This window comes from Brienomyrus brachyistius, chromosome 10 (genome assembly GCF_023856365.1).
Source record: "Brienomyrus brachyistius isolate T26 chromosome 10, BBRACH_0.4, whole genome shotgun sequence".
Lineage (NCBI taxonomy): Eukaryota > Metazoa > Chordata > Actinopteri > Osteoglossiformes > Mormyridae > Brienomyrus > Brienomyrus brachyistius.
The window spans coordinates 20,363,048-20,645,337 of NC_064542.1; the positions used below are offsets into that span (position 1 = coordinate 20,363,048).

General features: G+C 48.2%; 13 protein-coding genes and 4 non-coding genes across 27 annotated transcripts in view; 1 reads left to right on the plus strand and 16 right to left on the minus strand.

Moving 5' to 3' along the window:
• The window catches only part of reep2 (receptor accessory protein 2), an 8,775-nt gene extending 7,418 nt beyond the window's left edge, over nucleotides 1–1,357 (minus strand). The window contains exon 1 of the mRNA XM_049027698.1: nucleotides 1,137–1,357. Coding sequence (XP_048883655.1) covers nucleotides 1,137–1,168 — 32 coding nt within the window. The 5' untranslated portion in view covers nucleotides 1,169–1,357. The remainder of the gene's footprint in view (nucleotides 1–1,136) is intronic.
• Nucleotides 1,358–3,160: 1,803 nt separating this feature from the next.
• kdm3b (lysine (K)-specific demethylase 3B) lies at nucleotides 3,161–18,984 on the minus strand. The gene is given in 30 exon segments (XM_049027668.1): nucleotides 3,161–3,558; nucleotides 4,220–4,354; nucleotides 4,476–4,652; nucleotides 4,769–4,908; nucleotides 8,497–8,520; nucleotides 9,170–9,289; nucleotides 9,375–9,505; nucleotides 9,616–9,706; nucleotides 9,787–9,943; nucleotides 9,945–9,959; nucleotides 10,049–10,315; nucleotides 10,466–10,636; nucleotides 10,639–10,727; nucleotides 10,871–11,126; nucleotides 11,212–11,339; nucleotides 11,426–11,533; nucleotides 11,621–11,744; nucleotides 11,746–11,774; nucleotides 11,883–12,097; nucleotides 12,252–12,462; nucleotides 12,876–13,474; nucleotides 13,476–14,242; nucleotides 14,450–14,894; nucleotides 14,896–15,122; nucleotides 15,205–15,267; nucleotides 15,863–15,987; nucleotides 16,236–16,341; nucleotides 16,518–16,631; nucleotides 17,145–17,312; nucleotides 18,571–18,984. Coding segments are annotated over 30 exon segments (5,448 nt in total). The 5' UTR covers nucleotides 18,736–18,984; the 3' UTR covers nucleotides 3,161–3,477.
• A 5,796-nt stretch (nucleotides 18,985–24,780) lies between these two features.
• On the minus strand, nucleotides 24,781–30,985 carry spon2a (spondin 2a, extracellular matrix protein). The gene is made up of 6 exons (XM_049027695.1): nucleotides 30,788–30,985; nucleotides 28,823–29,051; nucleotides 27,920–28,140; nucleotides 25,944–26,135; nucleotides 25,678–25,849; nucleotides 24,781–25,535 (listed from the first exon to the last, which is right to left on the minus strand). Exons 2-6 carry the CDS (start codon nucleotides 29,049–29,051, stop codon nucleotides 25,348–25,350), a joined length of 1,002 nt encoding a protein of 333 aa, XP_048883652.1. The 5' UTR covers nucleotides 30,788–30,985; the 3' UTR covers nucleotides 24,781–25,347.
• A 4,545-nt stretch (nucleotides 30,986–35,530) lies between these two features.
• Nucleotides 35,531–48,288, minus strand: ctbp1 (C-terminal binding protein 1). Of its 3 annotated transcripts, none has more exons than XM_049027681.1 (11): nucleotides 48,136–48,288; nucleotides 45,165–45,248; nucleotides 44,859–44,996; nucleotides 38,873–39,027; nucleotides 38,358–38,502; nucleotides 38,061–38,267; nucleotides 37,746–37,960; nucleotides 37,515–37,645; nucleotides 37,251–37,378; nucleotides 36,969–37,086; nucleotides 35,531–36,884 (listed from the first exon to the last, which is right to left on the minus strand). In XM_049027681.1, exons 3-11 carry the CDS (start codon nucleotides 44,914–44,916, stop codon nucleotides 36,695–36,697), a joined length of 1,347 nt encoding a protein of 448 aa, XP_048883638.1. In that variant the 5' UTR covers nucleotides 44,917–44,996; nucleotides 45,165–45,248; nucleotides 48,136–48,288; the 3' UTR covers nucleotides 35,531–36,694. The 3 variants fall into 3 exon arrangements, with proteins under 3 accessions (XP_048883638.1, XP_048883639.1, XP_048883640.1); XM_049027682.1 differs by lacking the exon at nucleotides 48,136–48,288 and adding an exon at nucleotides 46,757–47,709; XM_049027683.1 differs by lacking the exons at nucleotides 44,859–44,996; nucleotides 45,165–45,248; nucleotides 48,136–48,288 and adding an exon at nucleotides 41,019–41,196.
• Nucleotides 48,289–49,005: 717 nt separating this feature from the next.
• Nucleotides 49,006–62,783, minus strand: LOC125750226 (protein FAM53C-like). Of its 2 annotated transcripts, XM_049027689.1 has the most exons (4): nucleotides 62,667–62,783; nucleotides 62,478–62,532; nucleotides 55,833–56,608; nucleotides 49,006–50,121 (listed from the first exon to the last, which is right to left on the minus strand). In XM_049027689.1, exons 1-4 carry the CDS (start codon nucleotides 62,742–62,744, stop codon nucleotides 49,852–49,854), a joined length of 1,179 nt encoding a protein of 392 aa, XP_048883646.1. In that variant the 5' UTR covers nucleotides 62,745–62,783; the 3' UTR covers nucleotides 49,006–49,851. The 2 variants fall into 2 exon arrangements, with proteins under 2 accessions (XP_048883646.1, XP_048883647.1); XM_049027690.1 differs by lacking the exons at nucleotides 62,478–62,532; nucleotides 62,667–62,783 and adding an exon at nucleotides 56,702–57,577.
• A 4,815-nt stretch (nucleotides 62,784–67,598) lies between these two features.
• Nucleotides 67,599–70,932, minus strand: slbp2 (stem-loop binding protein 2). 2 transcript variants are annotated; one of them, XM_049027694.1, is made up of 8 exons: nucleotides 70,764–70,932; nucleotides 70,217–70,336; nucleotides 70,027–70,104; nucleotides 69,475–69,558; nucleotides 69,005–69,151; nucleotides 68,490–68,678; nucleotides 68,271–68,412; nucleotides 67,599–68,131 (listed from the first exon to the last, which is right to left on the minus strand). In XM_049027694.1, the coding sequence occupies exons 1-8, from the start codon at nucleotides 70,808–70,810 to the stop codon at nucleotides 67,949–67,951; spliced, it is 990 nt and encodes a 329-aa protein (XP_048883651.1). In that variant the 5' UTR covers nucleotides 70,811–70,932; the 3' UTR covers nucleotides 67,599–67,948. The 2 variants fall into 2 exon arrangements, with proteins under 2 accessions (XP_048883651.1, XP_048883650.1); XM_049027693.1 differs by having other exon boundaries at nucleotides 70,199–70,336; nucleotides 70,764–70,922.
• Nucleotides 70,933–71,539: 607 nt separating this feature from the next.
• trnav-aac (transfer RNA valine (anticodon AAC)) lies at nucleotides 71,540–71,612 on the minus strand. The gene has a single exon. It is a non-coding gene; the product is annotated as a tRNA-Val (tRNA).
• A 3,168-nt stretch (nucleotides 71,613–74,780) lies between these two features.
• trnav-cac (transfer RNA valine (anticodon CAC)) lies at nucleotides 74,781–74,853 on the minus strand. The gene has a single exon. It is a non-coding gene; the product is annotated as a tRNA-Val (tRNA).
• Nucleotides 74,854–76,018: 1,165 nt separating this feature from the next.
• Nucleotides 76,019–81,657, plus strand: phykpl (5-phosphohydroxy-L-lysine phospho-lyase). Of its 3 annotated transcripts, XM_049027680.1 has the most exons (13): nucleotides 76,019–76,170; nucleotides 76,341–76,459; nucleotides 76,903–77,062; nucleotides 77,139–77,213; nucleotides 77,321–77,408; nucleotides 77,500–77,616; nucleotides 78,017–78,099; nucleotides 78,500–78,725; nucleotides 78,842–78,996; nucleotides 80,547–80,636; nucleotides 81,036–81,166; nucleotides 81,256–81,284; nucleotides 81,373–81,657. In XM_049027680.1, the coding sequence occupies exons 1-13, from the start codon at nucleotides 76,118–76,120 to the stop codon at nucleotides 81,391–81,393; spliced, it is 1,347 nt and encodes a 448-aa protein (XP_048883637.1). In that variant the 5' UTR covers nucleotides 76,019–76,117; the 3' UTR covers nucleotides 81,394–81,657. The 3 variants fall into 3 exon arrangements, with proteins under 3 accessions (XP_048883637.1, XP_048883636.1, XP_048883635.1); XM_049027679.1 differs by having other exon boundaries at nucleotides 81,036–81,284; XM_049027678.1 differs by having other exon boundaries at nucleotides 81,256–81,657.
• A 529-nt stretch (nucleotides 81,658–82,186) lies between these two features.
• On the minus strand, nucleotides 82,187–85,675 carry hnrnpaba (heterogeneous nuclear ribonucleoprotein A/Ba). Of its 2 annotated transcripts, none has more exons than XM_049027692.1 (9): nucleotides 85,565–85,675; nucleotides 84,925–85,155; nucleotides 84,430–84,598; nucleotides 84,183–84,341; nucleotides 83,964–84,095; nucleotides 83,593–83,686; nucleotides 83,342–83,506; nucleotides 83,179–83,264; nucleotides 82,187–82,853 (listed from the first exon to the last, which is right to left on the minus strand). In XM_049027692.1, the coding sequence occupies exons 2-8, from the start codon at nucleotides 85,131–85,133 to the stop codon at nucleotides 83,194–83,196; spliced, it is 999 nt and encodes a 332-aa protein (XP_048883649.1). In that variant the 5' UTR covers nucleotides 85,134–85,155; nucleotides 85,565–85,675; the 3' UTR covers nucleotides 82,187–82,853; nucleotides 83,179–83,193. The 2 variants fall into 2 exon arrangements, with proteins under 2 accessions (XP_048883649.1, XP_048883648.1); XM_049027691.1 differs by having other exon boundaries at nucleotides 83,940–84,095.
• Nucleotides 85,676–88,440: 2,765 nt separating this feature from the next.
• On the minus strand, nucleotides 88,441–90,626 carry nme5 (NME/NM23 family member 5). Of its 2 annotated transcripts, XM_049027701.1 has the most exons (6): nucleotides 90,486–90,626; nucleotides 90,224–90,382; nucleotides 89,310–89,515; nucleotides 89,100–89,200; nucleotides 88,751–88,872; nucleotides 88,441–88,585 (listed from the first exon to the last, which is right to left on the minus strand). In XM_049027701.1, exons 2-6 carry the CDS (start codon nucleotides 90,353–90,355, stop codon nucleotides 88,520–88,522), a joined length of 627 nt encoding a protein of 208 aa, XP_048883658.1. In that variant the 5' UTR covers nucleotides 90,356–90,382; nucleotides 90,486–90,626; the 3' UTR covers nucleotides 88,441–88,519. The 2 variants fall into 2 exon arrangements, with proteins under 2 accessions (XP_048883658.1, XP_048883659.1); XM_049027702.1 differs by lacking the exon at nucleotides 90,486–90,626 and having other exon boundaries at nucleotides 88,751–88,869; nucleotides 90,224–90,479.
• Nucleotides 90,627–92,419: 1,793 nt separating this feature from the next.
• rack1 (receptor for activated C kinase 1) lies at nucleotides 92,420–96,229 on the minus strand. The gene is made up of 8 exons (XM_049027696.1): nucleotides 96,006–96,229; nucleotides 95,331–95,502; nucleotides 94,904–95,051; nucleotides 94,666–94,761; nucleotides 93,777–93,887; nucleotides 93,230–93,370; nucleotides 92,807–92,917; nucleotides 92,420–92,556 (listed from the first exon to the last, which is right to left on the minus strand). Exons 1-8 carry the CDS (start codon nucleotides 96,112–96,114, stop codon nucleotides 92,491–92,493), a joined length of 954 nt encoding a protein of 317 aa, XP_048883653.1. The 5' UTR covers nucleotides 96,115–96,229; the 3' UTR covers nucleotides 92,420–92,490.
• A 218-nt stretch (nucleotides 96,230–96,447) lies between these two features.
• Nucleotides 96,448–96,520, minus strand: trnav-cac (transfer RNA valine (anticodon CAC)). Its single transcript has one exon. It is a non-coding gene; the product is annotated as a tRNA-Val (tRNA).
• A 310-nt stretch (nucleotides 96,521–96,830) lies between these two features.
• Nucleotides 96,831–96,903, minus strand: trnav-aac (transfer RNA valine (anticodon AAC)). Its single transcript has one exon. It is a non-coding gene; the product is annotated as a tRNA-Val (tRNA).
• Nucleotides 96,904–97,078: 175 nt separating this feature from the next.
• On the minus strand, nucleotides 97,079–214,760 carry col23a1a (collagen type XXIII alpha 1 chain a). The gene is made up of 29 exons (XM_049027666.1): nucleotides 214,117–214,760; nucleotides 212,896–212,965; nucleotides 136,556–136,600; nucleotides 133,186–133,480; nucleotides 132,905–132,923; nucleotides 121,262–121,288; nucleotides 120,649–120,675; nucleotides 117,851–117,922; nucleotides 116,982–117,098; nucleotides 114,881–114,907; nucleotides 114,622–114,648; nucleotides 110,487–110,540; nucleotides 109,654–109,716; nucleotides 109,454–109,498; nucleotides 108,810–108,887; nucleotides 108,138–108,161; nucleotides 105,550–105,603; nucleotides 105,412–105,456; nucleotides 104,848–104,937; nucleotides 103,963–104,016; nucleotides 103,711–103,785; nucleotides 102,417–102,476; nucleotides 102,224–102,295; nucleotides 102,113–102,139; nucleotides 101,944–101,997; nucleotides 101,767–101,853; nucleotides 101,407–101,457; nucleotides 100,123–100,161; nucleotides 97,079–99,849 (listed from the first exon to the last, which is right to left on the minus strand). The coding sequence occupies exons 1-29, from the start codon at nucleotides 214,402–214,404 to the stop codon at nucleotides 99,847–99,849; spliced, it is 1,989 nt and encodes a 662-aa protein (XP_048883623.1). The 5' UTR covers nucleotides 214,405–214,760; the 3' UTR covers nucleotides 97,079–99,846.
• Nucleotides 214,761–216,507: 1,747 nt separating this feature from the next.
• clk4a (CDC-like kinase 4a) lies at nucleotides 216,508–220,807 on the minus strand. Of its 2 annotated transcripts, XM_049027676.1 has the most exons (13): nucleotides 220,677–220,807; nucleotides 220,076–220,236; nucleotides 219,706–219,913; nucleotides 218,954–219,044; nucleotides 218,563–218,629; nucleotides 218,361–218,477; nucleotides 218,093–218,259; nucleotides 217,786–217,880; nucleotides 217,528–217,657; nucleotides 217,357–217,439; nucleotides 217,198–217,277; nucleotides 217,016–217,106; nucleotides 216,508–216,909 (listed from the first exon to the last, which is right to left on the minus strand). In XM_049027676.1, exons 1-13 carry the CDS (start codon nucleotides 220,695–220,697, stop codon nucleotides 216,760–216,762), a joined length of 1,461 nt encoding a protein of 486 aa, XP_048883633.1. In that variant the 5' UTR covers nucleotides 220,698–220,807; the 3' UTR covers nucleotides 216,508–216,759. The 2 variants fall into 2 exon arrangements, with proteins under 2 accessions (XP_048883633.1, XP_048883634.1); XM_049027677.1 differs by lacking the exons at nucleotides 218,954–219,044; nucleotides 220,076–220,236; nucleotides 220,677–220,807 and having other exon boundaries at nucleotides 219,706–219,846.
• Nucleotides 220,808–223,737: 2,930 nt separating this feature from the next.
• Nucleotides 223,738–243,022, minus strand: LOC125750219 (ras-GEF domain-containing family member 1C-like). Of its 2 annotated transcripts, none has more exons than XM_049027673.1 (14): nucleotides 242,903–243,022; nucleotides 230,090–230,287; nucleotides 229,832–229,954; nucleotides 229,610–229,747; nucleotides 228,560–228,772; nucleotides 227,550–227,624; nucleotides 227,209–227,307; nucleotides 226,245–226,347; nucleotides 225,579–225,658; nucleotides 225,225–225,320; nucleotides 224,995–225,090; nucleotides 224,781–224,904; nucleotides 224,563–224,635; nucleotides 223,738–224,233 (listed from the first exon to the last, which is right to left on the minus strand). In XM_049027673.1, exons 1-14 carry the CDS (start codon nucleotides 242,945–242,947, stop codon nucleotides 224,209–224,211), a joined length of 1,488 nt encoding a protein of 495 aa, XP_048883630.1. In that variant the 5' UTR covers nucleotides 242,948–243,022; the 3' UTR covers nucleotides 223,738–224,208. The 2 variants fall into 2 exon arrangements, with proteins under 2 accessions (XP_048883630.1, XP_048883631.1); XM_049027674.1 differs by lacking the exon at nucleotides 242,903–243,022 and adding an exon at nucleotides 241,782–242,485.
• Nucleotides 243,023–282,290: the final 39,268 nt, after the last annotated feature.

Below are 282,290 nucleotides of genomic sequence, written 5' to 3' on the forward strand. Positions count from 1 at the left end.
GTGGGTGCAGGTTTTTGGCATGGCATCTCAATCAGCCAATAACAGTGGGTCCCCTGGAGTGGAGTTGAGAACCACTGCTTCATTACTGACCGATTGAGAGGTCATCCCAGAAACCCACGCCCACACCAGCCCTCCTTGGAACAGGCTCCCCGCTGCTGCCTTAACCCATTGGACCCTGAAGATGATGACTCAACATGCACATCTCACATGTGGCAGCAGGGCAAGCAGCCAGGGGTGGGAGGGCAGGGAAAGCAGCTAATTCCATGGCTTTTTCAGTGGGGAACAGAAAAGTCACACCTAATCCAATTTCATGTAGTTTAAAACGCATATGTAAAATGGATCATCAGGTATCAGTTCTCATTTGAGAATCAATTCCTTTTTAACAGCAGAATAGTATGATTTGCTTAAAGCGCAGACACAAATAAAGGACAGTGTCTTCTCTTTTCAAGCTGGAGGGGATCTCCGACACATCCAGGTCACATAAGCGGCCCCTGCTCCAAAGGACAAGCATGGCGATGCGGAGGCCTGGTGCGGCCGCACGGACCGGCGCACCTGGGTGCACATCGCGGTATAAAGCCGTCAAAAAACGCACATTCATCACAGCGCGGCTCTAAGGGGAGACACCCTCGGATGCATACACGGCACCCTGCGAAAATAAAGTCTCCAGAAAGAGCTTTCATACAGATCAAGGCTGATGATTCATAAATGCTATGACGCTCGTAATGCCAAAACGGTAAAATGCTTGGATAGGCGCAGGATCGGCGCTGATTATTATACCTAATATAAACTAACACTGCGCAACGGACTAGGTCCAAAGATGACGCTACACCTACATAGAGTATCCATCAACTCCTAGCTTTTAACGCTGGGATTTAAAAGGATCTTAATTCACACGCCGTTTGCAATAAATAATGATGAAATAAAAACAGACGAAATTGGTCGAATGAGACGCATGCGTGGATTTCATTTTTAAAGCTCAATTTCTGTGTAAGAGCATTTTAAAAGCAGCCAGTGATGAATCTATCGACACTAGCAGGCTGGCATTAGCCGGAGATCAGGCAGCTGCAGAGACGACGACTGGACGGGCGGCCCATGGCAGCAACAGCGGAGCGATGCTATGCAGATGGCACACTTACACCACTATCCTGGAGATGATCCACGACACCATGTTGATAGGTATAAGCGTCTCCCTGAATGCAGGCTGTATCAGCCCCCCATACTTCCTGGCGAGCTCGTTATCTTGGTGATGAGAGACAGGCGGTTCGGGCTTTGCTTTGCTGCGCTTACTCACGCCGCAGCTCCTCGGTACATCGGCGGCGGACCTGCGCTCCTCTTAAAGGCCGCGCACGCCGCCCTCCGTTTGGCCGACGGAAAATACCCGTCAATTCATAGGCAGTTAACGGAACCTTTCAATGACAGAATTTCACTTACGACGCTCCACGACTCATTATCAAAATATTCATACACCGATACATATATATAAAACTTAAAATGCATATCGTTTTTCATCAAGGCTAATATTCGTGCTCTGTTCAACGAATACAGTTTATGGTAATTTGCTTGAAAGCTCAGTAATAAGGTTTATTGAAGGCTCTCTCGACCCGATCCCAACATGTAAAAGTAGTTAAGGCATTTCGAGCTATATTAGATTTCATGTCCATTCATTTTCCTCATTAAAAACCACATTCCACAAGTTTCCTCTTACTGTCGCGAGAGATTCTGGTTTGTCAATAGCCTGAAATTGAGACAAGTTTGAGGTTCATGCAATAGCAAACAAATCATATTTGACAACGGTATAGCAAAGTAAATCGAGTAGCACCGTTGCCTCATACTTCCAGGGTTATGGGTTTGAGTCCACCTCCATTCTCTGTGTGGAGTTTGCTTGTTTTTCCCGTGTTGTGTGGGTTTCTATCTGCAATCCAAAGACAGAGTAATGTATCTAAATCGCTTGCAGCGTGTGATTGTGTGAATCCTGCAATGAACTGGCATACGGCACAGGGTGTACTCCAGCCTTGGGCGCTATGCTGCCTGGAGTAGGCTCCAAGTGACCCTGACCAGGATAAGTGTTTGGAAGATGGTTGGATAGCCAAATTAACACATTGTTTGTAGATCTGATTATCTCATGCTTGTGGCCGGGGACAAGATGATCTCAGCCCCCTATCCCCACACACATTTTGTTACTGTACACAGGCCACTGACTGACAATAACGTGCACACACAGCGACGTTCCATCTACACCCAGCAAAGAGCTCTCACTAAAGCATCCACCATTTAAACAAAATACAGGCTAAGTAAATGGGGAAGCCACACCCTCAGAATTCAATGCTATTAGACTTGATGCTCGGAATTCGTCAGTTGGTAAATTTATGACTCGTTATTTAATGATCTCTATGTCAGATTCACATGGGAAATACCTGGCCAGTCCGTCGCACCTCTGCTATCATTTTCTCTTTGTCGTTTTCTTCTTTTCCCGAGTACCCGACTTTTGACAGCTGACTGGAGGGGGCGGGGCCAGCTGAATGTTACACTTTTGATGTTACCACTACGTGACAGACCAAATGCAGACATTTTCTGCATTATAGGGAGGGAAAATAAAGTTCTTTCCAACCATTATGTCAAGGAAAACTGCAAGATATTTTTTATAAGCTTTTATGTGATTTTTAAATACAAATATCAAATATTTTCACAAATATCTTTCTGAAATGTTCCAGCAGATACTGTAAATTTAGAAGGCCCCTTTGGGCCCCGCTTGACCCAGGACTTGGGGATAATGGACTTGGTTCCACCCCCCCCCCCCCCATCAGCAACCCTGCATGCTGGTAAGTGGAACACACCGGCTCTTCACAAGATGGTCCTCGTCACCAGAACCAAAAGTAATATTCCTCCTGGATGTCAGTGTTTCGTGGGTAAATAAGTGTGACAATTCCTCTTTTGTAAAATTTATTTTGAAAAAGGAAAAAAAAAAACCCATACAGACTAATAGTAATCAGTATCAATATATTGGCCTTCGAACAGGAAAAAAAAACGACGACTTTGGTCTAATAACTTTAACTGCTCAAGTTTATATTCACGGGAAGGAATGGAGAGAGAAGAATTTTCAAATTTTGCAGCTGATATTCCTCATTCGAAAACCATAGATGACTTTTTTTTTGGGGGGGGGGGGGGGGGGGGGGGGGCAATAAAAACCGTCATACTGAATTTTCTAATACAGTCAAAAACTACACGCATTCATAAGAGAGCGGACCGCCTGCTGCAGTGAGACACTCCTGAATGCAGTCTGCCACGAGAACGCAAACAGTGACCTTACATACAAAAGGAACCTTTTCGATCGAGTCAAAGGGAAATAACACTGATGAAGCGTCCATCTGTTTGAGTAGCCAAGTCCCAGGTAACAACAGAGTCCCATCCTCTCCATCCGGCTACTCTCCCCCCAAACGGCATCCAACCCCTGAAGCAGTTCAGTGGCCCGGGGGGGGACTATGAGCGGGACAGCTTGGCCTCGTGGGCTTTCAGCGTTCCGACGGCATCCTTCACCGCATGGTAAATGATGTTCTTCACCTGCGGACGACAGATCGCACATCAACGCCAACCTCCAGTGTTCCCACAGCGCCCTCCCCCTCCCTCTGTACCCCAGCCATTTGTGGAAAATCAGGCTTTAAGTCACTGAAGCTTCAGCCCAGTATTAAACAAATGGTATGGCTGAAGTACATCTCCTTACACGGTCATTTGGCGTGTTACAATTCCTGTGCAATGTGTACAAAAAAAAACATTGCACTTTAGAGTAATGGGCTCTATGCACGCAATATGTGTGACGTATTTCCATTAGACAGCAGTCAAAGGTATTTCAAACCAACATATGCTGAACATGCTGTTCTCGTCAAGCTTCTCTTTAACGATGAAAAAAAACAAACAAATATATTAAAATGTAAGGGACTGAGGCATTTCTGGGGTGAAAAATTTTTAAATCTTAAGTGGGTAGAGAAAATACAACCATTTGATGATGTGCAAGGTTAACTCTGACAAATGAGTATGACACTATTGTTAAAAGACAGACAACCCAGATGTTGAGAGTATAAAACAGAGCCATGTTATTCGGACTTTTGACAGGCGTATAGTCGGAAGCCGATTTGTCAGTATACGAGAATCCGGAAGACATGCGTGCATAGAGCCTATTCCCCGCTAGAAAGAAACAGGCAGGCCCACTCTCCCACGCACACACCTGCAGCTTGTCCTCGTGGTTGGAGTGTGTGGTGGACAGGTGTCGGAACTCTTGGGTCAGTCTAAAGCAGTGTTTCACATGTTCGGGGGAGACAAAGTCCTCAGCTACTTTGATACAGCTATACAGGTTGTGAACCTGAAGAAAGAGGCAGAGGGCAGAATGTCGTGAACTGAAGCACCAACGTTTATCCACTCGCAGCAGTACCTTCTTCCTGTCAAAGTATGGCACCCTGAGGCAGACCACCCCCTAGCCGTACCTGGTGCGGTGCTCCAGCAGGGATAAAGACAGCATCCCCCAGGAACTGCACGATGGCCCAGCCCTGCACGCCATACTCCTCCAGCAGCCTGTGACGCAGCACCTGGTCCAGGTACCAGCTCTGGTCGTGGATGGGGTCGTGGTCAGGTGGGTTCTCCTGCCCCTGTTCCTCACCCACCTACAGGGCAGAAGGAGAGCGCAAAGCGTCAGGGAGCCGATAGCGAGCTTCTGTGAGGATGGCCTGACAGCTGGTCCAAGGACAGCCCCGTCTCCTTATAGACCCTCCCTGCTCACTTTGCGAAGTAGCTCCCGGATCTTCTCTGCATCCTTGGCAGCATAAATGTGCCAGAGGGCCCCCGGCTTCTCCTGCCCCTCGTAGATCCGGCGCTTGGTCATCTCATCCACGTCGCCCTCCTCGATGGTCGTCATGACTTCTGGTAGGCGAGACAGAGCAGATACTTAACTGTTATCATGCTGCTGTGCCTGACAAGCTGCTGCCAGGAGACAGCACACCCCCAAACGTCTTTAATATCACTTTCGATTTCCAGAAGTTTAAGAAACTAGAACTCTAAAAGCTGCAAACTTACTTTTGCATCACAAGCATCTTTAAAAAGTCTAAATAAAGCCTGTTAAGGTTTTAATACAGTTCCTACAACCATTTTAATTTGCCAAGGCATGAATGAAAACATATTTCCTTCATACAACTGTGGTCAAAGGATTACATACACTTACATAACAGACATTATGACACGGCACTTTTGGGCTGAAGGATTTCCACAATATCTAACAAATAAAACAAATTAAGTGAAAGTTGTAAATGTACTGTGGAAACACATTCATTACATAAAAATGAATGTAAACTTGACAACTGTAGTAATATTTTACATTCAATGTAGTTATCTAATATTGTGGAATCATACACTGAGATAGTGGTGGGCAATATGAATTTATCGTGACCAGTTCAAAGTACTACGATAAGCATTTCAGCTACAGTAAAATCCCGTTATAACGGACTTCGAGGGACCTGGCAAAACAGTCTGTTATATCCAAAGTCCGTTACATCCAGAGTTGCTGTATGCCCAGAACACAACTACAGGACACCATTTACTCATGCCGCGCCCCAGCAGACACTTGTGGTATAGATTATTATATTGGACATGTAGTAATCCGACTTTGCTTGAGGAGATGCGTGACTTTTAATAATCCCGACTACAGATCTGCACTGGATATCACCGGCACGCCACGCGCCTTGTAGGCGGAGTCTGCATGTCCATTATAGCGAACAAAACTGCAGCTAAAAGCGGCCCTGGGGACCAAATTGTTTGTCCGTTATAAGTGAACTTCCGTTATACGCGAGTCCGCTATATCCAATGCTTTTTCTGCATGTTCTTAAAGGCAAACGGCCAGGACCAGCAGACCTCGTCCGTTATAGACGATATTCCGTTATAAGCGAGTCCACTATGACAGGATTTTACTGTATTGCAATGCAACAATACTTAACTATTGTGACAACTGAACAAAACCACAAGCACCTATCACGCGATTATTGCAGTCTGAACTGGCAGGTAAGCTACACAGATGTGAAACTAATTTCAGCCTGTACATCTCACTTTTGTCAGTTATCAATCTCAACTCAACTCAATTTAGTGACTAGATCTTGAATTACAAACATAATTGAACCTTTCTAACCTGTGGCCTGTACTATGAAGCGGGGTTACTGGCTTATCGGGGAAACTTGTCGGATTTAAGGTAGCCTGGGCAAAATGCAAGTGAACGAATATGATGTCCATTTAAACCGTGGCATCTTACATCTGACAAGTTACCCCGATAAGCAAGTAACCCCGCTCCTTGGTACAGGCCACAGTTGGTTAACTTGGTAAATGGAAAAATAAAAAAATGGCTTTATGTACGCCATCAGACTGCTAAAAATATGGCACTTATGGTAAACACACAGTTCATAGGCAGGTCAAACAAAGTGTGCAGGATGGCTGATGAAATGGGTCCAAAAAAAGCTTACGTTTGCACATTTAAAAATTCAATCTTACATTATCTGATTTGTTTACGTTTTGCATGTCATAAACAGTCCAAAAGTGCAAAGTTATTGACCAAAGTGAAAAACATTCATTTGTAGTCAAACTTTCGCCGAGTCGGTTTCTTTTACATGTACAGCATTTTACATAACTATGTATTATAATCAGGCATTGAGAGAACTGGCATGCAATCGCTGCATAAAGACATATGCTCTTCACTTAGCTACATTTGGCCTTTTATGACTAAGCAGTAATGTTGCTGTCGTGACGTGAAATACCCCCTCATTTTGACCTTTATATGGCGAGTGCGTACTTCATTCGCAGTGTGAAGGGGTGAAATTAAAATCATGTAGTTACCTATTATACTGCAAACGCATACGAGTACACACATAAGTAATGCATACTTGTGTACCAGTTATGTCAATCCCTGATTATAATGCTAGAAAGTGTGTTTCTTATAAAAAAAAAGGGTCAAAATTGCTGATCCAAGTGTTCAAATGGTTAATAAGCATTACTACATTTATTCGTACTGAAAATTCGGTACAGGTCTTCTGGCTCGGCACGCGCATGTGCCAAACGCATGCAGCAAGTGCGGAACCTTAGTGTGTTTGTGCGTTTCCCCCCTGAACGACATTCGGAAAGGGGCAGGCGAAGCCACATCAGTACGCATGCGCCCGGACATCGTGATGTGGAGCCGGAAGCCGCTAATGTGTATACAGATACAGCAGGTGTAGGTGCGGCACCATAATGGATATTTATCGTTATGTTTTGAGACGATGTTTGTGTTGCACAGTTCTAATATGAAGCTGAAAGCTGCTGATGTGAATATAGTACAGAACAGGTACAGTTAATTTGTCTAAATGTGCACTTATACGTTATTTTTGTTTAAATGAGAATATTTCGTTTTGTATTGGTGGCAGCAGCATTGACAGACACCCTGCAACATACCATCCTCATTCGGTTGATTTGTAAACAAAAATAAAAGGTGTCATCTATACTGTGCTTATGATTCTAACCAAAATCATCATATGACATTTCGGCCATAATCGCCCACCCCTGCTTATGATAAAGGGTCGCATGCATTCATTTAATCCAGCTTGAAAAGAGGGTCGATAAATTAGGAGCATGCGTCACATGTGGATCATCCAGCTTGAGCCCACGCTATGAAGATGGAGTGTGGCTGAGACTCGGCACTGCTCAGAACAGCAGTGATGTCACTTCAGGGAACCCTAGGAGCATGAGTGTTTCAAACTGGCTCTGGTTCAGCAAGACTAACAGGGTCTGTGCTCTAGCATGAAATGGCACTTAGTAAAGAAACAGCCCTCTGGCTACAGCCTAACTCCAAGCTTTTGTAAAAAAAGAGTATTAATGCCGAACCCAGAGCTCCACCATCTGCGAGCAGAAAATGGCGAGTTTGTCTGACGGCTTAAGGGGGTGTTAATGGAAAGGGAAAAGTGAAAAGTGTTCAGGACCTACGGAGCACTCATCCATAGCCCCCAGGTACCCCCCAGGGCTGTAACCACACTCATGGAGGCAGCAGACACTTGTGGACGCACTCACACCTTTTGCCGTGGACCCAGGCATCTCCAAATGATGGAGTGGTCGTACTGCCAGTGGGGCGCACAGCAGACTGCTGTCCCAGATGGGGAGACCCGGGTTAGCTGCCTCTCCACCCCGCATAGCACCACGGCACCCCAGGTAAGAGAACAAGAGGCTGCCACCACGCACTTTCACAAGGATGCTGAAATCTTTCACTCGTGAAAAGGGAAATGCAGAGTCCAGCAGGAAGAGACACGGGTTATGTCATAGGGACGATGGACACAAGACATCAGAGGAGGGGCGTTGTGGTGCAAGCAGCCCTGGCTGACCAATCACAGCACAGGGAATACAGATGACTTGGGGGGGGGGGGGGGGGAGTGTTGGCAAGTGGAGGAGAACAGTAAACCAAAAGGGACATGCTAAAAAAGTAATACAACAGTAAAAGGCACACACCTTTATATCCAGAGGTGTCTGCTTCTGTAAACGAGAAATTTTACGACAATCAACACAAACCTTTGTATGGCAGAGAAGTCTACAGTCTCCACCCTATACCAGAAGATGGAGGTTAGAGTAGCATGCAGGGGCAGAAATGTGGGGGGGGGGGGTTTAGTACCCGAGAGGCACATGGGTGCTGGGGGGGCTGCTGTGTGAATGGAGAGGTGGGGACAGTGAAGATGGATGTGCGGTCCTTGGGGACAGGTCTCATCTGACTGTAAATAGCGCTAATTCTGTCCTATGTGGTGACCTCGTTCTCGTATGGGGGGAGCCCCCGGGCCTAACGCCAGGCGACAGAAGTGCTGCAGGTGTCAGTGAACCTCACTCCAGGGAATAGTCTTAACGAACCACTGGGATGAACTGCTCTCAGCCAGAATATAACTAAGAGAAACATTCCCTACATATTCCATTTTTAAGCATTACCCAGTCCTGTATGTGGTTATGGAAAATGGTGGGATTTAGCATCAGAGTTGTCAGAATAGGCCATATGACTGACAATGTTAGTTAAGCAAATCTGAAGACAATAAAAATACAATTAAGGCTAAATCACACAAAAGTGAAAAAAAAAATAAAAATTTAATGCGTGTTCAAGGACACTCACGTACCGAAGTTACCCCAATCGTCTACTCACCCTGTTCCTGGTTTTCCTCGCCATGTGGGACGCCCACGTACACCATCACATTCACAGCGTCGGACACGTCCAGGTGCAGGTTGGTCGTTCCCACCTTCCTGTCCTCCGTGGAGATCAGGCCTTGTCACCAAAGAAACATGGCAGTTACAGTCAGACTGTCAATGCCCAGAAATGCACAGCATCACATGATCTGGAATTCCCTTACCGTATGCATTGTACATCTTGGGTCCCAGGTCCGGCCTTACGAAAAAGTTGGGCAGGCGGGCAGCAAGATTTAGACGGCCATCCCTCTTGGTGTATTCTGGGAGGGGCAGGTTGTCCATCAGATCATCAAACCTGCCAGTAGAAAATACCAGTTTCAGCTTATTGACACGTTCTGTCCCGTTTCCTATAGTCCTTCACTGGCGGGACCTACATTATGTAAGAATTGTGCGTGTGTGTCTCACCGACTAGGCATCATGTCTCGAAAGTCTTCTCCTGGAGGCCAGTCCTTCAGCTTCAGGACCATCGGCTGTCCGTCTCCACCCTGTAACCTCTCTAAGGCGATACAGGTCAAAACAATTACGGCACAGCAACTTCAAGGCGGCGGCACATCGATTCCCTATAACGATACTCACTAGAGATCACCTCGAAGCCATCCCAGAAGTCCCGGACCTTCACGTCGGAGATGATGGCGCAGTTCCTGCAGTTCACCAGGTCGACGTCCTGGTCGCCGAATTCCTTGCTGAAGGCTTCTGGGTGCCACAGGCAGCCATTGAGTTTCTTGTGGACCCCCGGACACCAGGACCGGCTGCAGAGGGAGACAAGGTCGACTTCATCAACGTGGGCCCAACATCTGGAGGAAAGCTTGGCTGCTCTCGGCAAGGAGCCATGCCTCACCTGCCCCTGTTTCCAGCACTCCCGGAAGATCTTCCAGTTGTTGCTGTTGCTGGGGTCCTGAAGGCAGAGGAGCCGGCCGTCACAAAGCCATGAGTGAGACGTGTGGGGGTCCAGGACACTGAGACCCATCATGCTGTCACGCCGGCCGACAGCCCCCGACTCTGCACCCTCGGCCGTCCCCCGACGGGCTTCGGCCTTCTTTGTCTCCACCACAGATGCGATGATGTGGTCGAGGAAGTTAGGAAGGCTGCTCTTCACCTTGTCGCCCTGCACAAGTTTTGAAGGGGTGTGACATTCAATAACCTCTGGTGCCTCTTGCTCCAGATACAAAATCAGCTAATTGATGAGTATCATGCTGCATGAGAATCTATGGTGTTACAATGTCCAACCCCAAGTTCCCCCCCCCATGATGCGAACCCCAGATGATGTGGAGAACACGGAGGGGAAGGGAACTCCGGAATCGGCAGATCCCTGCGGCAGCCGGCCGGGCCCGGAGTTCAGCAGGTCCCTCAGGCTGGAGCCCTCTGCTTTGGGCTGGGTGGTGCTGGAGCCAAGAAGAAGGCTGTTGAAGAGCTTGGGGCTAGAGCCCAACGCGGCGCCTTGGAGAGTGAGCTGAAGGAGTCCAGGCCGAAGGGAGAGCGAGTGTCGCGGTTGATCGCCGACCGCAGAGACCCGGAGTCTGAGACCATGGAAGGAGGGGAAAACAAAATCTGGTGATGACTAGTCATTCCTTTCTACAGGCAGGGCGCCTGGTGACCAGGCTTCATATACACTTGACTACTATGGCTTCCAGGGAACTTTTCTGGTACTCAAATCTCCTACCCTTTGTCTCTTCTTTGGCTTTCTGTGTGGCAAGGTCTGCTAGCCAATGTAGAGCGGAGGGAGAGGAGCCTTCAGACATGGAGGATCGCGGCTCCTTCGGAGAAGGTGCTGCCACCGTAGTGGCACTAGCATCTGTGTAACCAGGCCCCTCCGTGCTTGACTCTGGCTTGGGGGCAGTGGAGTCACCCTCTGCCCTGGGTGTAGCTGCGCTGGCAGCACCCCCACTGGTACCACTGGTGCTGGACGCCACCCCGGACTGCACAGGGAACACCAGATGCAGGTTTCCGTTACCGTTCAACTAAGTTGGGTGGGTAGATAAGTACAGAATGGAAGCGTCTTACCTGTGATAGGCCATTGGGGGCAATGGGGCGCGCAAGTGGTTTGGAGTGCCGGCTAGTACAGGGGCAGTTGGCTTTTATGCCCCACTTGCCCCGAGCAGCGTGCACCATGTCTCCGATGTTGTAGAGTGCTGAAAGGGGCAACAAGGGAGAGGTCAAGAGAAGAGACCTGACGTGGGATCAGCGATCGAGGATAAAAAAAGGTGGAGGGGTTAACCTGTTCCGGGGATGATCTGTGTGGGCATGAGGTTCTGGGGCTCGTGGGGCTGACCCTTTGCACACTTCAGCCAGGAGAAGACCTCATCATCCAGTCCTTCGTCAGGCTCTGGGGAAGGATGTCAGAGATTTTCACGGGCCGCTGACTTCACACAGGCACTGGCTGCATGGCGTGTGGGGCGGGACAGGTCCTTACCTTCCCGGGACCGGCTTTTGCGAAGACGGTAGCAGTCGAGGCAGACGCCAAAGCCGCACTTTCGGCACACCCAGTGAATGTTGAAGAGCGTGGTCTCGCACACGTCACACATCTCCCTGATCCCCTCGCACCGCTCGCTTCCATGCCACTTTCTCTGCACAGCCCAGGGAGACAAGAATGTCGCCAAAGGGCTCTGCTACCCAGACGCACATTCCAGAGTACAACGAGATTGTGGAAGATGGCTACAAATCATGACACGTACGATGTGGCTCCACCATCATCATGGCCTCCTTCTCTGACATGACCAGCTGACAGAATTGGTCCCCCACGTTGGCCAGGATGTACTTGGAGGTGTCCAGATCAAGGCCCTCCTGTGTTGCTGGGGAGGGCAGCCACAGCCCCATAGCGTGAGGATCACTCTGCTGGGGGCTCAGGAAGCCTTCCACTCGCAGGACTCCTTTGCGCGTGAATGCCAGCCTTGAAAGAAAGTCAGAGGTTAAACTTAGCATTCAGGTTAAGGGCCTTGCTGAAGGGCCCGACAGAAACATTACTGCCGATCCCCAAACTGCCGAAGCTGCACACTGAAACACCCACAGATTTATTAAACCCCACCCCCACCCGAGCTGGTCACCTGCGGAAGTGAAAGAAGCGACAGGCCACCGTGGAGTCGTCCTCGTCTGCGTCCTGTTCGCGGAACTTGCGGTAGCGCTCCAGACGGCACTCGCGGCACTTGTGGAGGTGTGGAGCAACATTGATACAGGAGCCGTCTTGCAGAAAGGCCTCGCCGGACTGCTTCAGCCGACGCACCTTGGCGACATCCTTCAGCACGGACTGACCCACTGCTGCAATGGAGGGGGGCAGAGTGAGGGGAGAGCAGTGCATCTCAACAGAGCAGGTGGGAAAAGCTTCACCATCAACCCATAAGATACGCGATTTGCACAGAAGCTCCAGTCTCCCAATCTGCACCTACTCTCCATCTCAGTGCCCCCCAAGCAACCAGAGCTCAATAACTCCCATTACCAGTTATAGACAAATATCCAACTTAGCCTTTGATCTGCTCCATGATTTTCCCAAACTGCTTTTCAGCATTACAACTCCAGTAGAATGCTCCCTTTGTTACAAGGAAGTTATACAAAGTTAACCGCACACATCAAAGACGATTACTGGCAAAAATGCAAACTTCCTTTCAAGCGTCATCTGAAAACACTATTAAAGAGAATCATTGGATCTGGTTGACTGACAGGCGCCCTCCTACCTTTTAAAGGCTTGTTACGCGGTCGGCTCTTACTCGCCGTCTTGCCCTTGCTCTTGTCCATAGTCCGTTCGGTGGAGGTACCGTGGGGACCAGGGTTCTGGTCGTCGTCGAGCGCCTCTGCCTCGCTCAGATCTGAGAGGTCGCTATTGGTGCTGGAGTCGGAATCGCGCTTGGAGGGGTGGCCACGGTCTTCCAAGGGAAACTTCTGGGGCGAAGGTTCAAATGGCAGGGGCCGGTCCCCAGGGCCCCCAGCAACAGCGCTGAACAGTGAGGAGAAGCCCAAGGTTGGAGGGACCGGCACCTCAGCCTCTCCCGCTACCGCAGAACCTTCTTGACCTGCAGAGGTCCCAGTTTCCTCAGCACTAGGCCTGGGTGTGGGAAGGACCTCTTGGACCTCCGACGGAGGCTTCTGGGGCAGCGTAGAGATAGGGACGGATGAGACAGGGGTCGAAGAGGGACCTGAAAACGGGGAGGGCAGTAGGCCTTTCGGAGGCTCGGACATGGTGAACAGGTTAGGTTTGGCCTCCAAAGGAATGCCGAGAGACTCCACAGGCCCCTTGACCACCCCCAGTGAGGGCAGGGGGCGAGGTGTGAGGCGGGGCGGAGGGAAGCCCACTAAAAGGGCTCTGAGGCAGCTTTTCAGCGGCAGCCAGGAAGGGGTTGCTGGGTTCCTCACGGTTGGACGGTTGCAGGAAAAGGTTCTTGTGTGTCTCCTGCGGCTGGCTGCTCGCCAGCAAGCCCAGGCCCCCCGTCACACCAGTAGGACCGCCACCAAGGGTCCCGGCACCCAGAGGTCCAACGGCGAGACTGGGACCTCTCAAAGGCCCAGAGCCCAGTCCAGGAACACCGCTTGCTGAGAAGGCGGGGGCCAGCTTGGGCGTGTCCTCAGCCCTGAATGGCTTGTTCAGCACCACGCCGTTACCGGCCAGCTGGGCCTCTGATGCTTTGGGCTGATCTTTGAGAGGAGGCAGGGTACCAGTCTGCGTTGAGCCGAAGAGTCCCACTGTATTGGGGGTCAGCACAGTCTTCTTTGGGCTCTCGGAGCAGGTGGAGGACTTAAAGAGGGTGGGTGGCTCCTTGCCGAGGTTCTCTGATACAGCCGTGAAGTAGTTGGTGCCGGGTACCCCGTGGCTCGGGCTTTGCTTTTGAGCCATGCACTGGAAAAACAGGTTCTGAGACGAATCCGTCTCCGGCAAAGACTCCTCTTTGGCAGCGAACCCAAAGCCAAAAGGCCGGCTGTCCAGGGCTGTCGCCCCGTTGGTCTGAGCGGCAGTTTGAGGGCGAGTCTCCCCAAACACCGACGTGCCCAGAGGGTTGGACTGGGGCAGAAGGAATCCCGCTGCAGTCAGAAGGGGCGTCTTGGAGCTCTAGAACACAAATACACGAAAATGTATGTTATGAATCATAAAAAAAGTCAATCCATTTGCACCACAGTGCTTAACTTAGCTGGTAAGATGGTGTAAAATACATTTAAAAGATCTATTAGGTAAACTCCAAATTTGTCCTTGACAACTACGACACCTACTGATCAAAACTGACATTAAATTAGACACAGACACACTGATATTACTGACCTCTGCAGTGTGTGTCCCCGCCCACGTTGGAGGCTTTTGACTAAAGCCTAGGGTGGTGGCAGTACTTGTAATACTAGGTGCGCTTCCTTCAGGCAAGACGCGGGCCGCGGTGCTGACCGGAGACGGAGCAGCTGTGGCACTGGAGAACCCAGTCAGAAGCCCATCTTTCTCCCTTTCAGGCCCCAGGGCCGGGGCAGTCTTAGTGGAGGCGGCCGGGACAAGGCTGGGCATCTGACCCAGGGAAGGAAAGGACGTGTTGGAGAAAGGGGAAGGGGCCGGTCTAAGAGGGGGCGGGGTGGAGACGCAAGGGGCCGGCAGGTAGCCGGGACCCACACGGTCCTGCGAAACCGGCGTCCGTCCATTTTCCTTGGCATAGGCGGAGAAAGGGAAGCCAGGCTGACCCGGGGTGGGTACGGGGGCAAGGTTCGGGGAGGTCTGACCGTGTCCGCAAGCCATCTCCCGTCGCAGCAGTGCTGCTATTGGCCACGGCAACTACTTCATCCACAGATACGCCGGACGCGCTGCCATTCTGGCTGTCGGCGCCACCTTCGCCCTTGAAACGCTTCAGATTGGCATCGCCGTCACTTTCCGACGCGTTCCTCCTCCGGCGCCCTGCTTCGCACTTGCCCCCATCGCTCTCCTTCCGCCGCCTGCCAGCATTCCCTGCCTGACCCTGCGGAGGAGGAAGAGGCGGTGGAGTGACGGCAGCGGTGAAGCGGGGGACAAAGCACCGTTTTCCCAGTAGGCGCCCTCACCATGTCATCTTCAGCCAGCATAACGTGAATCACTCTCGGGTCCACCACCTGCGTCTCCCCGCTCTGCAGGACCGGGATGGGAGGTTAGCGCCAAAAACCGTCAAACAAATAAATGCTCCAGGAGTCGCAATGAAAAAAAAAGTCAGCAGGTCTCCGTTTCTCTTGCTGACTAAGTGACCAGAGGCTGTGCTGCTGAACAGGTGCACATCACCACCCACAACAAACTATTTTTCTCCATAACTAAGCAACACTGGAATGCCTCTAAGGCTCTCCAACTTTTATCAGCAGGTTTTTCCTCAATAAACTCACATTTTAATAAGCATGTTCAGACGCACTGCCAACCCTGACATCATATTTGTCCATTGATTCTCCTACAGAATCGCTTACAGCAAAGACAGTCATCACTTAGCCAGTCACACTCTTATGCAGATTTTTTTTAAAAAGCCATTGAAAGTCATGGAGGTTTCTGAATGCCTTTCTGCAGGACTAATGAATGCTTTGTTTATCTGAGGAACACCACTCACATTCTCACACCAATCACAAAAAAACAAATTACCACAATCATAATCAATTTGATGTTCATGCATACAAAAATGGTAGGCATCACATAGGGATTAGAGCATATGCAAGTGGAAGATCTGTGAGGACAGGCACACACCTGATCCATGATGATCTCCATGATGTGGGACAGGGGGTCGTGATGGGAAACCAGACCCTGAGCCCAGGACTCCTCAAACTCCAGCTGGTACACTCGAACTTGGCGACCCTGGATGGTGTAGGAGCCTGAAAGACACACAGAAGAATTAACCAGACCTGCTTTCAGTCACCAGCCACCCAAGTGCATCCTGGAGAAAGTGAAAAGGCCAAGAGGCAAGGAAAAGAAATGAAAACATGAGCAGGGCAGAACAAGGAGGACCATAACCCTCAAAGTCACCAGGCCAGTCCACCAGGTGTCCCGCTGTGCAGGAAGATAAAACGCAAAGATCTTTCAGGACAAGAAGCTCCCTAAATGTAATGTCAACGGTACCCACCCTTCCTCAGAATTTCCTGTAGCTCAAAGTCAGTGCGCCAGGAGCCGATGGCAGCCTGGACAGAGGGCTGATCCTGCAGAATGTTCTGCCTCAGGTCCTTCTCCACCTGAAAGTGCCATCACACTCTGCTTGACACTCGCAAAGAAAAAAAAAAAAAAAAAAAAAAAAAAACACAAAGATCCAACGGAACACAACAATAAAAAAAAAAAAAAAAAGAAAAAAAACCCTAACAATAACGGTGACACCACAGTGCGCAAGGTCTTTCTGTTAGCGGTGCTGTACCTCAAACACCTGCAGCGTGGTACCATCCGGGAGAAATGCAAGGGACCTGCTTCCAAAAAACTCCACAGGAACAAGGGACCCCAAACCCACTCGGTCCACCAGGGGCTGGAAAGCCTGGAGGAAGAATCCAGAAACAGGTTAATGATCATTTTGTAAAAATGTTTCGTTTTAAGGGAATAAGTATGCTAGACACCAGCCAATACAGCAGACTTGGGAATAACCATCCATCACAGACGACACTCACGCTGACCGCGTGACCCAAACAACGTGCCAGCAGAGAGGGGCCGGGTGACCGTCAACCTCTCTCTGGATGCTAACACACTTCACTGCAGCCTAGCTGCACACACTTATTCTGTTTCCAGTCCCTCACATCAAAACAGTTAAATAGAATAAGAAAATGCACAATAAGAGATCGTGCCGTTTTGGTCTGAAGTTAGTTAGATATGGAGACCCAGAACACTGGATGAGTTACCTCATTTTCCATGTACTAATAATATAATTTATCCTAGCATGACGGCAGTGAACAGGTATGTGTAAAATGGCATCAATGCCTGACTGGACCTCCTTCAGTTCCAAACGATCCCCCCCCCCCCCCCCCCCAAAAAAAAAAACACTCCATGTACTGACCAGTGCAGGCCAAGCAGAGACTGGGTTCACTCCACTCCCCGGGAGGTTAGGGTCACTGCGGGCAGCCCACACGATGGAGCTTTCCACCAAAATGGCTCGCACCTCATCCCCGTACAGCTGCACCCAGGAGCGACGTCGCCAAGGGCACTCTTCAAACTCCACGAACACCTGGAGGAGAGAGATTCCAGCTCACACAAAGGCCGCTCACTCTTGTCACCGAGCCAGAGCACGCTACACTGATGCAGCAGTGAACAAAAGACAGATGGACAAATGTCGCAATACTCCAGACCCACAAAAGGCACCCAAAACAATCCCTTCACACCCTTCCCAGCTTTCAACAAACTGGAGCGGAGGAGTTGAAGCTTTCACCCAAGGTCAGGGATATGAGTAAAGCCAACTATCCAGCACCCTGCATGAGTACTAACAGGTCGATTCAGGCGGTCCGGACTCAAAGGCACGTCCACTCGCGTCCCATCTCCCCGGAGATCGCAAACCTCGCCTGACACGCGATACCCCGGCGAACAAATGCGCATCCAAGACGCAGATGCAGCGAGGATATTTCCAGGAGCATCCTCTGCGCGACCCTTAATCCTAACATTCAACTTCAGCCCCACCGCACCGTGCAACATCGAGGAAACGCCTCTGCCTGCACGTAGGAGATGGCACTGTTCGGAGGGTGTGCAGACGTCTTACAACCCACATTAAAATATCAATAGTGCAAAGATAATAGCCACATGCATGGGTGCATGCCACTAATGCGAAAACATATTAAAAAAGCAAATTCACAAACGTGCAAAAGTATTTCTAAATGCGTGCAAAAATTATATATAATTAATAACATCAAATGACTACTTAATTAACGGTAACTTATAACTTTAAGAAAATATTTGTTTATTTATTTTTATATATATGGCGTAAATTTATGTTTTGTTTTTTTTTATTTTCCAAGACCTGCGTCGCCTTGTAGTTTACAGCGCTTTTCGCCGACAGCTCCGTTTGACTTACGGGAGACACTAGGAGCACTTCGGTTTTAAAACATCAGCAAAAAAATCGCATTACAAGCCGCAGGAGTGGAAATGCTCCATTTAAAGCCCCCCTGGTTGCCCCCGGGACGCTGCCTGCCATCTCCGTGCAGCTGGTCACGTCACTGCCTGCCATCAATAGACCGGGCCCAAAGCCGCGGTCTCCAGTGCGAGGCTGAGGCTGCCGAAGCCTCTTCCAGCACAAAAGCGACCGGCCGCCCCCCCCCCCCCCCGCCTGCCTGCCGGCCCGCCCGAATCGTGCAACCTGAGCACCGTGTCGGGTGATTCCGCTCGCGGATCGCGCTTCCTCCTCTTCCGCTTCGCACCGGCTAGCAAAGCCTGTCCATCCGCTTGTAAACACTGACCGTTAGCCTCGCCGCCGCCGTCCCCTCTGCGCCGCTCACCTCCACCCCCGGGCTGGCCAAGCCGACCACGCTAACCGCTCGGACAGTCCCACGGAGCCACTCGCGCGTCCAGACGGCCCGATCCGCTTCGGGTCCCACGGCGGAGCCCGCGTCTCCGAGGAGCAGCAGCAAGCGCTTTCCCACCAAGCCCAGAGAGTCCCCCATATTGCCTGGCCAGCAAGAACAACTTCCTCACTGGACAACTCCGATGTACTTACAAAGGCCGTGATAAATAATAATAATATTAAGAAAAGAAACGAGCGAGGCGCTCGTGGGGACTCCCAACCCAGTCGCTTCAAGAAATACGTGACAGCGGCGTTAAAATGTTATTGTTCACAATGCAACAGTCCCGCTCCGTCCGCCATTTAGCCCTGCAACAATCAAACGCTCCCCTTACTGCGGAGTTCAAATACTCGGCGCGTGCTTGCAGGGCGCGCAGCGACTCCTGTCTGCCGCAGCGCGGCATTGCACCCCACACCAAAGAAGTGCTCCGCAAGGCTGACAAGCTACTTCAAAGTCCTTTCTTATCGATATAATCAGACAGTTATAGCTACAGATTATATCTATTTCATATCTATGCCATGTACATTATTAGTCCATATGTACAGGTTATTTGAATATATAATCGGTATAATTCATACAAATATAATGGTATTCTATCTCTGTTACCCCTATGCAAGACAAGCAGGTATAGAAGATAGATGGTCAATCCATCATACCATAAATTGGATTTCCAAATATACTTGTGAAATTCTCCAGATAAGAATAGTACAGGTTTCCTGTCTAATGGAGTCATGGCTCAGATATCACATTCTCATGTCTTTTTTAGTTCTATATCCTATGGAGGTCATATGAAGTAGGGAGAAGTATTGTTACATCGCTGATGACCCACAACTGCACAGCAATGCACAGCTCAAACCACATCGTCAAGTGTGCTGATGACAAAACCATGGTGGGTCTGATCAGTGGGAACGACGAAGCGACAGAGAGAGGAGGTGCATTGACTAATGGACTGGTGTGGGACCAACAACCTGTCTCTGAATGTGAACAAAACAAAGGAGATGTTTGCTGACTTCAGTAGGGCCCGACGTGACCACTTCTCGCTTAACATCGATGGATCTTCAGTGAAGATCCTTGGTGTTGACATTATGGAGAACCTCATGTGGACCCTCAAAACCAGCTCCATCACCAAGAAAGTCCAACAGCATCTCTATTTCCTGCACTATGTTTTACAGAGGAACTATAGAGAGTACCCTGCGTAGCTGCATCGCGGCCCCGGTACGGGACCATAGAGGAGTACCCTGCGTAGCTGCATCGCGGCCCCAATACGGGACCATAGAGGAGTACCCTGCGTAGCTGCATCGCAGCCCGGTACGGGACCATAGACAGTACCCTGCGTAGCTGCATCGCGGCCCCGGTACGGGACCATAGAGAGTACCCTGCGTAGCTACATCGCGGCTCGGAATGAGACCATAGAGAGTACCCTGCGTAGGTGCATCGCGGCTCCGGTACGGGACCATAGAGAGTACCCTGCGTAGGTGCATCGCGGCTCGGAACGAGACCATAGAGAGTACCCTGCGTAGGTGCATCGCGGCTCCGGTACGGGACCATAGAGAGTACCCTGCGTAGGTGCATCGCGGCCCCGGTACGGGACCATAGAGAGTACCCTGCGTAGCTGCATCGCGGCCCCGGTACGGGACCATAGACAGTACCCTGCGTAGCTGCATCGCGGCCCCGGTACGGGACCATAGACAGTACCCTGCGTAGCTGCATCGCGGCCCCGGTACGGGACCATAGACAGTACCCTGCGTAGCTGCATCGCGGCCCCGGTACGGGACCATAGACAGTACCCTGCGTAGCTGCATCGCGGCCCCGGTACGGGACCATAGACAGTACCCTGCGTAGCTGCATCGCGGCCCCGGTACGGGACCATAGAGAGTACCCTGCGTAGCTACATCGCGGCTCGGAATGAGACCATAGAGAGTACCCTGCGTAGGTGCATCGCGGCTCCGGTACGGGACCATAGAGAGTACCCTGCGTAGGTGCATCGCGGCTCCGGTACGGGACCATAGAGAGTACCCTGCGTAGCTGCATCGCGGCCCCGGTACGGGACCATAGACAGTACCCTGCGTAGCTGCATCGCGGCTCGGTACGGGACCATAGACAGTACCCTGCGTAGCTGCATCGCGGCCCCGGTACGGGACCATAGACAGTACCCTGCGTAGCTGCATCGCGGCTCGGTACGGGACCATAGATAGTACCCTGCGTAGCTACATCGCGGCTCGGTACGGGACCATAGACAGTACCCTGCGTAGCTGCATCGCGGCTCGGTACGGGACCATAGACAGTACCCTGCGTAGCTGCATCGCGGCTCGGTACGGGACCATAGACAGTACCCTGCGTAGCTACATCGCGGCTCGGTACGGGACCATAGACAGTACCCTGCGTAGCTGCATCGCGGCCCCGGTACGGGACCATAGACAGTACCCTGCGTAGCTACATCGCGGCTCGGTACGGGACCATAGACAGTACCCTGCGTAGCTACATCGCGGCTCGGAATGAGACCATAGAGAGTACCCTGCGTAGCTACATCGCGGCTCGGAATGAGACCATAGAGAGTACCCTGCGTAGCTACATCGCGGCTCGGTACGGGACCATAGACAGTACCCTGCGTAGCTGCATCGCGGCCCCGGTACGGGACCATAGACAGTACCCTGCGTAGCTGCATCGCGGCTCGGTACGGGACCATAGACAGTACCCTGCGTAGCTGCATCGCGGCCCCGGTACGGGACCATAGACAGTACCCTGCGTAGCTGCATCGTGGCTGGGTACAGGAATTGCTCTGCTTCAGAACGCAAAACCCTACAGAGGATACTGAGGACAGCAGAAAAGATCATCGGTTTCCCTCCCCACTCTCATTTACATGTCATGCTACATCTGCAGAGCCACCAGCATTGTGAATGAACCCACACGCCCCTCCCACACCCTCTTTTCCCTCCTTCTGTCTGGCAAAAGGTTCCGTAGTACACAGGCCTTCACTGCCAGGATGGGAAACAGTTTCTTCCCTCAGGCCATCAGACTTCTGAATCAGAATTGAATCACAAACTGCATTTCATATGCCATTTGTTATACACTGCACTTTCTCTGTCCTGCTACTATTGTTCCCATTTTATTACTTATTGCTCTCTTGCTGCTAAAAATACAGAATATGCCATAATACTGTATCTGCAATAATACTATTTATTCAACTGTCCATTAAGACCAGCACAGTTACTACTGTCGACTGCACTGTACGTTGTCTTGAGCAGTAAACTGCACATGTATAGTCTTGTGTTGTTTCTGTCCTTTTGTTCTTTGTGCACCTTGGCCCTGGAGGAACAATGTCTCATTTCACCAGATACTGTGTATGTGGTTGAAATGACAAATAAACCTACTTGACTTGACTACTAGTTCTGTAACAATTTGAGACACTTTTCCCCTCTACCTGACACACTGGGCTGTCGGCCTATCCTGGTGACGGTCACAGAAGACCCAGGGTTGGATTGTGATTGGAAATCCACCCTGATGTTTGGGGTCCCCCAACATATATACACATCGGCCCACTGGAAAAATGCCTCATACATCGAATGACCAGTCCAGCCCTGATCGTAAGACACGTACACACTACTGGCAATTTAGCCATTTCAGCCTGACTATTTGTAGACTTTGAGACAATACCCACATGACACAATGAGAAAATACAAACACCACAACCAAACATAGATTATGCATCTATATCTTTGTGAGGACTCTCCATTCATTTCTATTAGCACAACCCTAATCCAAACAATGACAACCCTAACCCCCACCTAGCCATATCCATAACCATAAGTAACCAAACAAAATACAAGACCAGACAAATGTCCCCACGAGGTAAAAAGTGTCAGGTTATTATTTCATTGTGGATAGATTTGGTCCCCACAATGAAGTATATCCAAACAGACATACAAACACACAGGAAGGTTAAGATTCGATCCCCTGGGGCCTGTATCACGCAGCCGTATTCTTTGCTTAACCGGGTAAATCTCAGGATAAAAAGTGGTAACTATATCTTTTCGATATCGCGACGCTGGTTCACCTCTTCCGGGAAATATCAGCACGGTAACTACAGGGCAAACTACACGATTACGTTTCAGTTTAACGGATCTCAAACAGCGCTCGTATAAATTAAAGAAGCCTGTATATTACCTGGCGTAAGAAAGGGCTTGTCCGTGAGAATCCTGTGATTCGGTAAAACTAGCTGTATATTCGATACACCCAGTCTTCCGTCTGTAATATCTTTCGACAAGCAAACCAGGAACTTTTTAAGTCACACCGAACATTTTTGAATTTTTAATGTTTTTTTGGTATGTGTGTTATTTTGTCAAAACCTTCGTCGACTTGCCCTGCCACATAGCCCTGTTGTGTGTTTGTGGGGGGCAAGTAAAACTAAATAGGTTTTGTGGGGGGAAGGAGGGACCCCAGGTATACAGAGACCCTGAACCCCTCCTCCCCTCACTTTTGAGGGGGAAAATTAAAGCTTTGATAAGTAGCATCGCTAAATATGGTTAGATACCGTGATGTTTGAGCTCATCAAACTGTGTCGACCATAGCGCACTACTCACAGCACGTGCCTGCCGGAGGTGAGAGTCCAGTCACGCGCGCGCGCTCCCACTGTCTCCCTTTATCTGTCTGTAGGTAGACGGAGCAAAGTGCACGCGTTCCCAGGGGCGCCGCTAGCAATTTTGGGCCCTATGACAAAATATGAGGTTGGGCCCCCCTACCACACCCATTCAGATCTCTGGGGGCCCCTAAAGGGCGTGGGCCCTTAGAATTGTCCCAACTTTCCCCCCCTTAGCGGCGCCCCTGCGCGTTCCTATTAGTCTATACGTGTTTTTTTAAAAAAATTTCACTTCCACGATGACGTGCCGATTTAACAAAGGATAAATAACTCACGAATGACAGTTTTTTTCAAAAATGTAGTTTTTTCGCTAATGTATTTTATTCAAAAACACCAATATTTGCCGCCGTTGCGGGTTTTGGGTCAAGAAAAGGTTGAGAACTGAGCTGCCTTAAATTGTGCCGGATGCGGGTTTGTTCACGCGGACTAAAGCGGTATTCAATACAGAAAAAAAGCAACCCAAAGAAAAACAAAGACACTGTCGTATAGTCCTCTTTCAAATAGCAAGCAATGTAAGTAGACGCAAATTCTATATAGGCTCTTAATTTATGCCAAGCCTGTGTGGGATGGCGTAATTTCCCAATTTCTGTGATAGGCTAATTTATATTACTGCAACAAAGAAAATGACTTCATCCAAGATTGACCTAACGTGAAATTATGTCTGTTAGAGTAAAGCTATAAATCTATGACATAACATGTAACATTACAAGATAACTGGGCCTCAGTAAATTTAAACTTGCAACAAATTCTAGAGAAATCTGTTGTTTATGCTATTGTCTAACAGGCCACTTCTGGGTGATTGGCTGCTCCATACCAGATAACACTGTAACATTATATGTATGATGGCCAATCTCAATGAAAATGTTTAGTATATTAAATCACACCGAATACCACATTAAGCATGGCTGGAAAAACTTCAGACCTTTTGCTCACTGTTTGCCCCCCGGTTTCAAAAATCTGTCATGCTCCCCTGAGTTTATGTAACTGAATTTAAAAAATGCGATCATGAGTATGAATAAAAGGATTAAGAATAATTACGACAGCCGCAAAACATTTGGCTTGACATGAATAGGTGATAGTTACCGTCGTGAAACCATTTATCTCTGACTGCATTTTTTTAGTCAAGCTGGAACTTATCACTATACAGGCCCCTGATCCTGTGAAAGCGGTAGTACTACCTACTATACGGTTACTGAAGCTCTAGCGGGAGACATACAATATGTCCCCACACGGGGGCGCACCTATATGTCTCTTACCACGTTTGATGGCAAACGTATTCGTACATATCAGAATAGTGTACGAGCTGAGGGTTCAGCACAAGGCAGGCTCAGCTCTCATATATTCCACCGGTTTTCTGCTGGTCCAGTTGATAATCGTAATTCTAAGATTCTAAATCTTCGTCGATCCCCCATCATCTCTCGATTAGAGAAGAGAAAATGTTCACACGAAGCCTTTGCTTAGGAAAGGACAGCAGATTTTTGGAGGTAGTAAAGACTCTTCTTAATATAAAGCACATTTTTGAAATTTTTATTTGTGGATTACATAAAACCGAAATACAGAATATATACAAATAAAACTTAATAATTGTAATTTTAAAAGTTAAAGGAATGGAGAGTTTTAGCTTTCTGAATGTAAAACTCGTTTTCTTTATGGATATTAAAGTAACAAGTTTCAGATAAAGGGAAATGTAAAATATATGAGACTCTGATATCGTTATACACAGTAACGCATGGACTGGTAGGCCCTAATCTCACTTTTATTGCATGCAACATTGTTTTTTATGCTCCGTTGCTATACGTGTCATCAACTCCTTCAACTTCCCTGTAAAGACTGGGGGAGGTGTTGTAAGAAAGGCGGGGGGGTATATTTCACACGTTTCTATTGAGTGTGTTAGAGACACTTTTTACTGTATAGTGTGTGTATGTGTGTGCACACTCGCCTCCCTGTCTGTGCATTTCAGTGCTGCCAGTAACGTTTTGGATGTGAATGCTAGCAGGAGAGGGCGTGGCGTGATCTAACACTGGTAGGATGCAGGACGCACTTTGCCACTGTGAAAATACAGCTTTGGTGCCGTCTGCTCAGCGCGCCGCCGCGCACTTCGGGGGCGTGCACTCGGCGCGCTCCTCCAGCTCGGGGCACGGTGTGCCGCTGTTAGCGGGTCGCAGGAGGATGTAGCGGGTGCGGTGCCTCATCCCGCCTTTGGCGCAGGGTCCGACGCACAGACCCCAGGACGACCATAGGGACACTTCGCAATCCAGCGGCGTCTCTGAAGAACAATCCGGCCGTGGTTAATTAGTAACTAAGTACGTAAATAGATAAACTTAGGATTTCCTGCCCATAGACGGTCAGCCACGCATACGTGCACGCTCGCACATACGTCCTAGCCGTGTGTCCTAGCCTTCTCCTACCTGAGAATCGCTTAGGCAAGGTGGCATGAGGCAGGATGTGATTGGACAGGGGATTCTGCCGGGTAGGCGTCCGGCTCTGACGGGTGAGCTTAACTGTGGCCAGAGGGGGGAGCTCTGACAGCCGGGGGTAGAAGAAGGAGTTTGCTGGGTGGTTAGGGTTCTGTGAGGTGATCTGGAGGGGAGATCAGGTGTGTTTTCACACTCCGTAATCATGAAATATTTAGGGTACAGCAACAGGAAAAGGTATCGCTGTAGGACCTCCTGACCTGTGTGATGTTCTCCGGAGGGTTTGTGGGAAAGTTTGGCGACGAGAAGGTGAAGCCGCTGTCCGTCCCGGCGTCAAAGGGTCGTAGCTCAAAGGTCACCTCTTTTCGCCATTCACCCAGCTCGCAGAGATCCAGACTGTCCACGCCCACAAACCAGTCTGGACTGGGAATTACTTTTGCCATTAAGGACAGCTGTGGGTAGAGGTGTGGGAGCACAGAGGTTAGCGACCCTAAGGCTAGCTGGGGAACAGTCTCAGTAAAGAGGTAGGCAGTAAAAAGCCAACAGGGTATTTAAAAAAAAAAAAAAAAAAAAAAACAGCCACACTTTGCTGAAATGACTTATTGCGAAACATTCACCATTAATGCACCGAAACTCACAGAGTAGTGAGGCCCCTTTAGAGTTTCCAGCGGCCCTGCCGCTCCCTGCGTGAGGCTAGGTGCCTCTTTCCTCGTGACGGATGTTTCCGGAGCCGCAGTGACATCATGCTAGGGACGTCTACGGCTTAATGCTTTCTGGGACGCCAGGTTCCCAAAAGAAGATTAAATAAACCGAAAAAGTATGGGAGCGCAGCCTGAGAGGATGCAGCTATTTTTAATCGAACAGGGGTGGAGTGGACATTATAACAGGACCACGATGGCGCTGACCTCCCAACCAGGCAGAAAAAGCCCCCAATTAGCATCTCGATCACTCATCTGGCACTGTTGTGTTTAACACATTTGAAAAGCGTGTTTAACGAAGAACAGTGATAGATGAATTTCCTTCCATCTACGGCTTTCAGAGTCTTTCCCCTCATCCCCCCCCATCCCGTCTCCCCCCTTTTCCCCCGGCTCCAAAGCTGTGGTTTTTCCAGGAATTTCTCCTGCGATATCAATTTCACTCCGGGCTGGAACCCGGAGTAGATGCACGTTGTTCTATCAAGGCTTGACAAACATCATCCCAGTGGTGGTGACGTCGTTGACGTCATGCTCACTCACGCCAGGGGATGATGGGGGTTCGAATGGGATTCTCAGCGCAGTCAAATGATGAGGGCCGTAAATGGAGGAGTGCACGCACACACAGCCACGCGCTCGCCAGCTCTCATCATCCCGTGCCACTGAAAGTACAGGTCACTGGCTTCCTGCGTCAGCAGGACCCAGTATCCCTGCTCCGAGGTTCGCTTCCTGTCACGTTAAAGGGGCAATCATTCACTTTCACCTTCTCGCTTAGGCCATAAACCAGCATTATTCGGAATTGCAGATGTGGGGAATATGCGTGTGCTTTAGTGATGATCACAAATGAGGCTCAGGTTTCTCACACTGACACAATTCTCTATAAATACTCCAACGCCCCCCCACCCAGGACGTCCCAAAAACCCTTCACCCAACCTCACTGCCCACCCACTCTAAAAACAGACCCAGCTCACAGCCAACAGGAGCTCAATCGGCTTGGTACAATCGGAGGAAAGGGAATTTGAAACACGTGTGCGTTCACTACCAGGTCGTTTTATGCCAGACGCTTGGGCAGAGACCTCCAGGTGCAATAGTGTGGAATTTCTCATAAAGACACACATAAGTCCTCAAGAACCTCCCTCAAATGAAGGAGGCCACCTTAGATGCACTTGGAGAAAATATTCTGGCAGAAAAAGGTAATTAGTCAAGCTGTAAACAGCGATGGGGTAACTGTTGCCTCATGCCCCCAGGGTTGTGGGTTCGAGTCCCGCCCCCCTACTGTGTGTTGTGTGTGTGTGTGTTTGGTGCTGCTTCCCTGTAATGGACCATCGTCCTTGTGTCCTGAGGGTCAGACAGCAGGATCTGGGCTCTCAGCATCCTGTGCTGGAAAGGTTGCTGTGATATATATGGATAAACAATTACATTGTTCCCTCTGGAATCGTATGAGCTCAAAGGAAAATGGAGAAGACATCAGACTGTGTTCCCGCCTGAGCTGGCAAACATCTGCAGAACATTGCACGGCGCGCCCAGCAGGGATCAGCGCTCACCTGGGAGGTCTTGGGCTGCAGCAGAAGCTCGGTGGAGCTATGGCCGACGCCCATGAGAATGCCGGCAGTGCGGTACATCGACCCCACCGCCCGCCTCTTGCGAGCCTCGCGCGCCTCCTTCACCAGCTCCACTGTCACACCATCTTCCGCGAAGCTGCGCACTCCTGGGCTCGCTGGCGCCCCCTCCTGCCAAAGCTGGAACTGTGCATTGTGTGTCACTGCTATGGTGGGAGAGGTGGGACAGGTCACAAGGCATGACTGTTGGACCTCACTTTTGCTCAGTAGTTGGTAATGGTCACGAATTTAGACCTACACCCCCCCCCGATGAATATATAAGGCCTTGCTTCAGTCATATTTCTTCACCATAAATGGGGGGGGGGGGGGTTGAGGATTAAAATTCAGATTCCACCATGCTGGCGGGCTAACGGCTAATCCCTCATCCACTATGACGGAGAGGGAATGCACTGGTCCCCAGAGACGGGACGTCCTGGGACGCTGACACCTGCAATCCATCAGTGTTGTCCTCTGTGGTTTGTACAATAAGTCCTCCCTACACGCGCCCCCCCCAGTGCCACCCAGCCCCCACGTGCCACGCACAGATGAGCCCCACAGCGTGCCCGCCATCATCTGCTGGCTATTAGACCACGGCCATAATCCCACCCTCCGCCCCTCTCCCTGTTAGACCCCTCCCCCCAGGCAGGGCTTGAAGAAGTTGAGGGGGAGGCACCGTGGTGGGCCACTTGGCAGGGGGGCTTATGCAGGTTAACAGGCCAACTGGTGTGGACAGGTCTTACAGGCTATCAGGTACTAACTCACTAAGAACGGGTTGGGGGGGGTCTGCTCACATGACTTTACATCTCTCCAACCCCCCTGTCACCCGCTTGATCCACGTTGCGTTCTCACCTATCAACTTGGACCACTGTGCCGGCGGCCGGAACAGTGGGTATTGCTTGGGGAAGGTCTCCGGGCTCCAGTGCCCTGTGAATACCAGGATGTAGGAGGCGGGTGCACGGGCGGTACACAGCGTTCCATTGGCTGCCCCCAATGCACCCACACATGACAGCCACAGTTTCAGGAGCAGGACCAGCAGCTGCCGCGGGCAGCTGGGGAGGAGGAGCTCGGAGGGGGTCATCTGCAGGAAAGACAGAGACATGGACGGTCACCGTAAAGGGAGTCAGGAGAGCATCCATTACCATCGTGTCACATGTGCAGGACATACCGGTGACACGACAAACAAAATACAGGCATAATACAGAGAGCCGCTACCAAAGTTTTCTGATTTAATCATTTTACATTTAATCATTTCAGTCACATTTTTATTTGCTTTGTTGCATGGAATGCATGCCGGTTAATGCCAGTTTACCCTGTTCCAGTATGGTAACCACATCACACTGGTCTGTGCCCCACGTCCCTCCAGAAAACAGACACAGCATTGGGGCACAGTCCGGGAAGTGCCATCCCAAAGCTCGGTATGAAAATGCCCGCCACCATCACCGCCAGTGCTGAGTCAGTCTTCCTTTCCCAGTAGTCCCAGTCGCAGGCGGAGCGGACGGGGTGATTTTTTACGATACGCCCAGTAAAAATAAATTGAGATTCTGAATCCAGCATAAATCACCGGCTCCCAGACCACAGACTGTCCCCTGCCCAGCCACCCCCCCCCCCCAGGATTTATCACCCTGTTTATAAGGCTCGGGGAATTAAAATAACAGAACAATAGCATGACTGTGCCAGCAGGGGGCTCGGCGAGGCAGGCAGGCCCCCGTGAGGGACGTCGCGGTCGACACTGGGGCCTGCTGCTGCGGTGACCTCCTCCCACCCTGGCCTCTGTACGCCCAGCAGGCTGAGCTCACCGGTCGTTAATACAGAGAGGGGAAGGTCACATGCATGTCCTCAAACATGCAGGGGGGGCATCTTCTGAGGAAACGTCTGCTGAACTCTGCCTTGGGCTGCTGTGTCTGGACTGTTCTGCTCCATGACGGAATGGCACGCAGTCGCCGGGGCGTCTCTCTCCATCGTTCCGCTTCCTGGGCTGTGCTTTCAGAATCTCGACCCATGAACCACCACCCTCCACCCCATCCCTTCATGCAAATCAGCACCCCCCCCTCCCCCAACGGCAGTCGGGCCTGAAGGCAGTCGGGCCTGAAGATAGTCAGCAGATACGGACGACTACTGGAAGGACGACGGCCGCAATAAGACATTTTCATAGCAGAAAAGAGAGCATGCAGCAGGTTGGAGGTGTGGGAGAGGGGAGAGCCCTGTGTGCCCTCACGGTCTGGTTGACCCTCCCCTGCTGTAAATCTTATCCTCTGCCACCCCCCCCCAGACTCCTAAATAAACCTCAAACAAAAATACTGACAGACTGCAGTCAAGCACCCAACCCCCACCCAGCCCTAACCCTAACCATAAGTAACCAACCAAAATGCAGGCTTTTGGCATTTTTGATTTTTTGATTGTAGTCACAGATTTTTATAAAATTCCCTGAAAAAAAATGGTCTCCACAATGTCATAACAGCAGGTTGGGCACATTTGGTCCCCTCAATGTAATGTATACCTGGACCACACACAGACACACACACACAGCAGTTTCTTTTCCTGTCAGACACAATAGAAAAGAGCGCAGCGCTCTGCAAAGTCCTTGCAGTCTCCCCACTATTCTGCAAGGCGTAATAACAGTGCCCCCTACATCAGAGAGGAGGTCGGCGCTAAACTGATCCCGGTGGCACCCAGAGGTCAGGCGATGGCTCCGAGGGAGAGTAATAAAGCGGGTTTGACTAGCATGGGACTGAGCGTCGCATGCTGAAAGGCTCAGGCGGAGCAGCTCCCACAGTGGGGTGCCTGTCGAACCCGGATCCGGGCGGCGCGCCTTACCGGGCTGAGCGGGACGCCGGCGGTGGAGAATTGCACGGTCGCTCTGTCTCTCGTGTCACGACCCGTCCCTGTGCACAGGTCTGGAGAACGTCTCTCCTGCTCCTCTGTGTGCCACAGTGTCCGTCACCCCTCCTACTCAACGGGCTCCCCCACCCCTTTTCTCCACCTCTCTACTCCGCTCCCTCCTTTCTCTCTCTCTTTCTCTCCCACCTTTCCATGTATGGAAGGGCACTGCACAGTCCCCTTTCCGCTCTCTCTTAAACCCCCCCCCCCAAAAAAAAAAAAACCCTTTTGCCTCTGTGAAGCGGTTCGCTGGGGGAACCCAGGGGTGAAACCAGGTAACCCAGGAGCTACTGACTGCCCATGCCATCGGCAGGTGACCCGTACGCAGCCGGATCTGTGCAGCCGAGCTTCGCAGCCACCTGCGCTAAGCCAGATCCTCCAAAACTGGTTTGCTGATGGGGTTAGATAACAGTGCTGTAGTCCTTCATAGTGTAATGATAGGTAAAGTACAAATCCAGCCTTCTGTGAGTAACTACAGCCACTTTCAGCACATTCATATTAATAATCGTAATAACCAATGAAAGGAGAATAATGTAAATAGATAATCTGATCTGGGGAATGCTGCTAGGCAAATAGGAAAAAGGGTAGGTGAGTTTGACTCTTTGGGGCTAGCGCCCCCTTCGGTCCATCACTAGCACAGCAGCAAACTGAATGATAAAGGAGTGTGGGAAGCAGGCAGGACTCTGTCGTCCCCTGGGTTCCCCACGCAGCCTAGAAGGCAGCGATGCACCCAGGCAGCCTGCGTGTGGGATTACGCCGTAACGAGACACCCCACAGGCCGCTGGAGATTACATCATCCCCGTGATGGGACGCAGGCCGAAAGCTCGCTAATCACAGGGCACGGCCCACGCTTTAGCCCTGAGCTCTTACAGTACCTGAAGTGAACTTAACCTGACATGCTCAAATGAAAATCCAGCTGTGAGAATGAGTGAGAAATGTAGGTTACTTACCTTAGAAGTGCCATTTAATCATGTCAGTGTATGGGGGTGGGACACAGTTATTACACTGAATGATGGGGATTTGGCAAAGAGATGCATGCAGAGTAAGACGTTAATGTTACAGACGTCAGCCAGCCCCCTACCCCGCACCCTGGCTCCGGTGACCCTGTGGCCTTCCTGTGAACTTTTTGGGAACAATAGTCTTAAGATGACTTTTTTTTTCGGGGGGAAGGCACACATGCCTTAAGAGCGATGGAAGAGCGTGCCAGCTGTCATGCGGTGGGCTCCAGGGAAGACGCGACCGCCACAGCTTGTCGGGGGGGGGGCCATTACCTCCGGAATCTCTCCCGTGGTTTTTCCATCTCTGTGGTTTTAGCTTGGAAGTAGGTCACAGGAAACCAAGACCATCTGTTCCCGGGAGATTAACTGCAGGCCCCGTTAGGCGTCTAAAATGGCGCCCGTATGCTAGTGACCCATTGGTCTACATGCGCAGGCCTACATTTCTGTCACACACCCCTGACTGCATTCACATGACACATCTCAAACACACACATGTGCACACAATCCCGTAATATTAACAGGTCAGTCTTCACTGTTCCACCGACCCTGTGGGTGTCCCACACCATCTGGTGTTATTCGTCCCAAAGCAACAATTACCTTTACGCAGTTAACAAATCCATTCCTGCACTCAGTGCTCACAGGAACGGCAGCATTTTCAGAGAGGCATTATAAGCGTTAGGTTGGTGGAACAGTTAAGTGTGGGATTAGGCTCATGGTACAGGAGGGTGAGGCTCAGGTCGTCCACTATCCCTGCAAAATGCAGCTTCTCAGAGCGACGTAGCCGGTGCAGAGGTGAGGGACTGATGCCAAAGGACTGCGGGCCTTGAGCCGCACACCGTGAGCAAAGTAAGCCATCGCACACAAAGCAGAAAATACCATCTGTCCCGCAAAAATGCTGCAAAAACATAGTTTCTTAACAGGTGTTTAGATAAGAGCAAAGAGATAAATATTTGTCTGGCCAGCCTCAATAAACGCACAGCTCCGCGCCGACAGCATTTCGGCGTGGAGTTGTCCTGCGTTGCTAGGTAAACAGTCTCCACAGAGCTCGCCAAGGCTGCTGTAAGGCTCTCCGCGGACAGGAGGCTGTCATCCACCTCCGGGATGGCTCTGCCAAGACCTCAGCCCTCGGCCCAGCCATGGCACTGAATACAGGATGCGGCCCTAAAAGGCACCCAGCTAAGCATGCTGGCCAAAAAGCAGCCGGAGGCTGATGATCAGCGCGGGGCAGCTCACCGATGGCAACTCGGGTCCAGAGATCCAAACCCACCAGGACGTGGATGCCTGTACTACAGCCTCTGACCCGGCATGGCGGCCAGCACCCCACCACCACATTCAACTGTATTTTTCCCAGCCAGACAGCTTCCATCATCTAGCCAAGAACCAAGGATCAAGAAGCCTGCTGGAGACTCACCCAGACAGAGGAACCAGGCCACATAATGTCAAAACGGATCATAGGAAATCTCATCCATGTAGACCTAGAATAATGATTGCTGTGAATGTTTCTCTGAATGCGTTCTATTTTTCTCCCTGGGGTACCTTGAGAATAAGTATTTATTCGCAGAAAACGCTCTTCCCTAACATTGAGCAGTTCAGGCACGTTGAGGAACATAGGGGCATATCCTGAATCCGCCACCGCGTTGGCTGGGGTCTGAAAAGACCCCGCCCGAGGTCAAGGGTCACAGTCCTCATAACGCTCACAGCATCCGCTTCCTCGAGCCTGACCTTACTGACAAACACACCCCACACTCACGTCGGGCCCCTGGCCGGTCGCATCACCCTTTCCTGACCATGCCCACGCAGGCATTCTCCTCTGGACCAGGTGGTAGCAATTTGGCAAGCAACGCCCCTGACCCCCCCCCCCCGCCCCAAATCACATACGCTATTCTGCCCCCAGCCCGTAATAAACCTACCCGGCGTGTGCAGCCCCCGCAACAGGAAACACACACGGCATTACCACAACACTGCAGGCTCTCCTGCCTTAATAACAAACTGGCATGGCTCCCCTGTATGGCTGTCTAACTACGCAGCAGTTTTCTCACCCCCCCCTCGCACAAAAGAACGGAGTGAACTGCAGCTGAGACGGGGTCAAGGGTCAAAATCAGTCACAGGAAAGCAGAAGCCAGCAGAACACGAGGCCCCATTGACATGCATCTGAGCCGTACATGAGGAGAGGCTGTACATTAAGACATTTTAGGACGTCATACTGGACCCTTTGGTATGAGATGCCAGTTTGATGAAGGTGAAGGTTCCCTCGATTAGAGGCAAAACATTGGTTTTGGTGCCAAACCGAGAGAGTGTTTCATCATTAAGATTTTATTAAAATATTTTTATAGCAGAAGTAACCATCACAAACATGATTGTTTCTAATATAAAAGTAAACAAAAAATTTGACATTAAGAGCCTAGTAACAGGGGAACTTGATTTTTTTTTTTTATTTATTTATTTTATTTTTTTTTTTAAACTAAAGTTTTTGCAGTCTGACGCCAAAAATCAAATTTTACAAACAGAAAAGTAAAATGGACAAAATAACACTATGCTCACGCTGTAAAGACCCGTCTCCCAGTCCGGACAAAAACTTTACCAAGATCATAGAAACTGTGACCATCAAAACTTCCTGGCATGCGCCGTAATGTTGAAAAAAATAATGTGGGGTGGGTGGGGGACACAGGGACACAGATGGACAGAAACAGTGTAGGAGGCGTTTATGTTTCGACCCTGAGAGAGAGAGAGAGGGGGGGGGCGGGGGAAGCCCCACGGCTGCCAACTGCAGTTTTTTACTTTCATTTTATTCAATTTGCCCCCTACATTAAACAGCTTGTGGCGAGTACTTGGGGGGGGGCGCAATGCAGATCTAGCCCCTACACCCCAAACCTTGCACACAGCCGAGACTGGGCAGGGCCTGACTGCCTGTCCGCTCTGGGCCGGGCACCGCCCACCTCCACATGGCCGCAGGGCGAGTCATCACGGGCAGCTGGGAAATAGGCCTGCCTCTGAGGACGTGGGCAGGTTTCCGCGGTAACAGCTCCAAAAGTGTTTACATTTCAGGTACAAATGAGAAAGCAATAGGAAACAAAGTACTAAGGATGCACTGATTTCAGACGGATCCGGTGTGTTATGGACGACACGTCGGTTTACCTTTGCCTTTGTCAGCAGGTGAACGTTACATGCATCAAAACAAATGGATGAGTGCAGATAATACAGGAGTCTCATGCATTACTGGACACGTGTGTCAAAGATAAATGGGGCAGGACAGATGTATGACAGAAGAGCTGGTCACCAAGTCTCACCCCCAATGACAGCCCCTGATTCTCCTCCTCAAGCCAGGCTCAGCCTAACACGGCTACAAACCCAGAGCAAGAGACCCCAAGTCCCAGGGAACATACCGGAATTGCTGGCCACGCCATCTTGGATCATAGCTTTCCTCTGGATCATGATAGATAGTGATGATCCACCTTGTCTGTTAAATAATGCCAATTTTCTTCAGAAATCTACTGAAGTCAACTAAAGGATAACGGACTGAAATTCTGACACATTCCTCCAGTGCATCGCATGAGCGGCACCCACCCTGTGGGAACGGGGAGGAACACTGGCAGGGTTGTGGGGGAAGGGCAGGGTGGTGCCCGACATGACTGATCGGCTGGTAACGGAAGAAGGAAAGATAGAAAGGAAAACGAAGCCTGTATCCAAAAGTCAACTGTTCTTATTCTTGTAAAGTTACAACTTGAACTGGCATTTCCCTTAATATCTGGTAATTAAACTAAAAACTGTGCACAAAGATCTGAGGGTACATTCAATATCTGTTGCTGAGGTACTAGAAAGGTATTCCCTTGCCAAGAAACAGTGTTCACAGTTAAGAGTCAAGGAATTCAGAGAGACCACGTCAGTCACCAAGGCAAGAGGCAGGTGAAGATCCGAGGTTCTGGGGGTCGCCGACAGGCGCTCACCAGGACACAGCTGCATGCATTACACCTAGTGGATGAAAGCTGCACTGCGGCATTCCTGGCACATACGGGCTGAGACATGGGCCCCCCCTGCTGTCCCCAAACACCACCTCAGACAGGTAGCGGTTGGCAACTTGGGAGGGACGGTGCAGGTAGTCAGAGACGCTGGATAAGTGCCACTCGGTTTGGGAGAAGGGAAGAGAGACTCTAGGTTATTGACTTTGCCTGAAAGAGTGGAGATGGGGAGCAGGTCCGTGTGTGGGGTACCAGCCAGAGCGCGACAACTGAAGGAGCTGGCTGGGGCGTGTCCAGGGGGCGGGGCTGCATTGTGTCAGGGAAACGCACCCGGTCACATGTGACGCAGTGCGCAGGCAGCCGCGTAAAGAGCGAACAGCGGATCTATAACCAACAGGAAGCAGAATCAGTCCAAGGAGGCTCCTTCCTGTGGTAATGCCGACAGCTTCAGCGCCCTCTGAGGCCCTTCCTGCGGGCAGGGGGGGGCGGGGGGGGGCGGCATTGCGGGTTGGCAGGCGCAGGAGCCCTGTGTGAAATTCGGCAGACGGAAGGCAGGCCTTTGGAGGAAGGGCCCCTCGACTTCATCACAGAGAGCCTCCATTACGCTTCAAAGCCCACAGCCAACAAAAGCAAGACAAAAGAAATACAAACACCTCCTACGACCACGGGGGGAAAATCTCCAGCTTAAACAGAACAAAAGAAAAAAACAGGACCCTTAAGAAGAAGGTGCAGGGTAGGGATGAGATTGGGAGCACAGCTCTCTTGCTGGCTGTTTTTGTTCGGCGGACTGGGCGGACTGGGCGGACCGCGTCATGGACACCGGCGTCCACGTGCTTGCAGGATGGTGAACAGGGAGAAGGGGGAGGGGGGCGCGGAATGTGCTGGGGGGGCTATTGATCGGTGGGCATGTCTCTGTCCCCTTCCGCCTTTGAGGGCTGGCCCGGCGATGGGGTGTGTGGGGGATGTGAGATGGGCGCGATGCCGTGGGCGAGGGGTAGCGAGCTGGACACGATGCCCTCCACGCCCGGCCCCGCCCCGGGCAGGCTGCCAGCAGTCACACCGATGAGCCCTGCGGGGAACCTGCAGAGACCCGGGAATGGCAGTCAGCTCTCCGGCCCCTCAGACGGGCCACCCCAGCCACACCCCCTCCCCCAGATGCTTCACCTGTAGCCGCCACCGTTCAGCTCCGGGTGCATAGCTGTGGCCTCCACGCCGGGCCACTGAGAGGCTGCCATCAGGTACTCTTTGTTGACGCAGTTCTTCAGGTTGTCAGGGATGCGACCTGGAAGGAGACAGAGAGACTGACGGCACTATCATGGAACCTGCCGCCACCCACAGCATCGCCAAAGGCTGAACTCCTATTCACAAAGTGTCAGAGCCAGATTTCTCCGATCACCGCTGGTAATCCATCCCATTTAGTATGCTAGTCCCCTCCCCCCAACTCACCGGTGATGGCACGTCGCACCTCCCTGGCTGCTTCTTCACGAGCCTCGATGGAGGCCTGCTCGCTGTACCAGGACGTGTGGGGGGTGCAGATGAGATTAGGGGCATCTTTCAGGGCGCCCTGTGAGAAGCTGGGAGTACAGGGAACGTGGGGGTAAGGTCTCCTGGTAGTGGCCAGCCCAAATTTCAGGAAGGACATTTGACGAGTTTAATCGGTGATTTGCACTCAGTGTGCATGCGAGTGCATGAGCGTGATCACTGGCGGACCTGAACGGCTCGGTCTCGTGCACATCCAGAGCGGCCCCTCTGATACGGCCTTCCTTCAGTGCCTGAGCCAGCGCCTTCTCGTCCACCAGTCCCCCCCTTGCCGTGTTCACCAGGAAGGCGCCCTGCCGCATCTACGGAGGAGGACACGGTCACATGGTCCGTCAGCTGGAGAAACACGCCAGACGGCTTCGTGACAACACGGGCATGATGGCGGATGCTGAGGCGGGGGACCTGCTTGATGGTGAAGTCGTTGATCAGGTGGTGGTTGTGCTCGTTGAGGCTGCAGTGCAGCGACACGCAGTCCGAGTGCATGAGCAGGTCCTGCAGCGTGGCCATGCGCTGGAGCCCCAGTGAGCGCTCCACGCCATCCGGCAGGTACGGGTCGTAAAAGATCACACCGAAGCCGAACGCCTTTGCCCGCAGTGCCACCGCCTGGCCGATACGACCTGCGGGGGTCCGCAGTAGCGGGGGTGAGCTTGGGGCTTTAACTGCAGAGTGCGACAGAGACACCGGCCCGCCCCTCGCTCCGCCCCACCCCGGACTCACCCAGCCCGATGATGCCCAGGGTCTCTCCGCGGATGCGGGCGGCACCCCCGGCCACCTCGCGGATCTGCTCCACACTAGAGGCGCGCGTGCCCTCGCGCAGAGCCTGGTGCATCCAGGTGACGCGTCGGTACAGGTTCAGCACCAGGCAGAGCGCGGTGTCGGCCGTCTCCTCCACGGATGCCGACGGCACGTTGCACACTGCGATTCCTGGGGCCGGGGAGAAGGGCGGGCGGGTGAGGATTGGGAAGGGGGGGGGGGGGGGGAGCAGGAGGACGCGGATGCACAGCCATTACCCACCAAGCTCGGCGGCGGCCTTGACGTCCACGTTGTCGAAGCCGCTCCCGATGCGGACGATGATCCTGAGGCCTTTGAACTTCTCCAGGTCGTCCCGGGACAGCGTGATGGTGTGATAGAGCAGGGCACCCACTGCCTCGTTCAGCACCTGCCGGCCAGACAGGGGCTCAGTGCTGACGCGGCACGGCAAACGGGCCACATCTGTATGAAGCGGCAACTGCATATTGCCTCAGCAGTCTGAAGTCCTCCTTTAGCCGCACAACTGCACATGCATGCCCGGATCATGCTGCCCTTCATCCGCTATCAGTAGCAAAGCATGCACATTCACCCCCTCGCTGAGGGGATGCCAACAGCACACGCGCACACACACGCACACACACACACACACACGCGCACACACACGCACACACACACACACACACGCGCACACACACACGCACACACACACGCACACACACACACACACACACACACGCACACACACACGCACACACACACACGCGCACACACACGCATACCTTCTCGTGGATCTCCTGGGTAGATTGGGCATCACAGAATGCCACTGTGGCCACATCCTTGAGGATGGGCATCTCCACCGTGCAGTCACGCCCATCGAGCAGGGCCACCAGGGGGCGCGGGTGCATCGGCCCGTTCAAAATGGGGGGGCGGATGCCTGGGGAAGGAGAGGTACATTTTACCAGGACGACACATCATCACCAACACCCTTAACATACAATATCTGTGTGTGCTGAGTTTAATCTAGATCCTTGTGCACCAAACCATACATCCTCCAGCGAGCGGCTGGGTTGTACTAATGTGTCGGCCCACTGAGACTCGCCGTGACATTAACGATCACTTCGTGACAGAAGGCATGCCAGCAAGCCGAATGACAGGCGCCAGTAGGCCACAAGGTGGCGACGGCAGACATGGAGCACAGAGATTAAAGGCAGCCGGTGTCTGTCCCACCCAGCTCGCCATTTATAGAAAATAAAGCTTGTGAACAGTGATCAGATGGGCCCTCTGCGGGGCTGACCACTCTCTCTATCTCACACACACACACACACACACACACACACACACACACACACACACACACACACACACACACACACACACACACACACACACACACACACACACACACACACACACCCCTTTGTCCTAAGAAGCAGCCAACTGGTCAGCAGCCCCCCCAAACGTGACAGCTGCTCCCCCCACCCCTCCCCCCACACACTGCCAACCCTTCCCATCCACCCCACCCAGTGCCAGGGACATCTCAGAATGTGAGGGGAGACATGACAATCCCTTGCCTGTTGTAAGCCTGTGCAAAGCCAACACCATCCTACCCCTACTCACCGCTGAGCTGTAACTAAAGGCCTCTCTGACCCCTCACAACCCCCCCTCCCAGGTGTGGGCAGAGAAAGCACAAGTCTAATGAGAAAAGCTTCACACACCAAGGGAACAACTGACCCGGGCGCCGTACCATCACAAGCACATACATGCACATCTGGTGCACTTGCAGCACAGACCTGCAGGGGGTGCTGGTGGTAAGACACTTAGCACAGTCAGGATATTCACTCCATGTTGTGCTGTTCATGTTCTGTTTGAAAGCCTGCCTTTGTGCTAATGCTAATCAGTCCTTTTATACAGCAATTCAGGACACAAACACCCCAACAAATTGATCCCAAGAAACTATGAATGCAGGTTAAAGGTTAAAGGCATGATGGACAGGGAGAAGTTTAACAACGGGCAGACTGACAGCACTTTTGTCTTTGCTATAAAAGCTTCCTCATCCTTCTCAGTCCATCTTGGACCCGTTTCCCTGCAACCTACACGAAAATAAACACCCAGAATCAGACGGCATTGGTTGGTTGCATCATAAACCACACAGAAAAACACACAGGCAGCGAGAAGCATACAGCCGCCCAGAGGGCTGACAGGAGTCTGGTGACAGGTGTTCAGAAACTGTAGGGGGAGGGGGACGAGACACCGGGGCGGGAATGGAAAGCGGCAGCACAAAGAGCAGGACAAACACCCAAAGCACGTTTATGCATATGAACACAGCGAACACAAACTGTACGTCAGAAACTGTCACTGGGGTGGGGGGTGGGCATGTTGCTGAAACCGCATCGATCTGAACAACCTCCCCCCCTCCCCAAGGCAGATTCACACAATGAAGGCTCGGTGGCTTCCAGACACCCCACCCAGAATGATTCAGAGGCGGCAGGTTAAAACAGAACCCGTTTACAATCCGCTGTAGCCCGGCGCGACTCGGAAAGCGGCCCGGAGCAGGGCCACCGCGGCTCGGCCCGCCACACGTGCACAAAGGCGCCAGCTACTTCACTGTGCGTGTGCGCAACAGCCAATCAGCACGGGCGGGGCCTCACACAATGCCATTCATTCAGCAGTCATTCAGAGGACCCCCCCCCCCCCCCGGGGTCTCCTGCTCACGGCGAAGGGCACAGGGAGGATGGGAGGGGGAGGGGCACTGCCACATTCAGTGCGCTGCAGTGCCGTGCGCTGTCTGCGGCCGCCCTCACGTACACACACTCAAAGGCTCAGAGGGCATGCAGAATGTCCAACACAGCACATACACTCCCACCCCACCCCTCATCATAACAGTCAGATTCACAGACAAAAGCTATTTTGTACAAAAACTCTAACCTTGCATGCTCGAGTCTCCCAGCCGGCCGTCCACACGCTCTCTCTCTCTCTCTCTCTCTCTCTCAATCCCTCACAATCTCTCCCTCCCTTGTCACACACAGTGGCGCACTGATCTCGTCAGGCATAATACCGGCTGCCACACATGCCCAGCCCCTCCCCTCGCAGCCTGCCTCCAATCACAGACCGAGGTCCTTCAGCATCAGCCAACTAGCACTAACCACATTAACATACATGGGCAGAGCTAAGGGCCAGAAACAGGAGGCAGCTTCCCCACTGTCATTTCTGAAAAAGACCACTGGGGTTACACTGGGCAGCTGGTGTGGACCCTGTCCTGAGCTGTCCAGTCACTCAGCATGTCAGGGTAACTCAGCCTGCAAATATTTGTCATTTTACAGAAGCTGATCCATGAAGTATGTAAACCCAAGAAAAGGTTCAAAAACACAAATCAGAGTAATTTGAGGTAACTGGAAAATCCCGACCAAAGACTGGCATTCCTTGAGGCTGATGATGAGGATGGAAAGTTCAAGAAAAATTCCAGTCAGCCCAGTGGTGCCCAATCACTCTCACACACCCACATTTCCGAACGGATACAGCTCTCCCCCAAACTGCAGTGGTTGTGTCCCCTCAAACACTGACCTCTTGTCTGGTACCCCATATCTCAGATAGAGAAATTGCAGTGATCCCGCCCACAGATTGGAAGGACTGCGTCCCACCTTACTGCTCCCAGGATCACAGTTCTGGGGGTCCATTTAGAACTTGGACAAAGGCTCAATTACACCCACCCGCTGGGAACTCAGCCTACGGCTTCCACTGTCTCTGATCCAATGTGAGCACGAGTACATGTAAATCTCCCTTTAATATTACAGCACCTTCAAAATCAATAATCCCTTCTCAGTATTTCGGGATCCTATTACTTGTCTTATCATTCTACTTTCTTATCTTGCTCTTAATACCTTAACCGCCCGCTCAAAAGCATTAAGCCCCAACATTTGACCGGCCGCCTTTGGTTGACTTTGAGAGGCACACGGGCTGCACAGACGGCCCTGCGCTTCCTGCGTATTTCAGCAAGCGGGTTATGGGAAGCCGCCATCTCATGCTCCACAGCTCCGCTTCCCTCTGCAAAGAGCCCCCGGACCATCACCGGAAAGCATCCAAGCCCAACACAGATGCGAAACCCGTTGGGGAGGCAGCCGATATTTTCCCGACAGGAAGCAGCGAAAAACACCCCCTCAGCATTTTATGACAAGATGCTGAATACCCTCGATAATGGAGACTGATGTTTACAGGAGCAAAGTACAACCTAGCCAAGCCGTCTAATTTTAAAACAGCTTGCTTCCTCAGCTCAGAGGAGATACTCAGCAAATGCCTGGCGCGTTCTATCCAAGTCAGAGAGAAGGAAACACTTCAACTGTAGAAAAACCAGCTATGAAAAGGCACTGGTGAAAATTTCACACAGTTATGATCGGTCCTTTCCATGTATCTAGCTAGGCGACTTTTTTTTTCTCTTCTCAACCATCCACTCAGTTTTGAGCAGACAAGACAATTTATGCAATAGCAGTTAGACAAATTAAGAGGTGATGAAATTAAACTGCCTATGGCAACAGTTGGCAGGTGCTGCAGATGGGATCTTCCTGAGGCAGTCTTCCGCCAGGTTGGAATACCTGCACTGTGCAGAATCTGTCAGCAGTCCCCCCCAAAACAACCCACGCGGGCTCCGTCGTAAGTTTGATGGGGACGGTTTTAGACTGGTCCTGACGGTGTCCTGTAAGAGTCTGTCGCGTGCGGTGTGACCTGGACGACCTCTCGTGACGGATCTCAGACATGGTTGCACAGTCGCGTCGAGGCCAGATGCCTCAAAACGACCCCCACTCCTGCTCAGGCTACAGCAGCATGTTCTCGGTCCCTCAAAGTCCTTTCAGGCTTAAGTCTGCACACAACTAACATCAGTATTTTTCTTCAGGAATCTTTCTTCAGGAGTAAAAGCCGTCGTCGCGATACTATTTCACTTGACAGGAAACGCTTCACACTGAGAATGACCGACACACCCACAAAGACGCACTCATGACGACAGTGAAAATACATACATCACATAATACACCGGACATTTGCAGGCAGCTCTAGCTGCCACAACAGAAGGCTGATCAGGAATGCCTGCTGACACGCTCCTCCACACCAGGGGCATTCAGGCCTGTGGCTCACGGCGAAAATTCTGTCTTCAAGGTGCTGTACACAGCCAGGTGGGGACAACAAGACTAGACAGCATGCCCTTCTTGTTAAATTACCCAACAGTAGAACAACTTGAGATGACAACAGTAAAACCAGCCTGCGAACGGCCTTCTGACATTTTGTACCTAGAACAAGGAAGCAGTTCCCTCAGGGCAGAAGCCATCAATCTTTTGTTTTTTTCTTGCAAATTCAGTCGTTAGCCAGGCTGTCAGCGGACTTTTCACAACTATATGGGTGTTTACTTCTGAAAGGCAGATTAATAGCACACCTGAAATGTGAAAGAATGGTGTACTGTGACATCCAGAAGTTAGCAATCTGTATAAATTACACGTATGCCAGCGTTTAGTAAATATGGTAAGCGAGAACATCCCACATGCTCCCATGTCGGTAAATCACAGAAGCGGTGGGGAAGAAAGGGACAGCTCAACAGCTATTACATCTTCTGAAAGAGGAGACATTGCAGATAAACCAGGTAGAAAAACATTACGGTCGTGGAGATGCTCTTTGTAGCTCTTTAAACATAAGGAATGTACACAGATATCCAAGTTCTGGGTGTCATAATACGCCCCTAATAAATATTTTAGGCATACTGCTAATCTGCTTAACGAATTTTGGCCGTTAGTAAACGTCCGTATGGTAAAGCCAGCATCCGGTCAAATGTTTACATCTGTCATCGAAAGCCCTGGTGATTACTGCACACGTGCCACATAATTGCAACGCAATAAAATGCAGCCCTACACTACGGGCAGTTTAGAGATGATCTGGCATCTAAGCATGCTGACGGAGCAGAAGCAGGAGGTCCTTATGCACCTAGAGACACACTGAACCTCCGCACACAAAGCCAGGACAGAAATCAAAAACCGCCACCAATAGAGGTGCGAGTACAGTGTCACCGTGCCTCTGTGACAGCAGCTAAACAGATATGAAAGACTTAACATCAAAGGTAACTAACAAAATATCACAATGTGACACACAACTACTACTACTACTAATAATAATAATAATAATAATAATAATAATAATAATAATAAATTAATATCAACAGCATGCACCATTTTTACAAGAGCATAATGCTGAAGCTACTTCACTGCCGTTTTAACCAATTTCAGACGTGGCTGGGAGGTTCTCCACCCGGCATGTTTATGGGGATGTTTACCGCATGACACACATTTTACTATTAAGAGAAATACTCAAGGAGGTTTAGTTTATTCAATGGCATCGACTGTCATGGGAGATTTGGTACTGACATGGTTTTCCATTTCCCAAACAGGAATGTGGGGTTATGCTGAACAACGAAATACTACCGGGTGGGATTCCAGTCAACCTGACAGCATGAACTTACACAGGAGGGTCCTAGGTGGCCTCACACTCTGACAGGAAGATGTACATTTTGGGAAAATAATCCTGTCAGCTCTAAAGTGACCTTATTGGAAAAATATTAATGTAAAGCTACTGACTTGGTGAACTTAAAATTAAGAAAAGGTACACAATCGATCTTTGTACACTTGACTGAAGCAAATTCTATGCAATATTTCCAGTATTAGAAAAATAAGGCCAGTACAGCCATGTACATTTCCATCCCCAGTAACCTGCTGGGATCGTTCTGACACTAACCTTCACAGATGCGGTCCAGTCTCTGTCGCTTGACTTTGAGTTTGTCCATCATAGCCATCGACCGGCACTCGTCGCCTGGGCCAGGGCAGGGAGACACAGCAGAACCACGCAGCACAGCAGCGCACACAGACTCAAGTTCTGCCACGGAAACAAGGACAACACACATAAGTCAAACCTTAGTTCTGTCTACAGGATCCTATGCGGCAGTAAATAGGAGGAAGGGTGAGCAGGAAGATCCAAGGCATTAGGAAGCCGGTGTTGGCGGGTTTTAGCGCAAGCAGGGTTCTGCTCATCCTTCCCACTTACCAGGAGGATTAAGGTCTCCACAGCAGTGTCCTTCTGTCTTGCAAACTCACTCGCCTCTCCCCCTCACCTACTCATCAGAGATCCCTGTGGATAAACGCAAAAACACAAGCTACCCAAGAGTATGGAGTTCAATGTGCTAAGATGCACTAAAATTGACCATAATAACCAAACGAACAAAAAAAAAAAAAAAAAAAAAGAATAAAAAAAAATTACAATGGATGCCGGATACAAGGCGATCTTCTGATTATGCACATTTGCTGGCGTGCACGTTTGCTGGCGTGCACGTTTGCTCTCCCTAGCTTATGTTCGGTTCACTGCCAGTCTAAAGCCTAGTTCATACTTTGGTTTGGAGACAGTCGTCCACGCGGCAGCCTATGTTCATACTGTGAATGCAGAGGGTTGTGGTCGGCGCTCGCGTACTGCAATGACATTCCTCCAGACCAGCAGAGGGCAGATGTCGTGTCCTAGGCGTGAATGAAGCTTACGCAAAAAGCAGGATGCGATACGGTTTATAACCGCAAGTTAAGTCTAACTTTCTCTTGTAAAACTACTTAACTGATGTTGGCTTTGTCTCACAAATAATTTGGACAGTAAATATGATTAATATTTACCTCTGCCTGGTTACGTTTTTTAATGAAAGTGCTATTAGATTCTTGAGATAAAATATGATTTTGGGAAGAAATCATTAAAAATCGTGACATAGGTGGAATATATGCTGCCCCTAAGAGGTCAGGGTGGGAAATACTTTTTGAAATCGTTTTGTGATTCCACTACACTTAACCACTTGCTATTTGCTGCAGCGTGTCGATATGGGTAAGCCAAAATAACATCTGTGTATGCATTTCACGTTCCATAGCCCAGCTGTCTTGTTTACAGTTACTGATCGTGAACTGACATAATGCCATTATTAAAAAATATGTATAAAAACACATTTATAAGAGTAATATGGTGAGCACTGTCCCTCACAGTTTGTTTAATGTCTGTTAACAAATATAGATGAGGTTTCCAGAGCTATTGATATTTATTGTTGTGAGCTGAACAAATTGATAGGACAAAGTTTACATACATGCCACCTACTGGATATACCTAGTCTTGCACATGCGCAGTCGACGGGCAAGGTTTCCGCTAAACATAAAAATTTGGGCTAACGCGCACCGACCGCAGTTGTTCGCAGCCAACCCCAGATGACGAATATTACGTCACGTCCCCTCGTCCGCAACTGAAAGCGCACGCGGAAAAGTGAAGCATGAATAGGCCTCATAGGTTGGTTCATATGTCTCAGTAAAAGCGCAACACTCGAGTATCCACTCTACATATGCGTACACGGAAACCTTCATACGTCTTTGCATATGATATGCACATAACGTGTTGTATTTATATTTTCCTTAATGATAATACAAATTATTATTCTGATATTCCCTGCACACGTACCACAACAGTGAAGTGCACGTCCCTCTCTCTATGTTTTACAAATTCAGAAGCAGCTCGTAAGGCTGCCAACTTGGGTCAGCTGGCTGGCGTGAGATTTTCAATTCGAGACAAGTCTGCACTCACATACACACGCCTTTACATGTATATAACAGTTTTATTACCTTGTAAATATTCTGTAGTGTTTGGAAACCACCCTAGTGCTCGTCAAAAGCATCCATGTTGGTATTTAAAGTGGACACTAGCGAATCGATCATGCGCAGTATGTCCAGAGCTGCGCGGACACAAATTCGCAGCGTTGGTCCGTGGAGACGTACAATGACGCCACGAAAACGCGTCATAACCATAAAGCCAAAAAAATTAACGCCTGACACCTTTCCCATGTTCCGTACGGCATTACGTATGTGATTTATTGCTTATTTCATAAAAAGTTTCAGGTCAGCGAAAAAAAAAAAACACATATTGCTCACAAATAATATGAAATTGTTACTTATGTTTTGCACACAGAAATAAAAACCAAATGCAGCAGAAACGAAAATTCTTCCAGTTTTAGTAGCTCAAAAACTTGTGCATGTAGCCATAAACGACGAGGCAAAATACGAACAAACACTACACCTTACAAGGCAGGCGAGAGAAACAATACATTACAAAGCAAGCTGGTATTGGTTGTAAGCGGACGGCGGTTAAGAACTAGAGAGAACGAATGACAAAACTAAGTACAGTAACAGCAAAGCGGACGCTGAAATACATCGAGCGGACTTTCTAGCAGAACTCGCGAACACCCGCGCGGTCTCCAGGCGACGGCGGCGGGCACGTCGCAGGGGGCGGGGCTCCGGTAAAGGCACGATACGTCATAACCGGAGCCAATGACAGACGAGCATAGCGAAATTGAAGATTATAGAAGGAAATCAGGAGGAATTACTTTCTAAAACATCACTCACAACTTAGGCATATCGAGTTGTCATTAATTTTCACACTGGATAAATGTACATATGTATAATTTAGATCAATTATACGGCACTAGGCGATCTCGACAAGCTATTTACCTGCGGTATATTTTAGATCAATTATACATGGATACTGAATTTGAAAAACTCCACGATCAGATTTGCAAAAAAAACAGATACAAGTAAAAATAGTTCTGTAGGTTATCAGTTACACTGCTCAGTACTTTTACTGCAAAAATGTCAGCTTTCTAGACAGTGAAAGCCGCCTGTGTCTACCGTTTTTTCCGGCTAGCCGCTCGCAGACAGCACTGTTTAACATTTAAATGTTAAAAGCCATGTATTAGCACAACGCAGGAAACGCGGCGTGATATCGAGCGGAGATCACAAGCGAGGGTTAATACTGTCCGCGCAGCGCTGCGTGTGGTGGAGCGGGGGGGCACAGACAAACAAGCAGAGGAAGCCTATGTAGATCTTCGCAGGCAGATAAGAGTAGCGTAAAAGTCACTTTTTTCGCCCTAAAATACAGCGCAAACGTGTAATCGCTTTCCACGGCACCCCTCCGCAACTGCACTGAGCGATCCCGGCAGGCTATTTACCTGCAGCGTCTTTCGGTCGTGCCAAGACAGCGTGAGCGAGTTTGCACAGTCCCCCCACTCCTTATCGCCATGAAAACTGAAAAAGAGGAAGCAGCCGGTTCGCGGAGGTCAGGCCGCCGCGGACGCCTCTGTGACGCACAAAGAGAGGGTCCCCTCCGATATGAAGGAAGCGAAAATAGAACAGCGCCCCCATTTACCCACAAGAAACTGCAAATATTCTTAACTTTAGTAGCAGTCCAAGTCGAGTCTGCTTCTAAACCAGGAAAAATACACAACTAATCGTTTTTGATAAAATAGTAAACCGAGTTTGCATGCAACACTGTGGTAGTAAATGCCTTTTGATTTTTGTAAATAGTTACCGCCAGCTTGAGGTTGGCCATTTGGGCCACTAGAGGTCACTATACTCCCGTACTTTTCTTTGACGACTCTTTCTGAGCGAAATAATTAAAAGGCCGCAAGTCCTTCCTTCTAGAAATGAAGTAATTCAGTCAGTTAGCTTCTAAACGTTTGATTGCCAAGTTGGCTTGCCTGTAATTGTAAATACCTACGTGTTGTATTGCTATACCTTTGAGGTTGTTAAAAAGGTTTTCCAGGAAGGATCCTAACTGTTTACAATTCAGAAACACATTAACGTGATCTGGTAATGGTTTACTTGACCATTTGGTGCATGCCCATTTGTGCCAACTTAGCAGTGACATGCTGACACACACCAGCACAGTATGAACCTTCAAGCACATTCCAGTCAATTTTAATCCTGTTTCATATATTGTATTTCCAACAGACAGGTATTTTGGGGAGGTGTAACACCTGGGGGTCCTCATTGCAAACTATGATGGTACAAACACACAAAGAATCTTTGTACACCAACTGTTTCTTGTAAAATTAATCTCTAATAAACTTTATTTGTACACAAATTGTATAAGAGGAAATTGCCTTCTTGTAACATACAATACAAATCCTCTCTGACAGGTTACTGCCCACAAGCTAAACTGGTCTCTTTATACACAAACTTATTTTTTTAAACTAACGATCACTGTACAATATTACATTGTGCCCTACAGAATGACTGCAGTTTAAACATTGCTTACAGCACTGTATTCAAACATTTTTGTATCCTTTCCAGAGTCAAAATTTTAATTGTAGACGTCAGAAATAAACACCACAGAAGTAAAACGAGAGCAAAATGACTAAACTTTCATAACAGCTACACATTTTCCTTTGAAATCTGGCTTTTTTGTGTTAAGGCTTATGCTGATTCAAATTCATTTCATCAGGTAGTAGGATAGCAGAAAATGTGCATTGTAGTACTGCGTTTTTGCCAAAACAAAGCTGTCAATTCATTAAAGAAAAAGAGGTGGATGAAAGGAGCTGAAAAACCAGGGGTTGGCTGATGAAAACTGCGCCAGTCTGCCAGGGTAACCATTGTTCTGCTGAAGAGCATCTTGCCAAGTGGCCAAAGCAGGCTCGCTCTCGGGGAGAAGTGGCAGATGTTGTTGGACCTCCTCTTCATTAGCGCTTAGTGGGACTTTCAGCAGCTGGCCTCACATTTTGGAATGTATTTTGCTGGAAGGACAGTGTCCATGGCTACCTGCATTAATTAATATTATATTAGCCTAATCTGTTTTGTGATTATAGAGCCCAGTCTGAGTTCCCTGGGAGGGCAGCTGTGTTCCTGAGAGCCTCTCCCAGAGGGCACTGGATGCCATCACTTAACTCTTAATTCTCCTCTATGAGGGTCAAATCGAGTTCTGTGCAGTCTCTCTCAAAGACACTGTGCTGTCCTCCTTCGCTATCAATCTTCCTTTGACCTTCCTCCTCCTCCTCCTCACTTTCACTGAGGGGCCCAATGCTTGTCCTGCCCAGTCCGTCTGCTGGTGAAAATGACCCCCTGAAGTCACCCAAGACAGGCTCTGGATTTATGCAGACAACCCCTCCGCAGCCAGACATGGTCCGGTCCAAACAGCTTAGGGGGTCTCCACTCCGAGTCTATGGGAAATGGGGGGGGGAGACAAAAAAAAATTTAATAAGTCATTCCATCGGTCATAATGATAACATGTATACAACCTAGAAATGAAATCATCATACTGGAATGCTGAAATATAGAATTTTAAAAATGGGATATTTCACCCAGTGAAAAGACGAGTTTGAGCTCTGAGACTCTAAAAAACCATCCTTGAACACAGCTTAAACTAAATCGCTGTGTTGATAAAAAGAAAAAAACTTCTGTAAAATGATCACTTAAAGCAACTTGAACGGGTTCAGTACTATTGTATCAGCAAGCCAAAGTGTGTCGTTCCATTGTTAGCTTTTCCAAGTACACTGTTCAACTAAACGTGTGAAACAAATGTGTGAAGCCCACAGCTTCCGAGGTGTGGATACAAAAGGTGACGGATGGAAGATGAATACCGGAAGTGTTAAAACGAAGGCTTGGAGAGCATCAGAAAGGAGATGCAGGGAAAGGCTGTTTGACCGAAGCATTCTATGGGCCAGAAGTCCTCCGATGGGTAAAAAGAGAGGCAGGGCAGTATACAAGTATTCTTTTAGAATTAGGCACTCATCTTACTTTGTTACGTATCTTTCCACCATTATAAAATTGAAGAAAAAAAAACCTGCATGTTGGGTTTTGTGCATGTAAAAGGTCCCAGTAACTGTCAAAATAGTTAAGGATAAAGTTCCCATATCACTGTTCTATACCAAATCTGAATGTTTGGTTGAACTTCAAATATAAGAATAAATATATAAGAATGTCAAATCCTCATACCTGATTAAAACAGGAAAAAGTTTCAAAGGACAACCAAAGGCAGAGATTTAGGTGACAGAGACCTATAACTAATTAGTACAAAAATGGGGATAATTGAGTGTTTAATTCAATTTAGTGGCAGGCATTCACAATTAACAAAAAAGAAAAACTCAGATCTGAAGTCTAGGACAGTCCTGGGAGATAGACGGCCCTGCATATAGGGTTACTAGGACCAGGGACAGCTGGCAGGCCCCAAAGTCGACAGATCCATCGGACCGGCACACTCCCAGCTTCTCAGCTCACACTTGACAGAAATATTTCTTGGCACATGCCCACGTGACTCCCGGATTACGGCCCCCCCACCCACTGTGCTGCTGCTCACAGGCGCGTAGGGGCACTGCTCCGAAAGACGGTTTTTGTCACAACCCCTCGAAAAACAGGCGCCTAAAATCCCACCAGCTCGTGTCCTTCCCAGCGGTGCGACCTACATAATGAACAAAAAAGCCCCAGCGTCACATTGCCGAATACTCGCCCCCCCCCACCACACACACACCTGCCGCCATGGAGAGCGGCCGAGGGACCGGACCCGGGAACAAAGGCCAGCGACTTAGAGGAAACTTGAGTAAGTATTGCAGACGCCCAGCACGAGGCGGGAGATCGACGCGCGCATTCAGCGCGTGCAGCTGTATGCAAAGCGCATGCAAATACACGTCCGCGAGCACGCGCCGCCGCCCTGCTGCCTGTAACCTGCCCATCACTCCCGCAGCAAGCCACGCGTATCCGAGAATTCAGAATTTGAATTCTCTCCCACGCAGACCTGAATAATTACATATGTATGGTTAATTTATTATGACGAAAAAAAAAACAAAATACTTAAAAGCAAAACTTTAAATTTACGTAAGTAGCCTTTTTCATAAACAAGTGCATCAATAGCAAATAACGTTGGCTGATTGTTCTGCTTGAGCAATTTCAAAACAGGGGACTGAGCTGCTTAATTTACATTGTTCCAAAGTCAGCAATTTCCCCCTTTTTATACATTTTTATACAACGTTTCTTAAACCAGCACTAAGCAATACGCAACACGTGTCTAAAAGCGAGTTCGCCAAGCTAAATCTGTCGAATGGATCTGTGAGGTAGATAGACTTGACTTAAGCCGGGCTATTAATTAGAAAGACTGGGCTTGCAGTGTTGAGGTATGACGGGTTTATTTCCTTCGCTTGGGCGAGGGGAAGGAAAAAGTGCATGACTTCAAAAAATAACGCTTCCTTTTTTTTCAGAAATGCAGGCTCATGAACAAAACGGAAAGATACTACACATTATGCCGACAACAGCAACAATAAGATAATATTTACCCCTCCCCCTCCAGGGATTTTTTTCATTGTCCAACATCATTACATAAATAACTCCCAGCATAATGCCCCCAAAATAAATATTAAGTGTACCTATAGTACAAATGTCAGGGGTATAATCATTTGGCTCTAGATGAGCTTCTGCACTTTCCAACTAATGTGCTGTGGAATCTCCCCTCCCCTTTATTTTGTACTATCTTGTCAGTTATGGTAAAACCCAAGGAGAGCTTAGTCCGCCCAGCACCATGGCCGCCCTTCACCTGCTCCTCCCAGACTGCCCTGAAGCGGCCCTCTGTTAAACTGTGACACCCGCACTATCAGCTTAGGGCTTACAGCAGCACAGACCTGTGTGAAGATCTTGCCTACGTGATCTGGGAGGGGCACAAAGGCCTCCAAGGGCGGAGGGCACAGTCAGTACTTTTCCACATGAAGAGGCGACGGTTCAAGGCCTTTCTCAGGAATACGCAGACCTTTAACATCATTTGGCACACCCAGCTGTGAACTTCCTGGAGTGTGTAGTTGGGAGGGGATACAAGTCACATCAGGTTTGCTTTACATAAAATTAAACAAAATCTATGCAAAATGAGGGCAAAGTCTGAGTTAGCGTGACAGGTTATTGGGCACTATCATTGCCTGCACAGCACATATACAAGGCCTGGCCCCAGACATCCGCACAGCAACGCCATCAGACGGGACAGTCCGACAACAGCACTGCAATGCTGGAGCTGGAAATGACGTCTCTCAACTTTGCACATACAATCACCATAGCAACATGACCACAGTAGTGGTTGGACAGTACTGTGTGTACGACCAATTTAGTGCAACACAAATAAGATATGATTGCTAATAAACAGTGTATTACTACAGCCGTCACTTCTGTTGATAAAGGACGCAGCCATCTTGAATTCTGAGGTCAGGATTGTAGAGGTTCCTCTAACTCTCCGAGATGGAACTCCAACTTCAGGCTGCAGTCCAGTTGAAATTTCTTTCTAGGGACTCGGAAATTCCATCTTCTCAGTTCAAAAGGAACGCACCATCGCATCCAGGGAATGGCTACAGGTCACAGAAACCAGCCGAACACAACAAACCTGACCCTAATCTACTTAGGGAGGCTCAGCCTGACCATAAAGAGCCAAAGAAGGGGTCATGGAGACATATCCACATTTGGAGCAGATATTAATAGAAATTACAGCTTTCAACCTACAATTCTCACTCAGTTGCCTTATATGGCACTGCAGCGTGGGACAGGCCATCAAGGAAGTCTGGCCAGGGTTAGGGGGGACCCCACAATCGATGGAATCTGTGCAACTAGGCATGTATGTTTAGCTTAATTAATCAGATAAAGGCTTTAAAATATGATAAACAAAGGAAAAACAAACTAAAGGCTGAACAAGGGCAACTCACATTAATCATCATCTAAACAGCAGTTACACCCAACACCCAAGTAACTCCCAGGCCCTGTTAAACCCTCAGTCCCAAAAGCACAGAAACCCCCCCCCCTCCCCAACCCCTGTGAGGCCCACCAGCATGCCGCGCGGAGCTCGAGTGCGAGGAGGGTGGACGCACGCAAACAAAAGGACCGCATCGCTGGAGAGCTGCCGCATGCCTCCCTGCAGAACGTTAAGCAGGACATGGACATTGACTACCTGCTGCAGACAATGGCTAATTCTCCCAGGGGACCGCGGGGCTGAGTCATACTGACGGTACTCCAGCTGCTTTCGGCAACAAGGGAGCCAAAAAAATGGACTAACCCTTTCTCTAACTCAGGGTTTCCCAATCCGGTCCTCGGGAACCCACAGATTCTCCATGTTTTTGCTCCCTCCTTCTCCCTGCCAGAAAGCACAAATGTGGACTGTCTGGGAGGAAGCAAAAATGTGCACTGCTTCTGTACATTGTAGTGTAATGCTGGCAGCTGCAGTTAACATTCCTACACTGCTAGTCTGGTTAGTATATCAATCTGCTGTCCTGGCACCTACCCCCCAGGACGCACGGCCACACCAGCAAAAGGCTCCGTGCATGCACCCGCCCCCCCACCAACACCTCTGTTCTGCCTATTTATTTATTCCTCCTCCTGACACTGTTTATGGGACAGTTGAAGGCGGAGGTCTAACCTGCCGGAGGTCGTAAGAAAAGAAAAATGAGAAATATTAGTGAGGAAGAGGCTGACAGGAGGAGAGCAAGGGGACGATGACACTGCACAAGAGAGCTGGCCAGTCGGGGGGGGGGAACTATGGCTTTCATGGGAGACGGACTTGCAGAAGCACAAGTGTCCGGGCAGGAAGATGAGCTGGCCTCTCTTTCAATGGCGGGGTGGGGGGGCATGCATCTTGCAGCACCTCCCCGCACCCGGCCTCGGCTAACGACCCCAATTTAAACACTCCCATCTGCTGAGCCAAGGTCTGTTCTGAAGGGGGGAGTGGGGGGGGGTGTGTGGGGGTGGAGTTCCAAATCCAAAGCCAGTGAGATGCAAAAGGAAGACCGAGCATGAGGGAGTGAGCGTGCTTACCCCCCCCCCCACAAACACACACACACATGACGACCTTAACCCCCACCCAGCCCTAACCATAACCATAAGTATCCAAACAAAATACGAAAAACTTTTAGCATTTTATTTTTTTTTCTTGTTTTGTCTTTGTGGGGACCTGAAAAATGGCCCTCACAATGTCTAAATAACAGGATTTTATTACATTGTGGGGGACATTTGGTCGCCAGAATGTAATATATACATAACCCTCACATTTGGTGCACTTCTGTCCCTTAAGCACCCCACCAAACGATCTAGGCTTGTATTCAGTAGAGAAGTGGAATGGAGACGGGGGCGGCAGTGGGGGGTTTGGGGCACTGCAGGAAACAGGGAATGTTCTGGAACTCTGAGAAGAGCCCATTGTTAATACAGTCTCAGGTGGCTGTTTCAGACCGACCAACCCCCCCCCCCACCCCAATCACCAACCAGCTCTCTTGCCCCAGTATGAAATTCAACACACATTCAATCAAGTTCTAAGATGGCGTGCAGACGGAGGCAGGCGGCAATTAAAGCACCCCTGTGAGGGGCAGGGCGGCCATTTCGTGTGCCGTGCGGCTCCGGGGCCCCAGGCCGCTCTGCCATCATCCTCACGCCTCTCATGAACACCAACACGTATGCAACAGCTTTCCCACAGGACAGCACTGCTCCCTCGCTCTCTGACAGAAATAGCACATCGAGAGTGAGTAATAAGAGGAAGCAAACGGCTGGGGTGGGGGGGTTCTTTTCACTTTTGAGCTCTGAATGGATTACATCACAAGGCCTGCCGGTTTGGCCACCTTCCCCATGTGTGAGCTTAACGCTGACGCTCCACACAGCGGCTTCTGACACGTCACAGCCTCTACAGCCACAGTGACAGCAAGCTGGAGGGGACTCACGCAGCAGCGCCTCCTTCTGGGGGTGTGGGGGACCTTACATACTGTTACAGCGAGAGAGAGAACAAAGGCCACACCGGGTCATGTGCTCAGGCCTCCAAAGGCCACAGTCAGCAGACGGGGGGGGGGAAGCACAACGGGAAATTCAGACGCATCACCCCTCTTTGGAAAGCACCCGGAATCCACATGGAGATGGGAAAGGACGCACTCACCTGCGTCATCTTGCTGAAGTCGAGCCCAGGCCGCGCGCAGGGCAGCGTGTCGGGGTCGTGCCGGCGCTTGAGGCCAGGCTTGCGGAGGTCGCATGGCTGCGAGTGGCAACGAGGCAGTCGGGCAGGCAGGGGACGTCGGGAGGACGAGGGTGTACTGCAGGCTGAGGAGGGCGAGGGGGGTGCGGCGGCGGCGTAGGGCGGCCCGGCGGGCGGGTAGGGTGGGGGCAGGAAGCGTGCGGCCGCCTCCCGGATGTGCACAGGGGACAGGGAGAAGCGGCGCTGCGGGGGGGCCGGCACGCTCAGCGGCGACGGCGAGCAGCAGCAGCAGGTGGCAGAGTCCCAGGGGAAGCTCCAGGACAGTGGCGAGTCCGGCGACAGTGCCAGGCTGAAGAAGGTGGGACTGGACGAGGAACGCAGTGAGGGCACCAGGGGGGCCCCGGGCACACGCAGGGGGCATGACCCGCTGCCGCCACCCCCGCTGTGGCAGCGCCGCTTCACCGGCGTCCACACCTTGGAGGCGCTGGGACGCCAGGCAGAGCGGCATCGTGATAGGTCCTCGGGCACCGACAGCGAGCGGCAGTGGCGTTTGGGGGGTGGCGGGGGTGCACCCGCGAAGCAGAGGTCTGTCACGGACGTGCTGGGGACCAGGAGACGACGGAGCGCGTCGCCCTGCGGGAGGCCGGCCCAGGGGGGCTCTGGGGGGGCCGGGCCAGAGGAGGGGCTCAGCACGTCCTGCACGGTGGGCTGGGAGGGGGGGCACACTTGCCAGCTGCTCTCTGCATAGGAAAAGAAAAGAAAAACATTTTTTAAATAATGGAGGGAATTCACTGCCCAGAATGCTGGACGTGTCACAGCAGCACACACACAACCTGAGGCACTGCGGCATGGCACGGGTGGGGAGTCACCAGGCATCACTGAGTGCCACCACACAAACACGTCACTACACGCTCCGGTAGCCCCTCAGATTCGACGGGAACAGCATGACAGGGAAATGAGGGAGCATGAGAAAATGTCACACGCAAGCATTATCCAAACAGGCACAAAACGCTCCCATCACAGCAGAATGCAGACTCCAACCATCTCACAGAGAGGCACAAATCGGGGACATCGAGGAGTGAGACGAGCGGCAGCAACCACCGCCCAGCCAAACCCAGGCCCGTGAGAGGCGCAGATAAACATATCGAGGGGAGCAGAACCCCAGCTCTCTGACGGGAGGGGCCTCAGAACAGGGACAGTGCCGCAGACCATTTGGAGGCTGCTTTGCCATCACCAGAGAGACCCCGGCAAAGGAACCACAGCTCTGGAGCAAGCTATTTCACGGGTGGGGGAGTGGGGGGGTTCTTTGGCTCATTCCATGGGGTTGAACCGCTTTCACACATGAACTCCGAACATCCGAGGATCGCTTACAGACATTTTCCGGAGTTGCCCTTTCACACGTGGCACACAACCCAAGATGGTTCATGGCAGATGCATTCACACCTACGAGAAATACTGGTGTAGATAAGAGGCGGTGCTTAGGTAGAGCACACAGGAGGCAGGATATTATGCAAAAAGCAAGCAAGCTACGGCAATCACATCGTGTTGTTCACAGCTTTATGGACAGAAGCTCCTGAATTTCATCATGTCTCCGCTTAGCCGGGCTCATTGTGGTCTTCTTCATGTAAATGGCCTTTCTTCACCCACGGATGTTTGCATTCTTCCGTTTTCGTGCCAGTGCCACGATAAGAACGTCAACACACGCCGACGGTGAATTCTCATTCATACATGGGAGTCAACTGGAAATTACCCGGACTTTGTCCTAGGGACCTAACTGTGTAAAGTCCGTTTAATGTCTGACATGACTATTTGGACATTTGTGTTCACACACACACACACACACACACACACAGCCCCTCCAGGTAATGTCTAGAAAAGTTCAGCGTGGCTGTGCCCCCCTGAAAAGGAACAGAGAGAGTACATCCCACACATACACCGGCAGGGTTCAGGACCTTGTAAATGCCTAACACACACACGCACGCACACACACCAGAAATTGGCTCTCTTAAATATGGGTGGGAGGACAGGACAGGCAACACATGCACACGCCGACGGCCGCAGAAGCCTGACCGCATCAAAGCGTGAATGTGATGGGACTCGCCAACTGTTACATCAGCACTTTTGCAGCGTTGTTCATGCAAACGGCATCAATCCGGCGTAGGTGTGAAGTAAGGAGCAGAACAGAAGTCTTATGAGTGCAACTGTCCGGGCTGACATCTATGTATAAATAAAACACGCTTCCTTCAGACTTTGACATCCCGGACGCTTACGATAACTAGTAACTTACAGATTCCTGAACAGGGAACAATGCATAATAAATGGAACATTCTACGGGGAAAAACTATTTCCCATGACAGCAAGTAGTTAGGAGGTAAGAATACGTATAATGTCCCAATTCTGAAACTGATCGTTTTTAAAAAAATCTTCTCCACCATCAAACATATTCTGATCAGGCAAGGCGTACTGACTAAATGTGACAGTTTTCCCACACATATATTCCAGAAACCTATCGTATTACTATTATTATCCAGAAATTATGGCTTCCTTTTGCCTCATTCCATCTCAGGGCAGTCAGAGCAAAAAAATTCCTAGGGCCATGGGTCTTACAGATGCAGATTCCACGCACACACACACACACACACACACACACACACACACACACACACACACACACACACACACACACACACACACACACCCTGCCATTGCCACACTGGCCTGCACGTTTGCTGCAGCAGAGATCACCATGCAAACAAGCTACAATGTCAGCTATGAGTCATTAGTCCCCAGAAAGCACACGTGTCAATAACAGGTAGCGATTCAGTTTTTCCGCCAGCTTGACACATGCACACCGACTAGGTGCTCCGGGCAGGAGGGACGAACACGAATACAACACATTTCACAGAGCTTTTATAAGCGCCTGTGGGCCATTAAAACACGAGATGGATATTACTGTGAACTTTTTAAAATGAATGAATGAATGCACCCCACAAACAAAATCTAGATATCACAGGCAACTCAAGTAAATGGACATGTGCCAATCAATCGGCCAGGGATATGAATCGGCTGATTTTCAGCGTGCTTGGCCCGCACCAGAGACTAGCCTCATGTATTTCTGATACCGAACCGGCCCGTTGCACCTCACAGCCGCACGCTAACTTGTCATTAGCATGGAAGTTCTACACTGCGAGTGAAGACGACACAAAGTTTGCAATTTGTAATACATGCAAAATCAAAGTAAACCATGGGGGGACCACCACGAAACTCAGGTGAAGCGTTGGAGGTAAACGTTAAATTGATTATTAAACATAAACTAGAAAATCTTGAAATGCAATAAATCAGTAAAATTGCAAAAGCTAGCTAAGGTTTTATCCTATGACAAAGTAAAAATGTTTTACTGAAATTTTAATCCCCTGCGCTATGATGTCCGTACAGTACGAAGGCATGAAAAAGCCTGATCTTAATCTCATTTACTAGTGATGTAGGAATCGTTTGGGCATAACATGCGATATTGGCATTAAAATTACACTGCACCTATTATTATTTGGAAGAGTATAGTCCACTTCAGTCTTATTTGGAGATTTCTAACCTTGGACTTTTGTTTAAGACGAGAAAAAAAAGGTTGGTGTTGTTATCTGGTGAATTTAAACAAAAGACACAAGTAACTGACATTTGTTTGATTTAAACCTGTTGCACCTGCTCTTGTTTGGTAAAGTAAAATATGTCCGTTTAAATTGGTTGTACAGCAGCTCATTGTCAGGTCATTGTTATTTGTACCTCTTTCTAGTCACAGAGCATCTTATTTCGAGATCCTGCAGCTTAATGCAGGTTGGGGGATATTGCAAAGATTAACGAAATTCTTGCATTATGAAAATAACATTTTGCAATGAAGAAAAGGTGACATTTTGTTTGGATATGATGTCAATTATAATTCTTAGATAGAAAGTCAGAATTGGTAAAAATCGGTATTGGCAGGTCACATTTGCAAAAAAAATTCATTGCAATTGACCAAGAAAACTAACAATATGTACTATATAATATTTCATACACAGATGAAGCAACTAAAGGACACAGTTTCAGTTTAGTAAACCCCACTAAAATCGAACCATGTCACCTCCCCATGAACAGACTGTCCACCGCTTATGATTCGGTTCCTTTCCCAGGAGGTGGCCGCCCTAACAGCACTGATATGAATCCTCGCATCACTGCTGAGCAAATATCTCCTTTAATAACTGCTGCCGGTGGAAATGTCAGGCTCACATTACTGCAAATCGCTCACTTCCCTCCCCAGTTGTGCAGTGGACTGCAGCGTGCATCCAGCAAAATGCAAGGACAGAGCTCGGCTTTCTCTGCTCCAAACGCTTCGAGTCCTCCCACACGTCAGCTAACTGCCTCACACCTCCTTCCGGCAACCTGGCGCTACCTCCACCAGCCGTGGTGAGGCCAGGCATGCTTTCTAAACCCACGTAACGTTAATCACCACTCTGCAGCAGGGCAATGTCGGCCATCAGGGGTACGGGAAACGATACAGGTCAAGGTGCTGAAAGTCACAGGGACAGTCAAGGGGTTCCGGCAACAGCTCGTAAGTTTGCAACATCACGCAAGGCTGTTGTCGTGTGCGTTCAATACGCCTGCATTCTTATTCACACATTTATACAGTCTATATTATAGCAATCAGGTTACTGCACCTCCACACAATCTGAGGGGGATAGAACTGGTTCACTAGTACATTTAAAATAGAACCTTAACAGATCAAGTATTATTTTTTAATTGAGGACAGTGGCTTTTGTGTTGTCCGGATGGTTAGCTGGTAAACTAGGCAACAGAAATAGCCGAAAAACAAAAACATAGCTGCTACTAGAAATCTAAATTAACTGCACTTTAGACAATTTTAGTAAAAGTACGATTTGTTTTTTTTTAAAAAAAAAACGGTAACTAATCTGCTTCAAGGTCACTGTAATCTGTGTGTAGCCAAGGATTGCAAATAACATTAAAATGAAGCAAATCCAGAAATATACCTCTGGAAAAGGGCTAACACACCCTTCGTCTTTACAAATTTTTTTTTATTATTTCCGTTAAAGCTTTCACCCGCGACCCGATAGGATAAGCGGTTTGGAAAATGGATGGATGGAAAGCTTTCAGAATCTCCACGAGGTAAAACCGGCGACCAAAGCATGGGCATACACTGAGGAACTGTGAGAAGAGACACAGAGATGATACAGTCACATCCTGTTGTATAAGCAGGCTGCAAGCCAGTGACGTCATCATGTAACAGCAGCAAACATACGCTCGGCTTCAGCCACCCAAACGAGCATGTTAAAAGGGAGACAGACAAACCACCGACGGCCTGAAACGAAGCACGACCACGATAACCGACCTGCCATAGCGAAACTGCCATAACGGATGAATTTCTGTGCTATAAATGATGAGCCATAGGAATTTCAAAACTTCTTCTTCATACACTGGTAACCTACAGGGAGTTAATAGACGCTCATGCTTGTGGCATTAACCACCATCTAAACTAGCTGGCATCCCACTGAGTGAACCAGATGCAAAAGAAGCTACATGAAGTACCAAGTATTTGCATAGGGCTGTCAGTTAACTTAAAAGATAACTGATGTAAGCACAGGGGTAATTTCCCAATACTAGCAGCATCATGTCATTACCAATGACAATGATATCAAGAGGTATGAAGAGGACGGTTCTACCACTTTGATGGCTGACTGCATATCAAGACAGATATAACGTAATGCAGAAATTCAGGGGAATCAGGGGTCTGACATCACGGTCATCCAGCACGCATGAGCAGCTACGCTCACCACACTGAAATGGGTTAGTTACTGCCATGCACAGGTACTTATTCTCAGGAAGTCAGAGAGACCTTGGCAAACCTTTACAAGATCCTGGATGGCAAACAAAAACAGGAACTGATCGCATCTGAATTCAAATGGGACGATTGGTTTTACTGATATTCATTTGGTTTCTCATCAGCTGCTACATATACAGACCTTCACATCACCCTCTTATTTAAAGGATTTGGCAATTAGCATATACTGAACAGATCCTACACATTGCATCCAGAACATGACCAAACCCAAAAAAAAAAATCAAATTCAACCCCTTTCTTCTGCTAATCAGGACCAGGGCACTGACAAGCCGATTATCTCAGAATAGAGGTCACAAGCAAATCGACGTCTAGGGCAAAGACACAATGGAGAGTCAGATGTCTAAAATAAGGACATCGATCTACTCCTTTTTGAAAGACATACACAGACATTAAATAGCTAATCTATTGAATGACGGTTCTAAAACAGCTAGAAATTAAGCTTCAAAGTCAGATTTGTTCACTTTGTTGCAGCAATGAAACACCAGTATGTCAGGTTTGCTCTTTCACACACATGAACCGGAGCAATGCAAACGTTTACAGAAATATCTGGAACATATTTCAAGCCCCTTGGAGCAGAGTAAGACACTTCTAAGGACCATTGCACAGTCAGAGACGACAGTCCTATTTACTAGGCGACTTCTCAGAAAGAGATATTAAAAGGACAGAAGTTCGGTGATGCTAAGAGATGAGGAATGATGACGGAGTGAATTTTTAGCTTTTACCTGGCATCAATCCATATGTGGACCAGATTCCAGGGCTGGGAGATTCAGGCACAGACTGGAAGAGAGGCGTGTTTAATGAGCAGGCGGCATGAGAGCTGAACAAAGCCTCCGGCAGCATATCTGACGCATCCAATGTTCCACGGGGCACATGCTCAGCATGCTTTCCACGTGACAATGCCGGCGCCTCACCAGGTTAAGGGAAAAAGCCCGGAAAGTGGGCTCATCTAAACTCTGCTTCTGAAGCTGTTCCGTGATGAGTGTCACCATGGCGAGTCACCTCTGGCCCGCCGAAGGGGGAGGGGGAGGCGGGGGGGGGGGGGGATGGGGCAGGGAGCGTCCGTCCGTCTGTCTGGCTGAGTCGCGAGCGCCACGCTGGATCCTCCAGCGGTCAGGCTACCCTGCCGGACCTCACTGAGATGCCATCATTGGACACCGCCTGAAAAGGACCCAGATTTGAAAGAGTGACTGCATGCAGAAGTAATCAAAATCTTCTAATGAAGAATAATAAAAAAAAAAACAACAACTTCTCCAGTAGTATAGGGGGTGGGGGTTAAATAAAAACAAAATAAAGAAATACAGCTGGAAAAAGAATTCCCTAAAGTGCTAGAACATCCTGATGAACCAAATAGGCACCATGCTGTATTCCACATTCGCATTTGGGTAGAGTATTGCAAAATCTCCCTCAAGTAAACAGCATAACTTTCAATAACTGGACCGTGAAACTTTTTATTTGTAATCTTAAGGTCCCAATGCCCCTCAATACCTAAAGCATAGACTGAACAGCACTCAACGAATCACAAATGGAATAGTCGTCAGACAAAAGTGTCTATTTGCTCTTCCACTCCACACAAGCTGCTTCGTCTCTGAACATCATGGACGGATTTAGCCGCCAATCAATGCTCACACGTCACACAGAGATTTTCATCCATCAGACAGTAATCTGCCCTAATTTAAGAAAGATAAAATCTGAGCTGTATTCAAGAGCCCCTCTCATACCTCCGTCAGGCAGAACGGAAGGTAGAGGGGTCTGCATGCAACTACCTCACTCAAACTCACCAACCCCCACCTGCAGACCGACGGGCCCACTGTCCCCAGAGTTAACTGCTTCCACATGTTAAGGCTTATTTCTTCACAGATTCCCATGCCTGTTATACTGTTCCTATTCCACTCACCTGATATCACATGGGACCCAGAGGGTAAAGGAAGCCTTTGAAAGGTTCACGTTAAAATCTGCAGGACGAAACAGGACCAAACACTACCTTCTTTACAATAAAATGCTCAACTACAGTCCTCACACACAGCACTCCTTATAGGTCACAGAGAAAAATGAAAATGGCAGCTTCCTTACTGCCTGCCTGGCATCAGTCAGACTCCACAACTGTTGCACCCTACAGTACACAGGCGCATTTTCTAAGTGTGGCTTAAGGGCACCAAATGCATGGACTCCTCTCGCACGCCTTTCACACACTTTCCTTACACGCTTCCAAGGTGCCACATAACCGGCTGTTCAGGCTATAATCAGCGCAGCGTATTCAGTCGAGCTCGCTTGAGTGTGACGATCCCTGAGGCTGAGTCCTGCTGTTGTGAGCGAGCACGTGCGGATACTGCACCCCCGGGTGAGCGTAATGGAGGACTAAGATGGGATGGGGGCTGAATGCAACTCATACCAGTGCTGCAGCTGAGACAAAAGGGAGGGGGGGGGGGGAGAGAGTTAAGGGGGGGGAAAAAAACTCCAGAGTAGGGCGAAGAGAAGCAGGACCCAGGAGAGCGTGGAGCGATATAAACATAGGAATTTCAGTGAGCAGAGGGAGAACAAGGTTTTAGCAGAGGGAGAACAAGGTTTTAGCAGAGTTCACGTCGAGCATGAAGACTACCGAAAGAAACTAAAATGGATCCCTTCCCAAATTCATTCTCAGTAAATACTCAGTCTGCATCAGCTATTTTAAAAAAAGTAATCATATCACACGCGACAAAAGGGATGGGAAAAATCTTTGCGACACCAGATCCCTTAACAGATTGGATGGGCCAGGAGAAGCTGGCTGGGGGGGCTTTTTTTGTAGGCTTTGGGATTTAAGAGAGGACAGGTCTTAACCTTTGCATAGCCTCCCTTTGGCTCCTCTGCAAGCTGTGAACAACACGCATGGCAAGGGCCCACAAAAGCATTTTGCACGCTCCCCCTCTCTCATCGAGTAGGACGGTTCTGGTTCCCGCACAGGCGAGCGGCGACAGGTGCCCATACGAGTATGCAAACTTACAGAACCTGCTGCAACAATGAGTTTGCAAACCAGCCGACCATCCACCCGACTCTGACGAAAAGCCAGGCCTGCGTATGCATGCATGCAAACAGTCACACGTGTACACGCGTACGTACACACACACACACACACACACACACACACACACACACACACAAAGAACTACTTTAAATGATACAACAACCCCAAAGAACAACTCCATAGAATTTCCCAGTTCTAGGATCGAGTGGCACTTCTAAATACAGAACAAATGCAACTCATCTCAGTCAGGACCACACCTACAGCAAAAGCTGCGGAACAGCAAGTTAAAATAAGCCGGTCAAAGCATTACCACGCATTTCAGAATGCAACAGGCGAGTTAAACACCCTCAAGCTGAACAGGAAGATCTTGAGTTCGCTTCTGCCTTTGTTCTGTGCTGGCTGGTTACGGAAAGCAGACGGAGCAACAATCAGCAATAAAACCGAGAGCTGCGGCTACTGCAAAACCACGTTCCAGCGAAACTGCGACTTTGTTCTGGTCAATCTGTCTCGACTCGAAAGCGAAGCACTGACTGAGTATATAAGGTCGTCATAATAAGGTTTCAATGATTGGAGTCATAACAAAATGCATGAGCTCACCGTTAAAATTATTTACATACCCTGTGTTTTAAATACTTATATTTATTATACTTTAAATATAAGCTTGCCTTCTGGACTCAGTCACTGGGAGACGCACCAATACATTACACCAGCAGTACTATTATGACAACGACATAAACTTTAGTGAGGGGGAAGTCGCTAAATGACTATAAGCATAACCTGTTGACGACCAGAGGGAACTACTGGATGAAGAAAGCTTAAGGTGCCGTCGCAATAACGTGGGTGGGGGGCCCCGGAGCGGCCCGAGCTCACCGTGCAGCCGCGGCCATTTAAAACGGGCCCGTTGCCTTGGCAACGAAGCAGCGCTTGCGATATGGAGCAGCTAGCATAACACCAGCAAACGCATTATCCCTAAAACATGCGAATCACTGTATACATACCAGCATTTTATAAAAGCAGAACGTCATGCTCCTTCACTGGCTAGCGAACCATGACAAATAGTTAAACTGGCGCTAATATGGAGCTATTTTTAGCCGACTGCCGTATCCTGTAGCTATACATATTCAATATTTATTTACTAGCGAGCAGTAGTGCAGCGCCAAGTAAATATTGTCTGAGAGATGTTATACGTAATCTAAGTAATTAATAAATATTCGCCATCGAGCAAGTTTAATTGCCAAATAGGAATGATTAACCAGCAGCGAAAGAGAAACCCCAAGTCCCGGAGCTGGTTTGCTACCCACTGCCTGATAGTTAGCAATCCAGCTACGAAATACACCACGGCCAGGAGAGTATCTGCCGGGTTAATGCCTTTTTCTTACAGCCTGGTCGCATAATGAAAGGAATACAGAGGGGGCTCCGCAAAGCGAAGCAAACTCGGAGGCCTTTATTTCAAAAGGAAAACAGTACTCATATTTTATATATATACAAGAGAGAGGACATGACTATAAATATGACATGGCATATCATCAACCACACAATGCACACAACGGGCATTAAGATGCACATCGATACATCCTTCAACAGCAAACTAACATGCAACAACGCTGCTAAAAAAACGCACACGTCAATGCGTGCAGTGTTGTCTACTTTGCTCACTACCTAGAATGCTAACATTAACTAGTTATCGGCCGTAAACGTGTGTTACCTGCCCAATGTGTCTCCTTAGCAACCAAGATCTGCACGGCGCAATCAATGGCCTTGCGCTAAGGATAAATACTCCGCGGGACAGACCAACTGTGAGGGGTGTCGCTACTCCCTTCTTCCGATTATGTGTTTACAGATGATCCAATATATCGTTATTACGCTATTATTCAAAAACATAAGTTTAATGATTTCCGTAATAAAGCGCTGATTGACATATGCTATACTAATTTATGTCCGAGGGGAAAAAGCTAATTTCGAATTTCCCCAAGACATTTTTTCAAGGTTCCGGAGAGGGGCCGGAAGTATGAACATAAGGGGCAACAAATGCATTGGCCATTTTCACATTAACATGATTATAGGCATAATATATGCTTCAAGAACAAACATTAAAAAAAAAAAAAAAAAAATTGCAATAAAAAATGTGGTCTGCAAAGAGATTGCCCATTGGGTATAACCAACATTAGCGGAATTATGGGCAATGTAGTTAGACATTAGGTTATTAGGTGCAGTCATGGCGATTAAATAGATCATTTTGTCTAGTTATAGAACCTTCCCAGTGCCGTGCACATTAAGAACCCTTTTCCTGGATCAAGGCTAGACGCATGCTATAAAACAAAATTCTTGCATACTGCTTAACAAGCGCGAAGATACATTTGATTTAAACTATGACAATAAAATAGTCTACCTTATCCCAACCAAAAAGCAATGCTGACCACCCAAGGGGGGGCGAGTTCTCCCATTACGGAACGGCGGTAAACTTCTTGCCTCCTTGCGGCCATTCTGAGCAGTGCATGACAAATCACCCTACCGCAATCCTCATCGACACCCCTGTGCTCCAAATCAACTCGACGCACCATTTACCAAACTGAATCACTCTAGATGTCACGAAAGTGCAGTTATTTGACAATTGCTTTGAGGAATATCTGTAGTCACAAGAGAAATTAAGTACAAGTCTTAAATGTACATGACACCAGCTACAGTTGAAGATTTTTTTTTTTTTATTAGTTTCACTTTACATCAGTACCTAACGTACAAAATGACAAACTGAAAATAAAACCCGCCCACCCACACCCCCCCCCCCCCCACAACACATACAAAGAACTTCAAAAATTGAGAAATAGGGACCAAGTGACAAGCAATGTGAGAATGGATGAAACAGTTTATCAAGCCAAAGTGTGATCTATGCAGTCACTGGAGACCAGGAGCGTAGGAGTCACACTGAACTGGAAAGGCATCAAATGACAGAACGAAGTGAGCATCGCATGTAGCCAGCCAAGTGGATGGAGAACTTTAAAATGCCGGTTGATATAGTGCAGCAGTGGATGAGACTGGCTTCAAACTCCAACAAGCCCTAAACCAACCATGTAGGACATGGTATGTCCATTGCGTGCAGAACCAAGATGTGCGCATATCCATGCAAAACAAACACGTTAAGAGAAACAAATCCTTCGTAGCTTATAGTAAAGGAACAGTGACTCGATGCCCTGCTCACTACAGTCTCCATGGCAGCTGGTCACCACAAGTGGGCCGCTCTGCCCGAGTGCACTGGGTACGGTCATTCTCCATGAGGAAGCGCAGCCAACCCAGCACGTTCTCTTCAGCTGAAAGCCGAGAGCTGAAAGAGTAAGCCAAGCTGGGCTGGGGGGGTGAAGACTGGAACACAGTAGTGTTGGCCTGGGGAAAGCAAAGAACTGAATTATGATAAATCAACGTATGACAAAACCTGCAAACCTGTGTGACTGGGAAGCAAAGGGATACATTTCGAGCTTGAAAGCCAGATCTGAGGGGAAGAATCACCCCCACATTTACATACCTGCATAGAGACCCAAGAACTGTCTGGAGAAATTTGGGCTGGAGGAGAGGACTGTAGCATGGACAGATCCTCAATGTTCTCTGATGCTTCCCGTTCTCTTCCCTCACACAGCTCAGCACCAATTTTATCCAGCAGATCTCCCCTGTGAGAGAGGCAGCACCCACGACGGTTCATCACCTCTTCATTGACACCAACGCGACCACCAAGGACAGGACTCACATTTGGTCCACTGGATCTTGCTTCTCTGCTCCCACCTCTGGCAAAGCATCAGGACAGGGTGCATCAGAGGGGGGGTCCCATTCATGAAGTGCTCGTCTCCATAGGCGTATCTGCATGTCCCAGGAACGCCGGCTATATTTGCGATATTTGTTAGGTGTGCGGGGGTGCAGTCCAGGGATGCGGAAACACCTGCAGGTACACGAAATCCACAGGCTTAAGCCCCATGAATTTCTCATGCAAGCAAAAAAAAAAAAATAAAAGGTACCATTGCAAATTTAAAACTTGCACGCCATTCTGATAACTGCTCTTGGATTCCTACTGCTTCTAGACCAAGTCCTACATAAATCGAATTTCTATACAACAAACTTATGAACACTGCCCAAGAAACACCTAATATAGGGGGGAGTGTGGAACCTATCCAATTCCCCTCAGAAACTGACTGCATCCTACCAAAATCTCCCAATACTCGTTTCAGATTCTTACTAATTACGGAGTATTTAAAATGTTCTTCATACTTGGGGACCTGCCGCAGGTAGTTCTGGTAACCAGCTGTGTTCTTTCCATAATGAATCTGCTTCTGTCGGCGCTTCAAGACAGACTCGTTGGTCTCACACCTGGAAGGATCCAGAGGTCGATACCACCAGCGCGTCTCAGACTGGGATCTGAGGGAACAGACATCAACATCTTCTACACAATGTAGGAAGTACTTACACAGTAGACATTCTTCTGGCCATGGCTAGATACAAATTTTGGCAGCTCTACCGTACTGATGAGATTGTGGTTAAGAAAAAAAAAAAAAAAAAAAAAAAAAAAAAAAAAAAAAAAAAAAACCACTACAGCTTAAGCAACTGGGGACTGATAACATTAATAGGAAGTGGGTTAAACCACCTACGCGGCATAGTTGCAGCATCACTGCCACCATTATTTGGACCACAACTAATAATGGACAAACCACCACAAGAACAGTCTCAGTCATGTGTCCGACCTCCTTATACCGTCCATGTCTTCCGTCCCCACAGCGACACTGGAGGTGGACAGTCGCAGTATGCAGCGCTCCAGGATTGAAGACCTGATTTAAGAGTATAAAACCAGATGTCAACACTAATCCAGCAACACACTTTATCCAGCACGTACTGGTGCATGATGGTGATCCAGCTGCTGGGTGGGGGGGGTGGAGACAGCAAGATTCCCAGGACAAAACAATCCAGTGCAAGTCAAAGTGGACGCAGGGCTGCCAACAGAAGCGACTCGCGCTTTGATTCCATGGCAAATCTATATCATTCCATTATAAACCTAAATTAGCTATATCAAAAGCTGTGAGGCACTGTGCAAACTACAGACTATTTACAAGTCTGTGCAGACTTGTCTTGAATTGATAATCTCACACCGGTCAGCTGACTGAAGCCGGCAACCCTGGAATGTACTTTAGTCAACGCAGGACAGTATGAGACAGATATGTTTGGGTCTGAGAGCCTTGGGAGCCAAGGACAGTACGAGAAAAGGCACAAGCTGAGAATTGGGGGCTCAGGAGAGTTACCTGCGAGGCTTCTGGACAAAAGCACCATTCGCGTCATCTGTGGTCACAGCAGAGAGAGGCGAGCTCGTCTCCAAGTTACTGCAGGTGAGAGAGGCGGGTTAAAGCAAAAAACGCCTGCAGTCACAGGACAGGGACTGCCCAGTCACAGTTTGCACATCATTTCCTGACCAACCTGACCAAGCTGTCGTACATGGAGCTACAGCCGGGGAGAAGCCAGGGTTCTGGGACACACATGTGGGGACTACTCAGGTTGAGCACGGTGTCCAAAGACATCTCTGTGAGACTAGGCCATGAGGGAATGGACCGACCACTGGAAGAGCAAAACATAAATAAGCTTGATTTAAAATGATTACTAGTTTGACAAAGTTTCATCAAATCACAACCAAGTCAAGAGGCCGCACATGAACTGAACCGTTCGTGCAGTAAATGAAACAAAAATTCGGCATGCCATTCCACAGTCGTATACTACAGCAAACGAGCTTAAACACAGACGTAAACGGCCCTCGATTACAAACAGCACACGCCCAGCGGTAATACACCCAAAGGATACTGGTGTAACCTAAGTGTGGCAAACTATCATTTTAACAAACCGAATAAAAGATGTTGCGGATGCCACTGTTAGTGTTTAACCGACGCAAATGAATTAGAAATCAGCACCATGCGAGGATGGGGGAGGGGTGTCTTTAAATGCATTTAATAAACAAATAAATTCATAAAGAAAGAAATAAAACACTGACCTCATCTCGAGCGGACTGGGCAGCGCACTGTCTGGGTGTGCTGTCATACCGTCTCCAGCTGCCGTCCCACAGGAAAAACTCCATTACTTCACAGGTGCCTTTAAATCGACCCCAGGTGAGGCGGCCGCCGCTCCTCCCCCTAGACGTGGGGGTGCAGCCCCACATAACCCGATCGGTTCAAGTGGAACGCTGGGGTGGCAAAAGGTGAACTCCAATCAGCATATTAAATAATTAGAATCAAATTATCGGTCACGTTTCGCCTTTGCGTCACGTTAACTAGTCGAGTATGGTAAATCCTTGACCTAGCTGTATAGTCTTCTCTTTCTGTTATATGAATTTTATTTAGATGTACTTCTTTTATTTTAAACGCACATGTATTTTTGATATACCTCTGGCGATACATTGTATAAACCTATTATATATTTGAAAATCCCTGTCTCTTTGATGTACATTGTTATTGTTAATGCTATGAACAATAAAAAAAATCAACGCACAGACATACAGGCTTAACCCCACCCGTAACACTTAATGAAAAATAACACATTGGTTTCCTGTACACACAAGATCGGCTTATATCACGTTGTTCTTGTTATTCTGTGCTTTATATGTAATTGCATCATATTTGCACGTAAATGACTTGACGAGATTGTTCTACGTGTGTAGTAATTGTACTAATCAAAACAGGACCCATGTGACACCCTAGGCATATGGTAAACAGCGTAATGAGTAATTAGATGCTATTCAGCGCTTACTTATGTTTGTCGTAAGAAAATTAGTGTTTCCGCCCGGTTTCGAACCGGGGACCTTTCGCGTGTTAGGCGAACGTGATAACCACTACACTACGGAAACTTCGATGGTGCGCGTGTTGTAGAAATTATTATTGAAAGTAAAATTGTTTCTGAGTTAGTGACTGTCATAATTATGACAGACCATGAAACATAGTTTTTATCCTATTTCCTCATGATTATGGAATAATTTTCTCTAAGAACAAATGTAATTTTCCTGTGACAACGGAATAACTATAAGGTTGAACAAACAGTCTAACATTAATTTATTGCAGCCACAGCATGTCATAGGTAGAATTATCCTGTTAGAAATGCAGATATATATTCGATCAGCACGTCACATATTTGTTTAATCAAGGCTTGACGCAGGCTGAAAAAGCTTTATGCCTTGCTGTAGAAAACATTAACATTAGTGTTAGTCAAGACAGTTACCAAGTTTTTTGCTTTAGAGGCACTGAGGTCTAAGCGAGCCGTGAAACGTTTGATTCAGGGATTTCGCAGGCATCCGTCTTTCTTTCGATGCAGTGATGAAGGGAAGGATATGAAAACTACCGACTAAATGAAACCATTATCACGAAAAAAAACTATGTTCGTTTTATCATGACAAAACGGCAAAAAATATACACAAACGTTTGGGGTCACTAGGAAATTTCATTGCTTTTGAAAAAAAGCAAGTTTTTTGTGCATTAAAATAACATCAGATTAGTCAGAAATACTGTGTAGACGTTGTTAATGTTGTAAATGACTATAATAGCTGGAAACAGCTGTTTTAATGGAATATCTACATATAGGTATACGGAGGCACATTATCAACAACAATTAGTCCTGTGTTCCAGTGGAATGTTTGCTAATACAAGTTTAACAATTAAAAATAAGTGATCATTAGAAAACCGTTTTGCATGTTAGTACATATGAAAATTGTGCTGCCTAAAGAAGCAATAAAACTGGCCTTCTTTGGACTGGTTGAGAACGTGGAGCATCAGCGATTGTGGATTTGATTACAAGCTCATCAGTCTATTCTTGTTCTGAGAAGTGACGGCTATTCCATGCGAGGAATAACCAGGAAACTGAAGATCTCGTGCAGTGCTCTGTATTACTGCTTTCACAGAGCAGCACAGACTGGCTCTAACCACAATAGAAGGAGGAGAAGGAGGCCCTAATGCACAGCTGAACGAGAAGATAAATATATTACAGTGTGTAGTTTGAGAAACAAACACCTGATAGGTCTTCAACTGGCAGCCTCCTTAAATACTATAGTACCCGCAAAAGACTTATCTCAATGTTAACAGTGAAAAGGGATGCTGGCCTTCTAGGTGGAATTGCAAAGAACAATCTGTATCTCAGAATGAACGATAAAAAGAAAAGACTGTGAAGGGCAAACACTGGACAGAAAAAGACTGGTGAAAAAGTTTGTGGTGTTCGGATCGCAAAAAAATAATGTTTTTGAGATGCAGATCAAATGAAAAGATGCTGGAGGAGTGCTTGACAACATCGGTCAAGCATGGTGGATGGTCTAGGGTTGCTTTGGTTATGGTAAAGTGGGAGATTTGTACCATTTTGGCCATGCCATACCCTGGGGACAGTGCTTAATTTGAGCCAATTTTGTCCTACAACTGGACAATGACCCAAACACAGCTCCAAACAAGAACCGACGAACTTGCAAGAACTTCTCAGGGAAGAAGCAGTCAGCTGGTATTCTGTGTTTAATGGAGGGACCAGCACAGTCACCGGATCTCAGCTGTTATGGGAGTAGCTTGACCGAATGGTGCCCATAAAGTCAATCCAACTTGTGGGAGATGCTTCAGGAAGCATGGGGTGAAATCTCATCGGATCACCTCAAGAAACCTACATCTAGGCCCCCCCCTTGATAGATTTTGGCATGAACTGGCCCATTGGAAAATGTCCTGAACTCTGCTTCAGTTATATGACAAGAGTTTTCATGTGTCATGACAGCCATTTTCTTTTGAACGACATCCAGACAAAATTAAATCAAGAAGTCGGCGAGAACAATCTGTCGCATACTTAGCTTGCGTTTTACTTCTTGCGCATGGAACTACAGCCGAGGAGAAGCCAGGGTTCTGGGACACACAGGTGGGGGCTGCTCTGGTTGAGCACTACATCCAAAGACATCTCTGTGAGACTAGGCCATGAGGGAATGGACTAGGCCCCAGAGGGGCAAGACAGAGCTCACATTGAGGGGCTCCTTCTAATAGCTGCAGGTCTGTCCACATTCTGTATCTTTTAGATCTATTAACTGTTGGATTATATTTTGCTGATTACACTGTAGACAGTAAACAAGCATGTAGCCATTAGTGTATCACTACACCATAGAAACAAAGGCACATCATCGGCAGATATCTTTCACGGCTCCGATGTATCTGTCTCTCCCCCCGTGTTGAGAGGGCCGAATCCATCAGGGACACCACCCACCCAGCTCACACCGTCTTCTCACTCCTGCCCTCTGGAAAGATCTACCCCTGCATCCCCAGCCGCACCATATGGTTTGGAAACAGTTACTTTCCCCATGCCTACATCAATACCTCCCCATTGCCTTATATTGTCATTGTTAATATTTAACCTTAACTCTATATTTATTTATTTTGCCACACTGTTGCCATTTTATATCCTGATCCCATTGCACATATTTGTTGCTTTTTTGCCTACTCATTCTTATATTGTGCTGTTTTGTACTGCAATGTCTTGCATTGCACCACTCTTTGTCCTGTGTTCAATGCCCTACCCTGCAACTGTAGGGCAAGAGCGTCATTGGGTTCTTGGAGACACATGTGACAACAAAATTTGGAACTTGGAAAAGCACACATGGGCTTTCCCGTACACACAGCATATAGAATATTGTTTTTGTTACTTTGCGTTTTATTTGTAATTGCATCATACTTGGATGTAAATAACCTGAGATTATTCTATGTGTGCAGTAATTGTGTTGATCACATGGTTAATGACTAATTTTTAATGACTAATAGGATGCCATTCAGAGCTAACATAATATCTTTTTAAGAAAAGTAATGTTCGTAGCAGTAATTATTTAAAATTGAATGGTACATTTTTAATGCTGTGATTGCTGACAGTTGGTGGTTTGATAAAATGTATTTCTAACATATTATTATTGTTTCTGCTTAATTTCTGACCAGTATTAACGTTTTAAACAGTTGCGTGAGACAAAAAAGAAAAATAAGTTTAATCATCAACTTTTAAATTAAAGTAAACATGTTATTGTTTCCGCCCGGTTTCGAACCGGGGACCTTTCGCGTGTGAGGCGAACGTGATAACCACTACACTACGGAAAGTAGCGAAAAGACAAACGTGATAACCACTACACTACGGAAAGTAGCGAACAGGCGAGTCGTCCTGTTACATATTCTGTAGTTGGTTACAATCAATATATTACAAATGCATGCTTTCGTTTAAATCCCAGATTGATTAGAATGATTGGTGACATTTTCAGGACACGCAAAAAAAAATTGTATTATACTATTACTTATTAATTAACTACAAACTAAGTCTTAGTTACATTCCGATGTCATGTTAATTCATCATTAATGGATTGTAATGCATCTTTAATCTTAAGCAGTTAATATTGTAGTTACTACATCGGTCAATTCTGTAAACCTGTAAATTACTGAGGAAACAAGTCATGAATAACATGTTAAATACGTATATCATATTTGTTTATCATTAATGTATCATGACGTATCTTTTATCTCAAATACTGACTATGTTGATGATTTGTTCGTGATTTATACTTCAGTACTAACTTAATTATTTTTAAGAATTTGTGCCCTGTCAAGTGGTGTCATTAAATGGCTTAATGAAGGAATCTCCCACAGTAAATATGGTAGAACATCGTGGAAAGTCAACTTTACAATCTTCTGTAGTTCGGTAACAAAATTAGAATATTTTTTGCAATACGACGAATAAGGAATTACCTTTCATCTCAGTGTACCACCAGTGCATGGTAGATACCAGAGCATACTTCGAATTTCGACTTTTCGTATGTCCTTTGCTAAGCAAATGTTCTTCTCACATTGTGTAACAAGAATTCGAAGATTCTGCTAAATTGGCGGCGTTGGAAACGTGTTTCCGCCCGGTTTCGAACCGACATACTTCGCGTTTCAGGCGAAGCACAGAAACGTTTACCGTACCAGTACAACTTTTCTTATGAATGATAACAACTTTACTATTACTGTAATATTATCTTCTTCACTGACCTTTGATTAAATTAACTACTTTAAGTTCCAATCATAAAGCGAGTATGTTGCATTTATAGCCTTAGAAATCAGCTTGCCTACAACAAAAACAAATTAACCAAACAAAACTTATTTTGATATGGTTGTGAAATGTGGTTGAAAGAATTGTTAGTCATGAAGGAGTAAACGTTAAATCCAAATATGAATCATTAAATCCATTTTCTGGGCCTTAAAGACGAGACAAAAACTGGGTTCACGCAGGCGCACTCCGGTACCGAACACGTGATACGTGGCCCCAGTTTTACGGGAGCGTTCTGAAGTACTAGTGGGATTTCTTAATCCGAAGAGGAATACTATCGCGTCTATGGAGCGGTTCGATAAAGACACCTCTCTTTCAATGAGGAAAAGGCTAATTGGGTAAGTTGTTAACTGATTTCCATGTCTGCGGATAATTCATAAAATATGCATTTATGAAATAGTGAACCAAAAGGTAAGATCTCGAAAAGAATTCACTAGTAGTTGGACCTTCACCATAAAACGGATAGTGGATATACAGTCTCACATAATCTACGTCTTTTCTCTTACAGGAAGTCCTGTCGACTGTTTTTCTCAGATGATCCAGTGAAAATAGTAAGAGCTCGTGGCCAGTATTTATATGACGAAAATGGGAAACGGTATCTGGACTGTATCAGCAATGTCCAGCACGGTAGGGAAACGCACGTTACGGGGACGTTACGTCACCCTCTAGCGGTCTCCTTAATGTGTGTCATTGAGGGCAACTCGTCTAGGAAAATACGAATTAAGTGTGACTATATGTTAGTTCAGTTGACACTTAGCTGTTTTATCGCCTTTAAAGTCCTGTCAAGTCTGCGCATGTATTCGCTTCATTACGTCAATGAAACATTAAAAGATTAAGTGCCACATAATTCGTGACAGTTCTTAGATGAAATATTGGGATATTTGTCATATTACTTAAACTGCCAGAATTCTGACTTTTTGTAAATGCATCTAATCATCCGTCATATACAAGTCAGATTAGAGATTAAGAATTAAGGTTGTTTAGAAACAGCATCAATGCCGTAACCATCTGATATTTAAGAATTCAGATACTATCAGATTTACAAAGCTTTATTGAATTGGGCAACACAGTCGGACACTGCAACCCAGTTGTCACCAAGGCAGCCTCTGCGCAGATGGAGCTCCTTAATGCCAACACCCGCTTCCTGAATGACAACATCCTTTACTATGCTGAACGGCTGGCTGCCACGCTGCCTGAAAAGCTTGCCGTGTTCTACTTTGTCAACTCAGGGTAAGTCCCGCCTACAGTAGTACTGGGATCTGCTGTTGGGTGTTAAGGTTGTTACATTTGGACATTTGCCTCACAGGTCAGAGGCCAACGACCTGGCCCTGCGACTCGCTCGACAGTACACCAAACACAATGATGTCATAGTGCTGGACCAGTAAGTCCTTTTCCCTCTCAATCCATTCATTCAGTAAGATTTTTCATGCTAATTGTACAGAAAAAAAAAGTCTTCTCATAATGAAATTATTCATATTTCCCTCTAAGTGCGTACCACGGCCACCTGACATCTTTGATTGACATTAGCCCCTATAAGTTCCGGAAACTGGAGGGGCAGAAGGACTGGGTTCATGTGGTGTGTATAAATGAGTTTACATTGGGGATGTTATACACTGTATCTCCAGAGTTAAAAGGATTACACCAGCTCACACTTCTTGAACACCCAGGCACCGCTCCCCGATACATACAGGGGGAAGTACAGGGAGGACCACCCAGACCCTGGTCAAGCCTATGCAGATGCTGTGAAGGATCTGATTGAAGAAGTCCACAAGAAAGGCTGCAAGGTCTGGACCTAATCCCCAGCATTTAGTAATTCCGTACTCTATGGGTGTAGTGTAAAAGCACATTTATATCTATACTCACACACACACACACACACACACAAGTCTCCCTTGTATCAGCATGTGATATGTTCCAAGACCTACTGTGGACGGACTAAACTATGCATAACAGTGAACCATCTCACAGACACACACATGATCTTTGTGTACGGCAATTGGTAAATTACATACAACATTACATGATGAGGAACAATGAAAACGCACATCGGTACACATTTTACAAATTTTGGACCATGGGTAACAAACCACTGGTATATATAAAAATTTGATTAAAATGTCTGATTTTGGGGAAAACTGGATTTTATCTTTTTAAAAAGTGCCCCATCCATCCTTACTCCTGCAGGTTGCCGCTTTCTTCGCCGAGTCTCTGCCTAGCGTTGCAGGACAGATCATTTTACCCTCAGGTTACTCCAGGAAGGTAGCAGAGTATGTATGTTCTCTTTTATGAGTGTGTATTTGTTATGGAAGTTTTCCCCCATCTGGTGCTCGGGAACCTACAGACACAGTCCACGGTTTTGTTCCCTCTTGGGGGGGGGAATAAATAAAAATAAAAAAACATGGGCCGTCTGATAACACGGAGGGAGCAAAAACGTGGACCGGCTGTAGACCCCGAGGACTGGCTTGGGATGCACTAAGTTATGGTGTTTACTATTGCCTGAGGACCATATCCCGTTACACATGACAACTTTTGGCCCCAACTCTCTTTTGAACACTTCAGAAGAATTAGTTGTGCATAATGACTCTGTACAAGTAAAAGCAGTTTTGAACACTTAAAATAATCTTCATATGAACACACTGCGTTTATGAGTCCATCCCTTCGTTGCAGCCATATACATGCTGCAGGTGGGGTATTTGTGGCAGACGAGGTGCAGGTGGGCTTTGGCCGTGTGGGGAGCCACTTCTGGGCCTTCCAGCTACAAGGGGACGATTTCTGCCCCGACATCGTGACTTTGGGCAAACCCATGGGTAACGGGCACCCAGTAGCCTGCGTCGTGACGACACAGGAGATCGCAGACGCCTTCACAGCCACCGGCGTTGAGTATTTCAACACGGTAAGAAGCGAGATCTCACACCCGCTCACTCTAGTCCTGACTGTGGTCATCTACTTTCACACCACTTACGGAGCTTCTCCGCGGTTATCCTCAACCATTCCTTTCTTTTTTGGCAGTTTGGTGGAAATCCCGTCTCCTGTGCAATTGGCTTGGCAGTCCTGGATGTCATTGAAAACGACAACTTGAGGGAGAACGCGGCCTCAGTTGGAGGACATCTACTAGACCTCCTGAAAGAGCTACAGAGCAAGCATACGATCATTGGAGATGTACGGTGAGACCTCACCCATAAGTGAACTTACTCCATCAGTGAATTTCATTTGAGGGTAAGGAATTGATGTACACAGAAGATTAGGAGACATATTGTTTTGGCGTCTTCTTTTCAGCATTAAAGGGCCAGTTCACCCCAAAATTGAAAAAATAGGTATGCTGTAGAGGGGGTTTAGTGCCATCTATCCATGTAGCTTGTTCTACTAGGGGTTTTTTAGTCTTGGAGATATCGGACGTAGAAATGCTGGGCTTCTCTCAAATGTGTGACAGAACGCTTTCTGTGGTGATTAAATACAGTACAACAGAAAAATTCCAAAGCAATGTCGTACCCGAAATCATGATCGTTATTGAAAAAAATTAGGACTTTGTAGTGAGCAGTTTACCGCAGAACTATTTCGTACATTATAAACAATCGTATGACTCTGCAGAAGATTGGAACAGGAGCACCCTGGCGAGACGCAAATTAAATCCCTTTGCGAGTGATTTGTGTCCGACGATGCTGGTTTTCCATTTAAGCTTGATAACAATAATGATGTTTCTGTGCATTTACCAATGCAATTCTTTATGGAAAAACCCTTAACTGGCAAAAATGTTTACACACACATTGAACATTTTAAAACGATGTGGATAAAAGGTGACTAATGAAGCCATTCGCTGGTGAAATCATTGTACAAGTCGGTAGCCATTGAGCAGTAATATACAGTATGTTAGCAGGATGATTGGTGACGATGCTTTTATAAGTTAGTGGTATTTAAATCCTTAGTCTCAGCGAAAACCTTCATCGAAACAGGCCATAATTCCATGCATGATACACACATCATCATTACCCTCAGGTGACGTTTACGGTGGAGGCTGCTTACTCACTGGTGAGAGCTGCAGTCAGACCCTTCTTGAAAAAGAAAGTGGGGGGGGGGGGGGACCTGTGCAATGGCTCCTTCAGCAAAGCCTTTGATCCGAACTGCCCCAATCCTAACATCACTTTGGGGGAAAATGTCCGAGCTCTGAAAATGGCCGTCCCTTACATACGTCACTCCTAAAGGGAATGACACATTAAACACAGACCTCAATTACACATTTCACTTGCAATTCATGACAAACACTAATTGTGTCTTTGTAATGTCATTTATTGGCTCAAAAACGCATAGTTCGGGGAAACAGGCTTTTCTGCAAATACCGAACAGTCACATTGCTACCATCTAGTAATGAGCTTGCGGGACATAAGCTTAGAAGTTGCTCTGCAGTAAGATGGAGAAAAAACTGGCGCGAATAGCAGGTGCATTTTTATTGAAGGGATGTTTGCTCCGAGTACTTGCATGAACATCTACAGGACACAAACGGTTACGTTCTGGAACCTCAGCACTGCCATGCAAGCTCTCAAGGCACAGAATTCTCCAAACGGTTAGTTTTAACCAAGATTAGTTCGATCATTTAATCAAACCACACTTTCAGGTTTACACCGGACCGTTTCTCTGGGATCTACTACTCCATAAAACGTAATACAAAAGTTCTTACCTGTCCACCCGAGAATAAGGAGGGTACCTCTTTCCATTCTAGAGGGGTGGGGCTGTTTGTTGGCGTTGAGCTGGTGATGGACCGGGCACAGCGGACCCCAGCCACAGAGGAGGCATCAGAGCTAGTGAGGAGGTGAGCAAAAGGCTGCAAAGCACATTCTCACAGGATAAGCAGAGCTCCCTCCCCTCTCTACCCCAAGGGAACATCACACATGTACATTAAGGTGGAGGTCTCTAGGCGTACAGCAGGAGGCAAGCCAAGTCCTTAGCCCTTTGAGTCACCATTTAACAGCGTCTATCCGTCTATATAAAGCAAAAACACAAGGCAAGTGACTTGCTGTCCTCAAGAAACCAAAACAGTGAGATTAAACAAACCTTGTTAAAGGTCATCACTCACACAGTGGAACTTCCGGGAAACCTGTACAGGACTAACATTTTTACTACTGCACTAAAGTCACGAAAAGGAGCAAAAGTTAGGATTGGGAGACACCAACACTAGGTTGAAGGCCTATAAGGAGCCCTTCCATCCCAGGTTGAAAGAAGAGTTCGTCTGCATGAGCACCGACGGACCAGGGGAGAACGTGCTCAAGTTCAAACCACCACTGTGCTTTAGTGTGGAAGACGCACAGCTGGTTGTGGGGAAAATCGATCGTATCCTGTCAGGTAAGTATTACAGCATAGATCATTCAAGAGCGACATCACTAGAGAAAAATGACAACTTAAAATGTACATTTCCCTCCCTCTTTTAAAAGATATGGCAGCCAAGGAGCAGAATAAAAAGGTTTGTGAAATATTCACAGGACAAATGCTTGTTCTGATTTGTACACTATCTTCTTGCATAAAATGAGATTTTTTTTTCCCCTCCTCAGGAGCTGCTTCACAAGGAATAGCATGATTGCACATGGAAAGAAGTTAGCAGAGAGCCTACAGCTCTGCACGTGGCATGTCGAAGTCTGAGGACCCTGTGAGTGATGGGTCACTGTGAGCGAACCATTTATGACCACAGGGGAAATCAAGCAAAACATTGTCATTTTGAAAGACGTCTCCCAGATGCCTCCTAAATGTTTTGTGGTGCTATTTAATCTCAAAGCAAAAATGTAAAGGTTTACAGTATCTATACAACATTGAATAAAAGGCAGTATGAAATCCTGAAATTCATTTGCAGCGCTTGCATCCAAGCTTCCACTCAGATCAGTTTCTGAATCCACATACATCCACAAAAATCGGAGATGCTGCAGGCATTGACATGTCCATACGCACCCTATCAAAACAGAGCAAAATTTGATCTAAATATTCGCACCCCAGATACTACCACTTTGCCATGATTCCTGCACAGAAGTCTGATCACCATCCAGCTGCACTTAAAAAGTTCAGTCCTGAAGCCATTAAATGCACTTACCATCCAGTCACAAGGGTATTTTAACAGCGTTTCCCCATGAGTCTGTACGTACTCGCAAACTCCTCTGACGACGTTTCTAAAGCCACGATATATACATGGTCATGATGCCCAAAAGGTCTTTATATACACAGAAGCCCAAAATATTCACACAAACCCCTCGGTTCAGGTAGGTTGTCCTCCGTCATGAGAACGACACACTACCACAGTATGCGATCACAAAAACATTACCATTTTACAGTTAACATTAACCACAACGCATTAGACAAATAAAGGATTCACACGCATAATATAAACCAAAAGTTTATTTCTAACAATTTGCCCAAGACACTAGAGGAATGAGTTTCCAGTGAGAGAGGGGGTGCCCTCTTACATGTACAGGCTTATGCTTAGAGCAGTACTATTGAAGCCACTTTATTTGAAGACAAGGGAAAGAAAGAAAAAAATTAAAATTCCTTAAAAGCCAAAAATGCTGGTTGTCCTTATTAGCCAACTGCTGACATTCACTAGACAAGCTTACAATGAACTCTGCGTTTAATCCCTTTAAATCTTACCCATCCCCAGCTCTGCCATGCAACTTGCATTGACACTCAGCACTAGGAAAAAAAAACTAAGTCTAGAAACACTGAAAAATTACTCAAAGTTGTTTATTTCAAAAGCTCCAATAGCTCTGAACTTGTGGTAAATCCAGTAGACATGTAAAATACAACCATACAATACATTAGATTCAAAAAAGGTACCAAAAAGTACAGTAAAAATACCACTTCCATTGCTGGAAATGCATATGGACACAAAACAATATAAAATAAAAAGTGGAAAAGTGACAATTGCTTCCCCAATTCCTCACTTGTTCTGTACAAATGAAGCATGATTCTAAATCCTGCCAACTCCGATAGTCAGACCCCACGCTCGCTGTGGCCAGACCGTGGGCTCTCGGTCATAATTACTTTAGTCCTTGAAAGAGGGAAGAGAGAACATGTTGCTTACATACAGACCTACGGAGAATCAACGGCCACGTTTCATAAGCATGCGGAGACCGGATGTGTGATGTAGGGGTTAGAGAGCCCCAGAGGGACTGAGCGCCCACAGAGCCAGAACGTGTTGCCTTTAATACCACCCACCCCCCAGCACCTATTTCAGCACCCTGCCGACTGTTTTAGTCTGCATCAGATATGCAGCATCCAGCAGCCAAAACCACATGGAGATTGGCAAGTCACAGGTCCCACATTTGGAGTCCTGGCCCTTTAAACCAACACAGCCTCGATATCAAAATACATACCTCTGCTATGGATGATCAGTATGGCTTGTAGTTACTCTGGTGTCCCCCGCGTCTTGGAGTCTTCCCATAGCTCGTATTGCCCTGGTCTAAAGAGTAATGGACTCCTAAATCTCTGAACAGATCGAAGATTACAAGCACATAGCTGACAGCACCCAATACTTACTGTAGTCATAGCCTCCGCTGTAGCCATAGTAACCAGCCGAGTAGTCATAGTTCCCATAACCTCCGTAACCACCATACCCCTGTTGACCACCATAGCCATAGCCCTGGTTTCCATAGCCCTGATTCCAGTAGTTGTTGTATCCCTGGTTCCAGTTCTGATTCTGGCCTGAGAATGACAGAGGGGAGTTTTCAGGCCACTGATCCACGAAAATACTCAGCTGCCGGGCGAGCTCCACACCACACTGCACTTACCGCCTCCGCGGCCCCTGCCCCGTCCATACCCGCCACGGCCACCAAACTGCTGCTGCTGATATACCTCCTTGGGCTGGGCGATTTTAATTTCGCACTGAAATCAAAAAGGGGGGGGGGCGCACACAGTGTCAGTCAGTCGCCCAAAACGGTGAACCCTAAGAGAAAGGGGTCATTACAACACATTTACCAAAAGCATCACAGCATAAGCAACATCCTCAACCTATAACTACCCAAGCAGACACTCTGCAAATCAAGTTTAACATGCAATACTCATCATCCAGCCAAACAGCTCATGACTAAATGTTAAAAATACTAACAAAAGGGAAAAAAAATTAAAATATACATACAAGGTCTTCCTTTCCGTTCGTTACCTTGCTTCCACTAACGTTATGGTATTTCTTCTCAAGGACTTTTTTAACAGGAGATTCTTCCTTAAATGTGATGAACACAAAGCCCCTCCTTTTATTGGACTTTGGGTCCATTGGAAGCTCAATAGCTTCAATCTGGAACAAACAGAGATCACCATAAACCCGGTAACTCCAGACTTAGGCACAGTTAAGGGGGATGTGGAAGATTATCGGGCCACGGACCTCCCCAAATGTCCCAAAATATTCCCGGATCTTTTCTTCAGTGGTTTCTGGATTCAGACCACCAACAAAGATCTTTTTCACTGGCTCCTTTTTCATAGCCATGGCCTTTTTTGGGTCGATCTGTCGCCCGTCTAATCGGTGCTCTTTCTGTTCAAGTACCTGTCAAACAGCATCAACGCTCCTTAAGTCACCAGACAAACGACAAGCCGGAAGGTGCAAACCGGTCACCAAGATGCAGGGGGCTCACCTTCTCCACGCTAGCAGCGTCTTTGAAGAGGATAAACCCAAACCCCCTTGATCTTCCCGTGTTGGGGTCCATCTTTATGGTGCAGTCAGTCACTTCCCCAAATTTGGAGAAGTAATCTTTGAGGTCTTTTTTGCTGGTGTCCCAGCTGAGACCACCAACAAACATTTTCCTACAAGAGGATTGCACCGCTGTGAGTATGCGCAATACGTCCGTATCTAACAAGCAATGCGACACCCAAAACCCAAAAGCCACCGCCACAACGCTGCCAGCCGCGATGTGAATCAATCTTAAAGAATCCGCTTTCCATGCATGTGTAAAGAAAACGGTCAGCGGCGTTAATCCACGCACACCGCCCATCCCCCATCGCGCAGCACATGGCGCCAACAAAGACCCAAGAACAAAGAGGTTTTCGGCCGGCTCGCCTGCACCGGCACAGAAAGGCCTCCCCGACACAATACAGCGTCTGATCGTATGTCTAGAGCCCCGCGGACGTACCCTGCATCCTCCTCGCCCTTGCTGGCATTGATCTGCCCGCCTTCCACCGCGCCGTTTTGCGAGTCGTCCGCTGCTTCGTCGCCCTCGGCTACGTTTTCAGCCTCGAGCGCAGCTTCCGCCTGCTCCGCAGCCTCGGCCCCGTTCAGGTCCTCTTCGCCTTCGTGGCCGTTTTCGGACGTCTCCATGAACTGCTGCTCGCTATCAGACATGGTTGCCGGCGGATCCTCTTATCTGTGCGGAAAGTAAGGAGTGAGTGTGGCCTTTCAACGCGACTCGCAGTGCTCGGCGACGGTTTCCCACCATTTTGATTAACAAGGCCGCGAAGCACAATATGGCAGCCGACACTAAAACCCATTTACAGTACAATCATGCTACGCAGTCAGGCATTATATACCAAATAAATGCACGAACATATCGATCGATTGAAAGCGAGTAGTCCGACTGCAGCTGGACAGTTATAAACATCGTCCGCCACTCGCCTTACGTAATACCACTATGCGATTAGCTCAAAGGCCACCGCGATAACTCATGCACCCCCAACGCGGCGCAGCTCCTCAACACCCTTCATGCAACCAACATGCAAGATACTACCGCTTATTATAATGTGCAGCACCTAAATAGAATTAGAAACTCCGCTTACTGCTGAAACAATCGAGAGTACGCTACAAGATGGATTCTCTCTTTCAACGCCAACTCGTGGCAAGCTATATAGCGCTAGATAAAGAGCCCGTTCAGTAAAGGAAGTCCGGATTGGTTACTTTGGACTGCTAATCATCCCGCTCCGGGATTTTTATTGGCCAGCTCTACTTGTAGCATGTGTATGTCCCGCTTTTCCGCCTACGTCGAGTACCTTGGTGTGCTTCAGTAAGTCTATCAGACAGTGCTATATTGTAATATTCAGTAAATACAAAATGCGGAGTATTTCCTTATAGTCTCCGTTACGTACAGGCGGTCTAATCAGAAATTTATTTTTCTTCGATCACTAAAATAACAATGACTGACAAAGTTGCAAACTCTTGAACAATGTGAAATACTTCTAGCAGATTATACACTGCTCACAAAAAGTTAGGGATGTTCGGCTTTCAGGTGAAATTTCAGGATTAACCTAAAATATACCATAACCTTTACAAGTGAACTTAATGTGACCTTCCCTAAACTTTAGAATTTTAGTGATTAATTGTCGACTCAGCACGGCACACAGTGCACAACAACGAAATGTGTCCTCTGCATTTAACCCATATGTGACAATGTGACATAGCAGGGGGCAGCTAATTCAGCGCACGGGGAGCAGCGCATGGGGGTGGTACCTTGCTCAGGGTACCTCAGTGGTGCCTTGCTGGTCGGGGATTTGAACCTACAATCTTTCATTTACAAGTGCATGTCCCTAACCATCAAGCCACCACTGCCCAACTGTTCAATGTTTTTTAGTACTTTTTACACAACTTGCTGTTCTCTACCAAGGAGCTTAATGGTAAAATTCACAACAGGTGTTTGATCCATGAATCGACCAATAAATTTCCTGGTTCAATCAGAATTGGTATTCAGACAGTCCTCCCCATTATGCTGTTCGCATTTTGACATCATAAGACCAAGACGACGCCTAACAATTGAGCAACAGGAGCTCGCCATTGTGAGGCGTCAAACAGGATGTTCTCAGATAGAAGTGGCCACTGAGCTTAGAGTGTCACGGAGTGTCATCAGCAGGTTGCAACAGAGATACAGTGAGACTGGAAGAGTCACAGAAAGGCATAGACGTGGACGTCTTTTGGCCGCATCCCACACTGATGATCGCTTCATTGTGAACAGTGCCCTGCGGAACCCGGATGATGAATGCCACTCAACTCCAGGCACATTTAAGGGAGGTGAGAGGCACCCAAGTGTCACGTCACACCATTCAAAACCGCTTACATCAGCGTGGTCTGCGTGCTAGACGACTGCTAGACTGCAAGGGTACTTGACCACACCACCAGGGACAGGCGTCATCGTCTTGCATGGGCCAGGGAGCATTTAAGCTGGACGAGGGACCAGTGAGTCTCAGTGCCGTTCTCTGATGAAAGCCGATTCACGTTGAGCAGAAATTATGGCCGCCAAACGATGTTGGAGATGTCAAGGAGAGCACTATGCATCAGCCACTGTTGTCTCCAGACGCGCCTTTGGTGGAGGTGGTGTTACACTGTGAGCAGGTGTGTCTAGTCAATACAGAACTGCCCTGCACTTTGTGAATGATATGGTGACAAGCCCATACTACCTGGATAAAATCATTAATCCAGTCATTGTGCCCCTGTATGAACAACACAGTCCTAATTTCATCTTCATGGACAACAATGCTCCAGCTCATCGAGGTTGCATCATTAGGGAACGGCTGCTGGAGACTGGGGCACCTGGAATGGAGTGGCCTGCACTTTCTCCAGACCTGAATCCCATAGAAACCCTATGGGATCAGCTGAGTCGCTGTGTAGAGGCTCGTAACTCTGTACCCCAGAACCTCAATGACCTGAGGGCCGCCCTTCAAGAGGAGTGGGATGCCTTGCCTCATCAGACTATAAGTCGACTTGTGAACAGCGTGAGACGTCGTCGTCAAGCTGTAATTGATGTTCAAGGGCACATGACACGTTATTGAGACATTGACATCTTTAGTTGTGGTATACTCAACACTGTTGTTAGCTTTTGTTTCAATAAATTGTTTGAGATGAGGAAATCACGCTTGCATGCTTATACTTAAATGTCCTACTTTCATGATATAATATCACTGTAGTGTGAACTTTTTATGTTTTCAATAAATTTCACCCGAAAGCCAAATATCTCTAACTTACTGTGAGTAGTATACGACAAAGCCTGCCCTTTAAGAGTCATGTGTAAGTTTTTAAATTTCAGTGCTTAATATTTTATGGAAATAATAAGAAATTATATGTATAACATAGGACAAAAGGACCTGATTCCAGGTTGGACGACTATGTTCTAAAGCGCTTAAATGAAATAAGCTGTCAGTTTCAATATGCATTAAACAGTAAAAATATAACACAAATGAAAAGTTATAATGCTATGTTTCAGTTGCTTTAAAATATCAGAATGTAATTTTTACATTCCTTACTTTTACGTTTATGTTGTGCTGTCCCACCTCTAACCAATAATGTGAAATGTTGCTTAAGGTGTAATAAAACGAGCAGTTCCTGCTTCTAAATGAAGCTCAGTGCTGTATATGTAAAGATATTCTACTGTTAATTGCACAAATTGTGACAAAGCGCTGTTTCACACTGCTAAAGCATTATTCAGTGCAATTTCATTTTATTAAACTTCCTGTCAGTTCATCTATTGGTTGGTGTCTGTTAAGAGAAGAAACTCACCATGTAGCATCTACAATGACAGCCAATGGGCCACAGTCATTTGTTAAATATGCATATTTAAAACAAAAATTTTACTATATTAATAACTAGTAACCAAATACTAAGAGTCTGACAAATTCATATGTTCTGGTATTTGTACTGATGGCGGGCGATAATGAAATAAAACAACATATACTAAAAACTCTGGAAAACTTTATTCCATTTACAGGGGGAAGGAAACCCCCAGAGATATGAAGATGTATTCTGCTTCTTCAGGTAGCATGAATCACCTTTGGTTTGTTAGGATTGTTTTCTATCAGCCAATCAGCCAGCCAAGTCTTTTAAGAGAAGGAAAATCAAAAGGGATCAGTACAGGCGTGACACTGTTTGTGTAAGTGTTACAGAGACAGACAATTTATAGCGCATTTGGAGGTGTGTCTGCTCCCGAAAGTCACAGTTTTCAGTACTTCCCAAGTGTCTTTGATCACCGGCTAGGTACTCACAAAGGGGTCCGCTGGCTTTCTCTTGCAGAGTTCAGTCAGTCCATTGAGCAGAGTTGAGTTCACAAATCTATTCAGGTAATCCTTAGCAGCATATCGGGTGGGAATCGGCTCAATGACAGCTGCTGAGTGACACACAGTAATCATTCCAATAATGCAAAAATAACGCATCATCCTTATTACTCTACTTCCAACCACATAGGTACGACCACACAATATTCTATTTTTGTCTCGATGAAGTTATACCTATCCAGGATGCTCCTGATTTTTCCTAAACTTTTTAAAGTGTGTAATATATAATTATGCCTATTAAAAACATAAAAAAGCTATTCACAATGCGTGTGACACTCACAATTGGGGAACATGAACTTTATTTCCTTTTCAGCAGCCAAAAAACTGTCACTCCCATGCAAGGCATTCCTCAGATCAGAAGTCCCATATTTAGCTCTCAGGCTAAAAAAAAGGTACAGAAAATTGCTTGTTAGAAAGCAATATAATCAGAAACAATTCAAACTGGTATATATTCAATGCTATTTTACCATCTACGAGTCTATGTAACTACCAATTCGGGTGTGTCTCTTTGGCTTTGATAGGGTTACTTGGTCCAATCAGGCTTTTCCAGTACGCGATAGCTTGGTCTCGTGCAAGAACGTAAGCAGTGACGGGTGCAGAGCTCATGAACACAGTAAGTCTGGGGAAGAACAGCTTTCCATATTGTTCCGCATAGAAGTCACTACATTGCTCTGGGGTTAAATGAATCTTCCGTTTCTGTTTAACGAGAAGAGAGAGAAAATCATAAGTATAATGACATTGTCATGGGAAAACATTTCGGCCAAAGTAATCAACTTCAAATCTCCAGGGCGAATTTTCAATCCAGCAGTTCCACTAATGTCAATGTGACAGAAAGTCAAATGTGTTAACCAATTAAACCGTTTTGATAATTAGGCCTTGAACTGAAAAGTAGTTTTAGAAATGCGCTGAGAGGCTTTTTATTTGAATGAGTACTGCGGCTTGGAGTTCCCTCCTAATCGTGATAAGTGTCGCTTATACGGTCTCTTGTGTGATTCCCCGATAGTACAATGAGTAGCGGAACCACAACAGCAGATTCTCGCAGCACCTTCAAGTAATGTTTCAAGACCCACACGTTCCAGCAACACCGGTCTCTACTAGCCTATACAACTGCTCATTTGAATAATTGTCTTATTCGGTTCGATCTTCTTTTTTTTTAACCTAATATGTAGCTCTTCGTCTAATACTGCTTACACTTGTACCTAGTCATTCATTGGAAGCTCAGCCTATCTGCACTTACGCCAAGTCGACAGCCGTATGTTCGAATTGTACAAACGTACAATCACTGTATATGTATTGAAATTAACATTTTTGTTTCTTTTAACATGCATTAGAATGTGTAGTTCGTGGTTTGTCAGCTACAACATACTGGATTGCACTGACGTAACATTAAAAATAAAACGGTACCTGCAGAACAGTAAATCCTGAGCACAGAATGATATCCTCGATTTCATCCGCTTTGTCGATAGCATCCGGCTTGATCAAAGCCAGAGTTCGCTCCACATAAACACGAGCGGGTACCGTTTGGTTGTCATCCATACTTAATTTTATCAAAATGACGTGTATCTGTATAACACATACCAGAGTATCGTTTAATTTTGATCGGTAATCACATTCTCCTCATCCACCATAAAACAATTTCTCTAAACGCAAAAGCACAGCGCCTTACCGTCTGACCGTAGCGTCGATCTCGTTGCTTGGATACGAAGAAACTCTACGGCAACTGAATTGGGTCAATCTTTTTGTTCAAATTGGCCCGCGTTGTGAATCATTCAAAAAACCTTAAAATAAACCTTGGTTACATCAATAGACTTAATGAAAGGCATTAAAAAGCTAATGGCGAATCAAGAGCATAGTTCTCCGAAATTTTGAGGACACATCTTCATACTTTGAGATCTGGGTTGTAAATGACACAGGACATAGAGGTGTTGCTTTGGGTGACAGACTACATCAGAGGTGGGCAATCTTATCCAGAAAGGGAAATGTCCTCACACTTGGGTTTGAACGGCTGACCTAAAGGTTATTCCAAAAATCCTGCATACAGACCGGCCCTTTGGGGATAAGACTGCCCACCCCTGGAACACATGGACTTTGCACCAAAGCTTCACCTTAATCTCCTCACATCATCAAACTCCTCTGTTTCAGAATTGGGTCTTCTTGTATAATGTGGGGAGCAAAGAAAGCGGGTTTTACCTGTACAGAGTGACCATCCTTCACCAAGGGTGTCCTATAGCTTCCTGAAATTTGTGTCCCCAAGGTGCCCCCTGTTTGAATGGTAACTTATTGTAGAGAAAAGTTCTGCAGGGGCCTAATTTCCTCCATTTTTTAATTAGAATTTTTACGCATCACCACAGTATTAATAAAAACTGACCACGCAAACAGACTCATCGGACAGGCCAGCTCCATCAGGTGAGACCCTGAGCCTACTGCAGGCAGCGATGATGAGGAGGATGGTGGCAATATCGAACAACATCGTGAACCGTTCCGCCTGTCCACTCCAGGGGGCGCTATCCACTGTCTAATCATAGTGATGGCCAAATGAAGCATCATGAACAGTTTGCTGTATTTTTTTGACCCCACTAGATGGTGCTCTGTTCGAAAAAGAGCTCAAAGTATGTACCAAAAAGCAAGCCAAGAGCGCCATCTAGTGGGGCCAAAAAATACAGCGATACTGTTTAAGAAGCTTCATAGCGATCTGATTCCACCATGGTGTTCTACGACGCTTTACAGCGCCTTCTCCTGGCGTCTCACCCCCCACCCCCAGCCATAACACACCATGAAGCAGTCCAGTACCGTCTGTTCGCACATACACTTATGTTAATTTACTTCTTTTTAGTATTTACTTAATATTTTTGCTCTTGTGAATTGTGTACTTTTTCCAAATCTGTTTGTACTGTGATCACTGTCTTGTTTAAAGCACCTGGTTGATATGTCCGTGAGAATTTCCCTCTGGGATCAAGAACATTCTAAGTCGTTCCTTAATGTCTCTTGATTTGCAACATTTAGCAGTAACATCCCAAATGTCATGGCTCTCTGAATCAAATGCACGAAATGCATAAATGACTAGGAACTACCAAGAATAGCTTATCACCTGAGGTGACACAAATTAACGAGAAAGCCTTTGGTACGTACTGCATTCGTTTTTGAGGCATTAATCTTCATCGCATTGTTGTATATTTCCATATTGTATACCTCAATTTCCCTACAGGGACTAAAGCTGTATTTATAGTAAAAGTGATGTTTTGTTTTAGGTCTCAAAAAAAGTTTCAAAGACTCATGCAGATCAACATACTTTACGAAATTAATCGGGAAACCAGGGGAATATCTAAACTTTACCTAAACCCCTATTTCTGTAAATCAGCCCTATATAAGCCAATGAGGTTTTAATCCCAGTCATTCATTTTTCCAGACACAGTGATCCCTTCTGATCTGACCTATCATGATGCTTGGTTCATACCACCATCACCCAGTTAGGAGATTTTTACATATTGCCCTGTCCAGCACAGCCGCTACCAATTTCGATCAGATTTCCTACGCTGGATTTCGTAGGTGTGTTGAAGCACCCCACCCCCAAACACACAGACCACAAAAAGAGACACGAAATGAAGCTTCACATGTTTCCTTTATTCAGGTTTGACAAGTCAGAGGCCCTTTTCTTTTTCAGTAAAAAAAGTTTATCGGGTTCCAATGGTGACTTGCCACACTCTGATCAGGTTGTCTGTGTAACCAGCAAACAGGGTCTGTGCGTGAAAGAAAAACGAAAAAATATTGTTAGGGAACGTCTAAAAACGCAACCCGCAAACACTCACTGTGCAATACCCCTCATATTTGCAGGACTTGTCACCAATGGGAGTCAGATATTCAAGTGAATAGAAATAATCACAGGGGACCGAGATCAGACACTAACACCGCGGAGTACGGCCAGAACCGCGATTTCTGTACCACGTCTAGACAGAATCATAACACGGTAAGCAGAGAAGCCAAGACTACCTGTCCATCAGCAGACCAGGCCAGGGATGTGCACTGGGGCGGCTCGGCTTTGCTGTTAGTGCTGATCACCTCCTGCCTCAGCTCATCAACGATGATCTTGCCCTCCAGGTCCTGAGGATGGGGGAGCAGGTGGGCAAACGTGAACGTCTCGCCAAAAAATGGAAGACACTCACTGCTGCTGTCTGTTAAGGGATGGACTCAGAAACAGCCTCTTTATCATCATCGGAATACAGATGGCATTCGAGGTTTCGTCACGGTTCCCCTTCCTTGGTTGTCACGTTTAAGGTGAAATTTACTTTAAACTCAGTTCTTAAATGATGACCCTAATTCTTCCACACACTCCCAAACAAGCACAACTGGAAGCCCATAATCTAAAAAACTGGGTGTGACAGTAACAGTGCCCCAGCCCCCCTTCGCCCGTACCCAGATCTTGATGCTGGGGCCAGTGGCAGCGCACAGCCAGTAGCGGTTGGGGCTGAAGCACAAAGCGTTGATGATATCTCCACTATCCAGGGTGTACAGGTGCTTCCCCTCGTTCAGGTCCCACAGCATGGCCTGACCGTCCTGGGGAGCAGAGAACCACGTTAGCCTGTCTCACAGGGCCCCAGGGGATTCGGACTGCAGTGCCTTCAGGGTATAAACTCGCCTCATGCTCAGAAACAGCCTCGTAATCATCACAGTGACACAGATGGCATTGAAAGCTTCATCACAGCTTCGAGGTATTACCAAGCAACAGGCCGCTCATGCAACTCCACAGGCCCATCAGTACCTGTCAATTCAGCATCTTTGTACTGATGAAACTATATCAGTGTTTCCATCCTCAGGGACCCACAAACCATCCACGTTTTTGCTCCTTCCCAGCCCCCGGTAGCAAAAAGTTGGGAGGGAGCAAAAACATGCACTGACCATGGATCCCTGAGGACTGGGAAACACTGGACTAGATGCCCGAATCTCACTGTCCCCAGCATACCTTGCCACCAGAGGCACACAAGGAGCCATCGGGGGAGACGGTGACGGTGTTCAGGTACCCAGTGTGGCCAATGTGGTTAGTCTTCAGCTTGCAGTTGGCCAGGTTCCACACCTGAGGACAAAAGAACCAACGTGCGATTCAGACGGGCATCCACACCTGCCTTACAAACCGCAGTTAAGGGCCACGATACACCCTGCGCCGAAAAGGAATCACGCCGCCTGCCCCCTCATAATTGCAGGACTTGTCATCAAAACCAAAAGGCTCAGACGATAAGACCAAATTTTATAATCATAGGGACAAGTCCGACTGTAAATTTGAATCCGAGTTGCAAAATCTAACACACACTGCCAGGCAAAAGTTTTTGCAAGCTCTGAGATTCTCCACATTTGCATGTTACTCGCTTAACAGAAATACTAACACACTGAAAAAATTTCGCTAACAAATTTACAGTATGGCCACCATTTGAGTACCATAAAATGCCATATCTCTGATTCATCAAAGTAACCGTACAACAGCAGAGAAAATTCAAGGCATTCTTTCTGTGAGGGACATTAAATGCTGCTCTGTTTCATAGGCTGAATCAGTTAACTAGTGCATTTAAAGTTAAAGGACAGCCTAGCACTTGACTGTGCCACCACCACACAACCAGTTAAAAGGGCATCAGACATGCACTGTTACATACCTGTTCCATGTTTATAGTTTATAGTTGTTCACTCAACTTTCCAATAGTTAAAAACTATTTTAAAAATCTGCAGTTCAAGAAATTAATTAAAAAGTATTAAAAAGCTGTGGAGTGCAAAAACTTTTGACCGGAAGTGTATATAAAACGGAATATTTCAAAGCCACATCACCGCAGGAATGTGTGTTGGACACGCAAACACCGGCTCACCTTCACCAGCTTGTCCCAGCCGCAGGAGACAATGATGGGGTTGCTACTGTTGGGAGAGAAACGCACGCAGGAGACCCACTCAGAATGACTCTCGTCCTGCGGGGGGGGGGAGCAAAGTTCAGAGAGGTCAGCAGAAAAGCACAGGACTCAAAACGGACGATGAGAAGCACCAGGAGCTTTCAAGGCGATGTAGCCACAAAGTAGTTTAGGCACCTCCCGAAAGCCGACACACACTGACCTGGATGGTGTACTTGCAGACCCCCAGGGTGTTCCACAGCTTGATGGTCTTGTCCCTAGATCCAGATACGATCTGGCGGTTGTCAGCAGAAAAGGCGACGCTGAGGACATCCTTCGTGTGCCCGACGAATCGGCGGGTGGTTGTGCCACTATAAGACGGCAAAAGAGAACATTGGTACACTTCAAAATGTTACCGTGCTCCTAGCCGGAAAACCTAGAAGTGCACGTAGAATCGAGTGCAAAACGATAGTTTGCAAGCAGAAAGTAAACCTGAACTGTTTTTCTTATTGAAGTGCCCCTATAGGGTTGTATGTTGGTGTAAATATAACAGACTTAATCATGCTTATCAGTGCATATAAGGTGGTTCTGGCTGTGCATAAAAACGCATTTAAGGCGCCCTACTGATAAATCCACATCCTCCCACTTACGTGGTCAGATCCCACAGACGCAGGGTCCCGTCCCAGGACCCGGACAGCGCAAACTGCCCATCCGAGGAGATGACCACATCGCTCACAAAGTGAGAATGGCCACGCAGAGCACGCTGGGGGACGCCGTAGTTGGTCTCATCACGCGTCAGCTTCCACATGATGATGGTCTTGTCTGCGGGAAGAGAGCATGAATATACGATCGTGTTCAAGGAACTAACATATACCTGTACGCAAAATAAAAAACACAACAGAAATCAATTAACCGAAAAATGTTTGATAAAAGGAAAAAAAGGGTACAACACACGGCCATGACAGGCGTTTTCCGTACGCGTGTTCATGATCTACACATGCAGTGCCGGGACACTCATGTAGATCGAAGGCGCCTTATTAGCCGCATTGGTTATAAAAATGTACCGGCGTCTCAGCACAGACACGCACTGAGCACGCCAGCATCATTTTTGACCAGCTTTCGTCAAACAATCTAAAATTTACCGGGCCCAGAACATCACGATGTTATTAATGCGTGGGTATGGTTAAACATTTCGCACCAGCCAAATGTTCCACAATATGAAATACAATTATTACGGTCAGGTTACAATTTAGGCTGCAACAGGAAAGTAACTATTACACGTAGTTAGAGACTATGTGGAACAGTCATGGCGGCGGACGGGGTACCTCTTGACGCAGACAGAATCATATCGGGAAATTGAGGAGTAGTCGCAATCTGGGTGACCCAACCATTGTGGCCCTTTAGGGTCCCCCTTAGGGTCATCTGTTCAGTCATCTTGACGACGGTTTTGCGGTGCCTTTAACGAGGATGAAGTCGGATTAAAATCAAGGACTTCGCCGACTCGCTACCTCTCACATTTAGGCACAGGGAAAAAGGAAGATGTCACCCGGAAGCGGATCTAAAAAGCCAGACCGGGCGTACGCGTGTCGCTAAGAACTATGGGTACGTGTTATGCCGCGCAGCGGGCAACAACGCGGACCGAACGATTAAATTATGAAACGGTAACTATTGAACTATACATTAGTATTCTCGAAATAGTATCTGTCACTGTACATTACAAAACAAAACAAAACAAAACCAAACCAAACCAAATCCATCATAAAAGTGTGTTTCCGCCCGGTTTCGAACCGGGGACCTTTCGCGTGTGAGGCGAACGTGATAACCACTACACTACGGAAACTGGCGCTAATGATATCTTTGCTTGTCTTTACTGCCATTACGTTGCTTATTTGCTAAATTTTTAAACTATACTTTTTAAGCATTTCTGACTTATTTGAAAAAGCGTGTATGATCATTCACTTTCGAAATCTGAAAGTACGGGTCTAATTCTCAGGTTGCGATTTTCTACCATAAATTCGCAGATTTTACAGCACTGAAAACGTGTTTCCGCCCTGTTTCGACGCGAGCACTTGTTCTTGTGTTTATTTGTTTCATTAGCATCCATCACATGAACTTAATTAATATACATCTCCAGCGAATTGTTTAAAACGTGTTTCCGCCCGGTTTCGAACCGGGGACCTTTCGCGTGTTAGGCGAACGTGATAACCACTACACTACGGAAACCTAGTGATCGACTTCTAATGCACCTCTCATAATTAGACCACAGGTCAACTGTCCGCGAAATCTATAAGGAACTGTTATGACTACATCTGCTTTTATACAAAGTTAATTACCTTGTATAAGGTTAAGTATTCGCAAAGTGCAAAAAAATGATATCCATAGACAAATAAAAACACACTTATTGAATATTTGAAATGTTTATTTTTGATTGTATGTACCAGATTTCACATATTTTCAAAACAAACCAAAATGAGAAACATTATAAAAATAGCTGAAAACTCTTTTACTACAAAACATAAAATAATCAAAACTCAATCTAATCACGTGATAGTAAAATTACTGTCAACACCACAAAACATTGCTTGATGAGCTTTCAACTACAATTGATGCCTTATCGAAAAGATTTACTATTACGGCAAGGCGAAGTGTTCAGACAGTGACTTGCGCAAATGAGGCAAAAGACCGGAAATAAATGCTATATTGTCCGAGTTTTTCTTACAAAACTCTTTTAAGATGCAGGTCTGCATAAAAAGACCCCTCATGAATAAGCACACTGTACATTACTCAGAAGCATACAAAACGAAAATTAAAATGGCAGGCTTGGCATGAGAGTAAAAGACAAAAAGCTGACTCAGAGTCACAAGTCCTCTTTACATCTTTTTGTCAAATAAAAACCCTTGCAGAACAGTGATAAGAACAATGTACTAGCTACCATTTCACTCATAAACTTCTCTCTGGTCACATGGAAAAATAAAGGCACATTTAAAGGGACCTCAACCAATTGTCTTTTGTCTTCACAATGCTTAGTGACCGAGGTGCCCCATCATGAAAAACTTCAAATTGAAAATCCAAAATCCATCAAAGAAATTTCAAAAAGTTGTGTGCAGTGGTCTTCACCTTCTATACAAATTAGGGAAAATGTTATGTTAAGTTACTAAAAACTGTACAACCACACCTTGGCCTATGGGGATCAGCTCTTAAAGCGAGGTGCTGGGTGTGTGTGTGTGAATGTGTGTGTGGTGTATGTGGAGGGGGGGTGGGGGGGCTGCTTTGCATGTGCGTGAATCGGCATGGTATGCTGTGTTGCCATGTGATGTGTGGGTCCCAGGTATTAAGATTTCCATAAAAGGTAGCAGATGAAGCCCTGAACCACGACCGGCTTTCTGAATTCAGAAAAGTGAAAAAAAATTACATAAACAAACAGGACATCCCTGTGGAAAAGGCTCAAAGCCCATCACTTTGCACACACAAGTTTATAAGAAAAATCGACAATTACAACAAAAGACTATAAACTGGAAATATGTTGAACTGCCCTTCATGTCTGTGGATTTATAACAATAATAATGATGATTACCACAATACCAGCAATCAAACCCGTTTAGCTTACGTCAATATTCATGGCTGTCAATAGACAGCTGTGTATGCAGCCTCTGGATTGCTACTCACAGACTTCTGAAAAAAATGCAGAAGATAAAGCTACTTTTGATGGAACCGATTGGTATCTATTATCCAGCAGAGCGGATCGATGACAAGTCTAAAGAAATGTTTTATGAGAAAACTCATACAGAAAGAAAATGAAACTGTATCTCTCTGTTGTGTGAGCTACTAGAAAGTGTCTGTGAGCAGGTTACAATACTAATATATAGGATGTTTTAAACTTTTTCATTCACAATGTTTTAACTGAGCACAAAAAACCTTCATGTTTAATAGCACGGACACACAGGAATAAGATGTCATGAATAGCACACAAATCTGTCTACTGTATGTCACTAATGATGTAACAAAAAAAAATATATATATATATTTTGGTTTATATTATACAAAAATGTCCATCCACAGGAGTGCTACCGTAATGGTAATATCCAGAAATAATCACAACCAAGTGTCATTAATATGAACTATACAAACGATCACATCATTTAGTAAAACAGTAAGTATTTCTTGCCTCATCAAAAATTAAAAATTGAAAGTTGTGCACTGGGTCACTGTGACCACAAATGAATGAATGGTTTCTCGTAATGTGTTGAGAAATAAACAATACAAATGAGAAATACAAATGTCATAAACTCTGAACATATCAAAACACTATCCGTTGCATTAACTGAATATGGAACAAACGAAAAAGAAATAATCACAAATATACTTCAAACAAAGAAATACTTCCAGACTTTCATTATACCAATGGGGGACATTCCGGCTGCCTTTCTGCCTCGATGGCCTTGTGGTTTATTCGCTTTGCCTGGGTTTCCAGCGTGTTGAGTTGTAGCGAGCCCATTGTTGCCCCCTGCTGGTAAAACTCCAGACGGGAAAAACTGCAGGTCTTAACTGCGAGCGTCATGGACCTCGAACTTCACGTGTGTTTCAATACAGTTTTGCTCCGCTGAGCACACGTCTCTCTCCTTATTTAAGGGTGAGAGATAGGCTTGAGTTTCGCCTTCTGCCAGGTATTATTGTCCTTCCAAAACAAAGAGAAGGGGGAGGGGGGGCGTTGGTGCAAAAGTCTCTGAATCGTCTTTGAGTGATATCAGTCTCATGCAGCATTTTGCATAAAGAAAGCAGAAAGTCCGTTTGTAGTGTTAGGACCCAATCTTCCCGTCCATATCACCGTAGCAGCAACTTGTATCGACTACATAAGGAGTCCGTCAACTGGTTTTCCATGATTAGTTTTACACCTAAATCTTCATGGCAGCCATTCTTCATTATACGAACTTTACACACAATTTAAAAGTCCAATTGGTAACATTAATACTACTAGCCTACAATTTCTTGTAGGTTTTTCGTTAACACCTTCGTTGTTAATAGACAACATGATGTCCGACATTAAAAGCGTAATATATTATATTAAACCTTTCCTTACAAAATCGTTTTTCTTTCAAAAAAGTAGAAGTATTCAGCTGCAAAATATACCATATCAATATGTACAGGTGGCATGCGTCTTGTTAGTCATCACTGCAAAAGAACAACAGAAAATGTTACGGTTAGCTCGCGGGATTTTTGGGATTCACTGTGGACGGTTTATTACAAGTCCGAGGTTTCTCAACTGATTATTTATTAAAAAATAATCAGAAATCCAGTCCAAACTGTCACGTATATAGGAGTGTTTATATATTAAATCATTAGATGCAGAGAAATTTATTGAAAATCCTGCTCAGTCGCGCATTTTAAGTTGCAAAATTATCGATTAAGTTTAATAGTATTTTTTGTGTTATTCGTGATACTGACCTTGTGCAAACATTCCTTTATGGGGAGTCCGTCCGGGCCCTGAAGGGAAGGTAACAGTTAGTTATGATCAGATCCAGAAAAAACGGACACTGCGCAGGTATTTTGGCACCCAACACGTGCACAGATGCATTCACTGCAGAGGAGCACACAGCTGGCTAAATCGACGTGAATGCACGGCAGCAGCACTCTCCTGGAAAATGCAGCAATCGCAAATGACAGCAGAACACCACAATGAATAACGTTCTCGATCTGCTGATGAAGAACACGTGTCTTTTTCTTGTGTGTGTGTGTGTTGGGGGGCCTGCATTTTGGTGTTTCATGTTCTGGTGTTTTATGAAGCAATGTTACCAGTTCACATGCAGTACTTACAGGCGACAGGGCAATATATCACTAAGCATAGCCTAACATGTACTAAAACACATAACACACGCATAGCAGACGGACAGGTCAAATGAAACACCAGCTGCCTCTAAGGTCATGCAATGTAGGTCCCAGACCAGTATTTCTGCCAAAGGTATTATTTCTTATATTGTTCTTCTAACACAGGTGATGTCAGAAATAAATTTCATAGGGCATCCGGCTACCCTACCGATAGGCCCCCGTGGTAGATTTTGCTGATCAGGCAAGGTGGCGGGTGGGGGGGGGTTCCCACATTTTGCCGACAGACCATGAGGGTTTAACCCCATAATTTTACTACTTGACCACATGTCTAAACAGATGCATCCCCAACACAGGAGTGCGGAACTGGCCGAGGGGCTGATAATCGCAGCTGTGGGCAGGCAAGCCCGCGTGCAGGTATGATTTCTGTATCAATATCCAAAACGGCAAACAGGAGAAAGAAATGGCAAAAACAACTGAAAACAGCAGAGAGTGAAAGGAAGGAATCGAGACAGACAGCGGGATGGATAGAGTCAGTGGGGGGTTCCAGGGGGCTGTGGTCAAACCTTTGAGAAGCCCAGTTTGCACCCTTATATCCCTAAAGGACAGAGCTGATCTTAGCAGAGTCCCTGGGGTTTTTGGGAAATATGTGTTCTCTTCCACCTTGTTTACTAATATTTACAGTGCTTTGCGGCAAATGTGTTTTGCTTAAAGAGTAAGCTCCAGTAAATATTTATAAATCAGTTTTAGTCATTGTGTGACACAGGGAATCCCGAAAGCTTTATCTCGGGCTGATCAGAGCTACGAGCTCTTTAAATAATGTCAGCTTGACTTCCAGCCCCAGGTGGGAGATGAACATGCAGGGTTGTCACAGCAGGAAGGGGAGAAGAGACAGAGGTACTATACCAGGGGACAGGGGACATCTGGGGTGGGGTGACCTTTAACCCCATCACAGCCCTGTCAGCGAGAGCCATCCCGTTGTTACACATGTTTGCTCACGCAACCACGCACACATGTACCCTTATCTCATTCACCCAGACATTCAAAGGTGAGGCAGTTTACATAGCCAATAATAAACCTCCCTCCCTTCCTCCCTCACTCACTCACTCACTCACTCACTCACTCACTCACTCACTCACTCACTCACTCACTCACTCACTCACTCACTCACTCACTCATCCATTCATTCATCCAGACCCGAGTAATATAACTCTTAGGAGGAGGTGACTGCAGTGGGGTGGACGGCAGATTAGCGAAGCCGCTTACCACGGGACAGGGCTGGTCCAGTCCGGGGGGTCCCTGCTCACCCTTCTGTCCCTTCAGACCTTTCCTGCCTACTGTCCCTCGGTCACCCTTCGAAAGAGCGGAACATAGATTGAAAACAGGCTGGAAGCCATATTGCGTACATATCAGGCTGACATTTATCGAGTTTCATCGCCTCACCTTTTCTCCTTTCTCTCCTCGGTCACCCTTCTCTCCTGTCAGCCCCGGGAAGCCCTGAGGAGACAGGAACAGTAATGTGTCAGTGGGAGGGGTCTCAGGCCAGCCACAGGGTGGCCCCCATTCAGAGCGGCGAAGCGGGTACGGCGTGGCAGAGAAGAGAGGTACCCACATCTAATCCGGGTTCCCCCGACTTTCCCTGTAAGACAGAATGGTGACAGTATGGTGAGCCTGCTAAGCTTAACCCCTGGAGAACCTTCAGCGGGTGAAATAAGCATGTTACCTTCTCTCCTTTCGCACCTGGCAGGCCAAGCAATCCGGCCGGACCAGGTGGGCCTTGTGGACCTAGTGGTCCCTGTGGGAAGAGGGCAGAGACTCTCGGCATCAGGAAATCCATAACGACTGTGAGCAGCAGCTCATCGGTGCTGCATAGTCTACTTGCAGTGGTATGTGGACGTCTGAAGACGGAGACTCACCAGTGGCCCAGGGGGGCCGACGTCCCCCTTTTCACCCTTTACCTCTTCCCCCGGCTCCCCCTGTACAACAACACAATGAGCCATCAGCGGACCACGTAGTGTAATTAAAAAAGTCAGAGACGTATGAGACTACAGCAGAAGACCAGCTTAATACTGTGGGTGAAAGAGTGTTACCTAAAGAAACGGAATTAAGTGTAAATGATAGAACCCTTTCCTAACTGTCTCCAGGTTTGAACTGTAAGTAATGCTTGAACCAATATGGCCGCTTAAAAGATGGCCAACCAAAACACAACCCTGAATATGGGGCACAACACAGAAGCTACTGGGGCCTGTATGGTAACTATACCCCCAGTCACTCACTGCCCACTTCATTTTCGTATAATCAATGGTTTGAAACATGTAATTTTATGATTTTGTACAACACACCCCATTGTGGTGTAATAAATTGATGCAAACAGTCAAGGACGTCCTACTTCTCATCAATCCTTCAGACCATCTTAAGCCTGGAACTGCTTAGTGGTCATGGTCATGTGACCATCTGAAATCATCATGTGATCGTCACAACTCATTTTCTGAGGTTCCCGGTGACACTACTGGGTTTCTGAAACTACCCAGCAATGAGCAAAATAAGCCGTTTCGGATTACCGTGTTGTTTTATGGTTTATGAATGAGTTATAATGTTCAGAGCCTCATTCATTTTATACTATGTCACAGGAAGAGAAACAGCCAAGAGGGGCTGGAGTCGCGTCGGCCGCGCGGCTCTGACATGAAGCAAATGTGCAAACAGCAGAATTGATGCTTTTCGCTTTCGTGGTTTGTGAGGAAGAATGCCAGTGCGGTCAGAGTGGCCAAGTCTGCCGATTTTTTGCTTGGCTTGTTAGCTTTCGAAAATACCACACTCCGAATGAGGGGTCCAGGCATTGGAAAGGTCTTGAAATTTCAAGAAAAATAAACTCGTAAGTAGTCTAAAGTTTGGTGATGATGGTGAGGAAAATCGATGCAACAGGTCTGAGTATCAGTTTAAGGCGGCTTTTTGCAAAGCCGGTCTATTTTTACAGCTCGTCTAGACTCGTGCTGTATAAATAAAAGCTTTGAACTGTTGCTGTTTTTTTCTGGATGCTTTAACAGCTTCACATAAAAACACAAACACAGAATTTTCTAAACACCAGCTTTCTGGCCAGGTATTCCATGGTGTCCCTTTAATCCAGATATAAGGTCCACCTGCATGTAAATCACTCTCTGGGCAGAGGGTCAGAGCTTTGTAGTTAATTGTGTGGGGAAGTGAATCACTCACTTTGAATCCCTGGAGACCAGGAGGACCAGGAGGGCCAACGGGGCCTGGGGGGCCCGGCTGGGATATCATCTGTACCTGTGGGGGCCACAGAAACGACAGGTCATGCATCATAAATTTAGCATCCCTGATGCTCATTTATACAGTATGGAGCATTTAGAATGATTTAGCACTTGAACGCTTTGGTGTGTGTTGCTATGACAGGTGAATTCACATGGATGCAATTGCCTGTTTGATAGCAGCGTGTTACATTACCAGGTCATCCTGGAACAGGTTGTCTCCTTTCTCTCCCTTTTGCCCATCGACTCCCTGCAGTGTTAAAATGACAAGTTTGATTGTTTTGATAAACTGACAGAAATACACTAACTGGGGTTATTTGTAATATACACTAGTGGCCAAAATTGCAGAAACACTTTTTGGTATCACGCTTTAAAAATGACTGCATGAATATCGGCAGCAATGTTTATAAACAAAGAATGTTACAAATATCACACACTGGATGACTGAATAAGTAACTGGAGTAAAGTTCGGTAAACTCTAAAAAACTGGAAGCGTTTCCACAATTTTGGCCACTATGTATGTACCTGACACTACGACACTCAAATCTGACAGTTTTTCGACCAAAAATAAATTCAGTTTATACTCCGAACAGGCCGAACCCAAACGGCACATCATTAAGCTTTGGCCCTGGTTCAAATGTCCCCCTTTATGAGCTGCCTGTAGCCTGGAAACAAAATAGTACTATAACAATAGGTAAATTTTGTTCTTTTTCTTTATATTTCTTCAATTTGTCATTCTTTACATAAATGTGAGTGTTACATATCTATGGCTACTTCTATGTAACAGGCCAGTTAGACTTGGATAAAGGGGTGCAGGTGTGTCTGTGTGGAGCTGGGACTGAGTTTGGGTTTCCCTCTGTTCAGCCCCTTTCCCTTAACTGCATGCTGCTCGCTGTTTCGTCTTGCCCTTCCATTCCCGAATGCCCTTTTGCGATTATTTGGTAGGTGTCTCCCTGTTCTCTCCTTCTGTTCTACACGTCTCCACTCCCTCTCCCAGATGAACCCCTATCCCTTCCTCCCACCCCCATGTTGTGTGGCAGCTGACCACCCCGCCTGACCGATTCTGTAGTACCACACTTACCGCTGGTCCTATCAGGCCCATCTCGCCTTTCTCTCCTTTTTCACCCATCATCCCAGGTTCTCCGGGATCACCTTTCGCACCCTTGGGACCCTGAGTATAAGGGATCAAAGGATGAAGGAATGATGTTGAGGACCTCAGAAGTGAGACCATAAAATTCGCTTGAAGGATCACTTGAATTTTGTGAAAAACTTCAAACACAAAACATTCAAAATGCAGTCAAATTGTTGTCCCATTGAGGGTGTTCCTCTGACTTGTGTTCTCTACTCTTTAGGAGAGTCTCAGGGCTTTACATCATCAGAATATGTGGTTGGAAAATGGAAGGGTGGACGGATGCATAGATGGATGAAGGGAATTCAGAGTTCATAAATGCATGAAAATACTGATTGATGTATTGTCTTAGTCAACAAAATTTCAAAATGATTTTCTTTTGAAGATTGTGGCAGGAAATTGCTTGAAGTCAAACGATTTTTTCAAGACAAGCCAAATGAAGGAGTGGGGTAAAATACTTGAAATTAACTGATGTCAATCGAAAAAGTAAGACATTATTGAAGACCCTCTACTTACCTTTTCACCATCAAGCCCAGATGGCCCAGGTAAGCCCAGCTCTCCCTGTTCCCAGAAACACAGGACCAGAAATATCTCAGAAATGTAAATAGTTTATGAGGAACAAATACCCCCACTAATGAGAATAGACAGCCCTACCTTTGAACCTGGTTCTCCAGGGGGGCCTGGGGGTCCAGGGGGCCCAGGAGGACCCTGCAGAAAGTCAGAAAGAGATGAGTGGTTGCCCTACAAGTAAGGAGGTGGAGGATGGCTCCACAAACCCAGTTTTAATGGGTTTCAAAGGCAACACTGAACCTCTTTGGGCAACACTCTAAGTCAGGAATGTGCTATGGATCTGAGGAGAGCAGATGATGTATAGCAAATCGACTGGCCCTGACTGCTAGGTACCGCCACATGCTGTCAATCGAAATTAAGCTTCCATCTTTTTACTCGACACTTCAACAATATTACTATTATTAAATTGTCTGTAATTTCTTTGAATCGAGTCTGAATGTCAAAGGAAAGCCAGATGGATGGTTTTGGGGTCACTGTTAGAAGTTAAAGGAGCACACAGCAGGAGGGCAGCACAATACCGGTTTGTTACGCGAGCGTCAAAGTCATAACAATGCACATGCCAGGTCTAACGCCCATCAGCGTGGCACCCAGACTCCGACTGCCGCAGGCCTTTTACGCAAAACCACCGTAACATCGTACTTCCTGCCCCAGCCTTTAGTACATCGCCTTTGCTTGTATCACTTTGTTCAGTAACACTTGACAGAGCACAAATACTTAGTAGTAACTTAGTTATAACTGAAGTACAAATCATGAACGAATCATGAACAAATATAGTCGCAACTTAAGATGAAAGATGTGTCATCAGTCGTTAATGGTGATCAAACATGAGATCAGTATTGTACTTGTTATTCATTACTTGTTCCTTCAGTAGTTCCTTAGTTGTTCCTTTAGTAGTTCATTAAGATTTACAGAATTAACAGACACAGTAAGAAATATAGTAACTGCTTAGGATAAATGATGCATCACAATGAACAAATACAATATTAGCATTTTACATGTGTTATTCACGATCTGTTCCTACAGTAAGTCCTTCAGTGGTTCTTTCAGTAGTTCATAAATGTTTACAGAATTAACACAGTAACAAATATAGCACTTGCTTCAGGGGAAGGATGCGTGATAATTCATTAATGATGAACAAACATGAGATCAGTATGTAACTAACACTTCATTTGTGGTTAATACATAAGCAATAGCAAAATGCTACAGTATTTGTGTCCCCTCAAGTACAGCACTACCCTTTGCTCTCGCTACATTTTTCTTCCATGTTCCAGATCTGCTATCCTGACCAGACACCGGTGCTTCAGATTGCAGTGCTATTAGCGTGTGAGACATGCTGCCCTGTGAGATGAATGTCTCTGGATCAAGCCTTCTGTTGTCCATCACCCCAGGGGCAAAAACAGCGAAATGTTGAATTCATCTCCTTCCCACGTTTGGGCCTTTGTTGACCACTTTTCTTCCCGGAATTATTTGCTTTTGTCGTAATTTCCATGACAAGAGAAAAGTACACAAAAGCCGTATGTTTCTTATGTTTTGGGCAATGACAGATGCAAAGATTGTTAGACATAACTGAAATAAATGAATAAGCTGTATATGAACAGCATAATATTTATCAGTGATAAATATAATTGTTAGTTTGGGACATCAAACAGATGGTCTAACCTGACAGAAACCAAATTAATCTTCACAGGCCTCTTCTGCTCATGATTTTAGTCACATTCTTTGCACAGCTCAGGGGGTTTTGAAAGGTCTCTTTAAAGATGGGGAGACCCTCAGACATCGTACCAAAGACCCCATTTGGCAGTGGCCTGGGCTTCCAGTGTAACAAACACCTGATAATAACAGAATATCTGAACCAACAGATAGCGACCTGGTAATTAGCATGGAGGAAGGAGAGCCACAGTCTGCATTGGCCACGGACAGAAAAGCTTCTGGGATAGGCTCCAGACCCCCCTGCAACCCAGATGGATGGACGGATGGACAGACATCATAGCTATATATGCTCTATGAAGCTGTCATCTATAATGCACTATAGATACTTTCATAATGCGTATAAGCATTAAGGATGCTTTGTGCTGCATTATGAAGATGCATTATAGAGCTTCACAGAGCCATAATGCATAATAAACATGGCTATAATGTGTTATGCCCTATATTTTATAAATAGTTATAGCTGTGTCTTTAATCCCTTATGAATGCCTTATAATGCATTATGAAGGTATCTATAACGCATTATACATGAGTGCTTTAAATAAAGTGTTACCGAAGTTTTTACTTTTTGTTAAATAGAGAATTATGTATCCAGGCACATGTTACATATTCCCACAGTCAAGACGAATTACAGACTGATAAAAAAAGATGCCGCAACAGAGCAAATAATGTACACGTCAGTTTTTGGAGCAAGAATACAGTATTGATGTCTATCACACGCACCATGTGTTCCTTTTATGCATAGTCAAGGCTTGGCTACTTTGTTACATGTTTTGAATTTTTGATTGCTTTGGTGCCCAAAGCAAAGCAGACAAAGTCACACGCACAGCACACACGAGCACTGACAAAATGGGAAAGGGGTGGGTGGGGGCAGGGGTCTAAGGACGGGCTGAGACTGGGTGGGACAAAGAGAGGCAGAGGAGGGCGGGGTATAACCAGAAACACATGCTGATGGTCAGAGTTACCGAGACGCTGATGGTGTGGATGGCCTGTCGAAGGAAAAAACGTGAAGGTGTTCAGTGGGGCTCATAGGAGACCATCGGCCACCACACTGCACCTCGCATTCGATGTGCCGCAGTCACAGCGTCACTATTATCGCCCATAAAAAGCTGCAGGGTCTCAAACTGCGCGTGAAGATTGCTCCAATTCCCCGCGCAGGAAAATAAACAGGACACGTGAAACATCAAGTGCCAAATTAAACGGAATTAGTAGGAAGGATTGACAAAATCTTGAAGAGGTTTCAAAAATCTCTTGAAGAGATTTCAAGTTCTCATGACAACATTTTTACAATTTTACAGTATGAAATTTGTTCCACATGAAATGATGCTGTCAGTTTTCTCAGGGCTGGAGACCCGGAGTCTCACATTCATCAGAGACTGGGTTTTACAGACTGTTTACCAAAGGAAATAATAATGAGCTTGCTGTGCCTGAATAGGAATTTATAGGGCAATCACACTGGTAAAATGAGGGGTAGACGTGGAAATTAAAACATTACGCCATGAGAAAGACATGGGCCGTGCCTGTGAAGTCGATCAACTTGTGACCTGCTATGTGATATCCTGCAGCACTGCGCCCTTGGCGCCCCACATCACGAGAGCCTCCAAGGGTGACCCGTCCCAACGAAGGCTGAAGCTCACCTCCAAGGCTTCCTGAAGTTTGCCGTTGAAGTCAATGATGTCGGAATGCCCCGAAGCACCTTTCTCACCACGTTCACCCTACCAGCAACGTGAATCCGAAGAACAAGCACGAAACAAATGACATGCTATTTGCCACATTGCCTTAGCTATCTTTGTCTTGACTTACTTAATTTGGGATTTCCAGGCAGACTAAACTCTCAAAACCACTGGATATTGACTGTCTTTAAGTCCTTATGTACTTCTCACGGGCATCATTTTTCCCAAATGAAAACCGTGTTTTTACCAGCTGTACACTTCCTAAATTGGCGAATGGTAACAATAAGGACGCCAGTGTAGCAGGCAGGAATGATACGACTGTAACATTTTACAGTTTCCATTAAATCATTCTATCGAGGAAATAATAGTTTCCACGGTTACTGTGCCTGTGTGAGATTGTGGGTCCTGTAAGGCTTGGCTTGGGGCTTATATAAAAAAATGATGGCACTGCACCATGCGTTATTATAGCATCTTTATAGAACCTGCAGTATGCCTGTAGCTCCTGTGTATATGGAGGTGGCCACATTACCAAATTACCGCCCAGGTCCCTGATTGTCTAATGTACCAGCTACTGAGTATGATGCTTTGCCAATGAGAAGGACACTCACCTTTTCTCCTTGGAGTCCTCCCTCTCCCACATCCCCTTTATCTCCCTATAAAAATACATAGACACAAATGGTGCCTGTCACCTGACTACACTGTTAGTGATCAATGGCTCACATGTCAGGTACCCACAATGCAATGCTGCTTTTATCATAATTATCCATCTGGACCCTCCTTCTCAGGGTGTGCAGGCCACCTCTCTCACCTTTAGTCCTGGGAGGCCGTCCACTCCTCTTTCGCCTTGAACACCAGGTATCCCTCTTTCTCCCTGTTGAGCACAGAGTGAGTGAGGCCAAAGGGTGTGAAAGAGACTCAAAAGGAAGCTGACTGTTTGAAGACTAGAATAATTTAACTAGTCGTTCCATGTGCCTCAGTATATTCCATGAGAATGATGCCTGCGCTAGGACTGGTACTCGTGATGGGGATGCTAATCAATGACATCGTCTACGTCGTTCTCACGCCATCCTATCCATATGTTATGATGCAGAGCATTTTGCTTCGGCTCAATGCACACTTCAGCTGTTCCTTTGACCAGCCCCCGAGGCAGAGTCTGTCCTGCAGATTTTGGATTAATGACAATTCAGGCCAGATGGGGGGGCCTGCGTAGGCCGAACGGCCAGCCATTACACCTCAACCGAATCTTTCCGAAACCGCTGAACACATCATTATCTCCACGCCAGAGTGTAATGAGCATGCCATCAGAGATGCTGGCTCGTGTCCAATGGATGCCTGTGATCTACACAGTGTGCGTCCCGTGAGCCCGAAATGCGCAAGGCTCCCCGACAAGCTGGAAAGGGCCGAAAAACCCTGACATGAAAAGAGGCGACAATGGAAAGACAGACATGAAAGGAAAGTCAACAAAGCAAGGAATAACACAGAGTACCAGGGCGGGCCTGTGACCAATCTGTCTGTCAGTGCAGAGACAACGGGGCAGCTGCAAGGAGGCTATGAGCTCTCAAGAAGGAAGCTACACAGCTGAAGCACTTTAAGACCTTAAGCAACAAAACAGAGTTACTATCATCAACACTGGAATGTGACCTTTGATCCTGGGGGTCCTTGTGGCCCGGGAAGACCTTGGTCACCATCTTCACCCTGCAAAGAGCAAGCAAGAGTCACGAAGGTGCCACGATCTTTTCAGTCATCGTAGGTTTGCAGATACACAGACCGATACTGCAGCACAAGCACGCCGAGATCAGCTCTGTCCATGAAAATTAACCGAAGAATGCACAGTATTGCCGCTGCTGCAGTGGATACTGATCATCATTAGCATCAGTCATCTCTGGTCTCACATACTGTTTCTATTTGTACACTGGAAAAAAGGCTTTTGTATTCTTTCAGTGTGTAAATGAGAAAAACCAAGATCTAGACTTGGATGTGATGTTTGCTTCCAAATAAGCTGTAATTCCAGTCTGGTGGTTCAATCCCAGTTAATCACTTCACTCTGAGCTTTGGGACAGTGAGCCAGAAAAAGTGAAGCTCGACCTGCCCCAGCCTCTGAGCCCAGCATAGTGCCCAGGAAGAATGTCACAAACAGGTTTTCCAACAAAGTAAGCTTTAACCATACAAGTGAGGATTCAGGGGACGATGAAGTAGTACATGCTTACTTAGTGCATTAATTAACCAGTAAATGAATATTTGTTAAGTACTGATCCCATGTTCATTCATCATTAATTAATCATGACAGTTATTTCATGGGGAAACCTTCTAATTCATGATCTGTTCTTGAGTAGTAAATGAGTTAGTAAGTAATTTTTGCCCGTCAAGTGGCCTTATTATTATTAACTAATTAGTTAACTGTTAATTAATATAGTGCCTGAATGGAGTACATGAACGGAGTACATGAACTGTCATGACTGATTAATGATGAACAAGCATGGGATCAGTACGTAACTCACATTTAGTTTCTGGTTAATTAACGCATTAAGTAAGTATGTAATGCTACATTATTCCTGTCCCCTCAAGTAAAATGTGACCAAGGAGATTTAATTACATTTTGGGAGAGACATTTTGTAATCTCTGTGATTCAGATGCCTAAAAATCTCTAGAAAACATAAGCCCACACACCAGTTTGCTGCTGTGTCAGGAACTTACTGGCATCCCAGCTACATCCCAAGTCCACCTCCGTTTGCCAGTTATGATGTTGTAATGGAGGGACTGGGACCCGTATGATACATCAGACAGAAAGCTGACCTTCTTGAGACAGATTGCACAGGTGATTCTGCTCAGCCAACCATAGCTGCAAGGTCTAGGAATGTATTTACTCATTAAATTATAAACATACAATATCAGTCAAAAGTTTGGACACACCAAGTTGCTTACAAAGGAAAGTGACGGAGTGGCATCACATAACCTGGCCACCTGACACAAACTCAGTAGAGATGGTTGGGAGGGGTTTGACCAGAGAGTGAAGGAAAAGCGGCCAATGAGTGCTCAGCATGTGTGGGACCTCTTTCAGGATGTAGAGGAGACATTATGGTCAGCCGGTGCCTGGAGCAATCAGGATTAAGGGCCTTACTCAAGGGTCCAATGGTGACATCACTCTGTTGACCACCGGATTTGACCCTGCAACCTTCTGAGTCCCAAAAGACAGAGCTGCCCCCACCCCCAACAAATTAACTTGAATTATTTTTATGGTCACTGCATAATTCTATATATGTTATTGTATAGCCTCTCCTGGAGCCGACACCTTATCGTGGTGGAGGAGTTTGCATGTTCCAATGATCCCAGGAGCTAAATTGCCCTGGACTTTATACCCCTGGTAGGGTCACCCAAGGCAAACAGGTCCTGGGTGAGGAACTAGGTGAAGTGCGGCTCATTAGACCCCTTATGATGGCTTAGGTTCACGTTTTCCCTTGCCTGGATGTGGGTTACTGGTCCCTTTTCTTGGAGACATGCCTGAGGGTGGGGCTCGATGGCGAGTGCTTGGAGGCCAGGCCTGCACCCATGGGGCCTGGTCAGGCACAGCCCAAAGAAAGTTGAGTTGGGCAGAGGCCGAAGGCGGGGACCTTTGAGGTCCGACCCTTGGCTGCAGGAGTTAGCTCTAGGGACACTGAATGTCACCTTTCTGGCGGGGAAGGAGTCTGAGCTGGTGTGCAAGGTTGTGAGGTTCCGACTAAATATAGTCAGGCTCACCTCTCGATGCACAGTGTAGGGCTCTGGAACCAGTCTCCTTGAAGGAGGTTGGACCCTCTTCCACTCTGGAGTTGCTCACGGGGAGAGGTGCCGAGCAGGGGTGGGCATACTTATTGTCTGGCTGGGCGCCTGTATATTGCCTCCCTTCGCCTTCGGGTGGGGGGACGGGTCCTGACTGTTGTTTGCGCTTATGCACCAAACGGCAGTTCAGAAAATCCACCCTTTTTGGAGTCCTTGGAAGGGGTGTTGGAAAGTGCTACTCCTGGGGACTCTCTTATTCCCCTGGGGGACTTCTATTGCTCACATGGGCAATGACAGTGAGACCTAGAGGAGCGTGATTGGGAGGAACGGCCCCCCTGATCTGAACCCGAGTGGTGTTTTCTTATTGGATTTTTGTGCTCATCATGGATTGTCCATAATGAACACCATGTTCAAACACAAGGGGATGTGCACTTGGCTCCCTAGGCCGCAGTTCAATGATCGACTTTGTGGTCACGTCATCGGACTTGCAGCTGCATGTATTGGACACTTGGGTGAGGAGAGGGGGTTGGGTCTGCTGGTGGGGGAGGAAGCCGATCAGACCTGGCAGACCCAAGCATATAGTGCGGGTCTGCTGGGAATCTGGCAGAAATTCCTGAACACGCTGGTGGACACCGACGGTGAGAGATGCCATCAAGCAGAAGAAGGAGTCCTATAGCGTCTCTTTAGCCTGTGGGACTCCAGAGGCAGCTGAGGAGTACCACCGGGCCAGGAGGAGCAGTGTGGTTTTTGCCCTGGCCATGGAACAATGGAGCAGGTCTATACTCTCGGCAGGGTCCTGGAGGGTGCGTGGGAGTTTGCCCAACCAGTCTACATGTGCTTTGTGGACTTGGAGAAGGTACTCGACCGTGTCCCCCGGGGAGTCCTGTGGGGAGTGCTCCGGGAGTATGGGGTGCCGGGCTGCCTTATAAAGGCTGTTCAATCCCTATACAATCAGTGTCAGAGCTTTGTCCGCATTGTTGGCAGAAAGTCGGACTTGTTTCCGGTGAGGGTTGGACTCCACCAGGGCTGCCCTTTGTGAACGATTCTATTCATAACTTTTATGGGCAGAATTTCTAGGCGCAGCCAGGGCGTTGAGGGTGTCCGGTTTGGTGACCTCAGGAATAGGTGTCTGCTTTTTGCAGATGATGTGGTTCTGTTGGCTTCATCGGACCGTGACCTTCGGCTCTCACTGGAGTAGTTTGCAGCCGAGTGTGAAGCAGCTGGGATGAAAGAAGTCCTTCCCCAAATGAAGGAGTTTAAGTATCTCGGGGTCTTGTTCACGAGTGGGGGAAGGATGGAGCGGAAGATCAACAGGCGGATCGGTGCGGCGTCAGCAGTGAAGCGGGCGCTGCATCGGTCTGTCATGGTGAAGAGAGAGCTGAGCCAAAAGGCAAAGCTCTCGATTTACCAGTCGATCTACGTTCCTACCCTCACTTATAGTCATGAGCTGTGGGTAGTGACTGAAAGAACGAGGTTGCGAATACAAGCGGCCGAAATGAGTTTCCTCCGCAGGGTGGCTGGGCTCTCCCTTAGAGATAGGGTGAGGAGCTCGGTCATTCGGGAGAGACTCAGAGTAGAGCCGCTGCTCCTCCGCATTGAGAGGAGCCAGATGAGGTGGCTCAGGCATCTACTTAGGATGCCTCCTGGACGCCACCCTGGTGAGGTGTTCCATGCATGTTCCACTGGGAGGAGGCCCCGAAGAAGACCCAGGACACTCTGGAGACACTATGTCTCTTGGCAGGCCGGGTGGAACGCCTCGGGATTCTCCAGGAGGAGCTGACCGAAATGGCCTGGGAGAGGGAAGCCTGGGTTTCCTTGCTTAGACCACTGCCCCCGTGACCTGACCCGGAAAAGCAGTAGAAGATGGATGGATGGTCATTTTATAGTTCTCATGTCTTTATAACTATGCTAAAATGCAGATAATAGCACAAATAAACCTTTCCATGGGTAGGTGTGTCCAAAAACTTTGACTGGTAATGTATCTTCATATAAGCATGGGCATGCACATTGGTGGCCATACCGGTTTTCCAGGAGTTCCGCTCGGTCCCTGTAAAACAGAAAAACATAGTCAGGGTTAATTATGATCTATGTGGCCGAGGAAACCTGGATTACAAACAACTGGAAACAAGTGCAAAATCCAAAAAGGTTTCCGGAAACAAGCTCCTGGTGATGGACTTGTAACCGGCCCTTGGGCAAGATTGCAGATATTTAACATTTACCTCCGGGTAAAGCAACTGGAGAAAAGCATGTCATGGAAATCAATGCGAATGTATATCTACCTCGATACCTTCTTTCCCAGCAGCTCCCTGTGAAATGTGAGGGGACAAGCGGAGAGTTAGCATCACTAGTATTAAACGGAATGACCTGCACATGACTTGCATGGCGATTGTGCTTCTTCAGTCCCACCACACTGCTGAGCTCCTCAGAGGTCTACGGTCGTCTGTTCACAACGGTCTGTGAGCCCACATGTACCCCCTCCGAACCAGCAGTCAGGTGGATCGCCCTAAGTCTGTGAATGCGCATGTGTGTGAGTGTGGTGGGATGGACCCCCTTCCTCGCCCCGTGCGTTGTGGGATGCCCATCAATTGACTGAAACCCTGATTGTTAAAGAAGGTGCCAAAAATGCTATGGAATGAAGCGTTGATCTATAAAGAAACCACTAGGTGTCAGTGTTCTCTCAATACAGTGAGACTAATACTGGCTGTTATGATTGGACATGGTGGTTTGAATGCCTTTTTCCTCAATAATGAGAGGAATCTGACCAAAAATGTCTAAAAAATACAATCCAACCCAGGCCCGGGTACAGTCCCAAATCTGCAGTTAATGATTTCTCTCTCTGTTACCCTTCCCTTCTGAAAACACAGGTAACAGATATTGTAAATGATGATTTTCCCTCTCTCACCTGTTCGGGTAACACAGACACACACACATATACATGCGGTCTCCAGGTGGACATTCTGAGTTTCACATTTAATGGGTCAGAACCCTGTGCCTGTCCTACTGTGAGGCCATGCAGCTACACTTCAAGTTCCTGTAGTGGCCGGAGCAGAAACATCTCATACAGTGTCCAGTAATGTGTTGTGTTGTGCACGTTTCACCAAATTAACTTGTATTGAATTATTTGTTTTTCAATTACTGGTATTTAGTTTCAGGAATTATTGATTCAGTTTATTTACTTATTCAGTGACAGTAGTTATTTGTTCGTCATATTCATATTTGACATATTCCTTGACACATAATGCCATCGCATGTCGAGAAGCATCTGTATTGCATTCTCCATTCCTGTCCCCTTCCAATGTCCTGTGGCTCTTAACTTGATAATGAAGATATTTTGGGAAGAAAAGATGAAAAGTGCAAGAGAGTAGAGTCTGTAATCAAAGGGAACACAGAGAGCTCTTGCATTCCCTTCCAATACAGCAGCATCTGCTCTCAAAATGAGGGGGATCAGTTTCCACTTACGCTCTCACCTTCTCTGGACATGAAGATCACATAATACTCACAAATGATCTTAAAAGGGACCTTTGGAGCAACAAAATAAGAGGAATGGATACTCAGTCCATGTCTGCTCTTTGATTTGAAAATGTTTTTTTCCTGCGGGACAGCCAGCATCCCACCAAGAACGACCTCAACATTTCTTTTAACCCACTGCTCTGGCAGCAGTGTGACATTAATTGAATTCCTGGACTTGGAAAAATACGAATTACCATACAGACCTGCTCCCACCACATATGCACAGTTGTCTGCGCAAATATATTGACCTTTGAAGTGAGTGACTTAATTTGGAAACCCCACATTAGCCCTGCAGCGGGAGCCCATTGTTTCTAGAGCGAACCGAGTGGTTATTAAATGGGAGCCGGAGCCGTATCCATTGCAGAGCGCACCGCGGATGGCTGTTATGCAAACCAGATGAGACGGAATCGCAGCTGCTGTTTCTGTTTTGATCTCCGGAGCCGCCGTGCATCGGTGTGCGAAGCAAGCTGACACATGACGGTTCAGTGCTCGCCCTAGTGCAGTCAGAACCGTGGCCTGTGACCCCAAGCACCTCTGCCTCGAGAGGCATGGAGCCCAGTCGGCATCTATCGGGACACGTTCGTCCGCCAGCCCCCCCCCCCCCCGGAGCACTGCGGTAAGCGGGAGTGTTGACACCGACCCGCTCCTTTGCTTGCCGCATGGTTTAGGGATCGCAACCCGAGCTGAACAGTGGCAAAGGGAGGTTCAGGAGCGCGACCTTAGCATCGGGATTCCTGCTGGGAAGGCTGGGAAGGGGGGCCCGACAGAGGAACGTTGAACTGGAGCTTTGAAACCTTACACAGGAGCCACAGTACAGGAAACGCTAATGGTTTCCACTCCAGGCTTGGTAACAGCGACAGGGAGCCTTACCTGCTCTCCAGGGGGGCCACGGGGGCCGTCCCTCCCTGTGTTCCCAGGAGGTCCTCTTGGTCCAGGGGACCCGGGTGGCCCTGGGGGACCAGGTGGACCAGCCTGTCCTTGATCACCCTGCCATCAAATGCAAAGACGAGAGAGATGAGGGACATGAATACGACCGACATCACTAGGCTTAAATCAGCATGTACCTGTACGGTTTAAGGTGGTTTCGTTAGAATAGCTCTTTCCTATGTGGCCTAAGTGCTTCTCCAGTCCCAAGTGAAAGATTTCTTCTATACATGAGTGACACGAAGAAGACATTCTGATCTTCTGCATCAGTCTATTGCCCTGACGTTCCCACCCATGGCAGAAATGATTTTCTGGGACTGGGAATGTCTTCCCAGACATTGTGGGCTGTTATGGAAAAATGAAAAATGAAACCTTTGCTACAAAGTGATATGAAGCACTTATACCAGCAGGATAAAAGAGCTATTTCTGTACACTAATTAGCATAGTTCTGGAAGGCATATAATTTCAAAATAAAACTACACCAACAAAAGGCTTTTTATTCAACCTCTAATGAAAAACACACTGTAAAATGGAGCACTGGGCTTTACTTGTTTCTTGTACTCCCCTTTTAGTTTGAAACAGGCATGTATTCCAAAAACACGCAGACCAGCTTGAGATGTGAATCAGACAAGCAGGAGGCCAAGGATGAGGGAGCGAGACAGCGGCGGCTCGTGGGGGTTAAAGGCGATGGGGTGAGGGACAGAGTCAGGGAAAGGAGGGCGAGGGGGCGTGGCCAGAGGGGCGGGGCCAGAGGGGCGGGGCCAGGGTGGAGCTGGGGGAAGCAGAGTGCAAGGTACACCATTCAGGGGGTCTACCTTCAGTATCAGTCTTTTAAAGTTATGGTGGTCATCTGAGAGAAATCCATGGTCATAGCGGGGAAAGATCATCTGAGAGGAAGAGGAGTTCGAGGGAGGAGGGAAGAGAGACAGAGCAAGAGAGGTCAAGAGATCAGGGAAAACGGGGCTGGCGAGATTTAATGGAGCAGAGGTGAAGGCATCCAGAGAGAAGGGCCCTGGCATTGCTCAGCAGAGATGGAGAAAGCACACAGAAACGTGAACAGGTGATAAGGAGACCCCATGAGGAGGCAGGGCTGGTCAGGCTCAGACGGATGGGCTGTGAGCTCAGAGAGGTGGGGGGGTTACCACAAACCTTCAGTGTGAGAATCTGATTACTGAGCAGTCCTGCTGAAGCACCTGAGGCAGGCAGTCCCTGAGCAGGGGAGGGGAGGGTGACACAAGACAGCTGTGAGTACAATGAGGCTCACCAAACCCCAGGGTGTGGTGGAGCTACCCCAGATGAATGTTAACCGCAGAATCTCAGCACTCTAAACCCTAACAAGTAAGTCATGTATGCAGAGGTTGCATAAGTCTTTGCAACAATTCCTAAACCTCTGTTAGGTTAAGGAGTGTGGATTCCTGAAGTCACTCGAAGCGGATAGGATTTGTGCTGGTCACACGGCACCCAACATATTCCTGTCGATCTCGAAGCTGTGAAATGCCAGATCTCCAGCAATCCCCGACACACCTCCCTAGTGCGCACGTGTTCACCACAAGAACTGCATGCAGACAGAGTCCTGGCTCCCCGCATTACTCATTCTGCCCTGACCTAAAGACAAACAGCAAATCGATGTGTCCCGGGGGTGTCTATGAGAAAGTGGGGGTTGGGGGGGGGGGGGGGGGTTCCTTGCTGAGCAGCATGAAATGAGGGTGTGGGTGCCTTGTGATTTTCCAGTAGCCTTTTTGCCTTCTTTTGGACCTGCCAGGTTTGGATGCAGGTCCTGACCCGACACCCTCGCCGAGGATGACGGATGATGTGTGATGGTGCAACGCAGCAGTCATGCACGACCTATGGCCTTCCCCTCAGTCCCCGCCAGGGGTCAGGGGTCAAGTGTTGCCCACAGGTCACTCCATCTGTTCTCAAATCCAGACACCACCGGATGCAGACAAACCGGACGAGGCAATAAGGGGACTTAAAGAACGCCATCTGTTCTGAAGGCCAGATGCAGCCAGATGGAGCAGAACATGCAGGTCAGGGCTGGTGACACTGTGATCTGCTGTCCATTTCAAGAGGGAAATTTTACATCCCCCTTCCCATAACTGCACAGGCTCTATACTGTCCCCGTGTCCCTCTCGATCCACCCTAAACTTAAGACAGCTGTCTTTATTTGTTACATTGGTTGATGAAACTCTTAGATAGCAATGAAGAGTGACATCATAACAGCATGTCCTTCTTCCAACTCCAATATTTACTTTTCCACTTAACATCTAATTCCGAGACTTACTTGTTTTGTACTCTATCATTTACAGCACTCGGAATTGCTCTGGAGCCTCCTGGGAAACCAAGGGGTTTGAAAAACAACAAAAATGTGAGGTTTCATGATGTATCCAGCCATACCACAAATAATGTCCCATCAAGCGTTTCTGCAAGGATATCATGCTCCAGACCCAGCAAGCCCATGTCCTTGAACAGGAAGCTTTAAAAGCTTAAACCTCAGGACGGGACAGTGAGCAGGAGTTTGGGTGTGGGATATCCAGAGAGAGTGACCTCCCACAGGTGTGGCTCATTATGTCCGCACACACTCCTAACACGTCCACACGCACCCCAACTACAGACAAGCACCCTTTTTGGACTGTGTCAGCTGACCCATAAATCTTTTAACTCCTTTACCAAAATGTCTATCACATGTACTTCATCGTCCAGATAAAAAGTATAATAGTTTATAAGTGAGTATTTTAAGACATCGGTTTCTGGGCTGAAATGTAAGATGTGATGAATGGGTTTTCGGCAGCAAAGAGTGGGATCCGTTTTGAGGAGAGACAGACCCCAATGCAGAGGAGGCCCTACTGTGGGAGCCCACAGTGATGGCAGGCAGAGCCGCTTTTTCGGCCTGCCTGCCATTCTGTTGTTTCAGCCATCAATCAATCGGCCGCAGGCCACTTAGCAGATTCTGCAGCCTCACCGCCACCCTCAGAGGGCCGCCTGTGGAATCCAGCAAGACCCACAGAGCTGAATTAACTTCACCTTTCCTTACAGCTGGGGAAGCAAAACAGCCACACAAATCAAGGCTTTCCCCGGCGTTGCGAAAGGCGCAAACGCGCCACTCTTACAAAACGAACTCATATTTGGTCTGTCTGGCTCCGAGTCGGAATGCTACGTCGTATCATGTTACCGAAGCGAGATTCCATTTTTCTCTTTTCACCACAAGCTTTTGGACAATGGTGGGAAAGGGACATTCGCCCGCCTTGGTTACACCTGGCCCTTTAGCGACCCCCTCCATAAGGTAAAAGACAACGCGTCATTCAAGTGGATTTGGTGGAGGGGTGTTATTTAAACAAGACGTGTAATTAAGGTCTGTACTGTGCCAGTGCCGGAGTGTGTGCACTGATGTGTTGGAGCCCGAGGACAGAGAATGATGGACGGTCTGATCAGATGTTAAATATCGTACAAAGTGTCGTATCCTTTGTCTCTGGTTCCACTCTTGATTTCCGTAGAACCATTACTCATCTGTGCTTTGAGCGATAGACAACCGGCTCAGAGCGGGGTGGATGCATAGGTCTCCTGGTTATTTGAATATCGATCCCATGGGATACATTCAACCAACTCCATGACTCACCCTTGGCCCGACGTCTCCTTGGTCACCCTGGGGAGACAGTGAATCAAGAAGGGATCATTCACAGACATGTATTAAACAGTAGGCTCGGATGACTGCAGACACAATGGTGCAACAAGATCAAAGATCTTTCCGGAAGTCCCGCAAAGGGCCATGCCGCAGAAAGTTTATGTGCTATGATAGAACACGCTGATTAAGATGAGGAAACCAGACCAGAATGAGGTTCCTCGTAAGTTGTGTAAACATGACAAGGTGGATTAGGGAATGGGACTCCTTAGCATACAACTTTCTCAAATTCTGTAATCAGCAGGGTTGATTTAAAGAAGGCTTTGCTCATGAATGCTTTGTTTTTCCTGGGGTAAAGCCAATCGAAAGATGTATGGCCCTCTATAATTTTACGCTCATGTTTGAATGTACACAGAGCCAGACACCAAGAAGAGAGGACAGGAAAGAAAGTATAAGACTCGATGAACATCTGGCAATTGTGAAATTTAAGCCGACAATGAACTGCGAGTTTCTGAATGTTTTACATGTTCATGTGTGTAAGGTATATCATATACCGGGTATGTGTATTTAAGGCATTTAATACTTGTTTTATTCTGATGTTTCTGAATACCTTTTCTCCTTTTGGGCCAGGTAGTCCCTGAGAAGACAAGAAAAGTGACAGGTAATGAGGTACAGTCTCACACGACGTTTTTACATTTTTTGGGTTACGACAGACTGTCAGATGGCCTGACAGAACTTGAAGTTTCTGGGAGGAGCTGATTTCCAGATCAGAGGTTACTGACCCAGAGCAAAAGGGGTCAGACCTGGTCAGAGGTTTTCTGGTCTTTGAGGAAGGAAATAATAAAGATATCCGAGCTTCTGCTGCAAGGTCGCTGGCTTCATGTTTAATGAAGTGCAACTATTTACTTTTGAGAAAAGAAGTGATGGCGTTAGAATGAGAGCAATTTGTCCTACCACAATCACAGCCGCAAGGTCTGTGCATCTGATGGAAGGAGCGTCATATTCTGATTTAATTCCTGACAAAACTGGAACAAGGAACCAGCTCAGGTCTCCCAACGGGCGGCAGAACCGCCACCCATTAGACTGCAGCTAATGATGCGATGATGGCTTGGCCTTAGCACATGGGGCCCCTCAAGGCGCCATGCGACAATTGGGGCTGGCGAGGATGGCGCTCCTCCAGTCAGACTCTCATAGGGGTGAAAATCCGTAATGGGCTAGTAACATAGCTGAGGCCGCTAAGGTGATAATGATACCGGGCAGCTAAGCAGCCATTCCTAGGTACTGGCGCCCCCTTCAGGCCTAAATCGCCATGTCGGGCTCAGGATATCTGCCTGGGAAACTAAGCCTTCTGCTGACCGTAACGCTTAAAGCATAATAGAAAACATTTATTCTCATGTTATTATTAGATTATTATTTATACGTTTTGTTCACGAAAGTTCAGTAATTTAGTGTTGGGCAGGACACTTCATCTTTCTCGCTGCGCTGCGTCATAAGTCTCATACGGATTTCTCCTTCCATGTCACACTGGAATGTTTTAGGACCTTGGACTGACTGGGATTTATTGTCCTCACCGTTTACGTACCTGTATTGAAACCCTCTGCTGTTTAAAACACTGCAAGCACTGAGCCATAAGTCAGTTTTGACAAAGCTGTCCACGAAATTAATTTACGCAAAGTGAGTTGAAGCATAACGAGCGAAAACGGCTATTTTTACTTTTGAAAAGAGCATTTTTTGAATGTCAGCAGAAGTGATACAGTGTGATGAAGCGTTCAGACAGACGCTGCTGTCGGAGGGTCACACTAAATTATTCAAGAACACGAATAAGCTGAAACAGTAATTGTGCACCTGGTACATATGGGAGAGTCATTGAATTACGCTAGCTTCACTTCATCCTTTTACTACAAACAATTTTTGTAGAAATGTATTTTAAAATGCCTGTTTAGTGGCTAACCCTCAGGGCAATCCAGCTTTTTATGATGACAGCAGTAACACAAGGCTAAATATAATAGCTTTATAAAAACTTCTTTTGAACTAGAAACTCCACGCATCCTGGTGTGAAAACAGTTGGCGTCAGGGTTAGCATTAGCGCTGCTTTTCCTGCAGTCGTGTTTCCAAGAGCGGCTCGAACGGTCTTGTTCAGTTCTTGTGACAAAGGCTAACAGCTGGAGAATGCTCGGAGTTGGGCCACGCAGAAACAATGGTATTCTAATGAACTGCTGTCCTCTCTCATTTACAATGTAGCCAGAAATGTGCTTGCGGCTAGGCTAAGTGAACCGAAGTATAGCTGAAATACTGAAATAAAGTACAGGAAATGCTGGCAGGTGTAATGGACAAAAACAAAGCAATGTTCTGACGTACCTGACTTCCTTTAATACCTGGGGGACCCTGTGAATGGAAGGGAAAAGACAGATTAACGAGTAGAATGATAACGATGGCAGGTATTTTTCATAGACACGACACGCTGCCATTGAAGTCTGGTGCTGGCCCTGACCACAACAGAGTGATTCATGTCTCACTGCTGCTTCCAGTCTGAGAAGCTAAACAGCCCTGATGGCTAACAGGTGAGGCACGAGTCCCTGCAAGAGAACACCCCCCCCGCCCCAGATTGGCTGCAATGCACACAGGGCTATACGAGTTAGCATGAGCATGCATATATGTGAGCGCGTTTCTGCATGTAGTGCAGCCGCATGGTAACGTGCGCAGCTCTTGGAACAAGCAAAACATGGACAGGATGTCTGTGTGTGTGTGTGTGTGTGTGTGTGTGTGTGTGCGTGTGTGAGACACTCATCAATGCAGTGTGGTTTCATGGTGCTGTAAACCATACCCTTGCACTTGTTTAGATCATAGACATTCGTACTCACAGGTTTGCCATCCAAACCCAGTGGGCCCTGTAAGATGGATACACACACCATGCACGTTAAAACTTATACTTAAATAATTTCCCCATCTATCTGAAAGCTACAAGAACCATGATTGGCTGCAGTCATCTTCTAAAAAAGATCTGCACGGGCTCCTTCTTAATACGACCAGGAAGAGGCATCTTAAGGTCTGCTCTGTTTTTAATAACTTGATAAGTTTCTGGCCGTTTATCAAACAATGATAGATGCGAGAGGAAGGGGCAATAATGCCATTTGACGAAAAGTGTGGAAAAACAGGAAATGATGTCAGGAAACAGAAAAGAAAGAGGTAAAGAAGATGTATGGAGTGGTCTTCAGCTGTCCTGGCTGTATTTGATGCTGTGGTCTGTTTCACATAGGGACTCGTTAAAGCAATACCAGCGACTATCAATATCAACAATTCCCCCCTGAAAACAGAGCTATGAGATGAGTCTACTAATACAGATGAATCTGATTACCATGCACAGTGTTTTTAAGGGTTTATGAGCTCCCCCCCCCCACCCCAGGTATTGATGACAAACTGGAGACACAACCCAGCTGCATTTCATTAATTTTAATGAAACTGTAAACTATTTTTACAGTAATATCTACATACCTGTAGCATCATATAACTGCAAACTTGAAACAGATACATAAACTTTATCATTTAAATTGAGAAACATTTTGTTAAAATATATGTCTTAAGATATATGGGCAAAGCTATGCATCGTGAAGAGAGCGTGGGGGCTGCAGAGGCATGACGTGGATGAGGCCGCCCCTTGGGACACTGGGGGCTGCCAGCACGATGTGCTCGGTCACGATGCTGAGAAGGTCAGACCACGTCATTTTGGTACTGGATGGAGCAGCCAGGCTCATAGTGTTGCACTGAAACTTGACACAGGGACACAAAGAACGCGAGGACCGTGCAAACTGCTCCAAACATGCACCATAACCACTGTTACCTTCATCCCAGGGAACCTATAAATTGTACCACGGTCTAGTCCTGAAGTACCCAGGCATTGGATGCAAATGGGGAACAAGACGTTTGAATCATGAAGAAACAAATCACATTGTCTATTGTATTGCTCCATATGTTTTCAGTCCATTAAGTAGTCATTATTGAGTTCACAGTGACAGAAAGTCTACGCAGACCAAAGTAAGACACTTTCATTTCGTTGGATGTCTTGAACATATCGATGGAGAAAATGGAGTGAGATATGGAAAGTCGCTGTCCACCATAACACAGGTGCTGAAACGCCAATTGAATAAAAACAGAATTCTGAGCATCTAATTCGGGCAATAATGATAGCACTGGGAGCTAGATCTGCCTTGTACTCCGAGGCTTTACCACGCAGTGCAGTGTGCTCTGGATAGTACATGTCTCATAGCATACGAAGGGAATCGCATTGTTCCTCACAATGATAACATCCATATGAAGATGTGTCATGACGATGTCGGATGGCTTGCAGTTCATTAAGCTGTTCAACTTCATGTCATGGATCTCGGAAACAGTCAAACGACTCTCAAGGACCGGGCCTCCCCGGAGAAGCACTGTTCCGTTACGATGCTGCATTTCTGCACGATGTCATTGGAAGTGAAAGCGATGGGAGATCTGATCCGGAACTCGCTGACTGATTCTATAGAGGGACGGATTTCTGAAAAATAGAAACCCCTACATCTACAACAACACCTCAGTCGCAAACGTCTAGGGGCCTGCTGCGTTGGCTTTGCCTGTGAGTCACTAAAGCGGCCTCTGGAAAGCTGAATGTCTGCAGCTTGCCCATCTCTGTGCAAAAGGACAGCCTCACGTTAGTGAAGAAGCTCACTACACGAGGATTCATGGTTGGGCTTCAGAAGTGTTTTCGCACCATTACACCTCTGCTGCCGTTACTGACAGTGGGCGGAGCTTCCCCTGATCCCGCCAGTGCACACAGGTCCCCTGCATGGAGCGTCTCCAAAGTGAAACCCAACACAAGACTAACAACTGGGACTCACCAGGTTTCGAAGTGACCCCTAGAACTGTTTCGCCTGTTTTCATGTCAGTCCCGGACCTACTTCCCATCTCATCTTACCTTGCCGCCCACTATATATCCACAAAAAAATTACTGTGTTATTTTAGGATCTATCCAGCTCAACCACAAAGCTCTGTATCATTGCTCTATAAAATCCAATACATTAAATAAATACGACACCATCACCATAATCTCTGGAATTTTTTTTTTCCAAAGACTATTTTAGAAAACTCCAGTAGCAAAGTCTAAGATGATCCCTATGGTAAAACCATTACCGTGAGGAACCGAAGGATCACCTGGGGTTCATTTGCAAGCATCTGGCAGAGATTAGGCTCCCTGAAACGCACTGAATCCACTGGGGAGGTTGATGAATCTCCAGGAGATCATGGCCTGGGGTCTTTCATCAGCGTGAGTGGGGTCTAGTATCTCTGCATCTGTGTGTCCATGATCCTAACAAGCTTGTCTGGTCCATCTTCCCTTTTTCTCGCCTACTCCCCGCCGCTCAGGAGTTGCCGAGCTCAGCGGATCAACTGACTAGCACAAGCAAGAAAATCGGGATCCTTATAAATCCAGGGGTGGGGGGTGGTGGCTAATAATGCTTCAGACTGTGTCTGTCACGCACAGTGCCAGCCTTGCCTACGAGGAGAACGTGGCACTTGGGAGGCTTTGGGTTTCCTTGGGTTCTCTCCTCCTCCTGTTGTTACCTTAGGGTGACTCTTCTTCTCCACACACATCATCCAAACTGTGTTAAATTGCATAAAGATGATCACTCCGTACTGTGACATGATTACTTGTCTTAGGGGCAGCCGTACATGCTTGGGGAAAACCGCATCACAAAAGGCGCTACATCAAAATAGGCCAACTGGAAAGGAAGGAGGAGTCCATAATGGTAAACAGTTTTTGTGAAGATCGGCCATTAACATCAAACAGCTGAACAAAACACTCTCACGCAGGCCCAGGGCGATTTCATTTAAGACCGTGTCAAAGACCATGACCAAGAAAATAATCCCATAAGCCAGTAACAGTGAGCGTAAGAAAGCTTCCTTCCTGCTCTGGGCTACATTTCCGAAAAGCTCCAGTTCATAGTTTTGACCGTTCAGTTGCATGGATCCAGCTACGTAAAAACGCATCCCTCTGCAATGTTTTCTTCTCTGTTTCTGATCCTCAGCTCTGCTCCGCTCCAGCACATTGTCCCCCTCCCAACCCCAGCAGTGCAGCCCCGCGGGACACTGACAGAGATTAACTTCGCAGCGGGGAAGTCAATTGTTCCGCATTTTCAGTCACGCCAAAGGCGAATGCGATATTTACGACGTTCATTTAGTTTTTGAGGTCTTATTATCCTTCTTGTTTTAAGTGCTGAAATTTGGCTGTAATTTAAGATAAAACCGGCTGTCGCCGGCAGAAAGCAGACTATGCTGGGCGGGGATACATATAGTAATTATCCCCTTTAATCACTTTAATTGACCTTAATTAAAATCGTGCCGTCCAGAACCAATGCTAATGATGGTCACTAAAGGAAACAAAACTTGTTTGCCAAATTTCACACATCTTAGTCTCAGTTCTGCCTTTCTTGAGGGGGAAGGGGCTATTTCAAGGGTGTGGATGACACCCCCCCTCCCCCCCACTATACTGCTAAGCACCTCAACAAATACTGCTAATCTCACGGCACTTCAGAGCACTAGATCAGCAGGGATAGAAACAGGGAGACCGGAGAGCCGATAAACGAAAGGCAGTCCATTACTGTTAAGGTCTAATCTGCTAAACAGACATCTAAGAAATGTACACTTTTTAACACAAACGTCTGTTAACAGAGTGCATTAAACACACACTGAGAACAGTGCTTCGCCTATGGGTCACCAATGTCCATTTATCTTCAAGGGCCTAAATTAGTTTTGCCATTGCGTGACTGGCCCATAAACTGCTTGAGCATCTAGGTCCTCAGAATTGATGACGGCTCGGGGAACATCTGTCAGAGACAAGAGGAAGAGAGCAGATCTCCACAGATATCCATGAGCCCTCCACCGATCCCCAGTCTCCAACCATCCCTAACCCTCTCCGACCATCTTCCTGGGTGACTCCAAAGGGGAGATGGGAAACGATGAAACCACATCTGGAATTAATGGCCACAGGATCCTTCAACTTTCACAGACTTTATTTTAATCTGCTTTCACTCACTCGAACAGTTGTTTCGCGGGGTCTGTCTGAGTGGGTAATACAAGGAAATCATCTGTCATACATGTCGCCGTCTCCCCGAGAGTGCTTTTTTTGATGCTAGGTACGATCTACTCAGAGAGGCAGTACAAAGCATTCCAGCGTCTTGCCCACAAACGGTCAAAATCATTGTCATGTCAAGCTTGTCTTTTTTTGATCTGTCAACTTACATTGGCCGGCCCATACCAAAGGTCTGCTAAAAGCCCTTCTGTAAAGGACAGCCTCCTAGACGTTTCATTAATTCATGATCCCAACGATGTCAATCTGGGCTTAAACCTCTTGCTATTCTTTATTCTTGTCCTTTAAAGAAATTCTTCTCTTTCCAACTGGATCTTCTTCTCAATGACGGCAGTTAATTTTGATAGTTGAATACTTTTCTTTGTCATTATTTATTTGACTCTGGTCGTTTAGTGGGCTTCATGGCTCGGAAGTAGACATGAAGAGCATCCCCACCTTTTGGAGATGACAAGTCCCCAGGGTCCTACTGCTCATTTTAAGGCTTTGCCATAAACGCGGCCAAAGATCCGGTCCATGGACATCTCCTCACCCAAGCCCCAGAGTGATCCCAAGGCTAAAGACACCTGAGCCGCAGATGTTCATCTCAACAGAAGAAGAACAAAGGGGATCACCTTTAGGCCTGTGATCAATACCAGCATACCTGCTCCCCTCAAGATGCCAGGTCTGGTGGTCACACCTCTGCTGGTTCCAACAGGCGTGCCATTAGTACCCACTGGTAGCTTGTAACCCCACCCACTTTTGCACTGGTCCACTCCCCATGGTAGACCACAGGGCCTTTGGATGTGCCCACAAACAGGGTGGGTCCCGTAGTGGGTCCTGCAGCCTGCACCCATTATGAGCCCTGTGTTGCTTCAAAAACTGGGACTGCGTGTGTTCTGCCTGTTTATTCATCTTGTGGATTCTGTTAAAGGCTGCATTTCGATTGTTTAAAAGTGAGACTGCACTCAGACAAAAATCCGGCCCGCTTAAGGGTGATTGATGACTATCGCGAGCGACACGGGTAAGTAAACCGTAAACACTGTGGCATTAATTACATATTTAACATGCTGCGCAATAGTGGATATAAAATCCTAATGGATGCAAACACCTGTCCAGCACCTGTGCATCTCACGCACTTGGCCCTTGGTGCCTCCATGTCTACCGGGTCAGGTCTGGGTTTATGTTTAACATTACAGATTCGGCCTTCAGTGAGGGTTTGGTTCTCATTCATACTCAATGCAGGTGTCTGCTTCCAGTGTCTGCGTCATTGGTGTGTCTCAGTTTGTAACACTCACACCTTCAGGATTCAGAGGTTCAAATGCCTCCCTTGCTGTCTGGTTGAGTTTTCATGTTCTCCCCAAGTAGGGTTGGGTTCCTGCCTCAATCCAAATGATATTGGTTTCTAATGACTTTGTAAGATAAGCAGTTGGATGATGGATGTCTAATTCATTTATCCGCAAATGTCAGAGACACATTTACAGTTTGCTACATTTTGTACTAATGACTTCAGCAATAATTTTGTCAGACGTGCTTTTAGAATATTAAAGTGTCTTTCTCTGATTAGTTCATTGATTACTTTTCAGCAGCAATGACGTTTCATCTTCGCAGGCCAGTCACCCAGATCTGTGCCTGGAACAGAATAGAAGCTGAGCACCAAGTGTGGTGGATGAAAGGAGGGAGGTTCACAGCTTCCACGCTGCCTTCTTCCTCCGTTCAGCTGACTGAGTGATGAGAGAAGCATCAGTGACAGTCAGGATAGGGGGGTACCACTGCTGCAATGGGGGTGTGTGACAGCAAGCTGCTTTAACATTGAAAAATGGTTCCGGAACCTGGAACCCGCCCCCCATTCTACAATCACCACACCAGAAGCAATTTGTCATGTCCTAATGGAGCCAGACCAGTAAACTGATCCAGATTGCTCAATTGTTATGGGATTTGCGGCTCCCAATACTAATACCTGCTAGTTACTTTATTCGTTGCTAATGGCTGATTCTGGAATGGCTCACGACTTGGTTTAACTGGTATTTCTCTTAGTTTTGAGCATAAAATAATGGTTCCCAGAAAGCGCATCTGGATATAACGTCTTCAGTAAAAATGGACCGTTCAACAGCCGTGCCTTGCGGAGTCTTTAGAATGATCGGAAAAACCCACGACATTTTGGAAGCGACGTGGAAGATGCCGATAGATGGATGGGCTCTAAGTGTGGTCTGTGTGTCTGGGGCTGTAGTTAGATTGGGGCAGGAGGATCTGAGCCAACTATTGGAACGAAAATGTTTAGCTGGGTTTGTAAGATGTGGGGAATTTTTGACGCCGTCTAGATATTCTGCTGCAGCCGACTGAAGCATGACCGCACACATCAGCTTCCACATTGTTCTTTCAGGCAGAACTTGCAGCTTGGCTGAATCGAACAAGACACCTTTTGATAACCCCATTACACATGGTGCTAGCTTCAAACCTTAGGATTACTCTGGCAAGTGCTTAGGTATTTAACTTCCACGGAGGTAAACATTCAGTGGCTGCGTTATTAGTTATTAATTATGCCTAGCTAGTGCTGGGAAAAACCCCATACAGAACTGCATCTCCATTCAGAGAGGCCTTTTTGCACACCACTGTCATACTGCATTGTTTGCACTAATAGCCTTCCTGTTAGCTTTAACCACAAAAAATGGCAATGATTGAATGATTCTGCTCATCACACCATGCTCTGTAAACTCTACACACTGCAGTGTGTGAAATTCCCTGAGGGCAGCTGCTGCTGTGATCCTGAATCCACCGTGTCTGGCACCGGCAATCACACCACGCTCAAAATCACTTAGATCAGACATCTCCGCTGCTCTAATGCTTATTTGGACAGTAAGCGAGCCTCAAAGCCTCTCTGTGTGCTGCATGCATTCAGTCGCAGTGGCACGGTTGGCTGTTTGCAGTGGCACGGCTGGCTGTTTGCAGTGGCACGGTTGGCTGTTTGCAGTGGCACGGTTGGCTGTTTGCAGTGGCACGGCTGGCTGTTCAGAGTGGCACGCCATTCGCATTAGTAAGCAGGTGTGCCTAATAAACTGCCTAATGAGTAACTGCAAAGCGGAGAGATAACGTGTTGCCGTCTGCCACCCTCTCAGAATAACGCGGAATCACACGTGACGGCGATTAGCAGCAGGCTTTTTCGGTCACAAAGACTGGAAGGCAGGCTAACGTCATCTGACCTCACCTTGTATATATCCCAGTGGTAAGATCACAGCAGAGCGCTGTGATAATTATATCAGTCATATCCATAACGTTTAGTAGTAAGCCGCACAAATAGCCATTTTCTACATGATCCCTTGGGAAACCAAGTGGCAGACAATCATTTTCGATCAGTGGACAGTAAAATTATCAAATCAAATCTATCCAGTACTGCAATAATATAATAACATATATAGCATAGCAATAACTATAGCATTTTGCTATGTTAAAAAAACCCATTACCTCATTGCCTATACCTTTAATAGATGTAGGTATAATTGCTACATCCAGCGTGCAATAAAATTGACACCGGAGTGATACGTCACATCCCGCAGGCTCTAAAATAGGGATATGCTCAGTGTGTGGCAAAAAATGTATATACAGCGATAAATGGTCATTGTTGACACACCACAGCACAACAACAAAACGTGTTCTCTGTATTTAACCCATATGTGATATAGCAGGGGACGGCTAATTCAGCGCCCAGGGAGCAGTTCCTTGCTCAGGGTACCTCAGTGGTGCCTTGCTGGTCAGGGATTTGAACCTACAATCTTTAACATTAGAAGTGCGCTTCCCTAACCATTAAGCCACCACTGCCCAAAAAATAAACGCGACAGTGATATATACAGTAAACGTGAAAGTGAGAGTGCTATATCCAGTGTACAGTGAAATGAAAATGGGAGTGATATATCCAGTATGTTCATGGTAGGACGGACATGCAATCGGTCTGTAAAGACCCTCTCAGGAAAGCCTAGAGCTGCAGCCGTGAATAACAGCTGGTACGCATCCAGCAGTGCACTCGACAAATGTACGGATTTTTAGCTCTGTTAGTCATGCTACATAATTGGCATCTGAAATCAGCCCACGCGTAAGTCTCTGATACGTGTTTGCGGCGTAGAAAGTGCGCGAGGCAGGTGCATTTGCGGCGCGAGTCAGAGCTCGTCCTGCGCCTATGCCTCGCGCATTGGAGCAGAAAGCAAGGCTTTAATGATAGGAAGAAACGTGTCAAAACGTGTAGCGAAGAGTTAATTTCTGGGAAGCTGGTTACGATAGCTGTAACTTTCATTGCTAAAGTGACCACAGACCACACACTGTGGAAAACAAGGAAACAGACCGCAGTTCGATGCTTGCTCCACGAAGGAAGCATGTGGAGCGTTTATCTACAGCCACCAGAGGGCGCCAATTGGTTGCTGAAAGGCTGATCGTTAGGACTGCTGATATTTATGGTAAATTTTAGCTGGAGTAATTGCTAGCAATGCCACAAATTTAAATAAGCGTTATTATGATAATATGATATGTATTAAACATTATCCAAATTTAACATTATTCGTAACACAGATGATTTTTATCCCCAATTCTTCCTACCAAATGAAGAGGCAATAATTTTTTATAAATAGAGAAATAGGAATTCAGATAAAACAGGTGGAAAGCTGAGTTTCCAACAGGGTTAACAGCCAAGAAGAAAAACAATGACAAGGCAGCCATGAGTCTGTGGGAAGGTGGGGGTGGGGGTGGGGGGTTGGGGGTCCTTTCATCATGCAGAGCTGCTCCCAGGCCCCCGAACAACAAAAACCTGAAATATTTACACGGCGGCCTGGGCTTGGGTGCCCTGCTGGTGATCTGCACCACCAGAGTGAAGATAACACACAAGGCTATTCCTATTTATATACACCAATGCACGGGGTGTGTGTGTGTGTGTGTGTGTGTGTGTGTGTGTGCGCATGTGTGACAGATAAAACCACAGGTGACAGAAAATAGGAACAGGCTGATTTGACAGGGAAGGCCAACATAAACACCGTAAAGGTCTATAGGCAGACAGCACTCAGAATGGGCACTGGGAGGAAGTGGCCCCCTTATAAACACAGGGCCCCCACCCCCCTGCAGGAGAGGGAAAGAGTGGGAAAAAAGAAGAGAAGTTCAGGGCGACATTTACCGGGTAACCATCTCTTCCAGGCACGCCCTGTTGGGGATGGAGAAAGGAGCACACAGCAAGGCGACGTTAGGCCTGGTGGCAGCAGCCGTGCGACCTCGCTGCTCCTCTCAGCAGGTGTAGGGCACAGTCAGGCTCCGCCCTCGGGTCAAGTTACCCGGCGCGGTCGGTGGGCTATAATGACTGCATTACTGCCCAGTGCTGCATGCCGCGGGTGAAGCGTCAAGCACGAGCAGAGATCGCAGAGCCTTGGCGTCAGGCCTCTGGGGATTTTCCCACAAAGCACCCCCACCTTCCCGTCCCAAAGCATTTTCTAGTAAAACTAAATAATTGGCTTAGTAAATGTGAAATGACTTCACAGTGATTAGTACCTGTATTTTCAGCCTGTTGGTATGCTATTCTACATCTGAAACCATTCATGCACACAAAAATAAGCATGCATGCACACACATTATTGGCTTCCCACAGACTTACCTGACTACAGAGGCATCCGAGAACAATCCACTTTAACCACATCAGATTGACAGATGCTCCCCCCAAAATAGAATCACAAAAGACAGCGATGATGGATGTACTTACCGGAGGACCTGAAACACACAAAAAGGAAAGCAAACGCAGATCAGTCTAAGGTGCTTTCATTGACGTATTACTACAGCTTAAAACACTGCCGTGTGTTTTTGTCTGGAATTACACATGCGAAGACACATTTCATTAAAAGACACATTTCATTAAATCGCCTTATTACTTTTAATGCCATTTGCCGCATTAAAGTTGCGACGCAGTCCTTGCAGCAGTCCACATGGGTGCTTTTGATTATATTCAAAGAAATGCCTGCTGAAACATTTGTTTCAATCACAGAAAATTATTGTCAGCACAAGTTCTCAACAGTTTCACGACAAAAAGGCTGGTGTTAATAGCTGGCTTTGGAATGGGGTGGAATTTACGGGGAACGTGACAAACGCTGGCGTTTTGGGGCAAGACAATAAAACAACACAGTTTAGTTCGCACTGGATTGAAGTGTGGGGCAACCGTTAAGATTTTGATGCACCTCAGACATCGTGTCTAGGGAAATCGGCTTGCTTTTCGTCCCAGGAAAGTTCCAGACTCTAGATTGTCTGCTTGCAGGACTCATAGCTCTGTAGGTCCCAACAAAGACCTTGTTGGCAATTCAGGACAGTGTCCTTTAGCTCACACCAGGCCGAAGTTCACAAACAAGGCAGGCAGAAACAGCGACAGTGAACCAAATCACTGCTCTAAGGTCTAAACCGAACATATAGGGCTTTATTGAAACCAGACAGGGCCAACGGTCGGGTCCCTTGCTTTCGGAAACAAAACAAAGTTCAACTGTTTTACTTTTTCTCTGAGCAGCTGTTCAGTTATCTTGACTCATCTTTGCTCACAGGCCACTTGAAGCCACCTCAGGTCTAACGTGGCGGCCAGGGAAAGGGCAGATGGGTTTGTTTTTTCATGGCTCTGCAAGCCATTGATAGTCGATTTTGCTCGGCTGAAGCCTGGAGGAAAATTAAAGCGTTCAGCTGTATTATCATCTATGGGTTTCCTTGCTGCCATGGAGATGGACGCCGACTCGGGCCACTGGGGGGAGCCCTTTTCCATCCGGGGTCTGAGGAATGGGATGAAAGGAGCAGTTTTATGGCCAGGACTCAGCGGACTCAGGACATGGTCCCCGGCTCGTTTAACGATTGCAAGAGTCGTAAATAAAGGACAAGGCCACTTATTTACTGTGGGATGACGGCTCCCGCTGAGCAGCGGTGTGTGTCTGTCACGCTTTTGGCACGAGGCTCTCCTCCGAGCAACAGGAACTTGCTGCAGAGCTCAGCAGGGGCCTGGCACCACCTGTTTAGGGCAACGACTGTCCATGCTGGCCGGGGGCTGGGAGACAAGAGCCCGGCGGATTCCCAATGAATCTGTAAATAGGGTGGGGTTGGGGCTGGCGCTGGCCCACGGTGCCGGACGTGGGTGTGGTGAATACAGACCTCCAGTGGGCTGACTGGCAGCGGACGCCAATCTGGCAGACATGCAGGCTTTGAGACTGACGTGGAAGCCAAACAGGAGTGGGTGATTTAAAGCTGTAACGGTCACATTCGCTCTCGAGTTAGGCTGGACGGCGGCCATCGACAAGACTTGGCGCGACCCGTCTGCTTACGAGAGGGTTAGGGTTAGCCGGCTGCACGAGGAGAAGCTCATGATTTATCGCTCTGAACCGCGTCCAAGGTTCCCATCAGCACGCCTTTGCTTTCTGCTCTGCTGATGTAAGTGCCATTTATTTAAACAGGATTTTTTTTTTTTTGTTTGAATGGAGGAGGATTTTGGAGCTTCGGGGCTCGTGTGTGGCACTTGGGGGGGCGGGGGGCAGTTTGGCGGGGAGCTGTCTTAATGACATGGCAGGGTGCGGCCACTGCACACTGCAGCGCATGTGGCATGACGGCGGATTATGCCCGTGGGCGTCTAGACACTGGTTATCCCAGCATGCCCTCCTCCGACGAGCAGGGCCTACGGAGCAGACTGTGGGACCTCGTCAGTATGCCAACCCAGTCGTGTTGGGTGGCTCCAGCTTCTGCCCGGAACCAGAGTAAGACTGGGCCGGCACACGACCACCACGAGCACCCCCTACTGGGCACTACAACACTGACTCTTAATCTTTACTGAAAAGCTGTTCCATGAAGGGCAAATATTAGGCAAACTGGGAGGAAGGGATGTGACTCGTGTTTGAGTCAAAGTGCCCTGAAGCAGAGTGAAACAACACTAACTCACCAGTGCAATTACTTTCCCTTTAAAGACCGATTCCAGGAATGGTTCGCTATTAAAAAGGCCCAGTGTACAGACAGAACACAAGCGGGGGCTTGCAAATGACCCATAAACGGTGCCCGCAGATGGATAAGTACCTAACACACATGAGACCGAAGAGGAAAAAACAGAGCTAAACAAAACAAGAGCGACATGTGATTTCTGAGAAATTAGCATGCAGAGTAACGCCCCCCCGCCCTGCCCCCCGTCACATTCTTTTGGCATGTTTAACTGCCCTCTCTCTCTCACTCTCTCTCTGTATCCTCCCTCTCTCCCTCTCCTCCTTTCCCTCTTCTCGCTTTGTCCTTCTCTCTCTCCTTTCTCTCTACTTTTCTGCCTGTCTTTTTGATTCTTTCCCTCCATTTTCCTTTCTTTTCCACTCTCTTTACCCCTCTATATCTTTCTCTCCATCTCTCCCCCTTTTCTCTGTTTCTCCTTCTCTTTCCCACTTTTCTGTGTGTTGCTCTTGTCCCCTCTTTGCCTCCCCAAATCTGTCTCCCTCTCTTTCTCCATCTGTCTCACTGTCCATCTCTCTCCCGCTCTCTCTGTCTATCTTTCCTTCACCCCTTCCTATCCCTCTATCTCTCTCTCTCCATCTCTCCCCTTTTCTGTTTGCCTGTCTCTCTCTCCCTTGCCCGCTCTCTATCCCCCCCCCCCCCTCTCTCTTTCCCCTCTCCCCATCTCCATGGTTCACGCTCAGGTAACATCACACTCGGGGCAGATGCTAGGGCACAGGCCGTCTGCAGGATCGCTTAGCAAGCGGCCTGCTGCTCATCCTGCACATCCTGCCTCATGGAGCGGAAAGCAGCAGCACTGGAGACCAACAGGAGAGATTTAAGGCGGAAGGAGAGACTCACCGGGATCGCCTCGTCTTCCCATCCTGCCACGTTTTCCTGGAGGACCTGCAAGAAAAAAGTGCAATTACTGAGCCATCCTCTGCAGAGAGCCGCCATGTCATTTCCTGTGACTGGGGATGCAGGGACACAAGCACAAAATGGGCCGCCCCCCCCGGCCCCCACGGGCCAGTTGGGAGGGGGCAGGCTTCAGAGCGGGACATAAGAATCCTAAAAAAGACAAAGATCTAAGAAAAACCTGAAGCCTGACTGACACAGCAGCCAGAACATTAACCCCTGGAGGCCGCCATCTTGCCTGGTTACGTTTGACTTATTCTGGCACCTCCCTGGTTGGAAAAAGGAGAGCTGAGGATCTCGCTTCAGTGGCACAACGGAATGACCCGGAGCGTCCTCTGCCTTCGAGCGTGCATGCATCGAGGGATCTGCTCTAAAAAGCGTGCAGTGCTGCTGGGTAATGGAGCATGTCAGCAGGATTGATGGGGTGTCTCTGAACAGGCCTGACATCCCCCCGTCTCTCTGCCCACTGAAACTCCACAACTTCTAATCATCCTTGAGATTAGAAAGCCCTCCCTGCTCTTTTTACAGCCAGTTTTACTACAAGCTCTGCATGGTGCATCCAGCATGTCTGTGACCCCAGTAACCATGTCCCCCCCCCCCCCCCCACGTCCTTTAACCCGGCTGATTTTTACCCCCAAACTCATTGCCTATAACCGTAAAACAAGGGGACGATATGCCCTAGAAATGCTTCCGCATCCATGAATGGAACTACTTAGTATTAAACCATACCTTGCAGGGAGCCCATTAGAATGAAAACCAGATATGAGTATGCCCCCCCCCCCCCCCCCACCGTGTCCCACAGAACCTAATGGCAGACGCTGATATTAATAGGTTGGGCTTCTCAGCACTTTCCATGCCAAGCATTAAACAGCGTCGCCACCGGTTCCAGGCATGAGTCGGCCCGGCCCCGAATTTTTCAGGCATGTGTTGGCTGGGTTCTGGTGTCGCTGCAGGTTCTGGGCATGTGCCGGTTCGGCTCTGATGTTGCCATGGGTTCCGGGCATGTGCCGGCCCGATCCACCTGTCTCCCTCCTCTCACCTGCGGCCTTGTCTGATTCTCTACCATCCCTGGTTCTCTTTAACCCATCTATTCTATTTCTTCCTCAAGCCACCAAATAATCACCAACAGGCTTAACCCCTTGTCATACCCTGGTAATGTCTGGTGAGCTTGTAACATCTCCCTGGGCTATATAACATATCCAAAACTCTGGGATATGGCAGCATATTTCAACGGCTGAGTTTTCGCTGCTCTGTAATTACCAACAGAGGGCAGCCATTTCACAATCACCACGTCTGCAAAGAAGGCAAGGGGTCACATGGGAGCGGAACCCAGCTCTGCGCAGATGTGTGTGCGTCAGTGCGTGCCTGATTGCACATGAACGTCAGCTAGAGCGGCCAGGGGGGGCAGCCTGCTTTAGGCTCCACTAGCTTCATGAAAATTTGTACAGTGAAAGCTTCTCATCTAGCCCTTAAAATGAATGCCAAAGAAATCTCTTATATAAATGCAGTAACTAAATGTAAATTGCAGTAACAGTACACTGAAGAGAAGCCTTGGTAGCATTTGTGAAAGTCTGGTGCCTTGATCTTTCTCACTGCCTGGGAGAAACAAACAAACACGAGAAATGACATCATAGCTCTCACATCAGGTCTGCTCTGGGTGCACCTCACCTTTGATTAATCAGCCTTGTTTAACCATAAAAGGCACTGGGTTTTGTTATTCAGCAGGCGGGACCCCGCAGTGGAGGACAGGACCACTCTCCGAGCTCACATGATTCCAACGATCGCCCTGTGAGTTCAGAGGCGCGTTCTGGGAACAGCCCGAGCAGCTGGCTGGACCACAGCCCAAGACTCTGCATCCAGACGGAGCACCTGACCTTGCCCCCATGGGCTGTGTTGAAGGACAAACATCAGTCCTTTGCCATGTGCAACTGAACGTGCGTCTCTACCCTGGGCCTGTGATTGGCCTGTCGGTGTTTCCACAGACCACGGGACCGAGTGGGACTACAACCGACCTCCACATGCAGCCCTCATAGCCCCATCCTGACCTCCACCCTGCAGACGACCCTTCCTGATCTACTCTGCAGGGCCACTGGGACATGCGCAAGTCTGAGTCTAATCCTGGGTGCCAAATATGGAAGAAAAGCTAATGGAGTCTCTGAAGTTCCCCCTTAAAGACACCAATGTACTTATCATAAGCCATCTTGATTTCCGATTGGGCCATCGTGCTCTGCACGACATCTGATAGGCCGCTGCCTTCTAGGGGCTCCACCCTGCGTGAGAAAGCCTCCCTTTGCCACGCCCATGATGTGTGATGACGTGCCCACCATATCATTCTGGGAATTGGCCTTGCAGATAAGTGGGCTGGGACCCAGTTTTTGACCAGGCACTGGAAACCACAAGGCCCTGGTTCTGTCCCGAGACCGGCTCGCTGAGACAGACAAGGTGGCCCAAACGATAAGTGTACCACCCAACCCTGCTGATGAGAGGACAGCAGGAACCCCACAGACTCCCATGCAGGGTAACCGCGGTGTAAAGAGGACGATTCGGGCAGAAGAGTGGACCAGAGCCGGTCATTACTGGCAAGCCATGGGCCTGCAGTGAGAATGACCCCACCTGAGGGAACTGGGCTGGCGTGGGTGGGCTAAATCCCAACAAAGAGCCATTTCTAAGTGGCAGCTGTCAACCAGGAAAGTGAACGGAAACAAAGGTGATGAAGAAATGCCGTTGTTAAAAATAGTGGCCCAGAGGGTTGCTTCAGGATCAGTGATTTATTGCTGTCTGAAGCAGCCAAGACTCCTGCTTTCACAGGGATGGATCCCAGGGAGAAAATGCTAAGCACATCGATGTAAATCCGGCATTTTATAAACTCTTTCTGAAATTGGAATGTTCCCAGCTGCTCATCCCAGAACTTGGGGCCACGTCCTTGTGTGTACATCAACACCAATGAAAGATCCAGAGGGCTGCAGCACCATCGGTCCAGCTGACAGCTATGCGCTGCGGACCGTAACCGAAAACCTGGGTCTTTCCGAGCCCTCGTCCATGGCAGTAACAGAGCGCATCTGTGCTTCACTGTTTCCTTTGAGAATCCTTTTCCTTCACTTTTGCGGAACCTTCCCCTCCTCCCCTGGTGTCCATATTTTACGCCCACACTCTTTCTCTGTCACCACTGTGCTCAAGCTGCGGTTGGCGTTCCAATCCCTGTTAAAATCTCACTACTCCACAGAAAAAGGGGTGTTCTTCTAAAGCTGACGGGCAGAAGGTCAAGGCAGCAAATGTACAAAGTGTTGGCATGCAGAGTGGTTTCTCCAGTGAATGTACGAAGTGTTAGCATGCCGAGTGGTTTCTCCAGTGAAGGTACGAAGTGTTGACATGCAGTGTGGTTTCTCCAGTGAATGTGCAAAGTGTTGGCATGCAGAGGTGTTTCTCCTGTGCCAGAGGGTATTTAATTGCTTATATACTTATTTGGTACATGTACGGAAGTAGACCAGGAGAACAGTACATCCTGAGGGAGGCTGAAGTGAGGAAGGTGGTGTGCGGGCAAGTCAGAGTGAGGGTGTGTGAGGCAGGTGATGCATGGTAGAGGGAGGCCAAGGGTAGGTGAGGTAGGCAGCACATACTGTAGGTGAGGTAGGCCGATGTAGCATGAGGCAGGCGGCATGTGGGTGAGGCAGGCCGATGTAGCATGAGGCAGGCGGCATGTGGGTGAGGCAGGCCGATGTAGCATGAGGCAGGCGGCATGTGGGTGAGGCAGGCCGATGTAGCATGAGGCAGGCGGCATGTGGGTGAGGCAGGCCGATGTAGCATGAGGCAGGCGGCATGTGGGTGAGGCAGGCCGATGTAGCATGAGGCAGGCGGCATGTGGGTGAGGCAGGCCGATGTAGCATGAGGCAGGCGGCATGTGGGTGAGGCAGGCCGATGTAGCATGAGGCAGGCGGCATGTAGGTGAGGCAGGCCGATGTAGCATGAGGCAGGCGGCATGTGGGTGAGGCAGGCCGATGTAGCATGAGGCAGGCGGCATGTGGGTGAGGCAGGCCGGTGTAGCATGAGGCAGGCAGCATGTGGGTGAGGCAGGCCGATGTAGCATGAGGCAGGTGGCGCGTGGGTGAGGTGTGGTAATGATGCCTGTAAATGAGGCTTCATTTCCTGAGCTGGCTGCATGTAATCAGTGATTCATCACGGCACGAATATCATGTTTGGAGCTTAATGATGACCTGATGTGAACATGAATTGTGAAGGAGTAACACCCACAGATGCAGCTGTTAGTGCCACTACTCCAGGATGGACCGATGTAGACGTTTAACACAACCAGCCGCAGCTCAACTACATCTGACTTCCTTCTCTCCCTGAAAGAGCTCGCAGTGCAAAATGGGGCTGCATGTTGGATTCCGGTAGATAAATAAGGTGCTGGGTCATGTGCAAGCCAAGCATCATGACCTGATGCCACGTGCCCCTGGGACCCAGCCCCACCTCTAGCCTGTCTCCATCACCCTCCTTCACTTAGCTACTGTGCTTACACTTTCCCAAACAAAAAAAACTCTAGGGAAGAAAGACCCTTAGACTGCAGTAATAAGTGGTAAACTGAAGCATTCCTTTGTTTTCTTTTCCTCAACAACTGTTTGCAATAAGTGCCTCAGCGAATGCGGTATAACGTGATAGATACCCAGTGTGCCGACCGCAGAATGAAAGCCCCTTCCTCTGCCCCCACAAAAAAGAATATTACCCTTAAAAAAGAAAACAGAGTGATCGTTCAGCACCCTCTTCCACTGCATTCTGTATTTTTCACTTCAGAGTATGCAGTGTAAGCTGCCTTCACCTCTGTCGTCAAGCTCTCGCCACCTGGGGGGGCTTTGATCAGCTGGCTTTAAATAGCAAAGACCACCCCCCTTAATTTGTGTGTAACTCTGCAGGCACCGTCAGGGGCTATGTGTTGATGTTTATGAGAGACGTGGCTGTCCCTCTTCCTCTGAAGCTCTTCCTAGACGTGAGCGCCACCTCTGGCCTACGCTTGCGCCACCTGACCCGTATGCATAGGAGCTGCAATGGAGTCCATGTCTTCAGGCTCCACTGACAACAGAGACCTTTTCGTCTGTAATTTGTAGTCAGTCTCAGGGGTCCTGCCTTTTATGAAGGAACTACTGAAAATGACATGCCTTCTTCATTCAAACACTATGTTACCATTCACATCTGCAGGGCTGAAGGTTCGATTCCTGCTCTGTGTGGGTGGAGTTTGCATGTCCCCTCCTTGTTTGTCTTGTTCTGAACGCCCCCCCCCATTCTTATACAGTCCAAGAGAGTGTGGTTTATAAATGCCTCCCCTCTCTAAACTGCCCATACTTTGTGTGTGAGTGTGTGCCCTGTGTTGGCCTGGTATCCTGTCCAGGGTGCCCCCTGTCTCGTGCCCTATGATGGACTGGTATCCTGTCCAGGGTGCCCCCTGTCTCGTGCCCTGTGTTGGCCTGGTATCCTGTCCAGGGTGCCCCCTGTCTCGTGCCCTATGATGGACTGGTATCCTGTCCAGGGTGCCCCCTGCCTCGTGCCCTGTGATGGCCTGGTATCCTGTCCAGAGTGCCCCCTGCCTTGTGCTTCACACTTCCTGGCACTGGCTCCAGGTGTTGCAGCCCTACACCGAATGAGCGGTCATGCATTTCCGTGGTGACGTCACGGCTCATTTCCAGGTTTTAATGGACGTTCCTCACAAGACTTTGCCCTTTTCCACTGTGCCACAACTCAAGAAGATATTTGGGAACAGTAAAAAACATCAAGACAAGATGGAAATGGGATTAGAACTGCAAATCCTCATGTTGTGGTTTTTAGTCCTGGTTATCAAGAAAACTTAATAAAGACTGGAATGAAATGCATATTATCATATCAATGCCATCAGCAATTTACTAATAATTCTAATAGCAATACTAATAATCGTGACCATCCATAGCATACAGATGACCGTGGCTGATAGAGAATTGCAGACGGATCCTGCCACCCCACCCAGCATGGCTTAGCATCACATCCAGAAGGATCACAAGCTCTGGCCAAACACAAAGCCAGCTGTCTCAATTAAATGCCTCTTTCTGTTTCTTTGCTGAGTCACTCATCTCAGTTTAATAAGCGTTTGACATAAACATTTGCAACCAATCCATCGGCCCAGATAACATTTCCATTACTTAAGAGGAGAAACCTCCCCCAAAAGCACGCCACCTACTGGCTGGGAGGCCTCATGGTCAGCCGAAGACTGACGGATATGCATCAGGCAAATCACGGGACCACCCCGTCCTGAAGCACACTTTAGGGCTGCTTAGTATCAAACAGCTAAACATTGAGGCTAAGATAATTCACCCAGCCCTCCTGGGAACAGCAGTGCATTTAAGAAAAATTACAGACGCGTCAATATTCATTATGCAACTGATGTTATTTTACTGCGGTCATACAAGTACGAACTTTCTTCTGCTAATAGAGACTGCGTGTAATGAGGCAAAAAATAGCTATAAATTACCGCAATGTTCACGACCAGACACATTATTAGAGATGCTGTAAGAAATCTAAAGTTTTTAAACACCAACGAGCGGTTTCTGGTTAGCAGTGAGTGCAGCCAAAGTAAATAAATTAACTAAGAAATTAAATTGATTAATTAAAGTAAACAAAAGATCCACGAGGCAGTTGTTGGCCTTTTTTGTATTAGACATCCATTCCTATAAATGGACAGGACACAGCAGTGCATGTTCTAGCAACAGGATGTTTTATGTAATGCAGTGCTGAGATCCATTCCTCTACAAATCTACATAATGGATGTAATTATGGCTATTGTAAAAAAAACAGTCATGGCACCACATGCAGTGATGCAGAATGTCTTTTTACCAGCAGCAAAGTGCCGGGGGCCCCTGTCTGCCTTTACTAGGTGAGCAGCAAGCCACAGGGAAACCCAATGTGACCCGCATGTGACATGGGGAACCTCTTCACACTAATGTGTTCCAGGCGTCCAAGCCCTAGACCCCACCCAACTTCCTGCTATATATACAGCTTGTGAGCGAGGGCGAGTTCGACCCCAGTGCAGTCACTTTTCAGTGTGCATTGGCTGTGAAAGTGCGCGTATCACACAAATTCCTACGCCCTCAGCTAAATCGCATCGCCGCACTAATGTAGGCTAAGCGGTTTGTCAGTTAGTGAAGACTCTTCACTGCCAGGAGGAGGTTTGGTCTACGGGGGGACCTGAAAAAAGCCAAAACTAGCACTGTTTCTCCCCCATGTTTATACCCCCCACAGAAACAGACCAAATTGCTGCTATAACCCTAAAATTACCAAGAATATACATGCTTTAAGAAACAATAGGGATAATACAAAACAATCAAGAAAAATTAAAGGGTTTGGCTCTGAGCACAGCTGGAGGCCATGACTGGTTTTGCTGTGAAGCGTTTAGCTGTGTTAGCAGGGCACTGAAAGTGATGTTCATTGACACTCCCCGGCCCCCACGAGGAAGATCCATCACGCCAGACACATGACTGCGTGGTGGCTGACGTTCCAGCAGTCACCCATCGGGAACAATAGCCGGGCTGTGCCACCCAGCTCCGGGCCACGCTGGAGGGGTTTGCTGCGAGAAAGCAGGCACATATGTGTGCCTCATTATTGCACCTTACATGCAAGCGAAGTGTAGTGGGTTTGTGATAATACATCTGATTATATCTTGTAAGAGAATATGTATTTATTCTAATTAAGAAACAGCAAATTGGGATAAATTGGGATCTTTGACAATCTTTCAAAATAAAGTTTCATCCTCACTATTGGAGTGAATGTTTAAGTGCACAATGTGTCGACATCGCTGTCATCAGGGGTGTCGTGTTTCTCGAGGCCACCGTACGTGCCCCCACCCTGCCTGTGCGATAACCCCGCTTTACCCCTGCCCTGCCTCACCTCTGGCGTAGCTCCACCCTGCCCCTGCTGTAACCCCACCCTGCCCCTGCCGTAGTCCCACCCCTGCCATAGCCCCGCCCAATACCTGCCATATTCCCGCCCTGCCCCTGCCATAGCCCCGACCTGGTGTAGCCCCGCCCTGCCCCTGCCGTAGCTCCGCCCTGCCCCTGGTGTAGCCCCGGCCTACCCCTGCCATGCCTCAGAGGTACCTATTGACATTACCTCAAGGGGTTGGGACCCTCCCAGGACCTGTATGCACCAGAAGCATTAGATCATGCGAGTGGGCCGCTGCCTTGCTGTCCTCAGAGCCGCCACAGCGCCCTCCGGTCACTCACCACCCTGGAGGCTGTCCAAGGCACCCCCAGCCCCCCTGACCGGCGAACGCTCCTGCTCCGCCATCATTCCTGCTCGTTCTTACTGTTCCTTAACCTCCCTACTCTCAGGGGAATTTAGATTTTGTAACTCCGGGAGGAACTTCAAGGCTGCGCGCCGGAGTTGATGGCGCCAAGCTAGTTGCCTCCCAGAGGAGTGTGCAGGCCAGAGAGACAGCGGAGACTAGGGTGAGGGGTGGGGGGCGCCATGGCTGGTCCACTGCATTCCGCAGATTCATATGGAGTGAAACCGGCAATATAAAACACATCGCATTACACCAAGCTACTATGCATTACCGGCGCTACATGAGCCGATTTATTTGGAGAAACGATCGCCAACTAGGGTCTTGAGACAGGATGGTGCCATTGGGGGGGAGGAGTCTGCACCATCACCTCCTGACACATGGTGTAACAGATAGTTTTAATTTGGCATTGATGGGATGACATCACCCCTTAGTACGTCCATCGGCGTTGAGGAGAGAGAGAAGGACTCACTGTCTGTACTCACAGGAACCCTAAAGGTCAGTCATGCTGAGGAGTGTAGGTCAGTTTGATCAGTGAATAAAGGTGCCATGTGAAACGCAGCCCCATGTATGCACTGCTCTGGGCGAGGCAAACACCACAGTAAGCATCATAATAGTCATTCGGGACTAAGACCCAAAAGACAAATGTCAATGGCCTATTAAAACTGGTATCTATCAATAGTCTCCTCTGACATTATATGTACTGTGTTCTGTCGAGTTGGTTACCTTTACATCCTATGAATAAACCGTAAATCTTCTAACACGTTCTGCTTATTATTCATCCCAATTCACCCAGTTGTCCCAGATACCTACACAACATCCGAGTGAGTGTATTTATCAACAGAGGCGACTTTGACATAAAGGCACAGACAATCGCTAATCCTAAGATCTGGCACATCTCAACCTTGTCACCCAGGGGAATGATGGGAAATGCAGTTCGCGTCTGGCGCATTCACCGCAGTGTTAATGCCTCCCTATCAGGCTGCAGTCGGCTGGTGCGAAAATCTGCCACCTCCACCACACCCGAGCCCCCTAGCTCAGAAACATGCAACTGCCATTTGCACTTTCCCTTCTCTGAATTTCACGGTTCTGAATCCACCAAGGTATAGCAGCTGTTCTCAGCTTCAGGACTTCCCTCTGAGAAAGACTGTGAGATAGAGGGAGGTAGAGGAGGACAGGAAAGATTGACCTGTGACATCTTCCTTCGCACACTGTCATGCATTTCTATATTTGCAAAGGTACTGACAGCCTTGAGAAGGCCTTGCTGTTTACGAGGTTCTTTAATGGACAAGCATGTGGGAGGTATTGTGTCCAGGGAATGGTGGGGGCATCGACCCCCAGGGCCCCTGGGGAGCTGTCGTAGAGTCGCTCCCCTCAGAACAGGTGGCTGGGTGAGTGTGGGTTGAGTTTCAAGGACAGCTATCCAACGTAGGATCATCTAGGCTTCATGTTTCAAACAGGCCCGACCCGGAGCAAGTAAACGAGAGAACTGACACCGCGGCCGTGATCTGCCAGCCAGGGCGAGTGTATAACCAGGCTGACTCATTACTCATCAGCTGATATTTTCTGTCTGCGGTCTTTTTAGTCGCCATGGACACGACCGTCTTCCCAGGCCAAGGGCTGTGATAACAACCGATGATCATTTTGACCTTTTGAGGGGAAACAGAGGTAGGCTTGGATCATATATAAGCGAAACCGCTGAGATCACACTCTGTGAAGACCTTCCTCTATCAGTGAGGCCGCCAAAAATGTTTGTAAGTCCAATAAATAGAAAGACTATGAGCGGATTCTCTAACTTTGCGAAGTACTAATTGGGTTTGAGCTGCTTTTCTATAAATAAACAGTTGCAGGCCAGGATTTTCATTCACAAGTGCATATTTTTTTTTGTCAAAGAGTGTGCGTGGAAGAGAGAGTTCGACAGCTGGGCGAGGTCAGATGAGCCATTGTGTCACGATGAGGATAAGCAACACCATCTCCATCACAGCAGGAACCAGCAGGAACCACGCCAGACAGACCGTCTCTGCTTGCGCTCAACCATCGCTGGAGCACGTCTCACACGCCCCCCCGCCCCCCGGGCAGACACTGTTCCCCACACGCCTCCATCTCACACCACCCCAGTCCCAATCCCACCATTGTCTCTATCTCATCCTCTTTTGTGAACCAAATGTCACTTGGCTCAAGTCCTGCTTTCCAGCTGTGATTGTACTTGATTTTTAGGCTCGACTTTAAGGCATACCATTCCCGCCCCCCCCCCCCCCCCCCGTTCTGTGCTCCAAGTGACCCCCGCAGAATCCGGTCCTTGAAGTCCGATGCAACTCCGCAGCCTTTTCGGAGCAATTAACGGTGCAAATACAGAGGCTGCCAAAGATATAGAAGGCCAAAGGTTGTTAATTAGCTTGTGTGCTACATGAACATCGGTCTACACCCCAAGTGGTCCTGCCATGACCAGGAGAGGTAGGAAATTGGCTGGTCTGAAAATGATTTATTGTCATCTGTGAGGCCCAGGCTAGCATGTTTCAGGCCCACAAGCTGCTTGTGCGTGTTAAGGCCACAGCACTGCTTGCCATCTCTCCAAAGTTTCATTGCACAGGTACAATTCTTGGAATAAATGAAGGCTACCATGCCATGTCAACACTTGGCTTCAGCCCAGGTGCTGTCAAGCTAAAACAATGCATCAGGCTGGGCTGCTGGCTTGGACCTTCTTTGGCTAGGGTGACCCGCGGGCGAGCACTGGGCTGCAGGCTTGGAGCTGGGGCAGCTGAATAGGGACCATGCTTCATACCTGAAAGAATGGAGACTCGGGTTTCCGGATAGGGTCTCTCCACTGGAGCCCATAGAGTCTGTGCGGTCTGGGGCAGCAGACCCCCAAAGCAGGGTGTGTGAGCAAGAAACATGAAAAAAATTAGGATAACACTCTACCTATAGCTGTCATCCATAATGCCCCATAGATACCATAAAAATGCACATCAGTGATCAGCTGTTATAACTGTCAGTATAACAATTAATAAAGCATCACAGCATCTTCTATCGACAGTCACAAGGCATTATTATTGTTCATTATAATACTTCTTATGCTTCATATGCTCCAGTGAACCTCTCAACTAAAATGCACTATACTGTAGGTCCCTTCATAATGCATTATAACGGTAAGTATAAGAATTAATAAAGCATCTTCCATTGACAGCATTTATCGTGGCATCTACAGTGCATTACATATGAGAGATTCATAAAGCATTCATAATGCATAATAATCATGGCTTTAATTGCTAATAAGGCCTTTTTATAAATATTTATTGCCATGTTTATAGTGCTGTATGAAGGCATTATAATGTCAATGTCTTATAGACACGGCATCCATAGAAAACGTTACCAAAATTGGTTTCTAGATTATCTGAACTGCCTTTCTGACACTCCAGGGTCAAACAGAGCCAGTGGTTTACATTTATGCCCCCGTGCTGGATGTTACACCAGCTAATTAGTTTGACAGCAGGCGATAAGAAGCTCCCCAAAGCCGGTGGCCCCCTCTCAGAGGCTCTCCTGTAAAGATGCTTCATGCGGATCCTCTAAGCACAGCAAGGCAGCAACACATTTTGGAAGTAGATGGAAAATAAACAGTACGAACATGGCAGCTGGTGTCCGTATTTCTGCATGTGGTGTGTCATGATGTGATCTGCATACTAAAAAGCCCCCTCACCACATGTACCTTCCAAAGACCTTTTTTTGGTATCTGAGCTTCAATCTAGTTTTTTATACTTCAGCTGGGTTTGGTCCTTTGGGAACCATAGCTAAAGAAGAGAACAAGAATGCAGAGTAACGGCATAGGACCCAGGTGAGAGACATGCAAAGATGTTCAGGTGCATATAGCCCGCCGCACTGCGCAGATAGCCTGCTGCACCGCGCAGATAGCCCACCACACTGCGCAGATAGCCGTTGCACTGCGCAGATAGCCCATCGCACTGCGCAGATAGCTCGCCGCACTATGCAGATAGCCTACCACACTGTGCATAGTCCACCGCACTGCGTAGATAGCTCGCTGCACTATGCAGATAGCCTACCACTTTGTGCAGATAGCCCACTGCACTGCGTAGATAGCTCGCCGCAATATGCAGAATGCCTACCACTCTGTGCAGATAGCCCACCGCACTGCGTAGATAGCCCATTGCACTATGCAGATAGCCTACCACACTGTGCAGATAACCCAACACAGTGCACAACTGTTCAGATAGCCCACTGCACTGCGTAGATAGCTCGCCGCACTACGCAGATAGCCTACCACATTGTGCTGATAGTCCACCACACTACGTAGACAGCCCGCCGCACTACGCAGATAGCCTACCACATTGTGCTGATAGTCCACCACACTACGTAGATAGCCCGCCGCACTACGCAGATAGCCCACCACACTGTGCAGATAGCCCGCCACACTATGCAGATAGCCCAGCACACTTCACAGATAGCCCACCACACTGTGCAGATAGCCCGCCACACTATGCAGATAGCCCACCACACTGCATAGATAGCCCGCCACACAGCTAGCCAGTGCTAATACACTGCCTTCCCCAAGCTATGTGTTACTGACAGCCCACATGTTACTCATCAACATCTAACCTCTCTAAGCGGGTACATTCCACCCCCTTTTTAGCACCTGCGTGCCGGTTCCCCCTTCAAAGGCAGGTCAAAGTGTGGGGTGCAGCTCTGTATGAGCAGAAGTGGTATCACTTTGCCGAGTGGGTAATTGGACTGCCTGTTAAACGGTGAAACCCTTCCCATACTTCCCTCTTCCTAAGTACTCGTCCCTGACGTTAAGCCCCTGGATGTCCGTGCTGATGCACATCAGTGACCAGCTTCTGTTGACCTAGGAGGATTGGTAGGGGGGGAGGATCACCATATGTCAGGGAGGGTGAGTCAGCTGACCCCCCCCAGTCTGCAGTGATTCATTCCACCTGTTCCTCATTCTCCATGTCTCTTTATATTAGGCTATGTTGCTTTTTTCATCCTCATCAGGGCCCCTGAAAGTTGGGTCTGAAAGTCTGTGAGACTGAATCCTTATCACTGCAAGTTGTTTTTTTCCCCTCCACCCCATTTCCCTGTCTTTTTTCATGCATCCCCCCACCCTCCCTTTCTCATGCACCCCTAAAAGGAAAAGCCAGGATCTCTGCATGCCGCGTGATTCTTCTCACTGTGCCGTCCAGCCCTACACGCAAATCCCCTTTCCTGTAAACCCGAGATGGGGGCAGAGGTTTAGACAATGGAGTGAGTGCGTGGGGGCGACTGTCCTCTTCCTAGGCCGGAAGAGCCCCACGGCTTGTGCTTTGACTTGCTGTAGCCTGGCCAGGTGGTGCTCCTGCAGGAACCCTCAGAGCAGCCTAGCACACGGGCCACAGACACGACGGGCCGAGCATGCGGACCTCCTGCGGAAATCCTACGGAGACTTAAAAAATACCAAGTTCCGACTACGCGTGGTTTTTGATAGCCTTTTGGTTACAAAGGCAGTTTCTTATCACGCTACGCAGGTACTGATTAGTTTTCTGAGAAAAAACTATCGTTTGATCCACTAAAACTATGAACACCTGCTAACAGAAACAAGATGTCCCCCTTTTCACCATGCAAGCCAGCTGACACCTTGATTACACAAACACTTCCCTGCCAAATTGTTCTCATAAATCTCATTTATTATCATAATTATACATCTCTTTGTACTGCTGACTTTTACCAGGCAGCTTTGCTACTGGGAAAGCGTACCTCACACTCGCTTTGACCTCACGCTCGTGAGGAGGATGCGAGACCTTCCTTGTGAGACCTTCTGAGGCCGCAGCCAGAACCCCCTCCTAGGTGTCTTCTGCGCCACACGCACACCTGCTAAACTTTGGCCTGGACCCAGAGCAGAATTCTCCCGCCATTATGTCCTCATGGCATCTCCCTGCTTAACGGCTGCGAGTTGCCACCAGCTCTGACGTAAAAGAGAAGCCTGGCGACTTCTGAGCTGGGGACAGACACATGCACAGTTGGAGGAGAACCTCGGCCGTCATGCTCACGATTTAGATACACAGTCAGAGATACACTGGTAACTCGGACGAAGGTGGGGAGAAGAACATAAAAGCCCAGATGACCCTTCTGAAAGAACGCATGACTTGGAAGTGGCACAGTCTCACTGGGAATTTAGGGTGGGGTATGGATGAGTCATGGGAATATCAAATAGGCACATGAGAATGTCATCTCGGCACATTGGAATGCCATCTAGGCTCATGACAATTCCATTTCGGCACGTGGGAATGTCATCTAGGCTCATGGGAATGCCATCTAGGCACATGGGAATGTCATCTCGGCACGTGGGAATGCCATCTAGGCTCATGGGAATGCCATCTAGGCTCATGACAATTCCATCTCGGCACGTGGGAATGTCATCTCGGCACATTGGAATGCCATCTAGGCTCATGAGAATGCCTGACCTAGTCAGTGAGGGAAACTGGCTATCACACTCGGCAGGAGTTATGTTAAAACATGCTTGTCAGCTCCCTGCCTCCCCTGAAGCTAACCACAGTTAGCTTGTCCCAAATGTAGCTCCTATTTCAGACAAATAGCCCCCTGCCTGCTCCACAGATAGTAAAGTAGGTCATTCCGGAAAAGACTCAGCGTTTTTTTTCTTCCATTTAGTAAGACAAAGATGACAATAACAGAAGTACAGTTTCACTCAGGCAAATCTGTGTTTATCGTCCAAATCGGGCCGTGCTGGTGCTTTTTGTCATGTTCGCAGTGCTATCGCGTGACTGCTTGGGGTGCGTGTTGCAGTGCCAGAGCCTGGCCTGCGCCACGCATGTGAGGCGGCGACGATCCGGCACATGCTCTGCACAAACGCTGAGCAGCTGCGAGCTGCAAACAGCTGGATGCAGAGGGGAGGCCCGGTGGACCCGGCCGGCGACCGCATGTTGGAAATGCGATGGGCGCAAGCTCCATGCGCATCTGGCTCTCTGCAGGATGAGAAAGGCAAAGCGGTCTGCTCGGAGCTTGTCACTCTAAAAATGGAGCAGAGCTGCATGACTAAACAGAGCACACTGGCTGTTACAATTCATAACTTCAGCTGACTGTAGTACACTTGATACTTTCCTATACAATTTGACCATAGATGGGAGGATCTGAACGCAAAACAAAGGAGAGACTGACTGCAGAACTGACAAGCATCGTTATCGTCTTTCATTTCATTATGCACAGGCCGTACCCAGCAGTTTTGGCCATTTTAGGTCCAGTAACTGCAAATTAAGACCAAGATTTTGTTTCAGCCAATGAGTAGAGTATAAACAGTCACAGTCACAGTGTACTCACATGGATAGTAGAAACAAAATCTTGGTTTGGATTTGTACTTTCTGGACCTGAAATGTCCTACACTGTTACCCAGCTTCAAACATGCCATCGCGCTTCATTCCTGTTGATCATACAGGCTTCCTCCGTTCCAGTCCAGTGAGCCGGTCTGCGACACAGTTTGCAGATTTCCCTGCTCAACCATGCCTTCTAAACCTGGCAATTAGCTGATTTTGAGCAGGCAAATGTGCAAACTATGTCACAGACTGGCCCTCTAGGACCGGAATGGGGAACCCTGATATAGATTCATTCATTTAATACCTAAAATTGCATTTTAACCATGTCAGAGATATTTTCACAGTCCATGGAGTTTGGTCTGTTCACTGTCGTCCAAAACCTGTATGACAACAGCCCTGAAACTTTCCAGACCCTCATAAAAAGCAAAACAGAAAGCCGACCATGACTGACCATGACACGACGACATGATATAATAACAGTATCAATGGTCGCTCCACTACTTTTTCTCTCTTTTAAAGAAATGATTGCAGGCATTTCCAGCCAAACTCTAAGTATTTTCTTTGGTGTTATATGAGATTGCAGTAAATAAGAAAATTAAGTGACTGATCCGGGGCATAAACACAGTACAGATAAACACTCAAACTGCAGCAGAAAGACGTAGGGAAATTAATACAAATATTATTCTAACTTGGTCGGCTTTTCGATTCTGCTTAAGCTCTGAACACACAGTCGGCCAGGAGGTGGTTTCAGGAATATTTTGAAGGCATCAAAGGAGTTTTTGACCTACAGTGTTATTTAATAATTAACACGAATTAAAATAAAAATTCAAATGAATTTTTTAGGTTTCTTTTCAATATCGTATTATGGAATCGGATGGTTGTGTTTCCATAGACTGCTGCTTAGACCATTTGGACCTGCTACTTGGCTTTGATTTGACCCACAGTGCTGAGCGGGTTCCTTGCCCCTCTGGGGTCAGGTGACAGTGACAGCCTGTCCTGTGGTGACCAACGAGGGCCAACCGATGACAGGGCAGGAGGAAAGCTGTCTGGCCGAGGCTTCCACGCGTCTACGGAACCCGCTGTAGGATCTCCAGCTGCGACATCACTGGGACAGAAGCTGGGGAAGCTGTAAACATGTGAATCCTGTACACAGGGAACCATACACATACCCCAACTCACCCCTAACCCCTACCGAGCCCAAAACCTTATCCAGAAGTAACAAAACAAAATTCAAGATTTTGGGAATGTTTAGCTTTTTTGATCGCAGTCATAGATTTTTCATTTTTCAGTTTCTCTTTGTGGGGACCGAAACAATTGTTCCCACAATGTCAACATAACAGGATTGTATTACATTGCAAGGAAATTTGGGCCCTACAATGTAATAATTACAAAAACAGACACACGGACACACACACACACACACACACACACGCACTTTAGTATTCATGTCTTTGTGGGGACTGTCCATTCATTTCTATGGGAAAAACCCTAATCCCAACAATGACACCCATAGCCATAAAAAACCAAGCAAATTACAAGATTTTTGACTATATGATTTTTAGTTTTTTGATTGTAGTCACGATTTTTTATAAAAATTGACCATCCCCTTGTCGGGACCGAGAAGGTGATCCCCACAATGTGGCCTTTGGTCCCCACAATGTAGTATATACACAGCCACCACCCCCCCACACATACACACACTCAAACTAATGCTGTAGGTAAATATGGCGTGTCTCCTTAAAAATACAGCTACATTATGTAAGGAAAAATTTCCCCAAAAGACCCCGAAGTTATCAAATATCTCCTTAATCCAAATAAAAGGATTACCTCAAGGGTAACGACACAGCAGTCCTGTTTTCAGCCTGGGCATGACACATACACTGCTCTCACACACACGCTGTGCTCTGCCTTCAAACATAACCAAAGAAGGCCATTCCAGACTCAGGAAATCTCCCCCCCCTGCTCTGCCACACCACACGACAGCTACCAGGGGAACCCAGGGAAGCCTAAATGGGACCAGAGCTCAGCACACTGTCACATGACAGGATCGGTGCCTGTAGCGAACTTCACACTCGGCAAGGCTGAAAAACACGCTGTAATTAAGAAAAACACACATGGAGGAGCCCCACTCCTCACAAGACCCAAGAAAAACAAGCTTTGCTCCATGTTGCAGGAATCGGGTGGGGAAACAAACAAATCAATTCGGCGTAGTTTCTATAAATAGGGGAGACTCTCAGGACAGGATCTCTGCAAAGAGTCAGCCATGATCACAGGAGGAAAAAGGGGGGAAAAGAGAAAGGTACCATTTTAGCGACACCCCCCACCCCCCCCCCCTCGAGAGTGTATACAGTGTGCTTCAGGATTACTGGGGGCAGAGGCGTAATCATACGGTGCAGCTGCATCGGGAAGTAGCACGGTGTTCCAGAGAAGGGAGAAACCACCTGAAAGGAGGGAGGGGAGGATGCTGCTCGCATAGCATCAGCGCCTGACTCCCTTTCAGCTGGACCACAGGCAGACGAATGCAATACTTCATCATCACCCCTCTGCATTCCACCACTGATGGATTCTGCCACTTCCCCATCAACATCGAGTCCTCAAGCTACTCATCTGTTTCGGGATAGCTGTAGGTATTTATAACCAGTGTTAGGCACTGCAGGCGCACAAGCTACAAATCCAGACCAAGATTTTATTTCTACCAATCAGTTTTTCAGCATTTATCAAAAATCTCAGCGGACAAATACAGAGCATTCGGCTGTAATGCTGACTCAAGGGGGACAGAGACAGACAGGGGCTGGGAGACCTGGCTGGGGGCACTCTGTGGCTCAGACACCAACCTCTCCTGGCCTGCTGGTGCCCCGTTGCTCGAGCCGCTATTGGCCGCATCCCTCTTAAGGTCCATAATGTGCTAATTACTTTTCCTGAGGCGAAATCCACAGCTGGGATAGGTTGGCTTGCCAGGACGCGCAGTGCGGGTTGCCAGGTCTGGTCATTACCAATGTAAACAAGCACTGAGTGGGGGGAGTCCAGCAATCGCCAGGCAACCGAAACGGCAACTCCCTGCTAAGTCTGTCCACGGCCTCCGTGCCTCCACGCTTTACCTCTCTAGAGAACAGATGAAGCAATTTATAAACAGCATCCATTCCCATGGATGTGAAGTCGGATGCAGGATGCCCTGGTTAGCATCTAAATTACTTGACTTACTTGTGCATTTTAGCCTGGAAAGCAGGCCTATAAGGTGAAATTGTTTCCAGGTGTTTCTTTGCATTTCGGAGCGTCTAATGCATACAACCTGTTGATTGCGGCTGGGTTCCCGCTGCTCTCTGGAAGTGGTGGTGTGACCGCGGTCGCATTCAGCTCGGTGCCCTTTCCCATCCGTTGCACAATCCCGGTGTCTTGCAAGCCTGTTAAATTCGCTTGTAGAGCTTCCCTCTGGTAAATATCCTTCTCACAGACCTGATGCACTCCGAAGTGGCTAGTTTTAGCCTAGAATGGCAGAATCGCCTTGTTTAAGGACTCCACAGGCAACTGTGTCAGCATAGTGTCATTGTGGGAAGGTGGCTAAATGGGCATCATTGGCTTGTTCTAGACTGCCCACTGGTGTTATTCAGTGGGAAGCAGCACATGGCCAGGGTTACATCCATCCATCCATTCATTTTCCAAACCGCTTATCCTACTGGGTCGCGGGGGGTCCGGAGCCTATCCCGGAAGCAATGGGCACGAGGCAGGTAACAACCCAGGCCATCGCAGGGCACACTCACACACCATTCACTCACGCATGCACTCCTATGGGCAATTTAGCAACTCCAATTAGCCTCAGCATGTTTTTGGACTGTGGGGGGAAACCGGAGTCAGGGTTACATAAATATTTAATTATTAGTAGAAGCCCTATGTCAGAGGTGGGCAATCTTATCCAGAAAGGGCCATTGTTTATGCAGATTTTGCTGCAACTACCTAATTAGATTAATAATTAGAGGACTGATTGGCTGAAGAGTCCTCATTCCCTGGTTTGAACAGCTGATGTAAAGGATATCCCAAATATCTGCTTACACACTGGCCCTTACAGTAGCTCCATAACTGGGCATCACAGCCTCGCTTTGAGACAGTGCTAACATCTCATTGGCTAACTGGGCATCACATACTCACTTTGAGACAGTGCTAACATCTCATTGGCTAACTGGGCATCACGTACTCGTTTTGAGACAGGGGTAACATCTCATTGGCTAACTGGGCATCACAGCCTCGCTCTGAGACAGGGCTAACAATTCCCAGGAAGTTCCTCATGCACTCACTACATGCAAAACATTTAATCTGTGAAAGCTGGTTTGTGTTACACGTTAGCATCAAAACTCACAACAGTGTGTCAGATGGCATTCTGACTACCTCAAGTTAAGTGGGAAACTTTGATTTTAGGGATTTGGGGTCACACATTTTGACACCAAGAGACAGTCATGAACCCATGGGTTTCAGGTGGTTTGGGGGAAAATGTGTGCTGGGCATACTGGGCAGTGGGGGGGCACAGCATTTGGAATGCTGGTTGTCTAGGCTTCAATGGACAAAAAGAGGACTGTAGACCGACTAGTCAGAGGCAATCACTTGGTGCTCCCCACCCAAAAAACAACATGTGTGTCGACACTCCAGCCACTGAGAAGAGCACGTGTCCATGTGAAGACACAACCCAGACCCTTGAACAGCGACCGCACAGGACGGTGACATTGGGCTACGTGGTTCATATTGAGGAACCACGCTGCTTTTAACAGTTTGGATAAACTTTCCCAGCTGTCGGGAAATTACCAAAATATGACAAACAGCGGCGGGCACTGAATTTTTTTTGCTCTCCTAAAAGCAAAACTAAATCATTAGTAAAAACCTCAGCCTTACTATGAAGTCTTAAGTAACCATTTTAATAAGAAGCGAGTAATATTGCGTTCCTGGAACTATGCCAACCTGAACCATCTGAAGATAGATTGTAGCCAAGTTTCCACAACGGAGCCTCATATAAAGGACACGGTGCTGTTGGGGATGTTAGCTAGATGCGCTTTGGACCAGTTACTAGGAAGCTGATCTGATTCAGCCAGCATGTGTCGTTCACACACACTCCTTCCCAAGTGTTGATCTGCTTTAGTGATGGATGGATCCTGACCCCATCTTGGACTGGCACAACCCCATGAGTGACACAGCTCCATTGCACAGCGACATACATGCACACACACCTCCAAAACACCGCGTTAGTCCAAAACGTGCTTCTTGTGACCATACAGACAACAGCTTAGTGGAGTGTGGCTCAGTGTATTAGGATACAGTGGTTGTGATCAGAAGGGTGTTGGTTCAAATGCCATGGTTGACTGTGATGTGGGGTCCTTGAGTAATGCCTTTGACCCTGAATTGTTCCAGGTGCTGTCTGATTTCTCAAAAAAGAAAAACAATATACGCTATATTGTCAAAAGTATTGGGACAGCTGCCTTTACACGCACATGAACTTTAATGACATCCCATTCTTAATACATAGGAGTTGGCCCAGCCTTTGCAGCTATAAAAGCTTCAACTCTTCTATGTCCACAAGGTTTTGGAGTGTGTTTATGGGAATTTTTGACCAAATTTCCAGGAGAGCATTTGTAGGGTCATGCACTGATTGCACTGATGTTGGATGAGAAGGCCTGGCTCACTGGTCTAATTCATCCCAAAGGTGTTCTGTTGGGTTGAGGTCAGGGCTCTGTGCAGGCCAGTCAAGTTCCTCCACACCAGACTCACTCATCCATGTCCTTATGGACCTTGCTCGGTGCACTGGTGTGCAGTCATGTTGAAATGGGAAGGGGCCAAGCCCCTGAAAAACATCCCCACACCATAATTCCCCCTCCACCAAACTTTACACTTGGCGCAATGCAGTTAGGCAACCGGCAACCAGCAAACCCAGACTCGTCCATCCTGGTAACTGGCAAACCCAGACTCGTCCATCGGATTGTCAGACAGAGAAGCGTGATTCGTCACTCCAGAGAACTCGTCTCCACTGCTCTAGAGTCCAGTGGCGGCATGCTTTACACCACTGCATCTGATGCTTTGCATTGCACTTGGTGATGTAAGGCTTGTATGCAGCTGCTCGCCCATGGAAACCCATTCCATGAAGTTCTCTACACACTGTTCTTCAGCTAATCTGAAATCCACACGAAGTTTGGAGGCCTGTAGCAGACAGTTGGCGGCTTCTGCACACTGTGCACCTCGGCCTGCGCTGTCCCTGCTCTGTCATTTTACGTGACCTATCACGTTGTGGCTGAGTTGCATTTTGTTATAATACCACTATCAGCTGGCCGTGGAATATTTAGTAGCCAGAAAATTTCTCAAATGGAATTGCACAGGTGGCATCCTATCACGGTACCACACTTAAATTCACCGAGCTCCAGAGAGTGACCCATTGTTTCGCAAATGTCTGTAGAAGCAGTCTGCATGCCCAGGTGCTTGACAGCCTGTGGCTGTGGAAGTGACTGGAACATCAGAATTAAATGATTTGGAGGGGTGTCCCAATACTTTTGGCAATATATTGCATATGGCATTGGCTAAAAGCATCTGCTAGACAAATTATATGTACATGAACAGAAGAGTTGTCCTTAGGGCTTAAAAAAGAGTCTATCAATATTTGAATGCACATCTTAGTGTATTAACATGTTTGGCTGCAGCAAGTACTAATGTGGTTTGGAATACTGGGCTCTAAGCAAGCTTGTTTTAATCTCACCTGTTTGTTTCAGAATGACTCTGGCTGATCCTAGAAGCCCCAACTAACATCTGCGAACTCCAAAAGGACTGGATCTCACATCTATTTAAAATGGAAAAACACCCTTCAGACAGCCACAGGAAGATGTTCTCCTGTCCCTTACTTACTCCGATTTCCACCACTGCAAAGCCTGTGTTCATTTTCAAGGGTGGGGCACTGAGTTCCTTTGATCTCGACCCATAATCAGCCGTCAACAGGTGCACAGGATGGAACTCTGAAGAATCCACGCTCATCTATTTTAAACTTCACCATCTTAATATCGGCGACGCACATCGTATTATGTATCAAGGCATGGCACCAATCAAAACGCTTCGCACGGAAGTGAGACTGACGCTCAGTATCTGCTAAGCATCCACTGACGCTGCCACTTCTTCATGGGCATTTCAAACCACGTGTGACCAATCAGAAAAAGCCAACGCAGCCCTTGTCTGAGATGTCGCCCTCCCCGATTCTTGCCAGTCATGGATGACGCAAGCGCTTGCATTTCGAGGAATAAAATATGCTCTGAACATTCCATGCGTTTGCAAATAATTGAGAAGTGCTCATTTCTCATGCCAGTGGAATCCGAGTCCTGATTGGCAAGAGATGGGGCGCTAAAGTAGCAGGAGATGAAAGCCCAGGAAGGCGTCAGGATTGCTGATGTACTGCAGGCACAGAGGATTAAAAAAAAACTGTTTAAGAAAGGCCTTAGGAGGATTGAATTTGTTGTGTGTTCCAGCCCCCTGGTTCAGACATATGTTTAGGTTTGTGTTTTTTGGGGGCGGTTGGTTTCAAAGGTGTGGAAAACACAGTAAAGTAATCCAAGATGGCAGAAAAGGACACGGAGGTGTGAAGGAGGTGATGACAAGAGTGAGACAAAGGGGGTTTGCGGCATCAGGGCTGTGGGATGGACTGGTGCAGAGTGGAGGTCATCTGCCAAACGGGGGGGGGAACGTGACAGAAACGTGCAGCTTCCAGTGTGTGGAAACCTTCTTAATGGGGCGGGAACTCTGGCCATGTTCTACCCCTAATGAGACAAATCCTACTTAGGGAGGGATGATGCAGTTGGCGGGGAAGGCTAATAATTGGATCGATTTGGACAGTGTGAAGTAAGGAATTGATTTAGACAGTAAATGCGTTGAGTGGCTTGAAATGTGGCCAGTTCTAAGCTCACGGGCAGGAAAAACTGCGTATCTTGACTTACTCAAGGGGAAATTCACAAGAGTAACTAATTCATCCCCACACTTAAAATAACTGCTGTTCCCTGGAATCCAGTGATTTCGAGAGGCGGCCCAGGTGGTGATGCTGTGGGGGTCACGTGGCAGGGGTGGAAGATGAGATGCCCGGTGTTTGTTGGTGTTTCTCGGCACTTAGTGGGACTCATGCGGGACCCTGGACATTGGTTCAAAGTGGACCCTCACCCCGCTAACCTGGGGGGGCCGATGGAGCCCAGCGTCTCCGCGGCGTCAGACCAGCTGCGCTTGCCTCCCTCCCACCAGTCGCGACGTAAAGAATGTTTGCCGAAGGCCCCCCTCCTCACGACCTGACGACCATGGGGCCAAAAAAGAGATTTCTGTGTTTGATTAATATATTTGCGTTCCGAGGAACAAGCAGGATGTAGATGTGACAGCGGGAGGGTCTCCCCTCTATCGCAGGAGGGTGGGAGGGCCAGACCCAGGGGGAGTACAATGGGGTGGGGGCCAATGCAGTCTTAGAGGCTGATAGGGGAACGTGCATGTGGTCACATGGTCACATGGAGCAAGCAGCCCTCAACGCTGCAGCCCCAGAGGCACCGAAGACGCCGACGCGTGGGACTTGGGGTTGACTGTCTTCGTTGGACGCAAAGAAAGCCAGTGCTGGCCTGATCGGATTGGCCAGTGTGGCAAGAGTAAGCGGAGGAGGACTCATATAAGAAGGAGGAATTCGGATCTGAAGGCCAAAAATGGACGCCAGGAAGGGAGAAGTTGAGGGGGGGCATTATCATTCTGAGGCTTCTGGAGGGCAGCCTTGTGCCTAGAACACTAACATATCTCCATGACAAGGGCCCGGTTTCACTGAAGCCTACAGGGGATGAGAAGAAGCCAGAGCTGGCCCGGTTCAAGTCGTACTGCCCAAACCACTGGAATTTATACTAATAGACAGAAAACCCAGGCTTGGGGGTGCTGCACGGTTAACATTTCTGCGGCAGGCTCCGCTTATGAACGCCGCTTTGTGTTTGCCGGTTAAAGAGGCGGGGGGCACGGCGAGAGATTTTCCGCACAGTTGAATTAATTCAGGCCTACCAAGCATAGGAATGAAGAAATGTGATAGATCAGTCGGTCATCATGGATCTTCCCTTACGGTGGGGGGGGGGGGGGGACAAACGCCTCCAGCAATGTCCAAGGAATGAAGATTGATCAAGCCATGGACTCTGAAGAGCACATCTGCCTTGCAGGGGGATAGTGGGGGGGGGAGTGGATATGACAACCGTATTTGTCATAGGTCAATGCTTGGGCTCGAGTTAATTATAACCTGCAGGTCATTTCTGAGTTTAAACAGAACCAGGTAAACCCGGTGGGCTGTGTCTGGTTATACCAATTCATTCAGGAATAATAAAATATGCTAATTTGTTGTTGTTATCTGTGGAAATGTGGCCAATACAGCGAATCCTCATCAAAGAGCCGGGAAAACCCCCTCAGGCGTGTCCCGATTGGTTTTCTCACCTCTGGATGTTATCAGGCTGTGAATAAAATTGCGAAAATTTTGGAGAGAATATCTTTGGGTCAATTAAAAGTAATCTCTCAGTGGTTAAAGAAATGTAATGAAAAGGTCATTGGCAGATTTTCTGGGAGGGATCCTGCTTTTGAATCATCGCCATGGCACCTGAAATCCTTGGATAAATATCCGTCTGTCCATAATGAATGTCCCCCCGGGATAAATATCCGTCTGTCCATAATGAATGTCCCCCCGGGATAAATATCCATCTGTCCATAATGAATGTCCCCCCGGGATAAATATCCGTCTGTCCATAATGAATGTCCCCCCGGGATAAATATCCATCTGTCCATAATGAATGTCCCCCCGGGATAAATATCCGTCTGTCCATAATGAATGTCCCCCCGGGATAAATATCCGTCTGTCCATAATGAATGTCCCCCCGGGATAAATATCCATCTGTCCATAATGAATGTCCCCCCGGGATAAATATCCGTCTGTCCATAATGAATGTCCCCCCGGGATAAATATCCATCTGTCCATAATGAATGTCCCCCCGGGATAAATATCCATCTGTCCATAATGAATGTCCCCCCGGGATAAATATCCGTCTGTCCATAATGAATGTCCCCCCGGGATAAATATCCATCTGTCCATAATGAATGTCCCCCCGGAATAAATATCCATCTGTCCATAATGAATGTCCCCCCGGGATAAATATCCATCTGTCCATAATGAATGTCCCCCCGGGATAAATATCCGTCTGTCCATAATGAATGTCCCCCCGGGATAAATATCCGTCTGTCCATAATGAATGTCTCCCCGGGATAAATATCCATCTGTCCATAATGAATGTCTCCCCGGGATAAATATCCGTCTGTCCATAATGAATGTCCCCCCGGGATAAATATCCGTCTGTCCATAATGAATGTCTCCCCGGGATAAATATCCATCTGTCCATAATGAATGTCCCCCCGGGATAAATATCCATCTGTCCATAATGAATGTCCCCCCGGGATAAATATCCGCCTGTCCATAATGAATGTCCCCCCGGGATAAATATCCATCTGTCCATAATGAATGTCCCCCCGGGATAAATATCCATCTGTCCATAATGAATGTCCCCCCGGGATAAATATCCATCTGTCCATAATGAATGTCCCCCCGGGATAAAAATTCATTTGTTCATATGTCTTTTCCCCTGGGATAAATAAAGTCTGTCTATCTTGTCTCTGTATGTATATATGTCTCCCATAATTGTGTATCCAGTGTAAGGTTATGTTAGGCCTGGACCCCATTCCAGGAAGCACAGGACATAAAACGGACCCCATGGATGGGGTGCCTGTCTTTCACAGGACAAACAAACACTCCTGCTATGAGCACAGCGATTCACAGAAAGGGTGCATTTTTCAGCTGTACACAGTGACTGGAGTATCCAGTGGAAAGTTGGGTGCTGGATCCGAACCCCAAGTCTGGAGGTGTCAGGCAACACTGTTATGGATAAATATGCAGCTGTAGATATGATTATATGTATTAGCTCAGCACAAAAGCTAAGCTAGCTGCCATAAATAACATTTTTTTTTTACAACAGATCATATTCCTACTTTTGAAGGAGGAATTTGGGCTCTTTGCTACAACACTGTTGTGAGTTACTGGCAAGCTGCTGCAAACGGTCTGGGTGAAACAGGCACTTTCCCTTGTCGTGGCTAAATGGGCCTCATCATCACTGCTTCCACTGCTCCTGAAATATCGTCACACAAATGTACAGAAATTCCAATGAACAAAAACTGAGATGGAAATGAGAAATCAAACAGACGCATCAAATCCCTCCTAGTTCATCAGCAAACCAAGCTGCCACTGGAGCCATCCAGTGAGATTTGGCCTTGATCATCTAACCCACATCTGAGGGCTGCTCTCAAGACCCTAGATCCCCAGCTGGGATGCAGATCCATTACAGTTTTTCAGCCCCTTTTCCCACCGTCAGAAGGAAGCTGGTCATCTTCCTCAGCAGGAAGCCACTTTACTTATTTACTTTAACCAATTGTGAGCAACTAGAATTTCTCACCCAAACACATCAATATCTTCTGTTTTATGTGAAGGGAAGGTCATGGTAAATTCCCTGATTTACCCCGAAGGAGATCATCTTCTTTCTACAATTACAACCTGAAAACTAGATCTACCAGCCGGGATGAGCACTTCCTTTAAATCAATTCTGACTCATTATGTAACCATTTTGTTCCATGTAACCCTTTAGGGCTTCTGGAAGGATCCGTCTACTACCCACACAGACGTTTCCAAAGTCTACCAGTACTAACATCTGGCAGAACTTGTTCTGCCAAGGGGCACCACCTCTGTGGCCAGCTGGTGCCCTCCGTGATCACTCGGGACTGCACGTCTGCACAGGTCACCAGATGTTTTTAGAACTGGCCAGATGTGACCACTGGCGTAAGAACAGTGCTACTTGAAAATAGCCTCGCCGGTGGCTCCGGGGGGTGAAGAAGTAACAGGAGAGTCCCACTGGAACTTTGGGGAAAAATGACTGGTTCCATGCTTTGCAAACCAGTGCTACTGACTCTACGGGTAGTGTTACTGATCTGGGAGCCCAAAAGCCAGGGCTGCTCACCGCCTGCCTGGCTGCCTACTCTTGGCTGACCTTCCTAGGACCCCTGCCAGCCAAAGGCATTCTACCGGGAAGGAGAACCACCGAGAAAGCGTCAACTGTGCAATAAGACAGCGAATGTTGTGTAGAAAAGCAGGTGCAGTTTTAATGGGTCTAACTAGGTATATATTTAGGAGGTGAAACAGAATTCATAAAATCAGACTGAACTGGCTTTTTAGCGTAAGACGAGGTGAGGGCACAGGAACCATGCTGCTCAGACTAGTTAAGTCACTCTAAATGACCAGTGAAGATGTCACAAGTCTCGATGAACCATGCGTCACGAAACATTATTAAATGGGAAATTTAACATCAGGGCTGGGTGGTGATGGGGGGGGGTTGAGTGTACATGGCATGATAAGAGTCCAATTTACAAGCCGACAGCATGCAGCCTAAATTAGTTCCACATTGGTTGAACTGCGCAGTTATTTGTGCAAACACAAAAATACCGTGCAGTGATTTAATCTGTGTCTGGTTCCAGGAAAGACTGAAAATCCGATGGAGGCCTTGTTAGACAAATGGGGCCCTTCTTCACCTGCGGTCTTGGATCAGAAGAGCAAAGGTAATGACAGTGTGACATAAGGGGTTTGGAGACGGAACAGGACATGTGAATGATATGAATTACTGCAGGCACTCAAAAAGTATGGTTGATTTTCTTTAGCCTCAAGGAAATTCCCTTGATGGAAGCCTGAGGCTAATTTAAAATCCCAGGAGAGACTGTGCTGTTTCCAGCCTTTACATCACACTGTCATTAGGGGTCTTCATGGCCAGCTTCTGTGACTCAGAGCTCCCAAACTGGAATGGGTGTCGGTCTGTCTTTTTCAGTTCTTGCAATATTCCGGTAACACATTGTATAGCTCTTGCTCCAGTACTAACTTACACTTGTTACTGCTCATTCATCGGAATCTCAGTCTAGCCGCACTTTTGCCAGGTTATATCCTTGACTACTGAACACTCATGATGTACCTTTTGCCTCAGTGGACAAAAGCTTACGCTAAACAAATTAATGCAAAATGCAGACGTCTATGCAGCAAAGGGCAAAATCTCGGCAGCAAACATGGTTAAGGGGCTATTGTTTTGTACTTCACATTTTTGCACATCCAGTTCACCGGACGCTTGCTGACTGGTCCTGTGTGGAGCCGGGAATGGTAATGTTTACTTATAACCGAAATCCCTCTCGCCTGCCTACCTCTGAGTTCACAACTCAAAACAAACTCGTCAGATAGGAGCACAAAGAGAGCCTCCTTTATCATCTTGGGAACATACAAAAACAGCCGGGTCCTTTCCAACTGTAATTGTGCCATTTTTCCTGGGCATTTGATAGATAAGAGATAACGAGCAAAGTCTTTCTCTTCCTCCCCACCATTAAAGTATTTTTCGCCGGAATGGTTCAGCGAGAGTGACAGCTCCATAACTACATTCTGAGAAGAGTCTGGGCTCCTGGCGTGAATGTCCTGCCTCTCTGCGGAAATGAAGACTCCGGCTGAGACTCGGCGAGAGCCGCGCCGCGCTTGCTCTCCGTCTCTGTAGGCGAACAAGTCCGTCAAGCCTTGAAAACTGGTCACCGGGAAGATGGAAAGAGGAACAGCTTTGCTCAGAAGATGCAGAAGAAGAGAATGGTGGAAGGTGACATACATGTACTGCAAATTTGCACAATTAACCATCTGAAGATACTTCGTCATTCTGATGTACAAAATGAGACGGAAAAACAAAGGATGGCAGAGAGATGTAAATGCACAAAGAATGACTGAAAAGTTCTGAGGTGGAAGACCAAGAGCACTGAATAAGAGAATCATGAATGAGGCCCCAACACATTCTGGTATATCACTACGGTCGGTAAAAAACCTCATATAAACGTTCCAACAAAAAAAAAAAAAAAAACAGATCTAGATGGCTAGACAGTTGTTAGATAGCTTTTGACTCTATCAACTTCCTGATAATGCCAGCTCTATGTCATGTGCCAGACAGGAAGTGATGTCATACAGTCCTGGCATGATACTTCAGACAGTCAAAACTGAGGTCTAGCAGCACTTATGCTGTTACACACACACAACTATACATACACAAATGAAATAAGGACAAAATGTGAATTTTGCACTTTAAACCCAACAAGAAACAGCACAGCAATAAAGAAGCAAACTAATCAGCATGCAAGAAGTAAAAGAGAAACGCTAACATTCTGTGTCAAATTAAATATAAAAAAGGCAGTTGAAAGAAAATACTAAATATACTTATGTAGCTGTAATTGGAAAGTACAGGAAAGTGCTATTATTTACCGAAGAGAAAGCAAAAGAATAAAGCTAGACAAAATAAACAGACACTGGTTCTGAGCACCTGCTTTGATGCAGGAATACATTACAGACCAGATGCTTTGTGGCAGAGCCAGGCCTGTGGTGTTCTGTGTGCTGCTCTCATTCGGCCCCAAGGTGCTCATTCAACCGACAGCGTTTGTCTCGCTAGACGGGCACGTCAGATGTGGTGGTGTATGGGGTGGGCAAGCAAGGACCCAGGGGGAGCTAATGGGTGTCTATTTTTACGTCCCCCCCGTTCTCGTCTGTTATGAGGAGCAGAAAAGCAGTGCCGAAGCAGCAAGTGGGGGGGGGGGGGGGGGGGGGGGCGTGATACCAGACAGGCCACACGGTGGTGGGCCAAACTACCCGGACGTAGAGAGAGAAGCTGCCAGCCCTGAGCAGACGTCGAGAAATGCACGTGACGAAGGAAGAAGCGTTTTCGCTACCGGGGGTACCACCCGGTGTGATTTACAGCCGCTGGGGTGACTCAGAGCCACCCGCCCAGCCGCTCGACACCCCACTGGTGAAGAGAGACATTGTTTGTTTCCGTTTTGTGCCCACCGTTATCTTCTGGGATGGGGAATTTTAGAAGCTTTGTAGAAAGTAGTTTTTTTTTTAAATATATCTTCACTTTCATTTGGGAATGTGGTGCTTTATCGGTGGAGTGGGAAAAAGGTGACAGACAGGCAGCGAAGAGGGCCTCCATAAGTGGGGGGCCCGATGGAAGCAGGACGGGGTCTCCCCCTCAGAGCAAAGCAAATCCCCAAGACTCTCCACCACCAGGGACCCTTCATTATACTGCGATGGTATCACAGGCAGCGGTGGGTGTCGTGGTGGCGATTCTAAGAGCTTTGCGGTCTTGATCACACCGAGGGTCTTTCTGCCGGAGTTTGGGTGGAATGTCACGCGCAGATCCTACAGCACATGATGACAGCCAAGCCGCACTATTCAATCTTTAATGAGTGATGTTAAATATGTATAGTTCATTGCTATCCCTCAGATACACAGCCAAAATTCATGTGAAATGTTACTCTGCTGGGTAGAGTCTGCCCACACTGCTGTACTGTGACAACCCCAAACTCCCATCTGATTCTGGATCAGCTGCCCTATTGCATAGGACACCCCCCCCCTTCCCAGAATTCACTGCGGCACCCATTCAGACAAGGCACAAGGCAGCAGCTTCATAATCAACGAATGAACGGCGACTCCTGGGAGGTACGTCTCCCGTAGGGCTGGATACCTATCCGCGCAAAACGTTTCAACAATCAAAACATCAGCCCGGCGCCTGGAGGTATGGGACAACATTCCACAAATTCAATAAAAGAAAATCAAGATTAAAGAATACACCCCTTTAGGCTCTGCGGCCACTTTAATATTGTCATTCTGCACCCTGATTGAGTTACGTTGCCGTGTGGGACTTGGCTATAGCAAATTTCGGTGGAATTCAAGTTACTTTATTCACTGATTCGATCCAGCGTGTTGTTCGGCATAAAAAAGCCCTGTCCTCTTCCCACCACTGCCACCCCCCTTTTAGCTGTTGATCTTCAATGCCCAGTTGAGGAAGCAGAGGCCATTTCGACACCCGAGGGGTCTGGAAGTGCCACTTGTTTCATCACCAGAGCTTGGATTTGATCTCCGTCTGCTTCCCTTCCAGCTAGAGCAGGCGGGAGTCGGCATGAACATAGCGAACTGCATAAAGAGACATGGAGCCCCTGGACTGGTATCAAAGAGCGGTATATTATGAAGGTTGGTGTTGAAAGTGGACTGCGGCTGGGGGGCGGTTAATACTTTGCCACCTCATTGGTTCTGGGCGAAGTCAGACACGGAGAGAGTCCATGGGAGTCTGAGCGAGTGTAAACAACAGATAGAGGACAGAAAAAGGAGATTAAAGCAGGAGTAAGTCCAGAAAATGAGGGTGAAACGAGGTGCAGGAGATGGATCCAAGCGGGTCTTGGGGGGGGGAGAGGCAGGCCACTCTGTGAACTAACAGAGCTTCCTGTGAGATCGAGAGGAGACATGGACAAAACCAGGCTGGATGCGGGTCATTTGGGCCCGCACTCATTCCCGCACACAGCCAGAGAGGAATATTCCCACAGATCTGCAGGAGGAATGGCACCCCATCAGATATGTGCCGGGCGGGACCACGGGGCGGGACCACGGACGGGAACATGGGCGGGAGCACGGGTGGGACCACAGACGGGAACACAGGGTGGGAATATGGGCGGGAACATGGGCGGGACCACGGGCGGGAACATGGGCGGGAACATGGGCGGGAACATGGGCGGGAACATGGGCGGGAATATGGGCGGGAACATGGGCGGGACCACGGGCGGGAACATGGGCGGGAACATGGGCGGGACTACAGACGGGAACACAGGCCAGGAGCCCGGGCGGACACAGCCAAGCCCCGCTTTATTTATTTTTACAGACGGAATTTTAACTAGAGTGTGGTGACATAAAAAGGAAAATGTCTGGATTATGACATTACTACACCACTAATTAATTTCAAATGTTGCCTGAAAAAAAACATTTATTTAAGAAACCATTACATTTATAATTATTCACTAATTAAAAGTAGCCCAAGTAGCCTCTTTTTCACTCACTTAAAAAACATTTGATTTTTAATTTGCTAATTATTTACCTGTTGGTTTCAAACACAGAGCATGACTGACAGCTTTGAACCCCGCACCAGCTGTAATGCCCAGGTAGGTTTATATTCGCCAAGAAACATGGTTTTAAAAATTGCGACTGACGACCAGTCGGAGACCGCGATGTGCCGATCTGGCCAGCCTGGTCACGGCCCTCGCAAAAAACCGGTCACGCTCGGTCACGCCTTGTCACGTAAGAGATGGTAATGGAAACGCCATCTTCCGGGTGCGGAGAAAAAGGCAAGGCGGTTACCCGGGAGACTGTTGGGGTACTCCCAAGCCGGCCCGTACATAAGGAGGCGTGTCGTCACGGGACCATGATACCGGCTCCCAGTCATCTGCACGCCAGATGGACGGGGTCCGGTTCACATCTGCCGGACAGGCAGACAAAATGGCGACAGTCTCGGAGTTCCACGCTCGTCTCGAACAGCGTACGGGGCCTCAACGTACGGGCTTGTCGTACGGGGGGGGGGGGGGGGGGGAGGGGTAAATACAACAATAAACAAGTGGTCAGGTTACCGCTATGAAACAGGCACGATGGCGGCGCGATTCATTCCCGCATTTCTTTGAAAACAGCGACCAAATTAAACGACCCGACCGCACAGCTTTAACAAGCCTCAGTCATCGGCGACTTCCTTCGCGATGCAGGCCTCTCGCATGTGCGGTGCTAACAGAAAACCAAATGAATAAATAAATAAAAATATCCCGCTCTGTTTAGGGAAGGGCTTTTACCCCACATATTTTCCCAGTCCGCTTGTAATGCTTCCTCTAGTCATCCCTCGGTTATTAACATCCGCTGGCTGTGCGTTTGGGGGGGGGGGGGGGGGGAGTCTTCCAGAGATTTCCACAGCATCAGCTTTTGCAGGCCTGCCTCCCGATTCAATGGTGTTCCTCTACCATCTCTCCAAAGAACTGTAAAAGCAGCCGATGGCGACATCGGCATCCTGACCTTGCCTTCTGAGGACGTGGGAGAGTCCAGATGATGGGCGGGCTGGGGGGGGGGGGTCTCTGAGCACCCCCCGTGCGTGAACGCGTGGTGTGTGTGTGCCCCTCGCTGTGATTCGGTGTATTACTGTATCCGCTGTAATGTTGCCAGGACTTTTCACGGAGGAGCGATACAGCGTTAGGTCCACAGGGGACAGCAGAGCGAGGAAGTCACAGGAACGCCTAGAGTAACAGCTTTAACAGCAGCGACCAATGAGCTCAGAGCAGCACGTGGTCCGCAGCCCAGCGAGCCCATCGCCCTTATCACGTGGACGGCGCTCTTAATCAGCGCTAATTGCTATCAGTCGCACTAAAGTGAGGTAAGTGTGTTTGTGCAGGTGTAGAGGGCCCCGCTGTTTATCTGATGAGGGGAGAAGCCTGGTTTCAGGGGCACCGTGATTTCCAGTGCTGCCTCAAATACGTGGAGCCCTTAGACGGGAGTCGCCGTGGCCGGAGAAGGGATATGAGGATCCCACCTACCGGGCCACTGGCTTCCTCGTCCCGCCGTGTCTATATGGCGCTCAGGGGGAGTGGCTGGTAATTATGCTCTTCATACCTGGACCAGGTCTCTCTGATTGAAAGGCTTGCCAGTCCGGCCCTGTGTCCGCCTTTGTTCATGCCTTTCCTCAGCCATAAAGGGGTTTTCCCCTGCGTGTTTCTATCCACAAAGCTTTGATGAGCCGAGGGAGGCAGCTTCACGGGCCAGACGGAATCCATCTGAGAACGCCCAGGGCTAACGAAGGGGAGCCAGCTAACGGCCTCCGACGCAGCTCAGATAAATCTGCGTGACAGCGAAATCCGTGTATCTGTAAACAGTTATAATCTGCACGGTAATATATCAGAGCCGGCAGCGGAGATGAAAGACAGCTTGTATCTCAATAAGAACAAAGGGGGCGGCCTGCGTGGCGTGCGGGAGCTGCTGCTGGTGGTGTGCCACTGGCGGACGCGCCGGCGTTTTCACGACCTCATCGCACGGCCCGCCCCCCCCATCCCAAAGTCACCGTTTTTTAAATATGAATTGAAAGGAGACAAACTCCTGTGTCATCCAGCTGAGTGGGGTCATGGATCACGCACCACGTTACAATGAAAGTCAGCGGATATCAGTAACCGCAAACATGCATGTGCTGCTCGTTTGTGTGTGTTTGTGTGTGTGTCTGTGTGTGTTTGTCTGAATCTGTGTGTGTTTGTTTGTGTCTGTGTGTGTTTGTCTGTATGTGTTTGTCTGTGTGTGTTTGTCTGAATCTGTGTCTGTCTGTGTCTGTGTGTATCTGTGTGTGTTTGTGTCTGTGTGTTTGTGTGTGTCTGTGTGTATCTGTGTGTGTGTGTTTGTGTCTGTGTGTGTGTTTGTGTCTGTGTGTGTGTTTGTGTGTATCTGTGTGTGTGTGTGTTTGTGTCTGTGTGTGTGTTTGTGTGTATCTGTGTGTGTTTGTGTGTATCTGTGTTTGTGTGTGTTTGTTTGTGTCTGTCTGTGTGTTTGTTTGTATTTGTGTGTGTTTGTGTGTATCTGGCTCTGTGTCACCAGCACTTCATTGAGGAAGATGTGTTCTACAAGGAGCCCCTGAAGATCTCCACGGCACTCGGCTCAAAGGCCTCCATTCTCCACCTGTAAAGCAGTCGTGCCTCTTTATGGAAGCCTTGTTTATGGAAACACTTGCTTATAAGCAGCCACCCTCCCCCCCCCCCCCCTCGTATTGCTGTCATGGACACGCCACACTATCACCAGTGGAGGGCTCCGCTTCATCCGGACCCCGCTGAGCTGGCCAGGTGGCGGTGGCCACGCATTAATCTGTCACTGACTGGTTATAAAAGAGACGCTTCAAATTATACAGGCAAACATGCAGACTGCGGAAAGTGTATCAAAGCGGAGCAAAGGCCTCACGCTTTTCCTTCATACTTTGAGGATACTGCTTATATTTGCCCCACCCACCTCCATTCCTTCATGCTGTGGGATCCTTCTCATCTTCACTCTGCCCTTTTCTTGCTCTTTTCCTTTCCCTTTGCCCCATCGTGGCCAAAAATCTTCATTCTTGTTTCATCTGACCACAAAACCGCATCATTAACGGCTCCCCCTCACACTTCTCGCAGACTCGTTCTCTCTCACTGCTTTGAGATGTACTGGCTCCTTTGCCGCTACCCTCCCACATACCCCAGGCTCACGCTGTACATTCTCTCCCTTCGTAGCCGCTGATCGCTGGAACTCCTCCAGGGCAACCGCTGGCCTGTCCTGGGTTTCCCTCACAAACTTCCATCCAGTCTGAACTCTGGTTCAGGAGAGACGTTCGCAGAATCGGGCTGGGTGAGGTACAACCACCTCTGTCTGGTTCAGCTGTGCCCACCAGGATGTCCAAAGCAGGGACGGATTATGGGTTGTGTGGGCCCCTGGGCAAAACATTTGCGAGGGCCCCCCCCCACCACCACCACCACCAGCACCACCACCACAACCACCACAATTCAAGGGCCCTTGGCAGCCAAACGCCCTCCCTATAGGGTCAGGGGCCTTGTAGGCAGAGGATCAAAGAATGTAGGCCCTCTAAAATAAACAAGCGAAAATACATTGTTGATAAGCGTTGCAAATTGTTTTGGGCTAGGGGCCCCACAGGCCCCCTGCACCCCAAGGGCCCCTGGGCAGCGGCCCCGCTGACCCGGTCTGTAATCCGTCCCTGGTCCAAAGCGAAATATGACCTTTCCTTAATCCACACTTTCTGAGGGGTGCCTCGTTTTCAGTGCCAATGCCTACATATCCGACCCTTATTACTGATCCCTACCCGATTTTTCCGGTAAATGTGCCAATCGGATCAGTAATGCACAGGTAAAGGTCTGCAGCAGAGGAAGTCTGTCATAATTAAGCAAACATTTCTTCATCTGTTTTAATTTTAAGTCACTGGAGCACAGGGGTTGAATCAACATGAATCCCTTATTTAATGTTAATAATTTTAATAATCTCTTTCTCATTGTCATTGTTTGGATACGTGAGCAGAATGTTGTATTTATTAGTTCCTAGCTAAACAAATAAGCATTTAAAGAGTGCAGGGCTCTGAATACTTTTGCAAAGCCCTATACAAACTAGTCCTAAGATCCAGACGTAATTCCCTTCAACAGACTCCACTCTACTATTTCAATACTGCAGTAAACAAAACCACTGGGTCTAAAAAACAACTACATATCAAATTCTTATTTTTTTTTCATGTATTGGTCATGTTGAGCAACAGGCAAGATCCTGGAGCCACAGATGAATCAAAGACCCCAGAGCTGCAGAAAAACCGAAGACCTTGAGGCATAGTGAGAACAAAGACCTTGGCACCAAAGCAAGACTACAGACCCTGGAGTCACAGCGAGAACAAAGATGTTAGAGTCAAAATGAGACCAAAGGCGCTTGATCCAAAGCGAGAACAAAGACCTTGAAGCTAAAGTGAGACTCAGGACCCCGGAGTCACGGTGAGAACAAGACCGTAAAACCAAAGTGAGACTCAAGACCCCAGAGAAGAAAAAAGACCTTGCATCCAAAGACAGGCCAAAGACTCGGGGGTTTCTGTTCCTCCACCTGAGGCTACTGTGGCTGACACACTGCTCACGCTGGGAAGCCCTTCATCTCACTGCCAATCCGCTAATGTAAATGTAGATGGGGGCCAGACGAACAAGCCAGTGTCGCTGCCTTCTCCCCCTCCCCACCCCCCCACCATCCCCCCAGCCAGCAAAAGCCGGCAAAGACCGTAGCTTGGTGACATCAGCATCTTCCACGCATCTGGCGGCAATGCACTGGCCGCGCGCCCAAAGGCGAGTCACGCGGCCTGGCATATGCGCGCCTGTTTACCGTTTGAGCCCCCCCCCTCCCCCAGTGCTGCGAGGCGACTGGACCGAGACCAAGACATGGTGGGGCTCGTGGGGTCTACAGAGAGAGAGACCCATGGGCTGGCTTCTCCCTGCCAGTGCGGCCCACTGCGCCGAGCCAGGCAGAAACACACTGATGCCTTCTTCGGTCTTGGTTGGAGACCCCGGCACTGCATCCTGTCCTACCAGAAGCACTCAGGTGTGCGGCGACGCCAGGCTCCAGCGTGACCCGGCACGGGGTCGCTGTTTACGAGTCTGACCCACAACTGAACCCCCAGAAATCTGTGCAGCCTGCAGCTCAGTGTCATCTAAGATCTGTGGCCAAACTTCCCAACACCACACACACACGACAGGGGCAACAACGTTATGGATTCCCATCCCCATTGTGAAGTTATCACAGCTTTGAAGGCTTGCACAGGCAGGGGGCGGTGTTGGTCACACCCCTGAAGCCCCACCCCTCTACCCAGAATATCTATCAAAACGCTCATCCTCAAGTGTCGCTCCTCCGTCACACAGTGTTTGCCCCCCCCCAAGTTTGCTGGAGAGCGGCGGGTTCGCGATGATTAAGCGCTTGTTTTCTCCTTAATTTGGAGAAAATACTCTATGTTCTTCTATTAATTACCAGATTTGTTAAACATCCACCCTTCCCCTGCCCCATACCACTCAGCACGTTTTAGCCTGATTGTCTCCAACATCACTGCACCTTTCCCTGCACCACCATTTAACGTGCTGCTCCTACACTCTCCCCACATTCATACACACGTCTGCTGTCCACTGGCTGCAGCTTAATGCCATGACCTTTCATTTGAGCTGGATCTGTTTCCATTTGCAAATCAATGGCCTCTGAAGGACTAATTTAGTCCCGGTAGCCCTGTGAGTCTCAGTCAGCATTTGCTAGTATTTGTCAACTTCTCTGTGTTCAGGTTCTGTAGCGCAAAGATTTTATTTTTATTTTTAAGATCTATTCCATTCACTCCAGTCTGGTTCTGGAATTCCATGGAATTTCACTGCGGAGAGCTGCAGGAGCCAGTGGGTTGGGAGGGAGGTGGGTGTGATGCGGTTCCCCTCTGTGAGAGTAAACGTTGAAGACCAGCAAAACCCCAACAGGAACAGTGAAGGAAACTCTTTTCCCAAGAACTCCGTAAAGGTCGAAGAGCCGCCGCAGTCCCTCCCCAGCCTCCTCTCCCAGTGAAATACGAAACGGAGAAGTTTTAGGTTCCTGTTTCTGAGCAGCCGCGCCAGGTCCAAGTCGAAAGACACACATGCGGGCACTCGGTGCCAATCCAACATCCCCACTGCGCCTCATTAGCCCCCCACCCCTCACCTGTGTCTGTTTGCTCATTTAAAACTCCCCGGCAGCCCTACCCCCACCCTAATTAGCACCGGGATTATCTTCATCAACAAACATGCTGCACATTCAACAGTCTGTCCAGGACCCTCAGCAAATAACAATATTACTGAATAAGACAATTCGCATCAGTACTGCCAGCCAGATCTGAACAGGATGAAGGGGCGGTTATTGCCTGATTAGTCAGTCTGATGATCTGTGTCTGAGTAACAGCCTGTCGTGGTAAACAGGATATAGACGTTGCACTTCCTCAAATATGACAATCTTCCAGAATTTCCAAACAACAAGAAATTACCCTTAAAGAGGGAAGCAGTGCCCAGCACAGCTCTGTAAGACCCCCGGCTGTCTCAGGGACTGACGGTCTGATTATGGGGGGTGGGGGGTGGGCGAGCTCTTAAATCACACCTCTGGGTAAACAAACACACTCTGACTTGTGCTCAGATAACATCTCCATGTATCTCCCAGGGCAAAGGCCTCGAAAAATACGCCACAAATGTACTACTTAGCTGTAAACATCTAGACATTTGTGAAGAAATGATCCAAAATCGGAGTCTGATTAAGCCTTTATCACTTGGATGGGAATCTTCAAGCGCAGTGCGGTTTTATGATTCCATCGATCGAGCCTCTGAAATGAACAAAGAGACCGTTGAGAAGTGACCTCTGTTCGCGTGACTTTTGTGCACAAATGTATCCTCAATTAGATGTCTGAGTGATGTGTATTCATCAGAATCGCATGCAGATAAACAGGTTTTTACTTTGTTTGTGGTGTTTACCCAAATCCTTCTAAAGCCATTGTTTATTAGTCTAGTATTCACTTTTCACACAAAAACAATTTATTTCCATTTTCATGCCAGGATAAACTGGAACCATTGGAGATTCTTGATTTTTGTGGTTTAAGAATTTCTCCTAAACAGATATTAGCTCTTTGCCCAGTGTGATGGACTGGCGTTCTGTCTAGGATGTCCCCCACCCTGTGCCCTGTGATGGACTGGATGTCCCCCATCCCATGCCTCCTGGGAAACGCCATGACTCTCTATGGTATAACAGGATAAGGCAGTTGGATGAGATACCTTCTCCACAGATTCTCCTGATAACAGTATGACTCAAGTCACTCTGCTGTCATCCCCTGCACGTGGGCCCATTTGCTGTCCCTGTATAAGGTGTGTCCCCCAAACCAGCCCTCCCGACCCCAGCCTCTCTTTCCTGCGCAGAGTGGACATCCTGGCACCCCTACAGGTTAGCTGGCCGTACGGGGGGCCATATGCCTTCCATGGCTGTGACTGTCTGGCAGATCACAAAGGGCCCCCGAGAGGCCATGCTCAGCTTTAGACTGTAGGCTAGCAACAGCTACAGTGTTAACATGTAGAGCTGAACCTGGCTTGAATGGCACATGCCTTCACTGCCCTGGAGGGATGGGGGAGGGGCTGTTTTCAACCATAATCATCATTAAAATGTTTCTTAGTTTTCTCAGCCTCACCGAGTGTGGGTGAACCCTTACATGCCTTCAGCCTCACAACAATAGCTGGGCTAGACTCGCTCCGGCTACTCACGGCGGTAAGCTCCGTCCTGTTTTTTATTTTTGTTTTATTTCCAAACTGACTTCCTACGGTGGGAAGACAAATGCACATGACCGTAAATGTGAGGTCCGTCGTTCACCTCATGTAAACAAGTCACCACAGAGGATGGAAAACCACCAGAAACCCGGAGACACGGCGACTGCGGGTGGAAGCGTCTCGGCTCGCCCTCAAGAACCGTGTGGTCTGCAAGCCCAGCACTCCCAGAATGCACTGGGGCTTCTGGTATATCGGACAGCAGGCCACCTCCGATTGGGTCCCGCCCCCCTCCACCCTGCCCCAAACATGCCCCTGGAGACGCTGCATTCGCTGTCTCCCCCCGGGGTTTCTGCCCCCTCTCCCATTCTGCCATCTTGCTCTTATTAGCCTCGTCAAACTCAGAATTTGCTCACAGTTACTGATGTTCACGCAGCCGCCTTCCGCCGGACCCCCGGCACCCCTGTGCCCTCGCTGGCGCGTCCGCGGACAGACGACACCATCCAGACTGTTGCCAGACGAGCAAGACTTTGCTTCCTGTGAGTAAAGCTGATGTATTCTGAGCTTGGCTGAGTCACCATGGAGTCACAGACAAGATGCACCATTTATAATGAAAAAACGAATAAAAATCACTGACATGGTCACTCTCTGGCTCTGTGATATTTAGCAGAAAAAATTGCTAACATATGAGAAGGTCGTGGATGATTTGGGACAGAGAGCCAGACCACAATTACAGCCAATCAGCATCAGGCCTGTTTACGTAAAATCTGCCGCGCTGACATGGATCTCCTCTTTCCGGTGTGATGGCTGGTGTCCAGAGCAGCCCCATACATTTTGTAAACTACGGGCTCTTACTCACGAGAGCAGGATTGACACAGCGCGCACCCAGAAGCAGACAAAGCCGTGTCACCCATTCACAGTCAGACACACTCGACAAAACATACCTGCTTGGGCAGACGGGATTGGACAGGACCAGGCGAGGTCACGGGGGGCGGGGAGAGAGAGAGAGAGAGAGATAAAGGTAGAAGGCAGAGTAATGATTGGACCACTGGGGTGGTTCTTAGACACTTTTAGAAGTTTTTTGGCAGGCGGAATGGAGGAACCTGAATTCAGCAGAGGTGAACAACACCAACCCCAGGGACAATCAAAGCAAAGCGATCAGACAGCATGAACACCACCCAGTGAGCCTGATGTACTCTGTGCCCCCCACTGGCTGATGCCACGGGCCCCCCAGGGGAGGCTGGGTGGGTTAGGTGACGTCCCCCTTCATCCAGGAGATAACCTCTGTCCCAATCCTTGATGGAATGGCTCATACCAACCCTGAAAAGCATGCCCTGGCTTGCCCAGACCCCCTCCCCCCCCTCACCCGGCCCCCCCCATATGATATTGGCTTTAAGCGGCCGGCTGTCTGCCAGCCTGTCAATCACAGAAGCTGCAGCTCAGTCGCCTCCCAGCTGGCAAGGCTGGTGCTGGGTTTCACAGCTGTGCCGTGGCACAGGACAATAAGCCCCCACACCCCCCCATGGATGGGGGCAGCAGGTGCAGGAGCACGTGCCCCAAACACATACCCTGGTCGAAACCACATTTTCTGGTCGGGACGTATCACACAGCCAATGTCATACATGGGGAAGGTAACTACAGGAATCCCCGTTCCCATGACAGCAATGAAGGCAGACAAGAAAACTCCTTGCAAAGCAGGCAGTAGACACTCTATATTTTCCACCTTTAGGAGAAAAGGTGAAGCTTCATTGCACTTGGTGAGTGATGTGCCCTTTGAACACGGAATTGTGTGCAATGAGCTCACTACATTACTCGTCAGAGATACTACTGCCAATTTATGTAAATCAAGGTAGGAATCACCGCACTGTGTAACATGGCAGATCAGAGTCATTCGAGAATGTATCATTATAGTCATTGGTGAATAGCTCCGGTCCAGGATGTAAAAATCCAGACCAAGATTTGGTTTCAGCCAGCTAGTTGAGCATAATGAGTCACCGTCATGGAATACTCAGTTGGTTGGTTGAAACAAAATTGTGGTCTGGATTTTTACTTTCTGGACCTGAACTATCCACTTCTGTTTATAGTAATGATATCCATCCATCTTTCAGCTGCTTATACAGTACAGGAGCTCTAGGGATACTATTCTGCTCACTGCTGAGCCTCCATACCATCCGTGCTGAGAAGGGCATTTAGGAAGGGCACCAGCACAGGACTGTCACTGCCGTTTGGGTACAGACACACCTCGCGGGTCAGGACCGCAGAGTCAGGATCTCAGAGTCAGGATTGCAGAGTCAGTTTCACAGAGTCAGGATCTCAGAGTCAGGATCTCAGAGTCAGGATTGAAGACCATACGGGATCTTACAGCGCCTTCATCAGGCCAGGAAATGAAACTGACAAATATGCACCCCTAACAAGTTCCACATTTACCCACTATATCATTTCCCCCCCACCCCATTCGTCTTTGCTTGTAATGCCAGGTTCACTCTGACTAGGTGACAAACCCTCTGGATTTGGACGGTGTTTGTCGTGGCGGGGAGGGACAGGGGGTGTTATATGTCAGTAAGTGAATTCCATCTCCTTCCATTTTCACATGGCACATGTGAGCATCAGCAGCGGTGGTACGTCCAGAGTTATGCTGCTGGTGTGCCGTCCTGTTTGGGACAAGGGGAACTGCGTACCCTGATAACCCCCCCCCCCTCCATCTTTCCCCTAAATCTCACAGCACAGTGAGCCTGTGTCGCGCCCTTCCACATGGTGATGGTACAGCCAGCTACGGGTGACACGTAGAGACCCCCCCCCCCCACCCGTTTAGGGGCTCAGCAGGGTGCTTCTAGTAGAGATCTCACTCACACCAACAACGCAGGCCCCAGAAAATAAGTGTTTTCTTAGGAATTAGATAAAGTAATACAATGCCACCAAACCCCCCCCCCCCCCCCCCCCCACAAGGTTTACGTGCTCATTCATACCCTGATAACTTTACTTGACATTTGACACCTTCAGAGGAAGGAACTTCCCCCTGCACAATGACAGACAGCCACTGGATCATTATGGGCTACATGCCGCTCACGAAAGGCCCATCCCCACACGCTGAACAGCCAGAAAGAAATAATTACAATGATTAAAAACAATAAATCAATATTCAACTATTCATTTAGAGAAGAAACTTAGCTGTTAATAAGTCAATTAATTTACTGGTAGGTCAGCAGGATCAGACAAAAATCACTGATATCTAGAGCAGATATTCTCAACCATGGGGTCGCGACCCAAATTTGGGTCATGGTAAGTTCTGACAGGGACGCAAGGCAGAGTTTGAAATGTAAGCATTGTAAAACCAGTAAGCTCCTATGCTGATCCACGATCAGATTTCCCAGCCACACTCCTAGAATGAAGCTATATAAATGGGGTCTGGGTCTGTAAATGCTTAGTGCAAAACTGGCGAACACACAACCAATCAAAGAAGCCAAACGACAGATGCTTAATTTAAAAATCACCGGCACATCCAATCAGATTTGTGCAATAGGCATTAGCCAAACGCCTGGTGTTGAGCGTGTCGTGGGCCACTCCCGTCTTTCTGCAGGACTCCACCAAACTGCACTGAAACTCCTAACTTCAGCATGACAAGCTGGGGCTGAAGGCTTGACCTCAGGGCGGATTAAAGGAACAGCACATGTAGTGGTTGGCAGATTTTCGAGGGTGTAAGCGAGCCCCCCCACCCCGCAGAGCGAGAAACCTCCCCTCTAGTTTCTTACTCCATCTGGGAGGGAAGCGGCTTTACTAACATGTAGGGAAGGTTCAGCAAAGGTGGGCATGGGGAGGGGGCATCATCTGCATGAAACCACTCAAGGTCCTCCAAGCCAGTCCCTCCCCCACGCCCTGTAGCATTAGCATTCCCATGTGAAGGAACGAGCCAAGCGTTCCGGGTAGATCCTTATCGTGACACGCTCCCCCCCCACCCAGGTGTCAGGAGGTCACAAACAGTGCCACACGAGATCTGCTGTGCTTAACTTGGGTCTCTTGGTGTAAGCTGAAGCTGTTCAGGATGTGGGATGCGAGCCTCCGCTGGGGGGGGCATGAGGTGCAACCCTGTAATAATTGACCCCTTGTTCCTCCACCAGCTCCTAAGAGCCTTGCATTTACCTCATATCAGCAGACAGCGTTCATAAGCCTCCCCCACCCCAAAGTCCCTGACATCAACCAGGGTGGCGAGAGGCCGCCCCATGGACTGTCCTACTCGGGGGAAACGCTGCAAACGCACAGCCTGGGACACCCGTCCGGGCTCAGACCCCGAGTCCGGGAAGACCGGCGTGGACCAGCAAACAAAAATACACACGCAATGCACCTGCATTCAATTAAATACCAATTTGGCAGATTAATTGCTATCGCTTTTCCTGTTCGGAGACTTTTGAAGTTGGCTAATGAACAAAAGCTGCTCACGAAAGGGATGGAAGGCAGTACAGGCCGGGGCAGGCGGGGGGGGGGGGGGGTGTTTCCGGTTCCGGTCTCCACGGTGATGCAGTCGCTGCCTCGTTGGGAGTACCTGGCATGACCCCGCATCTCAAGCACATCTACTCTGCCTGCCTGGGTACCGCTTCATCAGGCTGCCATATTTTATCTTATTTGATTTGATGTCCTGGAAATACAGTTGCCTCGGAATCGGAAGCAGAGGCGAAGGGGTAGCCGGTATGTCACAGCGAAGGGGGCCTGCGTGTTTTCTCTGCCGTGATTTACTACAGCCTGCCTGCCGCGTCTCGGAAACACTGGTGCCCGCTAAACGAGAAGGACACCCCGGTAATCGGGACTTGGCAAGAATCCCAGACCCAGTCTGCCGCAAATGAATATTACTGGCTCTTCGTTACGTAATGGAGCTCTTTGCAGACTCTCCTGGAAGATCCTTATTAGCTGCACTCTTAATATCTAACCCAACACTTGCAGCCCTACAGCCAGCACATGGGAATGCCCTCCACTTCCTGCGATTAGTGGCTCCATTACATCCCTTCCCTGTGGTGATCACTATTAGCCTGCTACCGCCTACGGACCCTCCCCATCTGGCTGGGCATTAACACAGGGCAGAAGCCCGACCCGTTCTGACTACAGAAATACAAGTTCATGGCAGGACTGAAGCTTCAGATACACACTGGAGGCATGTATGCCCAGCCCAATAATCACTGTCACTTTCAGGGCTCGTCCATTCCGTTACAGTGTGGGCTGAAACAGCATTGTGGGAAATCTTCCTAACCGCGACGGGGAAAGGCAGGAGGAAACGCTGTCCTGTAGAAACAGCCTCAGGTCTAGGATGTCAGAAGTGATAGAGGCCCAAATCACAGTATTCCTCTGGAAGGGACTCGCAAACAATGAATGAATTATGAGAGAGGGAGAGCACAGCTTTATAGAATCGCGTGACGACATGTCACCAAGTTGCTAGTTAAGTGGCTGGGGGAAACGAATGGATGTTGTTGCGTTATGTTATGGATTAAAACAGCAAGTACTTTTGATTACACATACTGCTCTGCTCAGCACTCTGCATCCTCTCTCTCTCTCTCTTGCTCTGGCGCACTCGCACAGGAAAAAGTAGAGTTAATGGGGTCCGCGTCTTCGTGCCTGTGTCCGTCTTTGATAGACTTTCTGGGGAAAACCCCACTCTGCACCCCTCCCCCGCGGCAGGGCACATGTAGGCATTTGTCCTGCTCAAAAAGAGTCTGTGCATTTGTTCTGGGGTTCGACTGGCATAAAAGGTCGCATCCTGCTGGCCGCCATCATGACCTTAAAAGACCTTGAAAAAGGGGCGGAGCAAGCGGCTCCCAGTTTGCACTGCACCTAAAACCGTAAAAGTGCAAGATGACATGGAGGCAAGCCTCCATGGTGCAGAGAGTTGCCTGGGATAGCCCCCCCCCCCCCACCACAGGTGGACACACCTTACAGACCACAGCATCCTGGCTCTGCACGGAAAGCGATGGAAGCTAGGCGTCAGGAGGGCAGGAATTTCACCCCATAGCTGCTTGCCCCAAACACCATCCAGATAATCAGACATGAAGAGGGTGCTGTTACCACGGTGACACATGCCCCTTCCAAGCCGTATCCACTTACGCCCTCAGGATGGAGCCTAAAAGCCAACGCAGAGGAAAATCACTGCAGCAGTGAGGCAGGGCTCTGAAGCCACAGGATACATACTGGGCTGCCATGCCAGCTTCAGTCAGTCACCCCCAGCTCACAAAATGTAAACACAACTCGAAAGTCGCAAAAGACTCCGGCGAACACAAGCTGGCTTCAGAGCAGGGGGCCCCTCCGGGAGAGACCCTAATCCCAAGGCTCTGCACGCTGTCCTGAGCAGGCGCCCCTGAGCGCTGAGTTGAATTATCGGGGGGGAGGGGGATCTCGTGTGATGACTTGCTTAACGTGGGGTGGCAAGGTCCGTGTGCGGTGACCCCCGGGACGGGAAGCCCGCCTTACAAAACCCTGTGCTAAAGTCTTTTTTTAATCCCTTACAAACAGGAAGATGGAGAAACTCGATCTTATATATTTGTGCTTCTGCTTTTTCAAATTTAACTCTCGCGACACGCAGAGTGGGTTAGACGGCGGCATCTTGGTTTACAAAATACGAATTTAACCACGTCGTCAAACGGCTGAATGCATCCGCAGGCATTCGCCCCCAACTCACGTAATCGGGGCGGCGTACACGGCACATTTTGATAGCACGGCTGTAACTTTGGGCCTTACATTTTGGTCCTATAAAAACTCAACGTGGGTCAAGGCGAATTCCTGCGGAGTGATTTATCGGCCTGTTCAGGGCCTCCACCTCCTGGCACTTCCCTTTAAAGCACGACACGGCCTCGTAAATATATTTTTTTTCTGTATGGCTGAGAGAATTTAGGCCACGTGATCCTTTTTATGATTTAATCGCCTCATTAAATAAACACGGCCGGAAAGGAGGAGGATTACGTGCAGCGGTGCTACTGTTTGGAAGTGGTGGTACAACCTCGCAATCGCCTCTCCAGAAATATCCCCTCTGAAGGACGCGCCTTTGTCCGAGAGTGGCCTAAATCAGCTCGGCTGTCACGGCGCCATGTTTCACCGCGGCAATCCCACTCACAACATGTCACGGCTCTTGTGAGCCGAATCAAAACCAAACAGCACCCCTGACCCCCCAGGAACTGGCCTCTAATCCTATTAATTGACTCCTGACCATCCCACTCAATTCCCATCAATCACACCACTGCCCCCTTCCCTGGGTCGCCGGCTGTAATGACCTCTCCCCCCCTCTGGCAAGCGCTTTAATCCCCTCCCCCTTTGAACGACTTCCTTTGCTGAACCACAGGCTACAAAAGGCAGCCGGAAAGTGACCCCCCCCCCTCCCAAAACGGTGTAGGAATGATGCAGTGAGGTGTGAGCCCCAGGAAATGAGCAGCTCTGGCACAATGGCCAGAATTCCAGCCCAATCAGACAGGCGGCAGTTTTCCCGGTGGGGTTGGTGGGGGGGGGGGGGGGGAACGTCTGTGGATTGCCACTCTCATCAGGATCAGAGCTTAGCTCCCCGCTGGGTCCTCACACCCCCACAAGGCCCTGGGCTGCACAGGTCCAGACCTTTTGGATGGGGGAGGGCGTCTTCATCAGGCAGCAAAAAGAAAAACATACCATAATATCCCCGGGTTTCAGCAGTGAGGAAGGGGCAGGTGATGGGAATGGTTGCTAGCGCTCCTCGCTACTTGGCATGCACATCATGAAAATCACTGACTGTTTACGAAATCTTTATGAAATATTTACGAAATCTTTACGAAATCTTTATGAATTCTTTACGCAATCTTCCCAGCTTCTGACTCACTCCATGACGAAAACAAAATAAAAAACCTTGCAATATATGCGAAACTTGCAGACTAAATCCTGCACATCTCCAACAAAAACAAAGAATGTTCCTTGGCAGGTGAGGCCCGCATCCGAATTATTCACGAATTTGCATGCGGCGCAGAGCGGGCGAGGGGACGGCTAACGACTTTCTGGCTCGGGGCTTCCCGAGAAACATTCCCGACTCTGCTTACCTAAGATCGTTTCCCTGTGTGCTTTAGGTGACTGGCAGGTTTCGAAGGCATAGATTTACTGTATTTTTTCCAGACAAATGAGCTGAGCCTGGTTTATGGTTGAAAGTAGAACAGAAATGATATCAGCTTTTGTGCCAATTTATCTAAGCGGTGCTCTTTGAAATTTTCATTACGTCTTTCAGTCAAAGCCCCTGCCTGTCTCATGAGGGAGATTTAGACTGGTGAAGGCCTATTGTCTGCTGGCTACTCCATCCGTCCTCCAACCTGTAAACCTGTGGCTTTGGGTGGAGAAGAGCGTCATAACAACAGCAACATCCCATAATGCTGTCATTGTCTCACACAATGCTTCAAAATGTTTCTTTTTGTTTGGGCGACACGGCAGCCCTCAAAGGGCCCCCCGGGGCTCAGACTCCACTAATGGCAAATACATAGAACTCGGGAGATGCATCCACCGAGCCTGTAGTAGCTGGGGATGTGAATCCTGCCTGTGTGTGTATCGTTTTGTGGTTTCACTCCAGGGACTCCACTGTATTGCATTATTAAATAGCCAGTAGTATGTGTGTGTGAATGTGATATAGACCTGTAACATTGTACCTTGTGGGGACATTTTTCAGATATCCTTGACTTGTATTTTGTTTGGTTTCTTATGGTTAAGGTTAGGGCTGGGTAGGGGTTAAGGTCCTTATGTTGGGATTAGAGTTTTTCCTGTAGAAATGAACGGAGAGTCCCCACAAAGATATGAACTGGGTGTGGACTGTGTGTGTGTGTGTGTGTGTGTGTGTGTCACGATGGATTAGCATTCAAACCATGGTGTCTCGCTGCCTCGATTCAGCACCACTTAGTAGTTGCCAAGCAATTGAAAGACTATTGGAGAAGATGACAAACTAGTTATGACAAATAACTAAGGGTTAGGGGTAGGAATAGAATAATAGCTGACCGCAGACTGGGGGAGGTTTGCTATCTCAATTAGGAATCGGTCACCTTTAAATCATTGGGACGCCAGGCACTTCATTCAAGAAGCGTCACTTTGTATAAGATAAGCTCTAAGAGCCTCCATCAAGGCACAAAGCAAGTTTCCCAGCATGCACTAGGAAACACGGGGAGAATCAGGGTCATGCCTGATGCGGAGTATTAAAGCATGTCGAGTAATAAAAGTATGCAGAGTATTTTACGCACAAATACCTGGGACACGCCTCACTGTTTCCCTACATCATGCCCCAGAAATCAAAGGCAGATTCCAGGGGCTCAAACCTATAAATATAATTCCCGTAACTCATACAAATGCACGTTTAACACCAAAGGCATAGTCAGCACTTGGGAACTATACTGGAATATCTACTAACAATCATGTGCTCAGGCAGGACAGCCGCCAAAAGCTACTCAGGCTACTTTGCCATAAATTTCTCAATAAATTAGGTTTGCAGAAAACATGATCGATCACATTTAGATCAAGCGTGGTGTTCCTGTACATGTCCACGTCTAAGCAGCATATAGAAAAGCATTAAATGACATGTCTGAGTGGCCAGTGAATGTTCTAGAAGAGGCCTGAGCAGCACGCAGTGAGGCTGTGAAATTATGGACACTACAGTGACTCAGAAATATGTCTAGTACCTTGAGAAGACAATGATTAGGGCGGAAAAATAGTACTGGGCTGTTTTTTCTGCCCTTGGAGACCTAATTCTGGCAAATGCAAGATATTTTCAGTCCTTTCTTGTAAACGTAAAAGAAATAATTGTTCCTGATGAAGAATCACTAGAGGAAAACAAAACACAATGTTGTATAAGAGCATCTTTTATAATGGATAACTCATGTGGGTGATTTTTATTAGATACAAATCTATGATGAGTTTGCAGGCACGTGGCTTGTTTTTCCTGCGTTTTGATGGCAGCTTGAATAACGTGACCCACGTCTCCCACTGGGCAAACGCTGCAGAAGAAAGTTAATGTCCGACTACAGGCTACTCAGCAGATCTTTGTGCCAAACCAACTTAAGCAGGGGAACGTTACTTCTGGCCCAGCAAAAGCCCGAAGACTGAACTAGGTGAGCACCGCTCACCTGCAAGGTATTACGCTACTGAAACGGACATCGCGCTTTTTCTCCAGGCATACTCGGGAGAGATAAGCCAACGCTCTGCTCCCGAGAGATAAGCCACCATTAGTCATGGGGGTAAAAGTCAGAAAAAAGCTGCCACCCCGGCCTCCAGCCCGGTTCTCGCGGTGCAGTCGGGCCGCTGGGCTCCCACACGAGATAAAACAGGCAGAAGGAATGTGGTTCGGAGAGACGCCGACATCAGGACCCAATAACGGCATGTGAGCACAGGGCATCCAAACGCTTTTCATTTAGGCTCAAATAGGGACCAAATGCTGAGGCTTTTCTGCTCTGCCAGAGCTCTCGGGGGTAAGCGGCTGACATACTCCAGCATCGCAAAGATAGGCATCTATCAGGTGAGCGGGTGGGACACAGCGAGCGGCTGGCAGCATTGGGGCACGCTGCCCCCTTTGACAAGTGAGGAATCGCAAAGCACGGTTTCGTTTCCCAGGCTGCAGTGGGCGCCGGGCTAATAGCTGCGGGATTCCCATGACGAGCTCGCCGCTGGGACACCCCCCACCCTGCTTGTGTCCTCCTCAGCTTTAGTCACGTCAAGCAGCACAAAGACGGGGCTGAGAAATGAATGTGGATCTCTGAGGTTTTTTGAGACACTCTGCGGCGTTGCTGCATCGGCGCTGGTCTGGCGCATGGTTGCGATGAGCTGGGAGGCTGACCCAGGAAACACAGAACATACACACTCAGGCTCAGCCGGGCAAACCAGACTCCGATTCACAGAGCTGCGTGATTCTGGACTGTGGGAGAAAACCCATGAAAACCACACAGACACACACACACACACACACACACACACACACACACAGACACATACGTGTGAAGAGCCAGTGGACATCAAACCCAGAAGCCCCGTGTATATGGCTGCAGTGCAGTGCACCATTTTGATTCTGTTCACAACTTTTCTGTATCAGACATTAACAAATGACTTAATTATCATTCAGCTTGGGGACCAGTAGCACTATCGTGTTGCCGGTTACGAAAATTTTTACACCCAAATGATGATTATTTAGTCTGTACAGTCAGACTTAAGACAGTTAAGTTTTAATCATTTTCATACGCTGGGTACAGCACACTCAGGTGTTTTTAATTACATCCTGCCCCCAGCTCAGACATCTTCATGCAAATCACCCTTATCTGTCACTTATGTCTTCCCACAGTGCAGGAAATGCACGTCTGCACCAGAATCCGGTGATTTTATAGTCGAAGAACTGCAACAGGAAGGTGATTGAGCAATTTAAGGCATTTTTTAACACACACTTATAAAAAGGATAATTAAACATCTGCATAGATACACGCGGAAATCAGCAGGAGGCTGCCAGGCGGCTAGGGACATGGAGCTGGCCTCCTTTCTCACCTTTCTCACGCTGGCCTGAGATCAGTGCTGAACTCATTGAGAAGTAAGCGAAACTGAGCGGGCTGTCTGACAGTGATCCCGGCTGCCTGACAGTAACCCTGGCTGCCCGACAGTGACCCCAGCTGCCTGACAGTGACCCTGGCTGCCTGACAGTGACCCTGGCTGCCCGACAGTGACCCCAGATGCCCGACAGTGACCCCAGCTGCCCGACAGTGACCCCAGCTGTCTGACAGTGATCCCGGCTGCCTGACAGTAACCCTGGCTGCCCGACAGTGACCCCGGCTGCCTGACAGTGACTCCATATGCCCAACAGTGACCCTGGCTGCCTGACAGTGACCCCAGATGACCGACAGTGACCCCGTATGCCTAACAGTGACTCCATATGCCCAACAGTGACCTTGGCTGCCTGACAGTGACCCCGGATGCCCGATAGTGACCCCGGCTGCCTGACAGTGACCCCGTATGCCTGACAGTGACTCCATATGCCCAACAGTGACCCTGGCTGCCCGACAGTGACCCCGGCTGCTCAAAAGTGACCCCGTATGCCTGACAGTGACTCCATATGCCCAACAGTGACCCTGGCTGCCTGACAGTGACCCCGGATGCCCGACAGTGACCCCGTATGCCCGACAGTGACCCCGGCTGCCCAACAGTGACCCTGGCTGCCCGACAGTGACCCCAGATGACCGACAGTGACCCCGTATGCCTAACAGTGACCCCAATTCCTATTTCGTGATCTGGAACCACACACTACAAGGGAGATTAATCAACCATTGCCCAGGGATCACGGGCATAATCAGGCACATTAAAGAAGACAGACTGATAGTTTGCTGCCCTTTAGCACCGAGCTGCTCGGCTCCACACCAGCCACACACTCGGCCCTTTCTACCGCACAGCATGTAGGGGGTGGATGTTAACCAGCACAGCTGCCATTCGCTCAAAGACCAGGCTCCATTATGAAAAGTGCGAGTTCATTAGCTTCAAACGCAGCCAGGCCCCAGCGCTGGGAACGTTATCACTGATCGTTTTCCCCTAATCAATCATCAGCTCTGCTTGTTCACACAGACTGAGTGTTTCTGTGTGACATTCTGGCTCACAGATCCAGCACAGGACCAACTACGCCACAGTTGGGGCTCTTCATTTACTCGGCTTGAGAATTTTGACGTGATCTTTGACCCTCACCGACCCGCCCCTTCGCAGCTGGCCCAGGCGGCCCCCCCCCCCCCCCCACACACACCACCACCCTCAGCACCATCCCAGCCCCCAACTCCAATTACCCATTATAGAAAAGCTCAACCACCATTCAGGTCACGCAAAAAGCACAGAGAGGATCTCTAGCCCTGCCTGTAGAGGCCCGTCTCCTCCATCAGCCTACATTACAGCTGACATCCGTAAGAACTGTAAATAACCCCCCACCCCCCGGGCACGGTTCCAGAAGCAATAAGAAACAGATTTGTCCCTGGCCTCATGGGCGATATAGCAGGCAGCCCTCTTGGGCAGGCGCAGGGCGATAAGCCCCGACATCGCCTTGACAGAGGGTGGCCACTTCATACAGCAGGGGTTCTTCTGGGGGGGGAGACAGGCGGGAATCTTTGAACAAGGACCGCAAATCTGTGAGCGACATTTATGAAATAAAGCAGCGGAAAGCACAGAAACCACAACAAGGCACCGTCTTCCATACATTTTTGTTGGAAGTCGGGGCCCGAGGTTAAGTCCTTCCATTATTTTAATGACAAGCCCACTTTTAACTTTTTGCTGGAATTCAGTCATAACCTCGCTTCATTGCCCCCCACCCACCCCCAGCCCTCTGACCCCCACCCCCTGAGGCCAGATGTGAGGTCAGCTGTTATTATGATGATGAAAAATGGCAGCCATCTGTCTTCGGGACGTAATAATCCTGTTTCCTACCCTCACGCGTGCAGACACATGCGCAGGTACATGCGCTCTGCTGCGGCCAATGGTACGGCAGCACAGAGGACCCCCCCCCCCCAGCTAGGGTCACCGGTGACCACAGAGTTCAGGCTGGGTGGCCTTCTGTCTCCATCGGGTCCTGGCAGTGGCTCATCGCGGAGCATAAAAGCTAAAAGCTTATATTATGTATACAGCTGCAATACAGTCACACTGCGTTGTGTAAAGTGGGACTTGGCTGCTGAGACCTAACAAAGGGTTAAAACGACATAGTCCGAGTCAAGGGGGTATAAATGACTTAGACCTAAACATTTCTCCCTAAGACACTGGGTCTCAGTCCTGTTCCTGCCCCCCCCCCCCAGAATGTTTTCATTCCATCCCACACTGCTTTCAACCTGCCACACTTATTATTAGCCTATTAAGGAGCATATGAGCCTGATTGAAGGTAGGGTTGGGATGAAGACATTCTGGCAGGGGGGGGGGAGGGGTGGAACAGGACTGGGAACCGCTGCCAAAAAAAAGCAGTCAGTTCATAGTAGGAATACATGGATGTATTTACTAGAAGGGTAATTGCAGAACAGGAGAGGGACGACTGTCCTGTGCTCTAGCTCACAGCAGAATAAGCCTCACCTGCCCACCCCCCCTCCAGCCCCTCCCCGCATCTGACAGGAGGGAGAGTCAAGTGGAACAAGCAGTAGCCTGACTGGGGAGACACGACCGTGGTCAGACCACTGAGCCGGAAAAACTGCAAGCCACTTTCAAAAGCAATAATAATAATCTTTGCAAAAACAATAGGAATCCTGCAGCTAGAGTGTGGTGTCTGACCTGGACAACTGCGCAGCTACATCTGCATTAGCACTGTGACTGCACATGACTTGCATTATTCCACTTAACAAGCTACAGTTCTGCACTAAGGCAAGCATGAGAGACCGGGGTCTGCTCTGCCAGCTTTGGTGGGGGTGGGGGGCTCAGTATCGGCACATCCTGTCCGGCATGCAGGCCCACGAGGCCTACCTGCCTCCAGATTCCGGACTGCCCCCACCCACAGGATTCCAGGCCCTACACAGTAATTAGCATCTACAGTGAGGCCTGGCAGTAAAGCCTCCCCCAGATTAATTCTGCCAATGCTATCAGCTTTAACTTCAGGAGCAAGATAATTATAAAAAGCAGAACTAAACTGGTCCTGTGCCTAGTTAAGAATACTAAACTAATCTAATCTGCTAAAGCTTTATGTAGATAGTAACGCTAATTTCAACTATCATTTCACAGTATATTATATTTTCAGTGGCGTGCTCTAGTATTGCCTTTTATATTTACTCTCTGAAGATGCCTTAGTTTATAATTCAATTTAATGCAATTTAATCAGCATGCTGATTCACTTTGCCTGCTAACATAGTCTCAATCTGTAACCCCAAATAGTTCAGGGTGCTGAGTTCTGCAAACTTACCCCAAATCAGACTGTTACATTTATTTGAAAAATCATGTCAAACCAGAAGGCAACTTAAAGGTCATATACACCGAAACAGCCGGATGTGCTTTTACACACTGAAACAGCCAGATGTGAATTTACACACTGAAACAGCCGGATGTGCTTTTACACACTGAAACAGCCGCATGTGCATTTACACACTGAAACAGCCAGATGTGCTTGTACGCACTGAAACAGTTGGATGTGCTTTTTATGCACTGAAACAGCTGGATGTGCTTTTACGCACTGAAACAGCCGGATGTGCTTTTCATGCACTGAAACAGTTGGATGTGCTTTTACACACTGAAACAGCCGGATGTGCATTTACACACTGAAACAGCCAGATGTGCTTGTACGCACTGAAACAGTTGGATGTGCTTTTTATGCACTGAAACAGCTGGATGTGCTTTTATGCACTGAAACAGCCAGATGTGCTTTTCATGCACTGAAACAGTTGGATGTGCTTTTACGCACTGAAACAGCCGGATGTGCTTTTACGCAGAGTAGGGTCCACGTGGGGATGGTAGTGCCGTCATTGGTATGAGCATGCAGCACAATTGCTGGCTGCCGGTCTTTAGCTCAATGACAGAGATGCCCGGCCAGGGCTATGATCAGAGGACCCTGGGTGTAACGGCTTCGATCAGGGTTGCTGTTCTGTAGGCTTGCTTTCACAAGGCCTGGAGGTGCTCATTCCACCCAGATTGATTCTGAGGGAAAGCAGCTCACTGCAGGACACCTGATCTCTAGCCTGGGGCGTTGGCAGCGTGTCCCCGATGACGGCGCCCTTTCAGCCTGTCCTTCCGATGCCTATTCCTGCCCCCCACAACGTGACTCCGCTCCCCCCGGCATGGGCACTGTCCTCCTGGCCACACCTCCATGGGAATGCCAGCACATTCCTGCTCATCCACGTGGTTCATGGCATGTCGGTCCGCACTGATTGAATCCATCTCCCATGGACGGGATTCATTATCCATGGGTCCTCATTGTAAAAATCCATGTTCCTCATCATCGGCAGCCGTACGGTGCTGCGTCCATGACCTAAACTCCAAACATGAATTCAAAATCACATCTACATCTCTTGGATTAATCAGACATCAAGGAAAGAAGAGTAGAGGGTTAGATATTTCAGGCAGTGAGCAAGTAACTCCAGATTATGTTCAGTTTCTTCAGAGTGTCCCTGTGATGGGAGCTGTGTGTGTTGGGTGGGGGGGGGGAGGGGGGGCATGGGCATCCGGACTGGGATCAAGGTCGGACAGCTGAGGTTGCGACTGGAATTTAAATAACAGTGTTTACAAAAGCAATTAAGAGCAAGAAAGTCTTTTGGAATATTTTGTGCCATGCCGAGTGCAAGCTTATAAAAAGATGTCCCCAAAAAGACCATAAAAATGTTTACGTGCTTGAATGGGGTGGGGGGGTACCCGCCTTCAGGAACCCAGGGGGATCTTCACGCTAGATGGCTAAGTTCCAGTTAGATGGCAGAATGTGCTGAGCGTGGTAAAGGAGCGGAGTCTTTAGTGAGTCTCTAGCCCAAGCACTTCTCTTGACTTCCATGGTGCTCCCCTATCCGGGTTCGGATCTGCCGGCTGATGTGCCTGAATCCTCTCCGACGGGAACCGGCGGACAAGACGCGCCCCCGCATTCTGACCCTGGGGATGCCGGCTCTGCTCAGCCTCAAGCTGCTTTGGGGCTGCCAATCTTGGGTCAAAGGTAAGCAGAGAGTGGAGGGACCGTCGCGAGACGACATCACTGCCTCCCATCAGCACGAGGATAACCCTACTGCCCACGAGTGTGTTTGTAGGACCCTTTGATGTCAACGTGGGGATCCTGTCCACTGGCCCATCTGCTTCATGTCAAACGTGTACAGATATGCATGATGGATCGCTCTCTAGACTACTCCTCCCCCATCCCTAGCCCCACCCTCAGCCCTCTACTCTCGCCTGATTGGTCTCAGCCAGCCAATGGAGGCCCACTACAGGCCCACTAATGCTTCCTACAGTCAGAGGATCTAGGGATCCAAGATCATGCTTCCTCCCAGACGGGCGGCCATCCTTCGTAGATCAGCACCATGGCCCACAATTCATTTTACTTATAACCAGCAGTCATTATGCTTCTCCAGAGGGGACGTCCATCCCGTTACGCGCTGGGCTGAGGGCGGCAGTAACATGAGGCCTGCCCACGCATGCTGCTGGTGTGGTATGGCAACCATCACAGGGCACGGATTCCACAGCGCAGCCTGGAGAGCCTTTTAGGCGGTCGTATCCAAAAATGACAACAGGCTTTAAAAGCGCGCACACCCACACACACACAAACGCGCGGTAAATTTGTGGCGGAAATAAAAACGCAACTATACATAGTGCCCCATCCGTCAGGGAGCCCAATTAAAGCCCAAAATGGGAAATTCTTCAAATAATTTTCCATTCCTGCTCAAGAGGGCCAGCGGGTGGCTTTTTCTGTAATTAGTAATGCTAAATAGCTAGCAATTAGTCAGAGCAGTACAGCTGCCTGGGTTTATATATGAGACTCGATAACACTGCCACTCGCAAATTTAAATTCCCCACGTCTAACCCAGAGCTTCGGCCACTGAGCACCGACTTTCGGCCCCCCTCCCTGCTTCAGGCCCACGGGCCGCTCTCCCGCTCTCCCGCTCTCCCGCTCTCCTGCTCTCCCGCTCTCCCGCTCTCCCGCTCTCCCGCTCTCCCGCTCTCCCGCTCTCCCGGGCAAGGTGACCTCGGTGCTGCATTGCGCCGTGCAGAATCCTGCGCGTGTGCCTGCCTGCCCCACAATGCCCAGCTGCCGCATGCCGCGGCGGCCATGGCCGGGATAGCGTTTCAGTCGTGCGAGATCCCGGGATGTGAGGAATGCTAACAGGAGTCGAGCTGTGGGCTTCCCGCCCCCTCAGCGCTGCTCGAAGCCACCCGCTCCGGGGCCTCGCACCCGATAGCAACAGTCTCGCTTAAAATAAAGTTACTTTCACACAATATTAAATGGTTCCTACATCTGCATTGCCAGTGCTGATTGCTTTACGCGGGATTTGTCCTGGGATAGTGAGTGTTTCAGAGTAAATGAGCACCATAAACGAGTACCACGCACGAGTACCACGCACAAGTACCATGCACAAGCACCACAGACGAGTACCACGCACAAGTACCATGCATGCGTACCACGCACAAGTACCATGCACAAGCACCACACACGAGTACCTTGCACGAGTACCACGTAAAAAACAGCATCTAGAGAGTTCTGAAGTTACGCTTTTGCAGCATCCTTCTCCTGACATGGTATCTGATAGACAAATTAACCACAAGGCAGAAGGGCGTCGTCTTACTCATCCAGACAGTTCGTTAATAACAGGTGCCCGTCAAACCCTACGAAGGCAAGATAAAGGGTTAACGCCATACATATTGGAAGAACTGACTGCTTTCTCAAGTGACAAAGCTCTAATAGGAATCTCGAGCATTAGAAAACAGATCGGCATGTTCCAGTCGACAGGCCATAGGACACTGGCACGTCCGGGGACATGGGGAGGGGGAGAAACCCCACACGGGCGCCATGACATCATCGGCAGGAGGTGAAGGGGGCAGGTGGGACAGCGCCGGGGAGTGACGGTGACAAGGAGATAACAGGGAGACAAAATCCGGACCCCCTTTAGCAAGGTGATGCCGACAAGTTTGTTGACATGTATTCCGGTTTAATATGAAGGAAATTGGCAAACCTGCCCAGTGACACATCGCCTGTGGCAGAGCTGCAGGACTTTCCCACAGATTCCGCTGAAAACGCAGAACCTGCTTCCTCAAGTACAGGATGACTTAAGAAGACATAAGAGCACCTGCACTGGAGGTCCAGCTGCCTGCTGCATCATGATCCCCCCCCCCCCCTTCTGCCCCCCAGTAGCACCTTTCATAGGCGTGAAGCAGGTGAACCAGCAGGATCTGTATTTTAACCAAAATGAGACCATTTCAAATGAACATGCATTATACTACATCCAGCCAGCTTCTGAATCTGCTTGTCTTATTCAGGGTTTGGGGGGGGGGGGGTATTCTGGAACCTACAGATACAGGGAACAACACAGGATGGGGGGCCAACCCATCACAGGGCACACTCACACACCAGTCACTCACACATGCACACCTATGTGCAGTTTGGTAACTATAATCACATGGAGGCCCTGATCCTAGAGGTGTGAGTTCACTCCTGCATTATACTTGTAAAATTTAATTATATTTATCTATCATATATGTTTATACAGTGTATCTTCATCATAATATTAAATAAAGTAGGTGAATCAATGTACATTACAGTACATTTACGCCTCCTCTGCTATGGGCCATGAGGAGCATTTCTGTGAGCATAACTAAACCATCAGTGTCCGCTTGAGCTGGACCATCTTCTGCCCAAGCAGCTGCGAGCAGAAGCCTCCCCACGCCCCCCCACGCCCCCCCCCACGTCAATCATCACATAAGCCAGCATGATGACAGCTCTGGCCTGGCCTCCCCAGCAAGGATCTTTCTGGTCGTCACATCATCATCCCGCAACCTTCCACGTTCCACCGGCACGTCTGAGGACACCCCCTCCTCCCCGACGCCCACCCCCTGCCAGGACCCACCGTGAGAGCCTTCAGCATGCGTGTCAGACAGCACGCCCAGGTCACATGGTTTCTGGCTAGAAATCTCACCCCTCAGTCATTCAGATCCACTTCTCACATTGTTTCAGTAAAGCATAAAAGTGAGAATTTCACAATACACCCCCCCCCCCGCCCCAGCCCCTTTGGGCTTGTACTGTTTTTGTTTTTGAGCTCCTCCGTGCCGCGGGCGTACAGTGACAGGGGAGGGGCCCTCAGATCACAGCCCACTCGCGATCTGCAGAAAGCCAGCTTGGAGAAGGATCAGATATATTTGTTAAAAATCAATGCTGCAGCAAAGAAAACACACACATGGCAGGAGCAGAGCATCGCACTCGCGCTGTAACGGTCACACTGCTCCACTGCCTCGCCACGCGGCCCACTCAGCGGAGGGAGCCTCTCCGTGCCCCGGGTGCGAGCTCCGCCGTCGCAAGGGCGGTGTGCTGAGCCCCCGGCTTACTGGAGGTTTAAGATAGTGAAAGGCTAATTAAACAGCTCGGCTTCATCCTTATTGGTCAATAGCAGAATGGGGAAATGGAGAGTCCACTGGCTAATTCTGAACACGCTAATCCCCGCGTCTCCCCCCAGCTAACTGGACGCTATCAGAGACTCCAGGGCCTGTTGGACATGTGACCTAACGGGGGAAACAAAGCCCCCCAGTGCCAAACACGTTCAGGGTCGGCGAGTCCAGTGAGAAGCATGAATAGCGAGTTCAGCAGAGGCTGGGGGTGGGCAGCCTGAGGAGATACACAATGAGAAAGAGGAGCCACAAGGGGGCCGTAGCAGCTCAGGACCTTGGCCCAGTCTGCCTGGTCGCCCTCCTCCTCTTCCCGCCTTCACACCCCCCAGGACGTGACCAGGGAACAGCGACAGGCCCAGGGAGGCCGACTCCCATCCCGCGCCTGTTCTTTAATAGCCGTGGTTAAATCTGCGTTATCTTTTTGCAGGAAGGGGAGGAACAGCAATTGAGGGGTCAAAGGTCAACTGGCCCGCAGCTCTTAGTGGGAACGGGTCACAGACGGGACGAATCGTGCGTGCGGCACGACTCTGGGCTCTCCTGAAGATTGATGAGGTCGCCGTTTGAGTGCGGAGACGGAGGGAGAGAGGAGCCCCAACGCTCACGCTGACTCTACAAATCGACAGAGTCTTTCTGCAGGCAACGGGGGGTCTCGACAGACAAATGACAGAGGACAGATAACAAAGGCCCCCTCCCCCCACACAGCGCTGAGGCCACATCTGGCTCCGATTGACTGCATTTCTTAGTTTATTTCATTTTTCACATTCATTTCCAGAGTGACCTACTGTATTTATGAACATGTTTTATTCTTTATTCCACTCACTACATTTGATGAGTATTTCTCTGATTGGAACGGAAAGATCCCCGTCCCTCTTACAGAGTGTGACCCCCCCAAAAAAAAACCTCAGTCCAAACCCAGTCTAACCCCTGCTTGTTGTGTTTATGTCCTGCGTGTTCATGGCTCTGTTCTCCATCTCCTCGCCTTTGTCCTCCTCTCAGTTTCCCGTGTCCCTTTCCCCTCGTCATCCATGTTTATGCTGACGGCCTCCTCTGTGGCATCTGGACCCCCCCCCCCCCCCCCCCCCCGGTGGCAGGGACTACCCACCCACTGAAAACTTGCTACTGGTGCCGACCAGCAGGAACGGACAATTCAGAGATCTGGGCCGGCGTACGCACAAAGGGGCCCGCCGTGCGGTCTACAGTCATCTTACCATGCTGACCGCAGCCTCGAGATCAGACTCACAGTTAAGGGGAATCGAGTGAGACTCACAATGCGCTAATTCATAATATGCAGCATGTTTTATTTCACGGGCTAATTAATTGTTAAACAACAAAGCTAATAGGTGATTATGGCAGCGACACGTCGGACTGGTCATTAGCTCGGAACATCGATTCATCTGGCACGAGGTCCCCGGCAACGCGCTAACGATCCGCCGCAAACGAGAGCGATGGTCTTCCTGAAAAAGCAGAGGAACGCCTCGTTCCCTTTTGCTGAAAAAGATGCAGTCCGAGGGAGCGGGCGGCGGATCAGTGAGACCACAAATATGCACTGCAAAATGCGCTTTGTAATGCGTTCCAAATGCAGGACAGAAAGGCGGGGGCTGGGGTGGACGCAGGGGTCTGGGTCGCCGTGCGAGGCTGAATACCCCCCCAGAACTGCATCTCCCTGCGAAAATCCCCCTATGTTTGTCCGTTGGGCAGTGGTGGTTTGATGGTTAGGGACATGCACTTGTAATTGAAAAACTGCAGGTTTGAATCCCCGACTGATAAGACACCACTGAGGTACCCTGAACAAGGTACCGCCCCCAAGCACTGCTCCCCAGGTGCTGAATTAGCTGCCCCCTGCTATGTCACATTGTCACATATGGGTTAAATGCAGAGGACATATTTTGTTATTGCGCACTATGTGCTGGGGTGTGTTAACAATGACTGATCACTAAATTCTAAAATTCGTTGGGGGGAGCCAGCATGCTCCGTGGCCTCTACCCAGAAGGCACCCACCTACCCCCCAAGCACATCACTGACCCCCCCAGGTGCTCCTCAAACAGCAGGAGCGATACGACCATACCGTGTCAGGAGGGCACGGAAAATCCGCTTAGGCGGATAACATTTGCTGGCTGTGCTGGGGAGCATCGAGGCTCAAACAGGGTACAAACAGATTAATGGTCTCACTAAATACATTATTTAAATCAGCAGGGCTGTATGTGGCAGAGGCTGGATATTTGGGTTAAGTGACCTAATAGGAACAGGTTTAAACCCTCCTCCCCCAACCCCAGACGTCCCTTTAAGAACATTCCACAAAAACCAGGACTACAATTCGCTTTAATATCTCTATCTGATAAAAATGATCTTTGGAATCGCGTGTCAGCTCTATGGGACGTCGGCCTAATTCCTCACTAAAGCTCACCAGATGTGGCAAAAAAATAAAATTGTAAAAAGGAGGAAGAGAGAGGGGGAGGAGAGTGGCAGCCCCCCCCTTCTCCGCCCCAGTCTGAGCATGCAATCTCTGCAGGTGTGTGGGCCGTCACTCCCGACCAGGGCTCCGGCAAGGTGACGAGGGGCTCCAGGCTCTCCGCCCACTCATGGGGAGTGCCGGTTCTGGGAAAAAGTGGGCCGGGCCCTCCTGAGTCCCGCCGTGTGTCCCGTGCCGCTCCCCATTAGCGGAGAGCCGGGATGAGGTCCACAGGCTCCACAAGCTGCATCTGAGACGGAGAAGAATCACGGAATGGGGACTGAGACCAGCTGGCAGAGGGATCCGCTCTCGGGAAGTTGCAACATTCACGAGAGGGGGGGGGGGGGGGCGCGGGGGGCGGGTCGATGTACAGGAAGGAGACTGAGCGCAAAAGGTCACCCCTGGAGCTGGTCTCCTGGGGGTGGAATGAGACCCTGCAGCTGCTGGCCCATCTGGGGGGGCGCTAACCGTCTGTGGTGACCGTGGTGACAAGGTCACCCTGTATTTATTTGCAGTGGGTAAAACCAGGTGCTCATCACTCAGACTGCGCTTCCTGAACCGGAGACAGAATTTGGTCTGCGCTGGAAGGCCATCGGCATCAGCCCCTACTTTATAACGGCAAAGAAATAGATTCCACTCTTTTAATTTGGGCTCTCAGTGCTGTGGAACTTTCCAGAAAGATACTATAATTAGCTTGTCATTCTGCCCCCAACCCCCAGTGCGAGAATTACAATAAACACTCCACCAAATCAGAATCTGACATAATCATCCAACCTTGTGAGATCAGGTCTGATTTTGCTCCTCGAACCCGACACTCAGATACATAGATGCACTGAGTGCCGTAGTGGATACATGTGCGGTATTTCAGAGTCGTTGGTCTTTACTCCAGTCCGCTGGTTACTGAGCCGGAGCTGTTGAGCACCTGATGGGATGCCGCCCAATCGCTCTCGTAATGTCACTACATTTCTGTGTTCCTGGCGTTCCGAGCTCGGCTCGGCAGGATCCGAGAATGGGAGTTTATTTAAATTCCTCATCAAACCTCTCACCCCACATTCCAACAGGATACCAAGCAGGCCGGGGGAGATTCAGACCCCTGCGAGCCGACTTTAAAAATGACACTGCGAGTGAATCGTAAAAGCTGAGAATGTGAGGAGCTGGTCCCCAAATAGTGGCGGACGCCCAAGCCGCTAAAATAGGGACATTTGTCAAGCCGGAGCAGGTGTGGAGCGGAGGTGCAGCCCTCGAAATAATCTGCCGCAGACATCGGGAAGGTTCCGGACTATTCTGACTGAGCACAACTTTAGAAACGGTAAGTGGTAAAACGGCCGCTGGATCCGTTTTTAGGGGGAAATTCCAATTTTAATTTTAACATGATTAAATTGAGGGAACTTAGTGGCTTTTTTGAGAAATGGAAGCGGTTTATAAACGTTCTGTCTGTGTGCAGGCCGCCCCCCCCCGAGATTTCTGGCTGGAAATATGTGTGTATGACACAGAAGGGGCGTGTCCCAGCCATTCAGATGCGGGGACGTGCTGCTAAAGCCAGCCAGGGTAACGGGATAGCTAGCGGCAGCCAGGCCGGATTCAATGACTGCAGGCTTCAGAGTGACCTGGTTCCAGGGATAGGGAGGGGCCCCGGGGACAGGGAGGGGCCCCGGGGACAGGGAGGGGCCCCGTACAGGTGACTCGCTTACGATCTCGGGTTTCCGGGAAGCTGGTGCCCCTCTAGGTGATTATTGGCGACCAGCAATCCGAAGCCGCCTTGATATCAGGAAATTCCCCGGACGTGTGACCATGCCCCCCCCCCCCCAAGCTGGACTCCTCAGCTAGCGGTACTCCTTCTGATCCTGATTTTGAAAGATACCCCCCTTCCACCCCTCCCCACACTATCCATCACACCGAAGGTCTTAAATCAGCGGCCAGCTGGCGCCCCCTTTGAGGTGGGAGTCACTCCTTGCCAAGAGCCCTTACTGAGACGCCTCCCCTCCTCCTCTTGTAACCAGTGCCAAGCCCCCCCTCCACAGCCCCCCACACTGGGATGCTTCACCAATCGCACGATGGCTCCAGTGCTTTTCTACCTCAGCTAAATCTCACCACACTGAGAGCTCTCATTACATCCATTACAGCTCCATAAACACACAATCAGCATCCTTATCTACACAAACAACCCATAATAAACAAGACAATTTTGCTCTTATCAACTAAAACCTACCAAAAACGCATAGAGAAATGCTTATCTACACGCGATCCTTTTCATTCCACGCGACTCTACTGGCACACAGGAATATTTAAGGACTTGCCCTCTCCCCTCCTTCTGGGGGGTGCTGGTTGTTACCCCTGCCCCTTATGCTATAGTGCGGATGCACGCTGGACACTTAGTGAGTGAGGGGCACGGAGTTAGGGGGTAGACAGGACGGATCAGGAAGCCAAAGCCGATACGCGCACATGGATAAGTCTGTGGACTCGGGTAAAGAGGCCAGACTCTGCAAGAGATTCGGGCCATTCGAAAGACACAAGATTTCTATGAATACTGCATATCACCCATAAATACATCACAGACACCCAGGAGCAAACACAGGCTTTAATCATTTACTGACTGCATAGATAATCAGACAGTCCTGAAATGATCGATGTGATAAAATATTACATCGTGTGAAGATGTTACTCTCTCCTACCTGCTTCCTATTTAAACTGCTTAGGTCTGTCACATTCCCCGCACAGGGAATTTTGTGAATGACCTGGGGATTAGCGACTGGGCAAAAGGGAGGGGCAGGAACCTTTAGCTTTTAGACCAATAACAGGAAAGCTCAGTTGTACGCATCATTAGGAGATCATGCACCCCATGCACCCGAGACACCAGTATGGGGTGGAATTTCTGTGATGGTAGACCAGGTGAGCAGGCAGGTGGAGGGGGGGGGGGAGTGATGGCCACAGAGGTGTATGGATCATGGCTGTACAGAACAGGTCTGTACCCTCACACATGCTAGGGTGGGAGGACTTTTGACACATTGCCCCACTGATGCTGACAGACACCGTCAGACTCCCTCAAACTCCCATCCCAGCCCCCTCGTCTCGAACGCTCAGCTGGTGTTGTGTTGATGCCAGTACTGGCCATGACTGCACTCACTTAGCCTGCTTCTGGGAATTAAAAACCTGCGATGCTTCCCAATCTCTGAACATGTGTTACTGACAGGGTGCTGAACGAGAGGTTTTGACTACGCTCTCCTCAGCTCACAAATAGGGGCCCCCACCCTCATTGCTGGATCTCCCGTCACCTTGTGACCCGTAAAAATACACCCCTCCCACATAATTCTGCCCGTTAGCTACCAGACTGTGACGTAATCCCAGATCTGTTAGCATTATGGGTCAGTACCCCACGCCCCCCAACAAAGGCAGATTAAGCAGGTCTGCATTCCAAAAACCCAGCAGGCCTTTAGAAATGGACTACTGACCCGACACATCCTAGCAACCCTCCCACCTGAAACTGGACACCCTGGAACATCTGGGTACGTGTGAACAACCTCCTGAAATTCACACGATTCCTGTTTCTGCAGGACTTAAAGGGGAAAATATACAAATTATATACAAAATATACAATTACATTTTCCAGTAGCGATGGATGGGAAAGAGGATGAGAAAGATGGAAGGCATAACCCAATTTTTTTTTATATATAACTGAGTTTCCCTTTGCAGGGTCCCCACAAGGTCAAAATAACAGGTTTTTATCACACTGTGGGGATATTTGGTCTCCACAATGTAATAAATACATGACCCCCCCCTCCCGCAGAAACACACACATACATAGACACAAACACACTAAACCATTTTTAATTTATACTCCCTTTACTCAGTAAGGTAAAGGTTCATACACTTGCACCGGACTGGTTCACACACCAACCCCCCCCCACAAGGTGGAACATGTTCAGGTTCTCACACACACACACACACACTGTCCAATGCTGCCCACATCAGGCCTTGCTAATGCCCCCCCCCCACGCTGCTCTCTGCATGGGGCAAAATAAAGCAGCTCGCAGCTCGCTGCCCCCTCTTGTTTACTACCTGTTTACAGAGCGTCCCTTGCATGTGCATTCCAGCAGCTTTACCAGGGTGGGGGGCAGGCATGCAGGAGCGGTTGCCGGGGTGGCAAGGCAGAGACAGGTCTAAGGGGAAGAGGGCGGAGTCGGAGAGGTCATCGTCTTTTTGGAGGGAAATCAAAGAGTCAGGTCTAGGTTTAGCATGAGCAGGGGTTAGGGGGTATGCAATATGCAGCCAGGCAGATAAGGAGCCCTTTGAGGAGGTTTGGGGGGGGGGGTCACTCCTAGCAGATACCGAGGATGATCATGCTCAGAGACACGTGTCTCACAGTCTTCTGGAAATGGTTCAGCATTGAAAATAAATGCATAAGTGAGGGTCAGTCCCGTACAGACATGCAGCTGCACGAACTGTTTCTGATTTCTCTCCAAAAAAGCACTATTCCCCCTATTTTCTGCTTTACATGCTGAGTTGGGCCCCCGGGGGTCTCACTGGGGCAGCGATGGCAGGCCTGGGGGGGTGAGCCACAGGCCGCGACGAGAAGTCCAGTTGCTGCGGAAACCTGAAACACCTCCTCCAGTTCAGAAAAGCGAAAAGGGTCCCTGTGGATGAGGGCTGAACCACATCAGGGGGTTAGGGTTAGGGTTGGGGGGGGCCTGGGGGCAGCAGCGGGACGGGCACTGGAGGCACCCTCAGTGCTGGCCGCCAAAGTGCCGTGCCCTTTCTGCTCTCACAGCGCGGGCCGTGTAGGTGGGGGGGGGGGTTCCTCGCACGTAACCTCAGATAAGTAAAGCAATCGGGGTAATCACTTCCACGCTGCTCTCCTCTCGAAAAACAAAACAAACAGAGGAGGAAAAGACAAACGGCTCTGTGTGCCATTTGTGCGATGTGACCCGAAAGCCTGCTATATCCTCACGGGGGTGCCAGGGGGGGCGTGGCCACAGGCAGGGGGGGCGCCCCCCTATCGGCACTTAGAGTACTAAACAGAGTCCTGGAGGTTCCTGGAGCACTCAAGAACCCCCCGACACTCTTCATAACGCACGTCCCCAAACGCACCTGCACAGCACAATAAGCCTCCCGGGATTTGCAAGGCGCCCCCTACAGGTAGCGGGGGCTCAGTACCAAGGGAAGCCTAGCAGTTTGCCCCCAGGGTCTGCATGGCCTCAGGGCCGATGGTCTGTTTATTTTTCCAGGGAAGGAATGTGTGAGACTGTGTGGTTTTACAAAGCTAACTTTAATAAGACGGCCGATGAGAGACGGGGGGGGGGTCATGGGGTGGGGGGGGGTAGGGGGGTGATGGAGTGCCACGTGCCAAACAGGGGCCAGAAAATGATATCCCCCTCCTCAAAAAAAAAAAATAGAAAACTCACGAACAGTTTGAGGGCAGCCAGTACACCCCACAAAAACATTACAGAACACAAAGGCGTTCAGTGGGTTGGCGGTAAAGCGCTCTGCAGGGACGGCTGCTGGGGAGACCCACAGGAAGGGTCATTAGCACAAAGAGAGCCAAAATGGCCTCATTAACCCTAATAAAGTGGAATGGGGAGGTAAACGACCTCTCAGGGGAAAGCGGTAGGGAGGCAAGAGAGATGGAAGGCAAATGGGGGTGAGAGGGGGGTGGGGGGCAATGCTGTGGGCAGAGCAGGATTCTGACACCCTGCTAACAGACTGCGAGTCAGGGCAGCAGAGGCACAATCCGCGTGAGGGCCTTGGCGATTTGTGGCCCTGGGTGACTCATGGCCCTCAGTGACTTGTGGCCCTCGGTGACCTGAGGCCCTTAAGGGAGTCATGGCCCTCTGTGACTTGTGGCCCTCGGTGTCTTGAGGCCTTTAGAGACTCGTGGCCCTTGGTGAGTCATGGTCCTCAGTGACTTGTGGCCCTCGGTGTCTTGAGGCCTTTAGAGACTCGTGGCCCTTGGTGAGTCATGGCCCTCAGTGACTTGTGGCCCTCGGTGTCTTGAGGCCTTTGGGCAAATTGTGGCCCTTGGTGACTCGCAGCATTTGGCGACTCATGACTCTCGCTGACTGTTGGCCCTCAGCGACTCAACTGTGTTTGAATCTCGACCCAATGCCAAGACAAACCCCTAGTGGGGGTGGCAGGAGGGCGTTGCGGCCCTGTGCATATCGTAAGCAGACACGCGGAGAGTTACTCACTGAAAAGTCCCTTAACAGCGGCCCTGTGACGATCAGCAGAGTTCTCCAGTGGGGAGCACGCCCCCCCCGGCGACAGTCTGTGAGATATGGTGTTTTAACGAGGGCGAAAACAAACCCACTAATTAGCTATCACCGTGAAAACATTTCATAGAACACTTACCCTTTACTCATGCCTGTGGTTGGGGTTGGCTTAATGGGTAAAGGCCTCCAGGGCTGAGGGTTCGAAGCCCAATCTGGCTCTGGATGTGTAACTGTTTGCATGTTTTTCCCTCGGATTCTGGGGCTTCTTTTGGTTTCCACCACAGTCCGCGGGCGGCCCGGGCGGGACAGGCTGGCATTACGGAGAGCGAAAGGGAGGGATGAGGGGCAAAAAGGCGGGTCGCCCTCCCCAGCAGAGGAACAGGGCAGCCTCTGAGCGTGCAGACAAAGAGGGGCAATTAGAGCACGGCAGAGCCCCGGTCTCCAGCATAAGTGATGCTGACAGCAAGTAACAGGAGAAGGAGATGGAGGGATGAGAGCGGCCAGCGGCCCCCACTCAGGCCTTTGAACAGTCTTTTCCTTTTTCGTGGGGGGAGGGGGGCCTGTTCAAGGAAGGGAGCCGGGGGCCGGGGGCCGGGGGCCGGGGGCCGGGGGCCGCTCACCTGAGCCCCAGTGCCAGTTTTAGGACTGGGTCAGACCTCAGCTCCCAGTCTAAGTGAAATCGAAACCATCTGGCCCAGAGCTGTGGCCTTGCGTTGCCCATGAGCTCAGGGGCCCGTCGACACATGTAAACACCCCCCCCCCCCCACACACACACACGCAAACACACCTCCACTTACTGCAGAATAAGGCAGATTACGAATTTTAAATAACAAAGTAAACATGAGTGGAAAGTGCTCAACCAGCCGGTAGGAACAGGCAGAAAATAAACAAACAAAATCAAAGTGTGCATGGGGGTTTATCAGTGGACAATAACAGCTGGTGGGGGGGGACTTGGGGTGCCAGACACCCGCCCCCCAGCACCAATCAGCTCATCAGCTCTTTCACCTGATCTCTAACCTCTTTGTGTCTCCTGGTCACTCAGAGCTTTGAACGCAGCCTGAGGAGTTTGGCCCACAAAATCGGCTAACTGGCGGAAGCCCCCCCCCCCCCCACACTGTCACAGTGAAATGGCCCAAAAACAAAAAGGCAGTCGAGTGCATCCGGAATCGGACCGGCGTCCCATTCTTCGGCCTCCTAATTAGCGGAATTAGCTGGGAGCACAGGTGCACTGACAGAACCACTGCGGCCGGCGTTTAGGAGTTTTGGCAAGATGCAGCCTCCTTCACAAAAGAAAAAAACAGAAGGAAAAGAAGGAGGTGTAGCTTTTGTCAGAGGAGATCGCAGTCACAGTAATACCTCAGTAAGCTCCCAAGAGCCAAACGCTGGACCAGTAATCCCAGCCGCAAAACAGCCTGTCACTCGTATTTTCAGATCATTAATTTATGAGTACAGGGTGTCCCACCACGGCAAACAAGGGGGTCAAAGCCGGCAGCCTTCAGGGCCAAATCACAGCGCAGCACAGCACTGAAGCTCTCCTAAGCAGCCTGACACACGTTACCTTATTTGCCCACGTGGAGGAGGAATTAAATCACGCGTACAGCAGCGACCACCCACTCAGACCATTATCGGCGCTGCTGATCGCCAAATCAGACCCAACTCCGCAACAGGGCCACCTCGTTCGCTGGCAGCCATTAGACGGGCCATCCAGAGAGACGCCTGCAGCAATTCCCCACTTACATTAAGGGCTACGCATTTACGGCCCGTTTCATGGGAATAGTTAAATGCAGAGATACGTTCCCAGAACACCCAGAAAAATGGCAGGAGTCAAGTGTCACCTTTTCTCTGACAATTTGTCCTGATTATTAATGGGAGGTATGTGAGGCCGACCAAAAATCTCATGGTAAGAAGGCTGAGAACAGCCCTTGCACCCGTGACCTCCAGCCCAAGCCCTGTACGGATGCAGACAGACAGCATGCCCATGAACGCGTGTCTCGTGTAAACAGAGGGATTTTCCTGAAAGTGACGATAAAATTCGAGTCCCTTATATTATGATAATTATGGCAAGTCAGCATCCTGCTCTTCTCAAGCGAGGATGACCTTGCAGACATCACTCCCCACCGTGTGGCACCCTCCGGCCCCACCCTGAGTGGGGTCGCATCCCCATTCTGTCTTCCATGCGTCCTTCCCCATCCTGGAGCGTGGCAGTGTCCCCAAAGATGGTGATTTTTTGGGAGATGCAGTGGAACAAGTTAACCAAAAAGCTTACCTAATAAGGAACAGGCCTCCCCACATCGTATACTCCTGAGCAGGGGGACCGGATACACCCACTCCCACACCACCACCAAATACACACAGGCACACGCCACGGCCACCCACGTTTCAGCAGGACCCCTGAGAGGCACAGACTGTCCCCGGCATAGAAGGCTAGCCTGGCCAAGTCTATAAACACACTGGAGATTGGGGGCTGCAGACCAAACCTACAACCCAGGGCCTCCTGTTCTTCTAAGAGAGAGACGGGGGTCCATCACTGACAGTAGAGAGAGGACAGCTAAGCAAGGGCTGATGGAGGGGCCAAGACTCCATGGGCAGGGGAGGGAATTCAAGCACCAGATCGGCGCATAAACCACCCTGGAGGGGCCCAAAAAGACAGCCGATCTCTCTTTGGACCCCGACCAGAACCAGCATCGGGAAGATCTGTCCTGGATGTACTGACGTGCCCGCGTGTGGGTGCATATGTTTTAGAAGAGGGAATCATGATCCTCTACTGGTTCCCAGTGTTTGACGCGCCCCCACCCAGACACCAGAAGTGACAAAGTTCACAGCTCCCTGACGCCGAGCTCTCCCCCCAGATGGCTTCAATCACCTTGGGGGAGATGGGATGGCCGGGCGCTCGTGCTAATCGCTAACACCTGAGATGCTGAGTGCGGCGGCTTGGCGGGATGGGGGGGCGCATGGGCGACGGCGCCCACATGTGGAAAACGCGCCGATCGCAGGCTACATTGACTGTACACCCCATTGCGGGGGGGCGATGTGTCACTGCCATGGCAACCAGGACAACAATGAAGGCAGGCAGTCAATAAGGACGGCATGAGAGAAGAATGTGGAGTGCTCTCCATTACAGCGTCCATTCTGTGCGGCCGCGTACCATTCAGCCTGTGGCCATACGCTGGCTGCAGAATTTGCTTTTCTTTTTGGCCTATAAGTAATAAGGTCTTTGTGCGATTTAAGAAAAGGCACCGGCAAAGAGAGCCTGGGAACTATCACCTGGCTGCCCCCCCCCAGAGCCTGGGACAGAGCTCATCCCACATTCCTGTACCCCCCTGGGGCGAGAGGGTGATGGTCCGCCTAGTGCGGGGGGGGGGGGGGGGGGGGGGTTGGCCAGAGGTCAAGTAAGGACACTGACGGAAGACAGACCCATGCCCCCACCACCCCCCCATGGCTGCCAGGCTTTTTGGGAAGGTCCACAGTGAGACCGCTGGTGCTCCCCCCTGGAAATTTACTCTCACAGAGTCTTACTGCCTGTTACTGAAGCAGCGGTCAGGGGGTTCTTGTGTGCATTTCCTGCTACTTTAGGGAGCCGTACGTCCAGCAATTTCTACTTCTGTGTGGGGGGGGGGGTATTTGTGTATGTGTACACATAGTGGGCTAAATGAACCCGGGACCCCGTGCTGGGGACCCGCGGGCGAGTCCCTGTGAGGTCACACTGTAATCCACAGTGCAGATCAGCGCCGAGTCCCCAAGAGAGGCAGCCTAATCGGTGGGGTGCCAGTTTCAGGACACAGATCAGCGCCTGGTGACCTCCCCCTTGGTGGAAAGGCCCCTTTAATAATGAGCCTTAGAAGCCCCCTCTCTGGTTGTTGGTGATTAATAGACCCACTTTGACCTGAGAGGGAGGCCACTGCCTCATATTGAAACATCCTCGCCTGAAAGGTAAAGACTGCAGGCGACCTGTGGTTACCCACACGTGCAGTAAACCCCCCCCAAAAATGAAGGTAATAAAGGACGACACAGGGAACAGGTGAGAGTGCAGAGCTATTGTCTACACAGGTCTTTTTAATTGATGGGTGATGATGAACGGGGGTGGGGGAGGGGGGGTCCTTTGATGATGTAAATACAAGGAGGAAGATAATGGAAGTTAAATCAAGGCACTGTGTGAGTAAGTATTAGGGGTTACAGTGACAGCTGGCAGTTTTAAATGATAGGGTGCTTTTCCACCGCACCAGGTACCGTACTTTCGGTAATATCGGTACTTCCATAAGGTACCAAAAGTATGGTACTTCTTTTGTGTCGGTTTTCCACTGGTGTAAAAACTGGTACCGGCACCAAATGACATCATCAGTGACCGCCCCTGACTGACATCATCACAAAGCGCGATGCAGTATTTTTTCCGCTGTATTCAAACATGTTATTATGATCCTTCACTTTCCTGTAGTCCTGCTTAAATTTTTTTATCTTCAAGCGGCATTGTTGGGTGTTTCGCGTCTGCCCCAATTCAATACCCGCCATCCAAATCCCGCTGGATCTGTTCATCTGACCATATGGCGATTAAAGCCTGTGTTTGTCCATCCTTCCATTTTACTTTTTTAAATATTTTTGTTTCTACTGCTTTTTATTTTGTTTCTCGCTGTTCGCTGTGTGTTTCAAAAGATGCCGGTCGTATTTTGTGTTCCAGCGATTGCATAACCAATCGACAGCAAATACGTTTGCCAGTCCCACCCCAAAGAAGCACCAAAGAAGTACCCCAGCTGGTTTGGTACTTTCGGTACTGGTACTTGACCGGAAGTCAATGGAAAAGTGAAAGTACCGAAAGTACCCATGGGGAGGGGGTAACCACAAAATCCATTTAGAGAAGGAGCCCAGAAATCAAAGTGGGACGGGTGGAGGTGACCTGCTGGGAGTTCCCAGCGGTTACCGGTGACCTTTGACCCCACGTCACATGGCACCCCCTGGTATGTCTCAATCCAGGCAGGGGCCTAGGCACGCTCTGAAGCTATTGTGTTACCCCGAGTTTTCAGTGGGTTATAAATAGGCTTCACACAGGAGTGACGCTACACAGGATTCCTGAGCTTTTTTTAACAGACGGCCGCAAGTCGGCTTTCTTGGATTCTTACAGCATATGACATCCGCCAGTATCATTTCAGTTCGCTCAAATTTAAATCCCTGCCATCTGATCTTAATATAATCAAGATGAACTAAAAATCACAAGGAACCATTTAAAAAATACCCAAGTAAATCTGTCTTTGTGAACGCCCATAATAAGTTGTTTTGTCTTTTACTAGCTTTTTTAAGCATCCCTGCTCCCTTTGGCAAACCTCACTGGGACTCCACACACCACCCTGCAATTTCAGTCTTGACCTCTAGGGGGCGACATTGGGGATCACTGAATTAAGGACTGCAGCCCCATCTGTTCCCATAACAAAAATACCATTGCCTTCTGATCCTGCCTCCAGCCAGTACCGCACGCCTTGGGTGTCGGGTAGCTCCTGCCGCTCTTAAATGGAAAGAGCGTCTCGCTTTACAAAGACGTGTGCTTAGGTGACTCCCTCTGCATTTCAAGCAGGCACATCTCAGACGAACACCCTGACAGCTCTAGCGTGTACACCACAGTGATCAGATTCCCCGTCGTGACGTAATGAAAGGCCCTCGCATCTGACCTGGCGGGGCATGCACCCAAGATGAACACGAATTTTGGATAAACACGGGTCACTCTGGGACCCTTCTGTGCCTCTAATTATTGGTCCTTGGCCGAAAGGTCCACTTCAGTCTGAACAAAATACAGGTGCATCACGTCTGCGAGATTCCTGAGTGTCCCAGGGTCTATTTAATTTCCCAAGAAAAGAGCCAAATTCAAGAAATTGCTGCAGGCAGATGAAGCTGGGGATTATGGGTGTTTTACCCATCACCACGAACAGAAATGCAAACAGCACAGATGGGTGCAACGACATACAGCTGTTATGTATCACAAGCCCAGAAATACAGCTAAAAACATGGAGCCAATCGATGAACAGGCTGTAACACAGGTTGTAACCAGTGCTGTCCGGCCTACCTGGGATAAAGAGTCACATCTTCGCTGGAGAAGTAAATGTGGAGCCTTAAATCTCTCTTCAACAAGCAGAGAAACATCCCATGTCGAAGCAGCACCTCATTGCTGCTACGGAAGCACAGGTGGGCCCCCCACCCCGCCACCCCCAAGCTGCCAAAACACACACTAACCCCACCAAAGAGTTACGCCATCCGGATGCATCATGGGGGTTCAAAATCCATCCAGTGGATTGGGGGGGCGGGGAACAAAAACACCATTGCTCACGCTGAGTGTAATCCTAACAAGGGCAGTGAGTTGGGGTCAGTCTGGGTCACGCTCACGCTTCAGAGCTCCTGCTGCTGGCCAAAACGTTCAGGGAGTTTGAGTTTCCAGATCAAGGGGCCACACTGCAGAGTCGGCTATCGCCAGCAGATAACCAAAAAAGGGCATGGAGATGAGCAAAGAGGACAGAGAAAACCGAAAAAAATCTCATCCTATCCAGAGTACCCCCCCTCGGCCTGGTGTCCAGGGATTCAGCAGTCTCCCGTCAAGGCTGGGTTCGGGGATGGACCCAGGCTACCCACAGCACTAATTTGGATAAGAGATTCCTGCAAATGGCTAAACAGACATTTAATAAAGGACTGTAAAGGGAATTCTTTGCTGTTCGTTTTCTTGGCTGAAGAAGAGCAAGTCTTCAGCGGAAACAAAAGAGTAATTGTGATGCAATTGTCAGTGGTCCTACTGACATCAGGGGGGGAAACGGCAGTGTGGCCTCTGCCTGAGAGAGATACGATCTGCCATCCGCTCCCGATCGGGCTGGACGCCACCCTGCGGGAGTCGGGAAAGTAACGCGAAAACAGACGCATTCCGCATTCTTGCAGCCATGGAAGGACCAAAATCTCTTATGACCTTAATAATGCAAAATGAAATACGTTCATAACGCTGTTTTGTAACCAATATTATTTTCATCCGTACTCTGGAAAAGGGGCATGTGAACCAGTAATTTTATATATATATATATATATATATATATATATATATACAAAACTAAATCCGTATGTGTTTGAAAGATAAATGACGCCTTGATGGAGATTTCTACTCACGTACTACCAAAGCAGAATATAGTTTTTGAAAGAAAGAAAGAAAGAAAGAAAGAAAGAAAGAAAGAAAGAAAGAAAGAAAGAAAGAAATGATCAGACACTGAGATGTGAGCCCAGTGCTGACGGTCCTGGGCGGAAAGGGACGCGGCGCCGCGACGCACCTGGCGGGCAGGAGCAGGGCTGCAGCGCTTCCCTCGCCTTGCGCTGCTTCGGCAGGGCTTCGCTCAGCCTCTGTGGAGGGAAGCAGGAGGGGGGGAAGAGTGAGGGAGCGTAGGGAAACGCTCGACTTGCGAATTATAGCCGCACTACCTGCATTATTTCGAAAAATTATATAAACTGCGGCACGCGTGAAAAAAATAAACCCGAGCATGCAGTCTATAGGTTACAGGCTAGTGAGCTATATATAGTGAGTGCAAATGAAGCATTGATTTAATTATGAAAGAACCTGTTCTTAGTATCATACATTATTGAATTTTATATATATATATATATATATGTGTGTGTGTGTGTGTGTGTGTGTGAAAATGAAATGCGATTAGCCTAAACATACCGCTTCCCTAGTTATACTAAAATTACAGGCATTGCGCGATTTTTTAAGATGACCCATATGTTACTTTTAAAGAGCTGAATCGCGCTTTGTTTTGGATAAATATGTTTCTTGTCATTTTACATAAAAAAAACAGGTCCCTGTGCTACTTGCTGAACTGAGTATTAAATGATGTTTTTAAATAACAACCATTAAAGCGAACCTCATTCAATCCAAACCGAATGTCAGAACGGAGCGAGCGCTGCGCTCAATTAAGCCCGGATTTCACAAGATATGAACTTAGAGCTTTTTTTAAAAAAAAGGGGTAAAAAAGGCTGAACATATTTGCTAAATCCCCAGAAACCCATTAAAGGACACATGTTCATTAATTTTGCAACAAACTAATCTATATTGCACTGATGCGTGGAAAAACAACCATTAGTTACGTTTCACCGGACAGCTTCAAGTTCAGTAACGCTTACTTCTTACATAATTGTGATATTTCAGAACTTGCTAAGATAACTATATGCTAAACTTTAGAACAGCTGTGTAATTATACGAGCGTGTCACTCAACGACATTGAAACCTCGAATGTATCGTTTCCGACAAAATAACAGAACAAGGGCTCTTCACTCAGAAATACAGTTAAACAAATCATATATATATAGGCCAACTTGCGCAATCGTTACAAAAAAGACAAAGCTGTTCAAGTGATGTTCTTTGTTTTTAATTTGAGTTTGCAAGTTAATCTTGGGAAAATTTGCAGTGCCGTTTTAATAAACTTGTAAATGAAGCGCCAAATCTGGATGTAAAAGTAGGCGCTCGTCATCGTTGACATGCACATTAATCCACCTACCTCTTCAACAAGTTTCTCAATCGTGTCCCGAAGTCCAGGTACTACATTCCCATCTTTGCCCAGAAAAGAGATTTCTGGGGACAGCGCTTTCTCCATCTCCAGCGCCTGCAAGCGAAGTTCTAGCTGGGATGTTTTAGAGGTCATCAAAACGCAAATTGCGATCGAAGTCAGAGACAGCATGAAGCACACAACTGTCGGCATGGTCAACAAAAAGCTGAAAATCAGAGACCGAGGGTTACTTCGGCCAAATAATGGCTTGTAATCTGTAGTGTTTTCCGCAGAAGCCATTCTTGGGGATTCTGGGATTCAAGCAGCTTTTGATACAAAATCACTTGCTGAAGCCCCTGAGCAAAAGTTTCCTCACATTTAAAGAGTGTGACACTTTTGCGTTTTTTTTTTTGCAATGGCCACAAGACAATCCCCGGACAGTTTGCTCCTCAGTAAAAAGTACAAAAAATAGAAATGTAAAGTTTGCAGATCTTTTGTATTTATGAGAGCAATGCACACTGATAACTCCTCGCACCGACTGCCAAAAACGAATATTGCAGCTGACTGAAGTCGCACCAGCACTCAGGTTATTCTGCTTATAGCGAGCGGACCTGAGCTGCGACTTACTTGCTTCATAGTTAGCAGTGATGCGCCCGCCCCAGTAACCACGTGGGTAAAGACTAAAGGCAGAGCTGCGCTTAGTAGTTATTTACGATACTTTACGGAAACAATTATGAGGCTGACAAGCGTTTTAAAAAAATGATTCTGTTCTTTATGTTCTCCTCACCCGTGCGGTTAAATTACAAACTGTGATTAATACGTAACAACTGGCTGGTTACGAAGATATATAGCCTAATTATTTCAACAACGAGGTAACCACGATTTAAGCCACTTTTCGTGATTTCGTAGATATAACCAAAACATATTTTAACTGTCATTTCCCAAAAAGGCGGTAACCCAATAAAAGGATGGTTAGTTATGCAGTTTCCGCCAAGATTCCCTTGCTGTTTCGTTTGTGGTTTAAGCCCCCGCTGTCATGCCTGCATTCGCCGAAAGATAACGGCAAACCAAATGGCTCTGCCCCCCCTGCGGGTTTTTCGCAAATTGACCAATTACGACAATTGATATCGAAAAGGACATGTAAATGAAAACATGCATCTAAATTAATGGTGTTACGCACTGGGCACGGAAAGGATGGACAGATTCATCGATTATTGAATGGATGTGACGGGATTATTATTTAGTGGAACAGTGACAGAAGAGATTATTTTAAAAACCCAAAGTTGAATTATTCTAGTTAATCTTGACCTTGTTTTAAGTGCTGGACAAAATAGAACGGTTTCATCTCGAAGCATTTGGCTATTTTCTGTCCTTGGTGCTGAACATATGCCTATTTAGTTTTTAAAACTAATTAATCACCGCCCTTTTGTAATTTTACTACGGTTTAATGACATTGTGGTACCAACTTCTGCTAAAGCTGGACATTATTAAAATACTGTAAGCTTTATAATACCAATTACAAGAGTTAAACCGTTAAACGGTTTCATTTTCGTCAAACACATGCAATACAGAGCGCCAGATAGCCTTTTCTAATTATCTCGATATATTTTATACCTATTTTTTATTGTAAAAATTGAGGAATCATAATTCATGGTATCTTAATATCATCGTAGGAAAGGCTTTAACGACACCACCAGAATTTCCTACATTTTGCAAAGCATGAGTATTATTATAATACTTATTATAAGCATAAGTGTTATTGGTTCCCGTAACACATTTGTGTTTGTGATTGAACCGATTTCATACGCAGATCGTCAGACCAGTGATGAGTTTGACAGCAAAATAAATCAGCTTCGGGTACAAAACCGCGTCTTATTTTCATGTGGAATAACTGAGAATAAAAGCCGAGAGTCACTATGTATCTTCTCCAGAGAGGCGATAACATAGTAGCGTGTGATATACCAGTCAGAGGAGCTAAACTAGTCCAAGATGTGATGTCAGTCACCCTCCGGGGCTCGAAACTCAGTCCCTTAAACTGAATCACACTTGCCTCCCAGGGCACTTACACGTAATAACGGACAGTAGCTCATACAACTTTCGGCATCTTCTGGCCAGCTGTATACCGCGACTTGTGACCTTTTCCATTACCAGTAGAGGAATTCAATATGGCAACATTATGCGCTTCACCGCAGAAACTACACCACAAATAAAGGTCTTCACAGTTTTTTGTCTGTCGCCAAGTTATATTTACAGCATCGGTGGAGAGTGCCCGCCTAGACGCGCCAGCAATGTCATCTGACGTCAAATCATTAATCTCATCATGCTAGAAGACGTCTTCCCTTCGGAGCAAAGTACTCTACCGCCCCCTGGTGCATGCGTGTGTAACAATGAGGACCACCAGCATTCTCTTCATGTTAATTTTATTCAATCAACCATACAGTATTTTGAAGAGTACAAAAATGTCCTGACATTAAACAGAAAATACACACCCACATCTAAGAGCTATAAATTACATTGTAAAAGACACTTGAATAATTTCCCCAGCAAAATGCTACATAAACACATTCAACATTAGGATGAACAAAATGTGGACTGATGCAGTCTGCAAAAAATCTCCCCCAGAGAGTCAAGTAAAGGGTATGAGCAACTGACTGGTCACTTTCTTTTCCCTTTCTTAAGGGGCTCAAAAAATGGGTGCTTCATGGCGTCGTCCAGGGTGATTCTCTTGGACACGTCGTATTCCAACATCTTCTGAATGAGGTCAAACAGCTGCTCGTGTTCAGAGCGCTTTGAGGCCATGTATTGCTATGACGCAGAATAAATACAGATTATTTTCCGGAAGTGGTTTTAGAGAACGGTCTTTAGCTCCGCAAAATACTCATTTAATCCCCGTACTCTCTAGCGCACTCACCCGAAGTGGCCTGCACTGCTTCCTCACGTATCGGCCCGAAGAGCTCTGCTCATCCCAGTCCAGGTGTCCGTCACGAACATATCGCTGCTTCCTGCAAGACCGCAGAACCGCAGATCAGTGACGTTCCATCATAAGATGCCTTCCTAAAAGCTCCCACTGAATATCAACAGCACCAAACACACCTGGTTTTCTGAAGAAGATGGGCAGGTATTGGACCCAGAACTCTCTCCATCATGGCCAGGTGTTCCTTGCTGTCGTGAGTCTGTAGAACCAAAGTATGTTAACGACGGGAGGCGCAGCAGCGGATAATCAGTACCGCTTCCTGACACAAGGGGGCTTACCTGGAACAGCGTTACTCCAAGGTAATACTCAAGGACAATGCAGCCCAGACTCCAGACATCACACGCATGATTCCAGCCCAAGTCTGAAGAGACAGGTTCCTTTTGTTTACTAAGGAAACACCCCAGACAAACATGCAAACAAACAGGCGGTGTAATACTGAACAAACTCACCAAGTATAACCTCTGGTGCTCTGTAATGTCGGGTCGACACCACAGAAGTATGGTGCTCATACTCATACGTGGCATTTCCAAAGTCTACCACCTTCACGTCTGGGTTTTTCAAGGTCCTCTCATCTCGTTTCTGGATTTGAAAGAAGGACATTGATGCAGTAGGTGCCTTAGCATGAGACAGCGCACAAAGAGGGAACGGATTCAGCCAGGCAAAAAAGAAGGGATTGCTACAATCAACCTGACCGTTCAGCGTCTCACCATTTTGGCATTGTACTCCATCGAGTACTCAGAATTCACAAAGAGGATATTCTCCGGTTTCAGGTCAGTGTGCGTTAATTTGTTCCGATGGAGAACTTAAGAGGAGAAGAGAGACAGATATTACATTCACAAATAAAATGGCTGTTTAAGAAGGGAAAACCTACAATGTTTTAACTTCAAAACCGTATAGCCATCTCTCCATACAAAATCACCTACAGAGAAAATCAGAAAACCAGCCAAAGCAAACATTAACCAGTTTGAAGTACTGTAATGTGTCAAAGGGGTAATTATTCATGCAAGTACTCACAGTGCACAGCTCTGATAATCTGGTAACTCATCTTCCTGATTTGATCCACAGGAAATGGCAGAAAACTATTTTCCTTAAGGAAGTCATAGGTGCTCAAACCTAACAGTTCGAACACAATGCAAATGTGCCCATGGTGGTCAAACCAGTCCAACATCCGCACACATGCACTGCAGGGGAAGAGAATTTTTTTTTTGACAAGTAAGAGGCGGCAACTCCCATTAGGACACGATCGACGTTCCCAAGGCTGACGGGAAGGCGAGGTACTTACTATCTCCTGTCATAGTCAAGGGAGTTCATTTGCTCCAACACCTCAACCTCAGAGAGAGCTGCGTCTCGATAACGATCAATATTTTTTATTATCTTCAGGGCCACTCGGGCACCACCCCTGCAACAACAGACACATTGTGGGAACTGGAAGGCAGCAGGCCAGGGTGATGCAGGCAGGTCAAGCAGAACCCCCTAAAACTTACTTTGAACGGTCGATGCATTCCACCACTTTTCCGAAGGCCCCCTCTCCTAAAGTGCACACAATCTCATCTACAGGAATAAAGAAAGGCAGTTAAAACCACAAACTGGGCTCAAGCAACAGAATATGAAGATCAAATGCAGTCTAGTAGTATAGAGTTTAAATTAGCTACATAAATAGATTTAGCATTACACTGGGAGAAGTAGTCTTACAAATCAAATGTATAATATGGTAAACTAGCTTTTACTGGTATTAATTCAACAATTAAAGTTACTCAAAAATATAAAATCATTTATAATATCAGTTAATAAAAGCCCCCCAGCTAGCCTATTAAACTAGCAAAGACTTTTCTGGCAAAACAAAAGAGATTACAAAAAAAGGTATATGTTCTATACATCTTGCTTTTAGCACGTGTCCACTGTGATAGATCAGATGACCCTCCTCATCATCCTCAAAACTCCTGGATCTTTTCCTGCGATGACTCCTCTGGGATCGGTCACCAGCATCACCACCATAAACCCGCGAGAACCAGGCCAGACCAGTACGCGCCATTCATTCATTCAGCGGGGGGGATATTCGGGCATTCAGATACCGCGCCAGGCCACAGCAGCAATTTCAAATTCATCCCCGAGAAATGCACAGGGGCCCCACGTAGTTTGTGTTACAGAAGAGAAACATGGCAACAGGTTTTCAGACATGTGACTTTCTCAAAAAATATATAACAATGTCACAATATAATATACATTAACATACTACTTGTCCCCATTCCTTTCCCTCTTACAAGTTACGTTTCTAAGTGGACTCCATCGCATGAAATATCCCAAAGTTTAAGGACGTTCTTTTAAGTACAGTCCCAAAAATACTTGCACAGTATCTAATCTTAAACATACTACTTAATTTAATCTCTCTACTTGTACAATGCATCAGTCTCACTAACAGATTTTAACTGATTGAAATATATAAAATGCTAACATTAAAATGGACATATTTAGCAAAAAAAAACACATGCACAGCTACTGTTAAATGTCAGTGAGCATTTGAGTTTCTAAAAAATAAGAAATATAGCTAGATTAAAGGGGGGAGGTGCCTTAACGTGCCTAATATGCGAACAAACAGAGGACACCGGGTGAGATGGACCATGACATACCGAGTATGAGCGGCGGTGGGAAGGGCTACGCCGGCGCCCCCGGTGGCGCCTATGGCTGCTGCGCCCACTGAGGCCTGAGGACTTGCTGTAGTGGTGCCAGTCCCTGTCCCTCTCCCGCCGTTTGCAGGGCGAAACCCCAATGATTTCCCGGTGCCTGCGCTCCTTGACCTCCAAGTTGTCGCTTAGAGGCTTCGCCTCCAGGTAATGCCTGAGAAATGGCAGTGAGTCACGTGATTCGCCACGCCGATGGCCTTTAGTAATCAACACACTGCCTCGCCTGGTCGGACATCTTGGGCAAAAAAGATCGGCCAAGGCCTGTGCTGCTTGTACGTAAACAGATGAATAATGGCCCGCGGGGAGGCTCTCGTACCCATCGTAGGCCCTGTAGTGGTGATGGTACCTCCGGGACTTATTCTCCCTCTCGCTACTGTGCGAGTCCCGCCTGCGGCGCTTGCGGCTCTCCAGTCTCTCCTCCCAGCTTCGCTCCGGCATCCAGCGTTCCGGAGAGTCCATCTGCCTCGACTGGCGCATCTGGCAAACAGGGACACAAAAATAAATAAAAATACCCCGAATAATGCGCTCAAACCCTGCGGTACATTTACTACCACGGCCCGGTTACTTACTACAATCAAATATAACAAGATAGAAGGGGACACAAATTCGACGCCTTGGTTTTAATCCCATCGACGTCAAAACGTTTAAAATAAATTTAAAATAAATGCTGAATCCCGCCTAACGAGCTGAACGATGTCATCGTAAAATCCGCTTTTAAATAAAGATGGTCTGCGTTTAGCTTCGAGCGCTAAATAAAACAGCTCCGAGTTTGTCTTTCAGCTACATAACTATCGAAATATATAACCAGCTCGCGCAGCCTTTTGTTCTCATTTACGGATACTGTACATTTGTTAAGCAACGGAGAAACAAATATTTTTTTATTAAATAGAAAGTTTAATAGAGTCGGATGTTCATACCTCTAATAAGGGATGAAGCATACCAAATAGCAAACAATCCTTATTTTCCTGACGATATGAAACGACAACAGCACTCCCTCGTCCTTAGTCTCAAAATGGCGACCGTCTTCTCGAAGTTTCGGTGGAAAAACACGCCGAAGGCCGGAAGTCATCGCTGCGGATTGGTTGCATGATCGTCGACAAGATGGCGTTGCCGAAAGGGAAATGTAGTTTAACAAAAGCATCGTTCATGACCTGCAGCATGGTACGCCTTGATACTGGAAATAAAGCCTCTTCTCTCTAAAAAGAAAATGCCAGCTCAGTTTAGGTTTGCAAAATCGCATATGAACGAACCATAAGACTCCTGGAACTTTGGACAGACGAGACCAAAGTGGAGATGTTTGGTGAAAACCAAACACAGCATATCAGCATAAACACCTCATATCAACTGTCAAGCACGGTGGTGGAGGGGTGACGATTTGGGCTTGTTATGCAGCCACAGGACCTTGGGCGCCTTTCAGCCACTGAGTCGACCATGAACTCTTCTGTATACCAATAATGTAGAGTCAAATGTGAAGCCATCTGTCGAACAGCTAAAGCTTGGCCGAAATCGGGTCATGGAACAGGACAATCTACAACATAATGGCTGAAAAAGAAAAGAATAGAGATGTTGCAATGGCCCAGTTAAAGTCCGGACCTCAATCCGACTGAAAAGCCGTGGCGGGACCTTAGGAGAGCTGTATATAAACGAATGGCCGCAAACCTAAATGAACTGAAGCAACACTGTAAAGAAGAGTGGATCAAAACTCTCCCACGACGATGTGAGAGACTGATAAAGTCACACAGAAAATGATCACTTCAAGTTATTGCTGCTAAAGGTGGTTCGACAAGCTACTGAATCATGGTGCTTAGTTTTTCACACATGGCTTCTCCGTTTTGGCTTCATATCTGGTAAATAAATAATGACACAGTTTTCACACAACTGTGAGTTACTTGTTTGCAACAAAGAAACCCATTACGTGTACTGGTGAGATACAGAGCCTAGAAACTGGCTTGGGGAAGTCTGGGTGCAGTGGACTGTGGTTCCTTATCAACTCAGTCACACGTAGGCAAATGGTGGCATTTGACACGATGGACCTGCTTTGAAATATTTTATAAGAATAGCAACATCTAATCTTTGTTAGTTTATGCGGATCAGGGCTAGACTGAATAATCCATAAAAGGAGATACAGATTTTGTATGCATTTGCATTTTAAAAAGCATCATACAATTATGAATTATGGTGAAGTCTGGTAGGGATGGAGAGAATGTGATATAGATTTGTGATATAAGCCCAGAAATAATGCCATACAATTCCACACATTATGGCCAGAAAACATGGATACAGAGGAGAGTCCAAAACAGGTCACAGACATCATTGTTTTTATTTATGTTTATTTTTTAAATACATTGTATGGTACCCAAATAAAGACATATAAACCCACCATCACCCTTGCCTGCTAGTAGAAGGGAGTCTCCCAGGGAATCTCAGCCAAGTACGACGTGTGTGAAAATCTACTGTGCTGTCTTCGTAGCCTCTGAGTACAATCCCAATGTACCATTTTTGACGGTTCACAATGCGTGTGTAACACCTGATAACAGGGGTCTTGCTGTATTAACGAGACAACTATATCGTTATAGTGGAAGCAGAGACCGGGATCTGAGAACTGGACACAAGTGGAAACTAAAATGTCTTTGGGGCGTGGCTTCCTGTCAGGTCCTGCAGCCATGTGTCAATAAGACCGAATGCCCTCTGGAGACATATCTGTCCTAAGAGATGACAGCCAATGAGAAGGGAGAAGATTCTGTGCTAGCCAACCAGATCATAGGAAGATTATTCCACCAAATGACATCAGAGAAGTCAAATGTACCAAAAATAACCTCATATTCGTCGAAAAGCAAAAGTGATATCGACCAAACAGAATGGAGCGGAACTTTGCACAGTAAGGTGTCCCGCAAGCACACCACTCACACAACCATTTTTAAGCAGAATAAGACTTCAGAAATTAAATTATCATAGAAAGTACCCATGTCACATGACATCCCTCTCCCAGATTCCCACCCCCGTTGCTATGAGACAGCAAATCAAAACTCTGCAACCACTTTATACAACATCATTGTCACTAACAACAAGAGATTAAGCGAGAAGGACACAACTGTTATTTTGTTTCCAGCATAAAACAACAGGTTCTGTGTGTAAAAAAAATCCATCTGTTTTAAGTAAGGACCTAAAAGAGTCTCGGTTTCTGTTTGTTCCCGTTATAAACCTCACGCCAAAAAGTGTCCCAAACGTACCGTGCTATTCACATTTACATTACAAAGACAAAAATATAAGTACACTGCCGTGGTATAACACAGTTTTGCGTTTGCGAGAATAATGCCTTCAGTGTTACGACGTGAAAAGCATAATGCCCATTTTTAAAAACTGCCGTTTAAACATGCCATGGAGAACTGACCTTTTAGCAGAATGATAAAAAAAAAAACAACACAAATCTGTCATTACAGAATTTTCAAAAGAACGTTTAACAACTGAATATCAGTCAGTGATGAATGTCCTGCAAACCAGAAGCGGCAAGTTCCCTCCTCGTTGCCCAAAAGTCAGCCATGCCAGTCAACCTGACTGGGTGCGCGATGTTGTCGAATCGGGACGTAAAGCTCCGCTGGACTGCAAAATGAAAGCTGGCAGAGGCTGACGAAAGGGGGGTGTTTTCCGGCGTGTCGACTGTAGGTGAATGCTCCATAGCTGTTCAGTCGTCAGCAACCATAGTTCGCTGGAACCGCTGGCAGAGACGTGCCGCTGTAGGGCACGACTCAAAGAAGGAGTCGCTTAGCTTATTTGCCTGCCCCAATGTTTGCCGGAGAGAAAAACAGCAACGGTGAGCAGCTTTCCAGCTATACCGCGAACGGCTTCTATCTCCGAAGGATGTTACACGTCTGAGATCGCAGTAAACAAAATGGGACCAAACAATCCCCTTGGGCTTCTGGGACAGACATGACCCCTACGCTCATGACAATGTTACAACACTGAAGTCACACAAGGCTGTTGGGCAGAGAAAAATATCAATAATTTATATAAAACAGAAGGGCTGTACATCCTTCTGGTTGTACTTCATATCCGAACCTTGTTAAAGAAAAACTGCCGAAAAAAACGATGTACAGATCGGTCACTCGCACAGATATCGATACGCACTCATTCCTTTAGACGTTTATCTCACACACCCTCACTCTGAATGTATAAATATATACACAAGTTGGCTCCTGATGCTTAGGGCAAAATAAAGAAAAAATATATTCTAATACTTTGCAAGGGCAGTTTGCTTAAGTCCTCTCTGTGTTCGCAATTCTGTACAATGTTTATGTTTCTTGATTTTCTTTTTTTCCTGATGAGTCCTGTCATCATTCTTGATTTCTTCGGTAGTAATAAAAACACCTTAAGTTCCAGCTTGGTTCCTTCAGAGTCTCTTTTTAGTGCAATGAACATGTTCCCTTCTTCTGCGGACCTGTCCGCCTCTTCTCAAGTCTTCCCCAGGATGGTGGATCTGCAATGAGATGAAGGCAGTTCTTCAATAGATCTTCCAACCACGACAGCTCACACGACACTCCACCTCGCGTTAATCGTTAACGTTTTAAGTTAAAGCGTAGCACACCTATGTACCACTGAGAAAAGTTTATTATAAACTCCTTCTCTGCTGCTAGTGAACCAAAGGGTCTGCATTTTTCTTAGTAACTAGGAACTAGTCTTCTGTGTCAGTACTGTAGACGACAGCAAGTTTGAGAGTTGGACGTTAACGATACAGATTCAGAGACTCTTAAAAGTGAGAAAGTGCATATAAAATGTTGAAACTCTTGCGATTCGTCATCATCTCACCTGAGAGATTTCCACCTGTCCTTCTCTACCTGGTTTTCTGGGCTCTCGCTCTCATAGGATGCCAGGTACAGCCCTGCAGGGAGAGGATGGGAGATGCAGAGCTGATGGATGTTCACAGGGAATAAGATGTGGCCTGTGTTCTTATTTCTCGCGGTCAGGCCCTACGCCAGCTCCTACTGGCTCATGTTGATCTGGCATTTCCCAGAGCCAACACTCACCATCCTCATTGAAGATGGGCGCGGTGTGTAGGTAGTGCAGAATGTGCCGATCCTGCTCGAATGGGCACTCCACCTGCTTCCAGGTCATGAATTCCCCCACCTGTCTCGCCAGCTCCACGAATTTCTGAGGACAAAGACGGCACGTCGGAAGTGCTCGACTGATGACGCGCAAACAGCCCCCAAGGACCGAAGGAGCTGGGAACAGCACCCTCACCTCGAAGTTGACATGCCCGTTGGGCAGGCGGTTGGCACACCCTTCATTGAGGAAGTAGATGTCTTTGATGAGCAGGCTGAAGAATGGAATGACTATCTGGAAAGCAGATGGGAGGAAAGGAGGATGACACATTGCTCTGCCAGGCATATCTTAAAAGTTACTCATGGTGTCTTCCTGGCCCAGGATGGTCACACGTGATTGGTCGTGGCAGGTGGCATGCTGCCTCCTACCTTCTCCCTGTTGCTGTGGGCTGTCTGTGACCGGTGCGCTGCACCCTTCAAAGCCGTTCTGTAGTTGTAGAAGTTTCCGGTCGGGTCCATTTGGTGCTGCGTACAAGGGAAGCCCCGTCACCCATAGTCATCTCTATATGGGTCCTAAGGGTGCAGACCCCTTCCGAAAGGTGTCTGCATGCCTGGCGTGTGTCCTTCTGTCGGCTGAAATTCTGAAGTGACGTCTCACTTCCAGCCCCGTTACTCCTTAACTGTTTGCCATACATCATGTCAATGCCGATGGCTGACCCTTCCTCACACGCTCGTAATGAGCGGCGTGATTAACGTGTGGCAGTATTCGTGGTGATGCCCTACCTCCAGGATGAAGAACTTGGCAGTCTTGACCTTTCCCCAGGTCTTCTTCAGCCGAGACACGGGGCTCATGTTCATGCCGGCTGCAGAGAGGACAGAGCGAGACTCCGGTTCAGGGGAACAGCTTCCAGAGGGGCTCCTGCTTCGCCATAGATTACGTAACTAGGGGTTACCCAGAAGGCACTGGCTCTTTTGGGTATAGACACCGTATTAGAGGTATTACCGTTTTCTGGGTCTTTCAGAGTCAGGCTTTAGATAGAGCTGAGTTCATAATGCCTCATGGCTTTATGAAGGCGGGTTTGATTCCAGTCCTTAGCTCTGTGTTTGTGGAGTGCGCATGTTCTCCCCGTATTGGAGCAGGTTTTCTATGGGTCTCCAGGTTAGGTAAACTAGTGTCTGTGTAAGTGTGTGCTTGCCATCCCATCCAGGGTGTCTCCTGCCTCCTGGCCCATATTTGCTGGGAAACACGCCAGCTCAAACCCATAAGTGGCTATGGAATGTGAAAGGGGGATCTGAGATTGATGGGGTTTCTAACTGTCTCCAGGGGCTCAACACCCAAAGTGACTGGAGGACTGGTAATTAAACAAGCAACAAATCTAATGAAATAACTGAGTAACATTTTCAGGAATTGTGCTTCTGGGCTGGACAGGGAGATGGCGAGGGACTCACAGATGATGGCCATGAGGGAGTTGAAGTTGCCAATGTTGAAACACTCCCGGGCCACGTCGATGAAGAACTCGATCACCAGCGCTCGCTGCTTCTTCTTCGCCGGCTGAGGGTGAGAAGCCAGAGGCTGAGATCCAGCTCAATGTGGACTGTGTGCAAAGCTGCGCTAAACCTGTTCTTAAATTCTCACAAGAAAAGTCCTCCACGCAGATATAACTCAGGTGAGGACGGCTGGAAACCTGAGATCAATGGAAGTAGGATCTGTGGCATTACTCGATCCCGTCTTTCGAAGGACCTGGAGGCAAATGTAACGCGAGCTCTCTCACTCAGCGGAGTAACAGAGATCATACACCCCGGTTTCTGTAATGAATGACCAGACAGGGCGACTACAAATGTTGGCTTGGTTGACTATGTGTCTGCTTCACAAACCGATACGTTTACATATTACATATAAATAGTGCGGTCACGGGAAACCTGTGTGTGTGGAATTTGGGGTGAGAAAAGGGTAAGCTTCCACTAGATGGCGCCAAAGGACAATTCTACAAATTACCACACTACCCAGTCAAAGAGAGGTCAGCATCAATTAGAATGGACATCAAAGGTAGCTCATTAAAGACAATGACCAGGCTTGTTGTTAATTCTCACTTAATTCGCCTTGATAAGGGCGTAACACCTCAAGTGTGGAAATTTAATTATGTTTCAGTCCCAGGATTCACGCCGAATGCAGATTGTTCAGCACGCATGGTGATGCCGCATTGTCATGAAGCCAACATAGTGTCAGCATCGTGAGAGGATTGAGAGACGCCAGTGAGTGCATCAGCCAAGCAATTACAGGTGACAGACATCTGGGTGCCTCCAGCTGTTTTTGTAAAGCCTCTTGTGACTTAATGGCATCTTTAACTTAGAAGGCAAATTCATGCAAACAAAAAAAAAAAATGTAAGGAATTTCCTGCTGACGGCCACCCACCATGCAGATCTCCGTGGCGACCAGGTAGCAGAGTCTGTTGAACCACTTCACATAGGCTTCCAGGTTACTGGTCTTCTTCTTCTGTTCGCTGAAGCAGGGCTGCGAATGGCGCACACACACACAGGTACGCGTCTTAGATGGCAGGAACGTACCGCGGTATCGGATGGTGACTGGATGGTTCATTTAGGTGAAGTCTCTAAATCACCTGCTGTGTATGGTTGTATAAATGGCTGTATCTGTGTGTGGTTGTGCACACGTCTGTATCTGTGTGTGGTTGTGCACACGTCTGTATCTGTTTTTGAAGTTCCTAACTCTGTTTTGATTGGGTGACTGGGTTCTACCTGGGAGGTGTCCAGCGGGTCTTTCTGTGCGAAGGCCTGGACAAACTCCTCCGGTCCGATGTGACTCAGGCGCTCCTGGGAAAACAAAAGACCCAGGCCGGGTGAGCAGACGGCCTTAGTGGAACGTGAAGGTGGGAGATGGGGAAAGGAGACTCTGGACAGCACCACAGTAACATCAACACACGTATGAGATCATCGAATACCAACGCAAGTACCACCGCTCATCACCCTCCCTCCTGGCTATACCGCACGCACTCAGTACGCTGGGATACTCACTCACACATAGGCACATATTATCCCACGAATAACATCATAACGCATACACTAACAGACACAAACGCCATATCGTAAATAAGGCACAGATGCAGAACCAAACCCAGCGTCCATTAGCAAACAGAGGGCATCTGCTGGTCGGTATCTACCCCAGCATGCATTGCAGGGCACGATTTCTCTCTGCAGCTGTGTCAAACTGTCAGACCACGTGTATGCAGATGGGGGTACGTCCCATCTGTTAGCCGGGGCCCCCCGCAGCAGAGACTGTGGGGAGTACGGAGCATGCTCCGTAGGGCTTGCTCCTCCTTTGCTGGCTGCAGAGAGCGAGATCGAGGGGGGGGGGGGATCTCTGCGCTAGCAAGGAGGGGGTACCATTACTGAGCCCCCCCTGTGTCTGTCAGCCCCCCTCGAGCACGGCCGACAGCATGATTCACCGTGTTGATTACACTTTGCAACACAGCTAATGAGATAGACCGCAGTGCTGATGGTCCACCTTGATGGCAGAAAGTATTTCATCTCTTAGGAACTTACAACCCTGAAATTCCATATTTGGCTAAGTCCCGGGGAGTGCCTCCACTGACCCCCATTCTCTCTCGACCTCTTCATCTTCCCACCCGTGGCTCCACTCCTCCGCCTCTCTCGCTTTTGCTGCCCTCTGTTCTGAGTCACCGGTCTTGATCCCTCCCACCCTTGTTTTTGTGTCCCCTCTCCTACGCGCCCACCCCCCCCCTCCTCACCAGTTCCACGTGTGTGAGCTGCTGGGCCAGGGCATAGGGGTCGTTGCAGATGCTGAGGATGTCCTTCTGGATCGGTGGGGGCTTCGTCTTGAAGGCCACCAGCTTATCGGAGACAGAGGCGTTGACTTTGACGATGCTCTCGTCCCCTTGGTTCATGGTCGCCAGCTTCTGGTTCACGTTTTGAAGGATCTGGTTCATGGTCTTCCAGTAGGCCTGAAAGTGACACACACGGTCGACATCAACAAGTGAGAGCAGATCATATCCAGCATCTCTCGCCTGGTTCTCCAGTCTACCTGGAACTCATGCCTGAAAACGCAGGACAGGAGGCAAAGGATGTGGGAGGCTTAGCTGTACTTAACAGGGCAAAAACACACACAGAAAATCCATCCGTTTTACATCCTCCAAAGGGTATTTTGGAGATACAAATCCATCCAACGCCAACACAACAGAGGAAAACCATGCAAACTCCACACACACACACAGCTAGGAGTGAGATCTGAACACAACACATTGTTGGTCCTGAACCAAACACAACGGCACATCTGGGATGCCATCATGCAGAACCCTAACATCATTATCAAACCGTCTGCCATATCTACTGCACCAAGCCAGACCAGGTCTTCCTGCCCAAATCAATTGATCCCCTTCGGTGAAGCAGAAGGATTCTCCACAAATCGCCCAGATCCTGCCGTAAATTCCCGGGGGCGTCTCGCTCCAGTGCATCCCCAGCCACAAATATCAACAGATTCTTTGGTGTCTGCTTTCCGCCTCAGCGGCTCCTCATCCTCCTCGCCACTTACGTCCCCCGCTTTCTCTCGCTTCTTCCACCTACGTCCCCAACTTCCTGTTCCATCCTCTTACTCGTCGTCTAATCAAATCCTGATGGATCCAAGCTGCCTCCGCTCTTATACACGTAACGCCATAAGCCAAACCTCCCACCTTCGTTTCATTCTACTCCACGCTCTTAGATGTTTTGAGGTTGTAGACCATGGCCTGGCTGTAGTTAAGGAAGAATCTGTCCGTATTTCACCAGAATGGGCGGGGCCTAACCTCATCACATGGCGCTATCCTGTGGATGATGTCTTTCAGGTGAGCCACCATCTCCTCTTCCTGAAAGTCAGAGGGGAAGGTCTCTGTCCACTCCGTCAGGAGCTGCAGAATCTTGGGTCCAAACTTGCGTACCTTGACCTGGAACACCAGAGTGACACTCATCAGCAACACACACACACACACACACACACACACCAACAGCCGTAGACAGGTGGTACCAACCATGTCCAGAGGAATCTGATCCAATTGCTGCTGTTTGATGCAGAGCTGACAGACACGCGACAGCAGGTCATGGGGAGGGATGAAGAGGCGTGAGCTCAGAAGGAAGGTAAACACGTACGCCTTCTGTGACAGGGAGGGAGAAAGAGGGAGACAGTCAGCCAATGATGGCACCGGAGAGCCATTTATGCTGTGACAGCTTCAGTCACATGACCCCCCCTCTGCACCTGTCCCCTGTCGGCCTTTGCCCGAGGGACACACCTCTGGGTAATAGTCGGCAGTGGGCACCAGGTGTTGAATTAGGGTGTCTAGGGAGGCGGAGGTGAGCTGCGGCCCCTCTGGGATTCCGGGGCCTGGTCCGGGGCCGTCTTGGGGGGGCTCCTCGCCGGGGACCAGGTGAGGGCTGAATCCACTAGGAGTGAACATACTGCTGGAGCACAGAGTCTGGGGCATTCCTGCCTGAGGGGGGGGGGGGGAGATACACATCAGACTGTCTGAGCATAATACACACACACACAGGCAACCAACAGACCAGTATAGCCTTGGTGAGTAGGAGGAGGGAAATCCATTAACTTCTCCACTGTATTTTGACACTGTTACCAGCAAGTAATGAGGTCAAATCCTTGGCTAAGCACTGCAAGATCTGTTAGCTTAGGATTTCGCCACTGGCACCTCTGAAAAGCAATGCGTTTTGTCTTAGACACAGAATGCAGCAACGACCTTTTAAACCCATACTCCAGCCCGTACTCAGATTTCCCTTAGTAATTAGCCGTAGTCCTCATCGCATGCACTGGGACAGTTTGTTCACTGCACAGCAGTGTCACTCGAGTCTCAGTGGACACAGCTATATTCAACGTACTCCCCCTGCTGGCAGCTAACATGAAACTGCCCATTTTTCAGAAACAGTTCCAGGCAATTGCCATAGCTGGACCTGTTCTGCAACATGAAGATAGATGGATCCATAGCAAAGGCAAGAGTCACTCCACCCAGAGGCTGCAAGCTCTCAGTCTAACCCGGAGCACTGTATTGTCTCGACACGTTGTGACAGACTGCAGATAAGACCGAAACGGGGACTTTGGACTGTTAAGTCAGTGAATGCCAGCTTCTCTTTGGCCCAACCGACACACACACCTGCCACACACACACACCTGCCACACACACACACACACACACACACACACACACACACACACACACACACAAAGTTTCTAAGATAAAAGTGTCAGAAGACATTTGACTCGTCTGGACAGCCCAGATATGTAGCCATGGTAACAGGGATTTTAAAGGACACATGCAATTGAAATTCCCCACCTAAAAAACCGGGATCAGTCGGGAAATGCCACACGCCCGTGTCTGAGCCAGAAGCCGGGAATAGTGACATCGTGTCATAACGTGTCAGGATTTCCCCATTTCGACAGCAGCCTAGGGATGGCCCGTTGCCAAAAACAAAGCAGCAAACAAATTATTTTCTCGTTCTAAGTTGGAAGTTTCTAAGTTAATCCTGCGGTCCCTCGTGAGCGGCTGTTTTTTCGGACAGTTAGCGGTTAGTGTGTCAGCCTCTGCAGCAACACTGCTGTCATTAGACGGGAGATAAAATGTGCACTGTTGCCATAACAGCCTGTGGCATGGTCACATGACCGGCAAAATGAGGAAGTTCTGCTCTAACAGTGACTCGCTGTCAAGGCGTGTATGTGTTGGGGAAACCACAGCGGGAAGTGACACGTGTGGGAGACAAGCCACCGCAGGGAGGCAGCAATTTTGTGCCACTCTCCCCAGGGGGTCACCACGGCCGGGTCCTTCTAGGAACCCAGTGTTTGTTCCACGATTCCTGGTCTGCAGATAGGAAACAGGAGCCTGTGCTGATCCCTGATGGGCAAATCTGCCACACGAGGATGGCGAGGTTTCCCCGCAAACAGGGTCAATCCTAGGACACCCCAGGACTCCCCATTCCTCCGAGATGGAGGGCTGTGTTCCGTGTCCTTTACGCTTCGTAGTTGGGATCAAGGAGCTGGCTGGGAGGACAGACTCCCCCCCCACCCCTCCAAACAGCTGCGGCATCGCTGCGGACAGGAAAACAATTCAGGCTGTCGACATGGAGATTATACAGTCCACTCCATGTGTCCCTGCCGTTACTGATGTTCCCAGCTTGCTGTGGAGAGCCTGCAGCGAGGAGCCTGCAGTCCTCCCTGACTCCGCAAGCGAGCAAAAGCGTGTGAAGGCCAACATTTCGGTATCTGCCTTCCTCATCATCTTCACTTCCTCTTTATTCTTAGCATTATTACTTTATTGAGCTTTGTTTTTTTAACTGGACAAAAGACTAGAATCAAAACGGAAGACACAGACACAGACGCAGGCTAAGAACACACTGGCGTGTAAGAAAACAAAGGCGCCCGGTGACACAGTGTCATCCTCAGGCATAGCTCACATTCTTGTCTGAGATTCCGATGTAGTGACTGAAAGGTGTGTCTTTGATCTTTAAAATAGAGTTAAGCCTATTTTTCCATTTCTGAAACCTTGATACAAAGCTGTTTTTTTGGGGGTAAAAGTGTTCAGGCAATTTCACCGACAAAGTTTTCATCGAAAGGATGAAAGAGACGCCTGGTCTGCTGCTACTGAATGTTGCGGCTAAAGGATAGAGGGCGGAGAATTGACCTGTGTCTAAAAATAGACATAGGCGTCAATCGATTATTTACCTTGACAGTTATGTATGTCAGTCACCATCAAAGCACTAGATGGCCCCAACGTCAGAGCACTGAATGGCCACTAGGTGAACTCTTCCTCCGCTTCAGCCGTAGGCGCCAGCTCACGTCTGAGGCGCCGCTGTCGTTCACACTAAGGTGCATCGCTGCGGCAACATGCCCGCCCTGCAGAAGCGCCAAACGGGCGTGACGACAGCGGGGCCTTGTGAAACACCGAGGAAACCACATCCAAAGTAAACATTCGCACGAAGCGAGAATGCGGTACGGGGAGGAAGCCGGAGAGGGTGAGAGGCCTCAGATGCCAATCAAACGGTCATGCTCAGATGCCAATCAAATATAGGGCCAATCAGTCCACAGACAGAATAACGTAATACCGGCCAAGGTGGGCAGGGTGGTTATGGGAAATAAGAAAAAAAAGAAAGGACATTATCAGGTTGGGAAATTCCCGGGGAGGGGAAGTGGGTGCTAACATTTTACACTTACAAGTGTGGATTTATTGTGAAAATCCCCCTTTTCTGTGTGATTTCGTGGCGGGTATTTCGACCGCCGGTGTTCAAAGTATATGGGGATGCTGTCAGACGGACCTGCGTGGCAGTGTGGGATCGGGCAGTGAACACAAATACCAGATGGTGAGAAACATTCGGAACCAGGAGCTTGAAAAAGAAGGGGGCAAATTGCAGACGGAGAAGAAGCCACAGCGGATAGGTGGGAATGAAGGGAAACACGCACAGGACGGGATCACACACATCTTTCTGCATCCAGAGGCTTATGGTGACGCACTGGGCTGGAGGGGGGGGTCCCGCAGGGCCCCCGACAAGTCTCACATATCTGTCATTCCTCAGCCTGTCATTGTACTCCTGCTCATATTCCACCCGTATGTCATTCTGTGGAGGCTGGGAAGGGGGCATGACTGGCCCCTCCTCCGAAATCGGGGGCTCCGGTGACTCCAAGGCTCAGAATAGTGACACCACTTCCCAGTGATTGATAATCAACATGGTGGTGGGTCGGGGTGCTGCGGGGTGAGAGGCTGAGGTGGCTTTAAAAGAAACTTGCTGGCAATGATCCTGAGTCCCTGAACTGCTCCCGTCCACAGGCGAATTTAGGGGGGTGGGGGCCCTTACCTACAGCAGAAAATGCTGCAGAAACAGACAGGAGGCCCCTTCATCTCAGCGCAGGACAGCCTATGCATCCGGCTGCTCCTGGTGAAATGTGACTGATATTTACAAGGTCCCACATGGCAGCTCACGCAGACGGAGGAGGGACTGCGCATCTCTCCCTCGCAGCTCAGCCTGGGACTGCGCACTGCGAATCCCGGGACGTCTCTGACATCCAAAGTTGTGAGGTGTGGCTGCCAAAGCTGCGTAAATCAGTGCGCCATGACAGAGGGGACAATGCTACCATACCTTACCACACCACACCACACCACACCACACCACTTAAATACAAATAAAAGAATTTTAAACCAGATTCGAGACTGGACAGGAAGCCAGTGAAGCGAGGCTACAATTGGTGTAATATAGTCGCGCATACTTGTGCCTGTCAAAAAACATGCAGCGGCATTCTACACGAGCTGTAAACGTGCATGCGAGGTCTGACTAATTCCCATAAGAAGCCAGTTACAAAAATCAAGACATGAAGTCACAAATGCATGTATCACAGTTTCAAGGTTTCTTTTCGATAAAAAGGGCTTGATTTCTGACACCCTTCTAACTTGAAAGAAACATGATTTTATCGCCATGTTAACATGAACATCCGGCTTTATGGTAGGATTCATTTTCAAACCCAGATTTGATTTCATGGATTTCTCAATATGGGGCCGGCATGGTGGTGCAGTGGTTAGTGCTGTTGCCTCACACCTCTGGGACCTGGGTAGGAGTGCATGGGCTGGCCCCCCATCCTGGGTTGTTCCCTGCCTCGTGCCCATAGCTTCCGGGATAGACTGCGGACCCCCTGCAACCCAGAAGGATAAGCGGTTTGGAAAATGGATGGATGGATGGATTTCTCAAGATGTATGAGAGAATCCAAGTCAAAAGCAGGGGAACTAATGGTGCTACTGGGTACAAACAACATAACCCCTGTCTTTTGACTGCTGAGACATTCCTCTGCAGCTCTGTTACACAGAGACCTGGGGTGGGGGGGATCACAAAGTGGTAGGACCCGTTTTCTGACATCACCCCCTCACACACACCCATCCTAGCTTGCTGGAAGAGCAAGTTGCTGTGATCTCCGAGACGTGGGGGTTGGGGGTGGGTGGCCCTTGGTCCCTTGCAATGACTAGTGAAGTCGGGGCACTATTCCGTAGGACAGTCTGCCAAGGTACTATTCTGCAAGACAGCTCGTCGGGGCACTATTCTGCAGGACAGCTTGCTGGAGCACTATTCTGCAAGACAGTTCGCCGGGGCACTATTCTGCAAGACAGCTCGTCGGGGCACTATTCTGCAGGACAGCTTGCTGGAGCACTATTCTGCAAGACAGTTCGCCGGGGCACTACTCTGCAAAACAGCTCGCCGGGGCACTATTCTGCAAGACAGCTCGCCGGGGTACTATTCTGCAGGACAGCTCGTCGGGGCACTATTCTGCAGGACAGCTCGCCGGGGCACTATTCTGCAAGAGAGCTCGCCGGGGTACTATTCTGCAGGACAGCTCGTTGGGGCACTATTCTGCAGGACAGCTTGCTGGAGCACTATTCTGCAAGACAGCTCGCCAGGGCACTACTCTGCAAAACCGCTCACCGGGGCACTATTCCGCAGGACAGCTCGCTGGGGCTCTATTCTGCAGGACAGCTCGTCGGGGCACTATTCTGCAAGACAGCTCGCTGGGGCACTACTCTGCAAAACCGCTCACCGGGGCACTATTCCGCAGGACAGCTCGCTGGGGCTCTATTCCGCAGGACAGCTCGCTGGGGCACTATTCCGCAGGACAGCTCGCTGGGGCTCTATTCTGCAGGACAGCTCGTCGGGGCACTATTCTGCAAGACAGCTCGCCGGGGCACTACTCTGCAAAACCGCTCACCGGGGCACTATTCCGCAGGACAGCTCGCTGGAGCACTATTCCGCAGGACAGCTCACCGGGGCACTACTCTGCAAAACCGCTCACCAGGGCACTATTCCGCAGGACAGCTCACTGGGGCACTATTCCGCAGCACAGCTCACCGGGGCACTATTCTGCTAGACAGTCCTGCTGTCCTGCTGAAAAGTCTATTTGCATAAAAAACATTAATATTTCTCAGAGGAAATGCAACGAAATGTCTTTGTGATCTGGCACAATGCAGCGACACGAAGCATGGCAGCCAGAAAGCCCAAACGTAGGCGGGGGCCTTGCGAATCACACCACTGTCTTCCCACTCTCTGACTGCTTCCCCCGCCGCTGTGGTAGGCCACTTGTACAGAAGCCGTCACTGCTTCTACGGTGTCACCCTGGTTACGAGCCCCCACCCCCCAATACATGCACCCTACCGACAGGAGCTTAGCAACTCCTGCTAGTCCCGCTTCACCACGGGGTGCGTTTTCACTGGCCATCCACCCCCCACCGAGGGGCATAACGAGGTCACCAGTGCACTTATGGGCCTTGCCTGGGGGGAGGGGGCTGGGGGGGCAGATCAGCTGGGGCAGCCACATTATTTCAGCCCAAGTCCACTTTCAGGACGAACATGGACCGCGAGACAACGACAAGAGAATTATTTTGATTCCCGAGCGTGATCTGGGGAAGAGCACCCCCTGTCCTTAAACTCTTTATTGTTACCCACAGGGCAAATAACTGGTGTGCGATACTGTCAGAGCATGTCTCAGAGAGCCAAGCACGTCCATCGCACTCTCACAGGGAACTCGTGCGAAATTCCTTTCCCCAATCTTCACGTTTAGCTTGGGACAGGGGTGTGAGATGGTCAAGGAGGGAAATCTAGAGCCCATGCCTGTGTTGCCAGAATTCAAGACACATGAAAGCTTTATAGATGTAAGCATTAAATAAAATGTAGCGTTTTGCCCGTGAATCGCCCATGGCAACTGGCAAACTAGGCACACAGGCAGGCAGGAGACAAAAAAACTGATCACATGTTGCCCGAGCGCCCAATGAGGGACCAGGGCAGCCTTGATGTACTGTACTTGATAGACTGAGATGGACTGACCGGAGTCCACCTCTCCCGCTTGGTATGGCCAGTTTGCATATCTATGAGTGGGTTGACTTTGCGCTGTACCCCAGGTCTATGTGGGGGATTAATTAATTCAGCCTGGTGGGTGAATTCCTGACAGCCACATGCTGGTGCCTGTGGCTGGCCACCCCCGCCCCCCCCCCCCCACCCCACAAGGCTTATCATGGCAGCCTCCACTTGCCGGATTACATAACCACATATCCATGTGATTAAAACCATGGAACCAGTGCTGTTAAGACTTTAGTGTTTGTCTGAAACTAGTGTTTCATTTATGAGCAAAGAATCTACCGAAATCCTCATTAAAATTAAGATGCATTTTTAATGCCCCCCTCCCCCCTGCGCTGATCTTCCATAGACTGCAATTAAGGGCTGTGTGGGGTCAGGAAAAGGGGAGCTGTGAGGAGGATCCTGCAGACTAAATACCGGCAGAATGGAAGAGTTGGAATAGAGGCAGAGAGATTCTGCCAATGCGTCTCATATCAACACTCAGTGAAATCGTCAGAATTGCGGCTGCTTGTCACTGGATTCCTCCTCTTGACAGTTGGAATGTCTTTCGGAGCTTCCCACCCCCGCCCCCTTACGCTCCTCAAACTCCCCGCTCCCCGGGTGACCTCGGGAACAATGGCCTGCACTGATCTGCCTGTCCCACTGGCGCGTTCTCCACTCCGCGTGGCAGTAACTGCACCAGCTTCGTCCGCAGGCATTCTGCTGGACGCCCACAGTGCTGGGGGGTCTTACTTGGGATAGAGCGAGGAATGCAGACAGCTCCTCTCCCCCCGGGACATGAGAACAGATGGCAGATAAAGGGCTCGACCCCCGAATAAGGGGGCCGGGGGTCGGAGACTCCAGCAAACCCCTCTGTCATTCTCCACACAGGAAGCAGATGGGTGGGGATTGCGGACCATTTGTCCGCTGTGACTGACATATGTCAGGGAGAATATTGGTGCCTCGTGTCTTAACTGATAAGCCGCTTGCCACCCCAGTGCTGATCAAACAGATGGTTCCCCTCTGCCCCAAACACAAGAAGGACGACCCCCCCCCCACTCCCCGACCCAGGGAGCGCAACCTCTGACCTGTCTCCCTCCGGGGACAGGCCTGGAGGTCCCTTTGATCAGAGCCATAAAGACGAACAATGGCGGTCCATGATTGCAGGAACAATGTCCCCCGGAAGAGAGTGGCGCCCCCTACAGATTCCCTGCAGACCAATCACCTCGACAGCTCTGACCTCCCACATTTAATTATTTTTTATTATGGTGACCACATGGTTACAATGACTTCAATACTTATTTCACAGCAATAATTAAGAACTATGATGCACATTATATTCGATAAATGCACGAATTTAAAATTACAAGAAAATAAAAAATTATCAGCCAAACAAAACAAAGAGAAATATTTTAGGTTATGTTTCCGCTCAATGGTCCAACAGCAAGTTCTTGACTTGCACTGACAAAATTCAGGATAAAGTTCTTCGTCACCGTCACCCAAAACTCCCCAGTTCACTGAACCAGTGACCCACCCAGTACTCTGCAGAATGTGTCAATGCCATAAAAATCAGGCAGAGTGGATGTCAGGCACAGGCGGCAAGACCAGATTAACCGGATCAGAACGCACCCAGTAAACAAATGTGCTACACGGACTGTGCATCTGTGACCAGTGACGGTCTTTTGTTTTGGTCTGTAGTTGTACTCATTCACTCACGCGTGCCGACAACACAGAAGAACATTGTTCCAGTGTCGCATTTCAGGGAGAACAAAAGCAGTCCACCCCCTTTAGCTAAACTGTCCTTACTGCGTCAAAGTGGGGACCATTTCCACAACAACAGCAGCCTGTCAAGATCAGCCCATCTGTGAGGTGACTGCCAGGCCGGCGAGTGTTTACATCTCACTCTGAAGTTACACAAGGTGTTAAAACTGTACATCATGTGACACCAAGTCTGAACAGGTTTCACGATGAGACACAGGATATCGCTGCTTTTAATTAAGTTGCCCTCTAGCACGTAGAATTATCCGAGTGATGCCACTGTTAGGGAACTTTGTTGTGACGAGACAGAAATTCTGAAAAATCCCAAGGCAGGTGATCAGGAAAGTCCAGTGCCTCGGAATCCTAGTCAGTCAATCGTACATCACAAAATAACCCCACTTTTGGCCAGATTCTGTCATCACAAAATGTTGCTATTCACGATAATGATCGATTCGTCAATAACCATGGCGATGTGAAACACCAAGCAGTAAAAAGAAACACGATTGCAGTTTCAAAATGGACAAATCAAAAGCATGTTTATTCGACGGAAGTAACATGTGGTCAGTGGGAGTTTTTCACAAGTCAGTCCAGCTGGCTGCAGCGCCCCAGTGCTAACGGAGAGCCATTAGAATTCCCCGACGCCCCACTGGGGCTCACTGGGTCACAATAACGCCCACGGTGAGACCACCTGTGTGCGGGAAACACCGGCAGGGCTGAGAAGGGGTTGGCGGGGGGGAGGGGCGGACAATGAGTCTGTCAGTGGGATCAATGGAGGCATGATGCACGGGGGCTTTTCTGGTCTTTGGGAATTACGTTTTTTTTTCCCCCTTTACAACAACACAAGACTTAATTTACGAGGTTCCGAGGGCTAATTTTCCATTCACTTTGTTTGGCAGAGGCTTTGCTGTAAGCGACGTCCAAGAGAGGACAGTCCGGGGCCAGAAAGCAGATCGGCCAGCATCGAGTGTCTATGGAGCATTTGGAGCATAGGGCCAAATACTGATACCATCACTCTGCCAATTGGGGATCTGAACCCACAACCTTCTGGACATGGGTACAGATGCTGAGCACACATTTCCACCTCCAATAACTGCCTCTTTGCCTTGGTTTCCCCCTTAGGAATGAACACCCCAAAGCCCAGCAGCCGGTGGCTGTTTTCCCTGCTTCCTGCAGCTCCCTGTGTTAGTTGGTTCCGAAGCTGTAACTCAATATTTCAGTGTACAGTTCACTTCCGGGGATCCTCTTAGCCCCCCAGGACTTCAGCGAGGCAGAGCCATTAGGAATTCCCGTTGCCTTTCTGGGATCCCTTCCCAGGAAGCCCCGAGGCTCGTGAGAGAGGGCGTTGAAGTGACCGTGCTCTGACAGGGAGCCTCTTGTTATAGGAAAGCTCCCGGTATTTTATCTCAATGGTGCCATGGAGGTGACACATAACCCCCACTAGCCCCCCCCGCCCGCCCCCAGAGCCAGAGGGGACTGATGCGAGTAAAGAGTGTAAAAGCAGTAGCATCTATGAGAAATCTCATAAATGAATAGCCCCGGGACAGGGGGTTCGAATCCCATGCCCTACTCTGCATGTCTGGTCTGCTCGTTCTCCCGTGCCGCACATGGCGTCTGGCCACCCCCCCCTGCCTGGGGGCTCCTGCCGCCTGTCACCCAGTACTGGATAAGGATTGTGGGATATTTCATGCTGCCAAATCATCACAGCAGCAATGCTTTACCGTGTCAAGTAGCCTTTCATCTTCTAGTAGTGAACCCAATGAGCACCTGTTCATCAATTCCATCTCGATTACACAAAGAAATGTAATTATACATATTTATACACACACACACACACACACACAGTTAGGTTGTTGTGTTTCCATATTATATGTGAAAATGAACCAGCAGTTACAGCCATCAGTTGCCGATCTGCTGCACGCTTACCCCCCTCCCCACCCCCCACCTGTCCAGCCGCCCTTATGTCAACCTCGCCCCTTCCCCAGGGCCAGAAGCGATCACTCGTATTACTCACAAGGAAAGTTGTCGGCTTTTTTGTTAGTTCAGGGTTGGGTCTGTCTAAGCAGGGAATTAAATGGCTAAAACAGTGTCCTGGAGGCGTCTTGTGCCTTTCACTAAAATACGGACGAGTAAAGATTTAACAGACTGTAGGTGTTTAGGAAATTCCAACACGAGGCACGAACGCAGTTTTGAAAGACCAAAACTCGGACAGTCTTCACACATTTTACCACGTAATTTGCATAAAAATACCGCCAAATAACTTTTAATTTTAATATTAGAGGATAGACCAGTGGGGGACACCCATTGCAAATGCGTAAAATTTTGACTCGCATTCTGCTAACATGTAATACTTTCAGAACGTCCTTGACTAAAGCTTGCTGCTAACAGTAAGTTTCTGCTCGAATAATAGTTACATTTTATTCACGGGGGAGGGAGGATCGGCGGCTCCAGCCAAACTGACACACCCGCTTCCATCGCCGTGGATCCCGGCGCATTTGCGCTTGTGATCGTTGCCCGTCATTCTAGTCTAACGGCTCATCATCAGCATCGGGGGTTCATGTCCCCTGAAAACAGGAGGTTTTTGTAAGCACCTTCATCGAAACCCCCTCCCCTAAAAAGGAACCGGCCCGCCCACTTACTCCGACCTGTCATTGCGTGTATCTGACTCACCGCCTAAGATATTACAAGCCAAAGCAAATAAGGTTGATTAATCGTTAATAATTCAAGTAACGTGGGGGACAACCATAGATACGGTTCTATGATCACATTAAAACGTAGACAAGTATCAAAAAACGTCCATAAGTGTGAAAAGGCACCATACGCTGGAGCTGCGGATCCGACGTAATTAAAATATCCGAGCATTATAATATAGACGCCAAGGGACGCAGAGCAGATCAGAGAAACACGCAGGACTGGGAAGGCTTGCGGGGGCTTTTCCCGGCGATGCTGAATCCCTTATAAACACACCCCGTCCTTCCCAGGCGCGTAGCGGTTCTTCAGACACAGACTCTGATCGCTGCCAGTGAACAATTCATACTGGGATAAGGAAAACTTCTGTTGTTTCAAAACACCGTTGCCAGAGATAGTCATGCATGCAATCATATATATATATATATACACACACACACACACACACACACATATGCACGTATACGAACGCGCGTGCACATTCATGTATAACATCGGAGATCATATTCATTTATCATTTTTCTTAAACAGTCCGGTAAATCTTAATCTGCCTGCGATTTAGTCAAATGCATTTTCTCCGGAGTTGGTAATACTGCAGCTTTCGAATTGCCATTTCTAGGACGTTATGTGCATCTTTACGCTATGGCAGTAGGACACGGTAGAGTAACTCCCCACTTACCAATTCTAGACACACATAGTTCCCTTCTCGCTTCCTGGTGGTTTCCTTTCTATTCGTTGATGGTGAATAATCCTGAAGCGCCGGAGTCCAGATAATAAAGAAACGAAAATCACTTTATTATATAAATCCAAAGAGGGTTCGCTGGAGCGAAACGTATCAAGGCACGGCAGGTCCTAAGCGGAAAGAATAAGCTGCGGTAAACGTGTAGATGGGTGACATCCAACTGAATGCAGCAAGTCTACAGGAAGGTGCTTACTGAGGCGAAGCCCGCACCGCACGGCCGGATTCCCTCTTCGCAGTGGACGTGTAAGGTGTTTATCCGCAAACAAACCATCCAGGTTGACTGCCCCCGGGCTCACTAGCAGTCCAGATCCTATGAGAGGAATAGCAGTAATAGATCGCAGCCTAGTCTGCGTAGTGGAAGCAGTCAGTCGCCCTTGAGATCCTGGGTCTGGATGCGTTCACACGGAGCCCGACGAGTAGAGACGCGCCAGCTTGAACATCGAGATGAACGGGCGGGCGATCGGGCACATCCGATACACTGCGGTGGCTTCGGGGGGGACGCCCGCAAATCCCATAGTCACGCTAACGTCCACGGCGCAAGAGAACCAACGCGGAGGAGAAACGCTATCGAAGCGCGATCATAGACAGCAGGGCAGACGCGGAGCTCTCTGTACGCCTCCGTCTCCCTCCGTGCGCTTTGCGCGACTGAGCAGAGGCAGGTGCAAAGCTTCCTCCCAATCCCCACACCCACACCCACTCCCCCTCCCCGCCTCACCCTCAGCAGCAGCCCTACACACTACACGACTAGCGACTTCATTATTTTTCCCTCCACCCTATCTATTTTTCTTTAGGTTTTTCTGTGTGCGTATTTCTTATATCGCAGGATCTAAATAACTACAACAACAACAACATCAAACATAATAATAATAATAATAATAATAATAATAATAATAATAATAATAATATGTACTATATAACGATTAAATAATAATAATTGTAATAAAAATTAAGTTTAAAAATAATTAACAAATGCCGATTGTTTCGTATCTGCAGCCGCCCCGGGAGTATGTGACGATGTGTAATGGCATTGATCCCCAAAGGATCGTCACCTTACTCACGGATGAGACGCACATCTTCTGCTGTAAACTTTCTTTCTCCCCCATTTGGTCTGACCACCATCCCGGTTCCCACCTGAAGGTCCAATTTCTCACAAACAGTGGGGGCAGGGGGTCGCGCAGCTCTCAGTAGCGGCTGCGAGCCGATGGGGGGAGCTGTTTCCTCTGAACACGTCGTACCGTATTTAACCGCTCGAGCATATTTTTTTATTTTTCTGTTCCTGAAGGGGACGATTGTCTAATGTATAATACGTCAGTGTTTGTGGGGCGTTATCTTGGCGTGTCTCTGATTAATTTTGGGCGTCCAAAACACCTGCGCTTACCCCTTAATCAGAAGCTGCTCCAGTTCCAAACATGGCCGGCACGCCATATAGGCGACAAGGGCGATCGCCTAGGGCGCCATTTGATTAGGGGGCGCAAAAGAACGAAAAAAAAACCCCAAACATAATAAGTACTTTTAAGTTGCATTGCGTGACATTACAGTTATTTACAGAATTTCAGATATTTCAGTAGGCCTACTTTTGTGAAACAGTACCACGTGCTACTGACATGGTTTTAATATTATATTAAAATATAATAATATTTCAAGTTCCATTAATATATAAATGATAAAAATCGTTTTAGAGGTAGCAGACTGCAATACAAAGTGACTCCTCTTACCGATATATGGCTGTTATGCAGTTTAATAACATACCTTGTGTACAGCATATTATACATTTAAATTCGACTGGTCAGATGTCTCACCGTTTTATCGCTCCATATATCGGTGTGCAAACGGACGGAAAGCGCATGTCGGCTGGACACCATATGTAACGTAACATTGAGCGTCCAGAAGTTGCAACGTGCAATATTGATACGACAAAAGCGCTTAGAGTATGTAGTCTGCGCTAGTTCGCCCCTCACCCAGATGCACTGATTTCCTGTAACGTAAAGCTTGCAGTTACACCTGCCACAGACTTCGCGGCACCACGCTGCTCGGTAATTGCGTCTCCCCTAAAAGCATTACAGAATTAATCTCAGCCTCACCACTTCCTGCGCAGAAGATCAGACAAGTGCAAAGGAAAATGAACCGTATGAGAAATTTGAATTGCTTGAATTTTCCATTTCGAATGGAAAATACGTCTGTGACCTATTCAATATAGGGAAAAACAAGTCCATACAACACTGATTAACAGAATAAACCTATTTATGCAGAACTTTTTTTTTTTTTTTTAAATCAGATATGAAATGACTTACAATACACGGAGAGACGTCGAAGGATCAAATGAACTGCTTACGTATTGGTATCTTTCTTGGATTAGACAGATTTAAAAGGAAGGGTGACTGTGAGATGGGGGCGTTTATTTAAAGGGTTTATGGGGACGCGGTGCCACCCTGGGGACTGCGGATAAGGTGCTGTGAGATATCTATCCTCTCTTTGGCTCGTCTCACACGGATGCAGTGATTCAAAAGAAGATGGTGTCCATCTAATAAAGTGACTGTTAAACAGAGAGGGTGAGGCTGGCCGGACAAAAGAGAAATATGGCGGAAGGTCTCATCTTTACGTTTTTCTTCCTGCATTCGTAGGAGATTTTATTAAATTTAATCTTCGGAAAAGGCACCAGACTATTATATACTGTTCAGTCGATGCAATTTTAGGTATTTTATCCTTAAATATCACTCCTTGCTTTAATATACTGAGATTTTTTTAAACAGAATATCAAAATAACAGACATCGTTTCGCATAAAGAGATATGAAAATGGCTGATATGGTTTAGTATTATAGGCCTGTATGCTTCAATAATTCTTCAGCGACAAGAACTTTTTCTTATCAGCTCACCAGTTTAAATTTCCCAAATGCTACTCTGCACCTAGGAAACAGAATGTAATCAGACAAGTGGCAAAGGTATAGGAGCATTGCGATCAACATGCAGCCTAGGAGTGAATGTTAAAATGTAACACACTTTAGAATAGGTGAGAAAAGACTTAAACACCATTCGGTGATGAATATTCATAATCACAGCAGTGAAAATTAAATTTGAAGCTATTTATGCTGCGTACAGGTAAACATACATTATTTACATTTTGCTTTGCCAGCCTCATGCCCGTTGTTCAGTGCGGCATCTGTATGTAGGGTCATGGTTGATGTTCAGTGCACCATCTGTATGTAGGGTCATGGTTGATGTTCAGTGCGGCATCTGTATGTAGGATCATGGATGATGTTCAGTGTGGCATCTGTATGTAGGATCATGGATGATGTTCAGTGCGCCATCTGTATGTAGGGTCATGGTTGATGTTCAGTGCACCATCTGTATGTAGGATCATGGTTGATGTTCAGTGTGGCATCTGTATGTAGGATCATGGATGATGTTCAGTGCGCCATCTGTATGTAGGGTCATGGTTGATGTTCAGTGCCCCATCTGTATGTAGGGTCATGGTTGATGTTCAGTGCACCATCTGTATGTAGGGTCATGGTTGATGTTCAGTGCACCATCTGTATGTAGGGTCATGGTTGATGTTCAGTGCACCATCTGTATGTAGGGTCACGTTAAGGCTTCTGCATACGTGCTCACCTTCATTGTTCAGCGTATTGTATCTGTCTAGACCAGGTATGCTTCTGCTCTGAAGCGATGCTGTTGCACCAGCAGCTTCTGATCAATGACCCACTACCCTCTGAACATCAGCCAAAAGGTATCTATGCACCTTAGTGGAGCAGGGAAAATGCTCTTTCCTTCACTGATGAACAGATTAGTTGTGGAGTCCTCTAGGGTCAGATCTCAGTGGATTAGGGGCAGCCTTGGACGGACGTCTTGCGGAGGAGTATCGATTGAGTTCGCTGTCTCTTCTGCTTGAGGCTATGGGCCTCGTTTTTTCATTTATGGGATGAGCATATAATCCCGGTCCGTATTTAAGGCTTTGTGCCTCAGACTAATACAAGGATTAGAGACTGGAAATGGAGACAAAGGCCGTTTCTTTTCTTAGCAAACTATAAGGGGAATAAGGTACCTGCACTCCTAGGCCTTTCTAACTATGAAAACTAGGATTCACTGTTTGTGAAGTGAAGAAACCATTGAACTTTATACAGCATTATGAAAGTGTGAAAGACTCATTTGGATTCAGTTCTGCTTATGGAACGGCCTGTAAAATCGACCAGTGCTAATGTCTTTGTGATCATAGGTCACGTCCGCAAACGGCTTCGGTACAGGCCCAGATGGTGACATGGGCCTGGGCTCTGAATTCTAATTGCGATCTTGCAAAGACTTTGTAGGAGTCAGACAGGCCGTCAAGATGTCGCCTATGATGAGAACAAGGCTGAGTCTGCTGTTAGCATAATGAAAATACTGCTGCTTAGAAGTAGCACGTGCAATGATCAGGCACGGGTGGGGTGGGGTGATTTGGGGGGGGGGGGTCACTCCGAGCTTAAGCCACCATGGTAGCCCCCTCCCACTAATGCATACACCTGCCCCGACCTGTCCCCCCCCCCCCATGAAACCAGCAGCAAATTCGACGCCTGTGCCTCGTGCCTTGCCTGGGCATGACCCCTGGAGGGGGGGGGGGGTCGGGGAGCAGCTTGTACTGGGGTGTGTCTCACAGCTGTGCTGGAATAAACAAGCTGGTAGTCTGACTTGGAAAACAGTGGGGGTGCAGTAGGGTTGCGGGTTTTGGGGGAGGGAAGGAGCTGCAGAACGGGTGCGTCTTCAACAAAGTTATCATGCATCGGCAGTGTGGAGCTATTTTCACAGCTGCAGGTTAGAGAAATAGTCTTGCACCAAGTGCCCATCACTACCAAAAATAGTAGCTAGAAAGGGCTACATATTTGGTGGGGCTTGTAGCTGGCAGCAGGGGATTAACTCAGCATCTGTAGGTGTGTATGATGTGGAGAAGTGGTTTAAATGAAGCCATTTTTTGGGGGAGCTGAGGGAGACTTTGCTCTGATCCCACCATTGCCTTCGCTGTGGGATGGGGGGGGGGGGGGGGGGGGCATGCTCCGGTTGCACTGTGGCAGCAATCGATACGGCGTGTAGCGGCGAGATCAAAGACAGAAAGCCGGCTGGGCCGGAACATGCGTGACGGCGTGTCCGACTCAAAGCTGGAGTCTGTCGTTTACCCTGTAATGATCCTTGTCACCGTAAGACGCTCTAAAATGACAGGACTCGGAGGTGCAGGCCCAGAGACCGTTATTTCAGGCTGCGTGTGTGTGTGGGGGGGGGGTGGTTGGCAGGGAGGGGGATTCAGCCTCACCTGTTCCTGTAGTCATTGGCCCTATATTGTTTCTCCCTTTTTCCCAGCAATCCCAGTGATTCCCGTGGCTGTGATTTGATGTCCCAGTCTGAGTTAGATTTCGAGCACATTTGTTAGGGTGCAGTAACTCAGGTGGGGGGTCTGGAGCCCAACTCAGTATGGAGCTGATTACACAGCCGTGACGTCACACAGAAGGTTAAACAAATGTCACGATATTCATCTTACCTCAAAAATACAGCTCCGGATGAGTTGCGTCATATTTCACCTCTAATATCGGTTCTTCTAGCCAATTATGGAGTATAAATTAAATATGTTTTTTAAAATCAAGATGAAGAAGATTGTTGCTCCTATTGTTCATTTGGTCCACTCATCTATCACTCATGATTGCCGAGTTCTTAAATATCAGAGCAAGATAAAGAGATTTCACTTTTAAGACGCCAAACCCGGGGCATAGCGGACCTGTGGAAAAATAGTGGGAATTCAAGCGAGAAGCCCTGTTTCTGGCCTGCATTCAATTACTGGACAGTGAACTAGATGATCTCTGATGGAGATTAACCTCACAGGGGGACGCGAGGAACTCCCGCAATTCCTGTCTCTCAGAGATGTGGCTGACTGCCAAGCTAGTGGACTCAGGTGGGCTTTGTCTGTCCTAAGGCTCCGAATGTATTATCCGGAAGAGACAATGGAGATGGTCTGGATTGCTCATAAACAATGAGTGGTCCATGGATTCAGAAATTCTTCCTCAACATTGTTTACCTGACATGGAGAACCTGATGATCAGATCCTACATTTTACCTGCTAAAGGAATTTTCCCACTGTCGTTTAGATTCCACTGTACAGGAACAGCGGCACTGCACTGCATGAGCTTCATAGGGCTATCAGCAGTGTTTGGCGCGTTTCTCCGTGGGTTAGGATGCTATGCCAGTGATCGGAACATCATTGGTTCTGATCCCAAGTAGATTATGGTGATTTCACTGCTGGGCCCCTTAATCCCCAGTTGCTTCAGGATGTTTTTGACCGTGTCTTCTCAATTATATTTTGCTGTGGATGAAAGTGAGAGTTAAATGAAATATAGCGTAAGCCAGCAAACCATGAAAATGTGTGTCTTGAGGCTCTGTTGGAGACTTAGCAAAGCATCTTTCAGGAAGGTTTACCCCTAATATTACCAGCACATTTCCTGCCTAAGAGGGGCACAGACACTCTGGGCCATCGTTACACTATAAAGCAAGATGCTTGCCCCTTATTCAGCAGGACGCTGGTGGACGCCGAAGCACATGGACAGTGGGGCTGCAGGAGAGGTTACAGGACTGTTTCGATTCTAAGCATCAGGGCAAAATCCGAGACTCTTCATTTTATCTGGATGAATATGCAGCCGTAGGTTTCAGCAAAAAAATACCTGAGAAATCCAATCCAATCCACTCCTTCCCAAAGTAAAAGCCGTGGATCGAGGGCGAAATCCCCAAGTAAATGAAAGCTTGCACCTCTGCATTCCAGCTTGGAGACGCAGCTGCATACAAGAAATGCAGATACCATCTCCGGAAAGCAATAAAGGACGTGAGAATTCAATATCGCACCAAACTCGAAAACCAACACCGCGGCCCGCAGGATGCCTGTCGGCTACGGCAGGGCAGTCTGACTCTCACAAATTACACACCAAAATTCAATCTGATCCCTTCTGCCGGAAACTCATCCAGGAAGAACGTAATGCCTTTTATGCGCATTTATTCCCGAGTGCCAACCCCCCAGAGTGCCCCCAGAGCCCAAGAAGACTCCGCTGCAAAGCAGTAAGTCTGGACTCCTGAGTAGCAGAAACACTTCTTCCACTATAGTGCTCTACCCCTGTCCGGTCCTCGGGGACCCACAGTTGGTCCATGTTTTTGCTCCCTCCGGTCTACCTGCCAGACAGTTCACATTTTTGCTCCCTCCTGGTAGGGAGCTCAGATGGAGCAAAAACGTGGACTGTCTACGAGTCCCCGAAGACTGGATTGGGAAACATTACTCCACACGATCGCAGGGCTATGGACTGAGCAGCCGTGCTATACGCACATCTGCATAACTGGACAGCTCCAACTCGGACACCAAGCCAGCTGGTCACCATTATAGACCTAATCACCGATGGCAATGAGGTGGTCTCTACGAAGGAGGTACGTTTCCTAGGGAGGAGCTGCAGTCGCTCTCTCTAAACCTCTAAACAAATGGGCCATTGATGCTGTTTGCCTATGCCTGTGATCAGAAGGTTGCCGGTTCCAATCCCGTGGTAGGCAGAGCAATTTCACCACTGGAACCTTGAGCAAGGCCTTAACCCCAAATGCACCTGGGACTGGCTGGCCCAGTTCTCTTCGCTGTACCTCACGTTGGATAAAAACATTTCCTTAAATGTAAATAAGCACTTGAATCCCAAGTTACCCAGACAGTTTGCACCTGCATGCAGTTAGACCAGTTAGTCTCCTCCGCTAACCATAACCCTAACTGCACAGCAAATGCAGTGCCAGTTTAATCCTGTCTTTTGTTTTTGTTGATTTATGTACTGTATTTTATATTTAGTATTTCTGATCGTATAATAAAATAATTTAAATCACCTCTCTCCCCTATATGTATGGTAACAGTAAGCATGTTCTCTATAATTTATAAAGCTTTGTAAAACAGAACAGGAAAAATGTAGACTAATACGATTAAATGATTACTGATTACCTGAAATAAATGTATTATTCCTTTAACAGGCTAATGCAAAATATCTTCTCACCATTATTATACAGATTTTGTAATACGGCTGGATCATTATGTAAATTTGTTCCAATAAACTCTGCTAACAGACTAATCAAGGCTGATTAATTAGGAATTTCGACTGAAATAAACAGCAGCATTATTTTCCAAGCAGAATGTCCTCTGCTGAGCGGTTTCTTCTTCTGGATTTACAGATTAAACTTACAATTGCCAAGGGTTTAACAGCATCTTCCTCACTGAGCAAAACTGGAAGTCCAACAATTCTCGAAATATTTTCTGAAAACCAGCTTTTAAAAGATGGGATAAAGATAGACTAACCTGGGAAACTGCAACCGGTTAATTCCTGTACTAGATTCTGGGTAGCGGTATTGATTGTGGTGTGAAATTAACCATGTGAAAAATTCCTTTCGGACTAGACTCTCAGTTAACAGGGTGTTTTTGTAGTTATAGCGGAACAGTGTGTTTTAAATAGTGTCTAGTCAGCTTCCCTGCACTGTAGTTTACATTACATCATCAAACAGCAGTCATCTCCCCTTTAGTGTCTGCCTCTGCTGGTAATGCTCCCTCCTTATTGACTGTTGGTGGTAAACCAGCCATGACTATCAACACCAAATAGCAACTCAATGGCAATTAGCGGCCGGCTTGTAAAGGGACACTGGGGAGACATGAAGGTGACGTATTTCTCTGGCCTCAGTCGGCAAACGAGCAAACTGCCTCACGGCGGCTTCGGAGCTGGCTGGGCCAGTTCACTTCCCAGAATCCCACAGAATGGAGGCAGCTTCCCTTTGTCCGTCTCTTCTGTTCCCGTTCCATGATTCCCTCCCCTCCCTTTAGCCGGACGAAGCCTTTGAGCCGAGTCTAGGAGCCATTCTGTTAGGTGGGGATTTCCAGTGCCGCACTGCCCTGCGGGGAGAGATACACTCTCTCCTTTTCCAGGATAGCAGCTTCTGACCCCTCGAGCTCCTAGTCAGAAACGGGGAAGATGCAGGACAATGTGCCCTTTCTTCAGGGCGGAGACAAACAGGAACTGCTGTGCCACACAGCGACGTCCTTCTTTGTGTTCAAGTCCCCGTCCATCCTTTCATGCGCTTTCGTATTCATGCACAGCGCTTGGGAGCTCGGAGATGGCTGCTAAATGCACTGTAAGCACACAATGCACTGTAATGCACTGTAAGCACACATCCGACCACTGTGCTTTCACTTAGGGAGCTTTTATGCTGTTTGCCAGCTTTTTGTTTGCTTTAGCATAATAATAATAGAGAACGAGCAAGAGATAGCAGCCTATGTCCTGATGGTCATGTGACTGCCACCCTGTGACTGTTCAGGGCAGTAGAGAAGTTTTCATGTTTTACACAACTTATGGTATAGTCCAAATATCACCTTTTCAATAATGTTTATGAAATCTCAACTCCCTTTGATGATGATGTCATCACCAAATAAAGAAGAGTGATAGCAGATGTAAGTAAGACTTCGATTTTCCTTTGATATATAAAACAGAATAATAAAGTATAGAAATGATTTCCTCTCTAGTTGTGTTTCATTTGATCTTCAGCTCAGTCGTGTCTTTAAAGCAGGCGACGTCTTCGCCTGCCAATCAGACGCTGGGGTCAATCTGCGGTGAAGTAGCTTAGATGAGCATTGGCTTAAATTTTTGGAGGTATTTGGCCCCCCGTGACACAGGATCCCCGTAAAGCCGATTTGCGATCCCAGGTTTTCTTTACGTCAGATTTTTTTTCTGATCGCACCCGCTCAGAGGTGACTATGCAGCCGGCAGTTCCCATTGGCTGACGTGTTCGGTCCTCCCCTCCCTAGCTACACCAACGAGACGGTTCCCTTCCTGTGATCCTCGCCTCCCCCTCCTGGCACGGACTCGCACACCCCCTCGTGCATTAAGCGGCACGCTGAACGCTTTGATCCTGGGGAGCCTCTGTTCGGCGGCCATGTCGGGACACCATTGCAATTCTCGTCACAGCTGCATTTATGAAAAGCTTGTGCTTTTCATCGCCCTGTTCTACAGAAGACACTGGGATTAGCTCTCCATGCTTGGCCTGTTCCTCATCGTTGGCCCCAGGACATCCAGACAGCATCCCTCCCCCCCCCCATTCTCCTTTCATTTCCTTTTTTATTCTCTTCCTCTCTATCCATACTCAAGACTTTGCATGGTGGCCACCATAATGGCAGATGTTGTGACAGAGATTTTATAATGTTGCTGGAAAGCATTATACACTGAACAAAAATATAAACGCAACACTTTTGTTTTTGCTCCCATTTTTCATGAGATGGACTTAAAGATCTACAATTCATTCCAGATACACAATATTACCATTCCTCTCAAACATTTCTCACAAATCAGTCTAAATGTGTGATAGTGAGCACTTCTGCTTTGCTGAGATAATCCATCCCACCTCACAGGTGTGCCACATCAAGATGCTGATCTGACATCATGGGTAGTGCACAGGTGTACCTTATACTGCCCACAATAAAAGGCCACCCTGGAATGTGCAGTTTTGTCTCACAGCAAAATGCCACAGATGCCACAAGCATTGAGGGAGCGTGCAATTGGCATGCGGACAGCAGGAATGTCAACCAGATCTGTTGCTCGTGCATTGAATGTTCATTTCTCAACCATAAGCCGTCTCCAAAGGCGTTTCAGAGAATATGGCAGTACATCCAACCGGCCTCACAACCGCAGACCACGTGTAACCACACCAGCCCAGGACCTCCACATCCAGCAGGTTCACCTCCAAGATCGTCTGAGACCAGCCACTCAGACAGATAATGCACGGCCCCATGTTGCAAGGATCTGTACACAGTTCTTGGAAGCTGAAAATGTCCCAGTTCTTGCATGGCCAGCATACTCACCGGACATGTCACCCGTTGAGCATGTTTGGGATGTGCTTGACCGGCGTATACGACAGCGTGTACCAGTTCCCACTAATATCCAACAACTTCGCACAGCCATTGAAGAGGAGTGGACCAACATTCCACAGGCCACAATTGACAATCTGATAAACTCTATGCGAAGAAGATGTGTTGCATTGCATGAGGCAAATGGTGGTCACACCAGATACTGACCGGTTCTGAGTCCCCAGACCCCCAATAAAGCAAAAAACTGCACATTCCAGGGTGGCCTTTTATTGTGGGCAGTATAAGGTACACCTGTGCACTACCCATGATGTCAGATCAGCATCTTGATGTGGCACACCTGTGAGGTGGGATGGATTATCTCAGCAAAGCAGAAGTGCTCACTATCACACATTTAGACTGATTTGTGAGAAATGTTTGAGAGAAATGGTAATATTGTGTATCTGGAATGAATTGTAGGTCTTTAAGTCCATCTCATGAAAAATGGGAGCAGAAACAAGAGTGTTGCGTTTATATTTTTGTTCAGTATAAAAGCTGTTATACATCTCTCCAATATCAATATGCCTGTCCATCCATCCATCCATCTTCTTGCCAGGCCCAGAAGATTTTAGACTATTATTCTTATAATGTCTTCATCTGAATTCAGATGCTCACTGAGGAAATGCAAATAACAGACATGTGCAAATTACTCATCATCTGACATTTATTTAACAGGAACTCAGAAATTTCCATGCGGAGAAGTGACCCATTTCAATACACATCAGTACATCATTCAGCAACCATGACGACACACAAATACTTCCTTCACTTGGAAGTGATCCTGGGATTCTTTGGGTCGTCCTGTACATACATCGTCCTGTGCTCTCTGGGATTGCTTTGGATAAGCAGGTGAGCGAGACCAAACTGGTCCGGATTCTTGGCTTCCGATGGACCTGGCAAGAAATAGTTAACTGTGTGATATACTGGAAGGAGACACGCAACACCTTTTCACAGATATATGGTTTCAGTAATAGTTATAAGTACACTACTAATCAGGTATGACGGGTGGAAGGATTAAAGGAGGATAGGGGAAGGGAAGGTGACTGAAGAGGACTGCTTTGATGGAGGGTATTTTTTAAAGCCGATTGTCTCTCTCCCCCCCTGGAGGGGGGGGCTATGAGAGACACCAGACAAAACCGGGAACCGGTGACTCCTCATTGGCCTTGCGGGGGTCAGACGTGGCTGCAGATCGGGCCGTTTCTGATACTGCGCTGTGTAGAGCTGGGAGCAGCTGCAGCATTGTCTGCAGACGGCCGTGGTGAGCCGGCGGGTGGAGGAGAAGAAGGAGAAGAAGGAGAAGAAGAAAGAAGTGAAGCAGATGACTTTGAAGACGCTCGGTTTCCAGCGCTCGTGACCTTTGCGGCTTTTCAGCTGAAAATAGAATCGGGAAGCAATATTTTCTCTCCTTTTTATGGGCTGAAAGACACAGAGTTTCAGATCTGCACTGAACTCAACCTCAAGTCCGAATAGACTGCGACCGCATTTAAAAGTTGCCTGGAATCTCTGCAACAATTGCCGCAGCATAGTCCTCGACCCCAATTAACAGGTTGGAGTGGTACGCTGAGAGAGCATTTCGGGGAAATGCATGCCGAGAAAAGGTCAAATGTTCAAGAGAAGCGAGGTCGTGGGTTGGTGAAAAATTGGGGCAAACAGAAAACATCGTCTTGGGGGCACCATTAGTGGAGGAGAGTCTATAGAAAACCACAGTCTTCTAAAGTCAATCGCTTGTGATTGACGTAAATATAGCTTGAAGATTCCACCTGAAGAGATATGGAGGAGCTCAGCAGACTGTACAGTCTTGGTGTCACGAAAGTATGTCTGGATCTACCGGTTGTCTTCACGAAAGGAGGCTGGAAATGACTATTCAGTCATAACACATGATATAATCGTAGCACAGGCATCTGTCGGTGCTTATGACTCAGGCAGAGGGAGAGCAGCCTGCCGATGAGGCAATGTAAGATCAGACGGGGCCCTGGCCACACCCCTAGCCACACCCCCTGGCCACACCCCTAGCGACACCACCTGCAATCCTCTTGTTTTGAACAGCGCTGTAGTAAATCAATGAAGGGAATCGGAGCCGTGCGCGAGTATTGACCGTGCCCTGTAATTACAGGGTCAGTAAAATGACGCCACCGAACGACTTGCGATGAAGATGTATGGCTGTTTCAGAAACGGATGGCATGACACATTACAGGAGACGGGGACATTACAGGGTTTACAGGAGGATTCCGTCTCACGCTGCGCAGATAATTAAAATATGCCGCCGATAGAATTGTTTCAGTACTTTTTTATGGTCCTAACAACAGGGGTTCAGCAGTGTAGCTGAGCGTTATTAATCCTTCATTAGCAAGGCAGCAAACTGCTGTGAGAATTAGCTGCCACTGCTACACCTATTTACAGCCATGCGTCGGTCATTCATGACCCCGTCTGATATATCTGCCATGGTGACCACGAGTCTCACTGCCTGCACACACTAGACCGCATGCAGTTGAATAGTAGTGCCCCCTCACCCCTCCCAGCCCCCAGCCTCATGATGCAGTGTAATCCTGAACTGTCCTGGGGGGGCAACGTAGGGAAGTGATTCAACCCAGGTGAGAATGCACCTGTTTGAAACTGGCCACCGGCGACTGGATTTTCTCCTCCTCTCCCGACGTGTGTTTATATTCCTGTCGCATGACAGTTTTGTCTACACTGTTTATAACCGTGGCAATCAAACACTAATTGTTCTAATCACCATCAACACCGAGGAATCCCCGCAGATTGATTAGTGATCTCATCTTCTCTGGAGTGACTGAGGCGTGCTTCCAATGTTAAATTATAGGTCAGCAGGTGAGCTTACAGACTAACGTGTGCTTGCCGCATTACTGCAAACAGCCCTGCATGTCTAAGTCTGCCTAAACTGATGGGAACTTTGAGGATCGGCGTAACTGTCAGAGTGCAGTGAGCTGCAGTGAGGTCAGTATCATCACCCCCTCCTTGGTACTTATTTACAGGCAAGGTGGGAAGAATCTGTACTATCGTCCAGGGATGGGCGTAGAACTGCAGGCTTGGGCTTTGCAGTAACTAGACACCAGCAGCCAATTCAATAAAAGCGGCGAATTTCCGTTTTTTTCTGGCCTCTAGTGGCTTGTAATTGGGGCAGCAGAAAAGATCCTTCATTCTGGAATTAGATTGGCTCCGGTCAACCGGCAGACAGGCAAGTTTCTGCCGACAGAGTGCTTCCTGCGTCTGGAGTCTGGGCACAGGAGCAATATGCTTCGAGTCGTCATCTGAGTCCAGGTGGGGGGGGGGGGGGGGGTGGGGGGGGGGCAGCCATAGGAGATACCTGGGGAGCACAGAGCATGCAAGCCAGAAATATACTGGTCAGCTGCCAGAAATCTCAAATGTGTTTTGACCTGAATGAGCTGGCAAATACTCCGGTCTAGGCAACAGAACCATTTTCACTTTTGGTATTTTGACTCATTCATTGCATTGGGTTTGCTTAAAAGATCAGTGTTTCCCAATCTGGTACTTGGTACAGTCTATGTTTTGGCTCCCAGCACCTGGTAGGGACCAAAAATGTAGGCTTTCTGTGGGTCCCTGAGGGCCAGGTTGGGAGACACTGATCTAGATCAGGGCAGTAATTTTGTAAAAAAGCTAAACCAAATTTGGACCTGGGATAAGTTATAACGATTATAGTTGGTGGCATATTGTGAGGTTTAAAGTTTGTTATTAAGTGAGCAAATGCAATTCAAATTAGCAAACTTTATTAACATCAGTGATGTAACAAACAAGCGAATGATATCCATGACACGTTGTGTTATGTAGTATATTATCTTTAAAACGCAGACTGTCATTACTGTTAAAGGCAAAGATTAGACTGAATCATGTTAGGGTTTAATTTCCCATCAGCTTTGATCGTGTACTGATTCCTTCATAAATAATTTGCCACAAATGGACTGAAATTCACTTTTGAGGGGCAAGTAATCTAGGAGATGGAGTTTGATTAGGTGTGAAAGCCCTCGTGCATCTGTGGGGCCCGGCGCTCCGCAGTATGTATAATTAATCTGTGCAGCGATGCGAGGATCGCTGCCCATTTCCCTCTATTCGCCACCTTACTTTCTGAGTCCACCCCTCGAACCCGTAACACTCATCAAACTATGGATGAAGGCTGCCGTGAGAGGTCCCCGGTGCCATAATGCAGATAGGGTGAGGGGTGTGCTACCTCGGAACAAATGCTGCTCCCCCAGCCCACTCACTCTTCCATCTCCCTCTTCCCTCACACATTGCTCTCCGAGGTCTTCCTGAATCAAAATCAACACAATGGCAAGTTAACCAGGGGAAGGTGGAGAAAAAAAACGAAGGGTTAGGTTGTGGATGATCAAAGCGAAGGTGGGGATGGCTTGGGGGGGTGGTATTTGGGATGAGCCGGGAGAAAACACAACTTCGCTGGGCCTGGTATCCCTGGTGGGGTCACGTTATCTCAGCCTCAGTCCTGTGAGGGTCGGTCTGCATTCATTCTTCCCGGCTTGTGGCTTGGGACAGGTCTTCGAAAGGGCACGGTTTCCATGGCGACTCTGAGCTGCTTTGTCTGCAATTCTCTGCCCCAAAGGCCAGAAGTACTTCCCTCCACCTGCTGTGAGTAACTTTATGGGAGGATTTAGACACTGCAAACCCCGAAGCCACGAATGCACCAACCTCTCAGCTTAACACTGTCATTTATTAATGAGTCCATCCATCTACATTAAGTTCCTCTTGGGGCTTAATAAAGTTTATCTATCTGTCTGTTACTCAATAACAGGTCATGGCTAAAAGGCTGCAGATTCAAACATTTAATAAAAGCCATTGCTGATGACTACTGAACTGGAACCTCAGCCACATTTCAGGAATACAAATGAAGTGTCCGGGCAAAGCGTACACAGTACAGTGGCACACATGTGAAACTCCCAGTAAAACCAGGAAACTGGGTGATGGAAAACTGGTCCATTTCGGTGAAAACTGTGAACCATCAAAAAGACAATTTAAATGCTCAATGTTTTGCTTTTATTATTATTACTGCAAAATAGTGCCTGCAGTTAAACAGACATTGAAGAAGAACAGGAATAGCAGTAATGTCTGTAGCTGGAGTATTCATTTATAACCCAGGAATGAATGCAGAGGACACTATACCTTTAGCATGGATCCAGATATGCATTCGCAGCAGGTCATTTCTGACACTGAACTGTTCAGTTTTGTTTAGGTGCATCACAATGTGTGAGAAATGTAACATCTCAGGGTTGAAATGTGAGACTTGACAGCTGTGCTTTGCACATCACTGCCACCTAGCATCAGGCCTCCTGCAAACAAGCAAAACCACCCTTCTATCGTCCTTCATCTTCCATAACTGCTTTTCCAGTGCAGGGTCATAGGGAGGAAATGGCAGGAGACACCCACAAGTTCCCAGTGTTGGGGCGTTTGAGGTCCACAAAGTACAAATCCAGAGGATTTTGCTTCTGCCAACCAGTGAAGTGTTCTGTGACTGTTACTCTATATGTTCAGCTGGTTGGTAGAAACAAAATCTCGGCCTAGGTTTTCACTTTCTGGACCCGGAATGCCCAACACTGCAAAGTCCGCTCACATAGCTGGAGGCAGGATCTGAACCGTCAGCCCTGGAAATATGAGATCACAGAGACACACTGAGTCACGATGTCGCTCCCAATTGGGCTCAGTTCCTCTCACAATCATGTGATTCAATGCCTTTTTGCTTGAGGAGCTGACTGTCTGACTCCACAATTTACTAATATTTTTTCAATAGAGATAGTTCTAGATTATATTTACAGTCTTAAAAAGGCCACAGATCCATCAAATTACTGGCAAATTCTCAGTGTAGTGTTGCTGCACAGCGTCTTCGGGAATCGTGCTACAGGCTCACCAACACTCGTGCACACCGGCATGCATTCTGGCAGGTTTGCCGTGGTGATGAACTCATGAGAGTCTCATTAGTAGCGCTCCTTCATTTTTAAGGCTGTGCTGTAAAGTGTGATAAGAGGCCAGCCAGGGCGGACAGTCAGCATACCTGTGAAATGTGGAGACGACATTCACCTGTGCGTGAGGGAGGAGAGGACTAGCTACGCCTACCTGCCTGGGCTCGCTCCAGACGCCAGGTCCAGACAGTCTCCCACCTGGATCTCAGGGCGTTTAGACGCATATGCCAGCTGTCACAGCTACTGGGGGATTTTTATAATCTTACCAGTCTGCTCCACAGGATGAAGCAACTCATTCACTGAGAAAAACCATAAAAAAGACGCCTTCTGCCATATTAATAGCTTAACACCAACTCTACTCGTAAAAGGCTGATAGATAAGCAGGTGATACCTCAGTGGGTTAGGACACTGTGTCTGTGATCAGATGGTCGCTGGTTCAAATCCCATGGCTGGTAGTGTGATTTGAACAAGGTCCTTAACCCCAATTGCTCTGGGGTCTGACTGACCTGAGTTTCTCAACTGTATTTCGTTTTAGATAAAAGCATCTCGTAAGTAAACGAAATAAATAAATCTCTCACTCTCTTTCGCTAAGAGCTGTCTGCCTTATCTGGTGGATACGCATCCCAACCTCAGGGCCGAGATAAGCCTCCTGAATGCACAATTAGTCCGGTCAGGTACATCTTGTCTGTCCACATTAGGCCTTTGGAATGCAACCAGACTTAGTCTCAAGCTGTGCAACAGTCAGACTTCAAATATCCTCACACTGATCCGTGTCATCGTAAACTAGTGACTCGATGAGAAATCGGTGATTCAGGGTGATGAATACGAAACCTCATGGGAAGGTGAAACCACAGAGAGTCACTGTTGACAAAGTAAATGAGGAGAAAATAGGATGGAATGCCATACTGGTATCCTGAATCCTACTTTGATCTGCCGCCATCCCTGGCCTCAACCCCCTCTACCCTGTGGGCAGGCGGTGACCCTTTGGGGCCGGACACCCACAGCTGAAGTTCACACACGCGTCGCGCTGAGATGTCAGAGAGCACCCCCCCCCCCCATTTCCCTTAATCCTGTCACCAGGCCCATTCTCCGAAATGCCACACATGTGCTGAAACTCGTGCCAATAGCGGAGGCCTCTCTGTGACGCTCCTCCGTGAGAATGAACTCAAGTTACACCACCAGTCTTGTGTAATCGAGACGCGTGAAGAGGGGGAGTGAGAGAAGAAGAGCGACAGAGAGAGTGAGAGAAGAAGAGCGACAGAGAGAGTGAGAGATTCCAGCCCAGAGGAGAGGATTCTGCTCATCCTTGTAGCCCCTGCTCACAGATGCGATGATTCAGAATGAGATCGCATGCGGAGCGTTGTATAGTGGGGTGGGGGGAGGGGTCCCGGTCCCAGGGGCACCAGCCCCACGAGGAAGTGGATGGCCACATGAATGCAACTAATCGGCCATTCTGATCGAAAGGCCTTGTGCACGATTCAATTAGCGTCCCAGAACGCAAATCAGTCACTTAAAGTGTCAGTTCCTTAAAGAGGCATTACCACGCTGATTAGGCCTATGAGGTAAGTTCTGCCTCGTGAGCTAATCCCCGCAAACCGAAACGCGGTGTGCTTGTATTGGTGTATAATTTTCAATTTGCAGGAATTAGGCTCACAGAAGATGACACGTTTCGTTCGAGGCCGCGAGTCGTAGCTCTCGCAGGGCCAAGACGAGCGCAAGGGTCCGTTTCCTGGGTGTCGCAGGCACGCTCGATACTGATTGGTCAGAATGGGAAATATTTACCCCGCACTCTCTGCCTTTACATCCCCCACAGTGGCCGTTTTGACCCGCAGTGAATCAGTTTGCCCCCCAGTCTTCCTGCAGTGGCAGGCAGCTGTAACTCTACCTGCCGTAAGTACCAGTCCCTCCCTGTAAAGGAACCAGCTCCCTTTCCTGATCTGGCCGGTTTTGTTTCCTGTCCGCAGCCTTGCCATGCTGAAACGGCTTTCATGCGCTTCGGTTGGCCCCTCGGCGGTTTCGGCAGGTGTCCAATGTATGTGGCAGCGTCTCCCAGCCATGAGGAGGCTCGACCTCTTCTCGCACCCCCTCTTCCATGCACGGCACACATTCCCCGGAGCAGAGGCACCACCTCGACCCCCAAGCTAACAGCGCTACACGCTGCACTCTAAACGAGCGCTATACCACAGTCAGCAAAAGCACGGTCTCGACACAGTAAATGCTCACTCATGGCCTATTTCTACAGCTCAGAATAAATCGACGGTGGCTTATATATTTTGGGGAGAGGGAAATACCCACTCCAGACATCACAGAACAGGGAAGAACAAAGGTTCTTTGGGCACGGACGATGGATAGACCCTTTCTGAAGTTCTTCCAAAGAAAACAGGCGCACTGATTTGGGCTGGGCGTGCAGCTGACATCATAACCTGTGTGAGTCATTGTCTCTCAGAGCCTGTCAATCATCAGGCTCGCTCTTGATTGTGAGTCATGTAGGTGAAAAAAGACCACAGAGTCACAGAATCATGAGCAGCTTTATCACTGGAGTTCGTCTGCATGTATAGCAAAAGTAAATAACTGAATATGTCTGAAAATTCAAAAGCTTATTAGTCAAAAAGACAGAGAGCAATAGTTTTGTCTGGGGATAGTCTGTGGGATTAGGCACTGTGGACCTGACCGGCTTTCAGTGGACTTGTCCCCTGTCCCACCAATCAAGCATCTCAATTTATAAATAGATAAAAATGGTAGTCCTCTTGAATGGAATGTGTCTGCTGAGCCGCCAAGCATTCCAACAAATGTTCCTCTTCCCCTGGGGGCGACACATGGAAAACCAGAGCATCATACCAGTGACTCGCTGCTGCCTTCCAGAGGGGCTGCTCATTGGCTGCGCTCTCCTCATACTATTTGGATTATTTTTGCCTTGCCTCTTCGTTTGTTTGCTGCCTTCAGAGACCAGAAGCAGAAATGTCTTTCACGCCCATAGAGATACTTCAATCAAAGCGGATAGAGAGAGAGAGAGAGAGAGCGAGAGAGAGAGAGAGAGAGATAAAGCGAGGATGGGGGATGCTGTGTGTGTCTCTATAATGACCCCTTGATATCTTCTTGTGCAGGACTTGATGACACCCACGTCTCCTTGGGGGTTGGGGGGGAAAGGCACCAATTGGAGTGGGGGGTGAGAATTCCTACTTGGCAGGACTGGACCAAAGTCACACCAACAGGAAAAGCAGCACTGCAGACCTCTTTCCCTCAACAGTAGCATGTTTTGGCACCAATACCATGCCACCTGCTCCCCCCAAAAGGAAACACACCCCCGAGATGGGGGAGGGAGGGGGCCCGAGACTCTGGGAAAAGGGTTTGTGCCTCGCATAAGCTGAATGGACGACTGGTAACATGCTGATGCAGGAGATTTCTTGCAATGAGGTTGACGTGCCGGAACAGCAAAGGGCTAATTAAAATCTCTACAAGGACAAATGATCTTGCATGCAAAAACAATGCCACAATCTGTTTTTTTTCTCCTAGCAAATTGCTGTGTTTTGCATGCAGTTGAAATAAAAATTCATGGCTACTTTTAATTGAATGTGATTTTTCTTTTTCACCGATGGCCTTGAGGAGGATGCAAATTATGCTGCAAAAAAATAATTTTCCTTATGCATTGTTGACCGCAGCATTTAAACAGTGACCTCAAGGCAGCATTTTTAATTAGCATCGGAATGGATTCAGGAGAGTCTGGCTGCAGTGCTGTGGCCGTGGTAACGATAATGACTGATAAGCGCTTCCGGCTTAGTATTGACCTACTCCCCATCAGGGATTACCTCATTCCCTAAATGCTGGGATTACCTCACTCTCTTCCATATCTACCGCATCCACCAATGACGGAGCTTCCCTATGACCTCACCAGCATCACATGCCGTGACATCACCTGAGGCGTAATAAAATCAGATGGACATTCCGGAGGGTAAATACCTGTTGACGGCAACACAGATGACTGAAATACACGGTATCATTATATCAGCTGTTTTTTTAACCCTTTATCCTTTCACACATGACCACATTGCTCCTTAAAAGCTGCATATCACCTTCGTTTGACTTTCAGTCTTTAGTGACTGACTAATTTTGGTCATGAGCTGGGGCTATGGGGCTCTACAGGGAGGTACTGCCGTGTTCGCTCTGGGTATCGGTATCCAAGCATGTGAGGGCATCTCCTTCCTCTCAACCGGAATGCCTTTAGGGGGTGCTGCTGTGCTCAGATGCTGGGCCATTCATGTTCCCTCCAGCTCTCTCTGTTCTCCTGCTGCTAACCAGACTGGGCCCAGTAAGGGGAACAGGCAATGTCACCATTATGCTTCAATAGACATATAAAGTACAGATAGTTACGCGCGCACACAAATGCACACAGACACACTCCACTTATTCAATTTTCGGCGAGTCTGTGCGCGGTGCAAGGCTTTGCCGGAAGCATCCGACGAACAAGAACTCAGTCACGCTGAAATTGGCCCTGGGGGAGACGGCAATGGGCTCTGTCCTTTCGAATTGTCGGGGGACGAGGGGAGACAGAATCCCCGGGAGACGGAGCCGTTAGCTTCAGTGAGGGATGCTGCTGCTTTCAAACGCGCACGTCTGTCTATGCAAACAAGGCATTGGCCACCTAAGTCTTCCTAAGGGAAAAGGGGGAGCTCAGCCTTCATCGATTCCCCTTTCTGATCCCGTATCCTTATCCTTTTAAGGATGATAGCCAGAGAGATTCATGAGTTATTTGTGCCTGGCCCGTTTCCCTGGAGATCCCGTTTCCCTGGAGATCCCGTTTCCTTGGAGATCCCGTATCCCGGCGACCTGCACCGGAACACGCGTGTCTATGACGACACTGCTATAAACACACATCCAAAAGCCAAGCCGGTGACAGTCATTCTGGCATGGCAGACTTCCGAGGGGCAGGCGGTATGCTCAAAAGTGCTGAGCACATTCTCCAGGGCTGACCAGACGGGTACGAGTGCTTGGAACAGCAAAAAATGCAGCTACGTACTGGGTGACAGTATGAAAGTGCAGCTGTGCCATGCTGCATCCTCGTAACATGCAGCTATACAGCATGTTACTGTATCGTAAATCTGGATGTGCTGCATGACAAGTGCCTGCAGAGTAATTGTGGAGTGACACGTTCATTACCACTGGGACTTTACAAGTGGGACCAGGACGGCTTGCTGGTTATTCAAGTGGTCCCCCCCCTCCCCCCCCCAATACTGTGCAGCTCCATTGCGACAGGAGAAACATGGAGTCGAGGTAGGGGGCCGAGGTGAGGTTTAGCGAGGACGACTCCAGGGAAACCAGCAGATGCTGATTAAAAGCCCTGAGACTGTCCTGGGGGCGGGAGGGGGAACTGTCACTTATACAGAGGGGGGGCGCCCTGGGAGCGACCTCAGGAATGACCCAGGATGTACTCAGAATGGACCTGGCTGGGCTGAACAACACCGTAAATTAGAATGGCCCTGTGGGGTCCACCAGGCTGAGCACATACACCCCCCCCACCAAAATCCCATTGGAGGATAAAGAAAGAAGGTCTGCAGAGTATAAAGTCAGCAGCTTGGTAGGAAAGTAGCCCCCCACCCCACCCCACCCCACCCAGGCAACCCCATTAACATCACAAGGAAACGATCTGATAGGAAATCAACACAGGAATAAGCTGGGCAGTCGGTCTAGGAGGTCTGGGCCCCTGAGAGAGGATTCACAAATCGATACGGAGATGAGGGACTCCCATCTGGGAGTTGGTCTGCGAGACGGACGGCGGCTCCTTCCAGCTCTGCATTCGCTCGTTTGGGAATCTAAGTTTTTTTTCCGGTGTTGCGAATAGGTCACAGATTTTCATTTTTCAGAATCAGAATGTATATGATTCATTGCAATAGATCTAAGATTCAAAGGTCTTTATTGTCAAGTGTCCCGACTGCTTCACATCATCACAGACAAAACAATCAGTCATCATTATAGCCACTGAACAGCACAGCAGACATAAACAAGCAAGATGCTGAATGTTCAGGTGCAACACGGAATTGGGATCGTAATCATCGTGCACATGAAAGTGAATCAGGTGCAGGTCAGAGTCAGTGGATGAAGGTGTCCAGGAAGGGTAGAAGCTTCTACCCAGGTAAATAGGCCACGTCTGTGGGCTTTCTGCAGAGCGGTCTGTGTAAAGGTGCTCTGCAGCCGGGAGCCTCCTCTGCAGGACATTTACATATAAAAAGGTTACATGCCAGTGCATACTTTCCTAACCACAAGCTAAACCGTACAGACCTGTCTCTGACCTTGAATCTTGTCAAATTTACAAATGAATTTTCTCCCAGGACTGCTTGTGGTAATTAAAAGCCTGCAGTGATGAGACGAGTCTCCTGAAATCTACACATCTAAAAGAAGACGACCGCTAACTCTTCTGCTGTAGAATCAAGACTGACCCGCAGGACGATCGGAACTTTCACGGAATGCTAGTTGGGTTGAGGTAAATCTATTCAGACCAAAAGAACCAGCCAAAACACTCAGACCACTGTTACAGACCCACAATCCTTCACAGCTTTGGGCCGGGTCTGCCCTGCACTCCTCCACTTTCCCTTCTGCACCTTTTCCCCTGTGTGACACATCCACTACGGCACTACGGCCATGTGGCGCGTTTCCTTGAGGGTGATCCAGCCCGCAGGATCCTCATTGTTGAGGACCCAAGCGCCTGGACCAGGCTGAGGGGACGCCCACGTAACACCTCGCTGCGGCAGATGGATAGCCATTTCCGGAGGGTGGGACTGGACCGTGTATCTGCCTGGGGGATCGCCGGCCGGGATCCTGAGGAGTTTTGCCATGTGGTGGGTGTGGCAAGGCGCCGCATCGGCGCATGCTCCCCAACCTGACCTGACCCCCACCTGACACGTCCAGATTGGGGGCTGGAATTGCTACCCCAACAGAAATGCTGAAATCCTCCAGACTGATGACTTACAACAACACTCACGTTGCATTAAGGAAATCAAACAGCCATTCGCAGGACATTATTTACGATTTTACAATCGCAAAAAAAAAAAAAGTACAGGTAGACGGAGCCGGCTGGCCTATTAAAAAACATGGCATTATGGTCAAATCAGAAGAGCTCCACATCTGCTCTTGGTACCTTGGGAGAGCAGACAGTGTTTAGAGGGAGCAAATGAGAAGGATCTAGATGAAACACAAAGGTTGACACAGCAAGGAATAGAATAAGATAATCGGATTGTTTTCTGCTTTAATAGAAAGCGTATGTATGATGCTATTACATGCTTGATATAGAGGGGTATTTTTAAATGGTACTATTTGGAAAGCATCCATGTGGAGCACAGATTATTCTGGAAGGGGTGGGAAAAGCAGAAAGAGAAACAGTGAGTGTGAGAGAGGGAGGGAGGGCGGTAACCACAGCGCTGGACACCAGGGGTTGATTGGTGCTTGCTGCTGTCCGTCAATTGACACCAGCTGTGACGTCATCACACAGTGATTTTTGGGCTTTTGTCTGAAGAGAACACATGCAGATTCTGCACAGATTCTGGATCTCGGGAGTGGGGCGGGGGTCAGAGGTCACACCGAAGTCTGGGAACATGCTGTTCAGGTTCGGTCACACACCAGCAAGGAGGTACGATGCCGGACAGAGCAGAAATATGATGTCAGCTGGGGGGCAGGACCTTGCCTGAGTATACATTAATGGCCAACATCTAGCAGTTTTGGCATTAGGCTTTAAAAATTACTGCATGAATATTAGCGGTGATGTTTATAAACAGTGTTTACAAATATCACACATTGGATGATTAAATATGAACTGGAGTAACTGGAATAAAGTTCCAAAAATTGGAAGCGTTTCCACAGTTTTGGCCAGAGGGTATTTCAAGGGGAGTAGCCATTAAGAAAATCCAAAAAAATTAAATCCTTTGACTGACCTGTTGAATGAAAACTCCACAGGGTAAAATACTCATTAAAAAGACTAAAAAGTGAACAATCAGCTAACATGAAAAAGCCGCCTCATTATGTAGGTCTGCTTAAGCCTGTTATTACAGGGTGATTGATTTGGGAAATGGCTAATTTGTGAGAGTCATATGACATGTAAATGACAGGCTATCAGTTTAAGGAGCATGTGAAAAATCAGGTATCAAAAATTATATTTCCATCTATCTATCCATCCATCCATCCATCCATCCATCCATCCATCCATCCATCCATCCATCTGTTTATCCAGGACAATGTAAGGGGGTTTGCCTATTCCAGGCAGCATATGGCACAAGGCGGGGGAGACCCTGGATGGGATGCCAGTCCATCGCAGGACTCACACACACTCACACAAACACACACACACACAATACGTCCAATTTTTATGATGCCAGTTTGCTAATTGCATGTCTTTGGACTGCAAAAAGAAACCCGAGGAGGCCCAGGCAACATGGAAAGAACATGCAACCTCGCATGCGGACTGAAGCTGCGTTTGCTTCACTCTTGTCAGTTTCACTTATAACTAATCTGCGATAGTAACGGCCGTATGTCACACGTGTGTGAGAGCTGATCCCCTTTCTGCTCTGTTAAATATGCTTGTGACGGGTGTGTGCTGTTGTCCTGAGGTGACATCACAGCCCCTTTCAGGCTACATTAGCTGTCCGGGGCAGCGCATCATTCCGGAACACTGAGCTGCAGAGTCTGGGAAAACAGGGAGGCGAGAGACGAAACCATCCCAGGGAAGCCGCTATGCTGACCTGCTCCTCTTGGGGCTCGACTGGTCTCTCTCTCTGCTCCGGTCACTCCGTGCACAACCTGGAGGCTTCCGGAATAGATGCACAGCTCTCGAGGTCTGCAGGCAAAGACGGAAGCAGGGAGAGGTAACAAGAAAAAAATAAATTAAGAAAAAAAGGAGCCAACATCGACTTCTCTCCTCAGATATGCTGGTGAGAAGAGGAGGAGGGAGGGTGTCGCTCCGAATGTGTGATGGCGAAAATGAGAATGAAAGCAGAGGGCATGTCTCACCCCGAGCACAGCCACAGACTCCGACGCCCCAAATTCACAGGAGGAAAGTCTCAGCCGATCGCCGCTGCGCTCGCATGTAAGGGCGAACAAGAAAACCAAGGCACCTTGGGGGGCGAGAGGGCAGGGGTGACACTGGAGCACGGAATTCCAAAAGATAGGCCCTCTGCAGAGGGAGGCGGGGGTATCCATGAGCGGGGATCGTGCAGCAGGAATTACTCCTACATCACTGGGACTGCACCTTGTCCCTATACTTCAAATTGCTTTAGGAACATGACGGGAGTGTGGACAAGCCAAAGATGGAGCCGTAGGGTGGGCGCTGATGGTGGGGGCTTAAACACACAGAGGCGAGAGCCGGGTGGATCTGAAAGAAGCTGCCAGCATGGATCCCGTGTGATTCAACTGCTTTATAAGGGAAGATTAGGCTCTTTATTCACACAGGTAACGGAGCGTGGCTGCGGAGAGAGGGAGAGAGAGAGAGGGGAGAGAGAGAGCGACAGGGAGAGAGGGAGAGGGGAGAGACAAAGAGAGAGAGAGAGTGGAGAGAGAGGGAGTGGGGAGAGACATAGAGAGAGAGGGGAGAGAGAGGGAGAGGGGAGAGACAAAGAGAGAGAGAGAGGGGAGAGAGAGGGAGAGGGGAGAGACAAAGAGAGAGAGAGAGGGGAGAGAGAGGGAGTGGGGAGAGACAAAGAGAGAGAGAGAGAGGGGAGAGAGAGGAAGAGGGGAGAGACAAAGAGAGAGAGGGGAGAGAGAGCGACAGGGAGAGAGAGGGAGAGGGGATAGATAAAGAGAGAGGGGAGAGAGAGCGACAGGGAGAGGGAGAGGGAGAGGGGAGAGGAACCTGGAGAGGAGCCAGCTTTCACACCTCCACACCATTCGGGGGGCAGGCTCACTGTATTGTGGCCAAAAGTTGCTCTGGGTGGGGGGGGGTGCCTCTTCTTCCCAACAGGCAGCAAAGCCAGGCTGAGTGGGAAACACAATAAAAGCAGCACCTGCCAACGGTCAGGGTCCAGGAAGCCCCCGTCCCAGCTGTGTGGACACAGCCACTACTCATACAGAGCTGCTCATTCTGGCAGCGGAGACGCTGCCCAGCATCCATCCGTCTTCCAGTCCCCTAAGCAGTACAAGGTCGCAGTGAACCCAGAGCCTCTGCCAGGAAGCACAGGGCAGGAGAGCACCCAGGACGGGATGCCAGCCCCGAACAAGGCAGACACTCTGCGGGCAGTTTAGCAAAGCCAAGTCTCCTAACTGCATGTCTATGGACTATAGGAGGAAACCTGAATACCAGGAGGGAACCCTTTATACATATATACAAAACGTAGGGTGCAACGTGAACCCCCACGGGTGAGGCAACAACCCCCAATGCACAGTAGTATTTGGGGAGCTAAATCACCACTTTAATACCCATTAGTAGGGGTAGGCAATTCTGATCCTGGATTGCCAGCATCCAGCAAGTTTTCTATCCTACCTGATGAGTTTCTATCTTATGAGGAGAGGATAGCTGAGCTCAATCTGTTTAGCCTCGAGCAAAGGAGACTAAAGGAGGTCATGATCCAGGTATATAAGATTCTAATAGGTTTGGATGCTGTTCAGCCAAATGGTTACTTCAATATTAGTTTAAATACTAGAACTCGCGGCCATAAGTGGGAATTAGCGGGAGAACATTTTAAAATGGATTGGAGAAAGCACTGCTTTACACAGCGTGTAGTTAGAGTATGGAATAGTTACTCTAGCTCAAGCTAAAACCATGGGTTCCTTTAAATCAGATCTAGATCAGATTTTAACTACTCTGAGCTATTAGTTAAGTTCCCTCCAAACGAGCTTGATGGGCTGAATGGCCTCCTCTCTTTTGTAAATTTCTTATGTCAGAGATCAGGTGTGGTGCATCAGAGACCAGGTAGGATGGAAAACCTGCTGGATACTGGCACTCCAGGAACAGGGCTGCCTACCCCTTCCCTATAGAGATAGATATGGTTTGGGATTCATGGACAACCTGTTTCGAGGACAATTTCCAAGCAAGCCTGAGGCTCCCAGCAGAGTCAGACTCTGAGCCTGTAATGTGAGTAATGATCCACTCTGGTCCGTCTCAGCCTCTCGCCGCCTCGTCCCTGGAGCCGCTCTGGATGGCAGCCGATCATCCGCTTGCAGCTGCTTAACAAGGCGTGACGTTACCAAAGCCTCATCGAGGTTGCATGGATGACATTCAGTAGGCCGGACCTTGTGAGCCAAACCGGATGAGTAATTATGCATCAGGCAGATACATCAGCTCACCCTGTCTTTTGTTAGCCCTGCCCCCGGTGTCATTTAGTTTCTTATAAATGCATCTAATAGCATGTAATTAGTCTACCAGGACTTCAGCTGTACAGGCAGAGTTAATATCTTACCCAAGGTTAAGAGATTGGCTAATTGCATTTGTTCCACCTCTCTTATCTCTGGATGCTCGTTCGATCCATCAAACTCTGAGAGGATGGCGCTGTGGCAAACCAAATGACCCCCCCCCTCCTCCACCCCCGCACACTCCCACACGCAGCCCCTCACATGGGGAAAGCGTAGAGGAGGAGAGCGCCGAGTGCAAGGAGCAGGCCAGCGTTTGCTGAGCATGTCATGGAGACGTAGCATGCTGCCGACCTTCCGTTTACCCTCCAGATTGTCACCCTGCCCCCACGGGAGACTCCCTATTGAAATCAGGGGTAGATGAAAGCGAGGAGGCATGACATTCATGCAGGGAGGATGCATGGATGCTATTCTGGCACTTTCTGTACCAGCCGGGTCTGACAGCCAGCACACAGGGAAAGAGGAATTAGCAAGCTAGAAAAAATGGCAGGGTATTCTGTCTAAGAGAGAGGCCTACAGGGTCAAAGAAGACTGTTTCTTGGTCTTCATTCTGACTAACCCATCCATAACCTTGAGACTAGAAGCACACTGACCATCTCATCCCCTCTCCTCACCGTCTAACCACTGGCAGAAGTCATATGCATCTTCTGCTCCCCGCACCCATGAAATATCATCCTTCTCCTTCCAGAAGATGCCTTTCAGGTCTCGGCTGTCACTCATCTTTTATTTACGTCTCTCTTCCTCCAAAGAAACAGTCCTGTTTGATCGTGCTTTTCGGTACCAAGCTTTGAGGTCAAACCCTTGCATGTGTGGGACTCTGAAGCTCCTCTGCTGCTGAGGGGCAGGATGGAACAGGGCCCAATGTGAGATACCCAAAACCAGGACACATCACCTCTGCTCCACACCATCCAACTGGGGGCCGAACCTGCAACATCGCGTCTCCCGGCCGGCTCCACCTGGATGGGACCAATGGGTCTCCATACCGGGACATCAGATACTTTGAAAGAAATGCAGAACCCTAACCTGGGATGGCAGACACACAGACTCAAGCCTACATGTTATTCCAGGTCTCCTCAATACATTAGCGGGACACCCAATAATGCAAAGGTTTGCTCTAATTACGGGCTGTTGGTTTAAAACCACCACATGGTCTCAAGAGCACCATTTGAATAATTCCATATTATTGACACAATGTGAGTACAGGGGCAGCCCCTCAACCTTGGCCATGCACTCTTCGTCTCTGCCTGCCACCACTCACAGCGTGTCTATGTTGTTCTACTGCTTGCTGTTGACCTGCGGGCCAGAACCTCGGGTTCTGTCGTGGAACCGTTATTCCTGGAGATGCTCTGAGGGCAACGGAAGTTGCTCCAGCTCGCTGTCACTTCTTTCCTATGTTACATCTGGTCAAATTATGGATTGTCCACCCCTCGAGCCACGGACCGAACGGGGGAATATCGTTGCATAACGAGCACGGAAATCTAGACTAAACGGGTTACATAACGCTGAAGAAGGCTCCGAACCATGGAAGGGCCCCGCTCGTGGGCGGACAGCATCTTTCCCGCTGCCAAGCCCCTGTGTTTGGTGAGTAATCAGGCTTTTATGTAATAAACTAGCAGCTCTGATGGACCTCTGTCAGCTTACGGCAACATGTGCGAGAAAAGTCACAAAGCGGGAACAGCGTGCCTCAGACTCACCAAGCTGCCCGCTCTTCTGCAACCAAGTCATCAGCACAGATGTGCGAAGACCCCTCCCTCTTTCTGTTATTTTTAAGTGACAGCACAAAGTGTGCTGTGGGAACGATCTAACGCAGTGGATCAGAGGCGGGGGAGGGAGATTATAGGGCTCTTTCATGACGCTCCTAGTCATATCGGAAAATGACAACTCGTTAGCTGCCAAGCAGGAACACACACACCGTTAACTGAGCTCAGCTCTTAAATAAATGTGGTATTAATTGAACTGAAAATTCTCACTCTGACGAAATGTTCCTGAGATGTTCTTCAACGTCAGCCGGTTCTCACTGCTGTCCTCACGTCGCCTAAGTGTTGACAAGTCAACAGAGAGAATCAAAGACTCATCTTTAATCATGATGACGTTATTTTGACTTTATCAATCGCCGCAGAAACCAGCCGCAGAAGCCAGGGAAATTTTGGGCGGCGTAGAAACCAAAGGGCTGAAATCGTATCCGTCCACTACAGGATGTGGTGAGAAACCGGGGGCAGTCAGACACCGGTGATCTCGCCAATCACACCACCTGCCTCACTGTCAGCCTCTTATCGGATTTCTGTCTCCCTTGGAAATGGCTTCTATCAGGAGATCTGGCCTAGTGCAAGTGAGACAGCTGCTGTACTGGCCAATGTTCAATCGTGGTCTCATACTCCTGAGCCATGTGTGAGATCACCTGCCTTTCAGGGGGATTGTGGGGGGACGAGGCATGTGTGTGCCATAAGACATTAGACAATAAAAGTGAGGAGAATGTCGCTGTCAAATAATCAGCTCTATTTTAGAAAGAATGAAAATCAGTTTTCACGGTTCTTTTGTTTTGTTTACTTAGAGTATCATAGATATCATGGATAAGTCGTCTGTAGGAAAATCCCCACAAAATGAAGATATAACCATATGTTTTAAAGTCTATGTTTTAGTTGTTTTAAACACACATTCATGTACTGTGTATATTGCATACTCCCTATGCTTCTATAGAATCATCAGCTACGTAAGAGCGTTCCTTTTCCACGTGAGAGCTTGAATTACCAAATGATATATACGAAATGATATGTGCATGTTTAGCCTCAAAGAGTGGGAAGATTAACCTCCCCTGTTGATTAGTCTGATGAAATATCGCTGGAAGTGATCAGTGTGCATCCGTGCATCTCCGGCAACCAAGAATCAGATTTAATGGACGCTAATAAACATGGACACCCGGTAGGTGGGAACTGCAGGAAAGTGCACTCCCGCCTTTACACTCCTGCAAGCATTTCTGAGAAATCTCCTTTGACGAAACACATTTGATGGAAAAATTGAGAGGAACGGTTTCCATGGAGATGCTGAAGAAGGTAACTTGGAACCCAAGGCCGCAGGATTTCTTTATTTATTTTCGTTTCTACTTTCTTTCTTCCCAGCGGAGTTTCATGCAGTTTTCCCAACTCCACAGCGTACGTGCGGTTGAGTTCCGTTGAACGGAACATGGAAAAGGTGAAGCAGATAATCTCACACGGGAGAAATCTCTGCTTCAAAATTCACAATGACAGAGCCAAGACTCACGGCCAAAAACCAAGCAATCCACATGTACTGTGCAGGTGTTCAAATTCTGCACGAATCCAAGCTAGCAAAAATCCGCAATTAGAAAGGATTAGATTCACAATTACAGCTAATTACATGATAATTATATGCTAAGGCTGCATTTCTAAATCTTCTTAAAAATTGAGGTTAAGGAGAATCACATAGGACAATGGTGGTCTCAGTGCTTCTATGGACCTCATCAAGCACTGAAGTACATGACAACATTCAGTGCTATCTGTAGGCAGCAAGGGAATTTTAATTAGGGCGCGAGTTCTCGCTCAGGCGTGACTCATTTGCGTGGCTGTTCAGACGCCTTGATCACATGTAACATTTTGAACGACGTGGTTCTTCGGGAATGAAGCATAAAAGGGTTGAGATCAAACTTAAACGAGACGGCAGCCAAGCCTTCTACAGCGCCAGGGTCGGGGGCACAAGTGTCCTGCCTGCTGGAAAAACTGCATAAAAGTTTTTGGTAATAAACACGTGAGAGGCTTCCGGAAACACGCTTAACATCCTCTGTCAGCAGCACTGTCCGTGTATTTCATGCATTGATGAGTTACTAAGGTTCTTGTACTAAGATCTGCTGCTTTCACAAAACACCCCAAAAACAAATTCTAATTTAATTTTTCATGCTGACCTTGGGGTATAATGAAGCTGCGATGGGGGAAGTCATGACGCCTAAGGGTCGACTGTACTGGAGTGTTAAGAACATACTGGATGGGTCTAAACGTGATAAAACGCAAAAGACTGAAGCCAGGTTTTCCAATCTAGTGATTCTCAAACTTGTACTCAAGCTCCCTGCTTAGGGTCACAACCGTCCGATTTTCCCCGAACACGTCCTCTTTTTGGACCCCCGTCTGGGCACCTAGTCTTTCAAAAATTGCCGGTTTATCGGGGTTTAGTGCTGCAACTCGCTAAATTGCAAGTTACATTGCAGTAGCAAGTGAAGGAAAAGGCTCCAATTTTCAATATATGGCAGCGACTAAAAATGTGAAATGCAAACCCCCAAGTGTCACGCCGCTCACGAGTGACGGTAACTTCCAGAAACCAGTGGCACTTGGACACGATGAAGTTGAACCTTAACTTAGCGTTTAGTGTTATTTGTTGAAAAAGACTTGTATATATGTATATTGCATCAATTTTTTGTAGACTGTAAAACAACTGCAGGGTTACGATCCGTATATTCATGAGCGAAGCGCTACCTGATTGGTCGCTGAATGCGAAAATTCTCCTTTTTCATCTCACCAAATATGGTAACCCTTTCCTTGCCAGACAGTCCACTCCGAGAAGCAAAGCTCTAATCAATTGTCTGACAATTGCAGAGTTTTCCATAGATTGCCGGGGATTTACGTTCATATGGATAATATTCCGCTAATCCATATTCATGTATGCCAGTAGAGGTTAGACAGGGCGTTACTCACCCTGTTAATATTGACTGCAGTATTAACCTCACTGTGAGTGGTACTGTCTTTTCATTATGAGTTCCCATGATTTCTATTACTGCGAATTAGATGCAGGTATTAACATTGCAAATGGAAGGGGAGGGAATAATAGATTATCATGTAATTGCATTAGTGTCTCATCAGGGGGCGATCATGAGCACACAGGCTGTAAGGTTGGGGGTTTTAATGGTCTGTCCATAGGGTGAGGAAAGGCAGTGAGCTGTAAGAAATAACCTGCCCCGATGCCCACCCTCCACCCTCCAAGAGTAGACCCCCCCCAACCACACCATGACACCACACCCACTGCTCAGGCCCACGTTCCGCTTTGCAGGCCACATAAATAAACAGACAGATGGCTTTTCATGGCCCCTTCTGAGAGATGGCATGTTTATCTGTCCTCGGCCCCAGCCGACCCCCCCCCTCCACCCCCTAACAACCCCTACCCCCCTTTAACTTGTGAGGGAATTTGATAACAAGGCAGCCAGAGAGTAGCCCTGCTTCTGGCCAGCCCGGAAAATGGGGAGGGGGTGTGACCTGATGCCGATCCCATGTGAGAAGGGGCGCTCAGGATGAGCCGGGCGCTGGGGGGATTACGAAGGGGGGGGGGGGGGGGGGGGGGGGCGACGTCGCTGCCTTTTTTCACCACAGATACATTATTGATGCACACAGTTGTCTGAATGGTTCACCCTGGCATGCTGGCACGCATTCTGAGCCGCTGCCCATTTTGATAAAAAATGGGGCCGGTTAGTCTTTTACTCTGGTGGGATCGATGCCGTCGGATAACAATTTACATGATCAGTAACCTGCTGAAAGATGGAATCAATCCCTGGAAAGCTGGAAGTAGCTTTTAACTTAAACACTCATTTAAAATATGCTGACCTCCCTCTGAACTGGACTATGAGAGGAGGATGACAGTGATGATGAAGGTGATGATGGCCATAGATCGCTCAGTGCGTTAGGCTGCGTCTCTCACAGGACACTCACGGCAATCGTTATTACCGTACGGCCGCGTGGAGACTTTGAGCTCAATGGCACAAACAGGTTATGGTTCCTGTGGGCGGCAAGTTCCCACAGTTCTGTATCTCTTTGCCGGTGACATTTCTAACTGACAGACTGATGGTTCCTGTCCACAAGGTGAACCTCGCAATAATTGCACTGTTAATTTGGATAATCACATTATTAATTTGGGTAATTACACTGTTAATTTCAGCCCCTGAATGTTTCTCTGTATCCAATGACGGCTTTGCTATGCAGCTTTTTGACAACCTGTCCTCTCACACCAGCAGAAACTGGGAGCCTCTGGGAGCGTTTCCCAGTCCGGTCCGCAGGGACCCTCAGACAGTCCATGTTTTTGCTCCCTCCCAGCTCCCTGACCCTGTCTGTCCAGATATGTGGACTGTCTGGCAGGGAGCAAAAATGTGGACTGTCTGGCAGGGAACCAGAAGGGGGGAAAAACATGGACTGTCTGAAGGTCCCTACGGACCGGACTGGGAAACACTGCTGTAAGGGTTTGTGCCCAGTGCTACATGGAACTGGAACTGATTCTGTTCTGGTACAATGGGGTGCTTATGTGTTTGTACACAGACTTTAAAGGTGTATTTATAAACGTGATCTATTTTTTACACGGGGTCTTTGGAACCACCGAAATGATCCATTCCGAGCCTTTTATCTGTGTAGGGTTATAAAAAAAATCATTAAAGTACTCCATTGAGAGGAGGATACCGGTCTGATTCAGGACCTCACAGGGCTCAGCTTTTAGGGTAATGAGAACGCCCCCCCCCACCACACTCAGCTGTGGGGTGCTGAGGTATCCTACAGCCACTGGAAAGTCAGATAAGGCAGCCTGAGGGTAGAAACTGGAGTTCCACTGGATTTCAGAGAGGGTGTCGAAGCTGCAGTATTTGATGGCCAGGGGTGATGTAGAGGGGGGGAGTGACAGGGGCCTAAAATATAATTGGATTGGTCTGGGTTGGGGGCCCAATATGATATGCTTTAATGGGGACCCTGTTGATGGCTGTGAGGGAATGTTCTAAAATAATTACTTTAAGCCAAGTTTTAACACTATTTTGGTAATAATACTATGCTCTGTTTCACCATAAGTGTGCTCAAATGCACCAAGGCATTCCAAATCTCTCACAGGACCAGCGAAAAATTATCTTGCACTTTCATATGAACAGTTTGTCTGGTGGAACCTTAAAGAATTTGTCACAGTCTGTCCCTCAGAAATGAGGAGCTAACGCTTGCCCTGTGTCTTTGCATTCAAGGCAATAAAGCATGAGGCTGCCCTCCATCTTGCTTCTGTTACTGCCCAGCCCTGCACACCAATCACTGAAATTTTAAGTGTCGCCGGCCGTGGCTCGGCCAATCCAGCGTGACGTTACAAGCCGCTATCCTCAAATTCTGTTTCACCACGCTAAAGAACCGTGCTGACCTTTTTATGATCCCAGTCAGGATGTAAATGAATCAGGAGAGGTTCCAAATGATTTTCTTCAGTTTTCACACAACTACTGCAAACACCCGGTTCAAGCATATATACACGGGGCAACACCAGGATTCCATTTGTACTCCAGTACAAATTCTTGGATTCAGCAGATGACAGACTAATTACAATAAATATACACAGTATGCAATTAATTTAAGATGAAATACTGCCTGAGAGTGCATTCTTTTATCAAATAGGAATTTAATCACGTCTTCACAACTACCTTGGAGAATACTGTCAGTTTAGAGGAAGATGGCACCTGCTTCATTTGTGAGGAAAAAACTTAAGCAGACTCACAAAGTACGGCTGTGGTCACACCACCTGCACCACCTCCCACTTTGGGAAGAATATTTGAGGTTACAAAATGCTGTCCAGTGACGAAATCACATTTCCTGTCTGGGGCCCGAAATGTCACCACCCCCAACCTTTGCTTAAATAACACGTTTACTCAATGTTGAGTTAAACAGAAATAAACAGCTTGAAGAACCAACAGAAAGACCACAGGGTTTGTCTGCTGCCATATAAAGTGAAAAGCCGGCTCTTGGGCGCCAGGAAGCACCATTTAAACTATGAATTTAACCTTTAACCTTTAAACAGGGAGTGTGGCAGGTGTGAGCTGCATCTTTGGTGTCTCTCAGCATGAGACGTCTTGTCCTTCGCCTCCATCTCCCTTTTATAAGCCCCAAAGCAATCCGCTTCTCCCGGTCAGCCGTGCACCCTGCCACATGCCTTCCGAGATGCACAATCGGCAGTTACGCGGCTTCCTTACGGGAATCGATGACACACTGGTAGCTGTATTGTTCTATGCGAAGATTCTGTGCAAAAGAGCCTTTGTCACTGCTGCCGAGTGAATGCTGCACAAGCAGATGTGTCACGCTGCCTAAAAGCGTCTAGCATTGCTGAAAAACCGTGCTAAAACAAACAGCAATTCCCTGCATGGTTGTCGAGGACAGTGGGGCCACAAACATCATGTCAAATTAGTGGTTTTTCAATGCCCAAAACCCACATGTTTGTCAGGCCATTTTAAGGGGTAAACCTCCCTCCCAACATTGTCAGAGTAAACAAACAGGACCGAAAGAAGAACTGAAGGCTATTTTTCATGTTTACTAGGGGGCAGCATTAGCAATGGGAATGTTAATTGAGAATGAGCAGGTCAGATGCGCTGTCAGCATTAGGGGTTAATGGAAATAGAACAAATGACCTTGGGATGCAGAAGGGAGAGATCGTTCATTGAGGTGGGGGAGCGGGGGTTTATAGCTGCCATAGTCCTAGTGCTACTCAATTGGCTGAAGAAAGGTATGGGTGGTGGTTTTTTTTTGGGAGGGGGGCACATGTAGAGTGAATACCACGTGTGAAATAAGATTGAACTGATAACCTTGACCTCCACCAGGCACTGATCAAAACCCAATCCTTGTAATTTTCCAAAATGGCCGAAATCAGCGGCAGTGGGGTGGGAGGGGGTCCTGTGTGGCCGAGTCTGAAGAGCCTGCTGGTGTCTGCTGACGTCCCCAAACTGCTGACTGCGTGACCCCAGCTCTTCCCGGCCAGACAGGCTGGATTTATTACCTCCCTCATTATGAGCAGGATTGGCTTCGCTAAGCGCTGAGCACCAGATATGGGAGGAGATCAGAGAGCCAGCAGCCTCCGTAGCTCGGTGTGTGTGTGTGTGTGTGTGTGTGCATGTGCGCATTTCAGCTGCTTAATTAGCCCTGCTTCCCCGTGACAGCCTGCTCGACAGATCCGCCCGTGTCAGTGTACTCGGCAATCTCCTCGCCCCCCCCCCCCCCCCCCCCCCCCCCCCCCCCCCCGCCTGGCGTTTTAGGAAGATCCATTGCAGTGGTTAATCCTCATGTTCTGGGTGCCATGCCATGTGGTTAACAAGAAGCGACGTGATTATTGCGATAAGTGATCCAGATTGGGTTAACACACGTCTCCACCAATGTTAGCAGCAAGGGGAAACAACTTGCAATTTGCTTAAATTGCCAGGACTTACATTTGTTTTCTGTTGGTAGTGGGAGCAGAGCTGAAGGAAGATTTATCATTTATCATTCAGGCTCCTTGACTCCCTCGCATCCCCGTGTTCCCCGAGTTACTCGTAATGCGACTCACAATGACTCAAACTGCACATAATCATCTACTCGAACAACCTCTAACTCAATGTCTCCCAACCTGCTCCTCGGGGTCCCCAGACAGTCCACGGCTTTGCTTCCTCCCAGCTCCCTGCAGCACAATGCACATTTTTGCTCCCTCCAAGGGAGCAAAAATGTGAGCTGTCTGGTGTTCCCCAAGGACTGGGCTGGGTAACACTGCTCCGAGTGACAGGGGAGAAAACCCAAGTAATCATCAACAGAGAGATCAATTACTGCAGTCAGATCATGTAAAAAGCCGGGAAGTTGTGCTTATGGGACTTTTACTTACACAAAAATATTCTGAGGGCAGAATGAAAAAACAACTGGTTCAGAGAGATAGATTATAGAGGTGGTGGCTCCAAGCAACTGGTGGAGGTGGAACTAACCAATCAGATGTCTTAGTACTGCCTCCTCTAGTTGCTTGGACCCACCTCCTCTACGATCTGATTGGTTATCTCTCTGAACCAATCATTTTTCTTTCTGCCCTCAGAATATTCTTGTGTAAGTAAAACTCAGACGAGTGGAAGACGTGCTGTTTCTCCACATAGATACATATAGTAGGTATCAAGGAGCCTGTCTACCGTGTTTGTGCCACATTTAATTGAACCCAGAAAACCGTAATAAGTTTCTGTTCTGCCCTCTCATTCCTGTGTTATGCGTTCTACGTCCAAAACAAACACGCATTTTTGCTATTAATGTATAAATCATCCACATGCTGGAGGTTTGTAATTGTAAACAATGACTGGAGAAGACACTTGTATACACACAGACTGGTGTAATGCCTCTGTCAGGCGCACTCAGCAGGACTGAACATGGATTCTCAATATCAGCACTATGAAGCGCAGCTCTGAGGTTTGACGGTCAGATTTTGCTACTGACAGCTGTGTACAGACACACAGAAGTCGACAAGCGCCATCAAGTTCAGGAACCCCAAAAGCAGGCCCCCTGTTCCAGGATGATGTCATTAGATTGCCAATGAACAGGCCCCCTGTTCCAGTGTGGATGTCATTAGATTGCCAATGAAAAATGAACGGCTCTACAAGGCCTTGTTGTACTTAATCACCACTGGACTGCAGAGAGTCTCTGCCAAAGTGTATAATTTTGCTTTATCTTGTATCTCCAGCTCAGGCACTTTGTTCCCATCATGCACTGCAGCGCTCAGCGGCTGCCCTGCTAATAATTTGGCAGGAGATCTCAATAAAGAAGCCTTACAAAGAGGAAGGTGAACGAGGACAGTGGGGTGATGGAAGGGAGGACTGCAAGGAGGACCGGTGGCTCTACAGCATCATGGGGGAAGCGGTAGTGTAGTTATTAGGAAGGAGCCCATATTGGAGGCAAACTCGACATTCATTGGCATGAACAGCCCCTAGGCAGGTTCTGCTGTCCTGCATGGAAACACACCCCCGTAAATGGCTACAAGAGCAAATGGACCATGACTCTGTAAGTGCCGGTCCCCTTCTTGGATGAGGGACCAGAGGTCAGACAGCCAAAGAGGGCGATTCACAGCGCAGGGCCTGATTGAGTGGGGGGCAAGCAGATCATGTGCCCAGGGTACAAGGGGGGGGGGGATCTCATGCTGGAAACACATTTTTGTCTAAAGTAGTAGGGGTAAGAACAAACATTTACGAGCGAGGTTTCACATTCGGGTCCAGCCAGTCTTCAAAATAAGGATATGCGTTACAATGTTTTCGTTCAAATCATCTACATACTTGGAATTACCTCTGCGGTAATGGTGCAGCTCAGGGCCAGCACCGTGAACTAGCAGGCTGAGTGTCTGGCTGATGCTGACGCCTTCCCACAGACCAAGAGACAGTGTCGGGTTTAGGGGGTTTGGAATATCTGTGCGGCCTTTGATGTTGTAAGTCATTCTGAACCACAGCCTTTTATTTGTGCAAAAAAATTCAAAATCGTGTTGTGTTTTTTTTTTTTTTGAGAAATTCTAACCTGCAATTACATAAATATGAGAATATATAAAGAGCTTATATATTATGTTATTATATATTGTAGCTTTGTCAATATATTGCTGGTGGAGCCTCTCAAACTTAGGTACAAAGGAGTGGATTTTGAAAATACATGTCAGTATGAGCTTCAAAGGAAGAGAATATTCCAGAGAGAAACGTGATGGTTTCAGAGGGTTTTTTCTGGGAACATGACAAGGCAGCCATATTCATCACATGGAAAAAAATGGGACATTCTGAACTGGACAGTATGCTCGTAGCGTAATCGAGTCAGCGCTAAGGCGCACAAGATGTATAGGTCATCAAAACAAAGGCATTTTTTTTCAGAAGTTGTATTCTCTATGCCTCAAACAATGGAGAACATTTCTACAACATGAGAAGCAGAGATTTTTCCAAAGAATGTAGACGAACGTCCCCTGTATAACTTCATAGTTTGGAGAGACACCTGCAGTTGACGGGCAATTATCAAACCTCCCATGTCAGAGGAATGACTCCATACCGTCTCGAGGATGTCGATGACCAGCGGAGACAAGCTGCCCGCAGCCAGAGCTATGGCGGTGAATGGGGGGGTGGGGGGGGGCTGAGGGGTCCTGTGTGATGTGTTCAGTCCTGGATTATGTTACAGCGAATGAATGACTTCAGAGGATGTTGCCCCTTCAGGGGCTATGTGTCAAATGCCTCTACAAAGGATTAATCTTTGGATAGTGTGAGATGCAAAACTTAGCTTTGCCTGCTTTGGGGGGCCATCTTGAAGAGCATTGGGCTGATGTTCCATTGCGTGCATGCAGAGGAACACTACCTGTGCATTCCTCACCACGCGCTGCCTTGAGAAGAATCCTGGTTCTGTTGCATCAGCCCATGGAGGAATGAGGACAGAAGTGTGTTTGGATGGAAGACAGAAGAAGCCTGCGCTCATTTTGGGCTAGAATCCCACTAACGGCCCATTCAGTGAGGGGGGGGCAGCCTGCATGAGGTGACAGTGACATAGAGC

Coding starts and splice junctions, on each gene's coding strand:
- nme5 (XM_049027701.1), bottom strand. CDS start 90,355: ATGGATGACAACCAAACGGTACCCGCTCGTGTTTATGTGGAGCGAACT. Junction 89,516..90,223: donor CAGGATTTACTGTTCTGCAG/GTACCGTTTTAT, acceptor CTCGTTAAACAG/AAACGGAAGATTCATTTAAC. Junction 89,201..89,309: donor AAAGAGACACACCCGAATTG/GTAGTTACATAG, acceptor CCTTTTTTTTAG/CCTGAGAGCTAAATATGGGA.
- slbp2 (XM_049027693.1), bottom strand. CDS start 70,810: ATGACAGCACACCCAGACAGTGCGCTGCCCAGTCCGCTCGAGATGAG. Junction 70,337..70,763: donor CCCAGTCCGCTCGAGATGAG/GTCAGTGTTTTA, acceptor TTGCTCTTCCAG/TGGTCGGTCCATTCCCTCAT. Junction 70,105..70,198: donor ATGTACGACAGCTTGGTCAG/GTTGGTCAGGAA, acceptor TCTCACCTGCAG/TAACTTGGAGACGAGCTCGC.
- clk4a (XM_049027676.1), bottom strand. CDS start 220,697: ATGCTTCATCCCTTATTAGAG. Junction 218,260..218,360: donor CTTGACTATGACAGGAGATA/GTAAGTACCTCG, acceptor CTTCCCCTGCAG/TGCATGTGTGCGGATGTTGG. Junction 217,278..217,356: donor TTGGAGTAACGCTGTTCCAG/GTAAGCCCCCTT, acceptor TTGGTTCTACAG/ACTCACGACAGCAAGGAACA.
- rack1 (XM_049027696.1), bottom strand. CDS start 96,114: ATGACTGAACAGATGACCCTAAGGGGGACCCTAAAGGGCCACAATGGT. Junction 95,503..96,005: donor GATTCTGTCTGCGTCAAGAG/GTACCCCGTCCG, acceptor CTCTTCCCGCAG/ACAAGACCATCATCATGTGG. Junction 93,371..93,776: donor TGTGTGCCTCTGGTGGCAAG/GTATGCTGGGGA, acceptor TCTGCTCCCCAG/GACGGTCAGGCCATGCTGTG.
- phykpl (XM_049027678.1), top strand. CDS start 76,118: ATGGAGCGGTTCGATAAAGACACCTCTCTTTCAATGAGGAAAAGGCTA. Junction 77,214..77,320: donor GATGTCATAGTGCTGGACCA/GTAAGTCCTTTT, acceptor TTTCCCTCTAAG/TGCGTACCACGGCCACCTGA. Junction 78,726..78,841: donor GCGTTGAGTATTTCAACACG/GTAAGAAGCGAG, acceptor CTTTTTTGGCAG/TTTGGTGGAAATCCCGTCTC.
- spon2a (XM_049027695.1), bottom strand. CDS start 29,051: ATGACCCCCTCCGAGCTCCTCCTCCCCAGCTGCCCGCGGCAGCTGCTG. Junction 25,850..25,943: donor CTCCGGAGAACATCACACAG/GTCAGGAGGTCC, acceptor TCTCCCCTCCAG/ATCACCTCACAGAACCCTAA. Junction 25,536..25,677: donor CTTGCCTAAGCGATTCTCAG/GTAGGAGAAGGC, acceptor ATTGTTCTTCAG/AGACGCCGCTGGATTGCGAA.
- LOC125750219 (XM_049027673.1), bottom strand. CDS start 242,947: ATGGGGGAGAAAGAAAGTTTACAGCAGAAGATGTGCGTCTCATCC. Junction 229,748..229,831: donor ATCAGATTCCTCTGGACATG/GTTGGTACCACC, acceptor CTGGTGTTCCAG/GTCAAGGTACGCAAGTTTGG. Junction 225,321..225,578: donor CCAAGTTCTTCATCCTGGAG/GTAGGGCATCAC, acceptor CCTTGTACGCAG/CACCAAATGGACCCGACCGG.
- col23a1a (XM_049027666.1), bottom strand. CDS start 214,404: ATGGCTTCTGCGGAAAACACTACAGATTACAAGCCATTATTTGGCCGA. Junction 110,541..114,621: donor GCGGAACTCCTGGAAAACCG/GTATGGCCACCA, acceptor TGCTCTTTGCAG/GGTGAAGATGGTGACCAAGG. Junction 105,457..105,549: donor CTGGAGAACCAGGTTCAAAG/GTAGGGCTGTCT, acceptor TTCTGGGAACAG/GGAGAGCTGGGCTTACCTGG.
- LOC125750226 (XM_049027689.1), bottom strand. CDS start 62,744: ATGGTGACACTCATCACGGAACAGCTTCAGAAGCAGAGTTTAGATGAG. Junction 62,533..62,666: donor GGGCTTTTTCCCTTAACCTG/GTGAGGCGCCGG, acceptor CCTCTCTTCCAG/TCTGTGCCTGAATCTCCCAG. Junction 56,609..62,477: donor CACATATGGATTGATGCCAG/GTAAAAGCTAAA, acceptor TTTCCTATGCAG/AGAGCAGCTGGCAAGTGTGC.
- ctbp1 (XM_049027681.1), bottom strand. CDS start 44,916: ATGGCTATGATGGACAAACTCAAAGTCAAGCGACAGAGACTGGACCGC. Junction 38,268..38,357: donor CAAGGCCGCCGCCGAGCTTG/GTGGGTAATGGC, acceptor CCCCGGCCCCAG/GAATCGCAGTGTGCAACGTG. Junction 37,379..37,514: donor CACGAGACCGAGCCGTTCAG/GTCCGCCAGTGA, acceptor CTGTACTCCCAG/CTTCTCACAGGGCGCCCTGA.
- hnrnpaba (XM_049027691.1), bottom strand. CDS start 85,133: ATGTCTGATAGCGAGCAGCAGTTCATGGAGACGTCCGAAAACGGCCAC. Junction 84,096..84,182: donor ATTTTGGGACATTTGGGGAG/GTCCGTGGCCCG, acceptor TGTTTGTTCCAG/ATTGAAGCTATTGAGCTTCC. Junction 83,687..83,939: donor CGAACGGAAAGGAAGACCTT/GTATGTATATTT, acceptor TTTTGATTTCAG/TGCGAAATTAAAATCGCCCA.